The 278,693-nt window shown below is 39.6% G+C and overlaps 1 protein-coding gene across 2 annotated transcripts; it reads right to left on the bottom strand.

Annotated features, from left to right (window-relative positions):
* Positions 1-63,359: 63,359 nt before the first annotated feature.
* On the bottom strand, positions 63,360-253,868 carry LOC150083074 (uncharacterized). 2 transcript variants are annotated; one of them, XM_090377014.1, is made up of 3 exons: positions 253,793-253,868; positions 213,517-213,583; positions 63,360-64,892 (listed from the first exon to the last, which is right to left on the bottom strand). In XM_090377014.1, the coding sequence occupies exons 2-3, from the start codon at positions 213,527-213,529 to the stop codon at positions 64,189-64,191; spliced, it is 717 nt and encodes a 238-aa protein (XP_090233140.1). In that variant the 5' UTR covers positions 213,530-213,583; positions 253,793-253,868; the 3' UTR covers positions 63,360-64,188. The 2 variants fall into 2 exon arrangements, with proteins under 2 accessions (XP_090233140.1, XP_090233141.1); XM_090377015.1 differs by lacking the exons at positions 213,517-213,583; positions 253,793-253,868 and adding an exon at positions 142,981-143,415.
* Between the last annotated feature and the right edge of the window lie 24,825 nt (positions 253,869-278,693).

Raw genomic sequence — 278,693 nt, 5'->3', positions numbered from 1 at the left:
ACCAAACAGTCCGATTACACACACCAGTACGAGCCAGCCAGCCGCTCTCTCCCGAGATACTGAAAGCAAATAGCTGTAATGACGTCACAGTTTCATTCACCACAAACCACAGGCACGCGATCAGACCAACACCAGTGTAGCGAGTGACGTAATAAAGACAATGACCCATATGACTCGATGGTAGCTCACGAACCACGGAATTCACGTGTCACACGCCAGTTCTTGTTACAAATGAAACGAAAAGCTTGTTGTAGATAGACGGAAGGAGCCACCAATCTCACGGATTGCAAACTGCTGAAAGTAGGCATTTTCTGGATACCAGAAACGAAGATACCAGGATCACATCATGCACAACACCAGAACCTTCAAGTTTTCCTACGCAGTGGACTAAGAAAAATGCTCGATGTTTGTGATAAGGCCCTCCTGGTAACCGAACCACTTCCCTATTATTCAATTCTTCAAACTGAGACGCGAACAGACTACAATCTTCGGGCATCGGACAACACGTACAAAAATGCAATAATTCTCCGCAAAAACACACATTATTACTGCATGTTACGCATCCTTTGCGAAATTGTCAAGGAACTCACAGGGAACAGTAATTTTTATTATGATAATCTAATTGTGAAATGCAGTTTGTAGGATGCCTCTGATTAAGCTTTAATAGAGATCACATTTAATTTTTGATTTTGTTTCATTAACTATTATTATAATTATCTATTATCTATAGGTGAATAGTTTTATCATCTATATTTAGAATCACGAGTGCGATGAATTTTACCAATGATGTCATACTTATTGAGCCATCCTTAAAATGTGACCAATAGAATTCCGGCAATTATTTTAATTTTTTCCCATCTACCCTACTGTATCTTAAACAGTGGATATTGTTTGTTGACGTAGGCTAACTGGAGGAATAAAAGCAATATGGTGAAAGCGCAGAAATGTTCAATTCACGTATATGAAAGTCATCTTTTTGAGGAGCTCTTATTTTTGTTGAGTTTACTAAATATATAAATAATCGCGATTTACTTATTATAATCAACGGCTGAAAGGTAAAATACGTGATATATTTGAACTAGTATTAAAATCCAGGAAGAAATTAGTAAACTGCATTACGAAAGTGTTAACCTGTACTGCGAGTCGTATGCTATTATTCATTTTATTAAATAATAGAAAATCGATGAAATACGTATTTCATTTCAATTTTTATTAAAAAGTTGAAGGAAATAAAGTATTACAAAACATTGAGTGAATGTTAAATTGTAAAGAATACAATAACTTCAGTCTGGTAACTTCAGAGTTGCTACTTGTACACATAAGAGAAGCAACTGTAGGAAGGTGAAGTAGCTCCAAATTTCAAGTTTAGCCTTAAGATACGTAGATAAAGGGTTGAGTGTGTCTCAGAACTGACGTTAAAGTGAAAGTCTGAATGGAAATTTAACATTTACGATGCGATTTGGCAAACTTAGAGCCCGTAAAAATAAATGTTAACATCACCCAAAAGGAACTATAATTAGAAGGAATATTCTCCGAATAGAAGGGAGGCCAATGAAACAACTGTGGCAGCATCAAAGGGGAAGTTGATCTGCATCCCACCAATCCTAGTGAGTGCACTTTAAATCAACAATACGAGGTCAAAGAAGGAACGCCTGATGCCTTTAATAAGCGATTTTCCGCTTTAGTCACTCGGTAAACGCTGTTTATTTCTTTTTACACTCCCGCGCAGCTTGCCCGGTGGCAAGCGAAGTTTACATCTTGATTATAACTGGTTTTATGGCATCCGATAAAACAGCGCACAGTTAGCGCGCATTTGAAGGTGGCAAATCGATCGCGATTCTTGTAAAGAACGTGTTTAATACTCTCCCTAAAGTGTTCTTTTGACAGAAGCGCGAAGAAAGTTTTCCTTCGGTTCGAAATGCCATTTCCTATTTTATTTTCTCAGCGCGCACAAGAGTTCGAGTTCTGGTTAATAAAGCTCCTTTCGGTATTAATCTGCGACGTAAACTAACTGTTAAGACGTGTTATTTTCCTCTGTCGCCATCAATAACTCGCTGATTTAAATTGCAAAGCGGCGAAAAATCGATCGAAAGACAAAATCGCGCGAGCGCAGTGGAAACGGCGTCGAATTTCCAGCGACCCGCGTCCCTAATAAATAGAGAAAACCGGAAAACAGTTAATGCACGAGCGGCGTGTGTCCGAGCGGGTTAAACAAATGGTTCGCCGGTCCATTTGAAAGGAAAGAGTTTTGGAAGAGGACGAGTTTATGGGGTTTGCGCACGTCCCGATATTTAAGGATTACGGCGAACACGTGGCAATGGCAGAATTATGATCGCGCAGCACCCTCGTGTGAAAAATTAACGTACTTTTCTACTTAATTTTATATTTAAAATTAATCAAATAAACCTTCCACGCATTCTAATTCGAACTGTCATTTAGTTTAGCAGAAACACAAGGCAACCCAATGACCAGCGGTCTGCTGAGCTAAATTACAGATTGATGGTTGTTGATATTAAGTTTAATGACACACGGGCTACTATACAGCTTCATGGATGGAAGCAACCTGACAAAGCACATAAAAGAATCCAGTACTCGAAAGCCGCTGCACGGTTTAACAGCCCGGTCTCAAATGTGGTTAAAAATACACCGAGTGATCACTGAATTATGACCACCTTTATGAAAACTGAATGCGACCCGTTGACCACGTGAGGTACGAGAGTGCGCAGTTAGTCGGCCTACGTAGCATAGATAAGGTGTCGGTGGTTCAGCAGGTAGTAAAATTCCGAGCGTGATGGGTAAAAGGAAGATTTATCGGACTTTCATAAAGGACAGATTGTGGGTGCTCGAGGAGCTGGTGCCTCGATTTCCCCAACGGCTGAACTGATGGGGTGTTCGAGAGCCGCCGTAGTTAGAGCGAAAGGTTGATGTTAGAGGTGAGCGCCGGGTTCGATGACTCGTACAGGCGAACAGGTGCAGCACTGTTGAAGAGTTGATTACCCAATACCTGGGCCAACCCGGAACAATATCGGGAATGGCCATGAGTCGCACGTATGGGCTATACCAGCAGACCACCCCTGTGGCATCTCTCTCCTAACCAAAATTCATCGGCGTAAAAGACTCGCCTGGTGCAAAGAGCATGCAAGTTGGACATTAGAAGACTGGAAGGTGTGCTGGTCGGATGAGTCACGTTATTTACTCCACACTGTGGATGGTCGTGTACGGATTTGGCGTCGACAACATGAAGCTCTTGATCCATCATGTATGATATCAAAAGTGCAAGCCGGTGGAGGCGGTTGTATGGTTTGGGGCATGTTTCGCTGGCAGGAACTTATACCCCTGGTGCATGTGGAACAACGTATCAGTGGTCTCTGCTATCGTCAACTGCTTGCTGACTGTGTACACCCAGCTATGTTACACTTTTTTCCCGAATGGCGATGATGTCTTCCAAGATGACAATGCACCGAGCCATTGGGCACTTGTTTAGCTGGAATGGTTTGAGGAACACAGTTCTGTCTTCCACCATATCGATTGGCCTCCGAACTCCACCGATAAATCCCATAGAGCACTTGTGGAACATATGGAAAGGCATATCAGGCGTCTGGATACACCAATCACCTCCATACCTGCATTGCTGACCACATTACACCCAGCTTGGTTGGGCGACATCTTGTTGAATCAATGCCACGTCGGATAGCTCCCTGAGGGCAAAAGGAGAACTTGGGAAGTATTAGGTAGGTGGTTATAATTCAGTGATCACTCAGTGCATATTAACGCGAACTTAACCAAGGGCAAACTGCCACAGTGAGCCTCAAACATCGAACCAGGTTCCAATTTCAATCTATCTGAAAGGATCATGTATGTTACAAGATTTCTGAATAATACTACACAATCAGAAGAACTGTTTTTCCATCTAAGTTCTACTTCGTTCCATTAATTCCTTGAGTCCTTCATGCATTTATGGGGTTGATGAAATCCACGCATTTCATCATGAAGTGCGTGAGCATATATTATTATTACTGTTATTATTTTTATTTTTTTGCGGATTCTAGGGTCCATCCCACCATTCGCCCCTATGTCATCTTGTGGTGAGGCAATGCTGAGGCTGCCCATTTTGTGTGTGTAGTGTTTTATTTATATGATGGTGTGATGTTTGTTTTGTTGTATGGCAGGCATCAGGATATTTAGCAACCGGGGGCGATAAACACCAGGCTGATTTGCCCCTGTCTTCGGTCCTTAGCTCTGCAGAGGCACGCCAGATTCATCTATTAGCTCCTGCTGGGCTAGATTGTCCCCTAAACTGAATGTCTCGTAAGCCCGTGTTAAATATAGGAAAGGAGCGTATACTTTTAATAGCGACAAGATGGGGAGGGGGGTTTTGTTTGTTTGTTTGTTATTTGGTTTTTAGGAGCATTAGCAACTAAGGCCATATTGCTCCGGGATATGCGGTGGTCATTCCCCTGACCTTTCCGCATCCTCCGTATTTGGTGGTGACGGGCTCGAACCCCGGTCTAATCAAGAAGCGTATACTACGCACTGCTGCTCCTTCCCACCTGGCTACGGAGACGCCTAAGGAGGGGGGGGAGGAATACTGATAGAAAGTTGGAGAGAATAGTTAGGCATCCCCATAAAAGTTGGAGTTGTTAAAATGATAGAGTAAGGAATTTCCAGGAATCCCACCCCGTAAGTAAGTGTCAGTAAGGAAGGTTTTTGGCCCCAGGTCATCAGGGAAAATACCAACCCCAGGGCGGGAGGGATCAGTGAAGATCCCTCCCCGGGAAGATCGGGGACTGCAGTGTTTTACGCTAAGGTATGGGTCTGTAGGAAAAGAAGTGTCCATCAGTAGACATCACTACGGACGAAGATATCCCATCCCGGGTGGGGTCAGTAAGAAGATCCCACAGTTTTGGGTTAGCAGTACTCTCCGCTAGGGGTAAAAAAATCACTCCCTAAGAGATATTCCTACTGAGGTGACCGTCTTTGAAAATAAGGACAGGTTGCATACCATCTTGTCCCGCTGCGAGATAAGGACAGGTTGCATACCATCTTGTCCCGCTGCGAAAAACCCAAACAACAAGCCAGTTGAAACACTAAAGATGTCCACCTCATCCACGCTCCTAAAGCTGGTGGAAAAATTTCTCCCACCTCACATAGAACTTGATTCTTCAGAAACCACCGGAGCAACTCAATTATGCAATCCAGTTGATCAACCATTACTAGCGTTGGAGTTCAAGGCCAGCTGAACAATTTCTTTCGGATAAAAAAGGTGACGCCCTCACTTTTTCAATCACTCCCGTGTCCACATCACTCATATTAACGTCTCGTACACTCAGTCTATCCAAGCAGACTTGGAACAGAAATATTCATTGTATTCGTGCGCAATGCAAAACGACGAAGATTTTTCTCCAAAGATTTCTTTTCTAACACAATCTGGCGCGTTTAATAGGAAACGTCAGACAGGAATAAGAAGAACCAATTTTAAAGAGTGGAATTTTTTGGGAAGAAATGGCTGTAACAGCGAGTGGTTTCCTCGTTAGTTGGTATGTAAGGAAATGAAGTTATTTTCCAACAACGCGCTGCCATCAAAAATATTTTATAAATGTGGCAAACGGGCGAAGGTTTTTGAATAAAATGTTATTTGTATACGAAAGAAATGAGCGTGTCTCGGTAGAACCACTCGATGCGCCCTCGTTTTTCCTCTTCCCGAACGCGTCTTTACGCGTCACGTGACACTGCAAAATCGCGCGTCGTATCCCACGCAGATATCGAGAATTAGGAAAGCAAATGGAGCCCACCCTCCTATTTCTAACATTAGCTGCCTGGTCAATGAGGCACGCACGCTTAAAATATTCACGCGACCACAGATTGCGAGGACACGAAGCAAATGCATACCAATGTAGAAATAGTTGTAAAATAATTTGCATACTTTTGAGTTTTTTCCCCGAAAATATTGCGTATTGTGGGTGAATAATTTAGTCAGTCAATAGAATCCGATTGGACAACTATCCGAAGGTATATTGAAGACCACCATCTCTACGAGATTAGGTGGTACCTTTATCTCACAGATTTATATGGTAGCCTCAAGCGACTGGCTCGGTTAAGGCGATCCTCCCCCAACTGTCAGACTCATCTAGTTCTGACCACGTAATTTCCCTTGAGAGGAAGATCGTGTCCAATAGTGGAAGGCTAACTGGTATTAACGCAGAATAAAGTTTTATTCTCAATCGGATATCATTCAAAGTTAATCTTGAAGCTCGTAACAAAGCGACAGAGATATAAACAGAAAGTGATCCAATTCCAAAATTTTGTACTCTTGTAATAGCCGTTTACTTTCCAAGCAAAACGTGTTGGCGCTTTTCTTTTCAATAAAACTTCCATCCATTGCAATAATTGGGGAAGTTGTCAAAATGATTTTTCTATTGTAAAAACTTCTTACAACTTTCAGTTCTTCTTCCTAACTTTATCCGTGGACACCTTATTATTTCTTGCCGAATTTTGAGAACGGAAGAAATCAAGATCTTTATAATCGGCTTGCGTTTGTTATACATCAGCTGTCCTCTTATCCTGACTTCTTTCTTCCACATTCTCGTGTCAGTTCTTCTTTATTTTTCTGCTCCGAGAGAATAAACAACTTGGAACTCCGATTCAATTATCCCCAATGTTTCTTTTTTTGTTCGTTCATTCTTATCCTTCTCTCCCCTTGTTTTCTTAAAGATTAACTGTAGCTCGGGACAGTGTGGATGTTACACGTACTAAAGAATATCATAATGCAATCCAAAAAGAAATTATCACATGTTTGGACTTAAGTAAAAAAGTAAAGAAACTACACGACTGATAAGAAAGGTCATTATAAATTAACACAAAATAAAAAGAATCGTGAAAAAGCTTAAGTGAGTCATTATCATAATAAATCTACATACGATTTGGACTACCGTATTTACCCGAAGAATTTTTCAGCTACCGTATTGACCGGCAGAATTTTTCAGATTGCAAAATTATGTTTTTTCTCAAAAGTTGATTTTCACAGCGGGGAGGAGTGATACATTAATTATTTTATTTATATATTCTTTTATTTAAATATTGATATAAATAATATTTATTTAACAATTTTTGAAGTAGTTTGTAAATATATTCAAGTTTTAACGGGCAAGTTTTGCAATAAACTGCCATCTACCGACTAATAAAATAAGTGGATCACTTATTAAGAGAAAGAAAAATGGGGAAAGGGAGTTAAGAAGTCGCAGTTATGTTCTGTATATTGTCGGAAAGGTTCTTAATATATATAAAAAAAGATAGTGCCAACTCGAGCGAAAACAGCGTAAAAACTTCCAGACAGGCTGTTGAAGCTTACATGATAAAAGAGTTTCTTTTTTCAGATCAGGAAGGCGCCTTGGGGGTCCGCTAGTTAAGACTACGTGGCGCGCGCATAGGATAATCCTCACTCTGCAGACTATATCCTCCCCTTTCGGTCCAGATCAATTGCGTATTTCGCGACTGCGCACGAAGTCCAATCAATTGTCGCATTGCTAGAACAAGCCAACGTTGAGTCCCGACCCGCTTCCCCGAGGAAGGGTTTACAAACCACTTTAGAGAGCGAAAACGGTGTTTCTTCTAATACGCACTTTTTTTCGCGTTAATCGATGGGGAAGAATCTCTCCCCCCCCGGCAAAGACAATCCTACAGCGCTGACAGAACTTTAAAGATCAAATAGAATAGACGCGCATTACTTCGGTATTGCAGCCAATAACTTATCCAGGACTCAAAGGGAAGTCCCAGTTCTTTAATGATGTAGCGGCCGAATCTTCTTACGTCCTTGTCTGTTTGATGTCTGCAATCAAAAGGGCAATCTCCGGGGATAAAAACAGACAAGATGGCGAAGTAAAAAAAAAAAAAAAAAGGTAGTTTGATTTGGCGTAGAAAAACGACAATTCTCGTGAGTCAGGGGAGCAAATGGAGGAGGATAATTTTTGCCTTTCGGGACAAAGTAGAGAGGAAGACAATTCTCGGTAAAAATAATTGAGCGCGGGTGTTGAAAATTGCTATTCGCGCTAGTCGAGAAAGAGCGAGTTTTCCCCCAAGGCTATTTGTACAAAGAAAACGATGTGGTCGGCCCAGTGAAGCGACGGGTTTCTTTCTAGCAGCCATTTCAAGTAAAAACAGCCCAAACTGACTTCTCCCTACTAGTGGAAAGCACTGAAGCAATGTTCCCATCTGACGACTGGATGTTCCATGTGAATAATACGCGAGAAATACAACTTGCCAACCTGTATCCTAAGGTTATATTCGCCAACTGACTTTCGAAAATATTGGGGAGTGAAGTGATTTGCCAATCCTCCTCCCGTAGCGCAGACCAGATAGTCCTTGCCATTGAGTCCACAAAGTACATCGGTATTTCCGGTGATGCGAGGCCATTATATAAGAGGTTTTGGGGAATCTCAAAACATTTTAGACAACTTAGTTCTCTGTGTAAATATCTGACACGTAAACAATCTATAGCACTGACTAAAAATGGCGATGGTCCTAACAAGAGACTGAAGAAATATTAAGGCACCACTATCTGATGATAAGAACAGAACGAGAAAGGTATGAAAAACACAATGTGAATCCAGACGACCAGCCCCTATAAAGAAATCATCGTAGAGAAGTAAAAATGCAACAACAGATCGAATTCGGGCTTGAAAGAAACACGACTGAACTCGAAAGCCACTTCACATAACTGGAAGAAATCTGCTTCTTTAGATTTAAGCAGGAGTAGATTCAATCCCTTGACCAAAATTCCCAGCAGTCTCAACGAATGAGAGAGGGCATCGTTTGTGGAGAAACATTTGTAGACAACTGGCCCAATGCATGCTGGGCACGCGAGGAATGCGGCGATGCCGAACCAGATCTTAATTATCATTGCAGTTGTTGTACTGCCAGAAGAAATTAGTGTCCGGGCTACACTTTCCAAATCAGTGTTCATTTAGTATTCTTATTGCTCAGCGTCAGTTTATTATGTTTTGTTTTAAGTTCTATATTTGAACTTGTCACTGCAACACTTCTGTGTACTTCTTTAATTAACAAACATTTTTAAGCAGTATCTGCTTAAGTGTCCAGGAGATACCAAGTTCTTCCCAAAACATTTCTAATGCTCCAACAACGAATGCACCCTTCGCAGCAGCACCACTGGAAACAAACCTGCTCGTTTAGCTCACGAGAGCTTTATGGAATGTATTACAGTTGTACAGACCTTGTGTTGGTTCCCATGGTGATACTGGCGATGTGGTGACCTACCTCCAGATGTCTGCTAACATCACGAAATAGAAGGTTGTCCCCATCGGTGTTCCACCTTGATTTATGGTTGTCATTGGTGGTTTTTCTAGCTACCGATCATTAGTAGTCTACATCGATAGAATAATCAATCAATTTTATCATTTGAAACCTAATTTGCTTTTAGATCTACTCAACGCGTTTTTGGAGTAAGATTTTCTAATATTGTGAAAACGAGCGTTGATGAAAATATTGTTGAAGTATTTGGCCTAAATTGCACAGACCCACAGAAGCGTTTCTTCCTGTTTAAGATAAGGAATCATCCTCAGTAGTTGAGTAAAACAATCAATCTAGCTCAATGGGTCTGTTAGATTTTCAATGAATCTTTGGAAACTTGTCATCAGACAGCAGATCAAGTTCTGATTACATAAATTGCATCTTAAAGTTACCTCACTGGTGGATCGGCGGTAGTTCAAATTGCCCGTGAAATTACTGAACGATCAATCAGAAGGATGTGCAAAGGAGACTGTCTTGGGCCCCCTAAAGAATGAGGTGTAGTCTTCGATAACTGCGTTCTGTGCATTCGGATGCATTTTTAGTGTGAATTTATAAACGCAATGTACAGCTATAAATTGTGATAGAAAATAACATAATATAATTGATAATTATATCTGTAAGAGTAAATAATTCTATATAAAATACGATTAAGAATATGCCATACATTTTTAAGTACAGTCACTGGCCAAAAAATTAGAAACCTTTGCAGTTGGTGACAAAAGTTAATTAAACGTACGGTGTGCACATGTATGATCACAGGTGCCTTAGTATCGACAAAATCCTGTTCGCTTGCGTCGGGCTTCTTAGGTCATGGGAAAGAAAGGTGATTGATTTTCAGGAAGGTGTTATTGTGGAGTTCTTTTAGCAGGAGCCACAATTGAGAAAACAGAAAATCACTGGCTTGTCGCAGGCAACGATATCAAAAGTGTTCAATGAGTGGAAGACGAAGGAGAATGTATCTCTAAAAGGAAGAATTACGAATGAATTGTGTGCCAGAATAGAAGTTCCAGTGTGCAATACGTGTCTGAAAAATTCAATTCGGCAAAGAAAGACTCATTTCCAACCAAACTATACGGCGGGAGTTGAAGAATCTGGGATTTCGCGTGCTTATAGGAAAGCCGACACTGTTTTCTGTAAAACATCGAAAGATTCGACTGAAGCGGTGTCGTCAACGCCAAGACTGGATTTGTGAAATAGTGGAAAAAGGTCATATGATCTGATGAGTTTCGATTTACTTTTTTGCACCAATGGTAGGTGAAAGTGTGGCGAGAACCTCACGAAGCACGCATCCAGACCTGCTCAGGTCCACTACTGAAGAGGCTGGAGATGGTATTGGGTACATTCTGTTGGAAAGGGCTGTTGGTTCACTTATCCCATTAGAAGGTCGTGTTGCCTTCATTAAATATCTTCGTTGTATCGGATCAGCTCCACCCCGCATTGCTTCATTTTTACCCTGATTGCGATAGATTCTTTTAAGACGACAATGCAACTATCCACCGTGAAAAAATTGTATCCAAATTGTTCGAGGAATTTTCCCAAGATTTACAGATCTAAATCCAGTTGAGAACACTTGAGATTTAAGTTAAAAATTACAGTAGGGAGTTTTGATAAACGTAATCGTGTGATATGGTGAAGGTGGATATTATCTGTGGCCAACTACACCGGCACCGATAATCACTCCACTTGTGAACTCGCCGGTGTCCCAGACTTTTCTATTCAGTTCAGATTCTACATTAGGTCTTCGCGTATTAAATACACTGTACTCATCACTGGTAGGATAGTGTATTTAACTTAATTCACTTCATAGTTACCTGCGATTCTCGTGCAGCGCGTTGGGACATCAGTTAGCGCTAAATAAACTCTGTCAACATGGCTACTTCAGATCTGGTGAACTGTAGTAGGGCTTTATTAGTGGTAATCGCTCGCGGTGGAACCTTTTATTTGCCTTCTGCGGAACAAATGGCAGTTTATTATTCTACGGACTTATGCGCAACTGCGGTTAATCGGATTACATCCAGAGAGGTTGTAGGGCTACGAAGAACCGGCGAGTCAGTTTTAAGTCGTCCACAATGAGCTATGAAAGTTGTTGAAGCAGCAAAAGGACATTCAGAGCTTCATTATCGGAGAGACGAACTGTACTACCACCTCTGCTGGTACTAAAATGAAAATACCATCGAGGATAATAATCCTACGATCAGAAATACGAATGGGGGTAGTACATATTCCGTAAGCAGAAAATCTTAAGATCCTGAACTTGAAGAGAGGATTATTCAGACTTGAATGACTTCCTTCCATACACTTTTCATGGTGCTGTTAGCGCATCAATAATATTCTGGCTTACTGCTTATCTATTTGCACAGCTCGTATTCTCTGCAGATGAGAACTGATGAAACTATCTTTGAAAACAATTCTCTAAGATTCGTAATATTTTAAGTTGATTCTGAGCATCCTTTTTATTTTTTTTCCAAAATAACAGAACACTGAGCGGAGTACAAATTTCTTTCTTATGGCAGAGCTGCTCTGATTACGATCAACGAGTGGATAGGTTACAGCATCTCTCACAAGAAGAAGATTTATTGACACCTTCACGCGCACATTGATGAATACGAGAGAAAAAAACTTCCGGAAGAGTTTTTCTTATTATATTCTTGACACTGCAGAGAAAGAACAAATAAGCGAGCAATTTAAGAAATGACTTTCGCTGTTCCATAACAGAGACGGGGCTAGAAGGGGTGGGGGAGAGATTAGTTATCAGCCAACGTGTTCGCAATTTTTCTTCGGAACTTGAACTGCCAGAGGCACGTGTTGAAAAATATTTCAGTTGCTATAGAAACACGAGTTGATCTAAACAGCTGCCTCGCACATCCTCGTATAGAATTATTAATTTTAGTCCACAGATTAAAGTATCTTTAGGTTATTGATATTACTGACTGCTGTTTTCAGAGAAAGGGGGAAGGGACGCTATTAATTTTCCCATAAATCTTATGAAAGTTCGGTTAACATCAGTTAACGTAGCATGGAAATGAATCCAATTACTTCAATAATTGGATTCATTTATCGCTTCCTCCAAAAATACAAATATATGGACATATATTTGTGTTTTAGATTGTGTGTACACTACCTGGAAAATGAATGGGAATTTTGAATTAAAAATTATCGTTTTTCTGCATCCCAATACCGATTAAGCATATGGTGGTTTCAATAAATGTAATCCCGCTTAATCCGAGGTTACCCTTGCATGAATATAAAGAATAATACCCGTTTTGATAACTAAGCACACTATATTGCATTTTGGGAACTCAGTTTAGACAATTTAATTGATGATTAATAAGTGTACATTACAAAGCTTCGTTATGGTTTTCCTTCTGTGAATAAACGGTTAAAACACATTTAAATAAGTTCATCTTGGAACCGAAGTTGGATTCTGTTAATGAAATATGAAGAACGAGGGTCTTTCAAAAAACGAGTACAATTGACCCACAACGAATAGACTTTGCTCTACGATTAGTGGCTCGTATGGAACTTGACGATACATGGGCTCGAATGATCTTGTAGTCTGATGAGGCACATTTTACTCTTCATGACAGCTTCACTTTTCCAGCATTTGATTGCACCTTTGCCTTTTTGGGAGGTGATTCTGTACGCTTGGATTGTTTTGACATTTTAGTTTCGGGATCATGGCTTTGGATCCAAGTTTCATCCATGGTAACTAGTGGTAAAAAAAAAAAACTCTTGCTTTTCCAGGCACATCGACGATATTTCATGTGCACTTTGGGCCCCTTCCTTCTTTCTGGTAAGGGGTCAGAAGTCTGAGAATCCATCTAGCAGACACTACTCATACAACTGTTGATGGATAACGTTCTCTCCAGACCCTACACTAATTTGGAAGCTCTGTAGCTAGTTCTTTGACACTAATACGGCCATCTATCAAGATTATTACCTCAAGTTTTGCAACACTTCTGTTACAGCAGTTGCTGGACATTGAGATTTCTCCCTCATGTACTGAGGTTCTTCCATCTCCACATTATTTATAGAAATGTGCAACAACACTAACTTGGGCAGTCTTCTCCATAAACAACGAACTTCGTGGATTATTTAGGGTATTTTCACTTGCAGAAAGAGGAACCGAATCACTGATCTGTATTCCACTTTATCCACTTCATTCAGCGCAGCAAAGGAAAAAAAAAGAATTATCAGAGCAAAACCAAAATTTGCTCTGATAATTCACCAGAGTGTCAAGGCATCAAACAAAAAATTCATCTTTCTATCGCAACTACTTTTGGTGAATACAAATCATTATTTTAACCCCCTCGTACATGAGAAGAGTGCAATCTAAAAGGCAGTAACTCACGGGAGAATCACCGCAGGCAATTCCGCCATGAGACACGACATCGTTTGTCATGTTATAACAAAGTTTTCTAGACGAATCCATCGTGTCTTTTAAATAATTTTGAAATCACAAGTTATCTTATTTCAAATAAGTATCAAAACAATACGCGAATTCAGTGTTATTCATGTATTACATAATTTTGTTATTTCTTTCATCAATCGTTTAATTTTAAAATAAATATTATAATATCCACTTTTTTAGCTTAGAATTATAAACAATCTGAGTTGACTCTGGTCGGTTTACACTAATTATCGAATATCAAAACATGAACGTTGTTTTTTCCTTCAGTAATTGACTTGTTTAAGCAGAGCGATGACTAGATTAGTTTTTCAAAATTTTAACGGGTTTTCTTTGGAGCTATAAAACTGAAAAACTCTCTAATGAACAAGATGCTACTTATGTTTATAGAACTACTACACTACTTTTACTGACAGCTACAATCCTACTCCCCCAAATTAACTTGAAACATTATCTCCAGCATTAAATAGAAACTCTCATTGAGAACATAAAATTCCTCCTAAATTCTCATATGAAAAATAGATCATTTTTCATTCATTCATGAAATCAGAAAGAAACGAAACCACTGTCGTTTTAGGTGAAAAAAACGCTACGTATTGTTCTACAAAAAAAAAAACAGCTCAGGAATACCCACCATACTTGCCCTGGAAACTCAAGAGGAGTTTACTCTTTGAAGCGCACATTCAAAGGATGGATTTACAATACAGGGGCCATCACTCCAACTGCTAAACTTTAATGGAATTCCAAAGAAACAGCCCGCCGTACTCAATCGGATTGTTTGGATGAAAACTAAAACAGAGATTGGATCTCTGACTTTTATATCCACTATTAAATGCCACTACAGACTTTACGAATTTCTCTTGCATTTGTTATGAGAAAAATCATAAATGTGCCAGTTCCTAAATAAATGTGCCGAATATAGCTTATGTGGTTAGATAGTTCCAACCTAACCCTCCACGGTCGTCCCAGTTTAACCCTTTTGGGAGAAATTCGCAGATCCACGTTTTTCCTGTATGTGCTCTGTGGAGTGCATACGTACATCTACGTTCTGGGCCTCACTTTAAATAATGTATCCATTAAAGAACGAATTGTTCACAGTTTACACGTATGGTAGCACAAAAATCGGAGATCTGATCTGCTAATTTAAGTTTCCTGTTGTTGTAGGGTTTTAGGTTTCCCATTCACTTTTTGTTTGTTTCTACGGCACTACCAGATCATGCCACTAGGGTCACCTCCCTTCTCCCAGCAATTAATGCGTCTCTTTAGAAATGGTCCAGACAAAGACGAATTAATCGACGATGTGCTAAAAAGTGAGTAAAATGTCATCACGCAAGTGTTTGAACAATCCAAACCTTATTTTGTTATATTTGTGGAAGTTATGAAATCCTCAAGCAAAGATAAGATATTTCAGAATTTGTAAAAAAAATATACGACTATGCTTACTTTGGAGTGAAACTCGATGACCAAGATAAACTAGAGGCTCCACAAAGTTTGCCAAACCTTTATGTAGAAATATTAAGATTATGCAGAAATGGTAAAAAGAAAGCTATGCCATTTGCAATTCCCATGATTTGACAGGAGCCTACAGACCACTATGATGACTGTTACTTTTGCTTATTTAATGTGGGTGGATACAATGCAAAGAAGGACATTGCGCATTCTAATATTCCATCTGCCATTAGACTATTCCCACATGTAGATAATCTGCCACTTTTATTGGAGATTGTAACAGCAGAGGGCGTTGAAAGAAGCTTTGAAGTCTACATGCCTGGTGAGATTGAGTCAGCCCTCAACTGTTTTTACACCACGAACTCAATGATCTGATAAGAGATTTAAATCTACCAAAGGAATCTGAAGAACTTCTCGCTTCTAGACTCAAGTCAAAAAATCTTTAAGACATGGGACGTTTTTCTCATGGTACAGATACAGAGAACGAGTAGTCCCGTATTTTTCTGAGGACACTTCTATGGTTTTTGCAGTAATATAAATGACTTGATAAACTATTTTGGAATTAGTTACAATCCTACACAGCGGAGACATTTGATTCATCAAAAAGGGGTCTGGAAGGCGTGTTTATTCACAATGGAAAAAAATATGGATCAATTCCAGTAGCTCACCCTGTGCATTTGAAAGAAACATATGAGAACTTGAAGAAACTGTTGACAAATATTAAATATGGTTAGTTGGTCTGTGCTGACTTCAAATTGATGGGCATGTTACTTGGACAGCTATCTGACTGCGCAAAAATGCCTTTATTTTTGTATGAATGAGACAAGGAGTAAACTCTGGGATGTCAAGGTCGGCCAAAAGTGGCAGTTTATTACTGTATCAAAGAACATAGCTAATAAACCACTGGTAGACCCTAAACTATCCTCCTTCCATCCTTGCACATCAAACTGAGTTTAATAAACCGGTTTGTGAAAGGAAGCTTTACCTCAGGAAGGTCACAGCTTCAACTAACTTTGTACCAAATTCCCATCGATCACCAAGAAGATTTTTAGGGTAAAACAGGTATAAGTTAGCTTCAGATCTGTTATTGAGAACTTTTTAGGGTAAAAAAATGCAACTATACTACAAGAATATGGTTGAAATATGTTGGAAAACCTTAAGAAGCTGGACTGCAACGTGTCGAGGTTCATTTTTTACACTTCGTGTCGATTACTTTCCAGAAAATCTAGGAAGTGTTAGTGGAGAACGGGGTGAGAGGTTTCACCACGGCATTAAAGGTATGGAGATGAAGTACAACGGGTGGTGGAATGTCAATATGATGGCTGTTTAATGCTGAAGAGGGTCTGTAAAGTAGAAGGATCTGCAAAAAAATGAAAGAAACTAATTTGATCAATCGTAGATCAGTTTTTAAAATTAGAGGAAAGTGTTTAGTGGACTTTTTACCACACTGTCATTTGTAATAGTGTTTTAAACATGTATTTAAATATTAACGTCTTGTAAAAGTAGTATTTTGTTATAATTTCAGTTCACAAATTCTGCCAAAATTAATTAAAATTTGTGAAAAATCTAATTTTTTTTCGTGGTTTTTGAAGAAACCTGACGCGATTTAAACAAGCGGAAGACATTTTGGAAATCAGAATTAAAAAATGATTCAGAAACACCCTTTTTAAGGAAACGCCGGTGATATTTAAAATCTCCGATGTGGATGTTGCGTAGTATAAACAGAAAATTTGATTCATTATTTCCAGTAACTAGAAGCGTTTGGAAAGGAGCTGGGTACAAAATGGACCTGTACGAGAGGAATTGTACTATGGACTGAGATTATAATTTTTCTGTGCAATGTCTGCAGCGACAATTAAAGCTCGCACTACGTTAACTGCCACTTATTTACACTATCTGCATATTCTTACATGATCGTACGAAAAATGGGAAGCTCAGAATCATATTACAACTTGTGGGATGAATAAAGATTCAATCCACTAGTGAACAACCCACAAAGAGACGTATGCCTTATGAATAGAGATTTCAGGGAGCCAGACATCCTCTTCGATATTATAATGTTCACAGAAGGTTAGAGAGCGCATGGATATGTATTAATTCCAATTTATGTCACTGTCATCATTCGTTTATCTGATTTCTATTTGAAGCCACAGAATCTCGTTGTAGCAGAGTGGACAAACGCTAGGGCAAATAGTGCAGGCATTTCAGTAGATCATAGTTCAAGCCAATGAGACTGCTAAATACGATGTTGTTCTTTCATTCTGAACTGTGGTCATCTGATCTTTATGCGAGCACAAGGCTGGCGCAACAAAATTAGGGATAAATTTTTCACTGAAGGCGAAATTGAAGTTTCCCTACAAAGACTTTCATTTTCTGAGCAATCTTTTCTCGACTGTGGCACGGAAGTACCCTTTTCGATTTCTATTAGCAAAATCACAATCTTTAAAGATATTTCTATCGAGTAGCGAAATCTGACTCAGCAAATTCACTGGTTGCATTTTGTACAGTGGCAGCTTTTCCATACGAGTCGTCCAACAGAGCTTGCAATTTAGTTTTATTTTTGAGCGTATTTGTCCTAAGAGAATGTCTTTTCTATAGATACTTTCATGGCCACTTTCTTCTAAATTACCATCTGTAATTACATCGTACTCTTCCGAATTAGTCCGAACATTTTCTGCAACCAGTCAACATCCACTCTAAAGCTTGATTACGATAATAAATGAAACATCACATGTGGACGCCTCCAGTGTGTTGTCCAGCGACCTGCCAAGGAAAGAATAAAGATGCAATTATCACCAACTAATATGGTTCTGCTGAATTTTGTTTAACGTCCTTCGCGGATAAATAATACCGTCATCGTAACTGGGCTTTACTAAAGCAAAGAATTGTTTTAGCCCTATCAGGAATGCTCGCTGTGATCCACCTACTCTCAAGAGCACCCAACTTTGGAGTTTGTGCAAGTTCCACGCCTGTTATTGAACCAACTTAGTGTCCCTTTTAGCCCATACGTTGTGGTTCCTGTACCGTAGAACAGCCCTATCTCGTCTGTATTAAATATCTGAGGTGTTTTAAACTTAGTGTGTTAATATATCAGAAACATTCCAAACTTTTTCTTTAGAAAATCCCAATTCCCTGGCTGACAATGTTGCCTAGTGTTGTAGTAAAGACATTTCTGAATGGTGGAGTACGACACTTTAATACCATTTAGCGCTACCATTCTTAAATCTAATCCGTTGGTATCTGGAAAGCCAACGTTCATAGATCGGCAAGTGCATGTCCGACTAGACATGCTTCGAAATACAACCCGTCCACAATACAAGTTCAATTTAGAAACATGGCCATTTTGGATTGAATAGAATTTATTAATTTCAGAATTTCTTCCAACAAACTTGACTGATATTTAAAAAAATTAATGGTTTATAACAAATGGAATATCAAACTTTTCACATACGTGATCAGAAGCAGAAGTTTAGAGTGAATTGGAAAATATCACAACGGCACAAAATACCTGTATAAATCTTAACATGCAAAGTATTTCTCCGAAGCTTTATTGCCTATATTCTTCCATCCTCCGATTGTAGTTGACTTTTTTTAACTGTGTCGTTTTAAAGGCATTGCGTATGAAATACAAGATGATTCACTTTAGGAGATGGTTTAAATTATAGCTTCCAGCAACTATTTTTTTTCACTGCTTTATCTTAATCGTGTAATATAAGAAGAGGAAGGTGGAAGGCCAGTGGCACATCGGCAGAATTTCTGAATTGTAATGAATTTCCAGTATTTTAATTATGTCAAAAGTTTAGCTGATATAGTCAATTTGGGACAGGGTTTTGGAGCCAGAAGCTAGTGGTTGCAAGATTCTGTGCAAAGATTTTCTGTAAGGCTTGATGGTATTGGTTGAGGTCAAAATCTCCACAAAAACAATAAGGATATTTTGAGTGGAAATTAATAATCTAGTTCCTCGAATGATGACCACGTCTTTGGGGATAGGTAGGTAGCGCAGACATCTAAAAGTTTTCTCAAACGCAACAAACCTTCCAAGGGTTCAAGAAATCAGTTCGTATGGACTTCGAGCTAACCAAGTTGGAGTGGCTGGTGCTGAAAATCAGTCAACCCTTCAGTGTGCAGTCTTGGTTGAGAACCAAAAATGTTCTGCTGCAATAGATTCTTCATTGGGATTACTCAATATTTCTGTGATGAACGAGATGCCATATTTCTGAGAGACAATGAACTCTTCAAGGTCAGGAGATGTGATTCTAAGGCATGACATTTTTTTGATAGAAGCGAAGGTATTGATGAGAAGGGATTTGTTTTTTGTTTTGTTTTGGTTTTATTGGCGCATTAGCTACTAAGGCTATAATGCGCCAAGACCAGATGAGAAAGGAACACAAAATCATGCGCTCATTTTGTCGCAACAACCAGCAGGGTGTTAAATTCCAATATTTCTAAATTAAATTCTAATGTTGATACGGATGGGAACGTCAGGAGGCAAAATTGAACTAGAAGTTGAAAGATATCACTAATGGATAATTTAAAATAATCAAACAGGGCATTAAGTTCGTATTTGACACGTCGGTTCTTAAAAATATATATTTTTATTTATTTTATGTTGGTTTTTATTCCTATTAAAGCAAAAATCGTGCTACAGGTGTCGAAGAATTTTTTTTAAACATTCGTGAAAACTATTAGAATTCGTGACCTCAATTCTCTGCAACAGCGGTTGGAAAGCGAATACACCCCCCCCCCCCCCACGTTTAGCTTTCGGCCACCGACTCTTGATTCTCTTACTCGCTGCCCTAGTTTTATCAACTATCGATCACACTCCATAAGCACGTAACTATTTTTAAGTCCACTTCGAATATCGCAGTTCCAAGAGATTAGGGTTGGTTAAAAGAGAACATAAATGCATTTAAATAGAAATTTAAGCTTCGATAATATTATAAAAGCAGTAAGCTTTCAAAATTAACTAATTTTCTCTTTTTGGAGATAACTATTTTTGTATAAACGAGTGATGTAGTCAATTTGGTTATGAGGCTTTCCGCTTTATTACAATTGCTTATTACGTCCGAGTGGCTTGCTTCTAGAATTTAGGAATCCTGGAGAAAAGTAACTACGATGCTGGGACAAATAATGCACTGCTACAGTCTAATTCCATGTGTTCAAAGAAGAAAAGCTATTTTTAAGCTATTTCTGACAGTTAATTGAGGACTCACCAACGACACTATTAAAGATTAAAGTGCCGATCGTGTATAGCAAGTCAACACCCCACTGACGTTAGCCGGTATCTAATGTACTGCTTAGAATAGCCATCTATTGTGAACAATAGGTATACCTCTACCCTGAGAGGTCCGATGGGCATTCTTTTGGACAGCATCCAGCAAAGTTGTTTAAGTGGCATAGTTCGAATAATATCCGCATAATTCAGAAGCAGCAGCACAAGAGCAGAATAATTCCGACATTACCCTATTGCGCTTCAGCACTTAAATCTTTGATAGTCATCGAACGGCAGGCTTGGAATATTACACCAACTACATCCGACTTAAAAGAACATCCGACTAATTTAAGTGACTACAAGCAGAAAATTGCTTCAGCAGTGATATTAATTTTTTTAAATGTTTAATTGATTGTATGTATTTATTTGAGTCTAAGTATAAATCCTTCGAAATCATCGGTGGTTTGAATGGTTTTGAGACAACCTTTGTCCAAAATGCTACTCTTCAGGAGTGTTTGTAAAAATGGTCATTCACCTGTCGTACATCTCATCATACTCGTATAGATGCAAGATAATTATTGAAAACTGAAAGAGCAAATGTGAAAAGTGGATCAGCCAAGAGAATCCTCCAATAAATAAAGCTGGCAAATGATTCCTAATTGCGTAGAATTTCAGCTTAATTATACACATGTCATGAACTTTATTAAAATCCCCTTTAATAATATATTTCAACGTAATCATCTTGAAAGCTTCCACAGGGAGTTGCCAAATTTCAGAAATTGTTGTTGATTACTTACTTTGGAAATTCTAATATAAAAAAAAAATCCATGCTTAACGCCTCAAACTGTTTAAAGATTCGGGGAAGAGTATACTCTAAACGATCAAATGATTTGCTTTTTTATTTCGTAAATTAATAAAATATTTTAGTGGGTTGAAGTCTCTTGAATTAATTCTTAAATTTTTCTTAAAGATAGGTCAATTCACCCCTCCCCTCAACCTAGGGTAGCATCGGGACATCGTAGTTCTATCCTAGAAGTGGAAAAATTTTGGAATTCTCGTAAATGGCCTTGCTACAGAAGTTTCCCATACATCATACCCTATTAAACTTCAATAAAGCCAGGACTGATTGGAGTGTACGAATACGAAATTATTCTGAGATTCCTAAGAATCTAATGTTATCTAAATGATACATACGTTATATCCTAAGAAAGCCAATGTTTCTCTTGTATTGAAATGAACTCAGATTCCTTTACGTCTGTGCACAGATTCGATATTTCTATATGGTCCTTTCCTCATTTCAAATGCACAACTATAAAGTATCAGAAAGGTTGTTAACGTTATACTACGACGTAATCTGACGTGGCAAAGTAGTTTTGCAAAACTGGGGGTAACATCTGACATGTAATAGTGGAGCATGAAGCAACACGTATGAAATAAACCTGGGATGAGCGATTCGATACTCTTGGAGATTGGATGAGACGTACAAACATTTTAAAGAATTCAGTAAGGACAAAATTTAAGGTAGACTTCTTACAAAAGGTCTGGTTACAAGTACTACTTGTCATGTAGTAAATAACTAATGACTATATCTAACTACCGACTATATCTGAACAGTAAAAAAAGGTCAGCTTACGATGGAGCAAAGGGAGGGCGACAGAAACACTGCTGTCATTCACCATACTACTAAGAGAATGACCCATGTGTGGAGTCACGGTAATTAAGCTTTTCTTTGGAATTACCTCTCATCTCGTGCGCTAATTTAAATTCCCCACTTGAGACATCCACTTGGCCCCCTCAGCGGGAGATATCAATAACTCATACCGAATATTACCAGCTACAACAGAGCTCCAAGTTCGCCGTTTAAATTTTCCAGAAGTGTATCCTGGTGACACGAGCTGTAATAACTTCCCCACTGCGAAGATGAAAACAGAGTTAATTATTTGTTAGCCTTCATGGAGATTAATGGTGTTGTTTTCAACAAGGCACAATCACCTTCCCCTTCATCTGGAAATTACGTTCTTCATTACGCTCTGGCAACCCGTTGTGGTTTTTAAATGAAAATAGATTTTCGTGTCTCGCTTGTGGATTTTCCCCTTGTTTTGCGGTCATTCATAACCCTGCTCAGTCAATTTTCTCTCCTTCACGAAATACTTATTGCCATAAAAACCCTGGACGTCATCAAGCCAGTTATTTCATGTTCTACACTTCGATGCATTGGCCGGTTAAAGGTGACACCATTCTTTTTGGCGTACAAGGGCAGCGCAATTCTATCAGCTCTTTTAATCAGATTTTAGTGGTCTTTCGTTCCGCCCACTCCTAATCAGTATCGTAAAACACGGAACATTACCACCGAACATGAAAGTATGAGAGCTCGTACACTGTACTGCCAGTTCTGTCTCTATAATCAGATACGTGAGGAACTGTTGGTTTTGCAAAGTCAAGCACTAGACAAACTATTCAGTCTGTACCACACGCAAAGAAAAGCTTAGCCTTTCAAGTTTATTTCGAGAGAAAGAAGCAAAGCAGAGCACTGCATATTTCATGATTTGCCACTTCACCGACGTATTCTAGGTACAACATACTGGAGGGAACTTGATTTTCAATCCAACACAAAGATTTGATTTAGAGCTACTTCTATAATCTTAGACTGACGAAAATTGCAGTGGATGTTAGAGGAAATGGCGACATATCGTTAACCATGGGATGCTAGTTCTTCGAAATGGTTCTATATAAAGGCATTTTTCAGTCACAAGGAAAATTATTCAATGCCAGGTCTGAATGTTTATAAGACTAAATTACAAAATAAGCGGTAGATAGACGGGTCAAAATGATAAGGGCGTTCTGAAAGATTACTGTTTCGAACCACTTCCGGCACAATCAAACCATAATGGGCATGCTCATTGAAGTTCGGATGTCTATTAGGTCTGTGTAGACATCGGGAAATGAAGTGAGTGCATAAACTTTTCGTAAGAGAAAAATTGTGATACTTTTATTTTAAATTCTGTTATTGTTTATCAGCGGATGAAACCTTTCTAAAATGGCTGAGAATCTGTCGAAGATGATCAAAGTTCAGGTAGAATTGAAACTACAATTAGTGATGGCTTGATTGTTAAAATGCGTGAAAAGTTCGTTCTTATTGGCTATTAATTATACAAGAAATCGTTGATGAATTGAGAATCTTCTCTAAATCATCTCAGGCTATTTGGACCTAGAATGTTGGCATGCGTCGAGTGTCAACAAAATTTGCTCAAAGGGTGCGAGTATGATCAAAAGGTTCATTATCGAAAAGTGTGGAACTGAAAGTAGGGTAGAAATGCATCCAAATTTTAACTGTAGCGTTGTTACTAGTGATAAGATGGTTTTAACCCTCAAAACGAAAACCAGGAAAGTTGTCCAGTGACAATAATGAACGATATGAACAGTAACTCTGTTCCAAAATCAAACGATAGGAGGAAGATTTAATGGAATTACAACCATCCAACAACGGCAGCGGGACTCCACCGACTCACAGTTTGACTTCCAATGCTGCTTCAAGAAATGACAGACGTGGACATCATCAGGTGTAAAGTACTTTGAAGGGAACCGCTTATAAAATGGTGCATGTCCAAAGGCGGACTGGGTCAAAAATCCTTACCGGGGAAATCAAATAGAATGTATCGGAGGTCATAGTGTAATATTGAAAATCACACAGGCGTCTGGCCCACCGGGATTTCCCCGCTATGTCTTATGGCCAGTCCGCCTCTGTGCCTGTCCCATAATTTTCTTTAGAAAAATAAAGTCCGAGAATACAACTTTCTCATCAGACCTCGTATGTATTTGGACATTTAGAGAAAATGTGGTTGGAGAAAAACGAACAGGATTTATCAGTCCACAGTACCCTCTACGACCTTCGTAAGATCCATCACTTCTGCTGTAGACCCCTTCCCTTCAGACTGACCATTTTACACCCCTCCTTGATACAGAATTCTGTTTTAAAAGTTGTCCTCAGCAATTCGTTTGTAGAAAATGTCACAGATTGGAAAGTACCAATTTTGGCTCAATTAATACAATCTGTTTTCAATTAAACACGATCTATAATAATATATAATTAAGAAATCTGTAATGCTTATTTGCTTTTTGGTAAATTTCAACGAGTCATAGAATTTTCTGTGAATGAGAACTTTAAAATGAACTTGGAAGTTTTGCGATACTAATTGATATTCTAAATGAAAGATGCAATGTTATAGTAAATGAAGGACTGCTTTACTTGATCGGCCATTAAAAGTTCGTGTTGATTGTGAATATTAAAAATACAATCGATAATAAGCAAACAATTGCGAGTAATCGTTCTTACTCTAAAACTTCCAATTTGAGTTCATCTTTGAGTAGTTCGCTTCGAAAGTTTAATATTACAAACAAAAGAGGGCGTTATTAATTAAACCAACTTGTTTGAGAAATTAATCAAATGAAGTAAATGTATTTTATCAATAAATGAAACAAGTTATGCCTCAAACAATTAAATTACTTTGAAAATGAGATTAATTAATGCCAATGTTATGAAAGCGAGCGCTATAAATGAAGTTAATTCAATTAATCCTAAATGCAAAAAAAGGCATTCTTGGGAGGCAGCCTTTTCAATTAACTATGCAAATTTATTAAGGTAAATAAAAGAAAGCCTCAATTCTTCGTGCTCGAGAAAGATAGACTGGAAAATGACTTACCTTCCAATGGCATCATCAGCCCTTGCTGCCAAATACCAGAGCACCCATTCTTCAAATTGCCCTTAAATCTAACAAGTTAAAAAGGCACCAAGCAATGCTATAAAGGCCTTTTTCAACATTGACAATTAAGGATGAAAGTTATCAGTTCCATAATTGCTCGCATTGCCTAAATTCGTTCTTTCTTTTCTAGATCTAGAATTTTGGCTGTGGCATTTGTTTATATCAACTCTGCACTCATCTTAGTGAAAGTTGGTGAACTATCTATTTCATTTTAAAGGTGCTGGCATATGCGTAATGTGCATATTGTCTTCACAATATCCATCCCTCTGTTCGCATGTATGAATCCTCTTTCGGAGAGAGGATTTTCATGAAATTTTATGTTTACCTCTTTCGGACTGATTTATCTGCCATCGCTATTCTGTTATTTAAATGTAAGCGAAGTAGCTGCTAATTTCAGGACGCTTTCTGAGTATTAAACTTCCATTTTCTGTCTAATAGCCCATTCAGTTATTTCATTAAAAAGAACAAGAATTAAATAATGCGAATTCTCATAAATATAAAAACTAAAATAATACTAAAGAAAGGCGAACAGCGTTCAATAATGATTTCTTTAAGAATGCAGACCAGCAGGAGAGAAAGAATTTCAGCAACCGTCAATGTTGATGCATTTCCTTCAGGTCTGAAAAATTCTAAGCATCCTATTTAATAAGAAATCATGCTGCTAAAAATAGTTTGAACATTTTAAAGAAAGCAACTTGCATCGAAGAAAAGGTTTGGCTACGTGCCACCCGAAGATGGCCAATTTCTTGAGTGTTTTTACGAAAAATTCCATTTTGTGAATATTGTAATCGCGTTTTTTCTCTCTCCAACGTTTCCTTAAAATGGTCTGTAGATATAAACAAAACCAAAATTTATTCAGCTCATTTAATTTAGACTTTATCCCTCTTCGTCAATTACCACGTTAAATTTAGAGAAAATTTTTGATGTTTCTTGTAATTCATGTGCTGGAAGTAATCCTATATTTTCATTTGCCTTTCATGATTTCGTTAACTTCGTTTGTCCACAGATATACAACGAGAAGAGATTTTATAAAAACCTTCTAGAACGGACAATCCCACAAACTTTCGGAATGTGCGGTCTGTTTCCCATCAGTACTTTCCACCCCTCCACTAACATCCAGATAATACGAAACTTCGAACTTCTGATACCACCGTTTAGCAGAACAGACCGGCCAATTTCAAAACTAACCATTTGAATCCAGAACAATTCCTAATCCAAATTTCAAAACTTAATTTAGCACTTGAAGTTTCCATAGCATTAAACATAAAATTGTGGGGTAAAAGCGGGTACAATAGCTGAAGTAATGTAATTCTTTCCGTAGGAACACCTAACAACAGCATTTGTTAAACCATCACGCCAAATCGTATCACCATGAGCAAGAGCGAACACGTTTTTCATGGTAACCAGGTTCCAGTATCGCCACCTACTCCTTTGCATAATGGTTCCAACGAATCAAGGGGTGAACAGCAATGTAGCTACGTGTGGCCGTACAAATTATTGCCCTCCCCCAAATACTTTTCCATCACAGTGCTTATTGTATACGTGCCACATTACCTGAGGAATTAACTGAACCTTAAAACAACTACTAACCATCTTGATTAGAATTATTAGCAACTCCAAAGAAGCAAAGGTACCGACAATCTGCTAATCCGTGTCTTCCACCTTAAAGCAGCTCTCTCCAATGGAAATTAACGTCCGTTCGTCTTTATCGCATTAAAATTAGACGCCTCCATCTCTTTTACCTCGCATACTAATCCTTCCAGCCCCCCCCCCCCAAAAAAAAAGAAAGGTCCACTTTCTTTTCAAGTCATTAAATTATAGACTACATTTATTTATTTAGCCAAGTTCTGTTTCAATAAACAATGAAATTCAACTATGTTAATTAACAACGGATTCGTTGTTAATTAATATGAAGGTTGTTGAGTCAAAGCGGTTACAATTTAGCCACACGTCGGAAATTTGAAAACAACGTAACTGCATACTAATTAACAGCTTACTTGTTGGCCTTCTGCATTAGGAATCCAAACACCTTCTGTTAATGTCTGTATAAAACTGAAGCACTCTGGAGAAGATTAATCGTATACGAAGCACTTATTCGAACACCACATCTTAACTGGTTTCGGATATCACCAATGTCAGAAACAAGAAACCCGTTATCAAATGATAGTTTTTCAACATTTTTAGATGCGTTCTTCTTCAAAGACAATGTAAAAGCGAACTGTTAACAGAACCACTCGCCCTGAATAATCGATTGTAGAGCCCTCTGGGTGACTATTTCAAAATCTTAACTAAATACGCTTGTATAAATGATAGTTTTACGAAATGCATGGAAATAAATAGCCAAAGCGCACAAAATGCACCCAATTCAAACAATACTTGGGCCCATCCACGAAGCGAATTTGACTCTATTAGGCCAACATCGATATTCTGCAACCCAATGCTCGTGGGTTTTACGTGGACGGGTGGTCACTAGAACGCAAATCGATAGCCGGTGATCTTAAAACTCTGTTTGGCTAAGACGATTTCGTATACAAGGATAAGTAATTGCCATTAGTTTTGTATAATCTGCGTACAGTTTCAGGCTTCTTGGAATTGACTGGAAACTCTTGGAATTGACTGGAATCTCTTGGAATCGATTACAATATATATTGGTGACACCGTAAGCCCTTGTACCACTTCCCACTATGAGGGACAAGTCTCCAGTTTCCTAATGATTCTACAAGGAGAGGTTCTGATAAATCACGATTGGGGATTTATCAAGACCCCTGAAAAAATTTTACAAAGTGATCATTTTGAACTCATGAGAGACAGGTAATAGTCATCTGTGCTCATGTTTAAATCGAGATGTTCAACCGAATTTTTCTTTTTCAAAAGCAATATATCTAAATTATCAGTAAATAATTTTTCAATAACATTGCGTTCCCATCATTGCAAAACAAGGCGTAATACTTTTTAAAGAACAAACAGAGTTTAAAATAAAAGGGTTCTGAAATAAATAATCTGGAAAGGATCACACTTTTCACTTGTGAAGATTGGAAGGTCTGTGATGATTAGATTACAAGTTCTGGCGATTCTTATTTTTCTTTTAATCAGAGGTTTTAAAAGTCGATTCTTCATAAGGCCATTGTGAAGTGTTCTGCGTATATTTAGCGCAGTATTTAATTAAAATAGCTCCATCATGCCATCGTTCATCAAGTAATGCTCCTACTTTATGCAAGAATTAATTATTACAGTTACGCATTATTGTATTTTTCTACTACACTCTCAGGCCCAAAAATTAGAAAGCAAAGGAAATCACTGGAAACCATCTCAAGAGTATACAATGAGTGGAAGACGAAAGGAGAATTGGGCTTGTGAAAGGAAAAAAAAATGCAGCAGAAAGTCGGTACTCCAAGGACGAAACCGCGTTTCGTCCTTGGAGTACCGACGTTTTGCAATAAAAGGTCCAGTATGCAGCAAATGACTGAAAAAGTTCAATTTGGAAAAGAAAGACATACTTCCAACCGAACTATGCAACAGGAGTTGAAGAATCTGGGATTTGGTAGTCGTGTGCCTATATAAAAATACTGCTCTCTGTAAAAAATCGAAAAAGATTCGACTACAGTGGTGTGGTTAACGCCTGGGCTGGAACAGCAGCAAGAGATCATGTGGTCTGACGAGTCTCGTTTTTGTACCAATGATAAGGTGAAAGTGTAGCGTGAGCCTCATGAAGCCATTCATTCAGACCGACTCGTTTCCTCTACTCAATCGGCTGCAGTTGTTATCATGGTATCGGGTATATTCTGTTCGTATGGACCAAGACCGCGCATACCGTTAGAAGGTCGTGTTATCTCTAATAAATAACTTTCTGTTGTATCGGATCGACTTCACCCTTTAAGGCTTCATTTTCACCCGGATTGCAATGAATTCTTTCAAGACAACGCAATTGCCCACCGTGCAAAAATTGTATCTGAATGGTTCAAGGAACCTTTCGAGGATTTCCAACATCCATTCTGGCCACATAGTTCTCTAGATATCAATCCAGTTGAGAACTCTGAGAAAAGAGTGGAAAGAGTAGTTCGGCATCGCAGTTGTCCACCGACGACAATACGGCAACTGACAAATACCTGAAGAAAGAATAGACAAATCTGGAGATACCTAGTAGAATCTATACTACCACGTGTACGAGCTGTAATTCAGGCAAAGTGTGGCCCTGCAGTTATTGAACAAATATTTCTAATTTTTTAGCCAGTGAGTGTATAACGATACAAAGCTATCAGTTATTCAAGTTCTGTTTCTTTTCACTGAACTACCTCACGGTAGCGCAGTGAAAAACCTTGCTGCTCGCTCTCTCAGACCTGTGTTCGATTCCCGTTGCTTGCTGAAGTTCAATAACCTCCATGGCCATTATTTTCAAACCTTTCGCTGTGTAATTCGGTTTCGGGCAAATTTTGGACGGTTTCCATTGGATTTTTCATCCCACTAAACAGGCAGACTTAACTTAGAATACACTAAATTTACACATAGGTTATAGCGCAAATTCTAAACAACCCTAAACTAAGTTGAGAAGGCAACTTCGGTCATAATGCGTCAATTATGTCATGTCTGAAAAATTACACGAATTCTTAACGTCACTTAGGATGAAAAGCTTAGAAAAGTGATCCATCTTTATTTAGTGAGGTGTTGATTTAAATTTTCACAGTACCCAGGTGCGCCGAAAGATGATCGCTTTTATTTCCTTTCTTTAAGAAACGGCGATAAAAATTGTGAAATTATGCCAGGCTGGAGCATCGAGGAGAGGAAGATTGGCCTTATGTGTCTTCTCCTCCTTAGGCCAAAATGATAATCGTGCCTTGCTCTAAACCAGAGCGATAACTAATGGCATTAACTTTAAAATATGCCTAATTGAAAATCCGCTCGCTGGTTTAATACAAATAATCGATGATGGTGTCGGAACATTTTTGCTCACCGACATGCAGCAAACGAGACTCGAAGACTCACATTAAGCGAAGGATGCAGCAGGAATTTTTGCAGATTAAGCAATTTCCAACCATCTTTACTATTAGTTTTATACAGAATAAATTTATCTGAGTTTCTGCTTCATCTGATGTAGCTTCACACCCCGTGCTACACTGCGTCAGCAGAGGTTTCCTTAACAGAATCAGGCGTTCTTTTTGCAAAAAAGGGGGCAAACGAAATGCATCCTTTGCATTTTTATGAGCACGCGCATTTGAAAAGCCAGACAGACCACCACCCCTAACTGCATGATGTTTAGAATGCTACGCTGCATCTCTCTCTCTCTCTCTCTCTCTCTCTCTCTCTTGTTTGCGTCAGGCAATGAGGAGGGAGGGGTCTGAAGAGGTACTTTCTCTATCTTTCTCTAGCAAAATTCCCATGAAAATACCTCATTCCCAGTAGACCGGCAAGGAAGACGCTGACGCAGTCCACCTCCTCTCCACCCCTCGTGAGGAATGCATTAGTCACAGTTGCAGCGATCAGAATCACTGCTCCAGTTCTCTTTGTGCATCATTTCGCACGGGCGCGCCTCGTAAAATTAAAACGCTCGCCGTCAAGACCCTGATTTTTATGGCGTCCATTAAACGTTGCGAGACATTACCTCTACTTGACGGAAACGCTTCGGTGCGCAGCGTAATAGCGAACTATCGGGTGTCGGCTACAGAGTGGGGTGCTCCAGTCGTCCATCAGCCACGTGGCACATTGCGATCCTTAGATGACCTCCGCATGATGGGACCGACCTGGTCAGTGCTTCGTGACATTCGCCATAGCTGGCGAAATGCTCATCGACTACAGGTGTTAATCGAGATTAAGTTTCCTCCAACAAATCACGTGTCTAAGCCGAGAGACTGCCTTTTAATTAAGTTAAGTAAATGCGAATGTATTTACTTCATCCCTGATTTAACCGCTTCAGTTATTTGCCATTGGGTGATGATGGGTTCATTATTCAACTCCTCCGCAGCGGTCTTAAAGGTTTCGAAGGACAGGGTTTGTCTACCAAGGTATGGCAGGTGGGCGAAGGAAACTGCCTGTTTTACACATTGCATATCTTGCGCTGATTCTCCGATGACTTGAATTCAGTCTTAGCCGGGCAATGTCTGCGAGCCTGGAAGCCACAGCTGAGTTAGAGTACCTCCACGTGTCTGCTATGGCAGGAAAGCTTGTTTGGTGACGATGGAAAACGGAAACAGTTCATCTGCGTTAGTTGGTTTCGAATAATTTGAAATGGATTTGAATCAGCTTGGAATAATTCCAAAGGATTCATCGAATCCATTTCGGATGGATTATCTTTCAGTGTCCAATACTGACAACTTTCACGAAGAGTTTTTCTAATAAAAATCCAAGAACTCCCCCTTTACAATTAAGATAGTACGGAAAGCCATGCCATTTGAAGTACTTGAAAAATGAAACGTCTCTAAATGGGGTTTAAATCTTCCCTGAAAGCATTTTAAATACCTTTTAGGAGTATTCTAAAAGATATTTAAAATCCTCCAAATAAAACCTCTGTCACAATCGCACAATCACCAGAGATGCTCATAATTAGCATAAAGAATTTAGTCTGAAAAGAAAGAGTACGGGCAGGCCTTCAACCACTGTGGTGTAGCCTGATTATTGAGAATGGCTGAAATAAGCCACTAATCATGGGCCGGCACGTCACAATTTGTCTCACGCTACACCACTTAAGAAACTCCCTCTCAAATATAACAAAAGAACGCAAGGTAATTAATTAAAAGAAAATTTTGGGGCTAATTGCAGTGGGCTGACACTCGCGATACTTTCTGAGAAATGTACACAGGGGTGTACTTAAGCTCCTCGACTCAGTTGAGTACCGACTAACAAAAACAAAGAGGAAAATAAAATAAAAAAGCTTCTTACAGACACAGCTGCCGGCACGCTCAACGAGATAACACCAAAATTATATCTCTGAGGGCGTAACTTAGCACTTCGAGCCGTCTTTTAGCTAACTACCACTCTTGTTTTTCTTAGAAGGCAAAACAAATGGGCAAGCAATAAAGATAATCAATACCGATGTACTTCGCTAACCTCTCGCCTCCTTCTTTTTCTTCTTTGGTGTCTGCATCTGATGGCAATATTTCCCGTTCTAGCTGAGCGAAGTCGCACCTCTCCAAGTGACCTTAATATCCTCCACGATCGTGTTCAGCGTCTCTTGTGGGTCACATCTATCATTTGATTCTTCGATAAAAAAAACAAACAGCTAATTAGCATCTCCTGTTGTATTTAATGTAATTATTATAACTACATTAGCTTTTCTGATTGGAAGAATAATCAAAAAGGTTTCTCTCTAGTCTTAGGTAAAATTACAAGGATGATCAGCTGTCGCTAACTAGCTCGACAGAGAAAAGAAACAGATAATTGTAACAGAACTAGAAGAGCATAGGTGTGGACGAAAGCTCTATGTGCTCCGTGTGTGCGTTTAATATGGAATAAAATTATCTATGAACAGTTCCATGTGTAGTATCTACATGATCCTAAGGATACCAGTTACATAGTGATACTCTTCGTTGACCTGTGCCTTAATCAGGTAATTATTTATTAATATTTTTATATTAATAGTAACTGAACTATGGACGCTGGCCGTAAAACCGCCTGACCTTGTTTCAAGGTTACAGCTATTTGATTAGTTAGCCTCAGGAATCGAAAACGGCCGCTACCCTTCCTCGGGGACTCTAAATCTTTTAATCTTTTAATTCGGCAATAACAGGAAGCCGCTTGCTAACGGCAATAATGATCAGACAAAGAACACAACACTCGCAGTAACTGCCGGCACATGTGATCTCTGTCATACTGCTGCAGACGAAACCTTAATCTGCAGAAAATCCAAATACAGAATATGCCTGTTATGCTCGGGGTATTCAAGCCTCTCTCGCTTGTCACTGAGTAAAAGGAAAGGGTTTCCGGGAAAATGTTGCGTAAAGGGAAAACAAATAGGAACAACAGCAACGGGCAATAGGAAGGATGATACCCCCCGCCCCCGCGAATTTCGATCAGGAAGGTAGACTTCATTTGGAATATGATTTGGTCTGGGTGCCAAACCGGAAAATGTCCAGACTACCAAGTTCGAATAGGAAGAAAAACGCTTGGACGGGCACCGCATTAGTTTCGAAGCTTCAGCCTTTCAAACTGGTTGGTTCATCACCCCGACTTTCCCCCAGCAGTTTGTTTGTATCGCGTTTGGACCCGGACACGTCAGCAAGACTCGCCACTCTTTGAGGAACTCCACTTGGATTTAAAGATTCAGAGAATGAACACATCGTATGCTTCTTTTCGCATCTGTTGTGACAGAAGCCAGTTTGAAAGGATTGGAACGTGCACCAAATGGCCCCTCGGCACCATCATCAGGCCATTTTATGAAACACGAAGCAGAAAAGAAACAATACCCTTAAATACTTCTGAGAGGTGTCCACAACAGTCCAGACTCTGATTAGACGATGTATCTTTATTCCCAGCTAACAACTAAACTGCTTTACATGGGATTGGCCCAAGCAAAAAAGTAATTCCATATTTCGCCCTTAACATACCTATGGAAAGGAGGCTCCCAACAGCGATTGAAAACTACTCAATATCTCCGGCATCTCTATCTCCGATTTTTACGATCCCTGTCATCGTTTCAACAAATCGAAAACCAGCAACGCGTCACAGACGGATCAGACAGTGTACATCTGTCGTCAAGGTTAAGAGAACAGCTTCATTCCAACTGCTATTTCAAAATGTGCGATCCATTAGGAACAAATTGAATGAAGTTGAGGAGCTCTTGCTGTCCAGTTCAATGGACGTGGTTTGCTTCGCAGAAACATGGCTTGGTCCCAGTGAAGAAACACTTTCTTCTACTTGGTCTGCAAGATATCAGATGGTGTGCACGTCTAGAGAAAATCGCAGGGGAGGAGGAGTTGCAATTTTGTTCAATGAGCGGGCATTTTCTATCCTCCACTCACTATCGAGCCAGTCCGATTCTTTCGAGGCAGTTCTAGTCACTCTAAAACCTAAAAACAACAACAGCCAGAACGATTCTCTCGACATTGTCGCAGTGCATATCCCACCAGTTCCAGAGGCACAACTAGTTGATGAACTCCTCAATTGGCTGCTTAACCATCTCCATTCATCACTGAAGCACGTTGTCTGTGGGGATTTCAATCTTCCAAATACCCTGGGGAGCCTCAAGAGAAGACTGAGTCAGCGTCTAGACATATTAGGTCTTAAACTGGTGAGCACACCACCGACGAGGGGTGAAAGCACATTGGACCTCGTGTTCGCGTCAGCAAATTGTGTAGCTAATAAAAACCCGACAAGCAATATACAGTCTGATCATAACCCCATCATTCTCTCTGTGCAAACAGAAATGCCCATCACTTCTGGCAGGAGAAAAGTCAAAGCCAAAACAATTACAGCGCCCAAATACCGCAATCCTGAAAGGTGTGTTTATGCAGCCCAGGCAATCCCATGGGATGTACTTGAGGAATGCGATCCTGAACTCGGAATCGACCTAATGACAAGATGGATTGCCACTATCTCTCTCTATTCTGCAACAAAGAAGCTAACCATTACAGAACATTCAAGGGCCTGGTGGAGTCCAAAAGCCTCTGAAAGCTTCCACGTCAAACAGAACATGCATAAGCGATGGAAAAACTCCGGCTCACCCTCGGACAGAACTGCCTTCTCCCTAGCTAGGGCGCATTTTATTAGGAACAAGAGGGAGGCAATAAAACTTCACTTAGAGGCCACCCAAAAATAAGGGGAAGCCCTTCCATAGAAGCAAATCAGAGAACGCCATCGACTCACTCAATCTGAGCAGTTGGCTCGACCATATCACTAGGTTCGCCGCTCAGCCAGAATCCACTACACCAATTGAATTCCCAATCAATCCAATTTCAACAGACCCCTTAAATTCAGTTCAACTCACCAAATATCAGCTGATTGATGCAATAAATAGTTTAGCACCTACGACTGCATCCGGCGCCGACGGGATTCCTCATTTTATGCTGAAATGCCTCAGTACATTTATTGTTCATCCCATTCTGTCGTTATTCAACAAAATCCTTCATCAAAAATTCTTCCCTCCTATGTGGCATGTCTATCTAGTAAGACCGCTGCCAAAAATACGCTCTGCTTCTCAGCCCAGTCTCTTCCGTCCTATTTCTTCTGCATCAAGCCTATTAAAGATATTTGAGAAATATCTTCTGAAAACGTTAACCACCCAAATAATGCCACATCAGCCACCGCAGATCCACTATGCCACCTGGTCAAGACCCACCGCTACAAATCTAATCACCACCACTACCAAGATCCTCGAGGCATTTGAGCACGGTTCGGAAATCACCGTTACTTATATCGACGTCCAGGCAGCATTTGATTCCGTATCCGTTCACGCGTTGGTAATGATGCTATTACGTGAGTATTACCTCATTGGCGGAGACGTGCTCTGGTTCATTCAGACAATGCTTGAGAACAGGACTATTATTGTAGGCAATACCAATCGGCGCTACATCAGGACTATTACAGCTGGAGTCCCACAAGGTGGAGTCCTCCTTGGTATTTTGTTCTCAGCTGTTCTTCTGCCTTTCGTGACGGGTCGAACTAATATTATCACCTTCGCTGATGATATAAAGCTGTTCACTGCTATCAACCCTGGAGACACTGCTGATTACACAAATGCCTTAATCGTACGGAAAATCCAGAACCTCGAGGCCTTTCTATCCGGTTTCAGCCTTCAAATCAATCTTGAGAAGTCGAAACAGTTGACCTTCTTGCTCAAACGCAACCCAACAATGGTGCAACCCAATATAAGAGGATCTGCGATTTCTGCTGTTCAGCAACACACCGATCTGGGCATTATCTTTGACCAGAAGCTCTCCTTTCTACCACACATAGACCACCTGCAAAAAAATTCTGTCGACTCCGATGGATGCTTAAGCAACAACTTATGCATGTCCATGACCAGGCCGTTGGGTGCAGGTATATTAAGACATGTGTCTATCCGGTCATACTTTATGCCGCAAAAGTCTGGACCTCAACTGACACAACGCATCTGAGACGCATTTTTGCGGGCGAATTTTGGCTATTGAAGTGGGCCGTATGGAAATTTCGTCTTCCCCCTGCACCAAGGACCACCTAGAGCAGCTCTAAACATCAGACGCCTTCCTGCCATTATCCATGAGAGTTTCTCATGGATAATGGCAAGAGATTTTTACAGCAAAGGCGAGTCTTTGCTGTAAAAATGATGGTTGGCATTATTTCGGAACCAGACTGACTTCTGGGCTAACTGCAGATGGAGAATCCCAGTACCAAGCCTTCGGACCAATCCAGTCCTCCAGGCCACCCCAAACCGGTTAAAGTTATCCGATCGGTTCTTACCTATGCAAATGCTGCAGTACATATACTCCTTGGATGGGGACTTTTATAAGTTCGCATTGGATAAAAAATACAGTCAGAACTTACTCCATCGACTTCCTTCTCAGGACCGCGTCACAGGACATTAGAACCTACTCCCAAGGACCTGTCCATCACTGCCATGGATCCATCACCAGAGTTTTCCAATTTTCTGCGCCTGCTCAGATGACTCCAGCACTGTGAAAGGACTGCTCCCTGGAGAATAATTTAACTTAATGACATGCTGTTGTGTAAATATTTTCATATGTAAATTTTTCAATTTTTTTTTCCAGTGTTTAAACCTACACTTGTATAATTAGCAATAATATTGTTTTTTCTCCTATCTCATCCTTGTTTATTACATTGTATTAGCCTTTTCTGTAAACCCCTGGCTTGTAGCCGTGAAGGGTATTGTGTGCGGCGTGTGCCTTTTGTATGCAATAAAGAGTTCTTCTTCTTCTTCTTCTTCTTCTTCTTCTATAAGCAGTTCCTCTCTGTTTTTTATGAGTCAGTAACTTTCTTATCGATCTAACCTCACACTTATAATAGTTGCATTAAATGACTCTGAATTGAGTACTCCTTTGTGTTTTGATTAATCTGGTTGCTCTTTTCTGCATCCGTTCCAAGAGAGCCACTGTTTTCTTAAAATGAAGCAGTACTCAAGGTGTGGCCTTCCATTGCCTTGTGCAATGCGATAATCATCTCCTTGTCTTAGGTGGGAAAAAAACCTTGTATATCATTGGCCGAACCTCATGAATTGTTCTGGCAGTAACTCATAGGTGTCTTTTGTTCCCCACAAACTTGAGTATGGTGAATTATTCTGGGGTTACCGATATCCAGTTGGTATATCCATGTTACCCCAATCGCTGCTTCTCAGTCCATCTGCCTAATTTCTATAGATATTTTTGCAGCAGCATACCCTGATTTATGTAATTAACTACCCTGCGAACCCTTGTATCATCTACAAACTTGGACATTAAGCCTGATAGGCCTTCATCAATATCATTAATAAATACAGAAAACAACAATGGGCCCAACACGGACCCCTGGGGGACTCCGCTAATAACATTAATCCATAAAGAGCAGTGTCCATTAATTACCACTCTCTGTCTTCTCTCATCCAACCGTCCCTTTAACTATGACAGCAACTTGCTCTTATTCTTATTTATTTTTTATTAATCTTTACTATTGAAAACTGCACAACCATTTTTTTTAATTCAAAAAGCAACCGTTCATACGTTTTCTTGAGCTTTTTCATTGTTTTGAAATCATGAATAGATGCTAAAAGTATGGGCAACAGATAGGTTTGAGGGGATTACGTTCCACTATCCCCCCTCCAAGAATCCGATTAATTCAGCGAAACAAGTGGATTTGCAAAATCTCTTATTTATACTTCTTCTCTGAAAGGACTTTTTTGGCTCAATTTGGTCGGAATTGTGGAGAGGAAGCGAAAGGGTTTCTTTCAGCTCAGCGATTACATAAGCATCTTTTTCCTCGTGGCCTGAAGGTCGTTTGAACTATGAACCGAAATAACAGTCATCGTTCGTTGCAAGCAGACAACAAATCATTTGTGATTGTGGTCTGCTCGCACTGAAAGACTCAGCATCACTTATAAATCCAGAAAATAAGTGTATCGAGACACAGGGGCTAATTTCGAAAAACATTCTAAGAAGTAACTGACTCAGAAACAACCATTAGCATATAGGCAGACCAGAATCACATTCATTTCCCCTCTTGTATTACTGAGCAATTCTTGTAGTGCACTTACTTAGTAGCGATGAAACTTTTGTTCATGTGGGGAGCAGATATTGATGAAATGAATCCTTTCTGAAAACATCTTTCGGATCGCTAATTTCAGTGGTTAATAAATAAAGTAGCATCGAGTTACCACACGAGATGGGCAGCTTCGTGAGTGGAAGATGTCTTTATATGAATGAGTCGAACAATAAAGTGTTAGAATCTTAAATAACTGAAAACCATTTTGGAAAGCTTTTCAGACAACTGGATGCAACCCTTTGCTCAAGATTATATGAGAGCTGTTCGAGAGAGAGAAAGAGAGCGAGGACCCCGTGAAAAGATAAAGGAAAGTAGATCCTTAGAACTGCTGTTTGCAGTGCTGTATTTTAAAAGATAAAATTATAGATTGAGGTGAAAGTAAGAGAGTGAATAATACACGTTGAAGTAAAATAAGATAAAAGGATCCACCTCGATGTGATGGACGATGGGTATTGTATGAGGTAATGTAGTGACACAAGAAACTAAAAGGGAAAGGATGACGTGTACGTGAGCGAGATGAACAGGTCGTATTTGTGTGGAGGGCAGCACATTTCTGAGGGAGTGTGCTTAGAGAGCATTTTGTATTGGTAAGATTTTATGTTGAGCAGTTAATAACAGTTGAATTTTTATGCAGGAGAAACACTTTATAATGGCAATTGTCCTTTGAGAATACCAAGTGGGTTTAAGTTAATTGGAATTGCAAAGATAATTGTGAATTCATTAAGACTGGTTTAGATTATTGATTGAAGTTGTGAGGAGAATTAATTGATGAAGAGTGTGGAGAAAATTGATGGAGAGTGTGGAGAAAATTAATTAAGAGGAAAATTTAATGGTACTAAAGATGCTGATAACAAATTGGAAATTTTAAATGAAGGCGAGCATTATTTCCATTATCTGTAGAAGGGGGTTGTTCATGAAAGGCTATTATTTACATTGTGTATGTGTAAATAGTTTGTTTACCATAAATGTTTTGTTTTCTATTTCTTGTGTCCTCTCGTATTGTTCTTGAGACATAAACATCCTGCTCAGCATACACATTTGTAAAAAAATCCCTCTGCTCCTGGGATTCCCTGATCACCACTGCAGCCACAGCGGGGCTTAGTCACTGCTGTGCTGCGTCACAACAGTGACGCAGCACATTCGCCCAGCTAACCACCTCTCCCCCAACTCGCTTAGTTAACTCTGTGTCATGTACAAATTCTGTAAAGGCCAAAGAGTGTGAGTTATTATGTGTTTGCATAATGGTAGAGATGGGTTGTATTGTTATGTTACTTCAGCAGGCCTCTTACCCGTGGAATATCACCAATCCCCTGTTGTCCGTCCATCGGCGAGTGGAGCCCCATGGAAACAGGAAGGAAGAAATAAGCACTCTAGAGGGGCGAATCTCGGAGTTACCTGAGCTTCCCGGGAAGGGCCCAGAGAAATAAAAAAAAAAAAGCATTCATTATATTTGGGCTTGGGAGAGGGGAGTCGAGGTGGAGGCACATTATGGCACCTGCCTGTAGGCGAAACTAGAGGTAGTAGGAGAGGGGAGAGGAGCTCACACATGGTGTGAGGAGGATAAATGCATAGCGGCAGGGTGTCCTATGTAAGGGCAAGCCGCCAAACCAGCGATGAATGAACCCGCAATGGGCCTGAGACAGGCAGAGTTCCACAGCAGTCCCCAGGGACTATTATCAGCAATCGCACGCCACGTAGTAAGAAGACCAAACCTGGCGTCACCTGTCATTTTGGTGGGTGCTGGTGGGCCTGTGGCTTTTTAATGCCCTTAGCATTTGCCAAATGGTATATCCGACACTGGCCCTGAGGCCAACGTCCGCAACAGCAGTCCCACATCGTGGCAAGTCACAATGTCAATTTCGGTCGATATATATCGCACACTGGTATCAGCCTGCATCAGCAATCCTACATCACATCACGTCTTGGCGCAATGGCTACAGCTTAATCAAGTTTTGGTTATGGTCCATCTCCAAGTGATTCGGCAAAAATCTCATCAGTATATTGTCAAAACCAGTCAGAGCAGGCTCCTCGAGTCTGGGACAGTGCTGTTGGATTATCTAATTAATGTACAGTTGTATTTTGAAGCAGCAGGGCTAGTCTTTGGTTAGCACGTCTTATTGTAAAAACTGTCTGGGTATATTCAACCAGATCCTTGTAATAGTTTTGTTCTATTATGAAAAAATGTTCATGGTCTTTAGGCAGTGGGCCGCTTTTGCTAATTAACTGACTCCTTCCTTTATAATTTGGGCAGTCATATGTGCCCAATCTTCATTGGCACCACAGGAGCATAGTGAATCTTCTGACAACCCTAAGCTATGGGGTTTAGCCTTGAATGAACTATGCCATATTAAGAAGAAAGTGATGAATAGGACGGAAGAGTACCATGAAGGAAGCTTGGGACAGATTAAACACGTCTCAGGTAGAAACTTGTTAATTCCTTCTCTTTTTATAGCTTGATCCCATTGAGTTTGCCGCTTTTAATGGAGTTTTGTGGTGATGGACTTTCTCTCTCTTTTTTTTTTCGAATCTTTTGCCAAATCTAGGGTGGTGATTCCCTTGCAGTTAGTTGGTATTTGCCGTTTTAATCGATAATTTAGTCCACTACGTACAGTCCCTAGGCCCGGAAGTAATGTGCCTGCTATTACTTGAAGAGCAGGTGTAATAATTGTACAAGCTCTGGTCATAGTTAATAATAATATTCTTTGTATAGATGTTTTTGTAAAAAAGAAAGGGAGAAAAAGGGGACCATTTATCTCTCTTTCTTTTTAATTTTGTTATTGACCTCCTCCTTAAGGATTTGCCTTGCCATATTGGTCATGCTGTCAACAACTTTAAAGCGATCTTATTCTAGTAGCTACAACAACCACCGGATTGCAATGTCTTCTTGACAGGGTTTCTGTTTTTTTTCTCCAGTAGTAGACTTACAGCAAATATGACAAAATCCTGGACGCGTTCTTTAGTTCTATCTCGAAGGGAGAAGACGATGAAGGTGGAGTGCAGTCGTTTCTGCCTCGGCAATGAGAAGTTACTATCTGGTGATGTTAATAAGGTGTGGGATTACCTTGGGGTTAGGTTCTGTCCTACTGGGAGAATGTATGCTGGATGCTCTACTGATGAAGCTTCGGACTGCTCCTTTAAAGCCTCAGCAGAGACTGTTCACCCTGAGGACGTCCTTGATACGTAGGCTCTTTCATTGCCTCGTCTTAGGAAGGATTACAGTTTCAAGGCTAAATGCTCTAGATACCCAGGTGAGATTGGCAAAGCAATGGCTGCGTCTCCCCAAGAATATCATCACAGCATATTTTTTGCTGCTATTGTTGACGGAGGGTTGGGTATACTAATCTTTTAGGTGGGTTACAGGTTGGAGAAACTTCAGTACTAACTGCCTCTTCACTTATTAGATCTAAGTTTTCTTCACATTCTATTCAGAGAAAAATAAACACTCTTAACAAAACGCTTATAGATGGTCGCAATATGCTTGACAGTAAGGCTAAGATTAAGGAACGATGGAGTCACCTCTTACACTCATACTTCGATGGCTGTATTTTTAAAGAATCTAATAAGGTTCGAGCTCAGCATCGGTGGGTTGGAGACGGTACCCGGCTACTCTCTGGTCACGCATACTGTATATTGATCTTATTAAAACAAAGATCAGTGCCCTCCCTACCCTCTCCAGAATATCAAGAGGGCCTAATATGGAGAGGGACTGTAGTGTAGGGTGCCTGGCTACAGAGTCTCTGGCTCATATTGCTCTTAGATCCAATAGATCACATGGAATTCGAATAACTAGACACAATACTATGGTCAACATAGTAGAGAAACGACTCAGCCAGAAGGGTTGGGTGGTGGTTAACGAGCCACATTATTTATCACGGAAACCCTACCTTCTCTGCGTAAGAGGTGACTGTGTGTTCCTTCTGAATGCTCAAGTTGTTGGTTCAGGGCACGATTTAGAAACATGTCATCGATTAAAAACATGATACTATGACTCAAACAGGAGTCTAAAGTCTCTAGTTGAACAGCAATATGGGAATCCTCCAATAGTATCATCCATCACTGTTTATTCTAGGAGGGTTTGGTGTAAAACACCTGCTTCCCTAATTCAAACTCTCGGACTAACAACATCAGACCTTAAAATAATTACAATCCCAGTTTTTACAGGGGACGTTTGTCTGTTGAAGGGTCCATCAACGAATGACCTCTGTAGCGCACAGATGATGCCCTGTCATGTAGTGTGTTTTCTCTCCATATTTTGTTAGGCCACCATAGCTATAATTATGGGAAGAGTTTAAAAAATAAGTAGAGAGCGTATAGTTGTAGGGTGTTATCCTGCTCTGCAATTTGTAATGCATAGATTCCTGGAAAACCTATCGAGTAAACTCTGCGCTATGAAGTAAATACAGACGTGCAGTAAATCAGTGTATGCTTTTTATTGGAGACCCCATAAGCTGTGGAATTCGAGTATATATTTGGAGAGCTGAAAGAGAGTTAGAAGGTGTGAGTTGAGTTAAAAATGCAGGAGATCCAAGGATGATTGCTCAGGAACACGAGTGAGCGGTATGCGAATTCAGATGCTAAGGACGATCTTTAATTTCTACCGTGTTGTTTTGGACAAAACAGCTTTATTGAAACACATTCACGCAGTTTTTTGCCAAAAAACATTTTGCTAAGATATCTGAAATCTTAAAAGATTTGTTTATCTTTTAGTTTAGACCAATGCGGCGTGTGCAAGATATTTGGTATTTCCTCTGACCGAATCATACAACACCAAAATTCATAAAAATCATTTAATTCTCTTGTCCTGGTTAACAATAATCAGTATACCGGCACTTGCACATGTTATAAATAATTCCTTACACGTGATTACATTAAAAACAACTTTAATTTTGCAGATTTACATCGTTTCGATTAGATCCAGCCTTAAAAACATCGATCTTATGTCACTTGAGACGGTTATCTCGTTAAATACTTTCTGCACATGCGCTAACGATAAAGATGAGATTCCAATCAGTCCACTAAATAATCCTGCGCCAGTAATTTGATTTACTGCGGGGTTCTGTTCTTTCCAGGATCATTATATATCACGGAATAAGTTAGCCAATTAAAACGTTACATAAAAGTTAAGTTTACAGACGTAGTTAAAATGATAATCAATGGCTCATCTGTGAAGGACATTAAAACAACAGCGAAATAAATGATGGAGCTGCTCAAAAGAAACGCTGAAATGGAGTCATAATGGCAGATTAAAAGGATGATAAAGTTGCCCAGTGAAGGAGAATCACTGAGTTCATAGGAGATCTTAACGATGTTCTGCTGATTGGAGATAACCACCACCATATCTCCATTAGTCTTCATAGTAAAGCCGACACGCTCGCATTAGTCAGGTTTCAAAGCATGAAGGTCTCATTAGTGAAACCTCTGTCCGTTGTTTCTATGGATTTATAGAAGAAGATGGTGGCATGTTTGAAATATAAGCTGTTCAGTGGCGAAATGTGTTTTTGCTGGCGTACAGTGGCCGCGATGTAAAATATTCCTTGATGATGATCTATTTTCATCTCTGAATGCAGCTGGATTGGGCAGGTGGTCAATACAGCAAAATTATGTCTCCGATAAGACGTACATAAAACTTGACTTCAAAAAGCTAATATTAGTGAGATCAAAATCATATTCGCCAGTGTTATTATACTATAAATTATCAAATCAATATTTTTGAATATCAATCTTCCAAAATGATAATTGTGGAAGATTGATATTCAAAAATATCGACATTTTGCACGAAATAGGCGAACACCTTTTAAAATCGTGCAGCGTTTAACTATAACGCTTAGAGATCTGAAATATATTTATCCGCGTGGTATTAAACGAAGATAATAAGCCGAGAAATGGAATTAATACTCCAGAAAAGGCAACACAAGCATTTGCAAATCTCTGAACTTGACACAACACTTAACAGAATGAATATATTAACAGGTACCACACCTTCCTGCGATGCCCCCGCTGTATTTCATTCGAATGTGCAGTTCATATGGCACGCGTAAAATGAGCGATGATGGTGTCATTTAACCAAACTGAAGACCACGCCTTTTTCGGTTGTCCTTTCCCAGGGATGTGTGTAAAGCGTTTATCATGGAGGATACGTTTTCCACGAGGCTCAGCTTCCATGGTCGCTACTGTGACTTCGTCTGGCGGCAAAGGGAACTGGCAAGTTGCCAACACCGACGACGGGTGGATATTCTCAGAGGTATCCTTATGGCGAATCTAGAAACAATGCGAGCCGGCCCAAGTCGTTACAGAGGAGAATAAAATGTCTACAACACGCTTTCCATTCTTCGGGAAAGAATTTAATGGGAGGTTGTTAAAAACTTTAAAGAACGGTTTCGCTTTATAAAAATGCGTGTTGAGAATATAGAGGGGAAATAGATGTCAGGATCAGTTCTTATCTCCACACATCGCGAAGACCTGTACGCTATCTGTATGCATGAAGGATCGTTTCGCTTCCCAAAGCATATTGCCATCGCGAGTAACACAGTGATTATAATCACCGTTCTACTAGACGGGGCAGAAAAGACTCAGCTCGAATCCCACCAATGACACCAGGAATTTTTATCGTTCTTTTCACGTGACTCGGTGAGTTAGTCCCAGGCGAGGTTTGTATGGTTCGGTTTTTTATCCAGCAAACAGAAAACAACCCCAATAATAAAAGCGCTACAAAAAAGATACTGACCCCTTATAGCCTTAGTTGCTTTGTTGCTTAACACACGCACCTAACCAAAAGTATATTTGCTTCAATAATCGCTGGATAAAAAATAATAAATGATTTATTTTGTCAGTTGTTCGGTATTTATGACCAGAGTTCATTTAAGTCACCAAGAGCCTAATCTTAAATAGAATGGATGTTTTAAATTTCCATACAATGTACAAACTATTGCCATAATGTCATATGAATTCTCGCTTCCTAGAGAGTGTCCCCGTCTTTATAGAAATGCATTCAACTTCAGTATGGTCAACTGTATATTAGGCTTCCACAGCAATTTTTCCTAATTAATTCTGTCACATCAGAATTAGGAAAGGCCATTTCAGGAATTTCACACAGGCACCCTTCGCTAGCAGACATTATCTGGCATCCCAGAGTTTAGGATCCCTTTCTAATTGGAGAAAGTAAGCGCCTTCTGCCAGCAGTCTATATTTCATTAGCAATGCAACATTTTCTCAAAGAGTTCTTCTGTGAAATACCACATACGATCACTTTCAGATATATCCCCCCCTCACACCAATCAATTTGTACTGTTGTTAGAACATGAACAGGAGACTAGTAAAGCGTTCCAACACCATTGCTGATAACTATACTTCGAGCTCAATACGTATTCCAGGATTCTAAGTCTGAAGGTCTTGTTTATTTTGAACTTCTTCAAATCAGCGTTCAAGATGGTCAACATTTAATGGTACAGGAAATATATCTCTTAGTGGCGTCAGGCTTGTTAGGCCTAGATAAAAGCTCAGATTGACTCTGGCATTATCTTGAGTCAAATAATGACAATGGCGGGTCCACCAGACAATATTATGCTGCTGTTACTAAAGTGGACGTCTGGCCTGTTATGAGCTCTGCAGCGTTATCAAGTTCTTTTTGTTTGAATACGTTGGCGCTACAGTAGAATGTTTCTCAAAGTGAACATGTGATTGCCTTCACTGTTCAACTATCTCAGGTTCAGTGTTTCATTTCAAATAGTACATTTTTCTACCTAGTGGATGCTGAGAGCCATATCTCCAAAGTATATAGTGATATTGCTGAAGCGTTCTTCATGCAATGGCTGCGCTGGATACATTTACTACACTTGTAAGTTCTTGATGTACAGGGCGGCATAAATTTTCTTAGTCTCCTTAATATTGTGTTGCCAAAATGTAAGGCCAGCAATCCATATAAGGGTTAAGTGTGCTTGGAAAAGACCTTCCTGATCAATTCATACTTGTGTATATCAACAGCAACAGAGAGAGAGAGAGAGAGAGAGAGAGAGAGAGAGAGAGAGAGAGAGAGAGAGAGAGAGAGAGAGAGAGAGAGAGAGAAGAAGAAGAAGAAGAAGAAGAAGAAGAAGAAGAATGGAATCAGCAAGAAAAAAAGAATGATAATATCCAGCTTATGACACCCTGGGTGTGCCAAGCCCATACTCACCAGATTTAGTGATTGTCAGTTTCATCATCCATAGGACCACTGTCAAAAGGTATTTTTCAAACCTCTATCTATCCAGCGACCTTCTGGTTAATTGGTTCATTCTGTTGCCGGACCTTTGGGTGTAATAAAGTACTTCACACATATTTCATACTTTTAAGCGTGTTCCAGCTTTGTATACATATATTTTGCACCGTGCACTACCCTGGGAGGATGTCCAAATACTTTTGGCAGAACGGTGTACAGAAACTGTACTGGTGTTTTGTATTAGGCTAATTTAATATCTAGAAAAAAAAAGTCTGCTGTATTTTATTATTCAGCAGTTATTATATATTAAATAATGCATCCAAAATGTCGGGAGCTGTTCTCTGACATATTTCTCCGTGTTAATGTCGTGTTCGGTAAGGGAAGCAATATTAGCGAAAGGGTTTCGTAAATATTTCGAAAACAGATCGATCATCCCTGGCAGTGTTAGAGTATTCCATTTTTGGTACTTGTTTATCCATTTAGCAGACACAGAGATAACAAACATAATGTGCAGTGATGAATTGGACGATAGGAGATTTGTTTACCCAGATTGTACTGTGCTAACAATAAAGTTCAACAGTGCTATACAAGCAGTCAGAGTGGTTAGCACAGTAGGAATAATCACCATGCTCTCCACAAAGGCTGGAAAAGATCAAGTTTGAATTTCGATCATGACACCAGGAACTTTTTCGTCCAGTAAAACGGGCAAACTGACCAGAGAACTCACACAATTTATGGACATATTACACATGAGCAGTTGACTTGGTTCTCGGGTGGGTGGGTGACTCTAATGTGACAGACAGTGCGATAACAATTTGTCGGTGAATTTGTACCAACAATGATGTTCGGTGGTGTTAGAGTGATGGATTGAGCCTAATTCGCTTGGTTTCAATTTAGTTCCCTGGTTACCATTGAAAAATCATGAATGTAGCTGTGTATTATTATATTCTGCACAATTCCGCTTTATCTGAATTCAGAAATGCTTCGGAGAGGGTCCGTGTTCTATTTGGCAAAGCACGATCAATTTAAAATCAGTTTAAGGAGAATAACGTGGCGAATCTGATATTTCCACACCAGAACCCACGCCAAGACCCTATGAGTGTTGAGAATAAAAATTGATAGCAAGAATAAGATGTTCTGGTTCATGCAAAAATAGCAGAAGAGTTATGATAGAAGTTCGGCATGATTCCACTCTTCACTTACCAAAAACTTGAACAAAATTTGCCAGAGGTTTAATGATGACATTAAGAACATAACGGTCATAATCCACATTACAATTTCATGCAAAAATGTATGCAACCTCCTGAACAGTAAAGATAAACATAACACACAATCATTAAAAAAAAGCAGACTTTCGGTAATTTGTCATTACAGTTTTAATAATGTAATAAGAAGTCGGTGATCAATATCGGCGATGTTTCCAGCTTCTTGGTTCTCAGGAAAAGAATTTTTACGCGGCAATTATCAGATTATGTTTAGTTAGGTTGAAGTTAAGCGTTAAAGCAACTAAGGCTATGAGGCAACTGTGTATTGCGTATGCAAATGAGTATATTGTTCGATCCGTTTGTTCTTCGTTAGAGGAAACCATGCAACCCTCTCTAGAGACTCAATAACTCAGCCCATGAAAAGACCCATAAAATTCCTCGCCTCATTGACTGTATTCGAACTCCGACCATTTCCTCTCGAATTGGGAAGCATGGTAATTATACTAACTGTGCTGCCGCGAAAGTGATTTGGTATAATCGTCAAAACCCAATAGGATAGCATCATACCCTAATGCAATGGATTTCTGGCCAGTTGTCGAAACAATATTATTGTTAAAGAGGGTTTAAATAATCTCTGACGTATTGAGTTTTGCTTCGCTATTAAAACAGACCCATAAAATGCCCATTCTCAAAAATCTTCATCTAATCTATAGACTTGTTATGATATTAATTTAGGTGCAATTTTATTGCGTAATTTTTTAAAGGGTCCCCTTTAAGGATGCCGCTCCGCAGAGCAGATGAGTTGAACAGTGAAACTACTACTTAGGTAAGACAAAATAAAAATATAAAAATAATAATACAAAACTTTTGGGAATGAAATTCTTCCTTCATCACCTTTCATTGGAATGGCTTGCCTGGAAGTTACACCGATGCAGCCAAGGCAATACCTTTTGTTAAACTAAGAATTCTTTTGTCACCCAGGACCGACTAAGGCAAAGTGCAATGAAACATTTTCTGAAAATTCTTCATTTCGAGATTGGATCGCAACCCAGGCACTCTAAGCATCATATGGAAGAGCACCCATTGAGGTCCTTCGTGCTAGCCTTGAAGACTATTTATAGATTCAGAGAACTCTACATGTTCCAGTAAGTTCTTCTGGAATTATTGGGACTTTCTGGAATCGACGGTCATCAGGTAGGCCTCTTACTCACAAATGAACAGAAACAAGATCCTTTCGACCCCACCATACGCAGATTACTGAAGTGTTGGAAACAATCAGCAAAGTCCTACTTTAACTGAGTGTGGGAATATAGATGTAAACAATAGGGAACATAATTAATACGGTTGCGTTCTGATATTTCCATCTATACAATAATGACGAGTTTCACTCCTGGAAGACGGGTACGCATTTGGAAAATTTATTCGGCCATAATTTTTTTTCATTTTCTTCCTTTTATCCTTGAAAGGTTATGAAAAACCCGTAGTTACTAATATTAATCTAAAAGTAGCCTTTCAGTAATACTTCAGTGTATTGCAGTGAAGCGACATCTCCATCTGAAAAAAAAAAACATTTCTTAGTCTGTGGTCGGGGTACAATATTATCTTTCTTTTGAATTAAGTGAGTTTCACCCTGTATATTGACCGTTGTTATCTCGCTTACATTTCGCCTTGTAATTATATCTAAGTATCTGCCTAATAGCTACAATAATTATATTAGTTTAATGACAGTTACGGCTGGTATTCATTAGAAGATTGGCTCAACATTTTGGAGACAAAATGATAATGAAAAAAAAAAAAATTTAATTCTTCTTTCTTCTGTTAAGGGCACTTCTTTTGTTTTCTTAATCATTATCTCGAATTACTATCGTTTAAAAGACTCAAATTTAAGCAAAACTTAAGTATTGTTATTAAGAAAACATCACAGCACAGATTATATATACCACTTTGTGGTAAATGATACGTGTAATCGTTCAGACAGAGTCTATCTGATAGACGATTAACTCTGGAACACAGTTCTCCTAGCTGGTCGTCAATAAATTGTGATTTATTGATGGAGGCTACAGCACAAATAAAGCTGCTTGGAACTGAATTTAATCAGGAAAAATTGCATCTAATAATCGATTTCCTTTTTGGTCGAATTAAAACGTGCAAAATTTGCTCACGGACGATGGTGATGTTGTTTTTCTCTAGGAGTTTTCTTATTCTTATCCACAGATTTCGTTCCTTTCAGAACGATCGAAAGCAAAGATTTTAATCATAATTTAAATGATCAGTAAGAGAATGACTAAACCATTTCTGCAGAAAAGTATGGCCTGTAGCATCTGAACATACATGTGTAAAAGTTTTCCGACGTATTAATGGGTACATTTTAACCCAGACCTATCTCATCGAAAGAAATGATTGTGCACTAAGATGGAAATCTTGTTTGAATTCGGAAGATTCTAAGGGATGCTGCAAATAGTGTTCTGCTAGAATTCCACTTTGTCAACGTTGTGTTCGAGCAAAAAGAAATTAAATATTAATATATTCTTCCCTCAGTTTATTTAATAAGTCGAATAAGCAAATTGTCTACGAAATAAGATTAACAAGCCAGTACATCATCTGTCTTTCCTGTTTACTCTGTCTAGTTTCGTTTTTCTCTCTGGAAAATGTCAGCACAGCAGAAATCAATGTCAGAGTGTGTTTGTTGAAGATGCTCCAGTTTCTTTTCTCACTTTTAACTGTCGCCCTGAAGAAAACCAAGCGAATCAATTGGTTATCTTACTACTGCAGGGTCAGCGAGGCCAGTAATGCGAAGCGGTGAAAATGATTCATTGTGTCGTTCCTTCATAGGTGCACTAGAACGCTTTATGAAATTATGGCTCTCTTCATCTTCTTGTCGAAATACGGCTGGAAAGGTATCAAGTTACAAAGTCTGAAACTCCATGGAAGGACAAATTAAAATAAAAAGTGCCTTGAAACTGCCCTTGTAATAGGGCAATTTAAAAATAGAAAATGCTTAGAAATGTGTTCTAGCAAACAAGGCATAACAAAAGCATTTATTAACTTCCTCGCTCACGAAATCAGTTTATTTAGATATTATATCCTATTATCAAAATGTGCGAAGTATATTTGGCGAGCTCACTCTGCCTTTTTCAATCTGATTATCAAATACTGGTATTAACAGAAATATGGCTAACATATTGGATACTGAGATAGAGCCAAAACGACTTCAGTATTCTGTGAAATAGTAGGCCTCTTAAAAAGAAGAGGTTGCCATAAGGGACCTTTTCTTCATCCACGAGCAAGTTATAATGCAATGCAGAATCTTGAGAGTTTTTGTACCATCTTTAAAACTGGAAATTATTTGCTTGCCATAGTGGTAATCCATCTTCCTCTGTAGGTAAAATTATTCCTTCTACTAAATTGCAAATTAACTTTGAAGAAATAATCCATATCTTTCTTTCAAATTCTTTGATAATTTTAATTAGTAGTAGTAATGGCCACGTGGTGAAAGGAAGTCTATGGCTTATACTGCATCAGCCAAAAAATAAATAAATAAAATAAATAAAGAATAAAATAATATAATAATAAGAAGACATTTCAAAAATATAAATAATTATGCATTCCCCCCTTCCCTTATTAACTGTCCAGCTGACCTCTGAATTCCCCCAGACTGTCAGCCTCTACCACCCATGTAGGTAACTTATTCCGGTAATTTATAACACGTTGGCTAAAATAAAACTTCCTGCAATCCAGTCTAAACAACTGCTCCCGTAAATTGAAATTATGGCCCCTTGTTCTAGAATCATTGCTTATGCTTCGCAGAGTCTTAAACACCTCAATAAAGTGTCCACTAAGGTGCCTAGTTTCCAAGCTCTGCAATCCCCATATTTGAAGTCTTTCCTCGTATGGACGTTCTTTTGCCGATCTCACCAGGCGAGTTAGCCGTCTTTGGCCCTTTCAAGAAGCACAATGTCTTTCTTTAGGTGCGGTCTCCATACTTGAACACAGTATTCCAAGTGTGGTCTAATATAAGCCTTGTATATTTAGATTATGACGGCCTTATCTCTACTAGCGATTGTTCGATAAATCATCGATAGGACACCATGGGCCTTCCTTGCAACCTATCTACAATGCTCGGATAACTTCATGTGTGACTGTATCATAACACCCAAGTCTACTCCATCAAGTGTATAAGTTATTTTGGGGTTATTGTTCCTCAGGAAATGCAGAGAAGCATAGCTGCCATTTTTCTGACCATCTCTGAAGTCTATCTAGGTCATTCTGAAGAATCTCTACTTGGCGGTGATCATTAACTACTCTACCAATCTTTACTTCATCTGCAATCTCTACCAATCTTTACATTATCACGCCCTCTGTCCCTTCATCGATGTCATTTATGAAAATCAAAAACAACAGTGGTCCTAATACTGATCCTTGGGGAACCCCACTTCTACATCAACCCAATAAATTGGCAACTTCAACCTTCTTACTTTTCTATCGTCCCACATTCGGTCTTGGCGAACTCTCTAAACTGGACTTTTATATTCATATGAAAGTGTCTGAATTCAATTTGTCTCAGAAATGTAAATTTCCTATTAGAGTTTGGATTAATTAGTTATACACCTTGAGAATTATTTTTTTAATGGTTAACTCCATCTTAAAATCAATCATAAAGCCAGCTCATAAAAGGCTTTTGATTTTGTTAAATGTGAAAAATTAGACGATGTGATTGATGCTGATTTAAATTGGTTACTTAGTTCTCCACAAAATAGAGATATCATAATTAAGTTTGGTAAGTTTAGTAAATTATGAGCTTTATGCATTAATTTAATGTAATCAAGGAGTTCATCAGGGATTAGCTTTGGGCGCCTCTGATTAGTAGTATCATAATCTTTATTAATGGACCAGTTTGTATTATAAATGAGCCTAAAGTTAAACTGCTAATACGCACTGACAATTTAAAGATTTACAACTGTATTGTATCTTTGAGTGACTCCACAGAAAGCTGAATCGTGCAATGCTGACAACTGAAATTTGGTGTAGGGATAACGACCATTCCTTTAGCTCTAAAATGCACCTTAATATCTTTCTACAGGTCACGAAAAATAAATTTTATCGTGATTGTAAGTTAATTTCTATTTCTATCTCAGGAAATATTTAACAAGACAACCAGGAATATGATTCCAAAGATTCTGAAGCTAAAGCTACGAGATTTTCATAACTAAGCCGGAAAGGAAACAGCTTGATTTCTTAAAGGGAATCTTAAAGGTTTTTTCTTCAAGTAATTAAGAAAAGCTCGATTTCTTATGGCAACTTTTAAGGTTGCAATTTTAACCTCGATTTACTAATTAAAGTTCACGAAATGATGGTCCATATATATACGACACTACAGTACTTCAGTATTTCAATGTTTTTATTGGTATTCTTTCATGAAATTTTTCGAATTTTCCTGCTTTAATATTTATCACCAATTGTAATGATTTTGTGTGCACATATTTCTATTTTTTTACTGATTTTCATTTTGTGCTGGTTGTAAAAACCGAAATAATTCAAGGAGTAACCCCACTCCCACTTCCACTTCCTAAGATCAGCAAACTACAGTCCCGATTGAAGAGAACTTCAGAAATTCTTCCAGTAATGAACGAGAATCTAAGCTAGACTTCCAAAATCAGTGGGAGAGAGAAATACATCGTGTTTTGTATAACTTATTTGCAATAGGATGATTGATATCTCTTCTGGGGATGGCTGAAGAAATATGAGTCATCTCTTTGCTTTGGTTCTTCATACGTTGAGGGAATATTTCTAACAATTCGATCAATGCTCGAAAAGCTGACGATTCCTAAGATTTAAAGCTTCTTTTCGCAAAGCCTTTTACAGCTTTCAGATTAAGTGTACCAAGTTGGAACAACTGATTCGGGGTGCAACTTCTGTTTTCTCCAATTAAGGACTTTATCCAACCCACCCCTCTTCTTCCACTTGGTCTCAGACATTTGTTTCGGCGTTTTTCTCTAGATATTCAGTTCCCCTCCATGCCTTAGAACGCGCAATATTCGGTTCCCCTCCATCCATGCAAAATGGCCTTAGAACGCGCAAGATTCTCAGAAAAAAAAGAGAGAAACTGCAAATCTCACTTTTCTTTTTCCATAGTGCTGTATATGACTCTAGAAATAAATCTGCTTTCATTCGAGACGCTGCATATATCACAAAGAAACCATCGTTAAACCTAACGCAAGTTTTCCAGTGTCCATTAGTCGTATTGTAAGCAATTTCCTTTCGATTTTCCAAGATTTCAGTAAAGAAAAGAAGATTAAAGTAGCTAGACAAGGCGTTTGAATGAGATGGCTTATGCGCTTCGAGGTGAGTGAACGCCGCTGTTGAAACAAGCCCCCCCCCCCCTCGCGTATGGGTGTGTGTGTATGTGCGCGCGCTTGCTGGCACATTGCCATGGCACTTTCCTCTTTCCCGCAAAGATAACGAAGGGGGGAAATGTAGAGAAAGATGCTTTTATTCTTTCCCAGTCATGCATGCCAAATATCATTTTCGCGAATCGTTCAACACATTATTAGACGTCTGTCTATCAACAGGAAAAAAAAGAGGATTTCACTTTAATTTTAAGAAAAGAAATGAACTACGAAGGATGGCAAACAATGAAATTCGAGAGGGTGTAATCTGTGAGCTCAAAGTAGCGTTTTAGTCGGGAAAATGAGTGCGTGTCAGATGGGGCCGCTGTGCTCCAATCAAATCAAAGTGCTTTGGACCAAGTTATTACCATAAATCGATCACTTTTGATTTCTTTCTCCACCAACGCGCACTTCTCCAGCTTGTCCATTGTGCAGCTCACCAATGGCTCTGTTTACCCACTGCCATCGGATACAGTTCGATTTCTGCGCGACCACCGCGCATGCCCGAGGTATCGATTTTTAGCAACGACCTTGAGAACAATGCTAAGGTTGGGGAGCGCTATGACCGACTCCATCCCTGAAACGATGTAGAGGACGACAATCGATTACCTTGCGCCGTCACCAGGATGTAACAATTACGATATCTGCTCTTTAATTTGCGGTCTGAACCCGATTTATAACACACTGCGAGAGTTAATTTAAAGCGTCAGTGATGTGCCTTTGCACGTACTTTAGAACGTGTCGCAGTACTTTGTAGGACTTCTGTGGTTGGGAAGCCGTATAGCGAAACGACTGACTCTTGCTTCGGTTTTTCATCCCAGCTTCTTAGACATTATTGTTGTCTTTTAGAGACTTCATTTCTGGTGACAGATTTTAGTACCAAAGCCCGCTTTTAAATAATTCGTCCTTGTTATAACTACACTCTGGATATTTCATATTATAATGCGTGGTGTTGTAAATGCATTTATGAAAAAAAAACAGTTTGAAATTGCTGGAGAGGATATTTAAGTTGTGCATTTATGCACAACTTAAATATCCTCAAGATAAAAATACGGATGAAAGTGGCTCATCATCTGGAATTACTTTAAAGACTAAGGACCGAAGTTCAAAAGGTAAACCGAAGATAGAAATCGTTGTCTTAAGGGACTTAAAAGATTAAATGACAATCATCATTTATTATCATGTTTAATGTTCTGTTAAAAACGACAGAGAGAGAGAAAATCTTTTGAATCTGTACTAACTGCTGGAGCTAATTGATGTAACATTTAAAGAATTTCATTTTTTCGATTTCAGTTGTTATTAATATTTTCTCCCCGATATTGTAAAACGTTGTGTTGAAACCTAGGGTTTTAGATCGGTGTCTGCTCTAAACGGGTCCAAGGACTATAAGATTTAAGGGCGCAGTCATATTTAGTATTTTTTTCAGAAGAGGAGAACAACAATCATCTTAAAAAATATGGTATGTTGAACTGCTAGGTAAGATAAGATATTAGGCGATTTTTAACAGGATTTTCTTGTCTGCATCCATATAATGATGGCTTCAACTGCAGCAACGGTTCCATTACAAGTTCCCTGTTCTCGCTGTCTCACACCATGTCGAAAACTCTGAATACGAATCACGTTTCTTTCGGAAGAATGTCCAGTCGATTTTAAGAAAAAGGCTTAGTAAACTTGGAAATCTCAAGAGATTAATCCAGAAATATAGTCAGCCAAGAAGACTGTTGTGTTCTTTTGACTTAATTATGAGATACACACAACAATGTTGTGTGCATCTCATAATTAAGACCAAATGGTCACTGGCGGGTAATCGCAATTTGGATGAATCCCAAAGATGCATTTTCAATCTTCTAAATGTTCCATAAATTCCATTTATGCACGTGCAGTCCATTAGTATGGTTTACTGTCATGTTGCGTTCCTGCTGGGGACGCAGCAGTTCGAGAACAACCAAAACACTGACGGGGGTACTAAATTAGCAACAATTTTGACTAATAACTTGAAGGAGACTGGCAGTTTAAAGGAAAAACCACGATCGGGCCTACCTAGGTTAACAAGAGAAGCACAAGATAAGACTGATTTCTAAATGCAATCAACGACTTACTGCACCTGAAATCCGAGCTGAGTTCAATGGGAACAGAGGAACTACGGTGTCTGCATCCACCGAAAACTTCTTAAACAAGCAGGACTTCATGGTCCAAAGGATATTGACGGATGAATCCAAATATGAAATTTCTGGATCCAAACGTAGAGTTTATGCGAACCGATCACCTGAAGGAAAAATGGTGCCACATTGCTGTGCATCATGATCTGAAGTTGCTTCTGTTTTTCTGGGGTGAGTAACGTCAGAATAGTAGTAATTTTAAGAAAAGAAGGCTTTAAAAACATTCTTGAATCTAATGCAATATTCTCCGGATTGGACTTTGTAGAAGCAGTTTTATGTTACAACAAGAAACTGATCCAAAGCACAGCTCTAAGTTGTTCAAGAACTTTCGAGCAGTTAGACCACAGGATGGGGGAATTGCAAATTTTTGTTTAGCCATCCCAATCGCCTGACTTAAAACGAATAGAGCTTTTATGGGATCATATAGCCCGTCAAGTCTGTTCATGTTCAGAAAATTTATGGGGAACCTCGCAGACTAAAACCTCGTGGAGAATATTTTGATGAAAAATCAGTATAGTTGTTAATGTTAATGTTAATTATTTCGATATTTTTTGCTGTAAATTTTTCAGTGCTTAATAAAAAATCTTAAAATACCTTACAGTGTGTTGTTTTTTACATTAAACCTTACATTATCATAGCTAATTTTTAAGAAAACTAACGAAAACTGTTGTCATACATACAACGTGATTTCAATTTTTTAGGCGAGAGTGTAGGACATGAAAGTCCCCAAAGAATCGTATAAAAACATTCCTTAGTCGATCGACCAATGGCGACGTGGTTAGCAGTCGTCACTGGTTAGAGCGCGGTGTCGACTTGGCCCTTTACCGTTACGTTCCTTCCTGTGAAGGTACGTGGCGTTGTCTTCCAGTAAAATAAATTTGTGTTTATCGAACTTTCTCTCACTCTTTGCACTCCGATCTCCGTTCTACGACAGATCGTTTGTCATGGCTTTTAGCCCTGCTCTCACTTTTCCAGTCCGTGTATGTCTTTACAACAACATGTTGTTGACTTAAAATTAACACTGCAAAAAGTGATTCAACCTGACTTTTATTACGCTGGACTGGTTCATTCTTCTCCATCATAGGTTGAGATTATATTTCGATGGTCATTGAGTATACACACAGTGAGTGATCACTGAATATGACCACCTAATACCGCGTTGGGTCACCGTTCGCGAGGATAACAGCTGCTATTCGCCTATGTGACTCCACTAGATGTTTGAAGTCGTCCGTAGGATCTGCAGGCATGCTGCCTGCAAGGCTTTCCACAATGTATGAATCGATGAAGGCCGCGTGTCCATACGCCACACTTCCCGTTCCAAAATATCCCACAGTTGTTCAACTGGATTGAGAGGAGGCGAATTTGAAGGCTAGTCAAGATGGGTGATATCTTCACTGTGTCCCTCGAACCGCTGTGCGGCCCGATGATGCGGCACATTATCGTCTTGGAAGATGCTGTTTCTGTTTGGAAAAAAGTGCATATGGTCTCCTAAGAGTTTCCGGTAGACCTTGCTAGTGAAACGTTGGTCCATACGCACCAGGGGTCATAGTTCTTATCAGTAAAGCATGCCCCATATTAAGCAACGACCGGCACCTGCCTGGACAGTAGGCACCATGCACGATGGATCCATGGAATGGACTCGAAGGCGTCCGTCGGCGTGTTGCGCCAGGTATTTGGATTCATCCGACCAGCACTCGTTTCCAGTCCTTCAGTATATTTATTTATTTCCGTTTAATACAAGATACGTATTCACCTTTGTTATTGACATCACAGCATTCGCCTTGGACGATGAAGAGCAGTGAGGAGAGGGTGTCTCTTGGAACGCTTGCTGTGTGAACCCCTTACGTCTGAGCACGTGTCGAATCGTCATTTGGGATATTTTTCCTGCATTCTCCATACTGTATTTCAATGTCAATTGTCGCAAACGTACCTGCCGTTGATCCATTACAACGAGATGGAGCCTTCGCTCACCATGAATATCCACCTGTCTTAATTCTTTACAGTTCGGTCGGCGGGAGGTGGTTTGATCCATTAGACACCATTCTTTGTACACCTTAACCACAGTGGGCCGTGAGCAACCGGTAATACTTGAGTTTCCGATATGGAAACACCTGACGTACGAGCTCCCACAATCATGCCCTTTTGAAACTCCGTGGTATCTTTACTACTTCCAATAACTGCTACTTTATCACTTTGACTTGCACAACCAGATGCAAAGTACCTGCCCTAGCGTAAGAAGTGTGACTACCCTTTAGTCCATTACTAATGGGGTGGGCACGCTTCAATCACTGAGTATATACTGTATTTTGTATGATCTGTGTACTAGTAAATAAACTGTCGCTGGGGTACATTGTAAAGGTCAAGGCAACCGACGTTTTTAAAATGGGGTAGACATAGTTGGTGGTAACAACTGCGACCTGAAGACAAATTACATTGTAAATTTGTACTCTTCATTTTTCGTCTTTTCGTGTATTTTTCTCTTCGAAGGAACTGCCAGCAGACACGTACGCAGAACTCAAAACGCCTGCATGACCTACTGCCAGTCGCTTTTGCATTTCTCTGCACACTGAGAAAACTGATCGAATGATGGTGTATCGAAGTGCGAGGAACTAAGTTCAGATGGGCAATCGACCCGTACACGGGAAAACAGAGAAAATACCTATGATTAGGAGAATGGGATGAAGGACTTCGGGATGTTCCTCACGACTATAATTGGTGACGCCGCTACGTTCTGTGCAATAGACGCAGCTGTAAAGCGGAGTTGTGTCATCGATAAAACAATACACGCTCGGTGCACAAAAACCAGCTGCGTCATTAACGAATAGCAGACCCTCGGCCAGACCTAAATTACTACCTCGTGCGCTATAAGGGGATAACGGCACATTACCGGCATCATTCGCTAATGCACCCGGCCACATAGTTCGGATGGAAATGACAGTGTGTGTTAAAAGTTTTCTCCAGCTCGAGAAAACACATCTCGATGATCAATACGGCATCCTGGCTGCTCGCGGGATCACGGCTGATGACGTCTTACTGCGGTGAACCGAGGGTTTTCGATCTGACTTCGAAGAAGCAAACTTGCCAAGTTGGATATCCTAATGGTCAAATTTTATAAGAAGAGGAACATTATTAGCCCACGATGTCATCGGAATTTTGAATAATGCTCTCTCTCCTGCGTGCAGCGTCATTTTATATTCAACATTCCTCATGACGTCATACTTTGCTGTTTTCAGTCAACTTTAAAGCAGGATTCTGAAATGGACAGTCGTTGTTATAACGAAAACCCTCGTAATGAATTAATTCTGCAGAACAACACGATACGAGACAACCGTGATCTCCCCCCCCCCCAATCCCTTAATAATGATCAATAGGTACCCGGTTTAGGTTTAACATCATCGAGAAAAGTTTTGGTTTTCTTGAAGTACAGTGAAGATCGATTCTAAACGCCAATAGAATAAAATTTATTCGTGGTCACGTACAGCTACAAGGCAGTTACTCATCCTATTTGTCACATGCACCTTGTCACCTGCCGATGTATCCAGGGTTACCCGGAATCACAATGATTAAAATGTCGTGCGGGCGTAAACAAACGTAAGAAATGTATTAACGCATGTTTGCGAGCTATCCGAGTGCAAAGCACAAAGGTCAATAAAAATATCTGTTCGGCCCTTGTTAATAACACGACTACGTGCTTATTTTATATCGTCCCAATGCTGTATAAATCTTTCATGACGTCAGAAAACGCGATCTCCATTGCAGTTATAAATGAATCTGCGTCCACGATCCCCGTTTAATTGTGTTTGTACTTAACCTTTAAAATAAGTGGCCATCGGAGTTCCCACGCGACCCTTGTGTACTCATAGCGGGGCATATTTCATCACACCACACCCTTCGCTCGTGTTCCGTGGCATTTCCATCGCAGCTTCGATAACACCGCGTGCGAAATTACAGTTTCCTGCAAATAAAAGACCGACAACTTTTATTTTGAGTATAATTTAAGTCATCATCCTGTTGGCAGTCATAATACCCGAAGCGGTTATGATGTCATCACTGTAGAAGCCAACTGGATACATTGTTCTAAGAACAATAGGAATTTCTAGATGGAAACGATTCCATCTATAGATGGAATCGTTTCCAGTCCGTTAATCTTCTTTGTGGTAACTACAGCCTCTCAGGTACTATCATTGGTCAGCGGATTCTTTGCTATTATTATTCTGTTCTTGAGTTCTTGCTACTCCAAGAATCTATGGTCCCCATTGTCTTCCGAAATAACGTTACCTCCCCAGGAGAAATCATCTACGTATACTGAGCCATTCAAATATATCGCCGTTGTCTGAGACCTCGACAGCTATTCCGGTGATAACTCAATACAGAGTGGGATGGTTTTATAAAGTCCAGGAGTGTTTTCATTGAAACGTGTTTTTTGTGAAGTCAGATGTGAGTAGTGTCCTCTGGTCGTGTTAAATGAAATAAGGTACAAACACTAATAGAAAAAGAGAACTTTAATCTCTCAACAGTCATATATTCACATTAGAAACCGAGTTAGAAATACTTTTCTCTGCTATGTGGGTCGCTAACATCGTTCATAGCAACACCAAAACACTATTTAAAATCGATGAAATACTTAACTCCATTTGTATGCTAAGTTTCTACTTTTCCTAAACTTTTTTGGGCTACAATAGATAGATAGATAGATAGAGATAGCGAGAGAGAGACAGAGAGAGATAGAGAGAGGAAAATGACATTGCTTTGGCTGTGGTGAAAATCGCTCTGACACAAAACACGAGGACAAGCATGAGACGTCTATTATTAATTGGATAACTCGCTTTCCAGCAACGAACTTTGGCTGAAATGCTAATGAGAATTAATGTCATTTAAACCGACAAAAATAGTTCATACATTAAGAGAAAAAAAAGTAAAATTCAACAGACCTTTTGTTTGTTTTCTAAATGAATGTTTAACTTTCTTAATTTCGGTAAGTTGGATGCGTACGAAAATATACACATTCCTGAAAACACTTCCATCACACTACACATTCTAAACGCACTGTACATAAGAAAAACGAACAGTGAAACCTTTAGACATCAAACAGTTCCTTAGGAATAAACATTTGAGCTTTATAAACAGCAACATATTGCAACTACTATTAGGGAGGGATTGTAGCTTAAAAACAGGGGCAACTTTATTGCTTTAAACGACCGAACTGAGTCTGAATCAGACTACAGTTCAGCACACACTTCGGGGCTTATTGTATTTATTGTTACTACTGAACATAGATACCTGATATTTGCATAAACTTCGCAGTTTAGGAAGTGAGATTGCTATAGCAACTGTGCCGAAAACAGAAACTACTTATTCAAAGATGGCAGGATTTTGCGCGTTCTACGAGGATAGCGATCCCTTCTGGCGAAACAAATCTGCAAAACACATTTTTATATCAACTGATTAAAGCCACGATGGGTCACCTCGAAATTCTTATAAAAACATCTCGGTTTGCTCTCTCTTTAACAGTGCCAGTTGGACCCAGGATGTAGAGTGGATTCCGAGTTAACGAGTACAGGCCCATCACGACCCTTTGTGGGCATTAAATTGCATGAACTGTGGTTTTTATGTGGAATTAGCTAAGGCCTAATTAATACGACCACACTCCCACATCTGAAAAGAACTGTATTGTGGTTCTTTTAATTCACTAAGACTGGTGTCCAAGGCTGGTTGCCACGGAAGAAAGAACGGGACATTTATCTCGAGTCTGTTTAGATCAGACTGTTCGGATAACTCAGTCAATAATTATTTTGAAGATTATTTAGATAGTTTAGTTTGATTTCTGGAATTCTGGACGACCGTCCACCCCCAACGCAATTCAATATAATTTTATCACAACGCTTCCGGGTTGCAGGATTTGGATTTAAATTAACGCAAGGACTTCAAGGACCTTCACAAAGCGGATAATTCTGTCCTCGAAGGACAATCCGACATTTTTCATAGTTCCAAGACCACATTCCTTATTTCTGAAATTATAAATCTCAACAGACAAATTCCACGTGCATAAATAATATTCACTGAACGCTGTAGCTGAAGACGACCCTAAAAGCGACTTTACGATATGTTTAGATCATCTGTGCGGATGGGTGATATGTGTTTCGTGTGTACTTAGCTTCATTTCGTTTCCTAGTCCTGTATGGGCACCGATTTACATTTTTAGTTGCTGTTAAACACGACCCATTTTTAGTCTATCTCAGACATTAAAAAAAAAAAAAGGCAAACGTCCTTTAAATCTCTCAACTCCAAAACACTTTGCGATTAATAGGAAACTAGTTCTACTCTAAGCAAAATAATTTTCTCTATATAAACATCAGTACGCTTAACAAGGCTGCTTCACACAACTGCATGCAAAGAACACGATGACTCGCTAAAAATATACATCTTAAGTCATCTATTCGTCGATATAGAAAAATTAATTGGAACTCTATTAGTAAATTATCACAGATTCTCCGTTAGCTTCTTCTTCGTTACAAAAAATAAATACGTCACTAAGGGAGCGAGAATAATCGACAGACAAATGAATTGAAAACTGAAAACACAGACTCACCTTATTTTCTAATGTTCACGTAACGCTGAGTCTGTTAAACAACCAGTGGAGGTAAGCCTAACCAAGACAGTCACACATCGCTTTGCTTTCAACATGAAACGATTTATAAATAAATTCTTTACATTTAATATCGTTTGAGTTGTTATAAATATAAAACTTCCACTCAATTTTCGAATAAAACACCGAAAACACTTCGAATAGCAAATTTCCAACAACTTTCTGAAGTGCGCACGCGTGTTTAGATTTCATTTTTATAGTCCATTTACTGCGAATAATATTTAGGCAGTAATGGAGAATTAGAATCTGCCTTAAAAAATAAAACAACATTGTTAATGATTTTTAACAATGATTTCGCGTGAAAAGCATAAAGTTGCGCATTTAATCGTTTTTTGAATCTTAACTCTTAAAAATAGAACATTCAACACGCGTTATTCGAAACTGAAATATCTTTTGATTTGTTTCTGCAGCTTTATATTTCACAATTCGTTGTTCTAAGATGGCGCACTCAGTTTTAACTTTCAAACATTTGGAAAACATTTTATAACTGTCAGCAATAACGCGTGCTTCTGATACCACAATTAACATTTCTCTTCAATACGTCAAAGTAATTCTCAGTTATTTGGAAATAATAGAAATATGTCCGACTGAGTGACGCTAATTAAAACGTCATTCGCGTTAAAGCTACAAAATATAGCGGTGGGGTCATCAACGACGATTATCGCCTACGAAACTAGTTAGGGAAAACATATTAAATTACTCATTTCCATAAAACTGTTACCAACAAATGCTGAAACTACAAATTAACGCGTATATTTGAAACATAATGATTCGGCTGTTCCTATTTTGCCTTTTCACCATATTTACATATTACAGTTGAGATTTTCACCACAGCTAAGCAAAGTAAGGCCTATTTGACTTTAAATTCATTCCTAGTATCTCTGCTAAGTGGCACCATGGAATCAGCTTTGAACAGAGAAATACCGAGAAATGTCAAAGGATAGCTCGCTTTCTATAACAACAATATATTTCTATACTTCTATATAAAGAATTCTGAAAATCACGGCTCCTTTCTAAGACAACCAAATAGAGTTTCTTATTATAATTTGGGCGCCCACAAGGGCATCATCCACGGGTGGGCGAGTGGGTGTACCTATATATATATATATACACACACACTCACATAAGTACATACAAATACGTGCGCTGTACCTAACTCAAATACACTCGCGCGTACAGCGTACGTATTTGTACGTACGTATTATATATAATAATAAGCACACACACGCGCAAGCACCATCACACGTGTTCACCCACTCGTTCTCTCTAAAATGAGAGCAAAATTATCGCTGTCTGATCGTGTTGGTGACGTCATCAATACCTTTGATTTTCGTCCGTGATGAGGACTTGCATTTCGGGGATACTGTTAAGGCTCATTGGTGTTAGTATACTTGAAGGGTTGCTGTGTACACTATGAACGCTGTGTATACTGTGTACCGTCGTAGTAGTTTCCTGTGTTGGCGAGAGAGGGAGCCTGTGTAGCGGAAGTGCTGGAAAGTAGTATTCTTCCATAGCTGGCGTGGTGACGTTACTAGGGGCCACGTGGTAAATAGACTGTCCGGAGCTGCTCAGTGTTCGGGCTTTTCTCACGATAGGTTTCTTTGGGAAGCAGAACACTCGAGCCAAGCAGCAGACCGACCCCACCCCTATAAAAAGCAGCCCTATAGTCTGTGCAGCCGAGATTTTGATGGCTATTCCGATGAACACCAACGACAGGCCAGAAGTCATCAACACCGTGCCGGAGTACATGAGGAACTTCATCCTCTGCCGTCTCGTTTCCTCTTGACGCAGGCGCACCCTGTGCAGGGCGCTGACATAGCTCGACTGTCCACTGGCGGTACTGATGGTACTGACACTCTGGGTATTGGCACGCTTCACGCTCGCCAAAGTGCGGGCTTGGGATATCGACGATGAGCTACTGTGATGGCTGGGCGGACCACTTCGGGAGACTTTGCTTTTTTTCCGCTCTCGGCGGACGGCTACTGCTGGCATTGCAGAGATCATGATGACGAGGGTACCTGCGGAAGAGAAACGGGACATCGGAGTTAGTGGAACGGAATAGCAAACTCAGCAGCAAATCATTTTAATAATTAATGAATATTACTTAAAAGAAGTTTATGCTCGCTTTCATCGTCTGTTTCAGTCAGCAGACGAACAAAATTTATAGTTTGGTTCTTTCATTGTTGCTTTAGAAAATAAACAAGACCGAAAATTAAACCTTGAAGCCATTCTCTCTTCGATCCTACACGACTGTAAGACAGCTTATTAGAGATCCCCCTGGATCTCCTCTTGTGTAAGAGGACGGGGAAAAATCAAGACGGAGTTGGAGGATCGGTTAATACTATGAGGGGCCTGATATTTTGAACATCCTATTTTGAACATCATATATTTGAACATCTCTATCGAAAGTATCACGACGCCATCGCGTTTCGATGCACACACGTTTCACGGAACAAATTAATATGGTGTACAATCGCCTACGACTCTCATGTCAACATCGAACCTTCGCAGGGCGCTCTCGACCAGTTTATTATTGTATGGGCAGAAGGATTCATATATTTCTCCTTCAGTGTATTCATTAGTTCTTTGGAAGAAGGACATATTGGACTTCCTAATCTGACTTCAGTTTAATCCCAAAACTCTTCGACCGAATGCTGGTGTGAACGTTGGGACCACATGGCAGGTAGTTGGACTTCGTTTTCCCAAAACTAGGTTGTTACAATGGTCTGAGGGAAAAAAACAAGGTAGCCCAGTGGTACATTACTCGCTGTATGGGGATGGAGAATGGAAACCCCACTGTGAGGCTGGAATGTGGAAGGGCCATTTCCATAGACTTTCTAGAATGTGGGCACCACGGAATTCTCCAAAATGTCAGCGAACGACTGAACAATAATGGTTTCTTGCATTTCAGCAGCCCGAGCTCGAACCACGGAAAGAAGCACCACGCCATCTCGTCATCTCTAAACTTCGTGTGGGCACAATACATTACGGTAGATGACAATACCTAAGAATTATTCGCACCCACACTTGACCTTCTGATCTGAAGCCTGAGTTTTGTGACTCGTCGTGAAACTGAGGCTTCAGATCAGACGGTCAAGTAACTCTCGATCAGACGATGGTGGAACTCTATAGGATCTGCTTTTCACTGTTCCTATGGGTAGCACAACTGCAAGTGACACCAGCGTCCGTCGATATGGGGATTGGGAGTAGATCTGTAATGAATGCCTGCTGCTCCCTAAGGATAGGGAGCATCAGGCATTCATTGACATGTGGACATGTCAAAATTCCTTCGCGGAACAATTCCTCTTCAAGAATGCTGCTGTAAATTGATATCTTGTATCACAATTTAATAATGACAACCTATCTGAAACCTTTGTGAATCTTCTTGCCTTTTACAGCAATGTTATTTCCACACGATCTTCTATAAAACTGACGCGTGAATAGCAAGTATACGAACCCTCAATAAGTAACTGAATGGATTAACTTTATCAATAACACCTCGTGAAAATTGCGTTCAAGTGAGAAGTGCAACGCAGTGATTCAAGACGAATCCTCAATCCAACAGATTACTTCGTGCCATCATCGTCTGCATTCAGTACAACGTAGTAGACTTCCAGTCTCGCACTGAATTCTTAAATACATTGCCATTAACGCGGCAGTGGTCATTAATATCTCGTTAGAGTGCTTGTCATGGCCATCATCAGGTGGCCGGATCGTCGTAGAGGGTGGCGTCGAACATTCCTAAGGTTAAACTACAACGAAACCTTCTACAGGAATTCTGTCCGAACGCCAAGAAGCAAAATCAACGCATTATTGCGGATGATGCACTCTTTCCGTTGCCAACTCCTATCAAGGAAAACACAAAGAGAAATTTCCTCCAAAGTAATGTTTCCGTCATCGATTAGATCGCAATAACGAGCTGGAGAGTTACGTGAGGACAAAGAAATTCGATCGATTTTGCTCGCCTGTCGCATCTGGTGACGTCATCTCCCCGTTCGCTTACTTGACAGGTTGGTAATCAAAGTCTTAAACGTTCCGTGGCTTTTTCCCCGAGTAGAAAGGTCAATGATACCATCAATACACGCCAGACGCTGGCAGTTGGGCCAAAAGGAATGCAGGTAATGGGCCTCATCTCATTGGTCAGTTGGAATGCAGTAATGTGTTTTTAATGTTTCCCTGATTACGTGAGTCTTCTAAAAACGGGTCTGCACCATCTGGAAACATCGTTAAGTAGCTACTGAGTTGGGCCCTCGAGTAAACGTGGTCAGTTTGCGCCTTAACGGCACTGCAAAAAGCCAGCAACAGAACGTGATTCTGGCTAATTAATTGCACGCGAAAGATCGCTTTATTCAACGAAGTTCATGTGAAGTATTTCCGTTTCCGGTTTTCTCTACATTGTGCTCTCATCGGTCCGTGTTCATCAATAACCAATACTTGTTGAAATCTCTATTCTGGGTTTACACGTCCCTGTACTGACCCCCCCCCCCCCCAATCTCCTTTAAGGACCGCTTTAGCGCGAGAAATGGCGTCTTAAAGAGGCTCTTCCTGAGCCATGACCTTCTTTTACGGTGTCGCTTTGGACAAATGCCAAAGATGCTGCTGCTGGCTCGAGTACATATTTGCAAAGAGGTTTCTGGGTCACGTGACAAAAAGAAAGCGCGATATTAAATTCCGCGGCAGAGTAGGCAGGAAAGATAAAGAGAATTTCTGGTAACGTTTTGTGGACACAAGAACGTATTGATGGTGACAACGCAAGATTAGATTTTTCTGGAAGATTAATGTTGAGAAAGATAAAGAAGAGTAATAATCTTCGGTCCACTGTGTACTTTATTCCGTCGCAGAAAAATGACATTCTGATTAGCGGCCCCTTGAATGCTTTTCCGTTATCTTTGCGAGGATTTGCTTTGTCCACTGGAGTGAACATCAATTGATTTTAGCACTCGCAATTTGAAAGTTGCAAAGTTCCTTGAAAATTCTGGAATAAAAAGTATGAATAGTTTTGCGACTACAGCGACAGTCACAAGAAGCGACATCTCAACCCCTTCCTTAACGGGATGAATCATTCCCAGTATTGAACCACTTTCAGTTTTCAGCAAATGGGTTCGAGTTTTGCTCAAAATGAAAAATGCTTTCCTGCGCAAGTTTTATTTCCTCAGAAACACAATAAAGCGATCAGATAAGACCGCAAATAGCTCAGTCTACTTCCCGTGCTCCCTCCATTACAAGAATGAGGGTTGCTGAAAGAAAACGAGCTCAAGAAACACTTAAAGTTATGTATTCGGCACAATATAAGAAAGAGAAAATATTTACATTCCTCGAGGTTTTTGAATTTAGAGGAAGAAGAGAGAGAGAGAGAGAGAGAGAGAGAGAGAGAGAGAGAGAGAGAGAGAGAGAGAGAGAGAGAGAGAGAGATCCTAAGAACACAGTGGCCTACATAGATGCTGGAAGACTGCCAGTTTAGGCGAGAAATGAAAAAGGGAAACAAATCAGACAGCCTTGTACTCATTCTAAAGCGATACGCGTATTTCCTAAATGATATTTAGAAAAATGATAAATGATGTAACGCATTTTGCTCTGTTCCAATATTAAAACACGAAACTTTAACCCTATTATCTTTTACTCATTCTGGAATGGCAACATCCGGATCATATGCCCTATTAAATCCTTTACAAGTGAAATTTCCCCACAGACACCACCATCACATCGTTTTCTTCCTCAGTGGGCTGATGGATTTTACTGCCCATCGAAGAGAGGCGCTTTGATCCCATCCCCGTAAGAGGATCTAAAACGTGCTGCAGTCTCCCATACACGCTTACTAATAATACATTCATTAGCTGGCGTGGTCTCGTTAGAACGAGATATTTACCAGGCAAGACGCTGGATTCCTTGTGTATATAAGGAAGTCGTATAAAACGCGTTTCACGACCAATAAAGAAGGTGATAAAAGAGTTGGGGAGGGGGGTAAGAGTTAACTACCATCTAAGAAGACCTACAGTTAACTGCCACCATTTCCCTATGAACGCAAATCTCACGTGTTGGCTGCCCACGCATCTCCACTGTCAATTTCAAAGGCGGATTCCTCTTAACACCCACTGCTTTGCAATAACTCCGTTCGCCTACATTTAAAAGAAGTAGAAAGCAATATAGTTCTCATTACACTAATATGAAGTCACCCCAAAAGACTAAGACTTAAGCCAACCATCGTAAAAACCGTGGTGCTTTAAGATCATGTTTATTGTATATACCACTTGGAGTGCGTAATTATAGAATCTGATTCAGGTCTGGACAATGGACCGGCCAAGCGAGATATGATTTCCTTTTCTTCAAAAGGAAATCAAATGCACTGCTCGCTGTATGGAATGGAGCATTTTCATGCTGGAAACAAGGTGGGCGCATTTCCATAAAAATTGCAAACTGTAGCCACCATGGAATTGTTCCATCGATTTAGATGACAGTGCTCGACTCGGCATTGATGGTTTTGCCACTGCAACCAGCAATCCGAGTCTGAACACAAGAAGCAGCTCACGCCACACTTCATTGTGGGAGCAATGCACTGTGGCAGGTGACGTTCCACAAGCATTATCCGCATCCACACTTGTCCATCTCCTCTGAAGACTGTTTAATGCGACTTGCTGCTGCATAGGACCTATTTCTTCTGTTCCATGGTTCAAGGTGGATTGAGTACCGCTGAAAATGTCATCAAGCGATCGATGGTGTGATCCGGGTTTGCGAGCGACCAATTCGATGATTGTACTGGGATTGTCAGGTGTTTATGACGGTACCTAAGCCTTAACCCACCTTATATCAGTGCGTTGAGCAGCCCTGCATAGCCATTGAAGTTCATCACAGCAATACAAGATGGGTTATAAAGTAATCATCGTGTGTGTCTGTTTGATACTTGGAGTGTTTAGTGACATTATTTTGCCGTGTTGTATGTCTGGCTTCCTAGCAACGGACTAGTAACAATCACCATGAAGGCTGCCATCTAGTTCCCATCCTTTGCCACCAGATGGTGCGGCGGTCTATTAATAGAAATAAAATTCAGTTGTGGGCCATCATCTGCCAGCGTAGTCCATGATAGTTTAAGGAAAGTAACCAGGGGGTGATAAATGAAGAGAAAAAATGTATAAACAAAGAGAATAAGGCTACCCTCAGGAAATATAAACATTCTCTGTCACATTTACATTACTGATTCTTATATTATTATCATTCAGAACAGAAACGAGGTCATTAATATCTGTCGCTTAGATGCACGCGGCAATTTCTTTACGAAATTAATGTTTTCATTAAATCCACTGGCTCAAAACGTGCTCAGAACGAGGTTGAAGCTTTCCAATGCGGACTTCTTTTTAACTGGGTTTGACCCGAGTTTATCGCAAATATTACGGACATTTTGCGCATTATAAACACAGGTTTGCACAAAAATGCATTTACAGTTTCACTGCCAAATTTTAAAAAAAGGAAAACAGTCAACGATTGTGTGCAAAACACCACCGAGCAACCTGTAAGAATACCCATCGCGACTATTAATCCGCGCTTAGAAAAGCCCGCTTAAAAAGAGAGGTAGTCCCTCACACGAAACGTAATAACCAACTACGTGTCTCGTACGTGGAGCGTGTGTGACATGTTTTCTTCCACAGTCCACGAACGCCTGTCAGTTACAAATGCCTCGGTGAATGGTAGAGAGGATACGCGTCCCAATTTGCAACTGCTGCACGGGATCATGTCAGCTGACAGAGCCGCCAGGAAAGCTGCCATAGGAAAGCTGGTCGAGTAGAGATTTAAGATTTTCTTAGACGCATCCTTCTTAAGACGAACTTATCTTTCATTTGTCTGGGGAGATGAATAGACATGGCGAGGGGACTTAACGATCAGAAAATTTCAACTTGCAGGGAACACGTATGAGAGTCTTAGAGCGAATGTCTTTTCACGACTAGGTAACTGCCCCACTCTTCTTTTCAGGGCGGACTGTGACCTGGATACGCTGAGAAATTCTCGCGTGCACGATTTGAAGAACAACCCCCCCACCCCCGTTACATCTTACTAACAAGAAGGAGCATCCCATATATGGTGGTTTACTGTTAGATGGTTCACTTGACCACCAAAGGCGAGCGGATTAGGTGTAATGGCACGATCCCTTGATCATCAAGGAATCGGGCCGTTACTTACTTTTATGGATTTTCATCCCGGAAATGGGAACTCAGCCGTAGACGTAAGTTAAAAACACGATGTTTTGACTTCGCTTGTTCGACTTCTCAGTAGGAGATATGGCCACCCCTAATGTCGATGCAGGCTTTGCACCGCCTGTCCATACTTAGAACAATGTTGTTGATAAATTCCTGCGGTAACATCGTTCATTCCTCTGTCAGCGCCATCTTCAGCTGGAGAACATTTTCTGGTGGGTGTGAACGTGCCGCTAGGCGTCTCCCCAGAGCGTCCCATATGTGTTCGATGGGATTTAAATCGAAGGAAACGAGCAGGCCAATCCATACGAACAATGTCCTCACTTTCCAAAAAGCATATCACAGCTGCAGCGCGATGAGGTGTGGCGTTATCATCCATAAACACGAACTTGGGACCAATGGCACCTCTGAATAGATGCACATGAGGAAGGATTACCTCAGTACAGTGGCGAGCACCGGTTACAGTACCGCCTTCCAGTATCTGAAGTTGTGTACGTCCATCCAAAATAACGCCGCCCCAGACGAGAACACCTCGACCGCCATATCGATCCCTTTCAGTGATGTTAGCGGGGTGATATCGTGTGCCAACCTCACGCCAGATTAGTTGACGTCCAGAATAGCTGCTGAGACTGAATATACTCTCATCACTAAAGAGAACCTTAAGTAAAGATTTTGTGGTGGTTGTAACCTTTAGAAATAGTGTTGGTCCTTAAGTTTTGCACACCAGTATAGGTGGTTTGGAACACCAGTATACAAGGATATTCGAATGCTGATACAACGTAAAGAAAGACTGGAATTCCTGTGTTCTCTTCGCCAAGGAGAAAACATTGTTTCGTCACATGATTTTACCAATTCACTCCGAATTAACAAATTGTCAAGATATTTCAATTCTTTCAACTGATGTAAGAATAATTTTATCAATAAGGTTTAAATGCTTGTAAAAATCTTCTTCCCTTTCTATTAGCCCTCGCTAGTAGCGCAGTAGTTTTAATCATCGATCTCCCAGACAGGGTGGAAAGGCCTGAGGTGTCCTAAATGACACGAGGAATTTTTATGGGCTTTCTTCATGGTTTTCTCTCCCAGAAACTTTGGATTTTTTTCCCCATTATATAGCAAACCCAAGAATCCACTCAGTTACAGACCCAACGTACCGATGCCCCATAAAATATACTTAATCCCATCCCATAACAGAGAACTCTACAATTAACTTCTTTAATTCTGTAAAGATTCTTCCTCTAGCGACAGAAATTCCCAGTCTCGGAACTGAGATACTTTGCGACCGAAGCTGAAATAGCTTCCTTTTAAAATAAACATACATTTATTTTGTTTATCGACAATGCAGAGGTTGTAATTCCTAACTGTCCCTTCTTCCGCTTTCTTTGGAACGCTACTGTTCCAAAGAAGGAATGCCTACTTTTCCAGGAGGCATCTGTTAGCGATATTTTTTTTTGGGGGAACTACTCCACTCCGACCACTGAGTGAATTGCCATCGTTTAATACTATGGAAATTCGTGAGACCTGTACGATGCACAACCGTTAAAGCGATATTGACAAAGTCATGTGGAAACAAAGGACTGGTACTTTTTTTTTTTGTTAAAAACAAATTTTAGTTGCCTTTCACTTTGTAGTATTCTTATCCAACGAATCCTCTCCACTTTCATTTTCAAATTTAGGATTTTGCTGTAAACCAGCAAATATGACACAAGAGTTTGAGTTCGCCATTATTAATGATAATTTTCGTCCAGCAAACGGAAAACCGACCTTAGAACACACGCAATTTACAGACAGTATACATGGAGCAATATGGCCTTAGTTACTGATGCTTCTAAAATCCCACAACAACTTAGTTGCTTAACCCAGGATAAATCGTCTTAGAGCTGAAATAATCTTTCTCTCTCTCTCTTTTCTCCCATTGTTTATCTATATTTTCCTAGTTTTCTAAAAGAATGAGGTGTTAGTCTAATTGAGTGTATTCCATGGTTAGTTCGTTTGTTTAAGTGGATGAAAAACCACTGTTTCTGGATGGCAGGAAAATTCAACCGCCAGAGACCGATTAACTCGGCCATGGTGTGAAAAAAAGCTTATGAAAATTTTTACCCTCTTAATTGAATTCGAAGCCGGGCCTTTCCCATGCCGAAAGTCCACCATCATAATCGATGTGCCAATGCGAGGGTGCCTTTCCATTGTGAACAAGAGATGCGTACGACCATTAGATTCCTTAGAAAGCCCACAGTTGCGAACGTGCAATCAATGAATAACAAAACCGAAGGACGTTTCTGGCGTCGACTATAAACAATGTTTGGTCCACGGCTTTGAAAGGAGTAAACAGAAGGACAGGAAATAAATAAAGCTTGTGTCCTACTTACTCCATGGAAACCATAACAGCACTAAGAAACCATGCGTGAACTTTGGCATTATCTGTTTCTCCCAGTCGGTGAAGTTGAGTCATCATCAATTCCGCCCCTCCCAATATTCTTATTGTAGTTAATTTTTCATAGTCACCACATCAAGGAGCGCAGCATGACTAGTTTGATTTGGTTTGGTGTGTTTCGTGCCAGCAAACCGAAATACGAACTCAATAACGGTTATTCTTCCTCTTTCACTTATTTTCATTTATTGCTTTTGGGCCACTCCAGAATAGCGCAATAACGAAGTTTGCTTTATTAATACCTTCACTGAATGTTTTATAGTAAAAGAGAAAATCCAAAATCTTTTGTCTAAAGTCCAAAAAATCCAAATTTATAGCGGTATATCAAACTCTATCCAAATAATCAATTTGGATCCAAATTAATGATCAGATCACAGTACTTTAATCAATTTAACAGAATTGTTTTCAACACGTATCTTCTCTATAGTCAATCAGTATTAACAGGGAAGGCCACACACCTCCATTAATTACCAGTTAGGCCTCTCCCTCTCTTGACTAGCATAGTTACCACAACAACCGCTGCTGTTAAACATCAAGCAAAAAGAGAGGGAGGTTCATGAACTTTTATTAACTTTTTCGTAACCGAATTGGATTTCTACACATTTATTTGTTTCCCCTACTTCTGATCTCTTACAACAGTGTTTTGCAACCACAGCTTGGCCTACCGATACTACTTGAAGCAAACAAGTCGATTTAAGATCTAGTCACGACGTCAGGAGTGAGTTGTAAACAACCACTTGGAGTTGTAGGCGTTATTTTTAATGCTTCTCGTGGGAAGCAGCATCTGCTTTAAACCAGAAAATCCGATGTCTGGGACAATGAGATGGGTGGGTGGTGAATATCTTTCTTGATCCTGTTCTCCGGCCAACTTATGAAAGCTCTCATGGCCAACCGATCCACATCTTCCTAAAACGATGCTTCCAAACATGTAGGCGATGTTGAAGAGTTAATCGGATCTGTTTCCCTACTGGCAAAATAATAATCGGGAAGATTTTTTTCTGGGAGCTCCACTATTTCTCTCTTCGGTATCCTCATCGGGCTTTAGTTGTTCAATCAGTAACTGGGTTGAGATCTTCGCGGCAACAAACTTCCTGTAGGATGTTTCCATCGTTTGCTGTTGGTTACTTCCGCATTCCCTACTTCAGAAATAGATAGCTGATCTTTTTTTTACACCAAAATGGCCGACTCCTTCAACACTAATGAAGAAATTATCGATGAAACTGGAAACAAAATAGCATTGACAGAAAAAAACAAGTTGATCGCGCTTACATGAGTCCTACTTGACCTTTATGGCATTCCATAAATTTTCAGGATCATACTCATATGTTGTGAACACTTAAATATGAGCTCATTGTTGGGAAGGGAGAGAGGAAGGGAGGACATCATGAATATATATTATTAATTCTCTAGGCTGAAAAGCGTCATCAGTCTGAATACCGAGTGCCATAGTCAAGCTTCCACGAAAATTAAAAACAACGAGATGAAAACATACTCTCCTAACCAGAATTCACTACATAGGGGTTTCCCGCAGGGCTCTGTACTTGGACCTCTCCTCTGGAACTATGTGCTGGATGAATTTCTGGCCATGGATCTGGGGAATGTCCGAGCGCAGGCCTTTGCGGACGATCTCACCTTGCTCATAGCTCGAAACTCTAGGGCGCAGATTTAATCTGCTCCCAACAAGGCCCTGACTGTTCTGCAACACTGGACCAAGCTACATCGTCTACAAATATCACCGATCAAAACTCAACCCATCTTGCCAAAAGGGCACCTTGTCCCAACGAGACTGCCGCTAATCAAAATACAGGACGAAACCATTAAACTAACGACCGAGCTAAAATACATGGGCATCACCCTGGACAGAAGCCTCACATTCCTACCACACCTAAAAAATCTACAGAAGAAAATGAAAACATACGCAGCGATAATAAATAGAGTGGCAAGAAAAGACTGGGGGCTGAAGAGGCGCACCGTCGCCCTCTTGTACAAAGCTGTATTCATCCCTGTGGTGACTTATGCCTCTGGAATCTGGTACAACAAAGCCACGACTGTGGTAAATTCTAGAAATCTTCTCACCATCCAAAGACCGGCACTACTCACCATGACAAGAGCTTGCCACACAGTCTCCACCACAGCACTACAAGTGATGACAGGAAGCCTGCCCCTTGACCTGGAGGTGGTTCGAGCTGGGATGAATTTCCAGCTTGGTCGGAGCAAAAGCACCACATACAAAGAGTCCACCACAGATCCTGCAAGCAACGGTGCAAATGAAAAGAATGTTCCCAAACAACAAAGAGACAAATATAAAAAAAAAATCATCCCCAAGATAAATACAGTCTACTCAACGCTACCGGCCTAGTTTTCTTCAGGTCTTCATGTCACATTATCTGATGACAGGACATGGCGCCATCAGAAGTAAACTGGTCACCTTCCGAGTAGTGGACAACCCACTGTGTGCCTGCAGGTCCCCTGAGACCTGGGACCACATGGTGCGCGAATGCCAACACCACGAGGACCTCAGATTAGTATTAATCACCAAGATTCAATTCATCCCGAGAAATAATGAACACCACCTTCTGGAAAGTGCTGAGACTTATAGAGCCTTCTCATACTTTGCCCAGGCCGTATATGCCAAGCGACAAACTTTACCACAACCACCAAACCCCAACTAGGAAAGTGGCGAAATAAATGACAACAAAATGAATTACCAACATAGGAGAAAGTGCAAACAACAAAATGACACAACCACACTAAGGTAAGAAAGAATTGGAACCCTAAGATCTTATCACCCCACAAGTCAAGAAAACCTAAGCTCTCAATAAAATGACCACCGTCTGCGACAAACAGGAAAACTGCAAGTTTGTGACCTAGAGGAACAGCGACCACAAACAGCTTCCTCTCAACCCAACAGTTGACTCAACAACCACAACTGACCACAAGAATTAGTGACAACCGGCACTGCATATCTGAATCAAAAACTAAAATAATATTTAAGAAAATTCTAGAATATTCGAGAATATTCCAAAAAAAGGTGTAAAAGATCCATTTCGTAGATCATCGCAGAAGATTCTTGAATGTGGTAGAAAGTCATAAACGATTCTAGAGCATCCTAGAAAGTGGGAGTATTGTTTCAGTATTGTAGAAGATTCTAGAGTGCTTTGCAATAATATAAACTGAGGAGTAAGAACTGTAACTTATAAAATCGAACACCCTTCATTCAGAAAGGGTCTTTTGTGTACGTTTTGTATGTCTCGTGATAAAAAAAGCAAGAAATAACGAAGTGAATGTTGAAAAAAGACTTACTATTATAACTCTAGATAAAGAAAGTTATTCAACGAGAAATATTGGCAAAAAAACGAGGTATTTCACTTAAAGGAGTACAAACTACTTCGACCATTCAAGGAGATTGGCCGGCACTTTAAAGGACAAACCACTAATGGGAAGACCGCGCCTAACAACCGAAGCACAAGATAAGACCATACACTGATTTCTAAGTACAATCGACGAGCTATTGCACTTGAAATCCGTGCTGAGTTTAATAAGAACAGAGAAACTCCAGTGTCTACATCCACTTTAAAACTTTGTTTTAAGCAAGTAGGATTTCATGGTGGTGGTGAGCAGTCCGGAAACCCTTTTTTAAAACCGGAAATCTAAAAAGAAAAATCACTTAAAACTTGGATCCAAATTTGAGAATTTTAGATCCAAGCATAGAGTTTAGACGAGACCATCAACTGAAGAAAAAGTGGTACCACATTTGTTTAGTGCCTACAATCAAGCACGGTAATGGTTCCATCATAATCCAGGATAGCTTCTGTTTTTCCTGGAGTGAGTGGCATCATTAGAATTGAAGGAATTTTAAGAAAAGAAGATGCATAAATACATGCTTGAACATAATGCAATATCCTCTGGACTTCGACTTCGTGGAAGAAATTTTATATCACAAAATAAACCCGAAGCACAGCTTTAAGCGATGCAGGGACTTCCTAGCAAATAAACACAGGAGGAGGAGGAGGAGGTATTGAAAATTATGGTGCTGCCACTCCAATCGCCTGACTTAAACTCAATAGAGCTTTTACGGGATCATCAAGACTGTAAAGTCCGTGAAGTCTGCCCATCTTCAAAACATTTGTGGGAACCTTGCAGATCTTTTGGAATAATGTTAGCGAAGACAATAATACTGAAAGATAATAAAAATGGTCAGTGCGCAAAGCTTCGGGTTCAGAGAATGAAAGTACAAGGAAACCTTCAAATACATTTCGGACCTTTCATCAAAATTACCAACACGCAGGCTGGCTGTGTTCTGGCTATCTGTGAGCGAATGCAACCGTTCACAGAGAGCATAATTAGTGGATGACAATTAGCAGCAATTATTAGACTGTAGGCAGCGTGCGAAATTGTCATGTGCAAAACTAGCACCCTGGAGGCCGCTGGGCAATGCATGAAGCGTACTGGTCAGGTAATGAGAATTATTTCTTCTCTGTTTTTACGGTATAATTGACGTATTAGGCCATTGAGCACTATATATGTGTACACGCGTGCGTGTTCAAAGATCGTCATGGCTGTGCCGGTTGAAAAATCTGGAGTAACTCAAGGGGGGTTGGAGGAAGTCCTACTCGCTCTCTCTCCGACTGAACAGTTCTTTAAGAATTCCTCTGGTCTCAAATGGGATTCGAACACAGACCTCTCTCAAACGAGTGGCAAAACCACTACTATACTGTCCCTATTCAGTCGAAAATATAATCGCTGAGGATGACATTCAGCGCTTAAACAAAATTAGGCGCACCACAACAAAGAGTTGTGTTTCTGTTGTCGAATAAAGGAGGACGGTGGGCGCTCTCGTGGAGATGAGGGCAACGTTTACACAGTGGTGTGTCAGATGACATCCCTGTCCACCATTGTGCAATGTATCGCGTTGAGATCGATACTCCGGTACGTAATTAGTTAAAACTGGATACGTTAATTGTAAGCCGCGTTCAAGAAGTGCTTCGTACGAATATCATATTAATTTCACGCCGTGGGAAACTGGCCGCGAGTGGCAACGTGCAGCGAGTGAGTTGCTGACGCTGCTTCTGACTTTGTGTTCCAGCAATGGAACTAATGAGTTGTTGGAGAGAACTCGGGCACACACACACACGGAAACTACTGGCAACGGAACTTTTCACGTGCCACGCCAGTTATATGGAAAGTATACAGGCTCATAATAACGCAGCTGTCAGAGACTCCCCCGTCTCCGGCAGGCACGCGCTCACAACTACGTCCGACTGAAAGGTCAAGGGATGCAGATAAGTTTACAGCGTGCGGTTTTTGCAACGGATCTCAAATAATGAAGTACCATTCGCACGTGTTTGAATGCGCTCGGGCGGCTTACCTTGATCGGGTGGACAGCGATGATGGATCGGGGTGACATTGAGACAAGTAATTAGACCAATGTTTATTTAAAACTGGATTTAAAGCGTGTCGTGCGCAGGGAATGTATATCGAAGAAATGTGTTAATGTGGCAAGCGGGTGTACTGTGGGGGCCGACTCATTAGACTGTCGATCACCCTCTTGTCATGTCCGTACGGCTTTCCGCCTCACGAAATGCTTGCGTGACACTGACTATGAAGATTAAAGAGAACCGTTGGTCAACAAATAGCGCAGCTTTTAATAAATGGTTTTCGCCCTGTTGAATATGTTTTTCTTTCTTTCTTTTTTTTTAAGTATTGTTTTGTATATGTAACCAAGGGGTGTTTTTTCGTTATCCTGTTATGGTAAAGTATCTTGCTCCAGGACAAGAAGCATAGCAACCATAAACTGATTAGAGGAGGGGGAGTTAAAGCTAAAAATCTGCTGTATCCATTTGAAATCCTTTACTGTGAGTACGTTGTAGCCAGTCCTTAAATTTATTTTAATTTATTTGCTGTCATCTGGAAAGTTTTGCTCTGATGTCCAAAGCCAAATGGAATAAATGATCATCAGCTCTTTGTCCATCTGTCCGTCTCCGATTTTGTCTTTCAGGTTTTCTTTTAGCTCCTCTTGGGCACCATTCTGTTATTTTCTTAGTCCATCTGTCATGGCGTCTTCGAGCTATGTGTCCTGTCCAAGTTTTCATAAGAATGTATGAGCTAACGTCCAAATGTGGAGGTCCCTTTAACCGCCAAATATCCTTGTGTGACCTGAGCTAGGGATGGCGATAAACTGCTGGATTTTTAATTTTATTTTCGACGAAACAAAGATGTGCTTAATCAATGGTATATCAGGCTCTTATCACAACTGGGCTGTCATCCGTTACACCGAGGACGTCTAGTTACACACCGATGAAGGGAGGTTAGTGGCTATGGTACTCGCCAACCAATTCGAAAGGTTTCGCTTCTGTTGTAAGCCAGAAGAAATTCTAATAGCACTTTTTACGCAGGACTCAACTGGTATAATTTAGAGATGTAGGCTTCTTAACTCTGAACTTCTCAGCGATTTTTCCCATCTAAGAAAGAGGTAAACCGGCCACTGTAAAAGCAACAAGTTGTTCTAACAGGATGCATCCTTATGCCATACGCCACGAATATTATGGCGTTGCGAAAGTTTATTTTTTAATAGAAATGGTCGATACAGAACAACAGTACAAAGAGATTTGTCAAAGTTTGTTGATGATTTGAAGATAAGAAGGGTAGTTGCTGATCAGAATCGGGCCATAGTGCTTAAAAGTGGTTTGGATCAGTTGCAGATATGATCTACAAACTGCAACCGAAATTTAATGCGTCTAATATGTAAACTTTAGCACCCAGGGAAGAAAAGAAATCTGAGAATTACTTATAAGCTAGGAGAGAGGAGCTAAAAGTAGCTCAGGACAAAAAAGGACTAGGGATTACAATTTGGTCAGTTATGGAATGTACCATGCAGTGTAAAAAAGGTGGCTAAGAGGTATATGATGTCCTATCTATGATTTTTACAATCAATCATAACTACAATCGATAATCGTATTTAGTGGACACGCGGGTTTGAATCGTAGTTCACCCAAAGAATTACGTTCAGGTGTGGGAGTCATACTTGAAGATAGACATAGTGGTTGTAGAGGGTGTGCAGGACGACCAGACTGACCAGGAACACCAATTTATGTTCATATGAAGAAGGTTGACAGCCAGAAATCTATGGGAGGAGGATTGATTGAGGTAAGGCTCTGAAGGAGATTAGTAAAATGAGCGAGAATGTTATTTTCTTGCGGGTAGAAGATACAAGAACCAGGACACAAAATATAAAATCTTAGGGAATAACAGAAGACTGGATCGCATGAAGTTCATCTCTGGGTAGCTTATTGTAGATCAGTGGAATAAATAACCCGACAAGGTGGCTGATGTGGAGAGTTTGACCATGTTATCAGTTTGGTAGACTTACTGGGCACTTTCTGACACTGGTACAACTACAAGTAACTTCCGTCTCCCTGCATCATTCAGTCATTCTAATACAAAATCTTAATGTAAGTCGTGTCATAGATCGAACTCCAGTCTGAAACAGCGACTGCTAAAATAGTAACACAAGACAATCGTAATCATCCTGCTGCAGAAACAGTCCAGCTCATCTTGAAGATGATTTCTGCCTCCGCTCTTGTATTCAACGATCTATGATGTGAAAACCGCGTCAAAAGATTTATCAAAACGGCAACAACATCACGATTTTCTATCAAATTTTCATTTCCTCAATTACAGCAGAGTAAAACCGTTCTGCTTGTGTTCTGACCGAGCCCATAATGGTGCGATTTGGGCAATTTAAACTTCATATCCTGCAGTGAGTTTTATCGATGCAGGCAAGGGTTAGGACGTTGGCAGCGTTCCATTTATATCGCGCATCTTAGAATGTTTTGCTGCCAGTTCACGTGGAGCGTGTGGAGTGTTTTAATAAAATATTTCCATCCAATGAAGTACAGAAAGTTTTGCGATTTGAAAATAGGGACATTTCGCCACCACCTGGAGTTGCGTGTCACAAATGTCCATTAAGTTATGAAGCAACGCTGTTTCACATTCCGAAGACGTTACATAGCGAATCTGATTCGTAAGTAAACGTTAACTACACTGGTGCTCAAAAGCTAAGGAGCAAATACAGACATAAATAATTAATTTAAAAAAAAAATGTATACGTCTAAACTGAGGAAGGAAAATTGCACGCCCGGACAGGGTGCTGCTGATTATGCTAGCTGTAAAGAACAAGTCGGCACCACGAATGATTGAACACGTCGACATTGCCGACATCAGCAAAACACAACAGATCTTGTCTGTTGTGTTTTGTCTTGTCTGTGATTGAGAAACTAGGAGATAATGGCAGTAAACCGAAAACCGGAGAGTGAGAAGGCTCAAGGGTGTTGAAGAACATACGGTTTCAGTGGACCGTGGTTCAAGCTCGCGTCGCTGCTATCTATGGTTAATGGTGGTATTCATTGTCAAAATAATTAATGTAAATTCCTCTGACCTAGTGGTCCTGGCAAAGTATGAACAAGAAGATCTTTAATTACAACGAAGATTGTGTACATAGTCATCAATTGGGCGCATCACCATTCTGTCCAGCGATGGCAAGAAAAACAGCATGTTGCCACTGATATGGTAAAGATCTGGATTTTGTAGAATTGGAACTCCTAATTGGTAAAGATCTGCATTTTGTTGGATTGGAAATCCTAATATTTTAGTAGAATGTGTCAATATGAAATCCATGGACGTTGGGCATACTCGAGGCGATTTGGATTGAAGTGGATGGATTAATATCTGCATGAATGGTGGTTCTTCTGGGCTCAGTTCATTAACACCTAAATGATTGGGTGATTCTCGGTTTAGTTTGAGTTAGTGCATGTGATGTAGCTTTCATTTCAAAAGGGATTTAAAATTCCGTTTATAAATGAAAACAGAATTTTCCAGATTAAAGATTGAGATTATTCTTTAAGAGAGCGATGATCTATTTTGGCAAGTGCATGTTACTTAAGGGTAAGCAAAAAACTTTGAAATCACACGGTTACACCGGAATTATTTACAAGGAGAGAATGAGTCAGCCACTTAGCCCTGCAATGCTTTTTTATTACCCTCTCGTGGTCCTTTTTACAATTTGCTTCAGCTTTCTGTTACCATCCCCTTCGCATGTATTTTCTGAAAATTGCAATCTATAGAAATGCAAGTCTAATATCAACACGTATTTTCTGTCTACCCAACTATCAACCCAAGCACGCGACTAGAGTCCTATAGATTTAATACTTTTCGCGTTTGGGGGATTCATAAAAAAAAAAAAAAAAGACACCACCGCCCAGATTGAGCCAGTCCTCTGCTCCCACCGCTTTGTTGTTGAATGCAGTAAATAGAATGGGTTGGCCTGTCGTTTGGGTTCACAGAAATATCTCCCCTTTTATTTCGCATATCACGAAAGACGCCTTATCTCCAACGACGTTCCTTGGGGCTTCTTTTGCTGCCGCTTTCTTTGTCCCCGTCGTGTCCTTTGTGCGCACACTACATAAAGATAACAGGACGACGTATTCATGCATAGTTCTTGAATAGCCAATAAACTCGGAACCACAACAACCCACAAATAAACACGCCATACGCCCATCTTATCGCCCCCCAATCAATAAAAGGTGGCATCGACGACTACCAAAGACTATTCACCTTGGCGTCTCCTTCAGTTGGCCGCGAATGTCGATCGATTGCCACATGCGAGGGTGCAATGACAGGGTTTGCCCTTCAGTGCCTGCTGGTATCTTTTTGGCTACTGCCAGAACTAAGGAACCGCAGAAGGGATGCCGATATTATGACCTTAGAAGGCCAAAATTTGTTATCTTGCAGCGTGTAAAATATTAGCCAAATAATCAAATCTTATCGCTATGTAGAAGCCACATTCTGTTTTATTTCGTTTTTAAGCAAGAGAATGCATTTTTTGCTTTTAAAATGAAAATATTAATTGGGATTTTGCGCTGTGATAAAGAATGTACACAAATTATTATTTTTTTGGTACTCATTATTTGTGGTATCAGGAGTCTCGAACGATGCACGCGCTCAACTCTACCTCGAGTCTTCCGCTGGGCCAAGAGTCACCTATTCAAATGAGGGAACGGACAGCATTCTCTTTCTAAGATTACGATTGTATATATAAGGAATGCAAAGATCTTACATATTGCATTATTCATCTCATATGATGGCAGACTTATTGATGATCTTTTGAGTATATTTGCGTCCCCGAGTTTGTTTTAAGGGTGAACTTTCGGGGACGTTTATTGTGGAGTCGCAATAAATCGTGTCTTGCATTGCAAACAATGGATTATGCAAACATACACTTCGCCTTCGTGCTCCATCACAGCTTTCTCTCTAATTCCAACAGTTCTCGAGCATCGTGAGACTTTACTGACAGTAAGCATGACTACCCACAGCAACCACCCGGAAAGAAAGATGAAAAGCGTCAACAAACTTATGTTTACATATCGTCATTCCATTCAGTGTTTGGGGAATCGCGTTCTCTGCATCATGGAGTTGTCTGCACAAATAAATGCCAACTCCCCGGAATGCTCACGAGTAATGAAGATATACGTTACCTGCTCGCCTAGTCCATTAGCTTCCCTTACATCTACCTACTATTAATATGGATTACCCGTACCCAAGAGGTGTCATAAGGTAGATGTGTGTGTGTGCCAGAGTTATTTACATACTCCACAAGTCATAAGAATGATCGACTACTCATTCCAGGTCATGCAAAGAACTGCCTTCTAAATACAAGCGATCGACACAAGACATTGAGAGAACTGTCAAGCCAGGATAGCTTACAGAAGTTGTAGATGAACGGGCAAGTTTTTTCGTAGTTTGACATAAGACCGTAGTCTCTAACGAAGACATACATGGAAGAGCTGCCGATGACAAATATCTGTAACGCGAGCTCCTGCTCAGCTGACGTGTATTGTGCCAACGGGGAAGAGGAATTGTTCCCGTTGGCACTTATTGATCCCCAATGAAAGCCTCAAAGTCTACGCTGAGAGACAGTCAGAACAAAAGAGCCACAGATCAACAGGAACAGATCGAAATATTTCCAGAAAACACTGCCCTCTGAAGACAATACTGACATTAACAACTTGGACCAAAGTTGTTAATGTCAGCAACTACGCTCTAAAAATGCAACTTCAAGCACGGTTCTTCTAACGAAGCCAGAGTGTACTTAAAAGCAGATGCCTTTTAGATGTGCTGGAGGACCCCAACGCTACATATCAACAAGATGTGCAACTCTGCTACATATCTACAATTGCACAGATTCTATATACCTAAAGTAATAAAAGGGAAATAAACTACAATATTAAAAATTACACCTTTATTTCTTAAAACAAACAGATGTTAAGAAGAGCTTATTGACAAGCTGAAAGATGCTGAATATGAAAGCTGAAAAATAAATAAATAATCCATAAAGTTCCTCACGTCGCCCACGTGATTTGGACCCGGGCCTTTTCAACAGGGTGTAGGAAGACTATAACTATTCCGCTCTCTTTAGCAAAGGGATATATCCTAGATGGAAGGTTTAAAGAGGAGAATATTAGGACTCAAATTCAGATATATAGAGGAACAATGAATAAATCTTGTATTTATGTATATATAGAACTAGAATCGAAACTATTGTCCGTAATCTATTTCAAGATTGTTATAACTTGGCTTCACACGTGTCCGTTTGGAAGCGGTACCATCAACCAACCACCACCAACATTCAGAGTAACGTCCAACCTGACTCGAAGGCCATCAACTAATAGGAAGAAATGTAGGCTTTTCCTTTAACATATCCACAAAAATGAAAGCGAATGCTCTTGTGGGTAGTACAGTGCATGGTTGCACTCTCCTTTCCACACTTGGAAAAGGTCCGGGTTTGAATCCCTTCAATGATGCGAGCTTTTATGGGATTTTTTCATGACTTAGGTGAGTTAGCACGTCTCAGGCAAGGGTAGCATGTTTTTTGACTCCCAAGAAACTCTGACGTTTCTTCCAACAAACAGGCAAATCGACCACAGAATACACGAGTTACAGACAAGATATACGGCGCAATATGATCCAAGTTTCCCATGCGCCTAAAACCTTACAACAACATCATGAAAATGGAGAGGTGCTAGTTCGTTTGAAGAGAAAACCTCGTCAGATGCTCCTTGTTTGAAGAAGTAGCAAGAAATCTTCTCATTTCTGTAATAATGAGGAGGTGCCCAATCCACTCCTTATTCTTCCTTACAACTTGGAATTTCACACTACCACTCGTAATACTGCTGGAAAATGTGATAAAGTTTCCAGTAGGTGAATCCCGTCCGACTAACATTCAGGAACTTTGAATGGTGCTTGTTGGATTATCAATTTCACAGCTTGCTCGGCCTCATCAAATATTGCAAAGAAATTCCTGGCAATTGAATATTGGGTTCTGAGGTGGTTGAACATAATCCATGGTAACCCATTCACCATATCTAGATCTATACTACATGCAAACATGAATATGATACCATGGAAAATCAAAATTTTGGAAAAGAACTTCATAACTCTTGCCAAACTACTGACTAATAGGATAGATTCCCCCAATGTCCAAGAAATCATTTCAGCATCAACTATCCATCCTAGAGAGCGAACATAATCGACGTTATAGGTCGACTCTTATCAACTTCGTCTACCTTAGAAACATGTTCCCAGGAAATATTATTGAACATTTCAACCAGCTGCAAACTGATCCCAACAAACTATTGGATGACAAGAAATACAGGAAGAATATCCTGGAAAACTTGCATCGAAGCCTTTGCCTTCAGTGAATCCTGAGACGATCGTTTCATTCCATCTACCAGTCCATCACATGCCATCTATGGACGCATACATTTAGGAACTCCTGCCCTTAAAGGCTTTGGCTGTCTTTTTAATAGAGTGTAACTGAATTCATATTGCAAACAAACTTAATTTTGCTATGTATAAGTGTTCCAACCTAAGTTATCTCCGTCATGTCGATTTGTTTTTATAAATCTAAATGTTTTAAAATTCTATGTACACCCTTCTAGCCAACCAGCTTCTAGCAAGGAGTGAAAGCAAATTTAATAAACTAAATAATAATAATAATAATAATAATAATAATAATAATAATAATAATAACTTTCGAGGAATGATTCTTAAGCATTCCGCAAAGCTCCCAGACACTGAAGACAATGAATAAATAACTGAATTGTCGATGGACTGCATAACCTGTTTCAGAAGAATGATATTCCACTGAATAGCCATTTACTTACCCAAGAGGATTCTTCAGGTAATTTGTCATAAAACGATGCTGTGCAGTTTTTGCTGATCGAAAGTAATAAAAGGTAAAATATAACTTAACTTAGGTTGGACTATTACTCGAAGGCTGACGTATTCAGTCAGCCTTGGAGTAATAGTTCTCAGAATCTGATGAATTCCAGGTGGAGGCTTAGTCTCTGTCGTGTGAGATGATTTGCGGTAAACGAAAGATGTTAGTAGTGGGGGGGGGATCACAGGACAAACACTGGTGGGGAGGTCACATCCGAGAAGGACAAACACATCCGAGAAGTATGATAAAAACCTATTTAGTCAAATTGCTTGGACATGAAAGCGCAATTGACTTGTTGTGGGTGACTTTAATTCCCTTTTTATCCACTGGACATGACAGATCAGCAGGGACAAAGTAGTCGCAGGTTTTTGAACCAACTGGATGACTACTATTTATTCTACCATGTCAGAAAAGATGCAACGGGCTCGTATGCCCTTCATCTGGTTCTTGCCTAGGATCTAAGAATATGTTAGTGAAGGAATCAATAGCGCGTGGGGATTGCAATGTTCTGAAATGGACAGTATCCAAAGAAATCTAAAAGACTAAAGGAAAGTTGGGAAGCTCAAGATGTTGTGGGGAAACTATAAATCTGAGTGTAACATGAAATGTTAATGAGATCATCGTTGTATTTCTTGGGATCTGTTAATCGTAAACATAATGACTTATATACTGTGGGAAGTGTTTAGTGCTGAAAAAGAAAGATGTCAAGCCAGTGTATCAGGCTGCTCTTTCAACATCTTCAAATGTGTACTACTTTTCCAGCAGAAAAGTTACCATCAAAACAAATTTTCATAGTATCACTCGCCAACTACCAAAAGCTTTCCCTAGGCTTCTGTTCTGGGTGGGAACAGCTGTTTGGAATATGATTCTGGATGGCTGGCCCTTGTGGGCCTTCCCCCGTACCACACAGCTCTCATATGCCGATGATCTGGTTATCGTTGTGGAGGGGCCCTACTCGTGGATCGCCACCGGGTAGAAAAGATTTGAGTTCGAGTCCAGTCGATGAGGGGAGGAACTTTTATGAGCCTTTTTCACAACATGGCCGAGTTAGTCAGTCTCAGGTGAAGGTAGCATAGTTTTTCTCCCTTTAACTCCTCGGGTTTTTCGTTTAGCAATCAGAAAATTGACCACAGAACACATGCAATTTACAGACAGTATACACAGAGCAAAGTGGCCTTGGTCGCTGATGCTCCTAAAAACGGTACTACGATAACAATACTCGTGGATGGCAAAAGGCCAAAAGATTTAATTGAAGTAAAAAAACGAGATACTGGCGGAAAACCGCAAGTTGATATAATATAATATGACAATTATAAGATATTTGTTACAAAATCCATCGTTAAATGCTGATTACACACATATTTTTAACAATACTAGGGAAAGCAGAATACCAGAAATCACTGGAAAAGTAAACAATTTATTAGAAATGTTATTCCTGCAAAGGAATCGAATTCCTACGTGGTGACCAAACGTGTCTCCATCAGTGCACATAAGCTGACAGAAAACATCTTTCACAGCTGGTTACGGTTCATTTGCGGGGTGAAATGAGCGAGCGAAGTGGCTTATCCGATTTTTAACGTGGAACGACAGCAGGAGGGCTCAGTAGGAAGGTAGTCAGTTTCACAGTAGCAGTAGATATAGTTGCGTTTCACCCACATAGCACCGTGAGTGTACCAGGCACGCAGCCAAGAAAATTCCGTCTGCACAAAGCGAATGATAGACGCAGCATTTTTGTGAACTTCGGGAGAAACTCATTCTACAGCATCGATGTAGTAAATATTATTAGGTGTAGGCTAGTGAAGTAGAAGACGCCACTGAGAGATAGCCTGATTTGGGAAATAGTGGCCGTGTTGCATCATGGAGACAGCAGAATGAGGACAGTGAGAAAGGTGAAGCGACGGATTCAATCACGTACCATTTTGCACATCTGTGTGAGGATAGTTCTGTGGTGTATGATATATGTTTTGTTAAGAGAAAATGAGGCCTGAGATACTAGACATACAGAACTGTGTTGTAGGGCATATAATTTAACACAGTCACTCAGCAGATGCCTTTCATCGTAATGACTCCTAACTCCATTTTCTCTTCCACGCGATGGCCACTTCAGAAAGGATGCGCATACAGTCATTGGATCCGCATTGTGAAAAAGTGGTTCCAGGAGTAAGGTGACCATCGATTCAGTGACTATATATTCATTGACCTACAGTTGTGGGGATTTCAAGTGAACAAATAACTGTTTGATATTTCTTAGTTCCAAACAGGAGGAGCGGTACTTTTCTTTGGCGGAAATCGCTTTCGTTTTTTGGAGAGTTTCAACGTGGTGGTACTTAAAATTGTCTATTTCGTGTATATGGGGGATAGAACCCTGGTCTGGACAGAAAAAAAAAGACATGAAATAAAACGCAAAAAACTGTAGTAAAAAGTGGCATTACGGCCTTATAATTACCTATTCAGAATGTTCCTTCTAGCCGACCCGAGTCCTTGAGGGTAGTACAATGGTTATAATATTGCTAGTACACATCGCACGGGAAAGGCTTGATTTCGGATCCCTTTTTATGGGATTTTTCACAACGTCCACGGATATCATAAATTTTATCAGCTCATCTGAGAGAGAGAAGGCAATGCTTCAGATTAAGGACAGAATAATCTAGCAAGATAGTTCTGATCTTGACACCGTAGTAGATAGGAATATCATCACCGAGAATGAGGCTACTAGCCCTATGCCATAGAAGAATCCTCCATTAAAGCGGAGGTTGAGTTAACCATAAATAAAATCAAAAATAGAAAGGCTCTAGAATTGGATATAATCCAGAGGTAGTCCTTTAACACCTTTGGTCTGATGCACCCGATGTTCTAGAACAACTATTCAACACGTGTCTTATTGAAGGCTCCTTTCCTACAAGTTGGAAACACGCCAACCTCAGGCTTCTACTCAATGATCAAACCTGTCCTACTTGTACAGCCAAAGCATACCATCCAATCGCTCTATTACATATATTAGGAAATCCTCCCTATTCCAGTTTGATGTTAAGCCAGAATGTTCCACTACACACGCACTACTGAAAACCACTCAGCTAGCAGATAATTCTGATACCCGTTAAGTGCTGGCACTTTTTATAGATTTAAGGGAACTTTTGACAACTTCTTCTGAGCAGGGATTCTTCGGCTAGCCATAGTATTTGGCTGATTTTTCAACATCTTCAAATGTCTTGCATACTACTTCTCCAGCAAAAAAGTTACCATCAAAACCAAATTTCATAGTATCACTCGCCAATTCACCAAAGGCTGTCCTCAGGGCTTTGTTTTGGGCCAGCTGTTTGGAATATAATTCTGAATGGCTGGCTCTTCCGAGTCTTCTCCCATACCACACAGCTCTCATATGCAAATAATATTGTTATCGTTGTGGAGAGCCCTACTCGTGCGGCTATTGAGACCAGAGCCGACACCGTTCTGAATGCCCTCTAGGTTTGAGCTGAAGAGAATAAGCAGAAAATCTCTACAGATAAGAGTAAAACCGTAATTCGTTACAAAGGACAAGCACTCATGAATCAACGTTCATTTAACTATTTAGGTGTTACCCCAGATTATCGAAAAACTTTTATGCGACATGTAAAGTCCATGAAAGAGAAGGCCAAAAATTACATCAGTTTGCTTTCTTGCTTCACCCTCGAAGAATGGGGTCTTACGGGACGTGCCCCAGCCTGAGTATGGTTCCATCTTTTGTCCATTATCAGCACTAGGAATCTGTTCTCGCAGATACAACGGTTTTGTTATTACAAACAACTAGAACATATAGAACGATGTCAACGGAAACACAAGTTTTACAAGCTGTATCCCTTTGACCTCCAAATGGCTTTCACTGGGCTTTCCCCATGCTATCAGAAAGAACTAAGAAGTTGAATTCCTCGGGATAAAAACTCTTGTCGATGCAGATCCATAACAAGAACTCTGACGTAATTGCCAGGAACTAATCTCCCTCTGACAAATCCGTTGGGATGATTCCACCAAAGACAGTACAACTAAGCTAAATCTGCCTAGCGTTTCTCACCAAAATAAACAGCAGCTCGACTGGTTCTTCCGTAATGTACATACTACCTTTCTTCTGACATGACATGGGTCATTCAAAAAGCGACTCAGGTTGCCCATTATGACTGCGGAGAACTGGAGCTCTGGCACCACGTAATGCACTCGTGTACCATCTACCTGGACCAACCTAATCAACTGTTACTGGATCTAAATTTAACTACACTCATTCCAGAAGCAAACCATTAGAATCAAAAGAAACATTTCTAGCTTTTAGAGGGTATACCTCTGTAGTCTTTCAGAAGATGGTATCATTTCCATGTCTGATCCTGCAAATGCGATGTCCAGACCAGATATTCCAGAAAACACTATGACTCGCTTCCTACCTGCTCTACCCTCAACATCTCCCACAACCAGAACTGAATGAACACCTAATTTGATATCTTCCTCGTAGGAATGACTGCAATGACCTGAAAAGCACCATCATACTCACTCCTTCCAGCTAACCAGGAAATAATCCTGGTGGGATATGATAGCCCTTCTTACGGTCGACCTCTGCTATGCTGCACACCCTGAACATTCTACTAAACAAGTCTCCAGCACCATGAACCAACTCTTCTGTAGTGACGTTCAACTGATACCTCAACCTCCCGGATGATTCCTTGCACCACGCAGAACTACTCATGCTTTTTCACTTTCTTTTCATTCCCCACCCTGTGCTCTTCTTTAGAGACATCCCATCTTTCACTAAGCTTTTTCCCTGCACTGTTTTCTTCTTGGGGGTGCCTTCCGCTCTGTTGCCTCCCCATGCCTTCCCTGCCTTCATCTCTTCTGTAAAATGCTTCTTTCAGCTAGTTCTCTTTACTCTCGCTATTACCAGAGTGCAGGCAGCCCTGTGGGCGTTTTTCTACTGTCCCTGGTTCCGCTCCTTGTGCGACAGACGGATGCTGGGATTGTCCCCTTCTGGTGATTGTGTCTCCCGGTAACTAAGAACCAATCAAACAACACAATCAACACACTACTCACATAACACACTCTACCCACACCGACTGGTTTTGCAAAGTTGTGCAGTATCACAGAGAACTTAACGCAGATTTATGAGCAACCACAGGAACTTCTGAACAAACACATTATGTCACTAATACAGCTGAGCTGTCGGTCTCAGGCAAGGGGTCCATGGTATTTTTCTCGAAGAAACTCGGGTTTTCATCCAGGAAACAGAAAACAACAAACCGATTGAAGAATTATACACACTTACAGATATATGCTATTACAGTTTTCTTAATTATTCATGTGTTGTTGTGGCGGATCCCAGGGTTTCCCCCATAAGCCGCTATTGTACTTCTTGTGTTGAAGCTTATGCCAAGACCGGCCAATTGTATGTAGTGTGTTGGACGTGTAAGTGTTATGATGTGTTCTGTTGTTATGTTATCGGCCGGTACCTGGCTCTTAGCAGGTAAGAAGCAGTAACACCTGGTCACTACGTCTCACCCCCCATCCCCGCCACGTGGAGGCGGCCAGGATCAATTATCTCCTGCTGGGCAAGCCCAGGGCAAAACACCTGAGAGTGCCCGAAAAAGAGAATGAAGTGGAAAAAGAGGAATACAGAGGGAGAAGTTTGGGATCTGGGGAGGTAAATGGATAGAATAGAGGAGAATCAACAGAGGGACTCTCCAATAGTTAGAAGTGAGAAGAAGTTAAGCAAGAATAAAGTAGGGAGAAGTGGACTAACTTCTCTAACCATGGAGACCTATCTCATGGAAAATCCCATCCTAGGAACTAGGATCAGCAAAACATCTTAATTTACAGTTTGCCTAACCCCTTGTAGGCAGAACGTCTTCAGTTGTTGAAGAAATAATTGATCTTCTAACAAAAAACACAGTGAAAGCAAATCCACGAATTCTGAAAAGCTCCACAGAAAGACACTATGTGCAATATGTACAATATCCTCTTCTTCAGGAACACAGCAGAACTATGTACAGATTCGTCCAATGTAATGCCAGGGTAATGCCGTAACCTGGCCCAATAAATAAAATGTTTCAGGGTTAACGCAAAAGTAATATACATGTCCAAATCCTAGATGAGATCACATTAGGCAGGGTTCAAAATTATGTTTTAAAAAGTTCTTGCCTAAATACAAGCTCTAAGAGAGCCCAAAAAGTCTAAGATAATCATCCAAGATAGTTGATAACAGAGTTACTAGGAAAAGTCTGTAATATGAAAAGTCACAGTGGTCACATGTCACTCACAAAGAAATATTAATTCCAAAAACTATGAAACGCTAAAGGCCAAATAATATCTCGATGAGTAGAGCAAAATTCCTTATACAATAAATACCTATTCTGCTGAAAACAGTTCCACATCAAGAACAAGTCTATTATAAAATCCAGGAAAGTATAGTGTAGCACTTAATGATACTAATCAGTTGCAGATATAGAATCCAATCAAAAATGAGAGATATTTCTTTCCTAATCCAATAAAGGATCCAAGAAATCGCAGGAACAGTAAAACTAGGACCTAATTTCGGTTCTTCTTTTAAATGCACGAGAAGCAAACACATTCATAGCATTAAAAGCTGTCTGAGACTCAACCAGAATTTTATTGTTGCTGGAGTCCAAGTTAGGAACTACACTAAGTAGGTCACGTCGAAGATCGTTATAATAATGACACTGATGAAGAATATGGTTAACAGTTTCTTCCTGGCCACACAAACAAGATGTTGTTGTTGGTGAAAGTCCCAGTTTGTGAAGTTTAGTATTTATACTTCCGTGGCCAGTTAATATAAACATACCATATAAGCCCGGCAAAAACCACTTTAACTCCTCCTTTTTAATTTCCCTTGCTACAGGCAGAAAGTCCCTTGTGACTGCACCAATATCAGATGAAGACCACTCCTGCTGCCATTTTGCAATAAAAATTTGCCTTAATCTTGTCTTCTCAGTCTTAATGGGAGCACTTAGATCTAATTGGATGTTATCATAGGTCAATGGTATTTTCTTCAAAAGGTGATACTTAAGGTAGCGGTACTGAACTTCAAAATGGACAGGTAGTTTCCCAAGCAAAACCTGAAGAGCCATCGTGGAGGTAGTTCGACAAGCTCTTGACATGGTTAGGAGGGCAGCCCTCTGTGCTTGTAACAGTTGCTTTACTACAGCAACTTTATTAGCTCTAAAGCCCCATGCACCAGCTCCATAAGAAATTATCGACAAAAACACACAATTATAGTGAAGTCGTAACGTTTGACCTCTAAGACCCCAGTCTTGTCTTGTTATCTGTTTAATTCGGCTCAGGAACAATTTAGCCTTTTCTTTCACATACTGAACATGTGGTAGGAAACTGAGAGCATCATCAATATAAATGCCTAGGTATTTGGTCTTCGATAGGTACTTAATGGTTTGTTCCCTATGTTTAATAACTGGAGGTCTTCCATGGTCAAGCTTTCCCTTAAGCAACATCTGAGACGTTTTTGCAATTGAAACCTGCAATTTATGTGTTGAAGACCAGTTGGAGAGTTCTAACAGCACAGCATTTGCTGATTCTTCAAGGCTTTTCCTAGAATTACCCTGGATTAATATTGTAAGATCGTCAGCGTATGCGATCATATGAATAGCTGGAAAACTCTTAACCAACCAGGAATCAAAAATCAGATTCCAACACAAGGGACCAAGTATTGACCCCTGTGGACATCCTCTTGTAACTCTGCGAGAGACCTCCTCCAGTCCAGATTTGACAGAAATGGTACGATCAGAAAAATAGCTCTTTAAAAGCTTATATATATTTATGGACACTTCGGCCTCCCGGAACCTCGCCAGGGCACTTTGCCACCAAAGGGTGTCAAAGGCCCCTTTGAAGTCCACAAAGAGGCCGAGCAAATACTTGGAATCTGTACAGTTTTCTTAAGAGAAAGGTTGTTGTTTTCTTTTATAAATATACTGTTTCGATATTCGTGATATATCAGCTGTGCTTATTTTTATAGTAACTCACCGCCATACCGTGTAGTGGCTTAAATATGATGTTTTATAATTTTACAAAACTTTAAGCTGAAGCTATAAATTAGTTTTATGTACACTACTCAGATTTTTAACTTAGATTTAATAAATACATAAAAAATACCATCCACGGTATAGAAACCACGGAGCATATTGGATAGAAAAGGCAAACACAAGATGATTCAATAATAATTGTAAGTATTTATGGTGTTCTCATTGGCGCAAAATTTGCGTGCTCTGAGAGGGGATGGATCAAAAGCTAATTATTAGTAAAATGGCTTGGACATTTCTTTGCATCAGTAAAACCCAGTTACGATGGCAACTTCTTGTTCCTCGATGGCCGTTCAATACAAACAAAAAATTCAGTAGCAATCACACTAACTCATGATAATGGCATCTTTATTCTTTCCCTACCAGCTCGTACAGCACACCGGCTGCGTCCATATGTGATGTGCCATTTTTGAGCCATTATTTTGTTATTACAATCAAGCTTCAGACAAATGGATTGGGACAAATCTATTCAAAAATAAAACCCAATTACAAACCTCAACTCCATTAAGCGAATCATATGGAAAACTTCCACTGCAGGAAATGCAACAATTTCAATTTAAGTGATCTTGCATTTTGATACGCCACCTCGGAATTTTGTTCATATGCGTGTTGTGTACTTATACAAAGCAAAAGTTAGTTGACTTAAATTAACAGGAGTTAGTAATATCTAATACACAAAGACCCACTGGTGAACTCAAATAGGAACAAAATAATTGGACCGATATACACTACTTATACAACTTTTCCAATTATATTAATATTTATACATTTTGGACTAATATAGGAACCATGGTCCTTGAGGTTGTCACAGACATTCTTTCAGATATGCCAGACAAGCTGTACTTCCTACCTGGGAGTCTAAAACGCTGATGGAACTGATATTCGGATGACATTCAAGTCAAGTGGACCCAATTTTGGCGAAGTCCGAACGGTCTGTGACAGCCAAATCCTCTGCATGCACCTTCAAGATGGTGGGACTGCTAGTAATCCTGGGTATAACCTCCAAAGGAATGGAATCCTTTATCCCACACTCCACCTTAAAATCTCGTCCTTTATCTAAACCTTGGTTTTCCAATAAATGTGCTAAGGCTGTTCAAGAGAAGAACATTGCATATCGTAATTGGCTTGATTATAATTCTTCAGTTTCATTTTCTGCCTGCACCAAAGTTCGCAACAATTGTAAAGCTGTTGTTGTTGTTGTATTTGGGTTTTCTGGCACAAGGGCCTCTTGGGCCATATTGTGCCTGTTCGATATTTGCTTATCACTAATTTCTCATGTTATTGTGATCATAGGCTATTATAAAGATTTATCTGTTTCAAATAAGTAAACAGTTCCTCCAAATTTGCATCATTGCCAAGAATCTGCAATAAGGTAATCGGTTCCTTCAAATGGGATAGGGATGTAAAGGTTGATTTTCTGGTAGTTGAAAGTTGGGGACATTCAATGAGAATATGATATATTGTCAACTGAGACTGGCACAACAAACACTGAGGAGGGTTCTCTCCCATAAGCAAATACAGATGAGTTGGATGTGAATGTCCAATGCGGAGCCTTGCTAGAATTACTTCTTGTCGCCTGCTTTTCCTAATACTAGATGTCCACAATTTTGGCTCTTTTTTTATCTGCAGCAGTTTATTATTTATTTGAGCTTTCCAGAGGTCAGACCATTGCTTCCTGCATGATGTTTCAATGATGGATTTGTAGTCGGTGTAGGGCACTGTGTGTTGCCTGGAATTGCTTGAGTCAGGTTGTTTAGCGGCGGCGTCCGCTTGTTCATTACCTGGAATGCCTGCATGACCAGGTATCCAGCAGAAGGTAACCTTCTGGTTGGCTTTTTGACAGTAAAATAACTTGGACCGTATCTCTTTAAGAATCGGATGTGAGGGCGACATGGTAGTTTGAATGGCAGTGATTGCGCTTAAGGAGTCTGTGTATATCAGGGATTGCTTTATACAGCTGTTGTGTATTCTATCTAGAGCTAGTTTAATAGCAAATAATTCTGCAGTATAGATAGTACATTCCGTAGGAAGAGACACGGCATCTGAAAAGGTAGAAGAAACTGCTGCAGCACCAACGGCTGCATCTGTTTTGGAGCCATCAGTATAGATAGGTACTTTATCTGAATTTTCCAACAAATGAGTTTTATGGAGCTGTTGATAGTTTATATTTGCCAGAGAGGATTTTCCCCATCTTGAAAAGAAATTGTCGCAGAGAGGTGAGAATTCAGTCCAGGGAGTTTCAGGAGTAGCAAGGTCTTGGAATATGTTGTGAAATATAAGACCCCAACTGATCGTGAGTTCTTGCAGTCGAATCCCTGCAGGGCGGTTTTCATTAGGCTTATTGTGATATAATTCAGCATATTGAGGATCAAACAGGTACTGCCAGCTAGGGTGGAATGGCATGCTTTTAATTTTTGCTGCATACTTACACAATAAGGATTTTCTCCTGAGATGCAAAGGGGGTTCATTTGCCTCAATATACAGGCTGTGGACCGGAGATGTTCTGAAGGCTCCCACAGCTATCCTAAGAGCACTATGCTGTATGGTGTTCAGACGTAACAGTGAACTTTTCCTAGCGGAGTCATAGACAGGTGATCCATAGTCTAATCGTGATCTTATTAAAGCTCTATACAGATGAAGGAGAGAGCTTCTGTCAGCACCCCAGGACTTAGCAGAGACTGCTCTCAGGATGTTCAGTTTTTTTAGACATGTAGTTCGAAGGAAAGCAATATGGGAAGCAAAATTAAGTTTGTTATCTAAGTATAACCCCAACAGTCGGAAACTGTTAGTGACAGGAATCAGGTTGTTTTTTAAAAATATTTCTGGATCTGGGTGAAGTTTGCGTTTTTTACAAAAATGAATTGCACTAGATTTCTTTTCTGATAGGGAATAGCCATTCCGCAATGCCCATGATTCAATTTTAGCGATGGAAATTTGGAGTTGTCTTTCAATGGTGTTCATAGATTGGGATTGACAAGAAACAACGAGGTCATCAGCGAACATATACGATTCTACTGTATTAGGTACATCCTGTGTCATGTTTGTAATTCTTATTGAAAATAACGTCGGACTAAGAATGGACCCCTGAGGAACACCCTCCTCTTGTTCAAATGATTTAGATAAATTGTTCATGTATCTAACCTGAAATGTTCTGTGGCATAGGAAGTTTTGTATAAAGTGGGGTAAATGACCTCTCAAGCCAAAAGAATGAAGATCTTGAAGTACACCGTATCGCCAGGTGTTATCAAAGGCTTTCTCAATATCAAGATTGATCATGACCAGATGTTGTCCCCTTATAAAGGCATTTCGGATGTTTGCTTCTGCTTTTATCATTACATCTAACGTGGACCGGTTCTTTCGAAACCCGTACTGATTGTTATTTTGCAAGTTGTTAGTTTCCAGGAACCACGTTAGCCGCCTGTGAACCATTTTTTCCAAGACTTTGCCTAAGCAGCTGGTCAGTGAAATCGGCCTGTAATTATGTGGAAAGCTGCGATCCTTTCCTGGCTTTGGAAAGGCTAGTATAATTGAGTGACGCCATGAGTTTGGGTAAATATTTTCTAGAAATATTCGATTGTAATATTTTAACAATACCCTTTTTGTTCTGTTGTTTAGTTGGCTTATCATGATGTAGTAGATCCCATCTGGACCAGCAGCACTACTGGAAGTTTTATTGAGCGCCCCTAAAAGTTCTGTTAATGTAAATGGCTGGTTGTACGGGTGTGAAACTCTGGTGGAGAAATTGATCTTATGCTGCTCTGATGATTTTTTAATTTTCTGAAAGAGTGGATCGTAGGTGGATACACCTGATATACTGGCAAATGATTCGGCTAAGGCATTTGCAATTTCTGCCGGAGAGGACAACTCCTTTCCTTTCCAGTTTAATATTGAGGATGGGGACTGGACATATTTGCCATCAATTGTTCGTATTTTCTTCCAGATGAGTCTGATATCTGTGTCCTTGTTTATACTAGAGGAAAAGCTAATCCATGCTTCTCTTTTTGCTTTCCTTCTTATTTGGCGGAACTTAGCTTTCATTCTTTTAAAACTAATTAGGTTACTGGTTGTGGGGAATTTGCGGAACAAATTCCAGGCCCTATTTTTTTGCTGTTTAGCGTATGTACAATCCGGATTCCACCAGTAATTATTGTGTTTGCGTTTCCCAGGCAAGGACTTTGGTATTGTAGAGTTGGCAGCTTGTAATATTTGATTAGTTATATGTTGTGTGACATAATCTATGGGTTGAAGTTGAATTATTTCATCATCTAACTGAACATTTGAAGCATATTCATTCCAGTGTGCCCTACGAAATTTCCATTTGGAGCGACCCGGCAAAGGGGAGTTTACCCGTGTTTGCAGCTTGCAGAGAATTGGTAGATGATCACTATTTAGTGGATTTTCAAGAACAGACCACTCCGTATTAGTACATATGGAGGGAGAGCAGATTGAAAGGTCTATAGCACTCATGGATCCTGTTGAAAAATGTATATAGGTAGGCTCTCCAGTATTCAAAAGGGTAAGTTGGCACACATCGAGAAGATTTTCTATTTGTTTACCTCTTTTGTCGATTGTTGGAGATCCCCACAGCGAGTGATGAGCATTGAAGTCTCCGAGTAAATAGAAAGGAGGTGGTAGCTGGTCTATTAGATTTTCTAGATTTTCTGAGGAGATTGAGGAATTTGGGGGAATATATATAGATGCTATTGTAAGAGTCATGCCAATTTCTGCGCGCATTGCCACTACCTCAAAAGGAGTCTGAAGAGCAACAGGTTTAGATGGAATATTATTTCTAACAAGAACTGCCACGCCTCCACGAGCTGGCGAGTCGATACTCCTATCTCTTCTGAACATGGTATAATTTTTAATGGTAGGACACACTTGTGGATTTAAATAGGTTTCTTGTAGGGATATACATGCTGGTTCATAGCGGTTTACGAGATCATGCAAGTCATCTTTTGCATTACGAAAGCCTCTACAATTCCACTGAAGAATTCTTTCCATTATGCGTTCTTGTTAGTTGTTTTTGCTTCTGACAGTTTTTTGGTTGTAGCTTGTTTATACCTCTCTATTTTTACTTTGTCTTTCTTAGGAAAGAAAGGACGTGTTGTGTCTATCTCATCAGTTGCGTGGAGTTCTAAAATTCCATCATCTGAATATTTTTCTCCTGATCAATATCCATTTCCGTTGAAATCCGTGGATGCACCATTGGGGTTTCTGTAGCTTTTGGTTTCATTGTTGACGCATCGGCTGGAATGGAGATTGGAGTATTGCTGGCTTGTTCAGTTGTTTGTTGTGAAGGACACTGTTTGGGAAGAGTGAGTATGGATCGTGCCCAATTCGCGATAGATGTATTAGGAGGAACTGTAACGTCCGTTTGGATACTTACTGATTGCACCTGTTTGGCAGCTGTGGCATACGTTCGCTTTGGCTCCATTTTGATTATTTCTCTTCTCGCCTCTGAATAAGTGACTTTGTTTTCCACTTTATATTTCTGTATTTTTTTCCCTTGCTTCCATTGTTCGCATATTTTAGAGAAGGCTGGATGATTCCCTTTACAATTTGGGCAATTAGGAGTGGTAGCATTGCAATCGGATTGATTGTGGTCTTTCGATCCGCAGTTAGGACATATTGCCTCACCTCTACATGCAGTCTGAGAGTGTCCATATTTTTGGCACTTATAGCACCTGATTGGGTTTGGGATGTAGGGTCGGACACGGCAATGGAGATAGCCTGCTTTGACAGATGTTGGTAAGATGGGAGAGCTAAAAGTGAGGATTATGCTCCTTGTTGGAATGAGAGTACCATCTTTACGGGTCATGATTCTCCTGGCTTGGATGACTCTTTGTTCTCGTAGCTCTTTGACTATTTCCTCCTCTGATACGGTTAATAAGTCCCATTCTGCAATTACTCCCTTGGAGGAATTTAAGGTGGCATGGGGAGTGACTTTTATTGGATGTCCGCCGAAAGTTGTCAGATTTAATAGCTTTGCAGAATGCTGGGATTTCGTGGTCTCTACCAGAAGATCCCCAGACTGGAGTCGCCTTACTGATTTTGGTGAACCTGCGACAGCCTCTAAGCATTTTTGCACAAGGAATGGGGACAATTTACTCAAAGGCTGGTCTGATGTAGAGTGCAGTATGAGAAATGCTGGTATCTCCTCTTGAGGATTTGTTTTCAACCTCTTGGGTTGGGAGAAGTCATCATCGGTGTGTTTAGTCGCTAGTTTTGAGCTCGGAGGCTCTAAAGGTGGAAACGAATTGTTATCCATCTTTGCTCCTTTCAGCCCCGGGAGAGTGGATTTCTTCTCCCAGGTTACCGGCCCCGCCACGGGGAGGCAGGAGCAGTGCCGCTAGAGTGACCAAGCGGTATAAGAGTTAGTATATTAGTTTAAATGAAAAAAAGAAAGGTGATTTGCCTTTCTGAAACTTACTTACAGATCGTAAGTCTAAGTTTACTAGTATTTAATGAAAACGTAAGAAAACTTTTTTAACTGAACAAAAACTGCAGCTTCAAGAAAAACGCTCTAGAAATCACTGAGAATCGCTTGATCACTATAACGCTTGGCACCCGGGGCCTGTAAAGCAGTTATTAATCAGTCCAAACTAGAGTTTGAACAAACAAAGAGCAGAAAACGTGCTTCTTGCCCTAATGGAGCCGAGCATTCTAATCTCTTGCCAAAGCTATTGGCCGCAAATTTTGCACGCCCATCTTTGCTCCCACCTCTGTCCAAACCAGATGGTTCTGTTGTCACTTCAGCCAAGGATAAAGCTGACTTGCTAGCATCCCATTTTTCTTCCAGCTCATGTATTAATGATCTTGGTAAAACACCTCCCACCATTCCCAACACGCTCCATTCAATGCCTCCTGTGGTCTTCCGTCAAAAGGATGTCAGAAGGATTTTGATGAATCTTGATGCTACGAAAACTCCAGCTCCCGATGGTATTTCTCCACTTGTTCTCAAAACCTGTGCTTCTGAACTTACTCCTGTTCTTTGCCGCCTTTTTTCACTTTCTTATTCCAAAGGTGTTTTTCCTTCTGCTTGGAAATTTGCTCATATCCAGCCAGTTCCTAAAAAGGGTGACAAATCCCTCCCATCCAATTATCGTCCCATTGCAATTACTTCTATTCTTTCTAAACTAATGGAGAAATCAATTAACCACCAACTCTTAAACTACCTAGAAACCTTCCGTCTGATCAACGATCGCCAATAAGGATTCCGTCAGTGTTGATCCACTGGTGATATTCTGGCTCATGTTACCCATTTATGGACTAATTCAATGGAAAAGTTCGGTGAAACAAAAGTAGTTGCTCTTGACATCTCAAAGTCTTTCGATCGTTTGGCATAAAGGTCTTCTAAACAAGCTCCCATCTTATGGTTTGCTAACCGTTTTTAGTAATTGGTTATCCAGTTTTCTCTCTGATCGCTCACTGAGGGTGATGGTAGATGGCTCTCTGTCTTCTAACTTCTCCACTATTGCTGGTGTTCCCCAAGGTTCAGTTCTTTCCCCCAATCTTTTCCTCTTGTATATTAATGACCTTCTTCCATTGACTGGAAATCCTATCCACAGTTTTGCCGATGACAGCACATTGCATTCCACTTTCCATTTTGAGAAACCTTGCCCTGCTGAATCAGCTTCAACTTCTCGAATATCTGCTACTAATTCCTTAAATGCAGATATCAAGGTAATTCTCCAATGGGACAAAGACAACTTAGTTGATTTCAACCCTTCTAAAACTCAGTCTTGTCTTATACCTCGCAAAAAGGATTCTTCTGCTCCTATATTTATCTTTAGTGACATTCTGATTTCTAGGTAAAATGATATATCTCTTTTGGGGATTACCCTGACTTCTAATCTCTCTTAGCACAAGCACATTACAAATATTGCTTCCTCTGCATCTAAAAAACTTGGTTTTCTCTTTTGCTCTCGGCGTTACTTTTCTTCCAAACAGCTGCTCACTCTGTACAAATCGCAAATCCGCCCTGCCATGGAATATTGTTCCCACATCTGGGGTGGTGCCCCCAAAACCTCTCTCAGGCTTCTTGATTCCATTCAGAAGAGGGCAGTTAGGTTAATTAATGATTCATCTCTAACAGAGTCTCTCCACTCGCTGTCTCATAGACTTACTGTTTCTGCTGCATGCCTCTTCTACAGATACTTCCATGGGCACTGTTCTTCTGAATTGGCTTCTATAATTCCCGCTCTCTCTTTCAAAACAGTCCGAACACGTGCCACCACCAGCCAACATCCATTTACTGTCCAACTTTTCATCTTCCTCGTTTATTCATTCAACTGCCGTTTTCTGGAACAACCTTCCTTCATACGTATTTCCTGAAAATTACAGACTCCAGAAGTTCAAGTCCAATGTTAACAAATATCTTCTTTCGTCTTCTCAACCTCCAACCCAGGCACAGTACCAAGTACTATAGGTTCTAGTACCTCTCGTGCTTGGGATTTTCATAAAAAAATACCCTTTCTCCTATATACATCACATACCAAGACCACAACATAAATAAATTGGGCACACTCTTAAAAGACCTTCTTCACCATAGCAGCCAGAAGAAAAAAATCGCGAAGCTTATTGTGTGAAAGGGACAACAATTCAAACGTCCCCCACACCCGGTAGTCTAAAAGAATGTATACTTAAAAGCATTTTCTTTGAAGCTCTATTTACTGCCTACTGTTGTTGTGACTCCACTCTTATAGCAGCAAACCAAAATCTCTTTCTACAGGACAGTCCATTTTACGATACACACATCTGAAATCTTGGCAATGTTTGACCTTTTCAATTCAATCCAATATGAAGTTAAAAGATGCCGTTAAAGTCATTATTTTTACACATTCTGGACATTGAATATTGGACAGCACCGTTTCCAGTAATGACCAAGCGCAAGTATCATTACTTAGAAGGATTATGTCCCTGGATGACGCACATTCCACAATGCCATTCTTATTTTATTACTAGCGGAAGCTATGGAATTACACCGATGTATTTCTCCGCTGATAGTGTTTGTAGGTCTTTGGTTACGGCATGCAGCTACAGACGACTCTTAAGGATGAGCGCATCTCGCGCTCTCCCTCTCTCTCTCTCTCTCTCTCTCTCTCTCTCTCTCTCTCTCTCGAATAGCGAAACTGTCTGTTATTGTCATTTTGCCTGGTAACGGGCCTTTCTCGCCTTTATGGATGGAAAATCGGGCATCTCGAGGATCATTTTTGCTGCATCCATCGAACCGTCATCTTTCTAAAGGTGATAGATTGTCTACGTCTGGATGTAGAAGCGAAGTTGGGCTTCTGCAGTTTCTGGAACGCTTGACAACAATGGAAGCGGTTAACTGCAAGCGAAAGTTGAAAAGCAGAAGTGAGAACTGAGCGAGATAGTTCCTTGGGGAGGAGGAGAAGGAAAAAAAGTAAGCGGAGCGAGAGATAGGAGAAGTAATTTTTCACCTAAATGTATTCGAAGGAATGAGAGAAGAGAGACAAGGAGAAACGGAAACTAATATTCAAACAGATGCGCTGTAATAATAATATTTGTTGTTGTTGTTTTTTTAATATTCTTCGGTTTTCATATCGAGGGTCTTTCTCTTTCGTGGTTTGAATTTTACGAATCGCCAGAGGCCAGATGCAGGCATGGCAATAAAACTGTAATGGATATCCTCGTTGCACAAGACCCAGAAATTCTCGCCTGAGGCATTGGACATTTACACTTTGAGAAAATTTTTTGACGAGCGAAGAACTCGGGATTTCTTCTTTGCTTTGTTGGTGAATCCGCACTCGATCCCAACAAAATATAATGCGTTCGTGATATCGCTAAACGTATTATCTTGCCCGACACAGAATTTTTACAACAGAAATAGAATCGAGTCCAGTTGTGAAGCCAAATATGGCAAACACGCAGCTGCAAAAAATAATCCCATCATCACCTGCAGCGGAATGATGAATGTCACCGAGCACCAACATTTCAGGGTTTATTTAGAAAATATTTGTCTTAGACTTCTACAAAAGGTTTTGACTCGCTGGAACGTATTTTTTTTATCCAAGACGTTACCAGTACAGATTAGGAAAATCGACATAATTCGAGTTACCGATACAATGCATTTAAATTCCATTTGTGACATAAAATAATCTACTATTTTACAATGTAGAAATTTATCTAGTTCCACCTTGAATTTATTCAAACCGTCCATTTCCACAACAACAAATGGAAGCCTCTTCAAACCATCAATCACCCGCTAGCTGAGGACAAATTTCCGCACAAGTATCCTGCAACCATCCTTCCTCAACTTGAATTTATTCCCCACTCACGTGTGTAGTCTTAGCAAAAGGAAGAATGCCATTCCGCTTAATCAATCCATTCAAGGCCTTAACACATCTCAATCAGATCTCTTCGTAAGTGCCCAGTCTCCAGACGCTCAAATTTGCAGAACTGAAGCCTTTCTAAATAACAGCACCCTTTTGTTCCCTTCACCAATCTGGTTGTCCTTCTCTGCGCCTGTTCCAGAAGATCTACATCCTTCCTAAAGTTAGGCCTCGAGACCTGTAAACAATATTCTACATGCGGCTTAACCATGGCCATATACAAAGATAATCACCTCCTTAACCCTGCTAGTAAAGTTTATATATATCATTGACCAAACCTCATGAGCTGTCCTGCTCAGAGAATTTTATATCTGACTGCATAATTACTCCCAGGTTTCATTTTTACTACCTTAATATGTAGTTCTACACAACTGATATGTTACTCTGGGATTACTCTTACCCATATGTATACCCTTGTATTTCTCAATGTTAAACTTCAAATTCCGTTTGTCAGACCATCGACCTAATATTTTTAAATCTTGTTGCAGTAGCATACCTTCATTGCTGTCGTTAACCACCTTGCCAACTTTTGTATCATCTGAAAACTTCGACATTAAGCCTGATATACCATCATCCATATCATTAATAAATATTGAAAACAACAATGGGACCAGCACTGAATCATGGGAACTCCACTGATAACATTAGTCCACGAAGAGCAGTGTCCATCGATAACCACTCTCTGTCTTCTTTCACTTAACCACCCCTTTATCCATAGCAGTAACTTTCCCTTAATGCCATACCGCTCCAATTAGTACAGCAAGGTTTTATGTGCAACAGTATCAAAAGTCTTCCTGAAATCCAAGCATATGATGTCAAAATTATTTTTTGCATTCGGTTCCTTGCTCACTGAGTCATAGTAACGTATCATATTGGTTACACAAGACCGCCGCTTAACAAATCCATGCTGTAACTGCAGTATAATTGCATTCTGGTCCAGATGGTAATGAATTAGTTCTTTAAGCAGTGGCCACATTATTTTCCTTGGAACAGATTTTACGCCAGCAGGTCTGTAATTACTCGTGTCACATATTGATCCCCCTTTATGAATTGGAGATACATTTACACTTCTTCAGTCCATAGGGACCTCCCCTCAACCCACGGATGCTCTTCTAATTATGGATAGGGGTTTGCTCACCTCCTTTACTGCCTCCCTTAATATGATTGAATAGAACCCATCTAACCCAAATGCCTTTTTATGTTCAGCTCCAACAATTTCTCTTTCACTTTCCTTTCAGTTAGAGCAAAGCCATTTAGCTCGTCTTTGGAGTTTGATAAACTTCTGGCACCCCCACCCCCGTAAAGAATTCGTCATGTGTGAATGTAGATGCAAAATACCTTTTCAATTTGTCCGAAACGTTAGCAGGGTCATCAACAGTTAACCCATTTATATCAAGTGACCCAATGTGATTCAACCCCAGCTTTGCTAAGAAGGAAAAAAAATTGCAAATACAGACAAAGCGCTCTTTGTATCGTATATGATTATAAACGGAATCTCATTTGATTTGAAGAAAATTACTTTAAATACGATCGCTCACACAGACAGCTCAAACAGGAATTATTAATGGGAAGATTCATCCGAATCGTGCCTCAAAACATTGCGAAAATTACGGAATAAATCTCTTGAGTAGCACCAACTTCCCACAACCCTTTCCTTCTTTCCCAGTGGGTAGACACCAGGCAAAGTCTATTAATGTATTAATGGAAGCTAAGCGGGATAAAATTCTTTCGAAGACACCAGAGAGTTCTAAGACGTCACAGATGAATAGAATAGCCAGAAGCAGTGTGTTAGGAAGAGCTGGAAGAAGCCACGCTACATATGCCGGCAGTGCGCGCGAGAAACGCCAACGGGATAGCTACAAATCAGAATTACAGTAATTGGCGGATGCCATCATTGTGCCTAAGAATTATTGGCGTCCTTTGGAGCGCGCAACGTCTACCTGACTGGGCCTGATATGTAAAGCATTAACAGCGCTAATTATTGAGGAGGTCTTCTGGCTCCTACGATGAACCGATAAGCCGCCCACACGGAAAGGGGAAAGGGAGAGAGCCACGCCGGATTACATTAACGTCTCCACGGCAGCCAGTCGGTCGCAGATAAAACTATAACGTCCTCATTGGACTCTTCTATTAATCCAGCTTTCGGTAAGTAGCTCGCTGCACGTGAAAAATAATGAAAAGTAACGGATGTGATGATACCGAAGCTACCCAAATGGCTCGAAGAGCAGGAACCCAGCTAGGGCCACCTAAGATCGATATTTTAATACGGCACTGTTTTTAAGGTCATTTTTCGAGTAATTTCCATCGTCTGGCAAAGATGAAGTAATCCTTGCACAATAATGACACCATAGAAGAGGATGTTTTCTCTGTTGAATCCTTTTTTTTTCGCTCAGCTAATACGTTATCAAATAAGAAGCTAGAAGTCCCGTTTTTATCCAAAATATGTTTTAAATTAATTAACGTGTGTGTACTCATTAATCACATGGATTCTGTCATATCAACTAGAAAATCCCTCATTGTGGTATTAATAGTAAATATGGATGTTCAATATTTACTGATGGAGACTTGAAGTGAAGTCTTTGTTCGAGGCAAAGTCGGGTATCAGAAGAAAAACAAGCGGTGCAATTTGCTGGTTTGGTCATTACTACTCACGCTAACCAGACTTCATTAAGTATAGATGCCAGCCAGGTTTAATTAATCTGTTGGTAATGCGTTTTTCTTTCTGCTAGACAAACGAAAATGAAAACAACTAAAAGGCCAAGTTGATGAAAGAGATCTGCCCATAGCTCGCGGATGTTTCAGTTGAGAAACATTTAGACATCTGCACATCTTATAAAGCTCACAAAAAAGTGATTCAGTTATTGCGCCTAACTGTTTATTCAGTTTCATTTAATTTCTAGGGGATAATGGTAACAAACAACAAACCACGTCGCTGGATCGCTTGCACTTTTCACCAACATGTTCGATTAAAAGAGAAAAATAAAAGTGGCATTAAAATAAATGGATAATTTATAGAGAAATATGATTTTTAGACGAGTTAGTTTTGCGAAGAATTTTTTTCTTCACTTGTTTTCAACAGAGAGTTTTCAAAACATTGTTAAAGGGCTGTATATGTCGCATGTCTTCATAAATCATCAAACCACATTGAAGCATATCTCTTAAATTTCGTTCTATAAATGTTTGCTTGGCATTCTTTTCAAATCCTTTTCAGATTACCGCTGATTTCGAGTTCTTTTTGGCCTGAAATATTCAGAATGAGAATAGACATGGCATTGAACTCACGATCATTGCAATCAAAACTCCTTGTCTATTTGATATGCTTAATGAGAGAATGCCACTTCTAATATTCTCACCGCTACAGCACGCTGTAATTGAAGTGATTCTCAATATAATCTAAATAGTACGCAGAGTATTCCGTGCTAATTTACTGTTCCAAGCTTCAACATTTGAAAAACTGACGCCCAGATCTGGAGAGATAGTTAACCATCTGAAGAATTCTTTCCCTTTCATTTTAAAGACGAACTTAGTGTAGCTAATATCTTACATCGCAACAAATCTTATTGCTGACTTGATTGACTTTCATGGCACATATGAAACCAGACAAGGTGTTCTATGGTCCTTTGTTCATTAACCGATTCACCCATAGCATTGTCCAATTCGAGATACGCTGTCTTTTTTAATATCACGAGAAGTTCATGGCCACTGTCGAATGCAGCTACAAGTTTCACGAATATTTATTTTAATAATCTCGAATTTTTGTTGCTGAAATTGCAAATAGATGGTTCTGTTACATCCTTGAACAAAAAAATGGTAACAATAGCCCAGATATCTCTAATAGCATAACAGGGACACCGAAACACCATAATAGAAAGGCAATGGAGATCAAATATTTCTAGGAACTCGCTTTTTCTGCATTCGTTGTGCCAGAACCAATTGATTAGAGTGGTGTGGGTGTGTTTCGTTAAGAAAAGAATGAAATTGGACTTTCCTGGAAAGGATCATTTTTCTCGTCCTTTAATGAGTGACCTTCGATACATTACGGTTAATGTCCAGACATGAAAATAGATCCAGCAACAAAGATCCCAGCAGTGACCGACATTCGAGGTCATTCAAAATATTAAAGAGCGTGCAGTTTAGCGATGAAATGTGTTCCGTCGTAATTGTTTTATATGGTTAAGAAGGTGCAACAGCAAATATGAGCTCTGTTGGTGTCTAGCAATACCGTGCATTGAAAAAAAAACTGTCATATGAGGGCCACCCGATAACTTATTTGACCATATGTATTGTGTCTACGAATTGCGAATGTTCTCTGGTCGATTTGCTTGTTTTTTCAAGAGCTGGTTTCCGAGATGGGGAATTCTGTTCATGCTGAGTCCAACTAACCACGCTACACAGTGAAAAGAGCCAATAAAAGTTCCTCTCGTCATTGACGAGATTTGAACTGTGGCCTTTTCCACTCAGTGTGAAAAGATTATTGTTCAACAACTGTGCATTCCACACAGGACACTTAAAATTCTTGAGGCAACTGTTTAAGGCTACGTCCGGATAACAACCAAATTTGTTCGATGAATAACTCCGAATGATCAAGTGAGCAAATGTTAACATTCTCAGCCATGGACGATTTTGTTCATAAAACTGTTCATAAAGATTAAATGAAATCGAACGGGCTAACTAATATATCGAAATAAATAAAACAAAATAAATTTCTGCATCCTAGAATCATTGCTTTCATTCCTAACTCTGTACGAGAGTATGCCACTGCGGATTGCATAGTTGGTAGAACCGCCATCCTCCTTAAACCGGCTGAGTTCGAATTCCGTCAGTGACGTGAGGAATTTTTATGGCTCTTTTTTTACAAAAAGGTTGAGTTAGTGGATCTCAAGCGAGGGTAGGATGATTTTTTTCTCCCGGACACCTGGGTTTTTCGTCCAGCAAACAGAAAAATCGACCACAGGAAACGCGCAAATTACAGACAATATATGTAGCTCAGTATGGCGTAAGTCGTTGATGCACTTGAAGTCCTACGACATGCGAGTGTTTCCAGTGAATTTTTATTCAAATGCCAACCTGACTGAAAGCTTTCAGATCTATTTCAATTTCTTCCATCTTCCTCAAACGCCTAGAAAAATTACTCCCAGTATTAAGCCAGTACTCCATGCCTGATAAACTGAAACAGCTCTACTTCGTAGAGCTGAACGTAACAATAGCAAATCTTTATCGAGAAGGCCAACACATTCATTCCTCAAGCCTTTGAAAGTAAATCTCAATCAGTTATTGGGTACCCTGATGTCGACGGCCTATGATATCACAGTCCTTGCAATGCTTCTTCAGGATAAATGGTGATCTTCACGCTTTTCTCTGCCCATTATTGAAGAACAGGAGCTCCAACCTTACAATCAGGAAATTCCACTATAGCCGGCAAATCCCTATAGGTGTACCACTAGGTAAGTTCTTTCTATCCTGTTCTCAGCCATACTCAACCCCTTTATGTGTCCCCAGGATGATTCAATAATAGATGCCAATCATATAAAGTTACTTAAAACTGCATTTAGAAGTCATGGGGTAATTAACTAACTGAAAGATCAGTTGTATGACTTTCTTATCAATATCCTTCTTGTAGAATAACATATTTTGATGTTGGACAGCATTAAACTTCAGTGCTCTTATGTTTTTTTTCCAAATTAATGTATATTGATGTAAATATTGCTCTATCTGTGATTTCTTTTTTATTATGCATACATCATTTGTCATATTTATCTACTTGTAGTTCTCTTGGCCATGTTGTCATGTTGAGTGGGATTACCTCTGGTACTGTCCACTATCGTACCTTGCTTAGCAACAATAAATCTATTTACTGATTTTGATATTAAATGGCCATCAAAAAACACTTTAAATCCCTCTGATTTTTGGAAGACCTTGTTTAAAGAAGGCCTTGGAAGGCTTCTGTTTACAGAAGACCTTGTTTAGAGAAGACCTTGGATTTTTGGAAGACCTTGTTTACCTCTTCCACCCCACACCGGGTGGAAGAGGCTCGAATTCGATTTCCGATAAGAACACGAGGAATTTTTATGGACTTTTTTCACATCGTAGTTGAATTATTCAGGCAAGAGCAGCAGGTTTTTTCTCCCGGAAACTCGAGTTTTCCAGAAAACATTCAAATCGACCACAGAGCAAACGCAATTTATAGACATTTAGAAAACAGACACTTTCATTTATCATTACGTATATAATGGTATAGGAGGAGAGTAGTGAGGTTCTTGAAAATACAAATAATATGACCTTCCACAAGTGCTGTTTATTTTTACCGTTCTCTCGAAAACAAGGGAAAAAGTGTTTAGTAAGAGTGAACAATTCTGGCATCGATTTCATGAAGATAATACAGGCCTTGTAGCTTTTAGGGAAGTTCCAAACTGCATTAGCAAAATTACGTTTACTATCTTACCCTGACTATAAAACAACCGTTAGCCTGAAATTACAGACACGGATTTCATAATTATGAAATCCATAAAAATCATTGGGCTCTGTTTCCAAAAGGACCATTTTGTATTCGTGCATGTAAACGATCAAAGGGTGCAGATCGAATGAAAGCCGTTAGTCCAAATGAAAACGCATTGAAATCCGCCATAATCGTAAAATGGATCCATAGATTCTGAAGAAAAACAATAAACAGAGAAATGGCTGTCACTGCAACGTTAGTAAGAGACTAAAATCTAATGAACGTTGCATAACACAAAAGTGGGATGTAGTTGTAGCGCGTGTATTACCGAAATTTTGTCTAGCAGCGGTACATAGTTTTTACAGAATTGGTTGTTATCGGCTTTTTCATATTTTAAAAGGAAACCCGAGGTTCAAAGGCTCACGTCACTTGAGAAACTAATAAACTGGAGAAGAAACGAAGACTTCATTGTTCTGAGAGTAGTTCGAAATGCAGTTCCCCATCACATTGGCCATTAGACGTTGGTATTATGGACTGCGCTCCTACCAAAACACAGGGCACGTTGCAGGGCCAACACAGTAGCAGTGGAAAGGATGCTGAAAAAGAGATCGCAGAAATGGAGGAGATCTAAAAAGAATGAAATCACTTTAAAAATCCCCAAAAAGCACGCGGCGAGACATACAAACAGAGACTCACCACTTAAACATTATCGTAAAGTGTCATTCACTCTGTTTAGAAAACCCCGTAAAGATAAATCATGCACGATTCAGACTCAGCTGAGCTGGAGAAAATAAGAAGTACAATAGATGGAAATCGTCAACCAACTTCTGTTGGGTTGTACAATTACATTTATGGTACGATTGCACGAAAGCCATTTTAGTAAGTTCAAGATTGCATCTTGTGATTTAGAAAAGAAGGTTAATTGAAGGCTAATTTACTTCTTATTCAGTAAGTGTAATAACAGTCGATTAACCTAATGAACAGCAAGAAAAAATAATAACAAAGTTGTACTTTGAAGCTGTAAGAAAGATAATGCAAGTTGTATTATCTTTCTTTTTTGTTCCTTTTGTTCCTTTCCAGAGATTTTTTGTTCCTTTCCAGAGGAAAGGAACAAAAATCAAACTGAAATTGCACATTTATTATTTTTGACTCGATTTAAAACTAGGGTTTTGTATCTTTATTTAGATTAGGAAATCTTTAAAATATATAGTATTAATACGATTACATTTGAAGTTCATGTAACAATCTGAAATGAATATCTAACTTTAACTGCTAATGAATTAAAACATGACACCGAGACGTAAACTGAACAAAAATTCAATAAACCTGCAACAAAGGTTATGTTCAAGAGGCTTAAACTTTGATCATTTAAACTTATTCTACTTCAGAATTTCGATCTTTAAATTTTAATTTTGAAGAAAATTTTTAAAAACAAAATATTTAAATTGAAATTTAGAAAAATATATATTTTCTAGAATAATCAAATAATTTTTAAGGACACTGTTCAAGAATTAAGTAAACTCTTTATAAAAGTAATCGTTTTTATTTAACAACTGAAACTTTCTTGCTTCCAATGGACTTAAATATCTCCAAATTTATGCTAGACTCTGGATGATTTCTCTTTTTTTGGGGAATTGGTTTCTGGCATCCACTTATGTAGGCTTTAGTGATTGTCTGCAATGTTGCCCTCTGATTTTCGTGTGCATGAACAAACCAGAAATCTGCAGTTGTGGTGATGAAGTCACCACGACTGCAGGCTGGATTTATCCTTCAGTAGTCGCTGACTAAAGACCACAGACGCGTCGATATACGTGGACTCGTCTATGGTAATGATGCTCCTGATGCACGAGCACCTATGACCACGTTCCTGATGACGCCTGCCTTTCCCTGAGTATACTTTTAATGACTTTATTCACTGAAGCCCTTCTTGTAGGACTTCGCATGGTATGACAGTCCTTACGCTTGTTTTTTTATAAGTCTCAGATGGACTGAGTAGAGATATGGTAATAAAATTGGAGGAATTCAATGCGAGAATTAAAAGAAAAACTACAAACCGATGGTTCGATGACCATCCTTCCTTAATACAAAGTTAACTTGGTTGACAGTGTTTCTTAGCTCTGAAATTTTGTCCAGTTTTATCTCCAGTTCTCTTATCTGTCGCCTCTGTTTATAGAAAGCAAACGTCACATAAGCAGATATAAATCTGCGATCTCTTACTCTGACGAAAGGAATTCGATATGTAATTCTTCAAAGGAAATAAAGATTCTTCTAAAGAGCATGTGTTCAATGTCAATTTTTTCCACCACAGTTTTCAGTGTGTACGTTGTGTTCTTAAAAACTTTCACTGGCATTAGTTGTTCTGGGGAGTACCACAGTTGGTCTAATCACCGTCCTCCCCACGCCGGGTGGAAAAGACCTGAGTTCGAATCCCATCAACGAGGCGAGGAATTTGTATGGACTTTTTTCACAACATGGCTGAGTTAGTCGATCTCAGGTGATGGTAATATGTTTTTCTCCCGGAAATTCCCGTTTTTCGTCCAGAAAACAGCAAATCGACAACAGAACACATGCAATTTAGTCACATATTATATACGGCCTAAGTTGTTGATGCACCAAAAACCCTACAAAAACAACATCTTGTATTAATCCAGACAAAAATATATAATCTAGGTCCGACAATATCTACAGGTGATATTTTACACGCTCAACCCCTGGCATAAACTGCCAATCAATAGCGAATTTCTGTCCATTCGCTTAGTAAGGTTCGAAACTTACGATCTGCTTGAGAAACCGAAAATACCATTGCAGAATAAACACGGAATATCACAATAATAATTATAAGGAACTCTGTCAGATATGTTGCCTGAAAAAACTACGCATTAATCGTTCGTTAGATTAGAATAGATTTTGTAGGAAGCTTTACGACTTAAACTTTGATACTTCTAAAGAAAAGGATGTCACTGGCTGTATTTCAAAGAGGTATCCCCAATAGCAGAACAAAGGAAGTACAAAACGAGTTACCATCCGCTTATTCTGAACTTTCATAAACAGAAGGGAGGAGCTCTGTACCCTCACAGAATCTAAAAATACGCGAATGAGGAAATAAAATAAAATCTCGAAGGACGGCTAAAATATATGACCAGTGCTTTACGTATTAACTTCGTTCAATTACCAGCTTGACGCAGATCAATACAATTCTAAATTCTGGTAAATCAATTCTAAAAATTTTCAACTCTTCGACTTTAACCTCGAAATCCTAAATGTCTTTTGAAGCTCTGAGACTATTTCTGTACGCTACACTGGACCACCTTAACCTTTCACATTCGATGACATTTCCTTGCACGCCCTTTCAGCCTGCAAACTGCTAGATGGCGCATTAAAATCATTACCCATATTTAGGGATTACACCTGGTGGAGCAATTTCAGTGAGAGGCGAACCTTTAACACTTCCCTTTCGCCTTGCTCCACATTAAGCCTCATTACATCGAAGTTCAAACGTGACTAACTTCTTTGCCCGATGACGTCACAGCTCTGATTAAACCCGCTTCGAAATGTAGTGAAGTTATTAACGTCGGGGCGCTGAGTAATAGAGTTCAGAACAGTGCTAGGAGATAGCGTCCCGCGGGGCTCAGCGAATATGTCAAAAACACATGTTTAATCATTCAGATTTGTCGAGGTAATGACAATAGTTAGAGGCGGGGCAGGGACAATATTTCACATGTGAAACGAGCACTGGTAACATCGACAGCCATCTTGTCTCGATGCCCAGTTACAGTTCCATCTAACGTGACATAATTGAAAGCCAGTGGATGCGACTTTTATCATCCACAACTGTTTTTTTCGCCGCTGACAGGAAATGAAGCACCAAATATGTAAGACATCGTCGTCTGCAGATGGAAATAGCGAAAATAAATTAAATCTTCGAGAAAAATTCAATGTAAGATCGGCAGAATCTCGCTGGTCGTCTTTTCCTAAACAAACGAATAAATGCAATAAGTAATAACAGAAACCATATCGGTGCAGCACTGAAATTGCCAACAGAAGAACAGGAAATGAATCCTGTCTAGGATGGCGTACCGGAAATAAAGAGCAAGCGCTTTGCTTGATCTTAGCACCAAGAAGAGTTCGCTACACACAGAAGAAAGCGGTATTGGCTTTTGGCCTTTCTCTTTTCAACGTAACCTTCAAAATAGTCTATAGATGGCTGGGACGTGGATGGAGAGGTAAGAGCGCGTAGCTGTCCTAAGTGCTGGTACTTCTAGGCGCGCATGACGTTGCATTTTAGCGAGGAAACGTTTAGACCTTGATGCATCCTTTGTGAGTTTTAATGTACGACCGTTAACTATTCACTGCAGTATTTGAACTGAATTAAAGAAGAGTTTTTCATTCATGTGGTGGCATTTAAGTTTTCTATGGCATTAATTATCGAAAACATCTAAATATTTTAGCTATTATACATGGCTGCAGCTCTGTTTAAGAGTTTTAATATTAAGACAATTCTCTAGCGTGTAATACGTACACTGAGTCTGCAGAAATTCTGATATTGTTAATAGTTGGTTAACTCTTAACAATGAGAAAACACTCAGCAATTCTGCAGTAACTTCAACAATCATAATTCTACTGTTGAAATTCTGTGGTAACTTCAACAATCATAAATGCGAGCAATTGGAGTAGATATTCACACAAACAGACCCGCGCAACAATACTGTAATTACACCAGTGACATTCTGCTGAAGGAAGCGTGAGTTAATGTAAATTCATGGACTGCACCGCGTTATATTATCTAATAAAATATGACCGTGAGCAGCAGAATCCTCTGGTGATAGTTATGCGCGAGATGGACTCATTTTGCTTTCCCTGTTTCCAGCATCCATTATAACTGCTGTCAATAGAACTTGCCCATCTTATTCCGCTCGTATAGTTGGATGCAATTCCAATTTATGTGGAAGTTTAGCATGGAAGCACGCATTCTGGCCATATTCCATTAATGTGTGCACTGTTACTGAATCGATCTCGGCATTACAGAACATAAACAACTGCTATGAGTGCCGTAATGTGTAAGGATGTGTTTTTACTTACTTTACGCTATGGTGACACACAGATAAAATTGAGCCTCGAGGAAGCGCGTGCATTAGGTTAAGGAAAAAAAGAAAACTCGTTAGTTGTTTAGTACCAGTTGGTGCACGGGAAGAAAGAGACAGGAAAATAAGGAAAATAAACAGCTCGTTGGCAACCAAATCGAACACTACACCGAGGGGGCCCCCGTGCGTCTACATATTCAAGCATCTGCTGTTACTGATGGATGCTCGCTAAAATATAACCCAATGGCTTTATTTTTGGAAAGATTGCTTTTCCCAATATTGCTTTTTGAAGAAAGTGTTATCCCGATATTACTTTTCAAGGAAATGTTATGTCCATATTACATTTTGGATAAATGTTATCCCGATATTTATCGTCGAAGAGAAATAAGTTATCCCAACAACATCACTTAATTGTTTCTAAAAAGCTGATAATGCCACAACAAGTTTATTTATAACCAGCCTGCAGATTATAGTTTCGTAATTTAATAGGCTCTCTTCAGCACCGAAGGAAGTACGATGATGCACGTACAAAACTACACCATCTAGCAAGACCCTCACTAAAATTAAGGCCCGAATTCCATGGCGGATAACTAGTGGCCAGAGGGCATCTAAGTGCAATTTTCAGCCATTCTGTAGCAACAACATAACACGCCTAGTTGCTCAAAGAAGATGATTGTGGACTCCACTCCACTGGAGGTCGATTTTTTGTTTGAACGAGTGGTACATCGTGAGGGTGACTGCTGGTGATCCCTAGATTTCGCTGTTTCTCAAGCATCATTTGAATTATTATTCTTAGCAAATGAGAAAGCAAATCTAAAAAGTGGTATATGTCTTCCAAAACTTCTTATAAGGTCTAGATGGTGCCTTGGGTAGTCTTTTAACTGCCATCGTGTTGCTACTAAAGTTCTAGCTTGCATAATTTGCAATAAATGTAAGTAATTTCTTTTAAGTTATTTTAACCACTCGTTTTTCCCACCTCAATGTCGAGCTTTGTTTGTTGACACGAGGATTCGATTCCTTGATCTGAATTTCCTTTACACTATGTCGATGAAAATGCGATTAGATTAGGGGGAATCTTAATATCGAAAGGTGTAAGGGCGTATTTATATCCATTAAATTAGCCACAGTGAAACAGAGGTATTGCATTGTCCAGTAATTGAGTTAGTCTTGTTTCAGATTAAGGTACTCTATAATGCAAGACTGCTTTGTGTGGTCAGCAATGAGATGTTGATGTATTAATCATTCTCATTGTGATCAGTTCATTACTCTAACCATCTCCTCTGTGATTATTGATCTGCGGTGGTTGCAGGCAAGAAACCATAGGAGTGACTGTTTGTAAACACGTGCATCCTTTGAGAGCTATTCAATTGCAGACAGCTGTCTGAAAACAATGGATGGATGAAAGGGTAGGCCGGTGCAGTAACTAAGATGTTCGATGCGCCGCTTGAATTTAAACACGACTACTGAAGAGGTCAGGAAAACCTGAATAAGAGAAAAGAAAAGAAGGAAGACCTAAAATCCTACTAACTGAACATTCATTATAAAATCTCTTTAATTGGAAAATGGAAAGTAAGAGATAATTTGACCTAGACAAAGTCTAAGCAGTCCTTTGTGACAGTATAGTTGTTATCACTCTTTTGGATACATCACGGCTCGAATCTCTTCAGAGACTGGAGAATTCTTAAAGGCCACTTCTATTGGGATGTAGCTAGCTGTTTTCAGGGGGAGAAAGTAATGTTCGCCCGAAGAGTTATTTCTACTTCTTGGACCAATAATTCAGCACATGCAGAGCAATGTGGCCTAAGATGATGATACACCATAAACACAAGAACAACAACTGTACTAACTGAACTACCTCTTATCATGAAAATAAACACATCGACAACTGCGCAAATGGTGTCACGCTCGGAGGACGGGATCTGTGGAACAACAAATCTCGATGTGTGATGATTCCATCGGACGAAAGGACTCATGTCTCGCTAACTCGCAGAATGAGAAAAGGATTTTTCATCGTGGGAACTGTGAAGTGCGATAATTGTGGTTGATATTCTAAGCCCGCCCGCTTTTGTAGCATGGGGTTGGATCTATGATTTCTGTGGATGGTACCAGGAGAAAGAGCGACATTGTGAAATACTTCATGAAACCATTCCTCAATTACTGATTCAGTATTGTGAGCGGACAATTGTTTTTTAAGAGGACATGCTCACGTCACAAAGCGCAGTATGAAAGGGTGGACTGATCTGTGCATAGATCCACTCTGAGCTTAACAAAACCAATGAGAGACGATTTGGAAAAATATAAGATTGGGTGTACGGAAACCATCCGTTGCCCAGTTATTTTGCTGAGGAAACGGAGACGGTTATTCTAAAGCCATGAAGTGCCAGTATATCGTGTCTTTCAGTTGTGCACTTTCTATACAGTAATTGGTTTTCCTTTATTGCTGGATGAAACACAAAGTCACCCGAGAGCACACCTATGGAACAATATATAATTCAGTAAATGTATTTATAGTAATGGTAATAATAATAATAATCATCTGAGATCCACTAACTTGACCATGGTGAGGAACGGAAGAAATATTTCTTTGATACGTGTCATGCACCACCTTAAAATACCGTTAGTATCGTAGTGTTTGCGATCACATAGTGCATCTTCACAAGTAGTCTTTTTGTTATGGTGCATTGGCAAACTAAAGCAGTTTATCAAGCGAAGAGAGATCGAACTGCCGTTGTGTGGAGGTCATCAAGTCTAACATACAACCAAATCAGCTTTTAACCTTTTTATGATCGCAACTGGAACGAATCAAGAAGATTGAGGGAAATCGCTTCGACTGATGCCATCCACACAAGTTCAAGATTTCTTTAGCTGGACAGAAAGAAAAAGTTTGTCCAGTCTTATAAGAGACGAAAGAACATCTTGAAATTTGTAGTTTTAAGTTAACGCAGGGAGAGCAGGTGGGAAAAGTGATCAACGCCTTATGATCGAAATTATGATGGTGGGCCAATGTAGAAATGCTATATATGAACAATTCTGTCGATTGCATTTCATTAAACTGAAAGCTGAAGGATATACCACTTCATGTTCAGAAAACAAAAAGATCTAAACACTTTAATCTTCAAATGGCTTTTCAGAACATTTAAAATCGTAATAAGAAACTGCAAGCTAGCAATGAGAAGGAAAACACAGCGTGAAAAGATAATGTCAAAAAAGTGTAAAATGAAGTAAGCGAGGTTGAACTTAATTCCATCCAAGATGTCCTGGAAATAATTATATAAATACTGATCAAATATGAAACGAAATAGTGGACAACTTATAATCCAGTAAGGGAAACTTGGCTTAGGTGAATTTTAAGCGGTAAAGTTATTAAAGCGAAGGGACCTCAGTGTATTGTATGTGTAATGTATTCTTCGGTCGATTTGTTGTTTGAATCAACAAATCGACAAGTGGAAGAATGTCAAATCGATTGCATGGGCGGCCAATGGTAATTACAACCACTGTGTTACCTGAGAGGGCCTTCTCTCAGTAGATCTTATATTAGACAGAATAAACCAAGTATCGAAGTGTTTTAGTAATTTTATTTCTAGATCGGAAAGTTGACATATCTTTATTAACATGACAAAGAAGAAAACAAAATATGTTGCTAATCTTCAAATAAATGCCCTACCAAAAGTATTCAGATGCCATTGCTTTGAAAAACACCTCTTTTTAATGAACAAATTAATAAGGTGTATGTCCACCTTTGGTACCTTTTGACAGGATCGATCCATCTTCCAGTCAAAAGTTGCCAGTCCAGTTTGACCGGTTGGTTGTAGCAGGAATTTTTGTCCTTTCTTCCTACACTGCAGTTGCCAGTGGAACTATAAAAGAGCGACATAATGGCTGTCCCTCTGATTTGATATTCTGGTGTAAATTCTGAGCTGGCCAAGCAACTGTTGAAATTTGGTTTCCTCAACCAGGCTTTTACATTGCTTGCCATATGGCACGAAGAATAACCGTGCTAGAACGTGTTGGCCTTGATCCCATATAGCTGCTACTTGTGACACACGGACTTGCCCAAGATATCAGTGCATGAGTCAGAGAAAAACTATAAATTCTGTAACCTACAGGCAAGATTTCAAAATGCTTTGCACGTAATCTTTAACAACTAAACCAAACTGGCCGTAGGACGTCGCGGTGTCAGACCTTGCTATATGGTAGTTTCACCACTAGTATTAGTCCACACGGACAGATTTTAGCGCTGCAACGAATGTCCCGAGTCTGAACCACGGGAAGCAGTTACACTTCATGACTATCCTCCTCATCTCATTTCATTATGGGCGTAGTATGCAGCAGCAACTAATGATACCCAGGTTCATTACATCCGCAATTGGCTATTTGATTTAATTGTGTAACGTGACGTTATTTCCGCTCTTGGACGGTCCAAGAACGAATGGCTAGGCCCATTGTTCTGAACAGCTGATGACATGCAGCTCTCTACGAACCACGGATGTGCTTATGGATAATGCTGTGATCAACTTGAGCTAAAACCTAACAATTTCCAAGAAGGTCCTCTCAGCCCGTTTTCACCACTTTATTTCAAGTTAAAACCAGCCAGGTAGTAAGTGATTATAACGCCGTCCTCCCCACACCGGGTGGAAAAGGCCCGAGTTCAATAGCAAGCCTCCCTCACCTCTCGGAAACTCCGGTTTTTCGTCCAGCAAAACAGGCAAATCGACCACAGAACAAGTGGACATTTTACACACGAGTAGATGAGTTGGTTCTCGGTTGGTTATTATTCTTTGGACACTTTTAAATCGCTTGCATCCCATATACCTCGTTAACACTGTTCACTAGATTCGAGGAATGTCCAAATACTTTTGGTATGGTAGCCTAACCCAATTCTTTGGAAGTATTCATCGCCCTCCTCCGCATTTTTCCATTTATTGTAAGGTCGCTAAGCTCAGCAGGATATTGGAGGTTAAAAAGATTAATAATAATTAAAGAAAAACCGGTAAGATCTCTAAATCAGACTTATGACATATCAGAGACTTGCCAGAAAAGCAAATATATAATATTTCATGAACGATGCAATAGCGACTTCTACCAACAACTGACGAGGAACTTTTAATACTTATATTAAAAAATAGTCCTATAATAAGACTTAATAAATTCTCAGATAAAATAGTCATGAAATGCACGAGTATTTTGTTTGGTATTTACATGTGGACGTGACATGCCGTTGGTTTTGGACAGACTCCAACTGAAGCACGATGACTTGAAAGAATCAAATTATTTCCACTCAGATGAACAACACAAAGTTTCCACAACTGTTTTTGCTCGCTTGAACAGCCAGTTTATCGGTTTCAGGAGGGCCATGACTTACTGGTTCACTACAAGCTCGCACTTCGTCGTCCCAAAACACCCAACGGGGTAAAAGCTGAATTATTTCTGCTCTTTTACCTTTTTTCGTTCGTAGTGCCAGACTAAACAGCCCTTCAAGCCCCAAGCAGTTTTCCATCACATCGCTAATAGAAAAATCCACCCAATTTCGCTAAGTTCTAGGGGCTAGTCAACGAGACGTTTGTCGTGATTTTAATCTACAATCTCACTACGTAAACGCGGCTTTTGAATAGGCGCTTTCCAGAGCCCTTTCGATTCAGACTCAGAGCCACCGCTTCTTCTCAGATTTCAAAAGCAACCAGTCCAAAATGTCAAGAGAGTGCATTTAAGCCGTTGCTTCTCTCTCTATCTCTCTTCAGGAACAAACTCCTTATAGTGGGTATTGAGGCAGCTTAACAGACACAAATTGATTGGGTAATTAATTATATATTATTAATTAATTAGGCGCATAAAGTTATGTTGCTGTGGAGGGCAGTCAAGGTGAGCTGCACGCAAGCGACTAGATATACAATCATAATTGAAATCCAAAAGATTATAAATTCACAGTTCATAATAATATTCATGAGAATATAACCATGTTATTAATTATTTACAGAAACATCAACTGCTGGGAATCAAGTGGTAATCACGCTCGGTATCAGGGATATTCTGTAGAGATCTGTTGTACATTAGCCTAAATTTCAGGACGAATTAACTGTATTTTCAGGAACTGGCAATCATGAACTGCCATCTGAGTGACATCAATATTCCTTGCCTAAGGCATTCTAATTTGGAAATTACTCTTTTTAATCTTCCCTTGCTTAAAATTCTTTTACCCGTGGCCTTTATCGTTTTCATAACATTTTGATTTTCGCTCTTTGAACCTTGATTTTCTTCAGTCTAACATCCTTAAGAGTGAGGTAAATTTCCTTTGTTGATTTTATTGTTCATAACTCCAGTTGGCTTCGGTTTTATAGTTACATGGACATTCTGGTAGAAACGCTGAGGCTTTTGCGGTTACTGATGACCTTATACAATTTGTTCATTTACTTGCCGGGATACCATCCTAACCACACACCCAATACTCTTTATCTCTTTCTCTCAGACAACCTTTAAAACTACACAGTCCACATTTTAATGGTTTTCTAGGCACTGAGACCAAAATTTGTTGATGGTGTCTTCTCCAATGGATTCCCTCCCTCTGTTATGGCCATTCTCACTTCAAGTTCTTTTGTACAAGAATGCTAAATGAATTATCAGCGAGCTTTCCGTTCCTCTTTTCCTTGGTTGAGTTACTGTTTAAATCCTCTGATCCCAATATTTGCTCAGATTGTGTCAGTGAAATTGTTCTTGTAGGGATGAAATCCTTTTTTCCTCATTCCACCCTAAAATCTCGCCCATTATTTAAAACTTGATTTTCCGATAAATGTGCTAAACCTATTCAAGAGAAGAACGTAACATATTACAATTGGCTTGAATCCAAATCTCCAGCTTCATTTTCTCCTTACGCTAAAGCTCGCAACAGTTGTAAAAAAATTATTAATCAATGCCAACTCGATTTTGAATAGGCTAAGAGTAGGAACCTTGCTTCATATCTAAATGGTAGTCTGTCCTTCTGGTCTCTTGCCAAAGCTATTCGCCGCAACTTCTATCCATACTACCATTTTAATTACAACCTGATGGTTCTATTGCTATCCTCAAATAAGCCATATATATATATATATATATATATATATATATATTGCTCATTTCTTCCAAACATTTGCCGTATCTTATTTCTCCCAAAGGAGTTGTGAACAGTAAAATCAACAAAGAAAATTTACCTCACTCTTAAGGATGTTAGACTGAAGAAAATCAAGTTTCAAAGAGAGAAAATCAAAATGTTGTGGAAACGATAAAGGCCACATTAATTTGGCAGGAATAAAAGAATTTTAAGCAAGGGAAGATTAAAAAGAGTAAATCCCAAATCAGAATGCCTCAGAAAAGAAATATCTGAATCGGACTTTTTATTAGGAATCACGAATTCTAAACTCTATTAGCATCAGTCTTTATTTAGGCTGATTTAGGCCACAAATATTTCTTCCTTGCATTATAAAAACTGAGTTCGTTTACTTTTTCGCTCAGCGTTCTGTTTTTATCTAAAAAATTACTCGATCTGTAGGAATATCAAATCCGCTCTACCATGGAATATCAATCCCACATCTGGGTTGATGCCCCAAAAGGTTAATTAATGACTTTTCTATAGCAAACCGCTTTCCTTCGTTATCTGTGACATTTAGTTTCTTCAGCATGATTTTTCTATTGATACTTCCATGGGCAATCTTCTTTTCTGAATTGGCATCTGTAATTCCATCGTCCTCTGACACCTCTAACTCTATATGGCCGTCCAGGAGTATATTTTTTGAAACTAAAGCAAGTGTCTGTACCATCACGTTGACCACTCGGTTAGATCGGTCACCGTACTAGAAGTTCCAATACCTTTTGTTGTTTGGTTGTTGTAGGGTTTTAGGCGCATCAGCAACTTAAGCTGTATTGCATCGTATATAATGTCTGTAAATTACGTGTGTCCTGTGGTCGATTTGCTGTTTGCTGAGAGACCAGAGCTCCTGGGAGAAAAAATCATACTGTCCTCGTAAAAAGACCCGTAAAAATTCTTCGCGTCATTGAAAAGATTCGAACCCAAGTCTTTTCTAGCCGATGTAGAGAGGACGGTGATTATACCCATTGTGCTACTCAAGAGGACATACCTTTCGCATTTGGAGATATATAGCATTACATAAGAAAGAACACAGTGGAGGATGAGAGCAGATTTGCAATACTGGTTATCATTTCGGAAAGGTAATAAGTAGAGGCGATATTTAGGTTTAAGGTTATGCAAATTTTCATCTGTTTCGGGCACCTGTCCGCGACTTCAATGTTCCGCACCACAGACAGTGAATTGCACACTTTTTTTGCGAAAACATCTATTTGTAATATGATGACAACCATTATAGAGAGAACTAGAGAAAAAGTATAATGTAAAAAAAAATCATTTAAAGAACTCATTTAAATTACACCACATTTTAATTATTTCCTTTGATTTCTTGAAGTCTGCAGTTGTAAAACGTGTTTGTTCTGTATATTCTCTGCAAAAAAGGGCCATGATAGCCAAAATACTGTCATCATTTGGGATCTGGGCTTTATATACCGTTGATCCTTTTACATTCATGTTTTTTTCATTCATTTATTGAGTAAAACGGCCCCTAGCCAAAACAAATTTGGCAAATCCGCCTTGCAGTAGACGTTGTCAAAATATATTCTTTTCCTGTTCGTGTGCAGGGAGTACAAATCAATTGATTGTAATAGATTGAAGTAAAGAACAGCGAAATGCACAACGGTGATCATGGTATCCGAAGGCAATTTATTGACGTTGTTTATCAGTTGTTGTCATCTGTTTTCTTCCAGTATGAAATGAGACAGCCTCTTGGTCGTAATCCTGTATCCAATTCATCAATTGTATGTTATTTCGGATCAGTTTTGTTCTGGTGGTGTTTGGAAACAAAGAGTATTGGAAATGGACGAAGCTTTCGGTTTCCATCGTTCTTCGTGTAATTTCAAGGCGATTCTTAAATAGCATCTCTCAAACTTGCTCAACAAGATTTCAATTGATATGCTAGGAGCACTATGCGCTTCTTTTCGCTTATTTCACTCAGGCAATCGAAACAAATTTTTAGTACAGAACTCACTTTCAAAAGTACTTGTTTGTTTAAAATGTCCCTTGGATATTCTTTGGCTGTTCGACTCACACAACCTTTCTCTGTAAAAAAACAACTCTGAAAATTATGAAAGAAAATATTCCTGTTCGTGAAATCCAGTAACACTTTCTTTATTGTCTTTTTACATTCAGATGCTTTTTATAGAAAGTTAAGAATGATCTTTTGATGCAAGAAACGAAAGGATTCACACACTTGACCCATTTTGCCATTACTTTTTTTTATTGAAGTGTTAAACTGAGGGTGGACTTTTTATTATACATTCCACACAAGGTACTTCCCTTTTCTAAACTCTTGGGTTGAACACAAGGGATTAACGTCTTAACAAATTCACCATCGTTAAAAGGTTTTTAAATGATGTCTAATGCGGTTAAAAGCTTTGAATACTGCTAATCATAATTAACAGTTGCTGCCAAAGAAACAATTTATCTTGTCCGTTGATGAAACCGTTCAAAAGCTTTCTATGGAGACTTCATTAGTTTCCACATTAACCATCGATCTCTAATGGGAAAAAAACAATAGTTTTCTTTTAAACAATAGTTCTAACACAGTTTATCGCAAGCTTTGCAAAATTCAGCTTGATTTTCTAACGCAGACCAAGATGGCCAATTCTCCCTTTTTTTCCAATTGGAATTCAATGAATTTTTGGCTGTTTTCACTAACTCTACATCTAAAACAAAAAACCTCTCAATCGCTTCAATTTTCCATGGATTTATCCTGAAAGATAATAAAAAAGCGAAATTATTTAGGAATTGGAAAAACAGATGTCTCTGATAATAAGACAGCAATTAAACTTCATACAAACCAGTTCCAGATTAACAATGCAATGTCTGTAATTTCAGCTGCACTCAAATATCCGATGGGGAGGGGGAGATTGCAGACATTTGACAGTGCAAGGAAATTAGTCCGATAAGTAGAGAGACGGAAAGCGACAGTGATGACTACAGAGGTGGATATGACGCAGGTGAATTGTCATCTGTAGAAGCAAATGTCATAGAAGATGCACGGAACTGTAGCTTAGGTAATGAAATGAGGCTTTGTTCGGTGTCTAAGAATAGAATCAGGCATAATTAGTGTTGGCCTCTTGTGGAAGATAAGGAGGTGAGTGAAGAAGACAGGGATTCGTAAAGAACACGCGCAGGTATATCCAATTAATAAGTTAATGATCAGGTTGCTCTCTATGGTTGTTCACTGACAATACCGCCTATTCCCATCCTACATACTGTGAAGATATCGGGTCCTCTATCTATATTTCAAATAGTTGGGGTGTTCATTTGTATGCTTGAAGAGCAGTGTGGCAACTGCGCATGTTTACGAGAATTACGATGTATCAATTGACCGCCCCATTGCTGGTCATACTGTATGTTGTTTCAATGCTTCATGTTGTACAAGGATTTTCCTTCTATGAATTAATTAAACCGCTCTAAGCACATGACTGTTAACATAAAACTAACGCCAAAAAGCAAGGATTGCAGAGTATTTTTAAGAAACTCTGAATCGATTTCCTGCTTAGGCGGGTCGAACATGAAACAGATCTACTCCCACTGCTGGGAGTTCTCCATTTTTCAATTTCGAATTGAGGAATGTGGGGCAACGTGTTTGAGTATTATTTTCTGTTTGCCTCTAAGTCCTCTAAACGATGCCTTTACATGCATCGTTTCAACAGTTACAATGAGAGTAATCAGATGGCTTTGTATAGTAGACAAGTCCTTTTATCATCCGGATGTGGACAGCTTAAGGAAAATACAGTTGGATTGAGTTCAGATTAGTGCAGAGACATCTCAGACTATGAAAGGTCGGTGTAGCATAACATCTACACTGTTTTGTTTCTTTGAACTTTGAAGGTTCACATAATAACTATAGAATAATTAGAGAATAGTTTTATAACACCTGTTGGGAAGGTGTTAAAAACAAATTTCAGCGAATAAATTATAAAGTGGAGTTAAAATTATTTCGTCCTTTAAAGGTCTTCGTATATGGACATTCTGTACATTGGAGAATTTTTAAAATTTCGGACTGAAACTTCTGTATATTCACGATCAAGAGCAAGCTATGATTTTTGGCAAATTACCAATGCTTTTTGTTGCCAACTGAGGATTTGCGATCAACCACTTTTTTCTCTTATCTGCAACTGCAAGTATGGCAAAATTTCCAAGGATGGTTTCAAGAGAATTTATAAAACCAAAGATCACCAATACGAGCATCTCTGGCTTAAATGGATGATGCGATCTAAGTCAGATTCTGAGAAGGCGGAAACCATTTCAAAGATTCGTAGCAGGTTCTTAAAATCGATTCGATGCGTTGCAATTTCTGATAAAGTTAGAATGAATAATTTAATTTGAATACATTATTATAAGTGTGGTAATAAAAACCGAAAAATAATAATCTTCTAATTTTATCTTTTCACGGTTATAGTAAATTTGGATCTGTACTTTATTATTCAGAAGAGACATTTGCCAGAAAAAGGTAATCTTTTGAATTAGAACTTCTAGATCATTGTGAATTAATGACAATAGAATGGTTCTTGGTTCCCAAATAGTATGTTTATATTATTTGGGAACCAATTAAAACAACGGAAATGTAAAACTTGCTTTTTCCTCGTTTACACCTATACAACAACCATCCACAAAACTAAGAATCTATTAATATCAGCTTGGAGGAAGTACTCGAAGAAGAATCCTTCGAACGTTGTGAATTGAGTCTTGAAACAATCATAATGCAATGTTTTATCACTTAACATGGTTTTTCTCCTAAAATTTCGTTATCCTCGCCAGAAACTGTAACTCAGCTAGGGAGTGAAAAAAGCCCATAAATGTTCCTCGTGTCATTGATGGGATTCAAACCCAGGTCCCTTTCACCCAGTGTGGGGAGGACGGTAATTATAACCACTGTGATACTCGCGAAGGAAGACGTCGCATGTGCCCGGACAGGATGGATTTTATCTTACATTGGAGAGGAGATGGATCTCTTACATCGGAGAGGAGTGAAGTTTTATGATTTAGTAAACATTCGAAAGACACTAGGGCTAAGAGTGTGTAGGGCTGAGTGTGAAGGATGAGGTAGTGGCACAGTATTTGAGGCACCTTTTCTGGGCATATTGTGTTTGAGGTATTCTACTCAAATATGTAGTCTAAGAACATGCGCCTTAATTACATTGCTGTTTTTGCAGAACTTTCTAAAAGGGAAGTTAAATTAAGACAGCAATATTTCTTTTGTGGATTGTGGATTTATTAGATGATTGCTGTCACCAGCAGAATGTTAGAGACGTAACCAGAGAGAGAGAGAGTAATACTCTTCATCTAGTTATTAGTAGTGATTCTTCATGCATTAAGAATCTACAGATAAAAGAACCACTAGGTGGCAGTAATCACAGTGTATTGATGTGAGATATATTTAAAGATGTAACTCCCATCAAGGGTAAAGGGAAGGGTTTTTGCTTTCTTAAAGGTGACTAGAGTGGTCTCAGTGTTTAATTTGGGACCAACTGATGATGTTACCATTACGCAACTCTAAAGGAAGCATTCAGGGAAGTAATCATAGAAGTTACTAGGCTTTTCATACCAACTAAGAAATACTGTTCAAGATTTAGGACTAAATGAATGTAAGAGGAAATGGTGAAACTCATGGCAGAGATGCATATAAATCCTTATCAGGAGAGAGGAGGAGCCTATGCGGATATAAGCTAGTCTGTAATCAAATCCCAAAGGAGGTTAGACAAGCCAATGAAGATTATGAAAAATTCTTTAGCAAAGGATGTAGAGAAAAAGAGCAAAGATTTCTTTACGTATGTAAACACTGGAAGAAAGGGGATGAATCAAATTACTCCACTTGATAAAGATGGTTTGAATGTGCTGACAAACTGAATGAATATTTTGCATCTATCTACAGTCACACATGAGGAGTTCTTTAGGGAGGTGGAGGCCATAAGTTTATCAAACTCTAACAGGGAGCTAAATGATTTTGTAATAAGTGAGAGCAAAGTGGAAGAGAAATTGTTGAAGTTAAATATAAGAAAGTCACCTGGAGTGGATGGGATCTATCCAGTTATATTGAAGGAGGCAGCGAAAGAAGAAAGCAAACCTTTAGCCTTATTTATGAGAGCATTCTTGGATTTAGGGGAGGTTCCCGCAGAAATGGAGATGTGCAAATGTAACCCCAATTCACAAAGGGGATCAAGAGTTCAGACCTGTTGGTTTAACTTCCGTTCAGGAAAAATAACGGAGTCACGGTAAAAGAAGTAATGTAGGATCATCTAGAGGACGCACAATTATATTTCAGACAGCATCAGTTTTTTAAGGGGAAAACTTGTCCGACCAGTCGATTGGATACTGCGATGTAGTTAGAAAGGAACTGGATGCAAAAAATATTTTTGTTATCATATCCTGTACTTAAATTTTAGGAAAGCTTTTGATACTGTTGCACATAGAAGGATGCTGTACATATTGGAACAGTGTGCCATTAAGGAAAAGGGAGCTGCTATGGATAAAGGGATGGTTGAGTGGCAGAAGACAGAGAGTGGTAATCAATGGACACTACTCTTCGTGGACTAATGTTAATGTGAAGTACACAAGGTTTTGTGTTTGTTTTCTATATTTATCAATGATATTGAAAGGTATAACATTTAATGTTCAAGTTTGTATCATCTATAAAGGTTAGCGGGATGGTTAATGCAACAGGATCTCTAAAAGTTAGGCAGATGGTCTGAGTTCAATCAAGTTCAACATTGAGAAATGCGAAGTACTTCATATGGGTAGCAGAACCGCTGAGTAATTTACCAATTGCGTTGAACTACGCTTAAGGTTGTGGAAAATGTAAAGGTCGTGGGGTAATCGTGCTGCAGTCAAATATGCAGTGGAATTTTGCTCACAGGGATAAGATGTTAATACTATTTTGTAAGGCCACATTTTGAGTACTGCATACGGTCTGGAGGGAGGGCTCATTTTAGGAAGGCTGTAATGCTGCTGGAACGAGTACAGAGAAAAGCAACGAGATTGGTGGGAGAAACAATGGAGTACTTTTACCAAGAAGAGCTTCAGTTCTGCAAATTGCGGCGTCTGCAGGCTAGGCTCCCCTTGCCAGGTGATGTGATTGAGGTGTTTAAGGCATTAAATTGGTTGAGATAATTCAATGTTGATGGAATTCTTCCTATTGCTCATACTACGACCATGAGGTGACATAAATTCAAACTGAGGGAGGATGGTTGCAGAATAGATGTGCAGAAGGATGCTTTTAGCCAGCGAATTGTGGATTGCTGGAACATACTTCCATCTGTTGTGGAAGTTGGTAGCTTAAATAAATTGAAGAAAAAATAGACAAAATTGGAACTTTTTCCCCTTTGCCTAATTCTGCATAAGTTTTCTTTCTTGCATCATATGCCAGTACTAATGCTAATGCCAAGATTTGCGACTTGAGTAGCAGATGGTGAGATAGCAGTTGGAATCATTTTGCATGGATGATTCAAGTTTAACGTTTTTTTCAATGCATTCTGGGTCAAAGGTTTGCATATCAGTTTGCCTGCAAACATCTGAATGTTTGGAGGATGACGATGGTTTTGCCTTGCATTAAATGAGGAAAGAGGGTTTAAAAATCTTAAAGGAATAGATCGAGGAGGCGGTGTGATTGTTATTGCAAGAGCTAGATTTTTATTTGCTTTTTGGGGATTTGTTTAATTCATTGAAATTACAATGCTAGCTGCAGCAAACTTTCGACATGAGCCAGAACATGAAATTCATTCAGATGCATAGTAGTTTGTTGGGACAAACATCTTGATGCACATTTTAAACTATCAGTAAGGCAGAAAATACTGGGCATCTTTTGTGCTTAGTAGTGGTAGAAAAACAAAGTACTTACAGTGAAGTGTGGATGAGCTTTCGTGGATTAATGGTTACAAGAAATAGTCATATCGAAATCTAGTAAATTTATTCAATTTACGACGCTTCTCCAATACAAGAATAATCCATCATATCCTGTAGCAGTAGAACAGTGACTTGACGAATGAACTGTAATGAGAAAGTCAACACTGGATTTTTTCTAAATGGAAGAAAACTCAGAGTTGTGGGTTGATGAGGATAAATTGCTCTAAATCTTGTTTTACTGCCGTTATTAGGATAAACGTTACATGTTTAGAGCAGCTTAACAAGAATGCAAAGTTGTTAAAATTCCTTCACGAACTGGAGTAAAAGCAGTTGTATTTGTGTTCAATGATAGAACGCTAAATCCATTGACCGCTCAATTTACGCCCACTTATAATGATAAGAAAGTGAACAACTGCTTCTCTTATGTCAATTTAAATGGTTGTAGAATGAATCGTTTCTTACGGGTGTGCAATAACAGACAAGTTGTTTAACGACTCCTGACACAGCAGCATGGCAGTTGTAATCGTTATTTTAATGTCCTCGAGGCAAATAAGTCAGTAATTAGGACTACAGGAGACATTTAATATGTACAAAGAAATCCAAAATGCGTACTTTAATTTAAAGAAGAGTTCCCTTTACTGTCGAGAGCATGGGTCGTGGAATGTGCTTTAAGAAATGTATACGTGGCTACTACTGCTTAAGGAAAACTACTTAATATTTATTCAGAACATTTACCCCTACCCTTAAGGTAAGTTGTTAATCACGAACAGTAAACAAATGGCTTGCTTTTTCACATTTTCCATTTGCATTCGCTCAAGGGCTGACTCATTATGAGGGAGATACGGTAAATGCGTACACAAGAAATCGTCCTACGGACCTCACTGGCTGAAGATCCGCGAATCTTCAATCAGAGGAAGCGTTAAATACAATTCAATTTCTTCTGCTCCTTCAGGCGACCACGCATCTCAGTTAGATTTAACAATCCCGGATTTAGAAAGCATTCCGGTTGGTTGAACTGAAACAAATCTTGGAGTCCTCTTGTACCTTTTTTTGTTTTTGTTTTGTTTATTCTGCACGAGAATGCCAATTTTAATTTTTTCTGTTGCTGGATATTGAAATCGTATAAATATTTCGATCATTCTCTTTATGTCTCGTCCTCGCGCGGATAGTACAGTGGTTATAATCACCATCCTCGCCACGCGGGGTGAAAATGGCCTAGGTTAGTCTGTCTCAGGGGTGAATATCAAGGTCTTTTTTCTCCTGAAACTCAGGTTTATTGTCCAGTAAAACAGGAGAACCGACCAGGGAATGAAAAATTTATGCACATGGGCGGATGAGATCGTTCTCTAGATTAAGAAAATCGATGAGATCGTCTTAATATGAGTCTCTCTCTGTATATACTTGAATAATATGTTTAATAGTAAAAAGGAAGAAAGAAAGAGAAAAGAAAATACTAATCAATTATGGAAAATTGGGAAATGTTTAAAGGATTTATCTGAAGAGCCACAAACACATTCATTCCAGTTGAGAAAGATGAGCTACTACTAAAGGATTTATTCTTCTTCTACTCACATAGGATTTCAAGAATCAGAAAGTAAGCAGACCTTTTGCAAGATCAAAGTGGTAGTATGACTGACAATCCAGCCGAAATAGCCCCTGAATTTAACAGGTATTTTGCACCTCACTATTAAAACCACATCAGTGCGAAGGGGGAACAGTGAAGCTGAGTCGAACTGTATAAAATAAATGACATAACGATATCAGAGACGCCCATATATAAAAAGCTGATAAAACTAAGAGAATGCAAAGCCTCGGGAGCGGATGATATACTGTACATCCATTTAGACTGGAAAAGGCATCAAGCGCGTGCTCGTAACCATTAGTAATATTAATGAGCCCATCATTATATTTAGGGATTATCTTCTTTGACTGAAGAGGTGCGAATTTCTCCATGGTCCATAACAGAGGGACCAAAGAAGTGATGGCCAATTATAGACCAGTGAGATTTACTTGTGTGGTTGGTAAAATTATGAAATCTTACAATCTGTTGTAAGATTTCATAATTTATAGTTAAAGGTGCAATACAGGACCATCTCGACAAGAATGGTATTCTAAATTCATATCGGCATGGTCTCGTGAAGAGATCCTACCTGACACATCTGGTAAATTACTAAGACGAAGTAATAATAAAACATATATATTTATATTAATATTACATAACATTGTGTGTACACACACACACATATATATATATATATAAAATTGTATAAATTACAGCAACTCTGAATAAAAGAAAATTCATCAATGCATTAGGGATTGGGTGAAGGACAGGCCAGTCACACAGGAGGAAATTCTGCAATGTGATCCCCCTCATTATATACACTGAAAGGGAGGTCCACCATATAAAAACTTGATAGGGCCATTAAGACAATTCTGGAGGCACATAAAGATAACTGACTTAGCAGGTGTCTACCTGATGTCAAATCCGCGTTTGATTGCACTGACGTCCATATCTTCCAGCACGCATGCGATATACCATTGTTTAGAGCCAAACAGGAGTATTGAACTCATTGACATAAACAGTGGTTTATGTTTTGCTTCAGGATTTACGTTAGAGAAAAACAAAGCCTGTGTCAAAAACATTTGGGACTATCTAATGGACATTTATAGCAGGCATTTATCTTAAAACTGTTTTCTCGACTAACTTGCTCTGCAGATTTTCTCAATCTCCAACAACGAGTCTAACTTCTCTGAACAAAGAAATATTCTCATCATTCTTAAACCAACCACAATTGACTTCTCTTAAGGAATAAATAACGGGCGGCAGTCATCTTTCAGTCAATTATTTCGGACCAAAGAAATCCATTGCCTCTGACCTATAAGGAACTTACCTTTTTGAAAAGGAGGCAAAAGAAACATTCAGCCTAACATTTTTCTTGTATTTACTTCTCTTTTGGTAATGCTACTGAAATATTGCTATTTAATAAGAGACAGTATTTTAGCATTTTATCTTCCCCTTGCAAACCACCCAATTGACCAGTTATGATAAATCCCGTCATATGGTCTTAGCATAAAAAGAAATGGGTCAGATAACTCCATCGACTTCCCTCTCTTAAACTGATAAACCAATACAGGATTAAATTTCTAGCAAACCCTACAGAACGGAAGTTGTTAATTCTTGTATAAAAATAACTGCTCTCAAGGAACACATGTGTACAGTATTTTAGGCAACCCAGAATATTACAATCTTCTCCAGGTTGGCCAAATTACTCGGCGACCCTAGTGCAACAAAACTCTATAAAAGCTTTGAGTTGAAATTCCACAAAAACGGGAAGCTGGAAGTCATGTCGAGATTTCAGCCTAAGACTTTTCCGCACGTTGTGAAAAACAACAGTCGTGAACACTGTGTCACCAACGAGGGCTACTGTCCAATGCTATATTCTCAAATTGGACTATCATAAAGCAAAGTTTATCCCCAACAATAAAGCAACATTCTTCCAGAAAAATCCTTAACCCACATATGCATCTAACCCTAACTCAATGGTAGATACTCTAGAATTAATGCTTGTAATTGTAGGTAGCTGACATTGATCAGGGTTTGGTAATCATTTCAAAAAATTTCGGAAAGATTTCGAAAAACAAAACAAAAAAAATCAAATTACAGTATTCACTGGCTAGTTCTAATCAGACCCTACAATATACTCAATTACGCATGCTTAGTCAGCATCTAACTGAATATGAAAATAATGATCATGTACTGCATGATGCTGTCCTTTCTCTTGGTTCAATAATTCTGTAATTGCCGAATTTACTTCATCTAAATGTAACACAGATTTAGGATAAATTATGCAATTTTATTTCATCATAAATAAGTAATTAGTTTCATTATTGTTCGAATAATCAGTTCTGTGTTCTAACAAAACTTAAAAGCTTTTCACAACAGTTTTTTCTCTGTTTTTTTTCTATATTTTCTATTCTATATTTATTATATTATAAGATGAACAGAGTACTTCAAGTGCCATTGTTATTACTGCGCATATGTTAGGGCGCAATGACATCATTTGTACGTTTTTCAAAAACCAACAATTCATTGAGAGTAATTTCCGATCATGCGCAATTGCTTACCTTTTCCAGTTCTGATACGTTAAATCTGTAGGATTAATTATTCGCTGTCTTTGTAATAAATTACTTTTTGTAGCACACAATTTCTGTTCTTGGGAAAGCGTACGTCGCTTCTAAATGGTCTCGCTGAATAAATGGATCATCATTTTACTATTTTAACTCGTTTTGAAGAAACATTTTCAACTACGAAAACGATTTCTTTCGGATATTTTCTTACTTTTGTGTGTGGTTCTTAGAACACGAGTTAAAGTGTTTTCTCGCTGTTACAGCTCTCCTTTACCGATCCAATAAAAAAAAAAACAACGACTCATTATCTACCCATTGCTCGCATTTGAGGAGCATCTAATTTCTAAAGCAAATCCAGACACACGCGCCATTTATGACACACACACACACACACACGTCTCCGTATCAGGTGGAAACAGCTTAAACTGTTGCCGCTGCCAAACTCCTTAATTCCACTGGCGCTCGCCAAACGAGTAATTCTAAGAAATCGATAAGAGTGACTGAGCGTCTTAAGGATTTAAATGTAAATTTATAATCGTATTTTCTCTTTTTTCTTAACAATTATCTTTCTAAGGCCTCGATCGTTTTAATGAGGAGAGTAGCTTGCCTGAGATCCGTCTCTACACATAAACAATAACCAGGTTGGTCCAACAGGGAGTTGAACACTTCATCGGAGCTGTAATAATCACGAATTTGCATACCTATATCGGTTCACTAAGATTCATCATTGAGGAATTTGCAAGATGACCCTGAAGACCATGACGTTAACAGCATCGCTTAGGTATTTGTGCGAATGTTTTTATTTTTCGCCATTCTACATACTTTTTTTATCACTGTTGAGATTCCTCCAGATTCATCTTCTTTGGAAAACCATCGCGTGACTTGTGTTATCACTGCTTTTCCAAATAATAAGGAAGTTTTGTGCCTTGTTTAGCTCAAGCCCACAGTCGCATCTATTTGACGAAAGGTAAAGGGATGCTTTGAAAATATTGCAAAACAGAATACAAGAATCCAACCCAAAGCTATCTATTTTTTTGCTGTATTCTTTACCGTTCCATTTATAATAAATATCTGATGGTATTCTTCCTCTTGCTGAGACTACACACATGAGGGGCATACATTCAAATTGCGGAAGGATTGTCACAGGATAGATGGGGGGAAGTTTGCCTTCAGCCAGAGGATGGTTTATTGTTGGAACAAATTGATAGTTGGAATAAATTCCATGAAGAACTTTTACAAACTATTGGATGGGATGGACAGGTGATGTGGGAACTTTTTTTTTGGGTGATGCTTTATACGTTTGCTTTCTCATTTGCCACTACAGTTACTAATATAAATCTATCTTCATCGCGACTAAATACGTGGATGTTCAATATTTCTCCTTGAATCCATAAGTCGCGGAACACGAATTTTACCAAACTCTGTCAGACTGTTTAAAAAACTCCCATGGCCATGATTTAGATCCACAACAGGGGTCCTCATTCAGGACATGCGAAGTGGGTAAAATTGGAAACTGGAAAGTTCAAATCCAGGATGCTCTGTCTATTCATTTTAGCAATAGCGAATTTTTAATGTTTGCGTCTAAAGACTGCGCAAGTATCTGATACTGCAGACATCGATTCACGAATGTAACTGGATCATGCATTATTATATGGCTGCAGTTGTTCTCACAGCATTCTAAAAAGCAAATTTCCGAAACCGATAGTATCCAAATCCGTTCCACAATCGATTTTATTGTCATCATTAAAAGTTTAGTCTCATTTTAATACAAGAACCACGTGCATGTTCAGACACGTCAGCAATGGATATTATTCTCAGCTGGAAGGAAAAAGATTATGATTATTATTGGACCACTTTAAAATAAGAATATATTACAGTGTATCGGAGGATTTGTAAGCACTTATGTAATACATATAAATGTCGAAAAGAAATGTAGTCTTCAAATGCTGCCATAATATTAACAACAAAGAAAATCCATCTAACCGTTGGATTCAGCACACAAAATACATATAAAAAACAATTTATTTTAAAATAAAATGTTTTTACATAGTGTTATCGCTTGAAACTTGTTATTCTGGCAAGAGAGCTCTGAATGTTTGAATACGACTGTGACAGTAGATGAGTCTTTGCGCAATCATTTTGAGTCTAAGCTTTTAGGTATTCTGGACCTAAATTCTGGAAAAATAAAACGGACAACCAAGCAAGGAAATATCGTACAGAAATTCGTACAGAATCTCTCGACACTATGGAGTATAACATTTTTAGTGAAGGATAAAGGACCAACCTGGAGCCATTGAGAAAATTAACCAACTTTTTTTTAAAGAACACTATTCTTTGCTTTATCTTCGTATTTACTTATTTTTTTAAAATAATTTTTCTTGCAACAAGTACATATCCATTTTGGTTAAAGAAAACATATTATATTCTTATTTATGAAAAAAAAATATATAGCTAATTTTTACATCAAAATTATTAACCTAAATTTCTATTAAGTTATGTTGACTTTTGATTCATTAATTCTATGCATTTAAGAGTCTTGATCCCATGATTTCCAGGATATGAAACTATGGTATAGAGGACACGTTATTTGATAAAAATACTAAATCTGAAAAGTTTTTGTTATTGTGGGGAGAATCACTAGGCTCTGGCTCTGGGCTTGGTCCCTTAATGTTCAATGTTCATATCGATGATCTCTCGATTATTTTCGACGAATCACAAATTAAGTCATCAAAATTTTCACCGCACACCATAGATAGAAGGACCTTAAGCTCATCAACATTACATATTCAAGTCCTGTTCAGTGCCAACAAGGGGTTGATTGAAGTTGAGAACAGGACAAAACTCCAATTTGCGTGATCCTGTAGAATTCAGCGTTAGGAACATTGCAACGAAGTGCAAATTCTCTTCTGATCTGGCAATGGTGTTTTCTTAAGCTTTAGCAGTGCTGAAATTTTTTCAGTCAAACACTGCCTGAAATCAATGAAACAGTCCCGAGCTTTTGTTTCAAATACTGAGAGAATGATGGCCGGCAAATCAGTCGCAGCCAATTTGTGAAACGGAAAGTATGAGAACGCTGATGCGAGAGAAACTATAAGTGGGGTCTCGTCCCATGGCATATTGGAGGCGTTGGCATTCAGCTAAAGTGGTTAATAATGGTTGGAGATGGATCATATTGGGAACTAGTTTAACAAGACAATTTTCCACATGGGATGAAGTATTTACTTGTGAAAACGCATTAAAATGAACTAGAAGAGAAGCAAATACACAGTGGCAAAGAGAACTTTTCCATCCCCTGAAGTTATTAATTATTATTATTATTATTAAAATCAGTTTATTTCCCAAGAAACCTTGGGTCACCCCGGGACGGCTCTGTGCCAGAAGGGTGTGAATACAGACTAAGGTGCGAGGAACACAATGTACAATAAACAAGGGTACATTCGTGCTCGACCCGAGACTTTTACAGGATTAAATAAACAATAATGTACAAAATATACAGTAATATACATGATTACATGAAGACAGAAAGTCTTTGTCATATACAAAGAGGCAAGTTAAAAAAAAAAAAAAAAAAAAAAGGTCTGTCCAGGAGCAGGTGAGTATTATAAGTTCATAATCTGGTAACAGTTCTTGAGGATTTCCTTCCTGTAGGGCTTGTCTTCACAGAACCTATCAGGGTGGATCCTAAATTTATTGAAGATCCGAAGACAATTGGCTGGAAACATGTTCCTCAGGGAATCAATGCTTGATAGCGTAAGACGTAGAGGGAGACAGGAGTCGGGGTGCTTCCCTCTTGCCCTCTTCGGGCCAGAGATTAATGCGGATACTGATGGAGCATCAATTCGCCTCGTTATAAGCCGTGCAAGCGTGAGGACATTTTTTGTCATGATGATATGTCTCCAGGGAGTGGTGCCTAGATTTGCTTGTAGGATAGATCTGGAGATAGTTAGGGGGATGGCCTACCACCCTGTTCATCTATCTAAGCAACCAGTACTCTAAACTAGTTCCGGACGCCGGTGTAGAAGATTAAGAAAGAAAAGTAGGGAGAACTTGACAAATAATAAAACCCAAATTATTTATGTTTCGGGGATATTCAAACATGTAAGGAACAAAATCCAACGCTGTTGCTATGGTCTTATATGCATTAAAGAAACAGTAGGTCATTAAAGGAATTGTTCAACGTGACCAGCGTTCTTTTATTGGATAATATCAGGTGAGGACTGGTCTCACCTGATAACCTATTTTGGGTTTTTGAGTAAGGCTCAAATTTGAATGACAACTGTAAAATAACAAGTCGGATTTTCTCTATAATTCCGCATGTGTCCTAAACTATAAAAACAGCAATTAATTACGAAGGCAGAAAGCACGTATAAGTGAGATTTTCTTCTTTGCATTCCTGGGTCCAAAAGGCTACCTGGAAATTGTTTCCGACAAGAGGCATGGCTGCGGTCTTTCCATCTGCGAATGGCTTCTGCCAACAGGATAATGCACCATTTTAGAAGGCCAGAATTGCACAGAATTGGTTCCAGAAACATAAGAGTGAATTCATCTTATTGCAGCGGTCTTCCCAGTCAACAGATCTCAATTTGATTGAGCCGCGGTTGGATGAGGTGGGAGCTCTTCGGAAGAGATTCGCAGCCACCCAATTTTTCAACAACTGTGGGAAGCAATTAGAACACCAGGGATCACCCTCCCTGTGATTCTTGCTGATCTGAGCGCTAAAGGGGACCTACTCGTTCTGAGGTAAGCTAATAAAGTACCTAATTAAAGTGGCAATCAGTATATAGTAATCGCCTTGGCAAAATTTTCAAACTTTTAGTTATGACGAATGTAATGTTGACATACGAAATAATATATTAAATAATAGACGGCAAATGCTGCCGATAGTTCAACTTTCAAAGAATTTTCCACATGGGCAATGTACGAAAGCAAGTATTCGAAAAGTTGCTTTGTTTACCGTACGAATTTTTAGTTCGTATGCCTTGGAATAGTTGATAAGTTTGCAAACCCAGTAGAGAAATTGTAATACAATCAGAATCATTGGGCCAAAGGGTAAAAAGGCTAAACAATACACAGAAATGGCTAGAATATAAAACGGTTCGTGAGTACCATGCAAATAAATGCATTAGTTCAGTTAGAGCACTAAGATACAATTAATAAACATACGTATGAAAGTCAGATGGTAATAATGAAAGATATAATAAACAACAACAATTTCCACGTATTCACTTTATTCAGCAGAAGTTGTTTTCTGCATGCTAGTTTTCAGTCAGAAGGAAGTAGTTCTAGGAACACACTGTGCGTGACTTGGTTTCTATCAGTTTGGCTAAACTGAGTATGGCAAAGGGCTTATTCTTCTTCGTTCTATGTGCCACTATACAAATCTGTAGAAATTACTAAATTTTTGAATAATCAACAGAACTTTAATGCGACAACCAGTGTTCTTCTGGGAGATTGGGTTATTGTTCTTATTGGGTTCTTATCTTCTTCAGACCGACTAACTCAGCCACCTTGTAAAAAAGACCCATAAAATTCCTCGAGTCATCAGGAACTTTAGGAAGCCCTTACCAATTAACTATCTTGCTTGACAATCATCTTGTTCTAGTCAAAATGGCCATCGTAGCGACAAGGGATCCATGAATGTGTTACTTTGAAAATAGTGAGCAGTGGTGTCATATCTGTCCTATAATCATAAGCACTGGACTGTGGCTTATGATTACAGTCCACGTGAGGCTTGGCCAATTATAGCAGTTCATCTGTTCCTGGAGTGGCCGATCTGATTTTTAACTAGGTTAAAGCCAATACCGGAGCAAAGAATGTTACGAGAGGGGTTCATATTTCGTGGGGGGGCCCCCATAATGAAATCGAAAATACAGAAGATATAACAAACGTCTTTATATGTTCGCATTGGAGGGAGCTCCTCCTAATTCTAATCTCCGTTGGCCTTAATTCTGCACAGATTTCAGCGTCGCATTATAAATAAAGTATATTTCACATTCATTGTCTGGCCCTCGTGGGTGGCATAGTTGGTATAATCATTGTCCTACCCAAACGGGACGGAAAAGGCTTGGGTTCGAGTCCGATCAATGACGCTAAGAATTTTTATGGGTCTTTTTCAAAACGCGGCCGAGTTAATCGGTCTCAGAAGAGGGTGGCATGGTTTTTTTTCTCTCTCCCGGAAACTTTGGTTTTAGTGGTTCTTGATACAGGATACTTGCGATTTTCATCACCCCCACAACAGAATAGTAAAAAGCCGTCGACAAAAACTATAGTAGTTGGGGTTTCTTTCAACTTCCACTCCACCAAACTTAGAATTTGAAAATCAGAATTAAAATTAGAATTAGGAAAGCAGAATCAAAGGAGTAGCAATTTATGGAAAAGAGTTATATCGTGATGCAGACTGCTCGCATAAAGAACAATTAATATTTGTTTGTGTGCCATAATTTCCTAATCGCGTTTTGTTTTGTAATCCTCATTTATCACGAGCTGTCTAATTGCACGCATTTTGTGAAGCGTTCTACAAGCCTTTCACTTCGTAGATGAAGAATTAACTCAAAGAGAATGGAGAATAAAACTTTCAACTGAACACTGTCACGAGACATTAAAGAATAACAAGGAAACGGACGAAGACGGATGAAAGATGGCGGGATGCCGCCCAAAAAGAAAATGATCGGAAATTAGAAACGTCAAAAATGACATAAAGAACAGAAAGATAGAATCAATGAACAACATCAGCATTTGACAGATTTACTCTTAATCAGACTTGAAGTTCAGTCAGCAAGAAAATCGAAGCATTTCAAGACATGCGGAGACGCAATCGGGAACAATATAGGTCAAGGATACGACGCCCAAAGGCTGCCCTCTCCTTCGTCAGTTCAGGAAACTCGGGACAGACAAAACGCAACACCCGAGATTTATCAGAAGCGCGCGATGAACAGCCCGATCCCAATCAGGAGGTGCGAATATTTCCAGCGGCCCGACTGGCTAATTACGGCACTGTAATGCGGTTATCCATTGGAAAACGAAACCGCCATTTCAGCGGCGAAGGCCCCGAGTGTGCGGCAATCTGGCCAGCAAAGGGCGACAAAAAGATGACCTTTATGACCTTCACACACACACACAACAGTTAGGCTACATGTCTGTCGCTGCCATTAGTAAGAGAGAGAGACTGAAAGAGACACGGATGCAGCTTACCTGAACCGGTGAGTTACGGAAGCCAAAGGGTTATATTTAGTAGCACCAGGAAATGTCGTCCGTGGGCGTCTTCTTCGGGAAGGAAGAGGTTCACATCTCTCCACCCATGTTTCGGTGGTATAACAGGTAGCGAACTGTAAACAGGCGTCTTCGAGGGATGCTGAGGAGGCCGGGGGGGAGATGATACGGCAGTGATAGTCACGACCCCGTATCTAAGACATCGCTGAAGGGAAAACGAACGACCTCAGCTGACCCTCAGGTACTCGTTGGTGTCCGAGTCAATCCACCAGTCCATTCTACACACAAGGAGTCCCATGGACATCCGCTCAGCCGTCCGCAGGAGAGACAGAGTAAGAGAGAGAAAGAGAGAGGGTGAGAGAGGGAAAGAGAAAGAAAGAGAGAGATCGCTTGGCGACACCAGTCCGAACCGACTAGCGCGTGGCACACGCAGTTTCTGCCACCGTGAAAGGCTGCGTCTGAAGCATTTCTCCAATCACAATCCTCCTTTTATCGATTGCTAAAGTCCGCGTTGTCCCAGCAACTGTGCGCGAGCTATACCACGCGGGAGGAATGATGTTTTCTGGAGTTCGCCACCCGAAGATTACGTAGCTGGACGAGAAATGATCGCGGGATCCTCCTTTGATACCTCGTCCGTGCGTGGCACGAGCGTTTCCAGTGCCCTGTTCCCGTGGGCGTGTGGCTGTGACCGAATTTTAAATCTGGTCGGTATTATGCGAAATCCGAGCGTCGTCGCTGCCTGTAGGCAATGGATGTTCGGCGTGTGTCCAGACAGTAAACACATCCTTGGCTTACAAGATGCTCGGAGGGATGGGATGTTTATATGCGACCTCTGCCGCTTGGAAGTTCACTCTTCCTGCGTCTTTCGAAAGCGTGAGCATTCTTTCCGCCATCCAATGATGACCGGGTGTTTCCATCCGTGTTATCCTCCATCCCAAGACCGTGCTTCTTCTTCCTGGCTACAAAAAAGTATTTCCTAAATGTTTTCTGTTTATCTTTCGTTGCTGTATCTGATCATCTTTATACTTCTTTCATTTGTTTTGTCAAAAAAATTAAGGTTCTGTGGCGTCAGCATCGTGTGTCTGTTAATTGTGTGCAACCTACCATCGGTTTGTTTGTTTTTTGGATGAAAAACCGAATTTCACGGGTAAAAACCACATGAATCTCCCTCAGACCAGTTACATCTTCCACAGTATCAAAGTACCCACTGTGCTACCTGCAAGGGTGCTAACTCATCTGTTCGAATTCTTCCCCACCCCGAAGAGATTCACTTCAAAATATCCATTAGGGAATATCCGTTAAAGGGATTAGGCAATCTTGGATTACTTACAAACAACAGCGCCGCCTAATTAATTAAGGATTCCCTTTGGAAATAATCACATTAGAACTGCAACTGAAGTGAAACGGAGTTTGGATGGGTCATTTCTTTCTGCCTGCAAGCGTTTAACCATTCGTGTTAAGAGAAAAACTGAAATATTATTTGCTTCCAATGTTTCCACTCGTAGTTTAAAGAGTGGATTGAAATATGAACGGTAATTACAAGTAAGTGCTTCTGGACAAAAACAAATCAAGTGAACGCGACGAATGATAAGTGGATCCAGCCAGTGACGCTGCCACTAGTCTGTCGGTGAATGCAGTAATTCATCGTGCATGCAGATTTGATTAAAGCAAACTTTAACTTGATGGATACACTCTTTGGAAAACGGCAGTTGGCTTTTGTCCTTTATAAATTATTGACTAGTGACTAATGCGATCTTTAGCTACGCAGTGGTGTTCACAACGTTGCTTCTGCAATGCAATGTTATCATGACCCCAGCACGGCATCATTAATTACGCTGGTAAACAATGGTTTTCCTCTTCAACAGCCTTGGACAATTCTTAAAGTGTTTAAAACGTATTTATAAAAACAATTGGACAATAGAAATTCGTGCTCTTCCCTATTTGCCAATGATTTTAAAATCTTTATTTATAGGGAAAGGTCCTTCGAACTTACTTGTAGAGGGCTCTTACAATATGGATGTTTAAAGAATGTTCTCCTTCTCTCCCCCGCTGCCCCTCTTCTAATTGCAAATTTGGCAAAGCACTGTGCAGACTCTGTCTGCGTCAGGATTTCGGCTTTCTAATTGGACATTGTTCTTTTTATAAAGCTCCAATCGATCGATCAACACAGCCAAAGCTGTTGCAGTTCTAATTTGATTGTATAACACAAAGCTGGACTACAGCTATCTTATTATTTACTCTGAAAATGACTTGAATTCTAATATTTTATGAGAAAAACTGTCAAAAAATTTAAATGTCAGTACATGCAAATGATTAAACAGGATTCAAGATTGAAGTACAATTAAGAATGATACAAGGTCAAGCGCGTGGTTATTTTTGTACCTGCTACGATTAATATCAGTTTGTCAGAAAGGTTTTAAAGTATAAAAATCTCAAGTGTATAAGAATCGGATTGTACAGTCGGACTCTGTGAGGTTGGATGGTTCACTCAACAAATTGCTAATACTGGAAAATGTTCTCCTCCAGAAGATTCGGTCGAATTTGGTACCAGTGGATACTATTATACAACACGCAAATGTCGTCCAAGTTGGGAAGAACCCAAACGACAAAGCATGGGGACCAGATTATCTATCCAATTATATTAAAGGATGCAGGAAGGGAGGTACGAACCCTTAGCCATAATTATGATAGCATCTTTGGATTCACACTGAGGAGAGGTCGCTGTGGACTTGAGATGTGTAATGTATGATAAGTAACAAAGGGTTTCATGAGAATTACAGACCAGTTAGCTTAACTTCCCTTTCAGAGAAAATCATGGAGTCACTCGTTACAGAATTAATTCAAGACCATCTAGAAAAGAATGCAGTTAAATTGTAGCCATGGATTTCTTAAAGTATGATCTTGTCTGATCAATTTGGTTTCAATACTGTGATGCAGTAACAAAGCAAACGGATGCAAAATATAATTTTGATATGATATACTTGTATTCAGGAAAAGTTTTCATACTGCCGCACATGGAAGATTGCTCTACAAATTGAAATCAGTGTGACATTAAGGACAAGTTACTGCTCTAAGTATAAGTGGGAGACGACAGAGAATAGTTCGTGGTCTAATGTTATTAGTGGAGTCCCCCACTAATAACATTGTGCCCGCTGTTGTTTTTGTATTTATCAAATGATATTGAAGGCTTAATGACTAAGTTTGCAGATAATAAAATTGGCAGGGTGGTTAAACACAATAATCAGGGTACGCTACGCAACAAGATCATTCTACTATTGGTATTCATGACGAGCAGACGTCCCTATTAGAGCTCTTCATAGCAACATTAAAGAAACATAGGTAAGAGCGGTTTAAAGTAGTATTATTGAAGCAGAACAGGATTTCAAAGGTTTTTAGTATATTGTAAAGTTTATTTCAATTAAGTGTTTTCCCCGTAAATGTTTTCTTTATTTGTTTATATTATAAATATATTTTTTTGAATGTTTGTTTTATTAATAATTAGTAAATTTCATAATGGTTATTAAAAGATCCGCCTTGAATACTTCGTCAGAGGGTACCATGACTCATACGGAAATTGACGATGGTGATTTCCGGATGAGTCATGATTGTATCCTTTGCAAAACCTGTGGCATATATTCCTAGGTCGACCTAGCAGATAATCCTAGCTCACTTGGAGATTCTTTTCTTTGTCCCGTTGTAAGGAGTGCACCGATCTTAAATTACAAGGAAAAGAATGGGTTATAATTTCAGAAAAGGAAATTATGACTGCTTAGGATGATACATAGCCTCCATTAACTGAGATATCTCACACAGAGCAAATACGAATGAATTTTGGTATACCTTTAAAACATTAATCACAGAAGCCTTGAATGCTTATATACCCTTAAATAAAATACTCCACGAGGAGAATTCCAAGTTGGATGAATAATGAAGTCGTCAAATTATTTGAACAGAAAAAGACGGCATGGAAAAGGTACAGAGCAATAAAAAGTACTGAAGCCTAAGCTCTACAAAATGATCTGTAATAGTGCCACACAAAAGGTTAGACTGGCAAAGGCAGATTATGAGAAATCGCTGGCAAAGAGCGCAAAGAGGGGGGGGGGGTTAGGAATTCTTCACATACATATAAATGCAAAGAAGAGAAGAACAAACCAAATTGGACCCTTATGTAATGGACGTGGGATAGCATTAGATACCCCCAGCTGAAATTGCAGATGAACTCAACAGTTACTCTGCATCGATATTTTCAGAAGAAAAAACCTTTTATGTCAATGAGAAATTATGGAAGTGGAGTTTTAAAAAATGTAATTAATGATGTTGAAATTTCACATGTTTATTTAATAGAAAAACTTTCCAGCCTACAGGCTAGTAAGGCTCCTGGGGTTGATGGAATATACCCTATAATCTTAAGGGAGGCGGCAAGTGAGTACATTGAACCATTGAGGCTAATTATGCGAGCATCACTGGATTTGTGAGTGGTTCCGTTGTTTTGGAAAAGTGTCAATGAGTCTCCAATACATAAGGGCGGTTCTAAGAGTGAAGTGGAAAATTATCGGCCGGTTAGCCTAACTTCAGTAGTAGGGAAAATCATTGAGACTATGATCAAGGGTGGAACTCAGAATCACTTAGATAGAAATGGAACCCTGAAGGATACTCAGCATTGTTTTATAAAGGGAAAATCATGTTTAATTAATCTGGTTAGCTATTTTGACAGAGTCACTCAAGAACTGGACTTAGGGAATAATTTCGACATTGTTTATTTGGATTTCAGCAAAGCATTTGACTCAATCCCACATGGGCGGTTACTTTATAAGCTGGAACAGGTTGGAATCTCAGGGAAAATCCTTGGATGGATAGCTGGATGACTTCAGGTCAGGAGGCAGAGGGTTGTGATAAATGGCTGTTCCTCAGATTAGGTTGATGTAAGAAGTAGGGTTTCCCAAGGATCAGTATGGGGAATATACTGATCCTTGGGGGTTATGTATGTTCCCCATCAAGTCTAGAGCAGACTCAATCAAGTCTGCTCTAGACACCTTAGAGCAGATTTCATTGAGTGTTTAAGGCTCTGAGAGGCATAAGCAAAATATATGATGACGACATTTTCACGCTTATAAATGATTCTAGAACTATGGGCCATAATTTCAAGTTACGGGGGCAGTTGTTTAGACTGGATTGCAGGAAGTTTTATTTTAGCCAGCGAGTTATAAATTACTGGAATAAGTTACTTACATGGGTGGTAAAAGCTGAAAGTTTGGGGAAATTCAAAGGTCAGCTGGATGGTTACCTACGGGAGGAGGGAATTGCATAGATTGTCCATTTTCATTTCTCTTATTAATTTTTTTAAAATTTTTCTTCTTATTATTAATTTGTTTTTTTATTCTTATTATTTTATTTTATGTATTTTTTGTTATTTTATTTTATTATTATTACTTTTTTTATTGCTGGTGCAGCATAAGCCATAGGCTTCCTTGCACCATGTGGCCATTACTAATACTAAAGATTTAGAAAATTAGGGCAGATGGGCTGAGAAATGGCAATTGAAGTTTAACACTGAAAAATGAAAGATACTACATATGGGTAGCAGTAATCCCAGATTAACGTACCAACTGTGTGACACTACAATCAGGGTAGTAGCAAATGAAAAAAGACCTGGGGAGAATTGTGCAACATATGTGACGTTCTATGAGGACTGTAGACAGGTGACCAGGAGAGCTCATCGGCGTTCGTCAATGATATACAGGAGCTTTGTTGGCGGGGATAACGAGGTGATTATTCTTTTGTACAAGGCAATGGTCAGACCACATCTTCAATACTGCATTCAGGTCTGGAGGCCTGATTTTAGGAATGACATGGATCTGCTGGAATGGAAACGACATTGGTTATGGGAACAAAGAGGTGCCCTTACCAAGAAAGGCTTCGGTTATGCAAATTGTAGCGTTTGGAGACTAGGTACCTGCGAGAAGATCTGATTGGGGTGTTTAAATAGATTGGCAAGTTAAGTACTGATGGCGTTCTTCTTCTTCTTGCTCAGACTACACACATGAGAGGGCATAAATTCAAATTGAGGAAAATGGTTGCAGGATAGATGTGCGAAAGTTTTCTTTCGGCCATTGGATTGGTTGACTGTTGGAACAGACTCCCATCTGTGGAAGTTGATAGTTGAATAAATTCAAGGAAGAAGTTGACAAACTATTGGAGGGGATGGACGGGTGTTATGGGAAGTTATTTTTGGCTGATACCCTATAACTTTTCTTTCTTGTATAATTTGCTAAAAACAATGATTCCAGCTTAGATCGAGGATGACAGATTTTACTCTCTTAAAAGGGTCAGAGATGATACCTGTTCACTTCTGGAACGTCCAGTATTAAACATCACCGCTTATAATCACCTTCTTTCTACACTATGTGTAAAAGACCTAAGTTTGAATCTCGCCAATGACTCGAGATTATTGGTTTTTTATGATTTTTTGTGTTTTTTTTTACAACGTGACTGAGTAGTCTTGTCTCAGGTAACGGTTGTGTGGTTCTATTGCTCATAAGCCTTCGGATTTTCATGAAGCACACAAGTAATTGCGTGCTTTATGAAATCGGAAGACATAACTTCACAATCTGAAGACATAACTTTGGAGACAATATGTTTGAGCCACTGTTTTGGTTTGGTTTAACCCTCAACACACACACACACACACACACACACACACACACACACACACACACACACACACACACACACACACACACACACGAAATATGCACAAAAACTCGCTATTTCCTTTAATCAGAACTTAAAGGCATCACAGTTTTGCATCTTTCTGCGTAGTTGCTGATTCCTTTTGTGGCTGCACATATGTGAATGGTCTTTCACAAGAAGTTAGCGTTGATCACAATAAGGCAGAAAAATGTCTTTCAAATACAGCTCAATGAGAAATCTGAAAGCTGTTTTCCTTCGCAAATGAAATGAATTGCAATCGACTTTGTAGATCATTCGGTCCTGCGAATGAATATTAAAAATGCGAGGAATTTTTCTGATAAATTAACTCTGAAAGCTCAAAATAAAATATATGTTTGTATTTAAGTTGTTCAGGTTCCTTCCTGGACTGAAAGGCAATTTCACTGCGGTCTTTCTTTCCTCTGTCAAGTGGAGAGCAAAGCAACAGGTCAGCACTTTATCCGAAAAGAATGGGCTACCAAACAAGAATTAAGCCTGGTAAACGCAATGCAATTGCGTTTACCAGGCTTAATTCTTGTTTGGTTAAAATGCTCATGTCGAAATAGACAATTTGGCTATGCAAAGCTTTCCAGTATGTACGCTTAACTTTCCCACAGTTTTCTGAAGCGAAAGTAAAAGATGGAGTATTTATCGGACAAGAAATTTAATAGAGTTGGAAAACAAAATGATTGCTACTAAAAAGAATGCTGAGCAGGCATCCATACTGGATGCTTGCCCAGCATTCTTTTTGTATATTCATTTGTATATCAATACTGAACAGTACATAAGATAAATAAAGAATGCCGCCCCTTAATGCAACACTCTTTGCACTCGCACTTGGTCTTTATCAATTCTTGGTGGTAGCACAATGGTTATAATTACTGATCTCCTACACCGGGTGGAAAATACCTGGTTTTGAATCCCTTCAATGATTCGATGAATTTTTTGGCTTTTTCATAACTTTGCTGTGTTGGTGAGGGTTGCATAATTGCAAACCACCGACAAATATACGAAAGACCCCGCGTAGCTTTATTGTTTTGGTTCTTAACACACACACACACACACACACACACACACACACACACACACACACACCCCGAATTCAAGGTTCGTTTTTGACTCAAATACCCTAGTTCATCCCTCGGGGATAGCACAGTTGGTACACCTGGTGGAAAAGACCCGAGTTCGAGTTCAGTCGATGACAGAGGAATTTTTATTGGCCTTTCTCACAATGTGGCTGAATTAGTCGGTCTCAAGGGAAGGTAGCATGGCTTTTTCGCCTGGAAACTTGGAGTTTTGTCCAGCAAGCAGAAAATCGACCACAGAACACTCGCAATTTACAAACAATATATCGAGCAATACGGCCTTAGTCGCTGATTCTCCTAAGACCCAACAACAACAACAACAACAACAATAAAAACAATCCGAGTTCTTCTTCCTTGGTAGCAACTGTACTGAAATAATTTGTTACTCTAAGATGATTTTTGGATTTCTTTGGGATGCATTCTTGCCATCTTCAACGCCGCTTAGAAAAAGTCGGGTTTGAATCCCATCAAGTCGGGAAGAATTGCCAAGAGTTTGAACTATTAGTTGAAGCGTCTGACAATTCTTGGTTGCTCTTTTTGGTGAGGGATGCAGGGCTTTTTTTGTTTTTTTATCCAGTAAAACAGAGAAATTGGTCATAGAAAACGCGCAACTTATAGCTAGAAAACACTAGTCTCTCATACCTTAAGTTGCTTTAGAACAAAATCAAATTAAAACTTAATTGACTTTCTGGAAGTCAGATAAATCATGAATACAGTATATTTTCATAGAAATTTGCTTTTGGGAGATTATAGTTAGCAGTGGGATAACCCATCAGGCGAAGGGGGAGGGAGTAGGAGAGAGAACAACCAACCAAGGTGGTAGGAGTGAAGGATCATAGGGAAAGGGATCCCTATCTTGAAGCGCCTGTGTGGTGCTCTGTCCCACACTAGCCAGGGTTAATTCCTACTGACCACTGTCAGCATCCCATACCACTGGCTATGTAGCCACGGCCTGGTGTCTGCTTAGATGGGCAGGGGGGGGGGGGCATACTGGTCCACTTGTCCACCAGTCAATCCAGGGGAGATGAGGGGAAGAGGCAATTTTTTCCACTCATAATCCTCATTCACTCTCATTCTGATTTTATATTTTTTCTTACATTTTATATTATCTATTTGTTTTTGTTAGGTTATATATATAACCTATTATTTCTCCAAGTATTTCCTTCAAGGCCTAATTATGAGCAAATTGCTAACTGTGTGTGTAGAATTTCAAACAGCAATCCAAAACTGTTCAAATACTTAATTCCCCTGTTGGCTGAAACCAGCGGTTTGAATTTGTTTGGATGAATTGTTGCAACATAAAATAAAGCAGTGAGAGCTAAGTTACTCGTAGCGTCTGTACCTTAAACAGTATTCGAACACCCCACCGTTATATTCCCATTGCTTCTAGTTGAAAGCAGTAAAACTGTATACGCTCAATTTCTTCAAAATTATCGATGCACGAAAAGAAATAATTGGAGAAATCAATAGCGATTCTAGGAGCTCCATGTCTGGCGTTCTTAGTGGGCACCCTTTTAGGTATTAGTATAATGTGCGTGGTACAATCAGTTAAACCAATGTGGTCACTTCCTGAATAATATAATCAATCAATTAAGAGGAGCTATTAACTCCTCTCTCGCTCAATAATATTCCATTTGTGATGATTAGTAAAGATAACAATCCCAAAGTCGATATGTAATGTTTCAGGAACACATTTTAGAAAGTTTTAGACCATGAAATATATGGCAGTTTGGTTCAACCAGAGTCGGTGTCTGAGCGTGTGCAGTATCCACTACCACGAACATTTTAATCGTGAAAATCTAGCGATTTGTAGAGGATGTTGATTGAAAAGCTTCTTCCAGGTGATAATAACCATTAATCATTTTAAAATTCGAACGTGAAGAGTGTCTGATGCACTGTAAATAATAAACAAAAAAACGTTTTGCAAATTAATAATAATACTAACACAAAAAAATACAAGTTAGCCATTCGGCGCCCCTGGATTCGAGGGGAGCTCAAGCTCTGTTAGCCGTGCCTGGATCCACCCCTGGCACAAACTATGCCATTTAACGTTCTACAAAAATTTAAACAGATATTATTATATTATAATAAATTCTTCAAGATTCGGAGAAAGAATTTTTCAGTATTAACAGTGGTATTTTGTGGAAAGCCGAGAAACACGGTCAGAGAATTCAGCAATGGAGGAGGGTGTAATGTATGGACTCGGTAGTCCATAGAGCAGAAGCTTAGAGAGAAAAGACATATGGTCATCAGGTTTATCACTGGGACAAAAATGAAATTAAATTTCGCTGATTCTGAGCAAAAATGGTTATTAATGAGTTCAGAAATGTTCCTTAAGAAGGCTGATTCTCTAAGGTATCGGTCTTTTTTAAGAAGACGGATGTGAAACAAATCTGATTTAGAAAAAGAGAGTTTAGATTAATTTAAGGTTATCATTAGACTTGAGCAAGACACTGATTTCATAATTACAATTAGTTTTTGTAATTAGATTGCTTAGTTTTGCAGAAAAATCTTTGAAAATGAACAAACTGTAGTGTGTGGGAGAATTCTTATTTTAATTAAAATTTGTTTTCCTTTCTCGTTTTCTTTATGTTTAAGCCGTGCATTAAACCAATTAGGGCATTTAAAAACGAGTAATTTGTTTAGGAATAAATTCATCGTCATTATCAGCAACAAAGAATGAGAAAAAGTCCAACTTCCGAGTGAAGGAAGGAAATGATAAATGTAGATTCCTTCCCAGTAGACTCTGTTCAAGCATTTGCTCATAAGCTGATAATCAGCTTTCTGTGTAATGTTATTTAGCAGTAACAGCTTATAAGTAGCTGAAAAATAGCTGAGAGAAATAACAAATCGATTACTTTTAAACGGTTTTCCAAGGGGTATAAATGATGATGATGAAGATTTTCAACATAATCCGGACCTTTAGTCATCGCCAGGTTCAAATTACTGAAGCCAAGCCAAAAGCAAACATTAGTCAGTATAAGCAAGAAGACAGAAAGCACAAAATGAAAAGCGAGAATTAAAAGGAGAGAGTCCGAATATGTTATACTGTCTGTTTAGTGTGAAGTGATGATTCCAAAATGCAGTGGAGGATGTTGCAGGCGGCACTGGTGAGCCAATTTTTAGGTACAAAAACAGAGGTAGCAGAAGGCAACAGTAGTGCACTTCGTCTAGAAAAGGCCTTGTCAGCAAAGGTTTGTAGTTGAGTGAAGACATCGCTGGACTGTAGAAGTTCAGCTTCTTAGCCAAGAGAGAAGAGATTGCAGGAGGCAGCCAGGGGGTAACGAAGGTCTTCGTAGTAGGGACAGTGATACAGGACATGTTCCCAGTTTTCAAGTGTTCCACAGAGCCATAGTGAAGTCTCAGAAAGGTGGAAGGAGCAAGTTTGACCCTCATGGAGGTGAGAATCAAAAGAGTCAACGAATTTAGAGATAACAACGCCTTTAGATGTTACAGACCATCGATTTTGTTATTGTTGAAGTAATAGGTCCCAGCAATGTTTTTTCTCAGTCTTAATGTTATTTTGTAGATCAGTGGTAATGCCAGAATAACTAATTGAAGTTCTATGACGATTGTAGAAGCAATTAACTTTCTTTTTTTGGATAGGAAAAGCGACTTAGACCATACTTTGTATTATGCCTTTGTGTATTATGTCCATACAAATGTTCACGGGCCAATTCACATATTGTGCGGGCTAAAAAGACACTGGAAAACTACATTCCCTCTCTCCTCCTCTCAGGAGGGAAAACTGTTTTCCTGCAACACCGAGAGGACTTTCGAAACTCCTCCAGTCACCGACAAAACTCGAACCACGAGCTCGCTAAATAAATGAAGTAGCGAAACTTGTATACTGCCACGGTGGTCATTAATATAATCAAGATCATTAAACTGTGTTACGCTGTCTATCTGTCTAATCGTATAGGATTAATTACTGCTTTAGGAGCTCTAGTATATAAACTACGTGAGTGAGACTGTTCATCGACTCCTCCAAAAATAGCCTTCTCAAGGGACACATTTAAACCTCTGTTCCAATTGTTTATTCGGTTCACTTATAGGAGATGTACTTCACTTCGAATTTCTTAATAAAGTTACACATTAATGATATAATTGGGCTACTTTGAAGACACTTGAAAGTTCTATGTAAGCTAAACGCATGAATGACGATGGAAGCAATTGATTAAAGTATCGTTACAAAGAACCTTCAAGAATATGTGATGCAAATTCAAAGAGGACAGTTATATTCGCCCATGGACAAAAAAAGCATAAAATTCATATGAAAGAAGAGTGACTGCCGTTGAAAATCAAGCATGGGTTGGCTTCTGTTACAGTTATTTTGGTCTCAGATTACTACTGGTCTTTGAAAAGAAGGGACATTTAGAATAATGGTTAAAAGAAATAAAAAATCTTCATCTGAGACTAAAATACCTTGAATGTATTCCAAGAAGTCTGGTGAATCTGCATAAACATTAAAAATATGGATGTGAACTTAGAAATCAGCGTAGCAAACTGGGGAAGGTAACGTACCAGAAGAGAAATCTCATAATACAACTTTTAATTTTAGGTCCGTGTTATTTGCCCCAGGTCAAACCATATTAGTTACGCCAAGTGAGAGTTACTAGATGTATATTAATTTATAAATGCAATTATACAGAATTAAGCGTATTTGGTTATGTGAAGCAATACAATAATTCCGTGAGTATTGTAACCAAATTTAAATGAATTTGAGCTTTTGATCTGAGAGATAAGGATGGATGGAGGAATCGATGCTTTTCATCAAAAATTGCCCGCAGGTGGCAAGAATGTTCCTTGATTTAGGCCAAGATAGCGCTGATATTGACCCAGTATTAGGTGAATAATAGTGGACCTGAAGAGTATAGCCAAGATCTATTTAGGAGATTAAATGAGCTAGCATGGTTATTTCATAATGGTTTCACCTTCCTTCTTATAAACTGGAACATGTGGACCGGAAATGCACTATAAGCTAACAATTTTATAAACAAACTGAGTGATTGCTGGTTATCCCATCATGTCCGAGAGAGTACAAGGTCTTCTAATATCTTGGATGCGGCTCTCAGTAAGAAGTCTAACTGGATTAAAAACATGATAGCAGGCAATGCCCGCAATACCATAAAATGGGTTGTATCTGAAAAAAAAAAACAAGACTTATGTGGTGAATGACAAAGGCTAGATTTCAATTTCAAGACAGAGAGAGATAGTCTATAATGAAATGAGATATTTCTTGGTCTTAGTTATCTGGAAAGACTATTAGATTTTCCGCCTTCTGAGAATATTCAAATTCTAGGAAATGTTCAACAGATTTATCCAAAATCACAAGTGTATTTGTACCAGTAATCAGTCTGTAAAAGTAAAATGTCAAACAGAGTGATAGGCGACGTTAAGAGGATTATTGAGTTAAAGAATCCAACGCGGGATGCCGATGTTTATGAAGATGTCAAGAGAATATGTAACAAGCCACTGATGAGAAATATGTAAGTCACCGACGAGAAAACCCAATCAGATAGAAGTAAGAACAGGGATACGGAGAATGTGAATACAAACTAAAGAAGAGAGAGTAAATTAAACAGATCCCTTAATTGGTTGTTGCAGTGGAAAGACCAGAAGAAATGGCAAATGAGTTGAACAGCCGCTTCTCATCGATATTTGCAGTCGAAAGCAAGCTTAAAAATCTGGGAATGTCAAGGAATCAGATTACTGTTAAATAAAATGATATAATGATCTCAGAAAAGCGTTTGTTACTAAAGACATTGAGATTAAAGGAGAACACGGCTACAAGAGATGAGGATATATCTCGTATATTCAGTTACAATTGAAAAGGCTGCTTGTCAGCTTATACAATCATTGGGAATGGTAATGACAGCGTCATTAGAGTCCAATGGGGTCAGGCGGCTAACAAAGAACATGGCGTCCTGTCCATGATAATAGGACTCTTTGCTAGTAGGGAAGAAGGACGTTATCATTCCTCTATATAAGATCATGGTTAAACCTCCTTTAGAATATCGTATTTAGACCTGGGGCTACCACTCAAAAAAAGATATAGAACTTCAGGGTTCAACGAAGGGAGACCAGATTAATGATGAGTAGAGGTCTATGCGCGTATGAAAAACAGCTTTCGGGGCTGAAAATTGTGACATTTAACGAATCACAGAAGCGCTGGAGGGATTGAGTGGAATGAATAGGAAGATCTGTTCTCCTTTGTAAACGAGACATGGACCGAGCGACACAAATATAAAATCTTATATTTTATATTTGTGATATAAAATATAAGATTTTATAATACTGATATTAATACTACAGTTAGTAAATACATTTCGTAAATGTCTGAATTAATTTTTGAAGTTCAGGGATGAAATTCTGAAGCATTAATACGATTACGCGTGGATAGTCATCTGTTTGACCTTAAAGTGGCATCCACTTATTCAACCTATGCCTGATGCGATGAAAGACAGCAAACATGACGGAGAATTTCGTTGATTTTCAATTGAATAAGAGCTGCGAGTGCACGCAGACAGAAAATCTTGCATCCTTTTATGCGCGCTGTTATTAGGGCATTTTATCCGAAGGTTTGTGCTAATCGGCATTCCAGCAGCCTACCGTGACCTCTCAACAGAGATTAAGCATTCAGAGAAAATGGTCGCTCGCCTTTTGTTGTCGCCTCCTTAAACGCCTCTGCGAACAGTTTCTGTCCCTTAAATAGCTCGCCCAGATGCAGAACTTGCTGAATTTAAGTATTTTCAGATGTCTGCAACTTTCGAATGAGCTCTTGGTGACCTGAAGGAGGAAGAAAGCAACAACTCCACTAATAATCGTCATTCCGCAGTCAACTCTTAGTGTTCTTTCTTAGCAACACACTCCCGAGAAGGAGACGATGAATACCAAGCAGTGCCTCCAACATTCCTCTCTTCGTGAAAATGATTAGATTTTGCATTCAGGCTAACACGCCTGACTGCAAATAGTTGCCTAAAGGGGAAGGGAAAGAAGGAGGGAGGGAAGTGTCTTCTATTAAGCACGCCAAGTCTTCGTCCTTAATCTGACAACCTCAAGAACACCGTTCATTTCCACAAATCGATTGCGTCAACTCCTCACATCCTACGCATCTACCTTTGGACTCCATCTATCACCTAAGTTGGAACACATCTTTTAATATACCAGTCAGCTGAATGTGTCTTTCTGTAAAGGATGTGCACATTTCTATTCCTGTCTTCTTAATGGAAGGGATAACTCTGAAGAACAAAATCGGCCATAATTAGCGTGCAGTGAAAGTACTTCCCTCTGTGATTTTTTAGGAGGTTCCATTTAGTTTAAGCAGTGATAACCTTGGCACCTTTCGTGGAAGAACAAAATTATCGTCAAAAAAAATTAAAATGGAATTCTACATGTCGCTTCATAAACAAGTAACTCAACATGTTCTCATCAGTTGTTTTAATTGCTGACATCACAATATGATCCCTCTTCTGTACTGTTTGTCTGACTGAAACTAGTTTGGGTTAGCATCTGAACCCACTCATCTGCTTCAATGAAACGATGATTGTACTCAACAACACTAAGTTCAGGATTGCAGTTTTATATTTTGAAATCCCTGACCCCTTTAGATATAATACGCATTTATAAGGAATTTTATGTTTCTTTTAATATGAGCATCATACTAGAAAACTGATCTTGAACGTCAGAGCAGAAATTATACAAAATTCTTTTTATTGATCTTCATTGTAATTCCTTTCTTTTAACTAGTAACATTGAGTCCTCTTCGATTCCGGGGTTTAAATCAGAATCACGCAGAAATATTTCTGGAGAAGTGGAAGCAGGAGAAGGGGAAGATGTTTGAGAAGAAATAGAAAAGTTTTAATGATAATTTTAGATATAATTATTAACCAAACGTTTCCTCCTTCCGATTAATGGTTTTAAATACACATTAGAGTTTTCACGCTCACCACGAGCGTACTAAATTTCCCTGTTAATAAAATAATCGACTATAGGAAATAATTCGAAATTAAAATAGCTTTAAGAATTTAAATGAACACGAAATGGAAAATTCCAGAATAATTAGTAAACCCCAACAACATTTGGCGCTTAACTTCTCATTAGGGATTTCAATGAGGGTACTTTTTATCTTGGGATGTTCCATTTCCAAATAATTTGAAACAGACCAGATTTGCATCAGCTCATGTTTTAGTACCAGCATGAGGGAGGAGGAACGAATCAGAAAAGCTGCTTTAATGTACCCGTTCTTCAACGGAAACACAGTGCTAAGAACTCTGGTGAAGAATTTGGACGATCCGCTGGTGGCGAAGGTGGATGTTCAGAGTTTCCCTGCCTGCAGTGTCGTTTTTACTGCTATGTTTTTAACGAAACTTACCGAAGTTTTTTTATTCCTTTTGCAAACGAGTGATGTCGTGTCCTCGTGAGGCAGGAGTATCTGCTAGCTTGGGGATTCATGCAGCGTAGACGGAGGAAACATTCTCGGAGCTCTTTTCAGTCTGCGAAATGATCCAAGTGATCACACTTCCGGGATGGTCGACTGGTAAACTTGTTTCCTCTGCGAATGTTGATAACAACGGTCGTATCAATAAAACGTGCTCCTCACGGCGGTCCGTACAAAAGTGTTGAGGGATGTTTTAGCTCAGTTACACGTTCTTCCTTAACCACTCGCGGGTGTTTGCGTCCACTCGCCAGATAGCTTAGAGGCGATGCACGACGTACTGTAAACAAGAAATGAAAGAGGTGAAACTTTATTGCCTACAGCGATGCCGTTACCTGCTAACGTTGCAAGGGTGCGGTGTGAAGAATTTGGACGATCCGCTGGTGGCGAAGGTGGATGTTCAGTTTCCCTGCCTGCAGTGTCGTAGCAACGGCACGAACATCAATAGCATTACACATAAACCACTTACCAGTGAAGAATTCCGAGCATCCCCTTATGAACAGATATCTGCGTTGCCACTTCCAATGCGTTTATGTACACGGCAGTAGCACAAGGATGAGAACTCCTTAAAAAGTTACTTCGTGTAAGAAAAAGTTCTCGAAGAAGAAGAAATGGGAAAGTTTTCCAACCATGCAAGTCTCTGAATTCCTCAATTTGGTTTTAAGAAGTTTTTAATGATTTGCATTCTTTTTGCAATCTTCCAAAAGTTGTCTTCTTGAGAAACGCCCCATTCCATGGTCTTTTGTGGAGAAAGACAATCCTTTATTGACCTTTCCACACCTACAAGAGGCGTTTCTCTCTCCCAAACTTCCAAAAGTTGTCTTCTTGAGAAACGCGCCATTCCATGGTCTTTTGTGAAGAAAGACAACCACCTTTATTGACCTGTCCAGACTTACAAGAGGCGTTTCTCTCTTCCAAACTTCCCAAAGTTGTTTTCTTGAGAAACTCGCCATTCCATGGTCTTTTGTGGAGAAAGACAATCACCTTTATTGACCTGTCCACAACTACAAGAGGCGTTTCTCTCTTCCAAACTTCCCAAAGTTGTTTTCTTGAGAAACGCGCCGTTCCATGGTCTTTTATGAAGAAAGACAATCACCTTTTTGGCCTGTCCAGACCCACAAGAGGCGTTTCTCTCTTCCAAACTTCCAAAAGTTGTCTTCTTAAGAAACTCGCCATTTCATGGTCTTTTATGAAGGAAGACAATCACCTTTATTGACCTGTCCACACCTACAGGAGCCGTTTCTCACTTCCACAAGCCGAAACCGATATCCGCTAGTGATTCTTAATGGAGAACGATCATCAAGGTAAGTGGGTACTGGATAATTGTTCTACGCATGAGTAGTAGAGCAATAGTTTAATGGCGCATTTATTTCGTAGGTAATTTAGCTAACTGGTTAGGCACTTAAGTCAGACAGAATCGAGGATACTTAGGTATTCCTAAGAAACCTGGCCAAAGAATGCAAGATGTCAGACTCGATTCCCAATGATATGTAAAGGCGAGAAATTTAATAAGTAGAAGGGCTGGAACGTAATAGAAACGATGATTGGTGGGCTGATAAAATAGCCCATGAATTATTCATGCCAACTGACAGATGAGATTGAGTTTTCTGGATAAACTTAATTATCTCCAACTGAGCGACGATATTCTGTTTTGCTTCCATAACTTTTCTTATGGATCGTGGACGAGACAACTAAATTAGAGGTGGTACATGCAGAACGGGTTAAAGCTCGGGGATGAAGAAAAACATCCCAACTTATTACCGAGATTATTTAATAGGATTTAACGAAGTGTCCGTGAGCAGTGAGAAAATGCATCGGTAAATACAGAAAGGAAACTTCCGGGAAGAGAAAAATGAAATTCTTTGTTGAAAAGATGCGAGGGATGCTGTAAAATCATTTTTCTTCTTAACCAGAAAACAGTATGGAAAACATAATTCCTAACGAAGTTGTGAAGCGTAAAAAAGAAAGTCAGATATGGATTTAAAAAACATCTCAGGTCGGATGAAACACAACTGAATCTTGAAGACGAAAAAATAACTTTGTATACTCCAAAAACTTTTGGATGAAAAAAACTTTCTATACTCAAAATTCGATCGCTATTTGCAATAGAGTAAAATTTTACCAAAAGCAAATAGAACGGAATAAAATAGCTATGTTATAACTTTGAAAAGGATAATAATCCTGTTCACGATCCTGAATCCTTAAAGCAAACTATCCATAACAGTAAAATAAAAGAATTAAGAATATAAATAAATTACAGCAGATACTGCAACCCCGATTTAATATTCAGCGCCGTTTTTAGACGCTTTAGCACGTGTCCATTTGTCCCTATTGTCATCAACGCATCCGTCCGTCCATCCGCATGTAACAAAGGGATTCCCAATAGACAGATTTTCATGAAAATTTGCATTTGGGCTTGTTAAAACATTTGTGAAGCCAAACCAAATTTTATTAAAATCGGACGAATAGAAATCCGGGAATTATTTTTTCTTTTTTCCACGCAATTTGTATGAAAAGAAATTCATAGATTAAGTGTACTTCTGAGTATTATTAGTTTTAAACAGTCCGTGAACGCTTAAGAACGCTTTCTTAGTCTGAAACATGCCATCACTAAAAACTGAAATTCGCAGTTGAAGAAGAAGAAACAAAATTGTCCTCAGATCTTTCAAATTGCTTTATTGCTGTTAAATGTGCCACCTCCCACGATCAGAGAGAGCCACTAGTGCAGAACTATGTTTATTGTATTCGTCATATAAGCTTCAGTAAATAATGAATTCATTAAACTCTTAAACTGACTCTTAAAACTTTGCGAGCTTCTTCCACCTCCCATAGTAGCAATTGCAATTGAATCCTTCCCCTTCAATCCCTGTCCGTTGGTAATTCCACAAGCTATCCCCATTTCAAACAATGAGGCCTGTTACCGATGAAAAACTGCTAATTACATTTACCAGCTGCCACTCACTGCAGTGTAACAGAACACCCCCTGGCCAACCAACTCTTGTGGAAACGCCAACAAACTCGGCGTGGTTCGCTGATTGCGAGGACAGAACAGCGGGAAGTGATCAATACTTTGTCAGATCGTTTCTGTTTCAATTAGCGAAACTCCTAATGCCCGCGACATGCAGGGATGTCTTGTATGCCGCACGAGATCCTGTAACCCGAGCAGTCGATCAACGAACTGTCTGTTAGAAAGTAAGTTTGGGATTGCCATCCTGAGTGACTCATTCGAGCTGTCGACAGCTATGCGGGGCCCTCCGTCACTCAGAGTGCAGGTGGAAACAATGGCAAATAGTCAGGGGGGAATGTAGTGACCTTATAGCAATGTCTTTCGGTAGGAGGCGCCACTTTCTCAAAGAATAAAAGATGGTTTCTTCTGTAAATCAATTGCGATCAACACCTAAATAAAGCTTCCATATTTCGGGAATTTATTATCGTTCCTTTCGCAGTACTTTGCCTAGAATGGTCGTATAAACACACGAGACAAGGGCGCTCGATAAAATCTCCTTTATTCCTTTCTTACATTGGTCGCATGGGGACAGTGCTATGGCCAACGGCGGATTAAATCTTTTTCTGCTCGCTGCAATCTCGTTTATCGATTTTTTCCTTTCCATAATTATGCAACCGCCAGATGCACATACAAAGGAATTAGCCCGCACAGTCTTTAATAACCTGAAGTTTCCACCTCGCTTGTCCTAAACCTAATGACAGTTTATTCCAATAAATTAACCTCGCTTTCTGCCTGCACACTGCCTCTGCCTTTCACATGCAGCGAGCTTTCCACAGACCTCGTATTCACCCTCCCGTCTCTCTTTCTGAAGGGTTGCGCTACGCCTCGTTCCTTTACGCTGCAAAACTATTGTTCCAGAGTATTACTCTCCATCCTCTTGAAGTGCTGCCTCTGGCCAAAATCCATTACGGACAAATAATTGTTTCCGTGTTTGGGGTTCTCTTGAGTCGGGAAAGAATGGCGCTGTCAGCGGACACCATCTAACCTTTCAGCTGCTTGTTGTACAAGAGTGAGGAATGAGTTTGAAGAGTAAGGAAACCGTGGAGGTGGGAGGGGTTGGAAGGCGAGACAATGGAACAAAGGATAAAACGTGCCCACCTATAGCATACTATTAACGTATTTTTATTTTATTATTTATTTTAATCAGTTTGGTACAACAGCAGCTCCAGTACACCCGAGGGGGGACAAGGGCTAAGTGTGAACAAGGTAGTTTTCTATCGTAATTTACAGAAATTTGGAAGTGCTACTAATGAAGATGCCTTTGGTAATTTACACTCAGTTGGTTTAAATTAGTATTCAACAAACTTTAAACCACTCTTAAAAGTTCTAATTTCTTTTTTCTTCTTTAATTTTTACCCCTTAAGAGTTATCTTTCATTTCTTTGCAGAATTGGTCTCAAAGCTCGAATTCAAACACATCACTTGACGGAAGACATCAGTTTCGAATGGAAATAGTCTCTTCAGGAGTGCAATGGAGTTGAATTTAATTCTTTTGCTTATTTTTAATGAAGTTGCAAACTGTATAATCATATTCTCCGGAAATATCCACTGGCACGATTTATTATATTCAACATTGTGATTCTATTTTCTATTGATAAGCTACAGTTCTTTATGGAAATATACCTGATGGAACCAATCACGGAAGAATCAATTTCTCCCTTTATCCATTTAAAAGTTTTCTATAATCTGTGTGTTAGTGATTGCAGTTTTCGGTTGATACAAGAGATCGGCTGGATATGACAGATGATTTGAGAATTGCCTCTTCTATATCCACTCTCTGTTGCCAACATCTTCATACGAGTTATAGCTGGTGATGATCAGCGGGCAGCTCCGTACTTGTCGTTTGACCATCTTGTTATATATGAGATAATAAGCTGCGATCTCGTTAGCCTGGCAATTTGCTGCTTTTATTGTCCACCCTATGTGGACAATAGACCCTCGCCGACAACACAACAGTTACGATCTCCGTCTTTTCAAAGCCTCGTCAAAAAGACTTTGCTTCGAATTCCGACAAGATGGAAGGGATTTTAAGGGCTTTTCCAAACCGTTGACCAGTTAATCCGTCTCTGTTGAGGACTGCGATGTTTTTTCATCGAGCAAGCGGACCAGAATAGATGCGCAATTTGCAGCCACGTTGGTGCCTCATAACCTCAGTATGGCACGTCTAACTGTATTTTCAAAAATGTTTCAAAGCATCGCTTAGTTTAGTTTTCAAGTCTCGGCGTTTTTTACTACAAAGATGTTTTTGTTTAAATTCTTTTGCACCTTTTCTTTTTAAATGAAAGTTTAAAACTCGTTGAGATAATGGATAATCGTGTCTAACTTACCCATGCATTATGTTGCTGGAAGACTAGATAATGTCCGATATTTAATACTATAATTATATTGTACGATACATTAATTAACTGTCCTTTAGATTGCACTGTTAAATCAGGAAATCGAGAATAAGGTGATATTTCATTTTGTGGCCTTTCCTTCATTATGGATTACTTCAGTTTTTCAGTCTTAAATTAAAAAGCGTAACAGGCTTTGCTTTGAAGTCATTGGAAGTGTGGAGATATCCGGATTGTTTGATAGGAGAATGATATTCGATCTTAATGAATGTATCTAAATTTATTATGGTAATTTATTTCGGGGCACTCAAGAATAAAATGACTTGGAATGGCTACTTAATCAGTTTATAATTACCATAATGGCATTTTAAGCAGATTGCGTGTTATTAAATGTGGTACACAGTAAAAGAAATACCCACATTCGACTATTAATCATTTTAAGAATGCGGCTATTGCCAAGAATTAGCTTTAGTGTCTCGTGAAAATGGAATGCGCAGTTAGAACCGAGATAAACTCGTGCAGAATTTGGCAAGCCATTACTTTTCATTAGAATCCTACTCATAAACAGGAAATTCAACAGAGACTGTGGCTGATGTTACAAGAGAGCTGCCTAAATAGTTATTATCGGGGGAGGGGGGATATTCAATGATAGAATATCATTGATGGACTGCATCCAAAAGACGGGCAGCAGCACACACACACAGAAATTCTGTCTCCATGTAATGCGGCACGAGTCTGTAACTGATCCAATACCATTCAAGGATGTAACCCAACACCCATGCTGCGTAGCACAGCGTGTCTCGTAGCATCCAAGCATGGGCTAAACCAACACGATGGAATACACATAGGATATTATTTTCCATGGTAAAATATCTTTTGTTTGAGATTTAAAGGTCTCATCACGTTGCTGTTGTGGACTTTAGGCAATGATACACACCAATTTTGTGTGACCAAGGAACCCGGCTTCAGTTGAAATGTGACTAGCACAATAATTATCATCGATATTCTTTTATACCTATTGTGAAAAAGGTGTAGATCCAATTCTGTTGAGACGAGAGTGATTTTATGGACTTTTGTACACCGTGGACAGAGTTAGTCGGTGTCATTCGAAGTTTCCGGTTTTTATCCAGCAAACAGGACAACCGACGAAATAGTGTAATTTATATACACAAATATACTAAAGCCTCCCTACCTAAATTGATTAGGTGCAAATATTAAACATCAAAACAATAACAATAACATCACGTGACATACACTGGTGTCTAGACGAGCAGTTGGTTACAAAGACCAAGTTCCTTCAAGTTCACTCGCAGTTTTCTAGGATGAAAAACCAGAGCTTTAAACAGCGTTGGGTCAATTCTTTCGTTATAGAATTACGAGAGACAGAAACTGCTGTTACACTGTCCTTCGTTATGGTCAGTAACTCTTAAATGGGCAGCCCACCTCTCGGATTACAGACAAATGGTAATGTACAAAAGTCAGAAGTATTTTACACACTGAGAAGAGTTACGTATTCACCCACAGGTCCTGACAGGTGAGGAGCAGCTGCGTGCCGTTTGTCCTTGCATTACTGCTGGAAGTCCTATTTGAGCACTTTCAATCAAAACCGACTTCTCGTCTACTTTACGAACCTGCATGCGGGCAAAGTTGAGCTGTTGGAGGTCTTGATTCATCATTATTGCCTCACAGGCGAAACAATAAATTTCTCGTGATAGAGAAACCAGATGTTATTCTCAACTTTACTGCGACATCTTTCTTTAGATACTACGTCCGATTTGAAGAAGTGTGCGGAGCCTCCGCCTTCGTTGCCTACAGCTGCAATACGTTTTCACGAGACGTATTTCTCTGTCAAGTCTGTACCGTGTCGAGATCGCTCCTTGCCTTTACTGCTGTTAAGGATGAAGTTTCATTCTTTTGCACAACGATCATTAAAAGATCCAATAAAAATCCAACTCGATGGTATTTTCTCACCAAAATATTTACTAACAATTAACGCGAGATTTTCAATTAATCGGACAAAAGAAATGCAAGGAAACTATTACACTGCCCTCTGGTGATGTTTACGAAGCACCGAGGCTAAGAAAAACCTTTTGGAATTTATTAGATTTGCCAGTCGATGTGCATACAGCGCAAGCGATAAGGCAGAGTTGCTTAGAGCGTGGAAATAAACGCTCTGTGTTTGTTATGGAGAAAATTTTAATCTTGTTCATATAAATTCCATTTTGTTTTGATTTTTAACTTCAGAATGCAAAGAGGCAGGCTTTCATGGTTCCACTCAAATATTTAATTCAACGCTTGCTCCAAGGACAGAAAAGCGCAATAAACTCGTTAATTTTATAAACCTATTCATTCTGTTCTTTGTTTAATATCTGCTCATTTATTGATTGGGTATTAAAGCTTACCATTTGCTAAGGTCATAGTCAGTATACCGTGTTCGAAACCTGTGCGAATTGTGTGGTTGATTTGCATTTTTAACCCTTTTCCAGGAATAAAGCCACACGTTCTCATCTGTGGTCAACTGACTTGGCCGTGGTTTGGAGAAACCCATAAACAATTCACTCATGAAGACTGGGTTATTATCCAGACCTTTACCATACCGTATGGAAGGAGATATCGCATAACAAGTGGTAGAATACTTCGGATTGTATCCAAAATTCAGCCCTGAAGAGTCCGTCTGTCTGCATCTATTACTCCACTGTTATAATAACGGCAGTGCATAATTAGTTCAGTTTCTTTAAGAGCGCAAGACCCACTTTTCTTTCAGACATTTCTTCTTAACTAAGTTTGACAACTTTAAGCCTGCAAACGAAACTTTTTAAACTTGAAACCAAATATAATTCACGCCTTTTTTAATTTCTAAGTACTCGGTCTTTAGGGTGGTGTTTAATGTGGATGACATCAATCACCATCTGTAGGAGTGTTTCTCTTTACTTTTTACTGAAACTTTTGCTTTTGCAGAAATACGTATTGCCATAACAGATGGGAATTTTATCCAGGTATCCATAATTATCTCAAAGCATTAATTCTTAATTCCAAGTAATTAAATACTCAGAGGATGAGTAGCATTTATAAGGAACCAGTGCCACATATTTGTGGTTGATCTCGCCGATAAATCCCAGGAGTATGATTAACTCCTCATTACATTAAGCCGCATTTTGCCAGAGACTCGATCAATCATTGCTGGCTGTCACCGAGGAGAGCAGAGCATTGCTAGGAATGTCTGTACAACTGTAAAGCTAATAAAGTGACTTTATGCTAAAAGATGGAATCTCTCTCTCTTTAAATGATGGATAAAGATGATCTACGAGTCAGCTATTAGGTACTGAACGTACCTATTGGTATATCCATTCGAAATATCAGCATTCTCCAAAAATAAATAACGAATCCATTAATTTGTATAAAGGGATAATAAATACCTGTCTGCTTTTCGTAATTTGGTTCCAACTAAAGTATTTAATGTGGTTTTTAAATGCCAGTGCACAAACGGTTCTATTTTTGAAGAAGAGCACTCGTGAAAAGTTATCTTCTCCCAAGTATTTATGCATTTTCTAAAATATTTCTTATAATGCACACATTTCAGTTATTGTAAGATTTATCCAATCTTATAATTAGTAAGATTCGATTCCCAATCTTAACAGTTTTCAGATATGTAAGATACCTTAGAAAAAAGAAATGGAGTCTGAATAAACGTGCGCTTGATTCATAATTCACGATTAACTTAAGGAAATCAAACCTTGACTTCATTTAAAAATAATAACCAAAGAGATCAGCGGTGGTATCTCTTATTAAAAATCTGTCCGAGTGTACTGAGGCTGTAATCGTCTGAAAGGGACACTCTTCTCAACTTGTAGATAAAGAGGCAAAACGTTGCCTTTCTGGAACATTAAGATGAAACAGTTTTTCATCCAGAAGTTCAATAAGAAAATCAGAGGATCTAAAAAAAGGGGGTATTTCGCTATATCAGCCATACATTTAAGTGGTCGTGCCCCCTTCTTAAAATGTAAGGCAAAACAACCGCACATACACTCAGGAGATTCTTAAGTTTTTTCTTGGAGTTCTCAACTGGAACTAGCACAGAATCTTCAACCAGACATTCGTTTGACGCACCTCCACACACACACAGACACCTATCCAACCCACCCCCCCTCTCCTAGCACACTGTGAACCTGGTGACAGAGGTCACTTCGGTCATCCCACTCTTGTGTCTAAGACCAGTTGGAGCGAACAGTTACGTGTGTAGTGTTTCTCCAATCAAATTCCGTCTGTTATCGACCCGGCCCGTGTCCGTTCCCATAGCAACGGGGAAGTCGATAGCGGTATAAAGCCCAATATTTTCTCGCCTCTCTGATCGCGGATTACCAAAAGCTGGATAAGTGAGAGTCTTTCTTAGTCCACCGATGTTTCCAAAGGAATACCAGTGAAGGTGGATTAAGAATGGCATCGATCAGAGATTAAACGCTGCAATAAAGTGTGGTAGCAGAAAGCATAATAGAGAGGCGACACAGACAGCTGGATATTCTCGTTTATTTCGCTCCGAAGGTGAACTCATTGTCAGTTGAGATCGCCATGCCTCTTGAGACTGTATCTGCCGAAGACGGAGAAATCCAGAAGACGTGAATAAAATGAGATTAAAGGTTATTTCTGTCCGCAGTCCAAAATGTTTTGCTCAGAAAAATTGTCAAGAAAGGATAAAAAACTATCCATTTGTCTTAGGTGCAACACAATACGGGTCAAAGATAACCATCCTCTTGCAGATAAAATTGCATGTTTAGCTTTAAGCCTTTAAGCTTACGTAAAAACGAGTGGTTTTGGCTATTAACTTCATGTCAAGGTGATGGATTGCTCTCTTCCCTACAGCGCCAACAAATTTCCTCACTTTTCATTTTTCCTGAGCTGAATTCTTTTGCTGTACAATTCGCTTCAATGTTAATTCAATAAACCCAAAACTCTTTATCATTTTCTATGTATGAGAACGATGGCTAAAAATGTTTGTACCAAGGGTTTCCATTGATTAAGATAACGTAATTAGTACTAAGTATTATTCTTTGATTCAATGTCGGGGAGACTTTTATGGTTCACACCCTTCGTGGGTAGCACAGTGGATATAATCGCCATCCTTCTCACACCAGAAAAATGCCTGGGTTCGAATCCCTTGAATGACGCGAGGAATATACTATCGCCTCATAATCTTCGTTGCCTTGGCATTTAATGCACACTCATGACACTCAAGTTTACCTGTGTGGATATTTGTGATGCGGCTTGATGAGATTCGCGAAAGGAGTTGTAAAAATCTTACTGATCTTTGTGATTAGTCTTCCGAGAGTAATCTATTTTTGGGATCACTTGGTTGCAATGCGAAATCTTACTAAATCCTCATAGGAAGTATGCGTGGAACTAAGATAAAGTGAGCAATAAAAGTAGGAATTTCAAATTACGTTATCTGACAATTAAGCTTCATGAAATCCCAATTGTGGTATGACGTTGTTTCATGGGTATCCCATAATTGTTGTCCACAATTTGTACCTCCTAATGTGATTGTATTTTTTAATTAGAAAAACGTTAGACATAAATCTTGCTATGTTTCTTTTCCTATTAAAGAACTTATTTTGATAGCGTTGGCTCTGATAGAGAAAACAATGATAGAAAAAGTACCAAATGAGTTCAATGTGAATTTAATCGACCTGTACCTCATCAAAAATTTAGTGAAGCCTAGAGAAAACCTAGAGAAATACCTTCTTGTAAACAGGAAGCCTGAAAGAGAAGAATGAACACAAGGCGCCCAAGAATAACAGACGGTATAAAAGCTACACACCTAACTCCAGGATAATCTATTCATTTATAAATAGAACGAAATAAATCGCATAAATAGGTCAGATTATAAATTGGCCAAAACAGTTCAATAATAGAATAACATATACAATACTAGAGTGATTAAAATCTTTCGTATGTTTGATGAATCTTAAAGAAATACGCAAAAAAGCTTTCAGAATAAAAGATATGTGTTCGATGGCTTCATGAAAATGCTTTGAGGGCATATTTATGAGAAAACCAAAGTACTTACCTTTAAAACAAGACAAATACATTACGTAAGACTTTGTTGCCCACACGTGAATTCTGAGTACAACCATCTTAGCTCTCTGTACGAGAAAAGCAAGAATGCTGTCATCAGCGCACACGCTTTCCAGTTATCCCCTCCTCTGAGAAGTCTGGTATCAGCATCACCTAGCATCGCTTTCGAAAATCCATCTTTCTTTCTTTCTTTCTTTGAAGCGATTTGTTTTCTCTTTTCACCACGATGCTTCCCAATTCTTTCATCCTTCTTACTCTGCTCCTCAGATCATTGATTAGAAATCTATTTTTATCGCTTCTCACGTGAGACCAGACACGTCGTTTCGTAAAACTTCATAATTTACTTCTTATAGCGGAATGGCTATTAATCAAACTCTTATTCTTCCCAGGATCCTTTTCGAAGCGAATGCATTTTGCTGAGAAAGGTAAGAACTGCCTTCTTACCTGATACGCCACACGTTACAGGCGTGGCCAGACTAGACAGCAATATCTAAGAAAGCCGTAACGCAACTTTTGTTTTTGTGACAAAAAAGCAAAGAATGCCATTTTGTATCGCATCTCTCAAGGCTGCAGTTTTAACCCTTACAGTTATAACAAAGAGTGAAAGAAACAAGAGGAGTGGCTCCAGCAAACGTGGCTGAGTTCCTCTCTTATGAGAATTTATTAAAGTCTGAGAAGACAAGTGAATGTCTGAAAGAAACCGAAGAAAATCAAAAAATGTGATTGAAAAATGGAAGAATGAAAGATATACAACTACAGAGGTAGAAAAAAGAGCGAGAGAGAATGAATGAGAGAATCTGAACAAAGCAAAGATTATGCGATTTATTACTAATATGTAAAATTTATCACTTCATCAGAATTATTATTTAAACGTACAAGGTATAGTTAAATCACCCCACAGATGACTTTACAAGCGAGTTATTTTCTTTCTCCGCCCTCCAAGTAGTTCCTTGAGGCAGCTGTTTGAATCTTCTTTACTGGCACCAGTCTCAGTGCCCTTGGCGTATGCTCATGGATTTCACACACACACAAAGATCGAAACTGAATCAGATGGAGCCAAATCGATGGGTAGGTACTAAGTTCACTTTATCGATGGAATAATTTCTGAAGGAAAACGTTCTCCCTCAGATGAAGCATCTTCTGTACTCTACCGACATGGTTCCATCTGATAGTTTTCTACTCCCAAGTGTCTTTGGAGGACGCCCAGTGGGTCGATGGCGCTAAAATCGATATCAGTAAACAAGTTCTATAAATGTTTTCAGTCGTTTCAGAAGAGAAAAGGTTCGTGTAAATAATGGCTTCATGGCCACGGGAATAAATAAATATATAATCTTTATTTCCATCTTGGCCAGTTACCAAGGATTCATCTTTCCAGGGATTCTAATTTGAAGTTGAAAATAAGCGAGTTTTAATTTAACTGAAATATAAAATCATTGCTGGAAACTTCCAGCCTTCCAGCAGCAGGTTACATAAAAAATTAAAATGATTAATACAGCTGCTGAATGACAACCTGAAAGACACGTCTCGCTGAACCAAAATTTTCTGGAATTGGTGAATAATAAATTTAAACACTCGGTGTTTAAAATTAGAAATTATAAACAACAAGATGAAAATTTTGGGTGATGAAATGTACGATGCATATGGCTCATCTGGCTTTAAAAAAGATGAACCAAAAAAAACCAAGCAAAGAAAGAATTGGACTGAGATTTAAATAACGTGCTGAGAACTGACAATTTACATTTAGAGAGATATTTTAGGAACGAAAATTTGGAGAGAAAAATAAACCTAATAAAAATGGTAAAAGACTGCTACAAATCCATGCAAATCCTTGCAAACAGAGGACTTCGGTATAAAGAAAACCATCAAGGGAGAATAACAGAAACCAAATTGACTATATCATTATAAAAAGAGATAATACACGAGTGCTTTATTATTGTTGTTATTATAAATTTCTCGCTCGAGGGGATACCCCGTGGAACAGCCATCGGCTAGAAGAATGAGGAGCTACATGCATTGATGTGATGGAGAACTTTCTCCATGAGCGTGGCTTGCATAGTCCATGGGGTCATTCATCCCAAAAAGTTATAGACAAAATTAGATTTTGTATATCTTTTGAGACTGATGGATTAATTTTCAAACGAACCACTCTTTTACCACGTGGATAATACAAAGTTGATTTATTAATTAAATACTTTTGACCCAATTCATAAACTTATTGCAAAGGTGACATTTCAGGATCCTTGATGGATTCAATCATCAGATATTGGCTTATCTAATCAAGACTGCTCTTTTTAATTTAATAATCTTGAGAGAGGTTCTTATTAGAGATGCATACGTCGAAATACTTATATTAACCTTTTCACAATACACCCGTAGGCAGTCAGCTCCAGTGCAAACGATTTATATTGGGAGGGGGGGGGGATCTTTATACAGATGTCCACTAAAATTACACGACACGGTACGAATCTAATATGTGCATATATATATATATATATATATATATATATATATTTAATTTTAGAAGTATTTGTGCACATAATAAGCACACATATTTGCACATGCGCACATTTAAACTGTCGCGCGCTTTTTTTTTTAATTTTCAGTAGAATTAATTTTTTTTCTTTTTTTGGAAAATAACTAATCCATTCGTTAAAAAAAGATTAAATATTGATAATATCGAAGCAGAATTCAAAAAACCCTAAAACCTTTTTTCAGAAATTAAAACAAAAACTGACACCTGTCAGATGCCGCGCCACCTTTTATACAACACTTTCACCACGTTCGCAAAACAAACAAGCGAGCAATCGGAATAGCAAAAACTGACCTTTCTATGTATGGCATCGAAGTTACACGCCAGTGCACTTCCTAAAATCGACAATTAACTACAAATTTTCTGCTGCACATTCGAAACTCGCGAGATTAATACCATAAAGTAGCGCGCACCCCGACGGTCGCATAAATTAGTTCGCTGATGTGCTGCCAATTAGCTCGTCAGAGAGTATAACGTGAATCGGTTGAATTTCCACCTGACAATGTTTTTCTTCTTTTATTACTTTCAATCGCCCCAAACATTCGCCGTCCCTCCCCTCCCCTCCCCTCCCCTGATTAGCAAACACCTTCGCTATTCCATTAACGTCGAACTCCGCCTCCCGCTTAGCGGTTGATTAAATCTCTACCCGAATTTCTTTCTAAACACAATTACTTAGCGAACAGCAATTTAAGAAGGCTTTGCATTTAACAACACACCCGCTTTTTAATTAATAAAGAAGTTAAACGGTTTAGGAAAAACGAATGGTGTTTCCTCTTCACTAGATCATTATTGGCAATTTCATTAGGTTTCGCATCTTCGGAGGATTCAACTCCTCTTTCCTTCGGTGATTTGTCTTAAAGTCCGAGACAATTCCATTTCCTCTTTTTGATTACATCTCTCGGACGCTTTCATAAATTAAAAAATTTTAAAACGCTGATCAGTTAATCCGAACACCAGTAAAGAAATTCGATTTTTATTCTGGTGTCTCTAACGAGTTTGTTAACAATTCGGGTTGAATTAACACGTGATCAGCATTCATGCATATATTGAGAGAAATATTCAACGGGCAAAACTGCGTAGAATAAATGTCCCGTATGCCCCTATTCAACTATCGTAAACATCCATTTTTTAAAGTGAACACAAATTTATGTTCGCTTTTAATTCCGTTTTGGATTTACTGCCTCCTGCGATAGGATTCCTAAAACAAGAAACAGTGGATTTATGTTAGAGATCTGCTTCATCTCTGTTGTCATTTTTGGTGGCTCATTTCTGCGGTAAAATAATGTCAGCCTACTGGGGTTCCCTGGTGCCACTTAATGCAATGTTAGCAGCCCTCGCAGAGTATAGCGATTAAATTACTCTCTGGAGAAGATTGTTGGCTTATTGGTTATCTTAAGAGACCATTGTCGTGTATCAACTCTGACAAGAATTTCCCACTGCCATAGACTATTACTAATATCATATCACATTCCCTAACATACTTCATTTACCAATTTCTTTTAAGTATTTGTCCAAACCCTTCTTAGAAGGGTTTGCTATTTACAGACTGAGGTACCACATGTACAATGAATTACAAGTAGAGTTTCATCAGCTGATAACAGTTATCTACAGTTTTCTTTCTGTAGAGTTTATCTTCGCAAAACTTATCAGGATGGATCCCTAATTTGTTGAAGATCTCTAGGTTGGCTATTGGCAGGAAACATGTCCCTCAAAATTAGCATTTGTCGTAGTTAGCCGCAAATGGTGGCAAGGGTCGCGGTGATTCTTCTGGCCTTCTTTGGACTGGAGACTAGTGATGATACAGTTGGAGCATTTATTCGCCCCCCCATTAGCCTTGCAAACGTGAGGTATTTATTGCAGCCATCAGATGTCTCCAAGCAGTGGTACCCAGATTTGATTGGAGGATGGATCTGGAATTAGTAAAAGAGTTATCAACCACCCTGTTCATCCATCTTAGCAACCAATATTCCAAACAGAGGTACTTGTTTAGGTAAGAAACAAGAGCAGAGCCCAAATTTCAGAAGCCAAGAGCAGTATAGGTGTAATACACTTCAGGGTGCATTGACAAGGCAAGCCCACGAGCTCCTGTCGTACGGCTCATAGTGCTGAGTACGTCTTCTTTCTTACCCTGTCAAAGTGAGGTTGGAAAGTAAACAGTTCATCTCAGATGAAGGGCTCACTTCCCAATTTTTGGCCTAGGTCTGTGTGGCACGTCACTTACACGTGTTCACCGCCTGCAAAGATTTGGATATCGCTTTAACTCTTTTTTTCTGGTTATCCCTATTTGAGCTGATTTTTAAAGAGTTCAGATGCAGCCCAATTGTTTCAAGATATATTTCTAGTCTCAGTATCTGCCTAAAAGCATGAAGGTTTATATCATGGGTATGATGAAGATTATTTGAACTCATGGAACTTCAAGTCGTAGGCACATGTAACAAAATTTGAATTATATGCTGAGAAAGGATCCAAAACTTCTGAAAAAAGGATAGCTGAAAGCACACTCTCATGTGGGATGCCTCTTGTGACTTCGAAGATTAACTGGAAGTTGTTGTGGAAAACAAACAAATGTCTTGAAAGTAAGATTGATTTCAAAATAATTTTTAGTATGGTATCTGAAAAGTTAATGTAGTATTTCAGTATAGTAAAAATATCTGGTAGTTGTATTCTGTCATATGCTAATTTAATGTCCGGGAAGATAATTTCGAACTGGAATTTGGTGTTGAGGGCCTGTCGTATTCTGAAGAGAATATCTAGAAGATTAGTAGTTGTTGATCTTTAGTGTATGTAGGTTCTCGGCCTGTGTCCAAAGCAATGCTGGACAACTGTTATCTGAATCACTTTTTGCAAATATTTTGAGTAGAAAACAGCTGATGGGAATTGGTCGCAGGACTTTAGAAGATTTTGGCTGCTTAATTTTTGGAACAGGCTTGACGTGATATGATCTCAGAATTGATGGAACTATTCTAGATTGTAGAATTCGTTTGAAGGTGTGAAAGAGAAGGTCTCTATATATGTGCTGCATCTTTTTATTATAAAAAGTGGGAAACAATCTCGTCCTACAGTAGCTTTGTTTGGTAATTTTTATGACATCAATAAGGTTCTTTCTAGATATTTATGGAGTAGACTCCTGGCTGAGTCTACTGCATGCGGTGGTTCCACAGTGGAAGACAAAAAAATTGCATCACCTTAAAAAAAAAGTAACATTTGTAGTGAAACGTATAAGATATTGTTTGATTGCAGTAATTTTGTTTGTCGCAAAGCAAAGGTATTGCGTCAGATAACGCTTCTATTGCATCAGACAGTAATTGCAAGGTATTGTATGAGCCGTTTCTAGAAATACGGCGTTGGAAGAGTATACACGCTCAGTAGTATCCTGTTTTGCGGAGGTGTAAGCATGGTTCCATATGTTCAGTTGACACCAAGAAAAAAAGTGTAGCTGTTACTCTGTCCCAGGAAGGGCTTTCTTCGCGTGCTATCGCTGATAAAATAGGCTGCCACCAGTCAATAGCATCCCGAGTACTGAAATTAAAGCGTGAAACTGGAGATGTGAAAAGAAGACTTGGATCAGGCCGTAAGAGAGTGACTACGCCTTCCAAAGATCGATATTTGAAACGGCTATGCCTTCGTAATCGCCATGCTAGTGCTCCCGGTCTAAAACTGGATTGAGATGGCCTCTGGTGTTGAAACAAGTGCACGAACTGTCCAAAGACGGCTTTCGGAATGTAGTCTGATGCATATCGACCAAGAAGAAGCGTTTGTTGACCCAACAAATGAGGAAGAAGCGACTTTCTTGGGCTAAAACGCAAGTTTAATGTCTGGGGATGCATAACAAGCAAAGGGGTGGAACGGGCGAATTAAGTTTATTAACGGAACGGTGAATTCAGAAACCTACACTGCTATCTTGGAGGAGTGCCTGAAATCAGAAAACGTTATTAGGGATCACCACACAGACGTCCAAAAGTGCATTTTTCAACAGGATTCAGCACCTTGCCACACAGCAAAATTGGTAAGTTTTATGCTGTTTAGATTTAATGAGGAGTTTGTCTTCTTGTCTCACAAGGCTTAAAACATACACCAATGTTTTTCCTCATTTTTCTCCCTTAAGGTGCAGTCATTCTTCAGAAATGCTGGCATTACAGTGTTGGACTGGCCCGGCAACAGTCCACATTTGAACCCTATTGAAAATTGCTGGTACACAATGTCGTCTAAACTTTTTCAGAAGAAGCTAACAAGTAAGATTCAGCTGCAGGAGAGCATTGAAAGGGTATGATACCACGAAATTGTGCAACCTTATATCCCGAAGTTGATTAACTCTATGCCAGATCGTTTCAAGGCTGTAATTGCAGCTGGAGGAGGAACAACACAATATTGAGGTCTTATTTTGCTGATTTACAGTACACAATACTATTACGTTAACTTGTCATTTCAGTTTGTACACGTAAATGCAATAAAATGTATGTTTGGTTGTCATGATTGCCATTTGCATGATTTCTCATATTTCCATTAATTACTCATTTTACCCTTTGGGAAGATATTTATTAGTATTAGTATTAGTAACGGCCGTATGGTGCAAGAAAGCCTATGGCTTATGCTGCACCAGCCAAAAAAAAAAAAAAAAAAAAAAATCCGAACAAAACAATGATAAAAACAAAAATTAAATAAATAAATAATAATAATTAATAAAGAAATAAAAATAATAAAATGAAATTAAAAATTAAATAAAAAGGAAATTAATCCTATCATCCTATGCGCTTCCCTTACACGAAAGTACTATCCAGATGACCTTTGAATTTCCCCAAACTGTCGGCCTCTACCACCCATGAAGGCAACTTATTCCAGTAATTTATAACTCGCTGGCTAAAATAAAACTTCCTGCAGTCCAATCTAAACATTTCCCCGCGTAACTTGAATTTATGTCCCCTAGTTCTAGCATCATTTATAATCTTGAAAATTTTGTCCTCATTCAGTTTACTGATGCCTCTCAGAGCCTTAAACACCTCAATCAAATCTCCTCTAAGGTGTCTAGTTTCCAAACTCTGCAACCCACATATTCGAAGTCTTTCTTCATAAGGACGCCCTTTTGCCGATCTCACCAGGCGAGTTACCCTTCTTTGCACCCTTTCAAGAAGCTCGATGTCTTTCTTTAGGTGCGGTCTCCATACTTGAACACAGTATTCCAAGTGTGGTCTAACATAGGCCTTATATAATGGGATTATCACGTCCCTATCTCTACTTGCAAAAGTTCGATAGATCATAGATAGGACACCATGGGCCTTCCTTGCAACCTGTTTACAATGCTCAGAGAATTTCATGTCTGACCGTATCGTAACACCCAAGTCCCTTTCATCCAGTACTGGGTTTAGTTGAACTCCACCAAGTGAATAAGTTATTTTGGGATTACTGTTTCCCAGGTGTAATACCTTACACTTTGTTGGATTAAAGCACAGCTGCCATTTTTCTGACCATTCTTGAAGTCTATCTAGGTCTCTCTGAAGAAGCTCAGCTTGACAGTGATCATTAACTACTCTACCAATTTTAACATCATCTGCAAATTTAGACATCACGCCCTCTATCCCTTCATCAATGTCGTTTATGAAAATTAAAAACAACAGTGGTCCTAATACTGATCCTTGGGGAACCCCACTTCTTACATCAACCCAATCTGAGGAATAGCCATTTATCACAACCCTCTGCCTCCTGCCCTGAAGCCATCCTTCTATCCATCTAAGGATTTTCCCAGTGATTCCAACCTGTTCCAGCTTATAAAGCAACCGCTCATGTGGGACTGAGTCAAAAGCTTTGCTGAAATCTAAATAAACAATGTCGAAATTATTCCCTAAATCCAGCTCGTGAGTGACCCTTTCGAAATAGCGAACCAGATTTGTTAAACATAATTTTCCCTTTACAAAACCATGCTGAGTATCCTTGAGAATTTCAATTCTATCCAAATGATCCTGAATTCCACCCTTGATCAATGCCTCCATGATTTTCCCTACTACTGAAGTCAGACTGACAGGTCGATAATTTCCCACTTCACTTTTAGAGCCACCCTTATGTATGGGAGATACATTTGCACTTTTCCAATCCAAGGGAATCTCCCCAGAGTCTAGTGATGCTCGCATAACCAGCCTCAGTGGTTCAATGCACTCGCTTGCCGCCTCTCTCAAGATTATAGGGTATATTCCATCAACTCCAGGAGCCTTACTAGTCTGTAGGCTTGAAAGTGTTTTCATTAAATAATCTTGCGAAATTTCAATATCATTAATTACATATTTTTTAACTTTGCTTCCACAATTTCCCATTGCCACAAAAGGCTTTTCATTTGTAAATATCGATGCAAAATAACTGTTGAGTTCATCTGCAACGGCAGCTGGTGTATTTATTACTATCCCCTTTCCCTTACGTAAAGGTCCGATCTGGTTTGTCCTGCTCTTCTTGGCATTTATATATGTGAAGAATTCCTTGTCCCCCTCTTTGCTCTGTTTGCTAGTGATTTCTCATAAACTGCCTTTGCCTGTCGAACCTTTTCTGTGGCCTATTACACATCACCTTGTAGCTATTATAGGCTTCAGTACTTTTTATTGCTCTGTAACCTTTCCATGCCACCTTTTTCTGCTCAAGTAATGCGGCAACTTCACTATTCATCCAACTTGGAACCCTCCTCGTGGAGTATTTTTTTAATGGTATATACGCATTCAAGGCATCTGTGATTAATGTTTTAAAAGCGTACCACAGTTCAATTGTATTCATTCTCTGCGCGATATCTACCCAGTTAATAGAGGCCATGTAGTACCTTAAGGCATCGTAATTTCCTTTTCTGAAATTAAAACCCATTCCTTTGCCTTTTACTTCTGCTACCTCTCTCGTCATCATCCACCGTAGAACTCCGTGATCACTTCCTGCTATTGGTTCCTCTACTGTCAGCCCTGTTATGTCATCTCATTCACGTGTGATGATGAGGTCTAGGATATTCTTTTCTCTTGTACTTTCCCTGACATGTTGATACAAATAACAGTATCTAGTTGATTTAAAAATTTTGTTCCCCATGTCGAGTTTCCTTCCCATTTACTCCAATCAATTAGAGGCAAATTGAAATCACCCATAATAAGGCATTGACGCTTACTTGCCCATTCCATTTGCATGTAGAGGCTTTTGTCATAGTCTTCACAATCACCTGGTCTGTAGATTACGCCTACTCGCATTGTACCTTTGTTTCCAACTATCTCACACCATACAGACTCTATACTAGCATGTGAAATGTCTGAATCTGGGAAAGCTATCGTCGCACTCAGGCTGCTTCTGATAAGAAGCATTACCCCACCACCCCTTCTATCTACTCTATCCTTCCTAAATACATTATACAAGCCGTACTGAAAGTCATCATCCCCAATTTCCGGGTGGCACCACGTCTCTGTAAGCCCTATTATGTCCGCGTTACTTGTTTTAACCAGCAGTTCGAATTCGCTCATTTTATTGACGACACTTCTAACGTTACTTCTATACATCCCATCTAACAAATGCATTTCGAACATTTCTGCAATTAGGTATATCAGGTGGAGTCTTTTTATTGGATTTCATTCGCAGAGATATACATCCCATCTAACAAATGCATTTCGAACATTTCTGCAACCCACAATGCAGCGCAAAACACATTATTTGCCAAATTCACAAGTGATGCAGGTTTTTTGTCCGCCACTGTACTTCTCTCCTGATATGGTTTTATGAGGGTGAGTGCGGGCCAGCATCTAATATCCAAGAATATATTATCTCCTGCCCGGCCAATGTGAAACATTCGCTGAGCAGGAACTAATAAAGGAACGGTAAGCCGGATATCAAGTTTTGATGACCTTTACATCAATATTTATCCCACGTCCTTGGGCAAACAAAGGGCACCTTGATACTTTCAGCTTGAGTTTTCGGTCCCAGTCTTGAAACGAAAATTCTTTCCCGGATCTGCACTGCAGATATATTATAGATCTCTTCAAATCTTCTCGACTCATTTCTTTTTTATTCATTTAGTTACACATAATTTGTGTGTGTGTGTAACTAAATATGTACATTCTCAAGATATGTACACAATTCGTGTGTGTTTGTTTGTTTATTTGATTTTTAGGAGCATTAGCAACTAAGGCCATATTGCTCCGGGGATATGCGATGGTCATTCTCTGACCTTTCCGCATCCTCCGTATTTGGTGGTGACGGGATCGAACCCCGGTCTAATCAAGAAGCGTGTGCTACGCACTGCTGCTCCTTCCCACCTGGCTACGGAGGCGCCTGTGTGTGTATGTGTGTTTTTTTTTGCACAGATCCCGAATCCACCGGAGGTAGTGCAATGCTGGTGAGTGCGATTAAAAAAAAAAAAACCTAAACTATTATATTTAGACCACCCGAATAATTAAATTCATCTGCCGTGCTGTGTCTTATGTCTGTTAATTGCGTGTGTTCTATGGTCGATTTGTCTGTTTGCTGGACGAAAACCCCCAGTTTCTTTGGGGGGGGGGGACCTTGCTATCTACGCCTTAGACCGACTAACTCAGCCGCGGAATGAAAAAACCCATTAAAGTTCCTCGCGTCATCGACGGGATTCGAACCCGGGCCTTTTCCACTCGGTATGGGGAGGACGGTGACGATATCACTGTGCTACCCACGCAGACCGGTGAGTGCAACTTGGAGACAGGCAGGTTCGCATGGGCCAACCATTTTTGGCTCACGGGTTAGTATTCTGTTCACCTGCGAATCCGCCTTATAATCGCCTTGGGCGGAATTAGCCATTGAAGGTTACAGCTGGAAATTTGGGCATGTGAGTCCATTTTATCAGGTTGACACATAGAACCCACCTACACATAGTTCAGCTCCTCCCTATTTTGAAGTGAAGAACCTCTCACCCCCCCCTCCCCACATAGTGTTGTGACTGTGGTGAGGTACATCTCCGAGAAACCCGAAGTGACAGATGATACATATCGACGATGCGAGTTGGCCCCAAAACAATCCAGCACATCACTGCAGAATGATCAACCACACGGAGTACACTCATAGACACAACCCGGTCGCCAGGATAATGCATCAGAAGCCAGCGAGGAAATACCAGGTGATCATGATCAAAGGAAGTGTGCTATTACTAGTACGAACCCCAGGACCTACTTTAGACCCTACTCACAAATTATACTAGCACCGCGTCATAATAAAGAAAAGGACAATCCCAGACAACAGATCAAACAAAACCCTAAATCGACAAGAAGGAAAAATCTCCCTAATACATGATTGACATAGCGGTACCCAACACTAGCAACCTCCAGAAACCTAAGAGGGGGAAAAAATCAGAAAATACATTGGCCTAAGATAGAAAGTCAACGAAATGTAGCATATGGAAAAGGTAATGATCGTTCTGATCACAGCGTCAACCACCGGTATGGTACCAAAGAGCTTTCATAAAAACTGGGGAGTTCCATACTTAACAAATATGGAACTCCCAAAGCCGCGATCCTGAACACTTGTAGGACAGTCAGAGTTTTCGTCGAGCATTCATAGTAAATGCAAATAACAACCATTTCACGCATCTGTTACCAATACGTGTAACGGGATAGAAAAAAATAATAAACCCAAGGAGAAGAAAGAGATGATGATGATAAAAAGGAGCTCGATGGCCCGGTGGCTACGACACTGGACTACCGGCCTAATGGACCTGGGTTTGAGTCCCGCTTCGGCGGAAGCGAACGCGTCTCCATCACGCTGGGAGACTGACATAAATTAACTCCAATTATGCCGGTAACTCCATGTAATTCCAATTCCAAAGATTAAAAACCCAAAATTAGCTAAGAATTACAGACCAATTTCTGTTAGTTGCACCCTACAGAAGGTATTTGAAAAAACATTTCTTCCTACCATCAATCAACACTGCTTCTGTCATAGCCCACCATATTTACACTCAGTCATTTCAGGGAGATCGACGATAACAAACTTACTGGAAATCCTTTTTCGCGTACAAAAGCACTGAATGAGAAAAAGCAAATGGATATTATTTTTTTGGATATTTCTGCAGCCAAAGACAACATCTCAGTTCCAGCGCTTATTGAGATTTTAAGGAATTATTTTAATATAAGAAGAACTATAATAAGCAGTCTGCTCCTCGAACAAAGAAAACTGACCGTTAAGCATCAAAAACTACAATCTTGTTTTACATCTCTCGAGGTGAGGGAGGAGTTCTTTCGGCTACCCTTTTTGTCGCCACACTTGAGCCATTTCTTGCTCAGAACTACAATTTTATAACGTATGAGGACGATGTGAAATTCTTCATCACGTCCAAAGACTGCAAATCAGCAGAAGGTATTTGTCAGATGGTGAATACCAAAATCCAAGAATTTGATAGCTATCTGGACTGTATTGGACTCCCTATTAATTTACAGAAGTCTTCCCAAATGACTGTAACTAACAAGCTGAAGAAAAATTATATCTCGATCTTTGTGAATGGGTCTAGTGTGTCAAAAGTGCACTCTCACCTGGATCTTAAGTGGGACGACAGACTCAAGTTTGCTCAACACTTCACTCACATGAAGTCAAAAATATACGCTGCGTTGTGGGCTACCAGACAGAAACTTGTAGGAATTAGGGACCCTCATCTATTGACCAAGTACATTTTAAAGGTGTACTTCCGATTTCAATGTATGCCTCTCAGATTTGGTCCTCAGCTTCTGACTCACATTATAAATCTGTCCTTGGGATCGAGTATTGGCTCTTGAGATGGCTTAAGAGAGTTGCTGGCCACCCTTTTACTATCTCAATATTGCTCCTCTACTCAAATCGCACCCTGGATGCCACGGACAATCAACAGGAATATAAACACTCTCGCGCAAATGCTCACAGGCAGATTGGACGCGCCAGCCCTTGATAATGTTCTAGCCAAACCGCATTCCACAGCGGAGGGGTAAATCTACCACTTCGTCCAATCCTCTGATGAAGTCACTTGCCTTCAGGCCTTAGGCAAAGGAGTCGGTTCAGAAAGTCGCAGACGGTCTTCCAAGGAAGACAGTGGAGCAAGCCCATCAAGCCCAATCAACTGGAAGTACTTCCTGCTTAACTAGTGACCGCCCAGAAAGGAAAAAAACGCCAACGCAGAAAGTGGAGCATCGAAATGAATACGTTCATCATGCGAACATACTACGAAATAACCAAACTAAAAACCGATATGACAATGTTGAAGTAGAGATTAAGGATATTCAGGTAGACCCACGTGATACCGAAGCAGAGACCCAATAGAATGCTGTGGAGGATCACTTTAATCGGCAAATAATACCACATTACCTTGACAAAGATGGTGTAACACCAGAGGCCATCACCACAGCCTTATACTTTGCTGCCACAGCAGCTACTACGATTAACGGAAGAGAAACGAGAGAACAGCAGCAGAAGAAACAAAAAAAAAAAAAAAAAAGAACCGCCAGCTCGGGAAAGAAGACTTCAGCAGAAGATAGAAGAATTATGAGTCAAGATAGGCCAATTGACCAACAGGGTAAAAAAATTGATTTTAAAAGTGAAGAGTATCCTCAAGAGACACAGCGTCCACAGAAAACACGAGACTAAAAATCAGAGAACAACAAGAATACGTAAACACACTGAAGCAGAACTTTCTCGCATTCAGCAAGAGACTACGCCGATACAAAAAGAGCTCCCAGAAGAATATAAATAACAAAATCTTCGATGAAAACCAAAGAACCTTCTACAGGAGTAAAGACTGGAAAGAAGAAACGGGCCACCCGGGCAGAAGACGATCGAGGAATTTTCTGGGGCAACATATGGAGCAGTGAAATAAGACGTAACAGCCCTGCCCCTGAGTAGAACTAGAACGGTAGAAAACAAAGGATGTAAAAGAGATGAAAGAATGGGAGATTCGGGAGGAAGAATTTCGATAGTCAATAAGGAAGTCCCACAACTGACGAACCCCAGAATAGACATCTTTCACAACTACTAGTACAAGAAGCTCACTTGCACAAACAGAGCAGTTCACCCGAATGATGTCACTCAGAGTTTCTTAACTGAAGGAATCACAAAACTGAAGGCTAAAGACCATGATACAAGAAACCCGGAGAAATACGGGCCGATCACCTGTCTCTCAACGATGTACAAGATCCTGACCAGCTGCATAACGAAGGAGATATCAGAGTACTTGGAAAGCCAGAACATCATCATGGCCGAACGGCAGAAAGGATGCAAGTAGATGAGCAAAGGATTAATTGATGCCACAGTTACAGAGCAAGCCTACAAGAAGCACCGCAACCTGTATACGGCGTACATCGATTATCGCAAGGCCCTCGACTCCGTGCCTCATAGCGGGCTAATAGAGACGCTGAAGATTTACAGTCGATCCAACAGTGACAAACTTTCTAGAAGCAACCATGGTGAAATGGGGTACCACCATCAAAGTCGACAACTCCAGGCAGTAATAGAGACCCGAACCCCTTCTGTACTGGAACCGCGCTATAATAAGGGACACGACAATCTCGCACAATACACCGGACATAACCCTTGTGGACAAGAAGGGAAAAGGCTACCTACCTGATTGACATAGCGGTGCCCAATACTGGCAACCTGCAGAAATCCCACGAGGAAAAGATCAGGAAGTACACGAACCTAAGACAGGAGATCAAAGAGATGTGCAACAAGTAACGACCATCCCGATTATCGTGTCAACCACCGGTATGGTGTCAAAGACCCTACATATAGCAGCAATCGGTCTCCCAGCGAACACCTACAAGGAAGTTGCAATCCTGAACACCTGTAGGACAGTCAGATAGTTCCTCGATCAACCATAACACCAGACATAACAACCACCCTGTGTACTTAGTATCAATAACCGTGACGGGTGGAAACCCCCACCAGGGAAATATAATAATACATCACATTAATAAAAAGCAATTAAAACCCTAACAGAAGTTCTATATGTGAATTGGGGGCGCCACAAAAAGGTTGTAACGGATTTTTTATTTATTTGATTTTTTTAAACCTTTGTTTGTCGTGCGAAAGTATCAAAATCATCACTAAAATTAAGTACGTGATAAAAATATTACTGTTTGCGTCCATCTCCTCTATAACGACATCACAGTAATTTATTAGATTAGTCAGCAGACATGACTCCATTTAATAAAGTCATGCCGACTCCTATAAAATTTTATTCGTGTCTGGATGATTCTATGCAGCACGCAAGTCATACAACCAACTCTTATTAAACGTATTAAAAACATGGTTTATCCAACAGACTGACTGAATCAATATTATTTGAATATGGCGTTCTCAACCAAAACCATTCTTAATACTCGTAGGTCTGAATGTAATTCAAAAACGTCGCTGTAAATGAATTAAACCCAGTAAGAAAGCTGACCTTTGTAGAACACAATAACATGATGTGTTTGGCAATAACCACAACACGACTTAACTATTCGCAGTAACCTTTCCGGATAGTTTCCAATTCCTCTCCTACACTGGAACCTTTCAATGCGATTAAAGTCATTTAGTAAAAGTCTTCTCTGACTTTTAACCAACGCGTGGGACTCATTGGCTTCGATACCTGCCTTTCGTTCGTTGTTCCCACGCGAATTTCCACACTGCCTTTCACGACATTCGCGACTTCCTACTGTTTGTCTCTAATAACCGTAGATTTTGCCTCCAAGGCTTTCTCAGCTGAGGTTTGCCCAATTTAAGTGCATGAAAGAAAGTCGGATTTTTTCTTCAACTTCAGTATTGTGTTTTTTGGTACCGTTAGAAATAACATCTACCCACGAGCTAGTTTAAGAGTATCAGATTTTAGTCCGTACCACCACCTACTCGCCAACATAAGAAGTGGAAAGAGAGAGAGAGAGAGCGAGCGAGCAAGGCGTACCATCCCCAGATCAAAAGATAGAACATGATTATTTGATTTCTTCGATTTTTTCCGGCCTGCCAAGCAACATCCTACTGATAACGACGGGTTCGCCACTGCACAAGTTTATTGACCAACCTGACTCGTTCGCAGGCTTTACGTGTCTATTAGCGAATCGATATTTGTGGTAATGATCATTTCTACCATGACCTTTACGAAAGTAACAGGATCCATAACACGGAGAAAAACAACGTGTTGTTCGCATTTTTCTCTAACCCATTTCAGTTGCGTTAATAATTGCAATCGAATGGCTATAACCAAAGAATCTGTTATGTTTTTTTTGTACAAAAAGAGCGGAAGTGGTGCGTGCAGCTGGGTCATATTTCAACCGGATTTCGATTTAATTTCTATCCATTGTGATGTTAGGGTGTTCATCCACATAATTTTAATGTACCGCGTAGGCCGGTATCCTTTTTCTGCTTCATATCTTTTACTGAATCGACATTCAAGTTGATGTGTACGTTTTTAAGGATTAGGATGGGAAATCTAAGGCTAAGACGACGCAATCTCTAAAGATTACCTCGTGTTAGAGTTTCTTCAGGATATGAAATAATTCTTTTCGAAGTCTGTTTGTATTTGTATATTTAGATAAAAATGTTTTTATATATATTTTTCCAAAGGATTTAGGGGACAAAAGTAAATGATTTGTTCACAAAACTCCCAGAAATTACTTAAAATTTAAATCATGTTAACTTTAATGAAGAATATGGTGAAGAGATTAAACACAGGCTTAAGTGCTACATAAAGAAACGGATGTTATTTCCCCTCTTTGAACAGCAGACCTCCTAGAGGTCATTGGAAGTTATGTTGTTTCTGGCCTCTTTGCTACCAGGAAACAGTGATCACGTTAATATTACTTTCAGGTGTCTTTTCAATCGGATCATGTTTCAAGTTTCTTTTGGATCCATTTATCTTAGATTCCATTATTAAATGCATCCCAGCCACCAAGATGCCACAAGGCACGTATACAAAGACATGGTCCGAATCTATAAATAACATCCTTGACGCCATGTTCCATCAATACACGCCACCAAGCACCCCAGATCAAATACTACTATGTGAGGAAAACATATACCACGGCACAAGTGGAAGACAGCTTCACCAAGGAAGAACTGGACACCGCTGCAGCAAAAATAAAAAAACAAGAAATCTCCAGGAGAAGATATGCTGGAGCCCGAGATCGTAAAGAAGGCTGTTAAAACCATCCCAAATGAGATCTTAAACCTCTTCAACCATTACCTTGAAGCAGGTCATTTCCCAGCAGTATGGAGATCTGCAAAATTAAGGCTTATTCTCAAGAATCCGACAAAACCACAAGACCTTCCGGAGTCATACCGGCCCATCGCTCTTCTATCCATACTAAGCAAACTCCTAGAACATCTTCTAAGCAATAGAATAGAAATTCATTACTCCAAGGCTGGCCTACACTCTGAAAACCAATACGGCTTTAGAAGGGGGATGTTCCACGGTGGACGCCTTAGAGAATATCGTCAAAGCAGCTATTACTACCAGCCATAAATACTTCCTTGTCATTTCAGTGGATTTTGCCGGGGCGTTGGACTCCCTCTGGTGGCCAAGCGTCCTCGGCAGACTCCGAAAAGCAAAACTACCAGCTAATTTGTACAATTGTATAAAAACCTATCTCGCAAACAGAACAGTAACAGTCAGTGCTCCGTACTATTCAGTCACACGACCATTCTATAGAGGATGCCCACAAGGCTCAGTACTTGGCCCACTTCTCTGGAACATGGTGCTCGACAGCTTTCTAAACCTCGACCTTGGTAATGTGAGGTCACAGGCCTATGCGGATGACCTGATCCTGATGCTGGCGGCAGACTCAAGAACTCAACTAGAGATCTCTGCAAACCGTGCTATAAATATCCTACAAGACTGGGCCACCCAAAACCACTTAAAAATATCCCCAACAAAAACCTGCTCCATCCTACTTAAAGGTTCTCTCAATATCAGAAGGCCTCCCCAGATAAAGATTCAGCAAACAACAATTAAGCTTTCCACCGAACTTAAATATCTTGGTATTCTGCTGGATAAAAATCTGTCATTCACACCCCATCTTACTTACCTCCGAAGCAAAATCAAAAAATATTCCGCAATAATAGCTAGAGTAACTCGTCGCGACTGGGGGCTTAAGAAGAGGATCCTAGCCCTCTTCTATAAGGCAGTCTTCTTACCAGCAATAACATACGCATCAGGAGTCTGGTTCCACAAGGCAGTAACAGCAGTAAACAAAAGGGAGCTAGAGACCATTCAACGTTCAGTCCTACTGACAATCTCGAGAGCCTGCTGTACTGTAAGCACCCACGCCCTCCAGGTCCTCTTGGGCGCTCTCCCCCTGGACCTGGAGATCGTCCGCTGTGGGCTGCTTGATCAAGTATCCAAAGGCAAAGCAATCACCTGCCTAGACTACACAACTGATCCGGCAAACGATTGTAAACTCGAGAAAAAACGCCTTCTCGCCCACCTATAGCAGGCTTGGCAAACCTGCTGGACGACTTCGACAAAAGGGGAAGTCACCCGAAGATTCATACCGGATAATCAACTAGTGTTTCCCAAAAGCCTAAACTGGTTTTCACCGGGACTGCTGACATCTTATCTACTCACGGGACACGGCGCAATAAGAGCAAAATTCTCCAGTTTCGGATTGAGTGACACTCCTCTCTGCCACTGTGGACAATCAGAGACGTGGGAGCACCTCATGCACCACTGCCAACTATACGAAGACCTCCGCTGCCTCTTAAAAACTAGAATACGTTTCTCGCCAATAAACCAAGAACAATATCTCCTGGAGAGAGAGGACAACTATAAAGCCTTAACGCAGTTTGCGCAGGATCTTTTTACTAGAAGAAGAACATACCCACAACTTTAGCAGGAATTTTCCCACAAACTACCCACTCGTCATCCATAATAAAGATCCTTAGATGTGTCAACCAAACAAAAACCTAACAGCTACAATCTGAAAAACTAATCATTAACTTAACCTGGATCTGACCACTGGCTTAAATTGGAGTCATTATCTGGACTTGACCACTCACACGGACGGGACAACATGTCCCAGGAATGGCATACGAAGACCTGACAAAGACATTATGCAGTTTGCTGCCGAAACATCATTAGGTGATCTGAACTGGGTACCCTCACTCGGTTCACTTTCTTTCCCTTCCCTTGGCAGGGGGATGGTTACTCTGTACCCCCCCTGCCATCCCCTATCTTCACCTGGTGAGGCATTGGCCTGCCCCACCGACTTTTGGGGTTATCTTCACTATTGACCCCATATTTCTGTCTTTCACCCCCCAGTTTTCAGTCTCCCTTCCCTCTCTAGCTATCTTGCGACTAGCGTTTGACCCTTGCCAAAACTACACAAGCCCCACACTAAAATAAAAAAAAATAAAAAAAAACCCGCATCTCGCAACTCTAACTCGCAACTTATATCTCTTTCGGCCTGACCCAATTTCTAGCGTTTCTCCCTCCCCCCTCCACTTTTTTTTTTTTTTTTTTTTTTTTTAAGGTCCTAGCCACTGAAATCTCAGGAAATTAGGTGGCAGGACCTGCCAGAGTAAATAGTAAATTTCTAAAATACTGGTGTACCTGGTCTGCCTCCACGAGGTATAGTGTGGGCAACGGTGGGTCTCATTTGAGACCCAACGGCTAAAAGACCAGATGAACAACGGTACAAAACATTACACACCACAATATCCACACACTTTTAAACCTCTGGCCTCTACAGTGTTCAGTATCACACCACAATGTATACTACGCGGAGATGGGCGAAACCCCTGGTGCCGTTAGACCCTAAACACACTATACACTATTAAATACCTTAAAAGCGGAAGTGGAGATACATTGCATACTAGCTTTCCTTCGTATCAAAGGTTGCCGTGTCAAATCTGCATTGCTCACCAAACCATAGAAAAAACTCGCTTGTCTCCATTACTTAAAGACAAACGAGTAATATTTAATGAGAAATCCTAAAACTCTATAAAAAAAACTCTTTGAAGATTGATATGCTCACTTTCACACTCAAAGCTCTTCATTCAATCAAGCTGAAGCAAAATCTTTAGAATGGTACGTTGAACAAAGGACCAAAAAAGGCAAAAGTTTTCGCAGAGAAAGATCATTCCCTTCTCCAAGACATTTAATGTCACAACTCTGCACTCTACAACAGTTGGATACCAAAGATCTGCACAAACTCAATATACGAACGCAGTACACCGTCTGTAATCTTCCCACAAATATTCTGTAACTCGATTTCTAAAAGAATTTCTCTGTAGGAGTGTACCAGTGTTGCAGCAGCAGCTTGTGTCTGTCACACCTACGTCATAGAGGCGTCTGAAGGAGAAAGTGTTCTGGAGATAATCCGTATAGGCTACGCATCCCCTGTATCCCGCAACATCAATCACTGGATTCCTGTAGAGTAGCAGCGAGTCAAACTAAATTGGCTGTAAATTGCTGATATAGTTATCTGGTAGCCCACTTTCTTCCTGGAATATTGTACTTTAAAAGTGTCGTGAGCTCGAGGAAGTCAGCAGAAGATTCATTCTCCTTTCTACGCGGAGGTTGTTAATGTGCAATGTGAAGTAATCCTCACCCCTGTATGTTTTACTGCCTTGGTTTGTTTTTATGTATTTTTTTGCTGCTACATAATTTTGACTGATAACAGGAGCTGATAACTTTACAACCTTTCTCCATTGTGACTTTAATGTCTTCATTTTATTTATGACGAAGCTTCAGTAAATGCACGCGTTTCTCCTCCTGATACATTAACTTCATTTACTGTGTGAAAGAAATGCATTACGTACCGCATTATTATGAAACCATGTTTATAACAAACACTGGCATTTCGATGGTATTTACAGACTTCCTCGAGTTGCAATAAACGTAGTTTCATTTAATTCCTTTGAATTTCTTATAATCAATAATTAGTATCTGTGTTACGTGAATATTTCAAAATGTAGTTTTATTTTTCGATTTATATGGGCTCATCTAATTCTGCAGATTATTAAAATAAGGGATTCGTGTCGAGAAACCAAACAAGCTTGCTAATTGGTTACTAACTTCATTTCGTTGATGTATGGACTTGTCGTTATGATAAGAACGAAAGGTCAAATTTTATTAGCATGTATGGCTTCTGCTGTTAAAAAAACCGATATTAATATTACGATTACTATGAGTGTACGCAGACTCTCTTAGTACTCATTTTTTTCCATCATTTTGCGTCGCGGTTGTTTCTCTTCAATATCCGGCAAAAGTCAACCAGAATGACTAGATTGATATCGGACTGGATTGGGTTGAATGGCCATGGGAGCACGGAATTCATTGTCATATTCCGTAAACTAGTTAGCAACCTATCGGGCCATGTGGCATGGCGCGTTGTTTTGCTGATAGACGCCGGAGTTGTCTGGAAACATTGTCATCGTGGAGTGTTCTTGGTTGGCGACCAAGTACACTCCTTCATGATTACAGTGAATAGACATGTACGTATTTGTGAAAGGGCGGCACTTAGAACGCCGGTTCAACTCCGCCACTGTGAAACTATAGAACTGCGTAGAAAGAGCCAGGTATGTTAGTAAGGTTATGTGTGTTGTATTGTCCTGGCCACTTGGTGTCCCTAACCATGGTAAGGCGGGCCAACTCTGCTATCACCACTGAGTGTCTCGAGATTGCGGAAATCCTACCACAGGATGGAGTGCAATAACTGTGGTAGAAAAATGAAATATCCTGGTGGCCCAATCCAGAAGAGAAAAAAATATAAGAAGCTTGGTTCAGCAGTTCCCGTCGGTGAAAAACGCCAGAAGCGAAGTCCTAAAGAGAAAGGAGATTCTGAAATATAAAATCATCATGGCCAAGTGAAAACTCTGGAAGAGCAGACTGGAGAACAATTGTGAGGTCATTGTAGATGGCGCGGTCATAAAATAGGTGATACTAATTTTCCTTAGCGCAGAAGAAGCACAAGTCCAAACCGTGTAATCCAAGTAGAAAAAAAGTTTTTCGTTTAGAGATCCATGATCAGGAAGGAAGTTTCAAGATCGAACAAAAACCAAAGGAAAAGCAGAATAGATAGGTAGGTGTTTCCATCGAACCGTGGATCACAGGAGTCAGGGCATACCACGGAAACAGTCCCCAAACTACAACACCACCGCATCTAGCCTACCGAACGCCAACAGTGCATTCGGTACTATGGTCTCGTGTTGCTTTCTCGGAATGGGGATGCGCCCATCAGCATGACAGAGTTGGAAGCGAGATTCATCACACCAGGCGACAGATTTTCACACGTCGGTGGTCTAGTTTTGGTGATGACTCCATGCTCACTGCTCAGTTTCTTGTGTCCCACAGTGAGCCTTAAATGATCTAATCTCCTGGTGTGCAACAAACAAACTAGAATTGTCTGCAGAAAAAACAAAACAAGTCCTTTTTAAGGGAAAACTCAACAGAAACAGGGCCCCCATTAATAAAAATCAATGAACAGAGTATAGATAGGGAATCCACTTACAAGTATTTAGGAGTCATACTAGATGAGAAACTAAACTTTGTAGAGCACGCAAAATATCTAAGAAATAAAACCCAACAATTAACAGGAAAATTATTGAGAATTTCCCGGAAAAAGTGGAACATAAAATCATCTACACTGGCAATGTATTACAAATGTCTATTCCTACCCATTATATGCTACGGAGCAGGTGCTTGGGCACCCAGCATTAAACACAGCCTAGTAAAAAAATACTTAATGCAGGCACAGAGAATTTTCCTGCTGGCCTCCTCCAGAGCATGTAGAACCATCTCTACATCAGCACTCCAGATAATATGTGGTAAAATACCAATAACATATGAAATTATACAGGTATATCTAAAATACTATAGAAGACAAGGAACCCCACATTCCCTAGGAGAATATACAACAGATCCAAATGAGACAGATAAGGAAGAAAAAAGAAGATTAAGAGAAATGTTCATTACAGACTGGCAAAGAGAATGGAGAGAAGACACCAAAGGGAGAACAACATACCAGTTCATCCCCCTGGCACAGGAAATAAATAAAAACAATAAACCCTGGTTGAGCCCAGATTTATATACTACCTTCCTCCTGTCGGGTCATGGAAGCATAAATGCAAGACTGCATGCTCTGGGGCTGGCTGATTCCCCCAACTGCAGATGCGGGTCACTGGAAACCGTACAACATATAATGCTCGAATGCATAAACTACACAGACCTGAGACAACCATTCCAGCTTGTAACAGAAGTGTATCACACTGAGGATTTCCCCAAAGTGCTGGAATCACCAGATAACTTTCAAGCATTAGTAAACTTTGCAACAAGTGCATTCAAAAGAAGAAGAACCCTCCTCGGTATGCCGGAGTAAAGCAAGAGGCAACACACAAGCCCATACCTAAAATTGGGAGAGAGGACACAGCATGGATGGAGACTAACCTACGGAAAGGGACTGATATATATTCTCAGTACCCATGCTAAAAATACCACAATAAAAAGGAATACATGCTGACTGCAGCACTGTCATTTCAGATAGTCATAACAATGGACATAAACTGTACATGTACCATAATAAACAGTACCAGGAACAAAAGACCAGTCAACCCCAACATGGCAAAAGTCTAAGACACAACAAGTGAGTAAGGGAAATGGAGAGTATACCCTATGCCACAGAAATATGACAATAACAAGAAGTAATGATTGCAACATGGAAAACAACAAAAATAAATTCAAGGGCATGGTACTGAACTACATCCTCAGTGCCCATGTTTCAGACAACACGGTGCACTTACCACACAAGTAGTTTAGCACCATTAAGAAAATACATGTTGACTACAATAGTACCTTCTTAGGGAACCTCAACAACGGTCATAAACCTTATATGTACCACAAATTATCAGTACCAGGCTCACTCAGACCAGTTAACCCTGTCAGTGCCTGGGCCTAGGGCACATCTGGTAGGTATAGGTAGCAGTGAATAATTGTCCTAGATCATGGTAGTAGTGAATAAGTGTCCTAGATCACAGTATGAACCACAAACTATTAGTGCCAAGCTCACTAAGACCAGTTAACCCTGCCAGTGCCTGGGCCCAAGGCTCATCTGGTAGGTATAGGAAGTAGTGAATATTTGTCCCAGATCACAGTAGCACTGCAAGAACAAGAAGGAATGATTGAGGCATAGAAGACAACAAGAAGGGAGGAAAGGGAAGGAAAGAGAGTAGAAGGAAAAGGGGAAGAAGAGAGAATAAAATCAAGGGGCAGGTCACTGAATCACATTCCCAGTGCCCATGCCTCAGACATCTCACCCTGCAAGCAGTTAAGTGCCAATGAGAACAAAGCAGGTTGACTGCAACACTGACATCACAAATTACACCAAGGGCCAAAAACTTTGTACCTCACATCAACAGTACCAGGCACAATAAGGCCAGTTAACCCTAACATTGCCAAAGCCAAAGGCACATCAAGTGAGCAGAGGTAATGGGGTGAAATTCCCAGGTCACAATAGTATGACATGGACAACAAGCAAAGATTGAGACATGAACAACAACAAAGAAGAAGGGAAGGGGAAGAGAAGGAGAAAAGAGGAAGAAGGGAAGAGAAGGAAGAAGGGGAAAGGAGGGAAAGAACAAGAACAAGAGGAAAAGGGAAAGAAAAGACTAATACCAAGGGGCATAACACTGAACAACATACCCAGTGCCCATGCTTAAGACTGCATAGGAAAAGGTACACACAAGGACATATCCTGGAGGAAAGAAAAGAGAGGGAAGAAGGAGGGAAGAAGGGAAGAAAGAAGAAGAAGGAAAATGGAAGAGAGGGGAAAAAGAAAGACAAGAAGAAATGGACACTACCATGCCAGATTGCGTACCAATATGAACTGATCACATCCCTCCCACTCTTGGCCAGGACTGAGCCCTGTGAGAGATGGGGTATAGGGATATCGAAAAGTAAATGATAGTCCTTATATTATTATAGTTTAATTTATTTTATTTTAATATATTTTACTTTATTTTATTTATTTTAATTATCTTATTTTATTTTACTTTACTTTATTGTAATTGTTTTATTTATTTTATTTTATTTCATATCTAAGGGGAAATAAAACCAAAAAAGTGTGCCCTGGTAATTCTGAGGGGACCTTCCCTGATGCGTTACCCGGCCACACAGGATTAACTTGATGGGACATCAGATGTCCAAAAACTTAACCACAGGACCGGATCAGTCCGTGTCCTCTTAAGATAAAGTAGATCCTGGCTGCCTACATGTGGCTAGGGATGGGAGTGAGGGGCTGTGACACAAACCTGCCACAGCCCCCTACTGCTAAATGCCAGGTGCCGGCTAACACACAACGCAAACACAACACTAATGCACACCTAATTACATATTTCATCTATCAGATGCATTTTTTTTTTTTTTCTTCTCAAAATTCAAAAAACTTAAAAAATTTAAAGAAATTTTTTTCTTTTTTTTTTTTTTTTTGTGTTAAATATATACGTGAAATTTTGATGCTCTTTTAAGTTCTTTTCTAAGCCGGCAACTTGGCAAAAAGCCTAACAAACGGCGGATATAGGGGAAACCCTGGAAGCCGCTAATAACTTACAAATACACTTTTTCTGTATACATGTCGCGAATGGATATATATGTGAGAATGTATATAAATTGTATATAAATCTTGTATCATGTATATATAAATGGATGTATATAAATCTTGAGAATGTATATAGAATTGTGTGTGTAAATAAATGTAAATGTCCCACAGTGAAATTGGGTACTCATGACGACCGTCGACTGCCACTAATGTCCAACGCATATTCCATGTGAATGTTGGTCTTGCTGTTCCTACGTTGTTCTAGGTGGTTATCTGGGCCAATGTGCTGCGTCACTGCTGTGTTACAAGACAAGAAGAGACACACAACGCTCAGTGCGACCGTCGACAACACGTGGCTGTCCGATGTGTGACCTTTGGTAGGCTGTTCGACCGCCTTTGAGCTAGTCACAGCAGACTCGTGGCACCACAGAAAGGGAGCACTTAACCATGTTGACTGTTGCCGAGATAGTGGCAACTGCACGTCTTTCCCCCGCAATCATTCCGAAGTCGATCTTTATGCCGACCCATTCTTCCTCGCAGGCAATCAAAAACTAATCACCAGGTTTGCGAGCTGCAATGTTATATCAAAATTTCCCAACTTTGTGCCTTCACCAGCGTCATTCCAACGCAAGGGGGTTTTATTGCCAATGCAAAGCCAACTCAGTGTAAGTGCGTGTGTGTGGCATTCACTGTAAAATCACCAAAGCGTAAAAGTATAATAGATATTAGTGAGAAAAGTGACGTTCATTTTTCGCAGAAACCTAGCGTGATCATTTCAATGAAATCAAAGGAGTTGCATATTAAAACCTTCTTCTGGTATTGTCTAACACAAATGGTCTCCATGCAGCATAACAGTTGCATTTCTTTAAACCATACTAAACTCTACGGACTATTTTTTCGTCTCATTTTCAACAATGTGTGTGAAGTTTGTTTTCATCTTGTTCCATCTATAAATGCGGGCTGTTATGAAGAATACACTGGAGACCCCGTATTCTTGGGTGAAGGGGGGAGAGAGAGAGAGGGGGTGTACAAAGTAAGTCAAATTGGCAGAAGTCCTGTTTTGTGTAATATTATTATTATTAGTAGTAATTGAAATGATGCAAGAAAGCAAAGTCTGTACACCATCAGTCAAAAAAAAAAAAAAAAAACGAACACTCCATATTTCCCCTACCATCCCCCTAACAGTTATTTAGTTCTTCGTTGAATTTATTGAAATCACCCACCTCTACAACATCAGATAGGAGTTTGTTCCAAAAATCAACCACCGTCTGGGTTGAATGCAAATTTCCGTATATAAGACCCACAACCATCCTTCCTCAATTTAAATTTATGCCCCTCATGTGCAGAATATGGACAAGAGGAGAGAGTTCATCAGCATTGAGCTTACTCAATCCATTCAAGGCCTTGAACCTGCAAGGAGATGTGAATTGATTCACATCTCCTTGCAGGTACCTAGTTTCCAGACATTTCAACTTGCAAAACTGAAGCCTTTTCTGGTAGGAGTAACCTTTTGCTCCCCTCATCACTCCTGTTGCTCTTCTCTGCACCCGTTACAGCAGGCCCACATGCTCCTTAAAATGTCCCTTCTAGACTTGTATGTAATTTCAAGGTATGGCCTATCTAAATCTTTGCTTGAAAAATTTCTATATCATTGACAAAATCCCTTGAGCTGTCTGCACTCCTCAGAGAACTTCATATCTCACTGCACAATTACCTCTAGGTCTTTTAGACTCTCCACTGCCATTGAGCGTGTTACCACACAGCTGGTACGAAAATCTAGGATTACTGCTACTCATATGAAGCTCCATCCATTTGTCAATATTAAACCTTCAATTGCCACCTCTAAGCCCATTGCTTAATTTGTCTAGATCTTGTTGCAGTATCATACCCTGCTTACTGTAGTTAACTACAGTGCCACCCTTCATATCAACTACAGACTTAGACATTAAGCCTGATATACCTTCATCAATAGATATAGAAACAACAGCGTGCCCAATACGGAACCCTGGGGTACTCCACTAATAACATCAGTCCACGTAGAGTAGCACCCACTCATAACCATTCTCCGTCTTGTCCCATTCAACCATCCCTTTATCTATAGCAGTAACTTTCCCTTAATGCCATACCGCTCCAATTTGTACAGCAGTCCTTTGTGTGCAAAAATATCAAAAGCCTTCTGAAATCCAAGTATATGATATCAAAATTATTTTTGCATCCAGTTCCTTTGTGACCACATCATAGTTTCCAATCAAATTGATCAGACAAGAACTCTCCTTAACGAACCCATGCTGTGACTGCAGTATAGTTGCATTCTCATTACTTATTTAACAAGAGACTCCATTCTTTTTCCAGGAACAGAAGTCAAGCTAACAAGTCTATAATTACTCATGTCACCTTCTGATCCACTCTTTGTGAATTGGGAATACATTCGCACACCTCCAGTCCATTGGGACCTCTCCTGGATTCAGGGATACTGTCATAATCATGGCTAAAGGTATTATTCTTTTTTTTTTTTTTTTTGCTTCTTCTTTTAATATAACTAGATAGATCCCATTCCCTCCACGCCAGATGCTTTGTTTAAGTTTAGCTTGAATAATTCTCCTCCACTACCCTTTCAATTATCAAAAAAATCATTCGGCTCTCCGCCAGAATTTAACTCATTTCTGGCAACCCCATCCCTAAAGAATACTTCATGTGTGAATATAGATACAGAATGCCCATTCAGTTTGTCCCAACCTGAGCAGGATCATCAACAGTTAATCTATTCGTATGTAGTGGGTCAACATCATTCAATTCCTTCTTTCTACTCTATACATAAGTAGTCTTTGCTAGAGACTTCTTGCATCGTGTCTTGTTTTTCCTAACCTCCTTTGTACAAGACTTGACGGCTGACTTGTTTATATCTACTACAGGCTTTTGTATCACCTAATAATTTAGATGCTTCCCACGCATTTTCCTTCGCTGCCACGAATCTGATCAGTTCATCTGACATACACTTAGATCCATACCTTAATGGTTGTTCTATTCTTTACTCTCGTATGTCTAGAAAACTGTACAATTCCTTCGACATCCGTTTATACTCCTCTGAAGTATTTTTAAAAGTTCTGCCAATAAAACAATGGAGCGTACCCGTTCTCTACACGGCCATAGCATATCTTTGTATTTCTGTCGAGTATATGAGGGTCTGTAGCTGTAATTTTTCTGCCTAATCCACGTTGAAGAGCAATTGAGCTCTGTTAACGATTTAACTGCGAGGACTCAACTCACGCTGCTTGTAATGACCAATATGTTCTTGTAAAGTGTTACCTGAGAGCTAGTCTTCACTTAAACTGTTATTACCTAACTACTCTTCTTGCGTAATCGTTCGTCTGGGAAAATCTGGGCCATTCTCAAACGCACGAAGGTCTCTCCGCCCAGCCACGACTTTTCCTTTAATGTCTTTTTTAATCTCTTCATTTATGTTACCTGAAGCGCTTCCTTTTTCTTAATTCAATTTTACAAGAGCATTGACAGAAATTAATGTATTCGTCCACTTGGGAAACGTGTCATAAAATAATCGAAAACATTTTCCATAAACATTGTTTCAGCATTTATGGTGCGAATATTCACATAGTTGTTATTTTTTGTGTAGGATTCGCTACGATTTCGTCAAAGCGAAATCGTGAGTGCACGTTTAGCAGGAGCCACGATTCAAGAAACGACACGGCTGGTTTCTCAAAAACATCTATCTAAGGTTTTTTTAATGACTGGAAAGCGAGAGGTTCTTTCACATCTCAAAGGCATAAATGTGGTAGAAAAATAATACTTCAAGAGCGAAGCCGTCCTACTCGAAGAAGGACTGAACAGAAAAACAAGACATTCATTGTGCAGCAAATAACATCTAAATTCAACCAAGCCCAGAACTGCTGTATTTCAACCCGTACCATGCTCAGGGATGACAAAATTCAGTATTAACATTTGCCTGTCTATTTGGAAGCCAATTCTTTCAGAGAAAGACAAAAAAATCTGTTTGCAGTGGTGCTGAGAACGTCGTGATTGGACAGTGGAACAGTGAGAGAAAGTCATATGGGCAGGCGAATCACGATACTCTTTGTTTTGCACTGATGGTAGGCAGGGAGTGTGGCGAGAACCTCACGAAGCGATGGACTTTGCTTGTCTTGTTAAGACAACCCAAGCATCTAGAAGTAGCATCATGGTATGGGAATGATGGGGCACGGACTCGGTCCGTTGATACCAGTGGAAATTCGAATGTCATCCAGGGAGAACACCTAAATTTTGTTTTTGATTTATAGCACTTTGCAACTTCCATCCTGAAGGTGACGGCCACTTTAAGGATTGCAATGCAACAGCACATCGGGCACCTACATTCACCTAATCTTAATCCTATTGAGAATGTGTGGGATATGCTGCAGACAGATCTATTCGGCAACGAAGTCTTCTTCCTCTCTGTGTATACTAACTGTAAATTGTGTGAGTTCTGTGGTCAATTTTCTGTTTTATAGAATAAAAACCCGCGTTTCGGGGAGGAAAAACCATGCTAACCTAGCCGGAGACCTTGTGACTAACTGAGCCACATTGTGAAAAACGTCGGTAGAAATTCCTCACGTCATTGACGAGATTCGAACTTAGGATCTCTCCATCCGGTGTGAGGAGGACGGCGATTCTACCAACTGTGCTACACACGAGGGCGCGATATTTTGTTGGAAGCATGGTTAAATCAGACCAAAACACGTAATAGAATCCATGCCGAGTCTCACACTTGCTGTTATTCGAACAAAGGTGGCCGGATTCGGTATTGAATAACGGTTCGTACTTTTTTTTGGCCAGTGTGTGTACAATATACATTTCAATTTTTTAACCGAATTTTATTAAAGATCACATTATTCATGAGAAGTGCTGTGAATTATAGTTGGATAGTCGCAGCGGGAATGCTATTATATAGTATTTTTTTTTTTTTTTGAATGTGGTTCGGGATGAAAAACCCGAATAACTCACGAAAATCTTACAACCAATGCTTGAAATCGGCTGACTATAGCCTCGATTGAAAAAGCCTTCAGAAATTTGCCAGTCTTCAATGGAACTCGCACCTTAACCTCACCAAACGAGGGACAACTGGCGAAACCACTGTGGTGTCACTGAGGATGTGACTGGGAGAAAGTAAACCCGGAAAACAAGAAACCTTCACATTTAATTTTTATTTTGTTTTATGCTAAATAAAAAACACACATAGATACTATAGTTTTTGTTAAAAACTATACAATTTTTGGTACAATAGGACTATACTGTACAATTACTAGAGGATGATTCTTCACAATTGCAAAATTTAGATGTCTTTTGGTCGTCTAAAAGACCACTTATCATTTCATTAGATGTAGTAGTTTTTGATTGAGTCTGTCAAAGATATGCAACGTCAATAGATCGAGCTAATCGTACCTCGTTAGGTACACGGAGGTTGGTAGTTAGCGCAAGTATTCCAGTCAGTAGAGTTTCTGTTTTAAGCTGTTTGCAGTCGGGCTAATGTTGGTGAAAAATCCTACTTTTAAAAGTGTTTTGGCTTTGGTATATCAGAATAAAAGTATTTATCAGACACCAGTAATTAATGCCTAGTGCCGATGGGGATTGAGGGAGGGTAGGGGTAATATATCATAAAAAAATTTAGGATTCTTGTCCTGCATTCGAATTTTAAGATCCCGCAAATTTAATTTTATTTAAAAACAACATTAAATTAAAATTGTATATTAAACACTTCATAGTAGTGTATTAAAATAAAATTCTAATAGTACTGAGTCTAATCCTTAATTTTCTTTCGAAAATATCGGCCCCGATTGTAAATATTCATAAAAAAAAAAAATAAATAGAAAAACGTGCGTCCAATCTGATTAAACAACGTACGTATTCTGTATACACATTTCTAAATTAATCTCACGAGTCAACTCACCTGCAAAGGCACGAGATTACCTTCAACTACAGTAAAAAAAAAAAAAAAAGTCACGAGGCAATGGCAAAAAGTTCACGATTAATAAAGCGAAGTAATCACCAGGGAGATCATGGCCGTTGTAATCACTCTAGATCCTGTTTAAATAACGTGATGCATAATTACTCCTCGTGTTTATAGCTAATAACAAAAAAAAAAAAAAAAAGCCGTACTCATAAAGCTAACTACACGAAATTATGATCGGCGCCAGAACAATTGATCAACTGCGCAGCCATCCAACGCCACACATTAAAATAAGAACCCTCGAGCATATTTGGTGTTGAAAGTAGCGAACGTGCATATGCAAATGGCGAATTCATACTCATTGCATTCCCAACTCACCATACTTCAGTTTAAGCAGTGGTTCTTTTAATGTCTCTCATTAGGGGCTCATTCGTTATCTTTCTTGGGCCCGCGTCATTAAAAGCGCGATAAAGTTGACCGCGTACTGTGGCGCCATCTAGTTTATGACACCGAAAGCGATCTTCAGCGCTCCAGTGACGGGTTATAAAATTACGTGTACATTGGTAGTCTGCTTAAAGCCAAGGTGGGGAATATTCTTAGTCTCGTTGGTGCGCGTTCTGAAGCACAACTGTGTGTCAAAGCTTGGGACCTCAAAGTTTATAAACGAATAAAAGACTTTTACTAAGCAGTATTTGCTTAATGGTTACCACAATGATGAGCGTTGGGTGCGAATATTTTCAGAAAATATTTCATTTTTTCTGACACGAGACTCTTCGGCAAGTTCCAGTCGCTCCTGGTGTGGGATCAATATGCACACCGCTCAGACAAGGCTAGTTAGCGTAACCAAATATATCTCCATGAAGAGGGAGGTTTAGGAAACCTTCGGAGGAAAATATTGTATCGTTAAGAAGCTACTGGATACAAATCACTGATTGAAAAAGAAGTCCAGAGGTTCTTACTGACACCTTCGTTTCAGCAATGTTGTCACAGCTGTTAAAAAGTCACACATAATGAACTAGTACTCATTATTTCATTATCTGAGACTCTTAACGCCACTTGGATAATGAGGCACGCTGTTTATTTCATCGATTTCAATTTCTAGTTTCAATTTCCTCAGCTGTTGCCAAATGTACACTAATTTTCTGTATCGATCTGTGGGTTCTAATTCGATTTCGATCCCCTTAAAATGAACTTTCCTGGTCTATTTCATATTTGCCCAAGTGAAGATAATTAATTTGAATTTTAATTACCACGGATTCCTAAAATTTTCCAAAAGGAATAAAAATTTGGAGTGGTATTATTTTAAACATGCTTCCATTGCATTAACGTAAATTGGAGACAGGATTGTTCTGTAGAGAGGAACGAAGACAATAATAGGCAGATAAATAACCCATTAAGCATCTATGGAGAAAATCAAAATTCGATAAAATATCCCTTCAAGTCCACTGATGCTCGTTTCAATTTAAATGGTGGAATTAGCAAAAGGAATTGCACATGGGCTGAACAAAATCTCCACATTATTGAAGAAGGGAGAATGCATCGAAATTGTGTTAGTCTGTGAACTCGAAATCCACATCAGACGCATTTCTTTTTAGGTCCACCTTTACAGAAGAATAATTCCTGTACGGTGTACAGGTAAGAGCAAGATGATGGAGAAGCATGTCTTATGAAAGAGACAATAACAGAGTTCCTTGAAAGAAGAGTCCCTCTCCAGACTACAAGTTAGCTGCAGAGGACCTTTTGAGTCATTTTTGTAAGATCTGTATAAAAAAAACAAACCAGACAACTCGGAACAACTTAAAGATAGAATTCCACACGTAATCTAAGCTGAAGAGCAAACCCCAAAATGCGAAGGCGTTTTTAAGAAAAATAAAAACAGAACCAAATAGCTAGCACTATTCATGAAACAAAAAAAATCTCCATCGTCACTGAGTACCAGTGTAGCTACTACAATAAGTAATTTTCTGGTGAGATACTGTGTTCAGATTAATGTTGCCCAAAACATATTTTCCCTAAATGCTTTCAGAGTTTCGCCAAGGAAATGACACTGAAATTCAGTCTCATTTCCTCAGAGGGTCTTACTTTGGCATAAGATCTGAATATTACCGCTCCAACATATTTAACTTTATTGTAAAATCGCTTTTCTGTTCATATACAAACACGCGGCAGTCTTCCAACGTCCTGCTCTTTCCATCAAATGTAAATTGAAACATTTGCAATGCATATTCATCCACCTCGCGAACTGACATCCCAAAACCAACGAAGTTTCGCGTGAGGTTGTTACTCAATAACTGAATCATTAAATATCTAAACTAATATCAAACACAATACGAGAAAAGACAATGCTCAAAAATACGTGTTTTATTGTGTTCTGTCACTGAAAATAAAGTTGACGCTTCCATACGAGTCCCCAAATGACTTTCTAGACACTTCTAATGGAACAGGCAGCGGATCCATCCAGTAGAGAAGCGAAACTCAATAGAAAGGTAAATCGAATAAAAAGAACCAGTTTTATCAATCATTCACGACTTCCTGGGTGATATCTCCTCGAAATCAGTTTCGCGATAAATTCTGTCGAGTGTAGTAATCTCCCTGTCAGAGTTTATTACTCTAGGTCTCCTACGATTGGAGCTACAGCATCGCGCAGGGCCGGCTGAGAGAGAGAATTCTACCCCACTGCTTCTCTTGGACTCTATAACCCGAGAAATAAGATGAGTCCACGGGAGAACTTTCACTTAAAGTGATAAGAGACAGGCAAGTGCAGAAAGTGTTGGCAATGATATAAGTTATTGTACAGAAGAACCTGAAACTGTAAGGAAGCTTGGTAATGCACTATCCAAATACTGCGTTTCTTAATTTGAAACGAACATATCTTGGGTGTTCTGAGAATTACGATTTCTTTATAAGGCTGAGCTGGATGGACTTCGTGGACAAGAGTTTCATGCCTATTAAAGAACCTTCCACAACGCATTCCAACCTGGAACAAATTATCGCTTGCAAATGTGGAGGGAAAGCTTTCGTGAATCACAAATTTTGCTACTTCTTGACTTTTAGATAGTAATCAAGTCGTGGAGCTGCACCCTGGTGCATACGCAGAAATATTTTAAAATGTTTTTGGTTCGCATTTTTGTCGTACAAATTAGTATTAGTAATGGCCACACGGTGCAAGGAAGCCTAAGGCTGCACCAGGCAAAAAAAAAAATAAATAATAATAATAATACTAAAATAAAATAATAAGAATAAAAACAAATTAATAATAAGAAGAAAAGTTTAAAAAATATGTATAATAATAATTAAGAGAAAAGGAAATGGACAACCAAAGCGTTTCCCTCCTCCCATAGGTAATTATCCAGCTGACCTTTGAATTTCCTCAAACTATCAGCCTCTACCACCCATGTAGGTAACTTATTCCAGTAATTTACAACCCGCTGGCTAAAATAAAACTTCCTGCAATGCAGTCTAAACATCTCCCCCCCCGTAACTTTAAATTATGGCCCCTTGTTCTAGGATCATTTATAACTGTGAAAATTTCGTCCTCATTCATTTTGTTTATGCCTCTCAAAGCCTTAAACGCCTCAATCAAGTCTCCTCTAAGGTGCCTAGATTCCAAGCACTGCAACCCACTACATAAGGATCCGATCTGGTTTGTCCTTCTCTTCTTTGCATATATGTGAAGAATTCCTTTATCCCCCCCCCCTTTGCTCTCTTTGCCATCGATTTCTCACAACCTGCCTTTGCCAGCCTAACCTTTTCTGTGGCACTATTACAGATCACTTTGTAGCTGTTAGTCTTCAGTACTTTTATTGCTCTATCTTTTCCATGCCGTCTTTTTCTGCTCAAGTAATTTGGAGAGTCCTTCAACTTCATTATTCGTCCAACTTGGAATCCTCCTCATGGACATGGGCGGACTTTGGCCTAAGCAGACTAGGCCTAGGCCCCGTAATTTTTTGGGGAAAGTAAAACAGTTATTATACATTTTATCATTATTTTATTTTAAATAAATTTATAATGTTCCGCTTGTTTCGCACCGATAAATCAAAGCATCTTTGCACGCCGAGATATCTGGTGACTCATCGCGTATACCGCGCCATGCGCGGTATACAAGATGATTCACCAGATAACGCTAGTCGCATATTGATTAGGTAGATTTAGTTACTTAATCAATGCCTCTGTTGTACGTTGGTATGAACTATTTGATTAAGTTGGCAACTTCAATAATACAGTTCAAATGGATTTTTATATTTAGCAATAGAAGACCTTTTTTTAACTCATTCAACTGTGTCGTCCATTACAATTTCTAAAAGGTGGCAACCCTAGGTGGGGCCCGAAATGAGATTCTTGCCTAGGGCCCGATTTTTCCTTAGTCAGCCACTGCTCGTGGAGTATTTTTTTTTAACGGTAACGCTTTCAAGGGTTCTGTGATTAATGTTTTAAAGGTATGCCATAGTTAAATTGTATTCGCTCTCTGTGAGATATCTACCCAGTTAACGGAGGCCATGTAGCACCTTAAGGAATCGTAATTTCCTTTCCTGAAATTATCCTTATTACTAGCAGTTTGGGCGGACATTAACGGTTTCCCTGAACCTTTAATGTATCCTCAATAATACGGGCAAAACCTTTTGCACCACCTTTGTTTAAATGTATCCCGTCTCTACAAAACAAATTCCTTCTACCTATAAGTGCGGGCCAAGCTGATAGAAATTTTCTTCCAAAAGCCTTGCAGAATCCTTCAACTGTTGAGTTAATCCACAAGGCTTTCAGCATATAATCCTTCTTATCGTGTCTGGGTAGAATTGCAGACACATAGACATTGTGACCTATCTCGCGACATTTCTTCAACATGGTCCTATATTTGTCTAACAAATCGTCAGATCGTGTATGCTTAATGTCATTAGTCCCCACATGAATAATAATTTTTCGTTCCCCCCCTTAGGCGCCTCCGTAGCCAGGTGGGAAGGAGCAGCAGTGCCTAGCACACCCTTCTAGATTAGACCGGGGTTCGAGCCTGTCACCACCAAATACGGAGCTTGCGGAAAGGTCAGGGAATGACCACCACACCGGAGCAATATGGCCTTAGTTGCTAATGCTCCTAAAAACCAAATAACAACATTCCCCCCCCCCTTAAAATCTCACAGTCTGTTGGTGACATCATTAATAATTGCTTCCGACAGACTTACCCTGGTTCTAGTCCACCTATCCTTATTACAAAAAAACATCTTCCATTCCCTGACAATGGAGTCTCCTAATAAAACTAAGTCCTTTCGAATCAGAGTAGTTTGCACTTGTTTATTCCGATCTTCTGCGCAAATCGGGAGTGCATCACTTGGTAGGTTGCTAGAGTCTTGAGTCCTTGACGAGCTCCCAGTTACATTATTCTCGAGGGCAAGCACCCGTTTTTTCAGTGACTCAAATTGTTCTAGCAACGCACCAAACTGTATCTTCCGATCGGTGCACTCCTTACAATGGGACAAAGAAAATAATCTCCAATTGAATTAGGTTTATCGACTAGGTCGACCTTGGAATACCTGCCAGAGGTTCTGCAAAGGATAAAATTTTTAGAGTGGATAAACCATACGACAACCCTGGATAGAGACCGAGCAACTCAACCACAGTATTAAAATCTCCCGTAAAAGTTCCTTCTGTCCAGACGCCAGATATTTTTAAATTTAGGAGAATCAAACCATTGAGAAAGTAATGATTCTATCCACCAAACTATTATTAAATTTTTTTTGGTAACTCTAGTACCTTCTGGTACGAGGGTTACTAAAAATGTTTTAAGCCTTATGACCACGAAAGAAAACTGCTTTCTTTAGTGAAAGTATATGAGGAAACAGTATTATCGAGGAAAAATCTTATATGCTTCATCTATTTCCAAGATAGCATTGTCAAAGTTGTTGTACTCTATGGTACACTGTATTCCATTTGAAAACTATATGACTCATTCTGCAGGATCATCATTATTTTTCAATAATCTGCTACTATTGCGCTTGAAGATTAAATTATCTAACATTATGTATTTGTAATTTAAAAATACAAGCCACTGAGCTCAAACTATTGAGTAACTTTTAAAACTACGTGAAACTACAAGCAAGCCAAATGTATTTATAATTGAGCACCCTTCGCCCTTTCTAATTCATTTCCTTGCCAACTGCAGGATCTCATGTGTCGAGTAATGAAGTTTTAACTCCAATAAGCTGCTTTAGGTAGATGCTGTGGTTAGAATACTTGCGCATTCTTCTTTTTTTTTTTTTTACAATTAGATCCACTGCAATTAATGACTGCACCTGCTGGATAACTAATACGAGATTACTCCAACCGTCACTCTCGTTGGCAGTAGGATTAGTCGTGTTTTAATGGGCCTGTTTAGGTAACGTAGCAGCTGAGCTTCAATAAACTCGTGGAAGGCGCTTTCCTTTCTTTTTCTATCAACACATTCGTATATAGGTCTTTTGTTTGAGGGGTTTACCCCGATAACATCAGATGGAACCAGAAAAATATTGCCTTACGAATTAAATTCAAACTGAAATCATATATTATTTGTGAAGAATATTTACAGGCAGTTTCCTAAAATAGTTTTGCTCGTATCACGTACACCGCACGTTTTTAATATCGCGAGACCAGATACTCGAATTACAAATACAAAAACGTGCAAGTGCTATTCGAAATGGCTATCGATTTTCAAAACAGTTAAAAGAGTGACTCAATAAAAGAAAACAAAGAAATAAAGCTCACTTAAATTTGACTTTGCATTTGTTCTTTGGATATAAAATTCCACCGAAAGAGATTAAATGACGTAGTTGGATGCTCAATCAGCGAAAGACCAAACACAAGTGGAAGATTATCCGCATTAGAAAACATAGACCTCGATTTTAGGTTTGTTTTTCATTTTTTGCAGGTGAATGGCGAAGCTAGGAAGAGTAGTTTCGTTTGGACTTCGCTATTTATTTTTTCCTTTTTTATTACTGATAAAAGGAGCAATGCATATAAACTTGCAGCTTCCAAAACTTTGGAGTACGTCACCTAGCAACTGTACCTTGGAAACGGGAGGGGGAAAAAAAAAAAGAAATTACGCTTCATTTGGCACGCAGCCAAAGAACAAAAACACAAATAAGGAATTGATTGGAATGTAAGTCGAAAAGTTAAAGAAACAGGAAAGAAGAAGGTATGAGTTACCTATTGCCCAGAAGTAGGTTACAAGCACAATTTCGGGCAAAAGAATCGATTATTTTGTCAAACGCAGTCGCCATTTCCCAAACTAGTTTGTTTTCTCTGCCTGCAGTTGAGGGTAAGGTCATATTAACGATGCTCTTTAACGAAGTGATTTGCTTTTGACAATGGCTGGGAAGTAAATGCGCGCTCATTTTAGCATTTATGCCTCCGGTAATGCAAAGATAATTGAATGTTTAAAAGGGGTGCTGATAAACAGCTAACTCGCAGCGAAGAATTGGGAAAAGAAAACTAGTTTTCCATTAAAGGTCGTTTAAGACCTCGTTATCCTATAAGAGATAGTACGAAATTCATTGGGGGGAAGGGGATTGTCCTTCTCCTAGAGTGGCATTAGTATTGTTCTGAACATACGTGTACAGAAATGATCTTTAAGTACATTCTTTGTTCCTTACATTATTGGAATCAGTGGAGAAATAGTCCAGGCAGGAATGCAAGCTTTAAAACAAAGTTACGTTTAATATCGATAGGAAGGATGCTGTCTGTCGATCAGCTCAAATGCAGGGGGGACTATGCTGTATCAGGATCGCTGAAGTATGTAACATCAAGCAGATACTTAGAATCAGGCCGACATGCATCCAAAACTTTTGAAAATAAATGATATTATTGTGCAATTTTTCTGACTAAAGCTATTAAATCTGATGATTGGGGATCCTTTCTGAAGAGCTGCTTGGGTCATTTCTTTTTGAAGGCATTGTCACATCTTGAAATGTTACAAGAATATGCCTACCTCAATCGACAGATCGTCGTGGACCAAATGAACACCGCCAAGACCTCCCCTGTTTAATCTAGGAAGGGTTTTTTTTTTTCCTTTCTGAGAGGTTATTTAAAAGTAAACATAAAAACAAAAAGGTAAACTGCAGCTATTTTCAATCGGCTGAAGGATGGAAGCGTCCCCAACGATTCATGTTGAGGAAATACGGTCGATCTGCGGACCATAGGTCAGCAGATCGACCGTATTTAGCACTCACAGGCTTGAACTCCGATCTACTCAAAGACAGTGTGCTACTGCACGTCCGCTCATGACCACTCGACTAAGGAGGGTTACCAACAGTAAAAGAATTTAACCATAGATACAAATCTACAGACACTCTGGAACATTGACTACTGAGGAATTTTGTATAATTAAAAACGCTCTAAAGACAAAAGTCTAGCAACGTGTTCATTAAAGAATAATCTTCTATATTAAGGAAGAAGGACATTAATTTGAAAAATACGTTAAAATATATTTTATTTACAATCTTAATTTTATTTTGTTATTTAATTCAATAATACGTAAATTATTTTTCGTCATTTCTCTTAAAATATCGAAATAAAAGAGTTAAGAGAATTATGGATGTGTTGATGCAACATAATGAAACTCAACTCATGGTATTTTTCTTAGTGATGGTGTAAAACATCATATTGTGATGTTTTACAATTCAGTACCACAATGAGTGTGAATCCCACAAGAAGTTTCTGGTGTGTCCTGTTCGTGCCAATCATTGCACAGAAATGAAATTCATTCTGTTGAGAATTTGCATTAATAAAAAAACGCTTCCACTTCGGAATAACATCATCACTGTAAAAATTAAGACATTTAAGTGAAAAGTTATAATTCCATAACTTCATAATTAAAATGCAAATGCCACGCAGTCAACCACCATTTCTTATTTCGTTTTTTATACGCCACCCTTCGAGGTAAAACCTCAAGTTTCTGCTTTCAATCTAAGATGCCACATATAAATTTAAATAAATGGAGAAATTTTAGTTGGAGAGCTATCTTCTCCCCGGGGGTGTTAATGTAACAGTCAATGGATTTCGGCACAGTCAAGCGGAGTAGTAAATTGAATTTCGAAATAATTTTTTTTCCATCCCAGCGGTGAGGAAGACAAATTGAGATTTCTTTGGTGCATCCATCAATTTCCAAGAGTTCCTACCTCTACGTCCTGAAGTTAAGTACAGTTCTCCTTCCGGGGATGTTCTTTACCAGAAACATGCATCGATCCTTTCGGAATTTACCAACCAGACGTCGTCTGTTTTTTTTTCCCATTTTTTTTTATTTATTTTTATTCTTTTTTGGTTCATGTCGAACTGCGATGGCCACCGTCTGTCTTCTCACTTAAGTAGCTCATCTTGCCCTTAATTTGAGACATCCGAAGACATCGGATCCCACGATCTGTTCATCTTATCGAGGCTCGCTAAGAATAAAACACAAGAAGAAATTCTATCCGGAAGATCCGAGGATAAGAAAGACAGAGAGAATATTCTCTAACTAATGACGCGCCCTGTCGCTACTGCTTCGTGTCTTTTCAGATGCGTTTCGATAAAATTTTGTAGCAAGAAGAACACGAGGTTAGAAACTGGGCTTGGAGAAAAATCGAAATAATACTTGGAGTGGTCGCCAGAAATAACTCGCATTTCTTTTCTCCAGCACGAGCAAAATTACTTTGTAAGTAATCAAAGTAAACTTTTTATAGAAAACTCTTCGCTTAAAATTATTCTAGAAGTGTAATTTTTATTTATCTCTTTTATTTACAGCTTAGTTTTTATGCAACTGCTGCATATCCCTCCCATATTTTTAATGATCATTGATTGTCAACATGCTTTGGATAATTGATTAATGCTCTGAGTTTTTTGTGAGTGTTGACGTCATCATGATTCTATTCTGTACGTTAAAACCGTAGTTGTACGCAATAACAGTTGATTTCACAACATGACCACTGTTTTTATCAAGGGGGGGGCATCTCGTTAGTGGTGATCTGCACACAACGTAGATAAAGAAGAATGTGGAACAGAGAGGAGTATTATTGTCTGCAGAGAGGAGTATTATTGACATTGGTTGCAGCGCCAGCAATATACTATATTTATAATACTTAAAATGGCGTCCTTCTCTTTTCTCTGCACAAAAAGAGAAAGTTTGTGTGAAGCAATGGTCACTCAATATGCTTGGGATCTTTCTTTTCCTCGATTATCACAATAGATGAGACATGGGTTCCACTCTTCAGTCCAGAAACAAAACGTTACTTTACCCAAATGGAAACACTTGATTCACAAACCACCCAAAAAGCACCGTGTTCTGCAGTTACAAAAAAAAATTGTGGTTGCTGTTTTCTGGTATACTGATGGAATAATCCTTAAGCATCGTGTACCAAAGGGCGCTACAGTGATAGAAAACTCATATGAAAAGTTCTGAAGAAAAGGTTCCTTTCAGGAAGATAAAAAAAAACATCCATGCAGACTGAACTGCATAGTGATTTTGGTTGTTCCCAACGATGAAGGATATTCTTCATCTTTGCCGCGGCCTTCACAGCTTAGAAGAACAGGTGTGAAAAATTTATACAGCTTCTTCTATACGTTGTAAAGTGAGGCAAGTGTGACCTCTGTACCTTGTGTACTTTATGAGAAATATATTTGGAGACTTTATAACTTGAAGGCAGCTTCAAGTACGATTAAGTTCAGTATTCTCTAATGAAATTCAGTGCAGAGCAGGGTCTTCTTCTTACCCGTGGTTCTGCGATACACTTGTATTAAATACTTTCTTTTTTATTACCTTCTCAAGATGTTTATGAAAAGAAATCAGAAAACAGATCACGCATTGAAAGAAGTTAAAAATGAATGCGGGTTTGGTTTTTATGGACCATCTTTCATATTGAATGAAGTCGAGGCTATTCACATAGCAACCTTAGTAAACATGCACGCGACTGCACTTACTTGGTGAGGCCATCCGCAAGCAAAGTGTCTTCTATTTGAGGATATCTTTGAACCAGCGGCTCCCCATCTGAAATAAAAAAAAAAACAGATAACTAATAAGAAAATGATATCGAAGCATAAGAAACAGAAAGTATTTGAGAATATATGGAGTAAAATAATTGTAAAGGATAATAATTCGCTGAATTGTATTTTAATCGAGGTTACAATGTTTATATTACTCGCTAATCCCTGGCGAATAAATATAAATAGCTTTCAGGAGGGATACAAATCTCAAAGCAGAGTTCTTATGTACGTATTTCTTAACATACAGATTGTGTAATGATGAAGAAATGACAAAGTACTCACGCATTCTTTCCATCCCAAGACGCTGACAGAATTTGTAATTTAAATGAACGAACAGTGCAAAATAGATTTGTAAGTCTCTGCACGCAGCAAAGATTCAAATCCTTTTTGTTTGTAATATTTCCATCTCCTTACCTTCCTGGATTTTCGTCCTCGATTCTTTAATGGTAAAATATGCAAATCAAGAGCTAGAAGAGAAGAGAATCCATCGCCTTCTCCAGCGGAACATAATTCAACTTCTAAGAAGGCTTAAAACTTTCTTCCCATCAACGGCGCGCAGTAAACTTTAAGAGTTTCACGACTCGCCAACTCTTGTCTGCATTTCTCTCCCTTCACAACCAGTTGATTCTGACGGCAACCAGGTGAATAGTCATCGCACGCGCTCGCTATTATCGATACGTCTTGGTGCGGGCGGATAATACAAAATAGAAAGCATTGGCACTCAACACGATTTTTCACTCCACTTTTTCTTTCCCGTATGCATTGCCATACTTTATGGCCTGCCATGGGAACACGTGCATCACAAGCATCTGCGCACCCGTTTTTCAAATTTTAAAGTTTTTCCTCAAAGGTAATTTTGATATAAAAACTGAACCTTTTTTCTCTGCCTTTCCCGGATTTTTTCACACTCCTCTGTCCAGGTTCCCACAAAAAAGGACCACGATAAGAGCGCCACCACACAATATACAGCCCCTGCACCCTGTATTATGAAATATCAACAACCATATTTTGCGACAAGAACATTTAAAGAATGGGTACTCAGTCAAATTTTGCTTTAGGAGTTAAAATTCCATTTAACAAGAACAAGGCAAGGTTCCTTATCGCGTTGAGTTAAGTCTTCGAGTAATATTGCCGTAATTACGGGGCTTCTGCCCTTCTTCTTTGCGGTCATAAAGATCAACCGCACAACACTTCATCTTCTCCAAAGTTTCCATTCTCACTTCGGGACTTTCTACCAAATTTCCACACTCCGCAACGGCGATAAATATCCGAATATTCCGAGAGTGACGTTTCCATAATTACCCCTCAAATACTGCGAAAACTCCCTTAATACCCAAAACCAATTAATGATGGTGCGGCTGGCAGCCGCTGAATATTAATTATTCGATTGGTTGCAACAGAAGACAAACTTAATTACTGCCTACGACTTGGAGAGAGAAAGAGAGAGAGGTGCTGTTCACAAGCACGTGATTAATCACGCTCGCTTGGAGCCGACATCTTTGCAATCGACAAGTTTGTTGTTGGAAGGTTATCGGCTTGTAGAGCGCAATGGCCGTGATTGGAAATAAGTTGTGGAGGGGAGTTCATCCCTCTTAAATATCATATAAACTCATGTAATGAAAATACATATTTCATCAGTGACCACTGGAATGTGATCCCTCCCCTCTTCTCGCAAACACAGAACACTACACAGTCAGTATAACGAAATAGTAGCTGACCAATCGTTTGACGCTTTCAGTCTGCTAACGTGTGCAGTGTTTTAATTGATGCCATTTCATGCCGTGTAAAAGGATAGAAATTGAACCACTGGAATTATAATTAGACTGGAAACTCTGGTCTTTCATCCACAAAACCATCCAGAGATAGAAGCAATTTATGGAAACAATGTCTTCCTCGTCTTGGTCAAAACCCAACACAGTTTTCTAGAGATTTGCTGCGAATGGGACAGTCAGATTAGCAAAATGAAAACAAGACAACCAGCTGTTTTTCTTCTAGACATTTATTTAAATGCAAAAAAATGAAAATAAACATTCATAGTAAATATCAGAATATCAATGGATGTGCTGCAGAAAAAACCTTCCTAATGGAAAGCAAGAAAAACTCAACTATTCTAGTTTGAGTACCAACACGCGACCATGGTTACTGTGGTGTTGTGTTTGTTCTCCTGCAAATGTATGCTAGAATTGATGATTCAAGATGAATCTGTTCCAAAATTTTGATACACTACGGGTCAGCGAGCGTTGCTCTTCACAACTCTGAAGAAAGAAGTACTCGAAAGATAGTTTTCAAGCGATAGTAAACGAAATTTATGTTCCTCTTCAACAAGGTATTTCATACAGTTTCTATAGGCAGTCACGAAGCTGGGAAGTTTTCAGCGTAAGGATTACTGTCTCACAGGTTAACCAAGGTCAGTCACTTTACTGTTTTTGTCTGATTATAGCCCGCAAGGTCACCTGTCATTGTTCCTACAAAGAGGACCGTGCCTTTCAAAAGACTACTGACTAATCTGCAGTGGTGTGACCTTAAGTACTACGTGTAGTTCAAATTAGGACTGTTCTAAGCTTATCTCAGAAATTGCACTCAAATCTTTGAATGTATTTTAAAGAATTCTAAAGTATTTCAACTAATTCTCTGATTAGTTTACTGTAAAATTAGTTCAAATAGCAATAATATTGTTTCGAATACTGCATATTTTATATTTTGCATTTAATGTTTCATCTTACCTTGCATATTTAATTTTCCTTTTAGTATAAAAAAGAAATTTATTGTTTTTACTGTTAATTACAATGGCTCCGCAAGTGCAAATTATTTGCCATATGTGTAAAAAGAAATGCAAAGACGTCCTCCAGTGCAATGCGGAATGCGGTCTTGTGTACTGTATAAAATGCATAGATTTGTCAACCGTAAACTGGAAAAAGATGTCACAGGCAGCTATCGACTCGTGGAAAGGTCCCTGTTGCATAAATTACAGGCAGACGAAGAAAAAACAGACGAAAAATGAAAATAACTCAGGATCAACCCCAACGGATCTTTTAAGTCTTTCCGACGGCGAATCTCAGTGTTTCACCTCATCGTCAAATGGCACTCAACAGAGTGGGCCATCCGAGGACATACCTCATGACGTGATATCAGAGCAGACAAATTGCTCCTTCTCTCACCTTCTTAACCACGAAGTCTCACAAGTTGAAAAGCCAAATGAGATGACCACGAAAATGATTTTTCAAATCCTGGACACTCAAAAATCCATGATGGCTTCTCTTCTTGACGAAACTAAAAAAATCAGGTCAGAAAACGCCCAGCTTCGCGAAATAAATTATATCTTACTACAAAAAATTTTGGATTTAACAAATCTTATCCAAACCTCCAGTAGACTTATTCAAAACTCCAGTCCTACAAGAAACTTGGCGAAATCTATGGCAAATCCCACATTTCAACCGACTCCTATAGCAGAAGCCACATATGCATCTATTGTAAAGGAACCTCCACATACTCCAGTATATGGTCCAGTTACTAGTCAATCTCAGAAAGCGTGTAAATATGGCAATAGATCTGTCAATCCACTCCTAGAAGATGTCATTTTCTCCAGGAGGCAGGCAGATAACATCAGATTACAACGGAATCAATCTGCCTATAATCAGGCAGGAAGACATCGACACACCCCTGCTGTTGTGGGAACAGCTACCAACTCTTCAATCAGAGCAGTCCCAAGAACTAAAAGTTCAACCAAGAGTATTTTCGTCTCGCGACTCGAACCCCAACTGTGCGGTACAGAAGTAGAGCAGCATATCAGAACTCAACTGCAGATAGAAGTAAACGTAATAAAAATGAATTCCAAACACGATTCGTACAGCTCTTTCTATATTCAGTGTCAACAAACGGATTTTGATCTATTACTAAAGGATCACTGCTGGCCTGAGGGAGCCATTATTCGGCCTTTCTATGGACGCCCCCTCTTCCTCGTACTGGGGCATCAGCCAGTGACTTAGCAATTGAAACTAGTCAACGGGAATGACATATGACATATCGAGCATTTTTCAGATATTCTGGAATCTCAACTGGGAAGAACTTCTATAAACGATTCATCTATCTCTTCATCCTACCAGAATTTGAATGACTCTAACTCTTGTGAAAATACCTTTCTGCCATGTCACTTGCCAACGATTAAACCAAATAACTTATGCCTTACTACAGCATCAAAAGATGCAATTACTGTATTCTATATGAACGCACGCAGTCTTGTAAAACATAATGATGAAATCCTCGCGCAACTGACATCATGGAATCTCCATCCAGACCTGATGGTTTTTACTGAGACCTGGTTCTCCCCTGAAGTTTCAGTCCGATTTCAAGACTATGCTCTCTTTCACAGTTGCAGATGTGATTCTAAAGGAGGTGGAGTTGCTATTTACGTTCACAATCATCTGCGATGCTCTGCCTTTCCTATCACAAATCTGCCTGATCAAGCTTGTGAAATCACTTTTATCCGCATTGCTTCTCTGGTGATTGGGTGTCTATACCGACCTCCCTCAGCTTCAGTCAACAGTTTCCTTGTAACTCTTGACAATATTCTATCTCACTTCACAAGCAAATCCCTTAGTCTTCTGCTGATGGGAGACTTTAATATTAACATACTTCAAAGCTCTTCCTCTCAAGTGCAAAGACCTCCTAGATGTCATTTCTTCCAATGGTTTTTCTCTTCTGACTGACGGAATTATCCCGACTAGAATGGGAGAGTCCCACAATTCCCTTCTTGACTTCGCAATTGGGGAATGCTCACTAACCTATGCAGTACTGGATGCAACCATTTCTGATCATCGTCCCATCTTAATGGTAATTGAAAATGAAGAAATTGTGGAAGAGATCATGCACACTCACAGATCTGTGACTCCAGGCTCTCTCAATCAGCTCTGTTATGATCTCCAGCAGTCTTCGTGGGATGGAGTGGCTGCTACAGATGATCCTGAAACTGCGACGAACTTCTTCTTTGAGCATATCCTAAATAGTTACGAAAAATGCGCGTCATACATCAGGATCCCAGGGAATAAAAAGACCACTAGGCCAAGATGGAAATTATGCCCATTTATGTCAAACAAAATTTGTAACATGCTAAAGAAAAGGGACAAACTTGCAAGAATTGCTAGAGAAACAGGAAAGGAGGAGGATAAAAACAAATACACAACGTACAGAAACAAAGTCACCGACAGTATTAGGTCGGAGAAAAGGAAATATTATAGTTCCCAACTTAAAGGCGTCATCACAAGCAAGGAAAGGTGGGCAGTCTTGGACAAGCTACTACCTGGAAGAAAAACGAAACCACAGAGCTACGTTGGAGATGTAGTTGAGAACGAGGTACTCATTTCGGATGACCAGGAAAAAGCCGCAGCATTCCGTAATCACTTTATCTCAAGCGTGAATAACCTTTTTAAAGACGAAGTTGACTCTAGAGATAATGCAACGAAAGAATCTGTCAAGCACTCAATGAGGAGCTCTTTTTTCCTCGCTCCGCTCTCAGATCAAGAGATTTTAGAAGCAGGACATCAATTAAAAGAAAAGGGAGCCCCTGGCTTTGATGAAATATCTCCTGCTCTGCTGAAAAAGGTCCTTAACTCAATTCTAACACCACTGAAGTATATTTACAATCTTTCCGTTCAATCTGGTAAATTCCCGTCTCAATTCAAAAAAGCAGTCATTGTTCCTGTTCCTAAGGGGAAAAATTGTAACTCTATCAACAATTTTCGTCCAATAGCTCTACTCTCAGTTTTTGCAAAATTATTCGAAAAAATTCTTCACGGCAGACTCATGGGCTTCCTGGAAGTCAATCAGCTTATCCATCAACAACAGTACGCTTATCGTTCAAAAAGATCCACTGACCTGGCAATTGTTGACTTCTGCTCCAGGATCACGGACTGTCTTGAAAAGGGTCACTATGCAATAGCACTGTTTCTAGACCTATCAAAAGCTTTTGACTGCATAAATCATAATATCCTACTCAACAAGCTCAACAATCTTGGCTTGAGAGGAAAAATTAACCTTCTCCTTGAAGACTACCTTAGTGATAGGCCATTTGTCGTTAAAACAAACCAGTCTTTTTCAGACATTTCTTATTTCTCTAGGGGAGTACCTCAAGGCTCACTTCTCGGACCGATCCTATTTGTTCTTTACATTAATGAATTTCTCTCTCATCTTCCATCTTCCCACCTAGTAGCGTATGCCGATGACATTTCCATTCTAATCACTGATAAAGACCCTAACCAACTTCAATGCAAGATCTCTGCCCTGCTCTCTGAAATGCACAGTTGGCTTCAAAAAGAATCAGCTGATACTAAACCCAGAAAAATCCAAATATATGGTGTTTAGGACGAAAAATAAACCATTGAATATTGATTTCGAAATAACATACAAAGGAAAACAACTGGAAAGGGTGAATGATACCAAGTTTCTAGGAATCTGGCTAGATGACAAGCTGAGTTGGGATAAACAAATGATCACCTTACGAAAGAAAACTTCGTCACTAGCAGGAATACTCGCCCGAGCCTCTGCCTGGGTACCTCCTTCCCTTCTCAGACTAGTATTCCTTTCCTTAATACAGCCTCACTTCACATATGGAATTATCTCATGGGGTACGACCAGTCAATATAACCTTAAGAGAATCAATTCAATTGTCAATCGATGTGTTCGTTCAATTTTGGGCCTTCCCTGGAATGCATCGGTGACTTCGAGATATAAGGAAGCGAGACTCTTAAGCATCTACCAACTGATACAAAAAGCTGAGGCGGTCTTTGTCTACAATGCTTTGAAAACACCAAACTTTCCTCCTCTCTTCAGATCCTTTTTTATAACAATAGAAGAAGAAGGAATAAGATATAATTTAAGAAATGAAGCGAACCTGAAGGTTCCGCTTTTCAGAAAAGCCATAGGCCAGAAAAATATAAAATACAGAGGCGCAAAAACCTGGAATAATCTTCCTGAAAACATCAAAAATGCCATTTCACTAAACAAGTTCAAGAAGCTCCTGACTGAACACATCACCAGAGAGGTCTGATCTAAATCACCTTCCACTCAACTCCTGAACTTTCCACAATGCATACCAGTTTGGAAATTGTGTAAACAAGTTGAAGGAATAGCTGTCATAAATTGTAACATTCTATGCAATTATTTCATAATTTTTCTTTCATACTTGTTATTGTAAAAGTACTCACAATGTAATTATAAGTATGTACTGTTGTTAACCACGCGACATGTGTGGTTGGCTTACGTAGTCTCGGTAATGGAATGTAGAAACATGTCCGATTCATGATGTATCTGTTTTTATTGTTATCTTTTTCAAAGGGAACACCCCCTAAAAAGCCTCTGGCTTATGTGTTCTCCCTCCCTTCTTGCTGTTATCTCCCAACAATTGTAACACAAAATAGGGATAAATAAATTATCAAATTATCAGACCACCTGCTTTCTGATGAGGGACAAGAACTGACCATCGATTGTGTTGTAACAGCACAGGTTCCAGCCGATTTATCCTCTTAATGACACTGCTTCGGAATTATGGATCCCTCTGCAAATCGCATGGCTGGCCTTGAGTTTCCTGGAGAAAAAAAAAAAAAAACATGCACCCCTTGCCTGAGACCAAATACAGGATTTGATGCCGAGCGTTTTCCACCAGTGTGGGAGGACAATGATTATATCCATTGTTCTATCCGTGAAGGCTGGCCATACATTCGAATGTTTCGTAACCTCGTGACATTCACATTATAGCTTATTAAAGTCAATATCTGTTTCCAATGAGGGCCAGTACGTTATTTAGGTGGGTGGTCATATTTTATGTGCCACCAAGTTCAGTTCCAGTGACGACTGAATCCATCTCAATTCCGGTCGCCAGCATCAATAAGATTCAGCTGATAATGCAATATGTATAAGAGCAAAGAAGAGGCAAAGCCTGATATTGAAATGTATTGACCCTTCTGCTATAATTACTGCATAGGTAGAGCAGGTCCATCTGATTCCATACTCTTTTATATTTTCTTTGAAAAACATTGTACTTTTCAAAAATTAATTAAACTTACGCATTTAAATTATTCAAGATACGTTGCCGTGTATTTTTAACCTTTTGTCTGCGTTTCCCCCTAGATGGCAGAAAAGAATTAATAGTCACGCAATAATTGTGAACATTACAAAACTTCTATGGCAATTAATTACATTATGTGGTTTTGTTCGCGAACAATGTCTGTTGGGTCAAGATATAGGAAAAGTTCAACTCTCTTACCACCCCGGTGGTGCCTCTTTTATTGCGAGACTTCAGATTTGCAATTGTGCATCGCCCCATCGATCCAAAGACAGCGCACCACAATATCGGGAAAGACAGATCGAGGAAGTGGCAATATTTCAAACGGAGCATGCTCTCTGCAGCCACTTAATATCGAGGTAAGTTTGTTTGTTGCGTGGCCAAATTTGCACTGAGATGCTGCGCTTGACAGATGTTCTCCATTTATTTTTCTCCAGCCTCGACATCATCGCGGGGCCTTTTGTTTTCGACGAGACAAATTAGATTTGCGCCTTCGCTAATCTGCCTTCTAAGTACCGCCAGCATTTGGGCTATTTTTCTCCCTCCTAAATAAACGGCATTGTTTCTTTAAACCAATTTGCGAGGACAGAGGCGTTCTGAGATAGAAGAAGAACAATGGCGCTTCTTGCTTTCAGAGCAGAATTTGCTTAAATGGTTACTTAGCGTCGAGGATTTAATGGAAATCAATGGTCAGGACTTGTACGCTAAAATAGAAAATCCCAAAGAAGGAAGTCCAGATTACACGATGTACGAATATGATTCAATAAATCAGAAGCGTCAGTTGAAATCCTTTTGAGCACAACAGAATTCATTTTATTCATTCAATTCAGTGGATGAAAATGGGGGTCATACCAACATAATCACAAAAGGAAAAGTAGTGTTTTACACACAAAATTACGATGACATCTTCTCTTCTGATGTCATTTATCACCAATTATTGAAAACTATCGAGGGAGGATACACAGCTGGCAGTGTTCCTTGTGTTGTCATATGTTAGTGTTCTGAATGGCTCCATCTTATGAAAAAAATCCATCTCACGGACTCTTGTCCGGTGAAATGAGGAAGGTGAGTGCTCAAGAATTTTTCTTTTTCATCTCTGATGTCACAAAAGACTTTGACAAATACTAGCCAAATGACGCCTTATGAAGTCTTTTCTTTAATGGTTATCGATGCTGTTGCTGGAATGCAACCAGTCTGCATCGTGGTCGCACTCAACCAGTATAACGTTCTTTGTGCAACAACACCTTCGTAAAGATAACTGAGGACACCTTCAGCACGCACCTATACTTCTCCGTCCAGAGAAGCAAGTTTCCCAATCCTGTATCTTTGCGGAACTGCTGCTGTACAATTGTCCTCTCTCCTTTTATGTGCAGTAAGTGTGCTACGATGCGTATTAGAAACAAAAATATACCATTAGTCATAAGCAGCGTTCATATATTAAAAATATACGACATCAAAAGTGATGAAAACAAAATGGCGAAGTAAAATGTAAACTTCACAACGCTTGCAAGAACTCAGTAATTTTTCTCAGAAGCATAAATTTCTGTCATCTGCCAATTAACCATTACGATATAAATGCAACATGGAAGGCATCTTTCCCTCTGTTTGGAAGGTTTTTCCCTTATCAAAAAGCTAGATAACTGCCTCAAATCCACGTGCCTACAGACCAATTGCGCTGCTTGCTAATCTTGAGAAGATCTTGGAGCGGATTATGGCTCCTCGACTAACAGCTCTATTTCAACAACAAAATCTCTTTTCTGCCTGTCAAAATGGCTTCACCCCAGGTCATTCTTGTGAGGAGGCCTTGTCTGACTTTGTCTAGCATTGTAAATCTAAATCCAAATTTGAACTAGCTATTAAGGTCGACTTCGAGGGAGCCTTCGACACTGTCTGGTGAGGCAACGCCTTGAATGTCTCCGGTCTGCCAGATGCTCCAGAAATTTCTCCAAGTTTCTAGGAAGGTCTTTCGAGGGTGCCCCCAAGATCCTGGGGCCCCTTATCTGGAACATTGTGCTTCAAGATTGGCTGGGCCGCTCTCTCCAGAATTGCAATGACCTGACAATTGTGGTCTCAGGCAGTTCTCGTGCAGTGTTGGAGGTGAATGCAAGCGGATTTTAACTGACCTTTCCATCTGGTCATTGGCTAATGAAATTAAAATTAACCGAGTGAAAACAAAAATGATGCTTTTTAAATCCAAGTTGGATCTCAGGCGGCCTCCCCAAGTCAAAACTTTTGGCAAGCTGCTACCTATAGTCACTGAGGGAAAACTTCTTGGGGTCATTATTGACCATAAGCTTTCCTTCTATCCTCATCTGATTCACATAAGTACTAAAATCAAACAATTCACAGGGTCAATTATTAGAATTTGAACAGGGGAGTGGAGTCTCTCTAGGAAGTCGCTCTTTTTCTACTATAATGCTGTTTTCCTGCCCATAGTCACCTACGTAGCAGGAGTTTGGTTTCATCGAGTCACCAATTCCAAAATGAGGTTAAAACTGAATTGCATCCAGCGGACATTGCTCCTCTCTATTCTCAGAGTCTGTAGAACAGTTTCGACAGCTGCAGTGCAAGTCATTGCAGGGTCCGTCCCGTTGGATCTATTTGCCATCTATCGTGGCCTCTGCTTTCGACATAAAAAACAAATACCTTCAGAATTACTTGGCATCCAGCTAAATTTAAATGAAGACCCTAAAAAAGAGAAATCCAGATGCTTTAACGAGCTAATTAGTATCTGGCAGACCAGATGGGACATCACCCCACTTGGAGCTGCTACAAGAAAATTCCTGCCCGATGTGACCTTCTTACTCTCTAAATCGGTTAAAATCTGGTGCTTCTTAACTATGGAAACGTCCTTTATTGAGAGAGCCATGGTAACTGGACATGGCTCTCTCAATCAAAAACTCTATCAGCTTCCCTTGCATCACATCGATCTCTGCAGCTGCGGGAATACCGAAGATTGGAGTCACCTGCTTTTAACTGTGCAATCCATGACGATCTTAGGGTGAAACTCCGAACTGGCGTTCCAGATTTCTCTCCAGGGCGAGAGGAAATGGTTCTGCAGAATAATAACCATCTCTCTGCTCCCGAGGTGTTTTCTCGCACAAAGAAAATCAACGATGGAGAATCGTACCAAAACAATCCACCAAATACACAGATGTATTTGGTGGATTCTTCTCTCTCGCTCCTTTCTTTTCCTCTGGAATGGGCCCCCAGAGGATCCTGGCCCACCTTTAGGCATCATTAGGTGGGTCAGAATCTCTCTTGAGACATTACGTGCTCTACTGGAACTGGCCCACCTTCCCGTGGTGTGGACGAGTACCCAGAATCATCTGTCCAGGTTACTGATGCTTCAGGGTAGCCAAGAGGCCGGAAAATAACAAGAGAACACACACAGAATGCACACAAACCTACACCGACACATTTCTGGCCCATTTACAGTTTATTGTGCTCTGCACAGAGACACGAGGTGGAGTTGAACAGACGTTCTAGGTACCGCCCTACACACGTCCATTATGACATAATAACAAGCGTGTAATGTGATGGGTCCTATCCCCATAAATATTTATTTTTAAGCGCTAACTTCAGAGATATCCAGCGACCACTGGATTATTTATCGTTTCTTTATAAAGTGTTTGTTTAAAGTCGCAAAGTTCCGCTAATATTCCGAATGATTCTGCCATCTCTTCCACCAAAACATGGCGGACCTTCTTCCGGAGTACTCGGAGAAAAATCTCCCGGCAACAGTTTTAAATATAAATCTATACTTGGCCTTCGAAGAAGTTCAGATATTTTCTTAAGCCCATCACTGGCTTCCAAACACGTGACCTTAAAATAGCCGCTACAATTTTCTACTGGGTCCTTCGCGCTACCACTTTTAATTACTTCTATAATTCGGGGCTTTGTGCAATCGCCTGCTCGGTAATTCGTCATCTCAGCGCCAGTTGATGATGGAGGGCGGGGGGATGGAAAGGGACTGCTGCCCGAGGGAAAAGCAAATAATGTACGGAGCATCGGGAATCCAGTGTCTGTCCCTTCAACGCCGCACCACTCAGCTTCTTGTGTTCGCACGTGCCAGCTACATCTCACGCTCCGTCCGCGTTCACCTTGGCGAGTTTCCGCAGCCAGAATCGCTCCTTCAGATCGATCGTGGGCTCGCTGCTGCGTGAACTGTCCGTATCGAGTGGTGCGTACGCAACACGGGATCGCGACGAAGTCCTGTCACTCCAGCGAGGCCCTAATTCCCGCGAAGAGGCATTTGGTATCGTCCAACCGCGAGTTACTTAATCCTTAAGGAGTTTCAGCGTTCCTCCAACTTGTGACAAATGTCACGGGCGCTTTGATCACCCTCAGTAATCGGAAAGAGCGGAATTCCGATAGCGAGAATAAAGATTAATGTCGTCTGTTTCTGCTCCTCCTTAATCTCCCTCATTCCGATGCGAGCGCAATAATGGAATGGTATTAGTGTTATCGGGATCTGCGTTCTCCCTCCCCGAGGACGAGTTGTGCAATGTCTGAAATTAAAAAAATTCAAAAGGCTTTGTCATTTCTTCTCTTCGCTCAGAGAAACTCGCTTTAAAAATACAAGAAAAACGAGTTTGCAGTCATTTATGTAGCATCCATCCCAGCAATTCAAAATACGTTTCTCTTCTGTTCGTTTTATGAAATGGTCTTCTTTCCCGCTCTCACTAAGTTGCCCTCCTAATGGCTTCTTTATGCAAAACCGCGTGAATCAGCGTACACAAATGATCTCGCGCACAACGCAGACTACACCATTACCATCGCATCGAGCAACAATATTGCGCTCGAATTTTATTCATCCTCGCGACGACAACAATATCAAACTTGCTGGCTCGTGCATTATTGTTGTTGCTCGGCTGGCTTCAATCCCCCGTCCAATGTTTGCACTTTTTTGCCGGAATTTCTTTAGAGTTACTTGGCTCCTACACACCCACACAATGCAATCACGTTATTAAAAAGTCAGTCTCTAAGCTGTTCTTACATAATTACAGATTTGTTGGAAAAGAATCGGAGCCTAAGCGGTGTCACGCAAACCCGAATGTTGAATGAAAAGAATATATTGCAAACGCTTTTTTTTTTTTCAGACGATCGATAAACTTATCATGCATAAGCGGACAAACTGAGTCTCCTTTTTATTTACACCTGCCCGGCTTCTTCGATGATAAAAGAAACGGGAAAATTAAATTACGTAAAAGTAATGTTTACATTTTAAACAAATGCTGCGCTCCCCCAGTGACGTTTGCATAACCGCGAGTGAAGTAATTAAAAGGACTAACAAGGGATGTCCGAATACACGCGCAGTAGTCGGAGTTGATTAATATGGAGTCGTCGAGATTTATTTTGACCTTCGTTGATTGAAAACGAAGATTATCGAGTTAAATTTTTAAAAGCTTATTGGTTGCACCACGTGATCTGTACTACAGTACTCGTGGACTCAAAATTCAACTTTTAGCTATTTTAATTCGATTCGGAATGATTTACAAATTGTCCCTGATCTTGGACCATCGATCTTGCACATTTTCAATCAATCGCATTGTTATAATTCAAAGCGAGCAATTAACCGTTGCATTTCATATCAGGAATGTAGATATTGCATTTTTTCTGAATCAGAACCTGAGAATAGTTTCAAAATGAGCTATTTCTATATAGATGCCTCTCTTTTCACATCCACCACTTCATGGAAAATTTAAACGCTATTCGATGGCAAATGCGCAATTTTAGCGCTACTTACTACCGCCATCTACCTCAATTGGAGACGTGCCTCGAGTGTAAATTCTCTCTCAATACACATCACGGATGGAAATCATATCCGCTGTGAAAATGGATACATAACCGACGCACGTGACTATTCCCGAAACGCTTCTTGTCTCTTATCCCTCCGACTACGAATATTTCGCGATGTTCTTGAACCAATATGTCAAAACACCGAAATGGCCGCTCGTTCTTTTGACAATTTCCACTAAATCGATGGTTTTCCTCGCTTATCTGGGTTTTATCAGACATCATTCTCACTCGGAATCCCTTCCATCAACAATATTGGCAAATACGTATTAAATATTTCTCATTTCTGAATATGCACTTACATAACCGCACACTTTCCTTGTTTTTACTTACATTAGGCGCAGAAGATGCTAAGGTGTCAGTTTTCTGGATGAAAAGCTTGTTCAAGAACAAACTCCACTCATTCGCTTTTAATAAACGAATTCTGGCGCTCATTTTTATGCAACCTTCGCCCCGGTATTTGGATAAAATTCCTTCCCTGTCTCACTCTGGAAGTGTATGCAGAAACGACAAGAGGAGAAGATGGGAGGAAGATCACGAAGAGTCCTCCCTTCAGAAATGGGCATTTCTATTCGCGCTTTATTAATTTAACCTTCTGACGTGTTCTATCGCTTGTACATTCACTGCAAAACATTACCGGCCTAGCCCGTGCGCGAGTTACCTTCCTTCGGAGGCGATGCAACTGAGGGGATGTTGACGGGACAGTGGCGTATTTAATATTTGCGGCAGCAGGAGATTGACTGCGAGAGACACAGCTGGTTGCAACGGAACATAGTCGGGTAGCAGGTGTTCGTGTTGTTCCGACACTAAATGAAAGGCGGCCCCGTCTATCGAACCACCATCCTTCACGCTTTGTTGAACCTGCCCGGCCCTAGTTAACAAAGCCACAACAACAGGTGGCACCAACTGTCCCAGAGGTGCGGGTTCTTCAGTTGCGCCGAAAAATGATTGATCAGACTGAGTGCAAAGTGATATTTATTGCGGGCGAATCTCGCGCACGCACGCACATTTAGGCCTTGGCACTGGTTTAATAATGCGACACGAATAGGTAACCGTAATTCCCCGTTTAACTTCTCTGAAATTGATGTTTTTGGACAGCAAAGCTTTCACCCCCTGTAACTCCAATTTTTGTCCAGCAAAACCGGCAAATTGCCCAACCAACACAATTTTTTGACATATTGCACAAAGGTAGACGACTTGGTCCTCGGGTGGTCCTAATAAAGCGCTTTTTGAAATCATTGTAGTTGTAAAACATCATCTGACTCTTTGTGACCTTCATTTCGTTTCGAATTCGACAGAATCAATTCGGGACTGTCCTTGTACAATTACCAAATTGACAATGTCCAGTTATTTATCAAAAGCAATACTTTTTGTTTTTGGACAGCAAAACATTCAAATGGACCAGACAATACAAACAATTTTGGGACAAATTACACAAGGGTAGATGAGTTGGTCCTTGGGTAATCCTAATATAGCGCTTTTTTTTAACCCAATCTGCAAGTGGTTGGAGTAAAGCGCACCAAGTTTCCAAACAGAAATCTTTTTCTATTTGACTTTCTTTGCGACCTTCATTTCGTTTCTAATTGGACACAATCAACTCGTCTGGACTGTCCTTGTACCGTTTACGATGTCCAGTTATTTATCGAAAGCAATTCACGCGTGCGCAACATTTTTCAATAAAATACAAAGAAAATGTAAACGGATAACGAAGCAGCTGGTTACGTTTTTAATGAAAAACGAGCTTCCAGATGAACGCATCAATCATTTCCATCGATCATTTTTATCGATTACTTCTGCCAAATTCTATTTTGCGGTGACAGCAATATATCGACATAATTTCGAAGAAGAAGCAAAAAATTAATTTAATCCAAAATCTGTCTTGTACAGGGACGCTCTCAACTTCTGTTTAATGCGCTCCCGCTATTAATAGTTCATTTGTATCCCAGGCGAGCGACAACCGATTTATTTAAAAATTAATATCAATGGAAAGGAGTTTTCTGTTATCTGTTTTCCGAGATGTTACCCCAATGAATTGCCTTCCAAAAATAAAGAAAGAAAAATCACGCGCTGCCAAAGTGAATCGTGAATTCGTATACTCCATTCTTGGAAAAAATCGAAAGATATTAATAATCTTTCTGAGATAACTCTAAATACGCGTTAATGTTTTCTTCCTTTAGGTAATTATTAATTTTATTAATTAACGCTTTTAACTTTGCCTTAAAGTTTAACCAAACATGACTTTTAAATCCATCAAATAGAAATTTGAAAACGGTGAAGTTTGTTACAAACGGCTCATGCGCAAATCCCAGCAATTCTTAAAGACAATTTTAATTGTAGTTAATCGGAAATGCATTACAATTCAAATACTCTGTTCTCGTGTTGTTTATTTATCCAAGAGAGAGATTTGAGATTGCTTAAATGCGAAGCTACCTTGGAAAGATTTTACATTTAATGCATATACCCATCAGGAGAAATACTGGAAACATTGTGCTGATATTTCCAGAAGTGATCCTATAAAAACCATGGAAGGTACTTGTACTGCTTTTCTCTTTCGAAATAGTCTTCTTCTACATCAAGGTTACGTTCTTTATATCGCTGGCGGTTGATGAATCATCTTTGGAAATCATTTTCGAGAATACAGCTGCTTGAATGTGTGGAATGTACTATGTCGATGGCTCTTCGTGGTTCTTTTGAGCTGTGGGAACAACAAGGAGTCCTGTGGTTACAATGGATGAACCGAGGCAGTGATTAGTCTTTTGACCAAAATCTGTTCGATAGGGAGTACTGTATGTGAGTGCATGTTACCATGTAAGAGGAAGCAATTTCTGGTTCCCACATCTAAGGTCCGTTTTATTCTTGTAAAAGCTTTGATTAGCAGTCGCAACTGCAGGAACAAAATCCCTTTGCACAACCCCTTTTACATCGAAAACAGTGGTTCGATTTCTGAACATGAACTTTTATTGAAAGAGGCGATAGGGTTCCTCTCCAGTCTTGACTCTGTCGCTTCTTTGAGAGATCATACTGGAGGCATCACCCTTTATCTCTAACAATAATGGAGGCAATGAAGGGGTTGGCATTAAGTGAAGTTAGCTAGGCGGTAGATTTTCTTGGGTAGGTAGAAGGTGGTACATTACTCTCATCATCTGGTTAAACATCACCATTTTGTTTACTGGAGACTTAAAATGGCGAAACTCATTTTTTGTTTTCAAAGAAAAGCCCCGGCGGCACCCCATCTTCCATCATGGCAAGATCCAATATTCCTTGTATTTCGAGGGTAGATCTCTAAAAGGCGTTCGCAAGATGGCCGCCAGATAGTCCACCGTACTGAACCTATTGGTAATTCTCTAGAAGGCATTCCAATCAGTTAGAAGAACATCCACCGATTTTTAAAAAATAAATCATCTACGAACTTTTGAAATATACATTATATATTATTAGCAATTCTTCAGTTCTAATAATCGCAAAATATCTGATGTCCATCTAGGCGTTGGCGGACGGACATTGTAGGGGGGGGGGTGGATTCCAGAGTCTCCACAATCATGATACTTTCTCCACGGTCTGTAATGCCACTCTCACTTATGAAGGCTTAGTATTGTTTTCCCCGCTCATGGCCCTGGGCACTTGAGTGATGTTATGGGAACTTCTGATTGCAACAGAAAAAACCTTTTCCATCTTGCAGCAGACTTATCGATTACATACAGACCATGGCATTGTGCGGCTACGACCTCTGTTGTTATAGGCTAGATTGGACAAAGGCCGATCAATCGTGCACTGGGATAGCTGTAATGACTTTCACTACAAATATAGACTGCTTAATCCATCTTTGTACTGAAATATTATTTGGATCTACAATCCTGTCCACCGCAATCGTGAACTATTATTTGACTTAGAGCTTTCAGCAATTCTTTTCTGGCTTAATCATGACACACCCTTTATACTCTCCTGCTTGAATGTCTACCAATGACACTGGCCATCCTCTTCCACCGAGTTTAAATCACTTTTAGGTCACTTCACTTGGTCAATTTACTACCCAAACCAACTCTGAACGATTGCTTCATATTCTACAGTACAATCATGTAGAAACTATTTTGACTGAACTCATAACGGACACCGTGTTGCAATAAACTTATTTAGTGCAAGTAAAAGCTTGACGTTAAAATATTACTACACTGTAAGTGTTATTCGCAATAATGGCGACGTCTAATATTTTGTTACTGAGTGTATATCGGCACTATTCCAATAAGAGCACAAGGAATGGTAAACAAGATCCTCTTCATTTCTTTTTTAGAACCAAATTCACGTTTCAGTCACGAGATTATTGGGTCTGAATTATTATTATTTTAAGTACGAAGCGGAGGACCTCCAAGTTCATTTTTGCACTTGAACTGCTCTAAAGAAATGGCGGTTGACTCTCACCAGGAAGACTATGATCACTGGTAGTGAAGTAAAGGAGAGTCTCATACCAGCAAATGCAGAATTCGAACACCCAAATTCCACAGATGATGTTCTACATCACGAATATTCGATACAGTTAGTGCGAGTTACATTTATTTTTAGTTTTAAACGTAATGAGCAGTTTAAAAACACCGTTTATAATTCACGCAGTAAATAGCGCACCCTTTCCTTCAAAGTTTTATAAAAGTCTTTGTTTTCTCCCAAGATTTATTGGTCTGTTTGCATTAATCCATTAATACTTGAAATATAAGTTAAAGCGATGCGAGCACGGAAATGTAATCAGCAGAACAGCCTCGCTCTTCAAACAGTGCATTAAATTGTAATACTCTTTATACAAGAACAGTCTGTGTTTTGTAAGTATTTTATCTTTTTACAAAACCCTCAAGCGTCAAAGAAGTTTTAATCAGGCGCCCTTTCCCATCGAGATTTCAGCGCAGCTGCTCCTGAGTAGCTTAGAAGGTGCACATGTCATGCATCGCTGTACTGCCGCGAAGTACTCTTTACAGGGGAAAAGAGGATCGCAGGAACGAGACAAGTAAAGTAGATTTATGGCACTTAAACAGAAATGTACAAATCTAGTGCGGGGCCTCTCGGGATTAGGATGAATGACCAAAGCTGAACGATTTAAATTGCAGCGAATCAGAGTCACGGCGAATAAATAACGCGCTTATTCTCGCTCTGGCACGTGACTGCCACACTGATAACTCTTCGTTTCCAGAGATTATTTGATTTTTCTTAACAGCGCAATTCGTTTAAAAGAATTTTTAAAAAATATTATCGAAAATATCCGAAGAAGATATGTGACAATGAGTTGTATGCTAGGTATACAAGATTCAGCCAACTCATCTTCATTTTTGTTATTAGAATTAGAAAAATAACGGTTATATCAAAAAAGAGAGAAAATCCTGGACCACCATTTCAAACTGATTAAATGAACCCAGAGTGAAATGATCTCGGCAAGCTTCCCACGTGACCAATGGGATACAAGAACGTTCTTCAGGATAGTCGGTAACATATCACCTATCATTATGCTAACAAATGCCAGAAATAGAAGAAAGAACGTGTAAAAATTTGCAATGCTAAAAGAGAACATCTAGCATTCCCTAGGTGATGTTTCTACGCTTTCCTTACCTAAGTTTTCTAAGTCACATGTTAAGTACAATGTACGAATCATTCCTCTTATGGAATGACTAGAGGCAGGTTTCGAATAACTGAATTCGCCCACATAAGTAAAAAAAAATACATCAGACTGTCAACTAGCATCTTCCTTCTAGTTAATAGAACAGTAACTACCACCCAATTCGGAGAGAAGTCCGCATTTGCGAATGCGTGTTCATTCCGATGAACGTAACGAATATGAAGCCAATTACGGTAATGCAAGACCTTTGGCTCCACTAACAGGGACGGCATCTTTGTCTCCACTCATTTATTTCGAAGCTTTATTCCGTTAGCAGTTCGCGAGAGAACGAAAACTCCAACAGGGATAAAGATGAAGGGCATACAGTGCACCAAAAGAAAATGAGGCACAGAAAATCTGCGCTAGGAATATACGAAGTGATTCAAAACGTTAACGTTTATGCATTATGTAAACCAAGTTTAGTACCTAGAATAAATGTTGAAATTTTTAAACAGACTCCTCGTATGTTTACTGAATTTTATTTATTACCCTTGAAAGAGAGATTTATATTTTGCCTGCGTGGTTATTGCGATGTAGACAACCCGTCATGAGCGTAAATTAAATAATCCATCTTAATGCCTATGTAATTTGCGAGGTTCCACCCGGGGACACTGAGCCATAAAATAAATTTCACCAATACCTTTTTTTCTGCGAAGGAATTCTAGTTTAGAATGATGGCTGTTGTGAGTGAAATATCCCACGAGCCAGTTTGTTTAACTTGTAACGTTTAAAAAGTTTCGCAAGTATTTTGATATCAAAATTGCCTGTGGAGCAAACCAAATGAAAAGTGCTCGCCACATTCCACAGTTATTGCTTTTAAGGAAACAAAAACTGGATCCTCGTTTTTAGGAAGGATGATATTGTTGTAGGAGAATTCCGACACTCCTGTGTGAAAGCATTCCCTTATCATCTCGGCTTCCTCCAAATTTTTTTGTTACATCTCTCTTCAGAAATATCGGTGCACTCAAACGTCACTTGATTCCGCTTTATGACTAGAGGGAGGTTGCAGAAATAATGTCATAAGTTCATCTGTTCTCCAATAGAACGCCTATCAAATAATGAAAAACATCGCGAGGGCAATTGGAACCCCTGGAGCTTAATGATAACTCCCTTAACTTTATGGTTTCTAAAAAATAATGGTTATAGAAACTTAAGAGAATGTGCCATGGATCGAGTGGTGGAGCTAACTCAGCGCGTGCCCGATCAATATTAGGAGATAAATTTTCTAATGATTTCATCGCATTCCCATAATAGATTTCTTCACCAATGCTTGTCCGAATTTTTATTAGAACATCTATAATCTTGCTTGGGTTTGAGACTTACCAGAATCTTTAGGTTTATATCGATAATTTTCTTCATATTAATAACCATTTGCTTATTCGCTGGTCCGTGTTGAGCCACATGTCCAGTAATCGGCTATTATTAACAAAATTTTAAAATGGAGACTTTTCTCCAAACGTACAACTATACAAGCGCGCAGAGCGCGAGATCAGTAAGATTACGCCAACCACAGAAAAATTACAAACTCCCTTCATTCACATTGGACAAAGGAAGCAAACAGTTCCAATTCTAAAAGAAATTTTACCAAGAATCTGAAAGCAGCCTGAAACAAAAAACATGAAATCAAACGAAAACGGTGATGTCGTCTTAAATAAAATAAAGTAGAAAGGTCTGTAAGTGGTCGTAGAAGCATCTTTGACGACAAGCGGCTCCTTTAAACTACCTAAGAGTTATGTAAGAAACTGAATTTAAAAAGTGCAAGGAAACTGGTGAAGTCCATCCGATTGAAAATACAACTACCATTGAAGTCCGCAATAAAAAGAGCCAAAATAAAAATTATTGAAAAATTCCATTCTTATAGGTCTCATAACGACCCATAAAGGTTGTTTCTCTACACACAACGTGCAGAGAAACAATCTTTATTGGTCGCTATAAAAATATTAATGTATCACCACCTTTCTTAGTTTACTGCAGAATTCTCCAGCCTTCTTAAAAGTTCTCGATGATCTGGAAGGTTGCCACCAATAAACCTTTTATTTTTCCACAATGTCTGCTTCGTCAATATAGTATGAACCAGAGCTGTAATGCTTAATACAATATATAATGTGATCAATAGTTCAGGAGAACACATACAGGAAACAATTGCAGTGCCCATCTTGACAAGAGTGTTGGGATTTTGCACGAAATTAAAACAGTGGTTGATGAAACCAAAATGATAAATTCATACGTCGCATCACTAAAACAGTAATCAAGAACAGTGCGAAGTGAAGAGAGAGAGAGTGTGTATAAAAATATACAAATATACGTCTTTAGGAATGTGCTGCGAGGTGCGTGGATACATGGGGAGATGTGTTAAGATTCCCATGCGGATAGACGCGTTATCGTAAGAAAGTCATCTGTGAACCATTTTGGGGTCTGATAGCACTAGTTGATATTTCATAAGATATCCGGGTGAAGAGAACTGAGAAAGATATGAAAATATGTCCTTCCCTCTTCAAACTGTATGAGAACCTGGTAGTACAGTGTAAGACACAAAGTCTTACAAATTAAATTAAATGTCTATATAATTAATGATAGAACGCTAGATAGAGTAATATTATAGACCTTACAAGAAAACACTTAAAATCACAAATATTGTTTAAGATAGTGGGTCTCGCGCTAATGGGATTTAATTAAGTGGGGTCTTTAGTTAATGTAAAGGCAGATATACCGTGGAAATAAACATTAGAAAGAGTTTTGAATCAGTGCCCACACCGGAAACAGCAAGCGAAGATAGCAAGACGGAACAGTGGGGGGTCAACTGATAGTATGGCAAGGGACGGTTTGGTCCAGAGATGACAATAGGGGTACCAGCGGGGGCGCTCTTGTTTACTGCAAACAGAGCGGGCGTGGCGAGACGAATCAAGTAAATGGACGCAGGTGTTTTCTGGATGATACTGAGCTCCGAAATTTCGATCACCTTCCAGAATATTCGAGAATTCTCTAGAAACGGAAGTCCTCTCTACACCGGAAGGGGCTCTACCATCGTGTCATGGGTCACAGGCAAATGAGAATGAAGATGATGGTGGTCAAAGAGAAGTGATTGGTTGAAAGAAAGGAGAGGCGTACGTGATTTTGGGAAATAAAAAGGCAAGAGCGCGCGAGTTAAAATGTGATGAAGTTTTTCGGAGATGATTTTTCGAGATGTGATAAAGTTTTTTTTTGGAGATAATAAAGTTTTTCGGAAGATGATAAAGTTTTCTTCGAGAGTGATTTTTTTGGAAAGATAGGCCCAGGAAACAGTCCCCGGAAGCGATCCACCAGTAGAACCAGTTATGGTGAGTTCACTAAATTCTGATAGTTTTAATGAAGTATAGATGAGTTACAGAAAGGGGAACTTTCTCGAGATGAAACATAGAAATCCGAAAGCGTCCACCGAGAGATATATTTGAAAGGAGGACAGCGAGAAGAACACCGTACCGTCCTATGAAAATAAAGTGATGGGAAGCGACCCCTACTGAATGATCTGGCACAGCAAAGAAGGATACGAGACCAGGATGATCAGCAAAGCGAAAAGTGTCCCTGGCAGAGTTTAGCATTCCAGATGAACGTTCCCAAACCAATGGAGGACCCGATGCAGAGCAGAAAGTCACAGGCCACACGTTGTATTAGCGGTAAGATCCAAATCCCCAGAAGTAAGTGATTAAACAACGAATTTACCTCTATGTAATTGCAAAGGACTGCAGGGAAGATAGATAAATATTAAGTGAGATTTAGGGAAGCATACAGTTAAGAGTTACGTTAAGGTATAGATAAGTAAGGAAATATCATAGAAATAGTTAATGAAGGATGGTTTACAGTTATGATTTATTTACTGATTAATCAATGGAGTAAAAGTAATAATTTTGGACGGGTTAGCCTATAGAGCAGGTACAGTTGTATGTTATTTATATAATGTTACTGAAGTAGAGAAATTAGTCGCTATATGCTGAAGTTTACCTGAGGGAATGAAGAAATAAATAATCCCATGTATATTTCATTAACATGTAACTTTAAAGTGCTGGGGAGAGAATAGAATAGAATAGTTTGTAAAGTGGACATTAAACTCCAGAAGAAGAATTGTTTCAACCATGAAGAAGAATGTAGGATTGTGCTAGATAGGTATGAAAAAGGAAGATATAAATAAATAAATAATAAATGTCAATTGTAAATAAGAAAGAGTTAAATTAAACTGATCGTACGAGATGTTAGTGGGCCTATAGTAAGAAGAAGATGATGGATGGGAGAGCCTAACGACCAGGAACGTGATCCATGCCCTGTACCTATATATGAAGTGAATAATGTGTAATGATTTGTCTTATCTTTTATTTGTAAGTATGTATAATAAACTGATTGTATTTTACTTAATGCAAATAGTGTTTGGTCATTTCTGAACACACAGCAAAGCCCAAAGGAGGAGTGCACTAATATAGAAACTCCCTCAGAACCGGAATTCTTCTGTGAGATAACAAGTCAGATGCAAAGTGGGGATTAAAATATAAATAACAACAAAACAAATAAAAAAATAAATAAATAAATAAACATAAATATATATACAACCCCCACCCCCACAACAGGAAGACTATAAGTTAAAATTCACCTGAAGGTGGGAGTTAGGATGCTCTTTATCATTAGAACTCTCGCTATAAGACGGAGGCTCAAGATTCCTTTAATGCTATCTGTAGTTGAATTAGATAACCATAGTTGTAATATCCATGCGATTTTAAAACTGTAGTCTATAATTTTCATGCAGTGGAAGCACCTTTATTCTGCAGAAACCTGAGAAGAACATTTCGGGATGATGAAGCATCTTCATTCCGAAATGGTGGACTGGCACGATGAATCCCAGTTACTAATTGTAATCTTGCTCTCCCCTTTAGGGACCAAACGACCCTTCCTGCTTCGGAGTAAAACCAACTGCTTGTCATCTGTAACCAATTTCAATTTGTAGTTAGATTCTTGTGAATTCAAATTATTTCAAAGTTGTAGATCCTTGTAAATTCGAAATCAAATTTCTGAAATGCATCTGTAATCCATTAAGTCTTCAAACATCTAAAATTTAAATGAAAAACCGACATTCCCATACGCACTGTCTATTCGATCCGTCATCTGTATGTCTTTCAGAATTTTTTTCCATATTCCATCTTTAACTTTACTTTCCCTTTTTGTCCACTGTTTGGATTTCGCACTAGCTGCATCATATCTCTTCTGTCACCATTTTACTCGATGCCTCAATCTTCCTTTCGTCCGTAAGGGTGATGGCTCGTACCAACCAGATAAGCGCGAACCGCCGGTTATGACATGAACTGTAGTTGAACAAACGTTTATTTGTCTGCTGATTATTGACTTTTATCGTTTCTTCGGGCACAAGACTTGGATTGACATTGACGTGTCCCACCAAAATGTCCTGCATCGTTATCACCTAACAAATGCTGTCACATTAGACTGTTCTACCGCAGTTATTCTTTCCCCACTCTCTCCTTGCTATTCGCAGGTTTCGCCCAGTTATGTTTGCTGGCCCTTCATGTGTCCAATTCTAATCCTGTGCTGAACGCCTGCATTCTTCTGGCTTCAGTTCGGTCTCCATCACATCTCCTTGAAGTCATTTCAAATGTCAGATATAATTGGATTTTATTTTAATATTCGTCAGTGGATGCTTCTGTCAACTAGAAAGAGCGGTGCAAATTATTTATCTGTGGTTAAAAGCGGGTTCGGAGCTCCTCGAGTTCTTGCGCTCTTTAAATAATGACGTGATTTATGTAGAAAGGATAAATAGCAAGTTAAAATGAAAAATGGGAATTCAGAATCGCTAAGAACAACCTCATCTTTAAGAGGAACTCGCTTACCATAACACTTTTATGCGAACTTCAACAGCAACTTCACTTAAGAAATACAGAAACCTCATAAAGCATAGTTGTTTGGAATTCCAGGCTTGGTGACAATGGTAGATTTTGACTCTTCTTTGAGTCAAGGCTGCAGTCAGTGGAGGGAGATGAATTTCCCACTGGATTTTTCCAAATGCAGCTCATGGAAGAATATAAACGATAATCTGTATGAAAAAACGTACAATAAGAACTGAGAGGTCAATGTATAACAATTTCCCAAGAACCAGAATTTCTCCCGATTATTCCTTTTTCGTAATTTTGACACGTCGATGGCGCAACTTAGGATTTCCGTACAAAACTAGAGTGAGGACGTTAGGGGGGTCGCGAGGCTTTGTAACTACTCACAATGTCAATGAACAATAGATAGTTTTCGATTATTACTTTCAGAGATGTAAAAAATACCCTGAAGGATAAAAATTAGAATGGCGAAGAGACCTTCGATTAAGCTTTTTCTTTTCTGGAGAGACAGAAGTCTGTGTATTACATCACCTTAATTCTTTGGAAGAAGTACTACAGAGATAGTTTTCTTAAGCTTAAGCTGGAAATAGCACAATGCAATTCAGGTACAATAAGACCTTAAGAGATAAGACGAAAAAACGATCTATCTTCTAAAACATCTGTGCATTTAATATTGAATCTTCATTTTCTTTCCCACAAAGCGAAGTGGAGCGTATTTGGAAGCAGGTAAATCTTTGGCGAGAACATGACAAGTTAGACAACATTTGTACTGTACGCGTACAATTTTTCTTTTATGTATCCAGTACAATCTGAGTTCTAGGAGACATCTGGACGCGTTCATTACGTAGATGCAACACAACAAATGAGAGGGGAATGTAATAAACGTAACCAAATTAATCATTGGCTGGAAGTGTTGGACTTCTTGCGTCTTAATTAGCAAAGTCGCTGTTCGGCGTTGTATGAATGTCGGATGCCACACTGCGAATAAATGTACAAAAAGATAAGAGTCCGCAAACAACGTCCAGGTTTAAATTAATTAAACCAAATTATCTTAAGCAGCATCCAAGATATGAGAGAAGTCGCTGTAAGCGGAAGATAACGAGAAAAATATTAATAATCCTGAGTGTTGTCGTCGAGCAATAAGAAAATGGCGCATTCATTAGCTAGCTTAGCAAATGGCAGCGATAGTGGAGAGGAATAATTATGAAAGTCAGACGGATGAATTAACACGAAGACTTTTACCATAATTACAAGATGCAGGCGTTATTTGGCGTGTTTCAAACAAAGGCCGAATTACCGATGGCGTCATTTACCACGATTGTACAGCAAACACCATCTCATTTCTAATTCTCCCATAGAGGTCGCGTGCCTTATTTGAATTCCTGCATCGACAATACACAGGGTCTCTGGTCTTCGAAGGATAAAACGCGCCACTACAACGCAAGAATTACTCTGAAGAGCCAATTAATTTTGGTGACGCTTGTTCAGAATGGCGCATGCTTATGTCTACTAATTTCTTGGGTCTTCTTCCATCTATAAGTGGAAACAGAGTTCATTCATTGGGCCAATCCATAAAACATTGTTTGTTAAAAAGGGTTACGATCGTTCCTGATTAATCTACTTTCAGATTTTAGCGAGTGAGGCATCAATATGAAATACCAATCTCAGAATTTGCATGTCCATATCTGTAGTGTATAAATTTGCCTTTTAAATCGTTCTTGCCCCGCTGCATGAATCTACGTAATCCCAGTAAATAACTTGACTTTGAATCGCGTGATGAAAATTACCGCGGCCCATTTAGCAGAAAAATAACATATACCACGAAAACCTTAAAAACGTTAATTCTGTGGTAATCAAAGGCGTTTAATCTTAATAGTGTCACTGTATTTATGAGTCTCGATTCTGTATTTATTCAAACAGCAACGATCGAGAGAATATGTTGCCATAGTTACCTTCAACGCGGTATTTAAGGTCGCTCGATGAGATTGAAAATGTTCACGCTTTAATATTTTATATTTTAATCCTGGAAATATCGGAGCGAGAATGACAAGCTTTGCTATTGAAGCCAGTTTCCATTTTGTTACATTTTAAACAGTTTTCGATGAGCAATACAAAATTCATTTTAGAAATCCCTCAGATGAACGATGATATGGAACTTTGGCGTCCACTGACTCTGTCGTCGAAGTTTCTGAGGGACTCAGCACGATTTCTGTTGGTTGGTTGTTGCCGGCCTTCAACAATTCTAATCAGACAATATGAAGAATGTAAAAGAATACACAAGTGGCGAGCCACAAGTCAGAGCCCACATTGCTCTCTGGAAAAGTATAAATATATCATTACAGAAAATAAACTCTATTATTTAACAAACGCAAAAATTGTATGGATATATAAAGGAAAGTTAATCTTCAAAAGATATCCTTCAGCTGGAGAAATGAAAAGATAAAAGAATACTCGAATGACAGGAGAACCGTCTGGATGCTGGAATATAGGTCATGGCAGCCGTGGACATCCTCTAAAAGCTGTGGTGATTCCAACTCTATATTTTCGAGTGAATAAACCATCCCGCAATTAGAGTACCTTACTGGAAGATGGACGAGACAAGGAACATGGAATGTAAGGAAAGAAATCGGGTGCGACATAAAGAGACTGAATAGAAGACGTTGTGGAGAATTGCAAATCCAATGAAACTGTCACTAAACAGAATAAGTGTTAAGAATTCACATAAACTTATAGAAGGTTAATGTAAGATTAATGTTTTAATGGTATTTGAGAATGAATTGGGGTTGGTAGAGTATTATCATTTATTTATCTGGCTAGATATTTTAGATGACAGCGTTGTAAGAAATCAAAAAATAATTTACAAGTTTTGGTATATTAATTATACCAGAAAATAATGTCAATTATCATATGTATTCAGGCATATAAGTCAACTCATGTTGACTTATTTTAACCTTACTACGAATCTGTTTAGAATTACAGAAAGCTGCCGAATTCTTTTTGTTGATTGAACCAAATACCAGCCAAGTTTTAGTTTCAGTAATTCTGTTCCGCTTTTTGAACTGGCAGTTTCAAAGAAAGATGGTCAATAAGTTCTGAGTGATTTGTGCAGGTGGGGGAATGATAGCAGTAAAAGATGAATTTGACAGAATAGGGAGTAGAGATTTTACGCCAGAGGAGATCAAAAACAGAAAATTCCAGATTAGGACATCTCTTACAAAGAATATCTGTATGGAGACATAAACGTAAGTACCATCTTTGAAGTGAAAAGAACCACAGCTCGAATAATCAGGCAACTAAGATGAGGGTGGTTGAGGCAACCAATAATTGAGACGCTGTCAGAAAAAGTGAGTGTGGTTTAGTAGAGTCCAAGTGGTTATCACTCAAATTGGAGACAACACCACGCAAATTTTTGAAATGAATGAGGAAGTTTTGGAGAGTTTAGATATTTTCTCAGATACGTTCCCTATTTGTCGACTCTTCGCTGTGCTTCAGAATAAAAGCAAACAGAAACAGATTTTTCTAACAAAAAAAGCGTTCTTGCTGAAGTTGCTGATCGTAGCATATTACATTAACAATTTGTTTGAGAAAGTTCTACACTCACGAGGCTTGATATAATTCTATCAAAAATGACACCTTCATTAAAATACAGAACAGCCCATCCAATATTAATCATTCCTGCAGTAAGCTTTCTTCTGATAAAAGATTATCCCTTGTCGCCTTCTGGTTTACCTAAGTGTCTTAAAGAGAGTGTGGGTTCGCATCAGAAGCCTGTCCGTATCTGCGCGATACCGTCGAGGATGTAAATCGGTTCTGATTGCGAGATTCGTAACCGTACAGCGGAACCCCATTAGAAGAAATATAAAAGCGAACAAATTATGAAAAGAGACAGACCATCAATTACAGAGTTCCTAGCCGTGACAGCCGCTGTTTCCTATTAGCCTCTCCCTATCAACCTTATTGGACAGGTGGTTTCCGGCATATTTCTCAGGCTGCCCACTCGTGTCATTTTCATACGAGGCTGGGTGGAAAGTATTTCTTTAAAATCTTGCCCGAGTGTATTCTGGTAACGGCCAATCCTAAGGTTAGTAAATTCAAATTACTTTAAATCTTTCTCGAACTGTCCAAAAGTTCGGTGCTGCAGATTTCTGATTCTTACAAACCACTAACAAGAAAACAATTGGAAAACAGATCTAAGATTTAGAGAACCACAGGGGACACAAATACCGGTTCAAATTCTCTCTCGAGCTTACGTGAGCAATTCGTGAACCGCTATCCGAACTCAATATGTAAATAAAGAGTACGAGTCCCGCTAAGCGACAGTAATTAGGGGATGTTAATTACAGTGACATAAAATCAATTACAATTTACAAAAGTTACACGAGAATAAGCGTTGTTTTGTTTTACTTGCGGTGATTAGATGGTGGAATATACTCCAAGGACTCGAGAGCCTTACTAGTCTTCATTTCTGTAGCTACAAAAGTTAGTGGAATTACTTTGCAGTCTCACTGGAGTCTTCAAGACAACCATCTCTGTCAGGTGAGTTTTGAACGTCTTTCGCTGGCTAAGCACTCCCATGATGCCCGAAGAACCTTGTAAGACTCGCCTCATCGCCTTTTCCTTGTCAAGAAGGCGGCGATAAGAACCTTACAAATGACTCTTTCTTCTGCTTCTATGGCTCTGTGGTTTGGTGCAAGAAACTCGGTAATAGTCGTTGACTTAGAGAACAACGGCAGCGTCTATACTGCCACCCTCGTTTCTGGCCAACGTAAACAGTTTTATCAGATTAGAAAGTTTTCATCTGTGAGACGTTGGAAAACTTGGAAGGCGTGAAATAGCAGTTGCGTGGCTTCTTCTCCAGAGATACGGTTGTGGTCATCGTATCTGAAACAAACAGCGAGTACGCACTTCCTTACAGCGTCGCTTATTAACTCCAAATCAACTCAGACAGTCCTTAAACCGGGGTATTCACCTGGAAATGTATCCGCGTAAATGATCGTGAAATATTCTTAAATATCACTAACAGGTAATGGTTAAAAGCACCTTAAACTTTAATCTTTATCAATACTGTATGATGGGAGACCGCTTATTAAAAGTATACGGTATCGTTAGCGAAAATGGCCTCTTCTAAGAAACATTTAAAATATTAAAGTATATTTATTGTAGTGACAAATATGTGATGGCATGTTTAACATTTTAGATCTATATCATAATTAGAACATTTTGCAAAATCAGTTTTACCAGCAGTTGACTGAAAAACTCGAAGTCATGCTTGAATTTCATTACTAACTCTAATATTCTAAACGTTTCAAGAATTATTTACAATGTCACACACCTATAGATATCGTGGTAGATCATCCATACATCTTACATAATTGCCGAAGTACTGCAGCATTATAGCGCATGCCCACTTTATCTAACAAAAAAAAAAAAAAGATAAGGTGGGCATGCGCTCTGTTTCTTAGTATTTTTTAAATAATATAAATTTTCAAAAATCATACACTGATGAGCCAAAACATTATGACCACCTACCCAATCGCGTGCTGGGCCTCTTTTCGCCGTGATAGCCGCTTGCACTCGGGGTGGCATCAACTCCACGAGACCGTGCAAGGCGTCCTCAGGTAACCTGGACCAGCTGGACAGAAGAACGTCCTCCAGTTGGGCGACGACTGGCCAATGCTGTATTCCACCGCATCCCACATTCATGTCGGAGGAATCTGGCGGCCAGAGGAGCACAAGAAATGCGTGGACATGATCGTCGAACCATTCCTGCACATGCGGGCCATATGAGATGGGGCGCTGTCTCGCTGAAAGAGTCCAGTGCCATCTGGATACATGATCATAATGTACGACAACACTTGGTTCGAAGCAATGCCGAGGTACGATCTGAAGATAAGGTTGTGTTCAGTGATTTGGGGGATGTTCAGTGGTTTGGTGTATTCAGAGATTTGAGGGGGGGGGGTAGGCGTTTATGGAAATATCTCCCAAACGATGCTACCCTCGCTGCCGGAATGTTTTCGACCAACCGTGCAGTCTGGTTGCAGCTGTTCGCCTGCTCGATGTCGAATTCGCACCCGTCCATCGGGTGCGAATTCGACATCGAGCAGGCGAACTATTCCCAATATTATGAAGCTAGAACATTAATTTATTATACCGGGCGACTCTTTTCCAGTTGCCTAATGTCCAGGAACTGTGTGCCCATGCCAACTACAGGCGGATCGATCAACATGTGCACGTGATTGTGTTGCCTACTCCGAAGGCCTATCCGCCAGATGGTGTGCTGAAAAACGTTTCTCTGTGCATGCAGGTTGTAGTCTGCCGTTAATCGAGGAATTGGGATCCGTCTGTTGCCCCGAAAAGCAAGTTCCAACCGTCATTCACCTCAACTGTGAACCAGTTGTGGTCTTCCCATCTGGCACGTTGGGTGACTGTGTGCCCCTCTTCGGCCCATTCCCGCCACATCTTCACTACGGCGGTTCTCGAACAGCTGACAACGCCTGCGGTTGCTGAGAAGTGCCCCCTCCTTCGTAGCCCCTAAAATCATTCCCCGTTCAAACTCGGTCAGGTCTTTCCCTTCCTCCACTGCACGGTGGAGGAAGGGAAAGAGGAAGGCAATCATAATATTTTGGCTCATGAGTGTATATTATCGATTAACCATAATGTTTATTACTCATATGTAATTAAATGTATATTTTAAAATATTTAATCCTACGATTTAACTATTATTTTAATTAAAACGATTTAATTTAACTTTAACTTAACTTAAACGATTTAATTCAAAACTTCGCAGCTATTTCCATTCACACCAGACGTCGCTGTGGTAAATAATATAAAATTCCCTAAATAAATGCGCTGTACCCTGTATTAAAAGTGGCACGAGAACGTTCCATAATTCATCGCATCTTTGCACATGTAGGGGACAGGAGGGAGGGTTTTTTTTAAACTTATTTAATTTTCTTGTAACCGAATAGGTGTCTTGAGATTTCGTTCGATTGGATTCTTGTCCTCTTGCGTAATTAAGAGTGTTTTCGCGCCGAAAGCAACTCGCACTGGCACGTGGCGTGTGATTTGCGTGACTACTTGAAAATTGCGTGCTAGCGAACTGTGATAGTGATTTTATCCTAAACACTGCTGGAAAGATGTGAGAAAGAAGCAGCTGGATCCCATTTTCTTTCACACCGCGCTTGTCAAGGGCCTTTCTTAAATTTCCCCTAACGGCAACCGTGACTGTAATAACATCTATTAATACGGAAACTGGCTTTTGACGCCGTATACATTTGGGCATAAACGTTACACCCGATGGCAAATTACGTTTTTTCTAGTTTTATTAAATCCTGCACTCTTAGAACAACAATTGATCGCAAGTGTCGAGTTCCATTCATCTTCTGTACTGGCCAGCTGCTTTATTAAGAGAATGCGTCCCTAATCCCTCATATTTCATAAGCCTTCCTGCGCCCAGGGGTTGGGAAAAGGATTACCAATAAGTAGAGGAAATAAAATCGACCAATAGAAATATTTGATGAGTTTTAATTTTTATTTGAATATGTGTTTTGGATAATTTCCAAATTTTTCTATATTTAGAGGATGGAATAGTATTTTGTAAATTTAATGTGATCCTAGGCGAAATTTCATAACAAAAGGAGAACACTTTGAACTTGGTAAATTGGTACTTAAATCTGCTCAAAGATTAATGCTGATTACTTTATTGATGATTATATGCATGTGCTATGGGCGAGAGCCCTTACTTGTATGAACGAATGAATTATCGGCCTCTTTGAATCTTTATTACTGAATGTCCATTGGCATTGCAAGAATGATTTGGATGCAAGGTGATGTTCTTCTAAGGAACAATCCACCTTACAAGCTACACTAATGAAATCTGTACTGTTCTTCCATTACCACTGTATTTTTGAAAGTAGAAAGTAATTTCATTGTTTACACGATGAAACTGCCGTCCTCCACCTTCATAAAATCTCAACTATATCCAATATCACGTGTTTCTTACCACAGTTATCTGAACACCGACCGTTGACCAATAGATAACCCTCAAACAACCCTGTAAATAATATACAGGGTTGTTTGAGGGTTTTAGGAGCACCAGTGACTTTGGCTATATTGCACCGAATCTGTCTGTCTGTCTGTCTGTCTGTCTGTAAATTGCGTGTGTTCTATGGTCTATTTGCTGTTTGCTGGACGAAAAACCATGCTACCTTCTCCTGAGATGGACGAACTCAACAACGATGTTAAAACTTCCTCTTGTCATTAATGGGACCCATAAAAATTCCTCTTGTCATTAATGGGATTCGAAATCAGATCAATAAATTTATTATTCAAGTATATATAGAAAAATAAGTAAAATGTGAATAAAATAAGTAAATAAATCGGTCAACTACTGAGTGCCGGGCACTCACGACGACACGAATTGTCGTTAGTGTAGTATCTCAAATAGAGAGCTTTATGGTAACTGAAAAAAAGTTTAGTGTCCCGGCTTGGCCAAAACTTAGGAACTAACGAAAACGTTGTGAATACCAAGGGTGGGAGAAGCGACTCCGACTTCTTCCTGCAGAAGCGATTAAAGTCTTGGGGGGAGAAGCGACTGGCAGGTGAGGGCCCTTCAAGACTCCGCGCAGGCTCCTCCCCACCACCGCCGCCTCAACATGGCTCTCTGAGTGCCTCCTTGCCAGGACAACCTCAGCTTTGAAAATTGTTAAAAAATACTTCTCGTCGCAAAATTTATAAATGGCCTTTATAGAATTCTTAACTAACTATTTAGCAACCTTTTTGTCACTAAAAGGAGAGTTACTTAGTAAAAATAAGCACGCTATTGAAGTTCAATAAATTAAAGTGCAACAAAAAAAGATTTTGAACTAATTTTAAACATACTCGTTGAGTTCTTTCCAACGGTGTAGCTATAGGTTGTCGACAACATTTTTATCCCCCCACATATACCCCCCCCCTCCATTTCTCAGACAAATTTATGTCAACAATGATCAATATGGCGTTATGTTGGCCCACTTGATGTGCAAAGCCACGCAAAATTTCTAGTCAATAGGTTGAGCGGTTCCAGAGATACAATGCTGTGACAGACGGACGGACAGGTAGACAACCGAGTGACATTTTAAGGGTCCTTCGTTAAACTATAGCCCCTTAAAAATAATAAGTAAAAATTATTTTACAATAAAGTTTTTGTAGAATATTCCAAATTTTTATTAAGTTCTCCTCCGACACCCTATGCCGACTTCTTTTCTTCCTCTTTGTGTGCTGAATGACCTTTCCGAAGCAGCCACGAATCGACATATTTCACTGGATCGAAGCGAGTCAGTGGTGGGCCTACAATTTTAAGAAACAGTAGTGAAGAAAGTGTTTTTGTCATCAACGAAGCTCTGGTTGGGCTGGCAATCAGATTCATTTGTGAAAATCCTCGTTCACATTCACTCTATGAAATTGGTATCGTACTCAGAGGGTCCATCAAATTCTTCAATTCTTCAGAAACCATCTTTTCAATTAGGTACCCCCGAAATCCACAAATTTCATTTAACTGTAACCTAATTGACAATTTTCTAACTTCATTTTCACCAAATGACAACAATCTTCATTTTCTGGCAGCACATGAAACATCCCAAAGAGCTAATAATACAATCTGGTGTGTTCTACATTCAGCTGTCCTTATTTAATTCTTCCTTTTAGGTAATCGCCTATGACTGACAATCAGCACTTATAAATGCTTTACTGCATTTCTGTTAAATGTTACAACCCTCCTGTTTTTAATCACATAAATAATGTTAATGACTATGGGAATCTGTCAAAATTTGCTAATGAATTTGAAGGTGGAAAGGGTGGTTAACAATCCGAGCCAGACCATTTTGCTTCATGAAGTAATAAATAGAAAGGTTTAAAATAAAAATGCGAAATTAGAAAGGTGGATCTAGGCACAAAAGTGAATCACTTCGTACGATAATAATATCGTGCATGTTGCGGCATAAATTCCACGAGCATTGAGAAACTAACGAGACGAAAGGTGCACCACTGATTTTGCCCATCTCGATTACCAAGTTGAAGGACATCCCATAAATTATGTGCGGAATTTTGATCCAATAACTGCAGAGGCTAGTCGGGTTGTTGCTGAAGATGTTGCATCTTCCATGTTTTCCTCGGATCATTTATTAACGCGTCCGGACGCTTTTAGGAAAGCACTACCAGAAACCATTGCTATGGAGGTGTTCATATCGGGAACGGTGGATTGTGGCGTTGCCTTCCTAAAAAGTGACAATTGTTGTATGGGTATGAAAGTGGTAGTCTACGATGGCAAACTACTCTGATAGTCGGCAATGTAGATTTTGAAATGGACCAGTTCCTACCGTGATCTTCTACCTCGAGAATGTCCTTTTGGCTATTACTTAGTCTTCACAAACTTGCACTTACTAGGTCATACATATCTCTATAAACATAACTGTGCGTGCATGGTGGTGGAACCAAAATAGGGAGGATAACTTTTGATATTATGAACTCTGCTTCCGATAACAGCTGTGGCTTGAGAGCGAGTTGCACCTAATGGCTCTGCATGGTAATTAATCGCCTCCAGAAACACAGCAACGTATTTCTTCTTTCCAAAGTTGAACTGTAGGATCCTAATTTACATTTTTCTCTTTCTCTCTCAATTGCAATCAACTGGTAGTTATTCTGCTTCTTAATACAGAATGAAATTATAAAGAAAAAAGGACCTTCGGTTACTCGAAGAACTGACTCAAGCTCTGATCAGAAAATCCATTAGTACAAAACCAAATGCCATAAATTAACAATAAGTGAATTATTTAACAGTCGTCTTCGTAGCTTCAGAAATGGGTCAGCAAGATAATTTATGGAAACCTCGCTTCAATGGATTGAAACTAATCAAAACGTAATTTCTCTCGTGCCCCAAAAGGAACTTGCTTAGATAAACATACGTTTTCTGTAAACATCTCTAGAAAACACTTGTGAAATGCTCCATTAATTGAAGTGAGGGCACCTCTAATTCGTTCTCCCTACCAGCAGATAATTAGGGCTGTCAGTGCCACTCGATCATCTTTCGAACAAGCCCTGCGCGTCTTTAACGAAGTCTTTCATCGGCACTACGAACAGAGCGCGTTCTGTAGATGTGGGATTTCCTCCAGAAATGACTGATGCGGGACCATGAGCTCATCTATGAACTGTGACTTAGACGAAAATAGTCGTTATTTGGATGAAGCGCAAAATTAAGTAACCCCTGTATGTAACTGCACCGAAAAGTAAAATCCGTATTAATGAAAGCTAGTAGATAACGTATTTGGAACACCTGCAACAGCTTAAAATGGCTGCCTCTAATGGTCTACGAATTTTTGATTGATCCTTATGGCGAAAGTCAATCAAAAAAAACACTATCCCAAGAGAGAATTATGGGCTACACTTCTTTTTTGATGCGCTGTGATTTTTCTCATAAAAGCCAGTATGTACTTTGTCAGTTTTTTTCCCATTTAAAAATTTCGCCGAAATCTTCCCTCCTCCCCGAGTACTTCTGTGGGCCCCCAAGGATTCTCTGACTCCAGTTTGAGAATGATGCTTAATGATGCTGAGGAGTAAATGTGTTGGAGAATTTATTCTTCGTGTCACCATTCTGTACAGGGCGTTTGAGAAGAACGGTTTCTGTTTTTGGGCGTCAGTGCACCTGCCTGAAAATTGTTGCGTTTACCTTGTCTGTTTTGCAGGATGAAAGATCCGGGTTTCTGGAAAAGAAGAAAAATACTTGCGACTTCTTGCCGAGGCTGATTAACCTGGCCACAAGAGAAAAATCGTCCTTAAAAGTTCATTCTAGAAGAGACATAAATCCGGTGTGGAATGACATCAATAAGAGAGAGAGCGAGATTATTTACTGTCATATTTCGGAATATTCCCTTCTCCCCGAGTATTTCTGAGGGCCCCAGGATTCTTTGACTCCAGTTTGAGAATGTTGCTTCATGTGGATTATTGACTATCGGATGTAAGTTTGAGACAGAGAGAGAGATAAAAGAAAAGGGGTTGAGATCAAAAACGATGTTTGAGAAAGAAACTGACCAGAAGAGTCTATAAATCAAAATCCGAAAATATCCATAATGAAAGAAGTCTAAGGATTATATGGATTAATTGGAAGGACAAAAGTCAGAAGAAATTAAAAAGGGACGAATAAGTAGCGAAGTCCAGAGGTACTAATAGAAGGATAACATCTATTGGGAAAGGAGACATTGGACTTCTAACTGAAGGAAAGATTTTTATGTAGTTGTTAATACAACAGGAAAGGTCTATGACATAAAATATGGGCGACCAACCTCTGAAAAAGCGACGTATACAATTTGGACAAGTTTTTGTGAATTTATTCAGAGATAAAATCAGGTTAACTGTGTTATAAATCTGTATTTCTTAGAATTGTGATACGTTATTCTTGCCTCCAAGTATCTGTGTGCGACAAGGTCACAAACTCTTAAGAGCATCACTAACTACGCGTACGAAACTGGGTTACATTAATCTTCTTGAAAAGTTGGACACTAAATTTGGAGCCATGCGCAATGTGGAACCCTGCCAAGGCACAGCTGCAGCGAGAAAGAGGTGCAATGGAGGAACTGCAAGCAAATAAAAATCAGCGTTCAAAACAAACCCGGAAAATCCTTTTTTCTTCCTTTGGTCTCTGAAGTATCATCGGGAAAGAACATTCCTCACGTTGATGTAAGAAGCCAGTATTTGTTTGCTGGCTTCTCACTACACGCTGTTCGTGTCACTGGATACCAAAATGATTGATGACCGGGGCTATGGAATCAATACAGTCTGCCGGTATTCCAAAGATGAAGTCAATGCACGTCCAATAAATCTCGCAAGCCAAGTTTGCATTACCTGAATATAGATTTGGTAATTTCCCTCAATCATCTATCATTTTCAATAACAGCTTACTCTAAAACTCTCCGCGGATGTGTTTTAATAAAAAACGAGGTGTCTGGTTAACGAACAACTGCCGTTGGCAGGATGAAGTTAGTAAAAAAAAGAACTGTCCAACTGTCAGAAAACCTTATTATCAAGATGAACCGAATTTAGAATTCAACTGAAAAGTTGTTTGAATGGGCTTTAATTCATGGACCACTACAACCTACTACTCACGATTTTGCATTTACTTAACCAGTATGTGACCTAGGCAGTTATTGGATCCTCTTCTGGCGGTCAATATAAGCATATTAATTCTCTCTTTTGACGATTGCGAAACGAACACTGTCATATTCCGTTCCTGGGGTAGAACTATTTTTCATTACAGTAATCAGTGTGTTTTGAAATTCCATTGCTCTACAGCTTTTTTTCTGAAAATCAAGAATTTCACAGGTCCAGATAACGATCGTTATACCGATTGTTTTTTAATCAAAACATTTTTGAATATTTGGGACCATCTACTCGTCGTCTTGATCATAAGGATCCTCCAAAGGAATTTTAAGCATTAACAAAGAAAATTCGGCAAAAACAAAGCTCAAAAGTCGAATTTCATTTAAAAAATCTTGCTGAGTGCAATGGATAAGCTGCGAAATAAACCTAACAACGAAGGACTTACGCAAGTAACTGAAACCCATTAAGGTAAAGTAATGCCGAAATTATTTAAATTAAAGCACTGCCCTTGCCAGAAACAGGCGGAGTCAATCATAAACACTAACATGGTAGAAAATGAACTTCGTACGTCTCCAAAAAAGTTTCTCCAATTCACAACACGAAATCGGTTAAGTCTGCTACTTTGAGCTTGTTTGGAAAACGAAAACGCTCAAAGTTAGATCGGGAAACATTCAGGGAGGATTTATTTTCACTTTCTTAATTATCGACAAAAAAAAAAAAAAAAAAAAAGTTGCATTTGCAGTCCTTCTGCTCTCGGTAAATTAATTTTGGTTTTCGTTTTCTTTTATTCGCCTCCCATCTGCAAATCTCCATCACCCAAGAGCGCCACAACTTCGTAGATTTAGTTGGCAATTCATTAACTCCAAATGACAATACCAGATCTGCTAATCTAATAGAAATAGGAAGAATCCGGGATTGGTTTCTCGGTAAATGAATCCACGTGTGATTCTTCACTGCACCAATGAGAACACAAAAACTAATAAAAGTATGAAGTTCTTGGCAGAAAAAAAATTCCTTTCCATTACAACTCTTCTGGTTCGAGGTCACACTGAACACCTGAGTTTAGCAAGGTAAACAGAGACCTCTGGTGAAAACATTGGGGAAAAGAGAAAACTAACTACGAAAAAAACCACACTGCAGCAGAGAGAGAGAGAGAGAGAGAGAGAGAGAGAGAGAGAGAATGATATAAAAGTATTTTAAAGAACTGTACTATTCGCCATCGGCCTTTTTTATTTCTAAATAGATAAAATGAAAAGCGTTATTGGTATAGGAATCTACTACGCATATATTTTAGCAAATTGGATGCTCCAATTAGTATTTCCCCTGAAACGAACCAAAAGAAATTTTCACTTCTGAAGGACAGGCTTCTTTTCTTTTATGCAGAACTAAGAAAATCCTGGTTCGAAAGAAATTTACCACAAAGCAGAAGTGTTCTTGTTGGGACAGGCCGGAGTGTGGTTATTTTATGGCAAACTAACTATAATGTATCCTTAGTTGGGACAGGTGTGCTGATACAGGAGGGGATGGCCCTCTTCGCGCATTTATCCTTTTTTTTTATATAACTGCCCCTAGACAAGTGATAATAACTAGGGTGTTAGTAAACAAAACAGATTATGGAGACAGTAAATAAGACTGATTAGAGCTACATCCATTTTGCAGCTTTATTTATATTGGGTTCTGTGGATCTAAATACCAGTGTAACTCTAAATACGTTAAAATGACATGAAAGATTCTTACTTGAGAACGACAAAACTTCCAAAGCCACTTAGCAGTCATTCCAACAGGCGATCACTGAATAATCGTACAACTTATCATCCTCATTTGCCGCAGTATTCGCGCGCAGGATGGATATGGCCACGTGACAGTGGTGTCTGTAAAGATTAACTGCTACACAACACGCGAATAAACGAAGAACGAGACTGGATAACTCCCTCAAAGTAGCTTAACTATCCCGGACATCATCTGGACAACAAAAGTTACTTGAAGGAAATCATCGCTCCTCGTGTGCAGCATCCGGAAGCTTGTCAAAACGCGCGAGCTTAGAGCAGTTAGTCATGTGGCGCCGTCTATCCGGCCTAACTGTATGGAACGTGTTCCCACTTCCCTCCAACCAGTGTGCGAATCACGTCCCACTGACTTCGTAAGTTGGGTTGCCATAGCAACGTCCCAGGAACAAGTGTGTCAGCGAGGGGAGTGTGTCTCGGATACCTCATCCTAGTTTTCAAGGAAATGGATCACCCGTGGCAACTGTCCTTCGTGTGACTGTTTTCACGGCCAAACAAAACAAAAATATTTGTAAAGATGAGGATGAATCGGCTTCAGTTCCTGTGGAGATTGAAATAAACTTCGGAAAGGTGTGAATTAGATGGAGGGGTTTACTTCCAGCGAGTAACTCTTGTTGGAAACTTTAATTATGAAACTTAGAGCCTAAAATAAATTTCTGCATGTGGAATGGCGCACTTGGTGGAAGGAATCGCATTCTAATGAACCCTTGGTAGGTCACTGGCACTTGTCGAACTTTTTCAGGTTTCAAGAGCAATTGGCTGATCCAAAAATAAGGCGCAAAACATTCTTTTGGTACTCTGATCACAAGTATCATTTCTATCAGCTTTCAGTTAATTGCTGACGTTTTATTTTCATTTTCTACAAAAAATGTTTGATCAAAATTCAAGGTGATTAATAAGGGGCGATGCTACAGATATATTTTGAATTGGCAGAGTTTTCTGTTCGCTCGCAAAGTGTATTACTATTCTTCCCCAACAATAAAAAACTTAACAGATTTATAATTTTGAATTTATTCTTTAATATCACTATTCAACACCAAAATTGTTTCTGGCTTGAAAATAGTCAATTCTTCTTACTTTCAGCATGAGAAAAACGAATATAACACTTAAAACTCTTAACTTAGCTTTCGGTTCCACGATATAGCCCCTCTTATGATTTAGGGGATTGGTTGGTTGTTTTGGTTTTATTGGCGCATCAGCTACTAAGGCTATAATGCGCCAAGACCAATGATTTAGGGGAATATTGGTGTGGTGAATACTAGGAAATTTTGGAGTCTAAAGAATAGACAGGTTGGTGACACTGAAACAGGAACTGATACGCCATGTTTTTTGTTTTTCATTTCTGTGTATCATTTACCTTGCAAGTGATGTTATGAGTGACGTTCATTTCTTTGTCTTTGTTTTTTCAGGTTTATGGACAAAACTTACGTAAAAAGCCAGGATCCCACGTAAATGTGTTAACAATTTTTGTTATGTGTGACATTTTCCACTCAGAAACGCCAACTTTTGAAGACGGCCTACTACCATTATTTTGGCTGTAAGGTAGAGGATGAAGACAAACCCTGGGCACCTCATTGCTGTAAATCTCCGTGGATGGTTGAATAACAAAGGACGTTCAATGCCTTTCGCCATCCCAATGATTTGGAGGGAGGCTTCAAATCATGTAAATGACTTATTTCTGCATGGTGCCTCCTCTTCAGCATGGCATGTCAAAAAAAAAAAGGACTGTGAAAAACCCCAACATCCCGTCAGCTATCCAACTAGTGGCACATGGAGATGGTCTGCCTGTACCTCACCCTCCAGAAGGGTACGCTTTAGAGTCTCATGAAGATTGGGACAGTGTGAGGAATGATGATCAACCTGCGCCTTCAACATCACAGGATCCTGATTTTGTCCCAGAACCTGAATCGGCGAGTGAGTCACACAGAATCACTCAAGGTGAACTAAGTGATCTAATTCGAGACCTAGGTCTGCCGAAAGATAAAGCAGAGCTTCTGGGATCAAGGCTCCTACAGTGGAATCTTCTGCAACTAAATGTCAAGGTGTCCGTGTACAGGAGCAGGAAGAATGCTTTGACTCCATATTTTAAAAATGAAAACAACCTTGTTGCCTGCTGTGATGTCAATGGTTTGATGACTGCTTTGAATGTGGAGCACAACCCACAGGACTGGAGGCTATTCATAGACTCATAAAAGCTAAGTTTAAAAGCTGTTTTGCTCCACAATGGCAGCGCTCTTCCTTCCATTCCTCTAACCATGCTGCCCATATGAAGGGTCGGCGCGGTAGCACAGTGGCATCGTCACAGTCCTTCCCACACCGGGTGGAAAAGGCCCAGGTTCGAATCCCGTCGATGACGCGATTAATTTTAGTGGGCTTTTTTCACTCCGTGGCTGAATTAGTTGGTCTCAGGCGTGGATAGGGGTTTTATCGTCCAGAAAAACAGGCAAATCGGCCAGAGAACACACGCAATTTACAGTCATAATACATATACGGGTATATGTAAGAGATTACGGGTGGTCCTAATTTAATTTGAATTTGTCCACATGAAGGAGACATGAGAATATGAAATTAATTCTGGAAGCAATGAAGTAAAAAGACCACCAATGACAGATCTGTGGAGACCTGAACGTGATCGCAATACTGCTGGACATGCAGTTGGGATACACGAAGTACTGTTGTTTCTTGTGTGAGTGGAATAGTCGAGCTAGGTCCTCACACTACAAGAGAAAAGTTTGGCCTATAAGGAAAAATCTGTGCCCCTAGGGAAAAAATGTCCAGCACAATCCTCTGGTTGATCGAAGCAAAATTCTTCTGCCCCCTATACACGTCAAACTGGTACTCATGAAGAATTTTGTTAAGGGGGATGAACCAGGATGGAGAAGCTTTCAAGTACCCGAGAAGACAATTTCCACTGTTGAGTGATGCTAAGTTAAAGTAATGGTCCGCAAATTCGTGAACTTTTAAAGGATGAAAATTTTGAGCGAGTCCTCCAGGGTAATGAGAACGCAGCTTGGGAAGCCTTTAAAAGTGTTGTGCATGACTTCCTGGGAAACCGAAGAGCTGGAAACTATGTCGAGACTGTGAACAACCTTCTAGAAAAGTATCATCACTTAGGCTACAACAAGTCACTGAAAATCCACTTTCTCGACTCTCATCTGGACTTCTTCCCTGACAACTGCGGTGCAGTGACTGACGAGCACGGTGAGCGATTCCAAGACATTTCAGCAATGGAAAGAAGATATCAGGGTAGGTGGTAGGCGTCTATCCTTGTTGATTACTGTTGGGCTGAAACACGAGATGCCCTGGAAGTGGAATACAAGCATAGAAGAAAAGAAGGCGCTGTCGTGAACAGACCACCTTTTGAGAAAGTACTTTCAGTTCCTGTCAGTTTTTTCTTTGTGCTCTTGTTTTTTTTTACTTTTTAATTAAAAACAACTGTGATTTATGTCGTATCAAGGAAACGTAAATATGAGATTGTTTTAATATTACTTTTCACTCCGACTACTACTGAAATTATTATATTCTTAGACAATATCGAAAGTACTGTATCTCAAAAACTAGAGCTAATAAAAAATTTCTGAAGTCATATTCGTTTTTCTCGACCCAAAATTAGTAAAGTGTGATTATTTTAAGCAGGAAACAAATTGAAAGAATTTTTTTGTTGAACAGTGAATATTAGAATGATTAAATCATTTATTTTTCCTAATTTTATTTTAGGAGAATTACCTTAAATTTCCGATTATGGATTTCGGAGATCTTTATTTTTAAAAGCACAATCGTCATTGTGTTTTTAATATCGTGTGATGTATTTCACTTCGTATAACCTTCTCTCATACATAGCGTTCCGAAATTTATTTTCAAGGTCATCCCATCAATGCGCGCACTGTATAGATGCAAGGAATGATATTTTAATTCCGGCAACCGGACGTCTTACTGACATAAATCAGGTCCAGGCGATTATAGAAGATAGTTGTCACAATAGCCATATTTATTGGAGAAGACCCTATATTGCATCCAGCACGCATCACGAGATCTCCTCTCCTTCTTCTTTATTTTCTCCCTTAACGGGGACAAAGAATGCAGCCTACTACTTTAATGGATAACCATCGCTCTTGCTGATTACTGGAGTAGCCACGTCAGCGGTAAATGGCACAGATATTCTTGACTCTCGTTATCGATGGAGCGCAATGTCGCTTGGGACAGCGCCATTCAAGAGGATGGAAGCATGCGGTCGCCTAAGGAACGTCGAAATTAAATACGCGGAAGAACATATTGAAGAAACAGATAAAGGAAGAGAGGACACGAATATCAAAACAGAGTGAACCGAGCCTGTAAGACGATATATAATAAGACATTTATAATAGCGATTTCTCCACTATCCCCCATCCCTACCCTCGCTTTCTAGACATTTTTGGAATGGTGGAATATCCTTCCCTGTTCTCTGAGGGAAGAGTAGTCATTATGGGAAAATGGGACTCCGCAATGAGTCCAACTGCAGTTAGCCCTCGAAGAAAATGTCCTTTAATATTATTTAAATATCGGAGAAGGTCGGCCATTGAGATGCACTCTAAAGGATTGCTTAACAATCAGGCGGAATTCGACTGGCGCTTAAGGAGGAAAAAACGTCGAATGAAAAAATTAAGGGCATTACGAGTTAAAACAAAGATTTTTGAGAACGGATACAAGGCCAGAAAAGAAAACAAGACGAAGGAAATGACTAAGAAGTGAAAAAGGAAGCAAAATAATGTATAAAATAAAAAAAACTCTTATTATTTCCCACGAAATGGAAGACAATAACGAAGAGATTAACTTAAGCCAATAAAATGGAAATTAACAAGGTTGAGGGAAAGGGAAGCACAGTGGAGAAAGGAAAAGAAGAAATCAGAAAGCTGAAGCAAAAAAAGTGAAAATATGAAATAATTTTACAACCTGATAACATTATTCAAATTGGAATTGAAAGGAATTAAAACAATTTTAAAAAAATGCCTTCTTAGCTTTATCTTTTTGCAAATTCCTTTATTATATTTGAAAAATCTATTGTCCGTGCAATATCAGAACTTAGGTGAAGAATTTATCACGCTTTTGTCCATTCTTCGCAAATTGCAGATCTCTTCGCTCTCTTCAGGAGTCAAACTGTTTTTCGCGGAACCAACAGAAGCTGGAAGATTCAAAAGTATTCTAAGTACTAAGGAAAAATTTGGAAACAACTCAATTAGATTAGTTTCCGATATGTTCTGTAGCTTGTTTGTTTGTTATTTGATTTTTAGGAGCATTAGCAACTAAGGCCATATTGCTCCGGGATATGCGGTGGTCATTCCCTGACCTTTCCGCATCCTCCGTATTTGGTGGTGACAGGCTCGAACCCCGGTCTAATCAAGAAGCTTGTACTACCACTGCTGCTCCTTCCCACCTGGCTACAGAGACGCCTGTTATGTAGCAAATTCGCTGGAGTTATTTCTGAACTAAAGTTTGTACTGTAAATTTTCTTGAAGCCTTTCTGCTCCCCACTCATTTCTAACAAACCTTGCCATGAACATTGCAGGATTTCTCAAAATTTGCTACGCAGAAATTTTCAGATCGAGGTAGCAACATCAACAACAACTTCATTGGGTTCACTGGGTTCAATTCTCGTCAATCAGACAAAGAATTTTTATGGGCTCTTTTTCATATCGGTCTAAGTTGTCCTGTCTCGAGTGAGGACTGCAAGCTTTCTCCAGGAAACTCGGGAATTTCGTTCAGCAAACAGGTAACCCCACTAAAGAATGCATGCTATTATGACACAGTATAATGACGCCTCAAAACCTAAGTTGCTTTGGTGCCACACACAAGCGTACGCTGTCTTCTTAAATGAGCAAGAATTCATCGACGCAGATAGATGCCTGTTGTTTTTCTTGCAGTTTATCGTGTTGTCTTTTCATTCAATAAATACAAAATGCCCTTAGAGCATGCAGTTTAAAGGAACACAGACTCCTCGTGACTTGGGTTGCCCGAGGAATCAATTCAAAACAACCTCATTTCGTAGAACGTTATGCCAATAATCCAAAACAACCCTCGAGTAACTCCACGCCCCGAGCTTGTTACTATAGCAACATGAAAATCAAGTTCGGGAGAAAGAGGGAGGGGGTGTGGATCATTTTGTTCATTCTTCAAGCATCATGCAGGATGGATGAAATAAATATTGACAACACCTTAAGAAAATAGATAACCATTTATCACGTTTTCAGTTCGGATCATAAACTCAGTTCAGCGAAGAGCACAAAATGACTTTTCCTATTTGATACCGCCAAGAAATAGGGATAATCTCTGTACAAAGAAAAAGATATCGGATGTAAAGCTGGTCCTAATAGATTCGTAAGTCAGAAAATTCTATTTCGATGCGGCATCCCCGCTCGCAGTGCAAACAGCAATTACACATACGTAGTAAATGATGTCGGCACGGAGTGTGCGTTTTTACGTAGCTGAAGCAACCTGAAAAATTGATGACCACACTAGTGAGGTAAGGAGACCCAAAGATCACCTAAGACGTGCTGCAGTCACGCGTCATTAATAACACGCTCCGATGCCATGCGAAAAAAATATGAGGATAACATTGTATTAAGTTCGCTGGACCAGGAAAGGAGAGAGCAAACGACAAATAGGAAGGAAAGGTTGAAATAGGAAAACAAAGAGAGAGCAATATTGTTCGCAGAGAGACAAACAGATGAAAGAGAGAAATTCGGCTTCTATCTTTATGATTTCTTCTTACAGAGATAAGTTTAAAAATACCGATTGCTGTTTTTTCGCCAAAGCAAGTAAGGCTACGCCAGGAGATTGTCTGTAAATTGCATGCATTCTTCTTGGTTTGGTAAATAAAAAAACCCGAGTTTCCCTAATATGAAACCATGCAACCATCCTTCCTAAACTTGATTTTAAGCCCTCTCATGTGTGTAGTCTCAACAAATGGAAGAACGGCATGGATTGAGTAAGGTGAATTAACATTCACCTTACTCAATCCATGCCCTTGTGGGTAGCACAGTTGGTAGAATCGCCGTCCACCCCCACACCGGGCGGAAAAGACCTGAGTTCGAGACCCGTCGATGATGTGAGGAATTTTTATGGGTCTTTTTCACAATGTCGCTGATTTAGTCGGTCTCAGGCGAGATTAACATTTTTTTCTCCAAGAAACTCGGGTTTTTCGTCCAGCAAAACAGAAAATTCACCACAGAACACACGCAATTTACAGACAATATACACGAAGCAATATGGCCCTAGTCGCAGATGCCCCTACTTCACCTACAATTATCTATTCAAGGCTTTAAACACCTCAATCTCATCTTCCAACAGGTGTGTAGTCTCGAGATGCTGCAATTTGCAGAGCTGAAGCCTTTCTAGGTAAGAGCACCCTTTTGTTCCCTTCACCCGTGTGGTTGCCCTTCTCTGCACCCATTCCAGAAAATCAACATCTTTCCTAAAGTGAGGCCTGCAAACCTGTATACGGTAATCAAGACGCAGTATTATACAAAGGGATAATAATCACTTCCTCATCTCAGCTAGCGATGTTTCTGTATATCATTTACAAAACCGCATGAGCTGTCCTGGCAGCCTGTCTACACTGTTCAGGGAATTATGTCTGACGGAATTATTACCCCCAGGTCTTTTTCATTCTCCACTACCCTCAATGTAGTACCACATACTTGGTATGTTATTCTGAGATTACTGCCGCCCATATGCATTTATCAGTACCTTGCATTTTTCAATGTTAAATTTCAACTGCCATTTCTCAACCCATCAACCCAATTTTTCTTGTTGTTTTTTTGCAACAATTTCTTGTTGCAGAAGCTCACCCTGATAACTGTGGTTAACCATCTTGCCAACCTTTGTATTATCTGGAAACTTAGAGCCTGATATACACGGTATGCCTGAGCCTGACATACCTTCATCAATATCATTTAAAAAGTTTAAAAACAACAATGGACCAAGCACTGAACTTGGGGAACTCCACTAATAATATTAGTCCACGGTGAGGAGCAACGCGAATTGATAACCACTCTCTGTCTTTTTTTCCACTTAACCATCCTTTTATCCATAGCAGTAACTTGCACTTAATAGCACATTGCTCCAGTTTTATATGCAACAGTGTCAAAATCCTTCCTGAAATCAAAGTATATGATGTAAAAATTATAATTTTGCGTCCAGTTCCTTGGGCACTGCATAACAGTGGGTAGACAAGAAGGCCCCTTAACAAATCAAATCCATGTGATTGCAGTCTAATTGCATACCTGTTCAGATGGTCTTGCATTACTTCTTTAACCAGTGATTCCATTATTTGCACTTGAACAGACGTTAAGTTAACAGGGCTGTAATTACTCATGTCGCCTTTTGTTCCCCTTTTTGAACTGGGGGTACATTTGCATATCTCCAGTCCATAAGGACCTCCTCTGAATCTACGAATGCTCTCGTAATTATGGCTACGGGTTTGCTTTCCTCTTCTGTTGTCTCCCGTAATATAATTGGATAGATTCCATCGACCCCAAGTGCTTTTTTTATTCCATCTTCAATAATTTCTCTTCCACCTTCCTTTCAGTTATCACAAAGCCAATTAGCTCCTTGTTAGACTTCGATAAACTTCTGCCTCCCCTCCACTTCCCTAAAGAATTCCTCATGTGTGAATGTAGATGCAAATACCTATTCAATTTTTCCGCAATCTAAGGAGGGTCATCAACAGTTAACCCATCAAGTTGGCCCATGTGATTCAACCCCTTCTTTCTACTCTCAACACAAGCATAGAAATCTTTGCTGGTTTTCTTTGCATTCTTTGCCAGACTTCTCATAATCTTCCTTAAGTTGTCTAACCTCTTTTGGGAATTGATTACAGACTAATTTATATCTACCGTAGGTTTCTGCATCAATTGATAATTTATTTTCATCCTATGCACTTTTCTCCTCTGCCACATGTCTCAATAGTTCATCTGACATCCTAATTGGATGTCAGATGAACTTGAAAAGTATTTCTTCTTTGGCATCAAACGTCTAGTAGCTTGTTTGATTACTTCCCTGAAAATTTTCCATTTAGAATTTGCTGTTGGTAACATCATCAGTTGGTCCCACATCATATTATTAAAAACAGAGACTCCTGTAGTCACCCTTCTGAAAGAAGAAGCCTTTCCCTTACCCGTAGTTATGTCTTTAATTAAATTCCACATTAGTACACCGTGATCGCTGCCACCCAGCGAATATTTTACTTGCAGATTCTTAATGCATGAATGATCGCTGCTGTTTATCAGTTCAAGAGTATTACTCCCTGTGGTTGCCTCTCTGATATGCTGCTATAGAAAACAGTCATTCAAGCAATACACAAAAGTCTTGCTAGTGTGTAAGTGAACCCACAAATTGCAGTCAACATCTGGAAAGTTAAATTCTCCCATTATACGACATTTTGAATTTTCTGGCCCACTATTTCTCTGTACATCTGTTCATTGTACTCATCAGAGTAATTAGGCCTATAACACACCTACGCTCAATTTTGTTTTCCAGTGCTTATATCACACCAAACTGACTCAACATCGCCATGCCAACTGGATGCACTGCCTTAGATTTAATATGATTCTGAACTAAGAGCATAACCCCTCCACCTCGCCTGTCCTGTATACGTTGTACTCCCCACATTCAAATTCAGCATCGCTAAGGTCTGAGTGACACCATGTTTGCACTATTCCCACAACGTCTGCATTTGATGCCTTAATCAATACTTAGAATTCATCAAATTTATTTAGAATGCTCCTAGCTTCAGTATACATGCACATGTTCTTACCCTTATTTACCTTCACACAGCCCATGTTGTTTCATGATAATCCGCAGGGCTTTCACTTTCCCCTCCTCTTGCGGCTCCAGTTAAGCTGTTTGTCTGTGTATCCCTCCCAAGCTAGCAGTATTTCTACCCACCTAACATTGCCTCGATGGCGTCAGCATATTAATATTCTTCTATTCGAGAAGTATATCCCATTTAAGTTCCTTTAAGCACATGTCTCATGAACATTGATCAAAAATTGCAAAACCGTGTAAAACAGCAAAACATTTTGATTTCAAATTTATACCATAAAAATATGACTGTGTGAAACGGGCCTTGAACAGTACGACCCACACGTTTCCACACCAACATAAGTTGTGTTGTTATACTACATGGATCATACCAACTACTCAATCGTGATTGACCAATGTTGCAGAATACGTACCAGCAGTGTCAACGTGTCTGTTACTTCAATTTCTTTTACAAGAAATTGAATTCTCAACTTTCGAAACACTGAACAGAAGAGTACTCATTATCAATATACCTTTTCCTTTAATGTCTGGTGAGATTATCCCCCTTGGGGGCAAATCCCCAAGATGAAATAAGAAACCTGACATAAAACGTATTAAGTGGACATTTCAGAGAGATGGATGATGTTATCTGAGAACAAGAGAAAAACAGAAAATACTGAAGTGATTCACCAAAAGATGTCGGTCACATGACGATTTTCAAGCTCAATGTTCCCCGGTAGCTCGAAGTGTACAACTCTGCCACCGTTACTTTGAATCCCCCTGTAAATTATCTCTCGATTGAACCACTTCTCTTCACGACCTGAAAGTCTGTAAGCACTCTCCGTCGGAACATCTCGATGAAAGGAGCCATCGCTTTACGATCATCCTTCACAATCGATATCTGTGAGGGAATACTACATCCATCCGTCCATCGATTTTACTGTCTCCATCACAGCCATTCTTTGTATCTGAAGGCAACACACGTCGTCAAACTTTAAAATTTCTGGATGTATGAGCTCAACGGTTGGTGCGAGTTGAATTAATGACATTTCTGTCAACGTTCCCCAACTCTCACTAGAACAGCTTTGAATGATGTATCGATTTAATTAAATAAGCCATTAATTATTTCCATAAGCAGTTTCGACCCACTTCTGTGAGAAATTTTAATATAGAATTCTTTTATAAGTATATAAGAGTAGGTGTATCCTTCTTCCGTCATTTGATTTTATTTTGTGGCGTTTATAGCACGAGGTTATTTCAAGCTGACCTATAAAATTATGAATATTATTAACAGTACTTTCTTCGGTCAAAAATGAGGAGATGGTTCTCTAAATGAAAAACGTGCATCCATATTTATTTTCGTTTTGCGCTGGCCACTTCATTATCTACTAACCTGGCTCGCAGATTTTTTACAGCCAAACAAAAAAAGCTAAATGGCAACCACCATTTTCATCGTCAAAATGTGTATTCCATTCACTAGAAATATATTGCCCTGAAACGTCAACAAATGCATCAAAAGAATCCAAGACTCCTTTAGGATTTTAGACCAGTTTCAACAGTACCGGTATTTTAAATGTCCAGATAGGTAACAGACAATCGTTCACTCCTTATAGCTTAGATATCCGTCCCCAAAACTATCTTCTTGAGTCATCTCTGAAGACTTGCATCATCGCAAGTCTTCAGAGATGTTAAAATTACCATCTGATGGTTGCATAAAATAAGAAGAATGGTGAAACGAAGCACTCTAAATCTGAAGGGAAGTTTATTTGTAATTATTTTTTAAACTGATGTCCATTTATACTCTGGCACGACCAGAGTATAAACAGACATCAGAGGTTGGTTAGTTGGTTGTTGTAGGGTTTTAGGCGCATTGGAAACTTCGGCCCTATTCTGCCGTATATAATATGTCTAAATTTTGTGTGTTCTGTGGTCGATTTTCTGTTTGCTGGACGAAAAATCAGAGTTCCTGGGAGAAAACTATGCCATCCTCTTCTGAGAATTACTAACTCAGCCTCGTTATGAAAAAATGTCCATAAAAATTCCTCGCGTCATTTACTGACTTCGAACTGAGATCTTTTTCTACACGGTGTGGGAAGTACGATGAGTATACCAACTGTTCCCATCTACTCATGGCTTAAACTATCGTTTCAGCCATGAGTAGATGGGATCTGTAAAGTTCATTTATTTTATAGTCAGTTTGCTAGTTTTCAGGATTTAAAAACTCAACTTTCCAGCAATAAAAAGTCGTGATACTCTCGTCCAAAAAGCAACTAACTGGAACTTAGTACGAAAACATCACGAAGAATAAAATGGGTCCGTAGAAATTTCTCTCTCCAAAGTATCGATCGAGCTATCGTAGGCAATAACAGATTCCATCTCAGGTTCCACATAGTGTTAGGGTCAGGCGCCACGTGTGGTTTCCCACATCTGCGCCATATATACACTTGTGAAGAAATAAAGTACTACTGTAGATGCCAGAAAAGTGTTGCGTGTTGAATGTACAGTATTGTGTTGGATTCTGTTGTGTTCTGGCATTTGGCCGCAGGGCCTCTGGTGGAACCCCACATTGCCCGCACACACCACTAGGAGGTAGCTAGGCTGCCCATAATTCTCTGGCTAGTCTCCGTCAGGGTCGCCTCAGCTTTCTGAGCGGAGACTAAATAAATAATAATAATAAAATAGTAATAATAAAAAAAGGGATTAGATAGAATGAGGTAGTACAGGGTGTACAGAAGCAGAAGGGGAATGAAAGTAAGAGTAAGGGGATATAGGAGAAGGCGAAGAAAAGGGAAGGAATGGGGTCGAAAGTGACTGTGCTAGGGAGCACAGATAGGATCCTCATTTGGCGCCTCTGTCAAGTCCGGATGGTGTCCAATCCAATGGTAGCTTTCAAACTCCAATCGTCCGATAGTTGTCCGTTTGATGGTGTGACGGTCAAGTTCATATCTGTCTGGTCTGGATGGAAGTCCATCATGGTCTCAAACCGTCTGTTGTCTTCCTTGGGACCGTTGTGGTGCTGGTACAGGAACTGTAGATAAGGATTTCCTCCGGCGGAAGACTCTTGTGCGAAACGCGTAGAAGCTGTATATTCCTCACTACTATCAAGCATGGTTTCTTGGTGGTCTGTGGGTATGTAGTTCAGGGAAGTGATGAAGGTGCAGCGGAGATCCTCATACAGGGGGCTCGTCGTACATAAGGTGCGATCAACTCTCAGTCCCCCACAGGTGCAAGTGGGATCATCGATGATTCCCAGGGCCGTCAGTTTGCCTTTTAATGATCCATGGCCAATTAACAGGTATGTAGCACAAAGGCCAGGTGAAAACCAGGGGGAGAAGCCTGGGGAACACCCTGTTAATGTAAGGGAAGAACTTTCAAGTGATTTCACCATTGTTGGAAGTAGTCCATCTCGCTTGCCACGCCTGCTGCGGATGCGTGAGGAGACGCTTCTTTCCTGCTGTTCTGTCGTTCACGGGGTCTGTTGTGAAGTCGAGGATGGTCTTGGAATTTGCTTTGCGGACCACCATCAGATCCAGTGGCATGGGGCCTGCCAGGATTTGCAGAGCATGGGTACTGACGGTGGAGCATGCACGGGTAGTAGCGAGAAGGATGTTCCTTTGCAGAGAGTCGAGGATTCTTCTACCAGTAACAGTGATGCCTTTTGGGTACCAGATGCCTGCTGCGTACGTTATAATCGGGGTAAATACCGCTTTATAGAATAAGGACAGAGTGTGCCTATTGAGTCACTAGTCCCGTCTGGAGACCGTGGTGACAAGGGCGGTGTAATTGCATATCTTTCTTCTTAGGTATTTAAGATGTGGCTGGAAATTTAGTTTGCTGTCAAGGATAACTCCTAGATACTTAAGTTGAGTGGAGAATTTTATGGTCCTGTTGTCAGTTTTTATCTGTGGCGGTCTGGCTTCATTGAGACTTTCTTTGAGAAGAACAGAATTTGTTTTGGTGGCAGAGATGGTGAGGTTGTGGTGTTTAGCCTAGTTCTGTAGCTTCTGTAGTGTAGTGCATTATTCGCCAAAGTCTCCAGTCGTGCCCTAGAATCGCCGGTAACGGTGATAATAAGATCATCTGCATAGGCCAGAGGTGATCTCTCTCAGGTCCATGCCAAGGAATTCATAAAGGACATGATTCCACAAGAATGGGCTCAGAACAGAGCTCTGTGGGCATCCTCTGTAGACCTGTCTGGTGATTTTCATATATGGAGCATTGACAGTGATTGACCTGTTGGAAAGGTAGCTTTTGATTGAGTTATATAGGTTTACTGGAAGCTTTGATTGGCGCAGTCTGCTTAGGACGCTCGGCCACCAAAGTGAGTCTAACGCCCCAGCAAAGTCGACAGCGATGACCAGAAAATATTTCTTTTAGGTAATTCCTATTGCTTCAAGGAGATTGTGGAGTGCATCCACAGTGGAGTGCCCCGTTTTGAATCCAAATTGTCTGTGAGAAGCCATGTTTGCATTGTTGTAATGTTTGAGAAGTCTATAGTAGAGTAGCCTTTCATAGAGTTTACTAAATACCGACAGGAGAGTGATGGGACGGTAGGAGTTCAGGTGGTTTCGTCGGGTTCTTCAGGATTAATTTTATGTTGGCCGACTTCCAATCTGTTGGGTAGTGACCATCACGTAGACAGGTATTAAATAGATGAAGTATTAACTCGGGGCGCACTCCACTGTTTTCTTTATAATCTCCGGCTCCAGCAGGTCTGGTCCTGGGCATTTCCTGTCTTTGATTAGGGCCGCATCAGTTTGTAGTTCTCCGAAGTCAAAGGGAGATTCCTGCTCTTCAGTGTGGTAAGTCTCATTCTCTGCACAGAGGGATTTTTGTTCCTGAGTGATTGGGTTTGTTGCTGGTTGTAAAAATGTTTGTTATGGATTGCTGCCAGGTGTTTGCTTCCGTAACTTGTAATGACTTGGTTGCAGTGGTGACCTCTCCTCTGGGTAGTATGTTTGTGGTGATCTTGTACACCACTCTCCAGGGGTCGGTGTTGCCAGTGGTGGTGACCAGTGTTGCCAAGATTCTTGTTTTTCATTTGCGGATCGGGGCCGTATACTGCTTTCGCACTTCCCTGTAGTTTTTTCTGAGCGCCTCCACTTCCCGTGCCGGCCAGGTTCTCCGGGCACGCTGGAAAATCTTTCTTCTTATGACTTCTCGGCGCAACCTATGCAGCTCTGGGCTCCACCAGGGCTTTGCGCCCGGGGCAGGGTTTTCCCTTTTGATTGCCAAGTTGCAGGCGGTTGTGATCAGATCAGTGACTCGTCTTTGAAGGACATCTGCGTTGTCCGGAAGTAGGTGGAGTTGGGTCTCATTAGTTACGGTCATCTTGAAGACGTCCCACTTCGCCTTTTCAATTGCATATCTATTTAATATGACTCGTATGGCTGGGGATCTTCCGCAATTGTTATCATCACTGTCCGTGGAAAAGGGCTGAGTTCGAATCACATCAATGACGCGAGGAATTTTAATGATTTTGTTTGACAACGCGGCTGAGCTAGTCTGCCTCATTCGAGGGTAGCGTGTTTTTCTCTTCTATAAACTCGGGGTATTTATCTATCAAACGGAACGAATATTACGCGGAATTAAAATCACTCTAAAATCCGATCAGACAATGAATTTTATGTGTCCTCAACAACCACCGAACCTTTTACGTTGGATGAACTGCAGGCTGTCTCCCATAAAGTTAATGTTCAGAAGTGCCCAGGACTAGATCTTATAGAAAACATTTTTATCATTAGAGTCTTGAAATTAAAACCTTACGTTCTTCTAAACTTATTCAACAGATGCCTTCAGGAAGAAACGTTTCCGGAAATTTGGAAGGTCGCTCTAGTTAAGTTGATCAGAAAGCCGTATAAGCCTCCTGGAACGGCTAGATCGTACAGGCCGATCGCTCTGCTGGCTAACTTGGGTAAATTGCTAGAGCGACTAATGGCCATTAGATTGAATACCCTACTGGTAGAACAGGATCTGCTTTCAAGAAGTCAATATGGGTTCTGTCCCGGACGTTCCTGCGAGTATGCTCTTGTGGACTTTGTCTCTTCAGTTCAAAACTCGGTACATAAATATACCCTGGCTGTTTTCATCGACTTCGAGGGTGCCTTCGACTCCCTTTGGTGGGAGAGCGTCCTGGAGCGTCTGCGATCGGCTAGGTGCTCCAACCACCTTTACCTTTTAATCCGCAATTACTTTGCTAATAGAACCATAATAGTCAAGGCTAAACATATCCAAGTATCAAGATCAGTATCTAGAGGGTGCCCACAAGGCTCTATATTGGGTCCTTTTACATGGAACATGGTGCTGCAGCAGTGGCTCTCCCGATCTTTCGGTAACGTCAAAATAATAGCGTATGCAGACGATCTCACCATCTTGGTAAATGGTAACTCTAGGGCCGATCTGGAAAATACCGCAAATTTTGTTCTCCGGGATCTCTACGATTGGACTGTGGCCAATAAGCTTAAAATCAGCTTGTCAAAAACAAAGATGATGATTCTTGGATCAAAGTTGGATATCACTCGTCCTCCGTTGGTCAAGATCAACAACATTCGTCTCCCCATAGTTAAAGAGTACAAGGTTCTAGGAGTGGTAATTGATTCCAGTCTCAATTTTATTCCTCATTTGACAAACTTATCATCTAAAATACGTAGATTTACTGGTGCAATTGTTAGGGTGTCCCGTGTTGAATGGGGGCTCTCCAGAAAAACTTTAAGGATTTATTACAATGCAGTTTTCCTCCCTCTAATCACGTATGCTGCCGGTGCATGGTTTCACAGGGCACGGCTCAAACACTTCATTACAAAACTCGCCTCATTGCAGAGAACCATTTTGCGGTGTTTAGTTAAGGCATGCAGGACAGTCTCGACGCAAGCTCTGCAAGTACTAGCCGGAACATTACCTTTAGACTTGCAAGTTACTTATAGAGGCTTTTTATACAGACTGAAAAGGCAGATTGAGGCCGAATTTCTTGGAATAACCATCAACCTTCAAGAAGATGCTAAAAGAGAAAGAAGGAGACTGTGGAACGAGTTAGTAAACATTTGGCAGTCTCGATGGGATACAGCTCCCGTTGGTGCAACAACAAGAAATTTTATACCACAAGTTTCATTTCTCCTTGATAAACGTGTTCGATTGTGGTTCTGTATGGACATATTCACGTCGTACCTGTTGACAGGACATGGATCGATGAACCAGAGTCTTCTTAGGTTCAATTTATCACAAACAGACCTCTGTTCATGTGGATCACCAGAGAGTTGGGATCACATCTTGTTTCATTGCTCCCTGTATGACGATCTCAGACTTCCTCTTCAAGCACTTACTAATTTTCAATCAGGACAGGAGTCGTCTCTGCTTCAAAGCTCGGAGTCATTTCAGATTCTTCAGGCTTTCGCTCAAGGCGTATTTCTTCGAAGGCGTTCAGTGTCGACAGATCTCAACAGGATGCAGCACAACGGTCCTGCTGATGCATAGCTGGTTAGATCTCCTTTAATAATACATAAACTCAAATCCTCAAGAAATGAAATTTTCCTCGGCCTGCAGACAATTAAGTGCTTTCTTCCTTTTTTTTTTTTTAATTTTATTTATTTTATTATTTAGTTACATAAATGTTTTATTTTAATAATTTTGGTTCCAAATCCAGCACCACGGGTGATCTTTTTTTTTCCCCCCCCTCTGGAATGGGCCCCCAGAGGATCCTGGCCTACCTTCTGACAACATTAGGTGGGTCAGAGTCTCTCTTGAGACAGTAAGTGCTTTATATGGACTGGCCCACCTTCCCGTGGTGTGGACGAGTACCCAGAATCATCTGTCCGGGTGACTGATGCTTCTGGGTAGCCAAGCGGCCAGAACAGAACAACAAAACACACACATAATACACACAAACCGACGTCACGCACATATCTGGCCCATTTGTAGTGATACTGTTCTTCACAGAGATACGAGGCGGAGTTGAACAAACGTTCTAGGAGCCGCCCTTTACATATACACATGTCCACATTACGCGGAATTACAGACAATATACTGAGGCCTCATAGCCTTAATTGTTTTGGCGCTTAACACGCGTCATCAAGCATTTCGAGTGTTTTGTATCTGATGCTGTGTCTGTATTTTTGTCCAAACCATTTGTAAGAAAGAAAACATACGAATCATCAATCTCTGGTTGCTTCTCGACTGTACACCACTTTCTGTGGAAATAATTCTGCCTATATCGAAGAGACCTTCAATTATCCACGATGATCACGAAAACGCATCCGAAAAACCAGCTTCATCGCAGGACCTGGGCCTAATCTGCCATTTGCATTTTGAAATCTGCTATCTCATTCTTCCTTGATCTATCTCTGCATTCTCCGTCCTAACTTGTCAACTAGGCTTTCCTCGGGAGTCTGTGTTGCATCATATTAAATTAACGCTTGCACACACACCTCAAGAGTTCTTGTTTGTTACCACAACAGAACATATTAGCAAGATGTTCTGAGGGCAGAAACGTTTCAAATAAGCGGGCAGCTAACACCAGGGAAGATAGCTTAAATAACTTTAAGGGGTGTGTCAGGGTAGTTAACTATACAAGAAGTCTTAATTGTTTGTACAGTAGTGTCTGAAGTATCGTCAATAAAATGAGTGAATTCGAACTGCTGGTTAAAACAAGTAACGCGGACATAATAGGGCTTACAGAAACGTGGTGCCACCCAGAGATAGGAGATGACGAGTTTCAGTACGGTATGTATAATGTATTTAGGAAGGATGGGGAAGATAGAAAAGGTGGTGAGGGTCATGCTTCTTATCAAAAGCAGCCTGAGCGCGACGAAAGCCTTACCGGATTCAGACGTTTCGCATGCTAATATACAACCTGTATGGCGTGAGATAGTTGGAAACAAAGGTACAATGCGAGTAGGAGTAATCTACAGACCAGGTGATTGTGAAGATTATGACAAAAGCCTCTACATGCAAATGGAATGGGCACGTAAGTGTCAATGCCTTATTATGGGTGATTCCAATTTGCCTCTAATTGATTGGAGTAAATGGGAAGGAAACTCGACATGGGGAACAAAATTTTTAAATCAACTAGATGACTGTTATTTGTATCAACATGTCAGGTAAAGTAGTAGAGAAAAGAATATCCTAGACCTCATCATCACACATGAATCAGATGACATAACAGGGCTGACAGTAGAGGAACCAGTAGCAGGAAGTGATCACGGAGTTCTACGGTGGATGATGACGAGAGAGGTAGCAGAAGTAAAAGGCAAAGGAATGGGTTTTAATTTCAGAAAAGGAAATTACGATGCCTTAAGGTACTACATGGCCTCTATTAACTGGGTAGATATCGCGCAGAGAATGAATACGATTGAACTGTGGTACGCTTTTAAAACATTAATCACAGATGCCTTGAATGCGTATATACCATTAAAAAAATACTCCACGAGAAGGGTTCCAAGTTGGATGAATAGTGAAGTTGCCGCATTACTTGAGCAGAAAAAGGTGGCATGGAAAAGTTACAGAGCAATAAAAAGTACTGAAGCCTATAACAGCTACAAGATGATCTGTAATAGAGCCACAGAAAAAGGTTAGGCTGAAAAAGGCAGATTATGAGAAATCGCTGGCAAAGAGGGGGATAGGGAATTCTTCACATATATCAACACAAAGAAGAGAAGGACAAACCAGATTGGGCCCTTATGTAATGGACGTGGGATAGTATTAGATACCCCAGCTGAAGTTCCAGATGAACTCAAGAGTTACTCTGCATCCATATTTACAGAAGAAAACCCCTTTACATCAATGAGAAATTATGGGAGTGAAGTTGAAAAAACTAATTAACGATGTTGAAATTTCACACGTTTCATCAATAAAAATAAACTTTGGAGCCTACAGGTCAGTAAGGCTCCTGGATTTGATGGCATTTACCCTATAATCTTAACAATTGAGGATAATTATGAGAGCATTACTGGACTGGGGAGTGATTCCGTTGGATTGGAAAAGTGCCAATGTGTCTCCAATACATAAGGGCGGTTCTAAGAGTGAAGTGGGAAATTACCGGCCGGGTAGTCTAACTTCAGTAGTAGGGAAAATCATGGAGAATATGATTAAGGGTAGAATTCAGGATTACTTAGATAGAAAGGGAATTTTGAAGGATACTCAGCATGGTTTTGTAAAGGGAAAATCATGTTTAACTAATCTGGTTAGCTATTTTCACAACGTCACTCAAGAACTAGACTTAGGGAATAATTTCGACATTGTTTATTTGGATTTCAGCAAAGCATTTGACTCAGTCCCACATGGGCAGTTACTTTATAAGCTGGAACAGGTTGAAATCCAGGGTAAATCCTAAGATGGATTGCTGGATGGCTTCAGGGCAGGAAGCAGAGAATTGTGATAAATGGCTGTTCCTCAGATTGAGTTGATGTAAGAAGTGGGGTTCCCCAAGGATCAGTATTAGGACCACTGTTGTTTTTGATTTTCATAAACGACATTGATGAAGGGATAGAGGGCGTGATGTTTAAATTTGCAGATGATGTAAAGATTGATAGGGTAGTTAATGATTTCGGCCAAGCAGAGCTTCTTCAGAATGACCTAGATAGACTTCAGAAAAATGGCAGCTGTGCTTTAATCCAGCAAAGCGTAAGGTATTACATCTGGGGAACAGTAACCCCAAAATAACTTATACACTTGGCAGAGCTGAACAAAATCGGTAGTGGAGGAAAGGGACTTGGGTGTTACGATACGGTCAGACTAAGTTCTCTGAGCATTGTAGACAGGTTACAAGGAAGGCCCATGGTGTCCTATCGATGATGCATCGAACAATTGCTAGTAGAGATAAGGACGTCATAATCCCATTATATGAGGCTTATGTTAGACCACACTTGGAATACTGTGTTCAAGTATGGAAATCGCATCTAAAGAAAGACATTTCTTCTTGAAAGTGTCCAAAGATGGGTAACTCGCCTAGTGAGATGAACAAAAGCACGTCCATATGAGGAAAGACTTCGAATATGTGGGTTGCTGAGCTTGGAAACTAGGCACCTTAGAGGAGATTTCATTGAGGTGTTTAAGGCTGTGAGAGGCATAAGTAATGATTCTAGAACAAGGGGCCATAAATTCAAGTTGTGGGGGGGGGGTTAGACTGGATTGCAGGAAGTTTCATTTTAGCCAGCGAGTTATAAATTACTGGAATAAGTTACCTAATGGATGGTAGAGGCTGACAGTTTGGGGAAATTCAGCTGGATGATTACCTATGGGAGGAGGGAAACGCTTAGGTTGTCCATTTCCTTTTCTCTTATTTCTTAATTATTATTTTTTTAAATTTATTTTTTTATTCTTATTATTTTATTTAATTTATTTTTTTGTTATTTATTTATTATTGTTATTTTTTAATTATTATTATTATTTTATTTATGTTTTTTTGGCTGGTGCAGCATATAAACCATACGCCTCCTTGCACAAGGTGGCCATTGCATATACTAATATGAGGTATCCATATAGCGCGTATTGTAGTTGAAGTGCTGGATGTTATGTTTGTTGCAGTGCGCTGATTGCAGGAATGAATGGGCAAACTGTAGATGCGCAGAAATGTTCTCGGTTTGCGCATAAATTAACTCATTTATTTAATTTACTGCTTTCAAATTAGAAATTCAATATAAAAATTTACACAAGTACATCTGTAAAATACAACAATTTAACCGTGAGAAAAAAACGCTTATTTTCCATCATGAAGATTTTCTTCAAATTTTAGGCAAGGACTGAATAGGAAGAGGAGAATTTACGCACGATGCCTACTTCATCTGAGCTGAAGAATATGCGGATAACGGACACCGCTTCAAAAAGCGAAGAGCGAAAATATTATTAAACTAAACTATCGGAAGAAATCAGACAAAGGAAACTTGCTTAAAAACAGCCACCTCCTTCGCCTTGGCATTTCAGAATGCCACGGACAACAACAACATGCGTGACCCACAAAAACTCTACTTGTCTCGCACAGATTTTCTTAACAAAATTCAACCGCCACAAACTTCTGACAGTTCGCATATTCGTAAAGAAACGTCTGCCTCCGTGGTGCGTTTAAACAGATTCAGCGAGATCGCGGTCGAAGCAAATTGCACCGAAATCAATCGATGAACCTCTCTGTTATAAGTGGCCACCCGCGTGCTCCTTCACCGATGGCATCTGCTTAATATTCCATTCGCCTTTCCCAGCTGTCGCATGCTGTCGGGTCTTATCTCCATATCCATATGTTGCGCATATTGTCTCGATCAATTTGACTTTCGTGCAGTCGACGAGTTTCGAATTGCATAGCTAAGACTCCGTTAAGACGTTTACAATACCTTGCAGAGTTCCTTGCCACTTTGTGCGCAATAATGCCATTATAGGTCTTTAGGCTCCAAAGCCTCGATCTGCTCCTCCACCTGTCTGGGGCGCCGCTCAGTAATAGCTCGTTCCAGTTGACACACCCAAGGTCACGATGACTTTTTAAAGTATCAACAACAGATGGCGCTGTTCCTTTCAAGCGATGTCTCCTAGTAATCTTAAGCAATTATTAAGGAATTGTCCACTAGCTTCTTCTACGATGTCATGAATTACAGCGCCCCTGTGCCCTTTTTATGCATCGCGACGCTGTAAAAGAAGGGGGGGTCCAATTAACCAGTGAAAGTGGTAGAGCATTTCCATCAACTTTGTGACATGAATTGTGGACGAACGTCACCAGACGCTTACAGATGTCACATGCAAGTAAAAGGATGGGATAAAAATAGAATCTTCCGTTGTAATACTTAAATAAAAACGCACTTCGTTGGAGTAAAAAACTTTTGAAGAGAGACTGATCCGCTTACAAAATAAAACCTATCTTCACGTACGTCTAATTGATGTTTTCGAACAGCACGCTTAAAACTCAATTTGCACGAGATCTATGTGGGCATGCGCACAGTACGGAAAATGTCGTACGTCACTGAGATGAGACCTGAAGGGCAAATCCCCAGTCAGTATAATTTGTCTCTATAAAGCAGTAAGACGACGCTATTTATAACGCAGAAATAAAAACATCTCGAGTCCAATTTAGGATGACTCGGCAGCATTTCGATGGCGTCCTCAAGACCTTGACCTACTGCGGTATTAAGATTGACGTAGCCAATTTGACTTTCCCTGTTAGACACCATTAATTTCGTTCCTCATAAAATATACATTTCGATCTTCTGCAAAATCATTATTTGAGCTGCCAACGTAACTGTCCGCTACACTGTTCGTGGAATTGTCAATGAATGTGGACATCTTTTTACTTCCGTCTTCAACTCTAAAGGAAAGTTCCAAAGGACCCTCGATACCACAACATACCCAACAAAGAAACAAGGTAGCGAGATGGTTAAAAGGAAAACTGAAAGGCGTAGAACGTCTCGCAGGGCGGAGGCTCTTGTTACGATCGTAATGAAATTCACACAAAGCACAGAGAGAGGAAGACTTCTTGCGCATTTACTTTAACCACTTTTCATAAACACTTATGCGATACTTTCCTTAATAAACATTCACCAGAGGCAGCGCTTAGGATTGAATTAAGGAGGGTTAATTCGTAATGGAATAACACGGCGTGGAAAGCCTCAATCTGACGATTCATTTGTCATCCACAATCACCTTTTCAAACTTCAGAGAAGCCAAGAATTAACACCAGCTGGATATCGAGCCACTCTTTCCGTTTATTTTTAAATCGAGAAAACGCATTCTCTTCTGAACATGCTTCTTCGTTTCACCAGTTCCACAATTACAGTTATTAGAATATTTCGAGGAATAAAGACTCGCAAAATATGCAGTCAAAAACACGAGGCTGCTAAGCCTACTCACATTATGTCATATCTGTCTAGATGAAATCTAACCAACGTGTCCATTAGCATCGATTTTCCATCAAGATATGGCCTCGTGCTCCAGCAGCGGTTCGATATGAAAATAACTACGTGTAATTTGTGGATTTTCAGTTTGTGTAAGCGGATTCAAACAGAACGTATACGGCAGACAGCACCATCGAGCACTATTTTGTAGCCTCATCGAAAAAACACAATAGAACTTGATGGGATGAAAAATTTGAGAATGTTATTTGAAAAGTGATCGTTGGTTGCCTAAATGCGTTATAATCATTGACGTCAACAGTACAGTGAAGTGATATCCATAGTCAGTTCAAGAAGTACTGTATTCTTTGCACCAAAAGACGCGCTGCTTTTTTTTAAGACCAAAGATGGATTTCATCTTTTGGTCCAAATGTTCCTCTCTTTAATATAGAAAGTACAGTTATCCTCGAAGTGTTTAGGACCATTTAGTAATTCGATGCTTCTTTATGTAAGTAAATTATGGTGATGAGGGTAGAGTTGAGTTCAATTGAATTGGATTGGCCCTCGTGGGTAGCGCAGTTAGTAGGATCACCGTCCTCCCCAAATCGGGTGGAAAAGACCTGAGTTCGAATTCCGTCGACGACTGGAGGAATTTTTATGGGCCTTTTTCACAACGTGGCTGAGTTAATCGGTCTCAGAAAAGGATGATTTTTTCTCCCGGAAACTCAAGATTTTCGTCCACTAAACAGAAAATTGACCTCATACCAACCAACAAAAAGTGGAGCATATTTAAGAATGTTTCCATTTTTATTGACAGCAAGAGTTTGACAGCAAAATGTCAAGCTGCTGCTCAGCAGGGTCATCTGTTTTCCACCGCACTGGGACAGGACGATTTTCTTGTTTGCCAGTTTTCTTTTCCAGTTGCTGTCTTCCACGTTCACTTTGTTCTGGTTCAATTATTTCTACTGTATTATTCACACGCTCTCTCTCTCTCTCTCTATTAATTTTATTTTATGCAGGGAGAGAAAACTTTTTTTGTAGAGCAGCCAGAGAGCACGTTTAATGCATTCATTAACCAATGTCGAATATCGAATACCCTTAAAACGCAAGGCATGGCTATGAACACGATTAAGTGTTATCGGCTGCGGGCTAATAAGAAATAATTGAGACTGCGAGACTTAATAAGGTGGAAGTTCATTAGGGGCGTGAGTAATCTGTTACTATAATCCGAGTATTTTTCATTCAGTCAGCCTTTTAATGGGATTTCTAGATAGGATG

Source organism: Mastigoproctus giganteus, chromosome 7 (assembly GCF_048544385.1).
Source record: "Mastigoproctus giganteus isolate SK-2022 chromosome 7, ASM4854438v1, whole genome shotgun sequence".
Taxonomy (NCBI): domain Eukaryota; kingdom Metazoa; phylum Arthropoda; class Arachnida; order Uropygi; family Thelyphonidae; genus Mastigoproctus; species Mastigoproctus giganteus.
This window is presented reverse-complemented; position numbering and strand designations above follow the sequence as displayed.